This window comes from Mobula birostris, chromosome 2, assembly GCF_030028105.1.
Source record: "Mobula birostris isolate sMobBir1 chromosome 2, sMobBir1.hap1, whole genome shotgun sequence".
NCBI lineage: Eukaryota > Metazoa > Chordata > Chondrichthyes > Myliobatiformes > Myliobatidae > Mobula > Mobula birostris.
Window position 1 is genome coordinate 139,436,511 of NC_092371.1, and position 243,920 is coordinate 139,680,430.

A 243,920-nucleotide genomic window follows, 5' to 3' on the forward strand; every position below is an offset into this window, starting at 1 on the left:
GAAACAGCTTCCTGATACATGGCTCTTAATCTGATTCAAGAACTTAGCTCTGGATGGTTAAACTCTTTGTGCTACCTCTTAAGGGCATGTCACATTTTCTCTTTTAAAATGATTTGAATTTACAACTTAACTGTTAAAATGAAACTTTTAAAATGTCTATTCTAATTTCATTCTTTATTACATGTATTTTTTTCATTTGCTCTCACTTCCTCTCACCTACAGACCAGAAAACTAAACCATGGAATTAAAAATAATTTGACTAGTTCTGTGCTACTTTGAAAATGTACTTTCCATAGGACCAAATGTTTCTGTAAACAAAAAAACCTGACCACATGTCATCCTCAAAAGGACTTTTATTGACTTTATTTTATTTAATATATCCACTGCACATATAACCTCTGGGACATTTGGATTTTTGACCCATAAATAGGTTTTATGTAATAATGAAAGTTACAACTTTCAAACGATTTTGCTGCCAAAATTTGAGGCCCAGGTGAGGAAGGTGTTGGGGGTGGGGGGGGAGGGATGTTGAGTGGTGGATTTTTTTTAGTGAAAGATAACTTCTTGTTTCTGAATCAGTTTAATTTTAGTTCTAAATGTAATATTTCTAGCCAAATTCATGCTGAGGCCTCTAGCACCTGAATTTTTCTGAGTGCTTCTCCCTGCTGACCATAGGAGGTTCTGCAGAATAGCCCTGGTCAACTAGCTGCTTAAGGTATCACAGGAGTCTACATTCTGAGAAGGTATGGATAGGGAAAGATAATTTCTTTCTTAGTCAGCCACTGGTCATGTCATGTCCTCTTCTTCAGTCATTTGTGACCCCCAAGATGACTTGAATGTAAGGATATTTACTCACACTCAGTCTGTCAAAATTTGGCATTTCCATTCAACACTCCTTAATACATTGTGCAAATAGTGGCCTTTTTCAGTTGTTAGAGATGAATGTAAGAGTGAATGGAAATCGAGTAAAAAAAGTAACAAGTGAGAAAAAAAGATCTGGAAAACTAAAATAAAACTAGACACTGCTGAAAATATGCACTGGGTTAGCCAACTACCATATAGAAAATAGTATTGAGCAGAGCAGTGGCGTATCTAAGGTATGGCAGGTATGGAAAGTGCACTCGGCGCCACTGAGCAGTTTCTATTAAAGTCAGACAAGCCATCCTCGGATAGTGAAAGAAGAACTTTCTTCAGATGTATGATCTGTCTTTGATTATCATGGGTGAGAAGCACTAAGACGGCCTTATTTCAGAGCATTGTGTAAGAAGACCATGAAACGTTTCTTCATGAAGAAGAAGGAAAGTGGAGCTGAAGGACTGAAGAGACGAAAGTTGGAGGTGGAGGAAGCCAAGAAGTCGAGCAAGTTCTAGGCTGGATGGAGAGCGAGGTGTCTCCCAGTGGAGGTTGGTTGTAGGGGATTCGTAGCCCGTTCTTTAGTTAGAGCATTCAGCATTTTGGGCATCGAGGGAGCGGGGAAGAGGAGAGCCATCCGTAGTACCACCGATGTGGCAGACAGGGCCTCAAGATGGTTGTGGCTCAAAAGAGGGGAGCCATGGAGTCATAAGTAGCTAGCCATCTGGACACAAGCTGGGGTCTGATCAGCCCCGGCTGGATCACCTGGAGGAGGTTGTATAATGTTGAAAGAGTTGAAACACCCGATAATTCCAGGAACATCACTGAAGATGTGTCCAGAAGCATCAATAGATGTATGTACACAGCTTCATGCCCTTCCTTGAAAAGGCCGGAACAAGTAGTTCGACACATTCCATGGAGTTGCCTGCACCTGCTACAAGTTTGTTAGAATTCGAAGGTGGATCAAGTACAAATGCGTCACAAGCCGAGGAGGAAGTCAAGCCAGATAAATCCGAGTATGACGAGATTAAGAGTGAGGCTGCCACAGAGAACATTGTCATGACAGGAGGGGAAGACTATGTTGGTGGTGGTGATGTTGAGTTTATTGACGAGATTTTACCTGACGAGTTGAACCTGACGACACTGAACCTAGTGAACTGGATGGTGTCAAACAGCCTCAAACTATCATACCAGAAGTGATTGAACAGCATGACATTGGACTTCTAAAGTTCAACAAGGATACTGGAAAAGCATTTCTGCCTGATACGTTGAGAACAGAAATAATAAAGCTGGGTTCAAAGTATTTCCAGAACAGTGAGGGGCCTTTCCTACCAACAAATAACCACTCAATGAACAAAACTTGGTTCAAGAGGAAATTGGGAAATGGTGGTGGTGGGGAAGTGACTCACTCATGGCTGGTCTATTCCCCTTCTAAAAAGGCTGCATTTTGTATCTGTTGTCTTCTCTATTCCCGGTCAGACCATCAATCCTCATTGGAGCAGGAAAGTGGATTCAACCAGTAGAAAGCACCTGAAAGGATGAGTGTTCATGAAAATGCCAAGAATCATCAGGAATGCTTCACACAGTGAAAAAAATGGAAAGAAATTTAGCTGGAAACAGAGGAGTTATTGACGCGGTATTTTAGTCACAGATTGAGAAGGAAAAGCAGAAGTGGTGTGATATCTTGATGAGAATCCTTCACTGCATAAAATTCCTTGCGACTCAGAACCTGGCTTCGCGAGGACACAGGGAGTCACTTCAGCTAGGTGATGACTCCAATGTGGGAAGTTTCCTTGGCTTACTGAAACTACTGACCATCTTTGACCCTGTCATAAAAGAACACCTCACTCATTTGGAAAGTCATCCTGACCCTATGTCGTATCTTTCACCGGATGTCCAGGACGAATTCATCCACATGATGGCATCCACTGTTCGCCAGAGTTTACTGAGAAGCATTCATAAAGCCAAGTACTATGGTCTCATGTTCGACTCGACTCCTGATCAGGCACACCGTGAGCAGATGTCAGAAGTAGTGAGATGTGGAAGTTGATTTTGAGAGGAAAACAGTCTGTGTTAGAGAGTCCTTCCTTGGTTTTATCCAGATAAGCTGGAAGGATGCTGAGAGCTTGGTTGAAGACATCTTGAAACAGCTGGAGAAGGATGAAATGGAGCTACAAGATTGTTGTCACAGTGCTATGACAATGCTGCCATGATGGCTGGACACAGAAGTGGTGTTCATCAAATAATAAGTGAGAAAAACAACCTGGCAGTGTTTGTGAATTGCGACAATCACTCACCCAACTTGGTGGGTGGACATGCAGTCAAGCAGGATACAATGATGGTCACGTTTTTTGGAACCATCGAAGCTCTCTATGTATTTTTCTCTCATTCAACACAGCACTGGGAAAAACTCAATAACGCCGTGCCTGTGGTTGTTAAGTCAGAATCCGAAACCAGGTGGAGTGCAAGGACAGAAGCAGTGAAGCCCGTCAAGAAGTACCTTGAGCAGATACTTCAAGTTCTCCAGGACATGATAGATAATGAAAATGAGACCAGTGAAACAAGAAGTGATGCAAAGCAGCTGTACAACCGCATATTGAGTTACGATTTTCTGATTTTGCTAGGAACAAAGTACTCATTCGCATTGACCGTATTCAAAAGAGGCTGCAGGATCCTAGCATGAACTTCCACGATGCTGCCCTGGATTTGAAAGCCCTCCAAGATCATTTTTATTATGAGAGAGAAGTGAGTCACTCTAAGAAGGAGTCGGTCTCTGTCAAGAATGGAATATTGAAGTTGAAAGACGTCAGAGATGAAAGAAACGAATGGCTGATGAGAACTTGAGAGACACTGGGTTAACAGCTAAGGAGGAAATGGAAAGAGTCATGAAGGAAATACTCGACCGTCTTCACAGAGAAATGAACGAAAGGTTCGCTTGTTTGCACGACACTGACGCCAAGTTTGGGTTCCTTCTCGATGTCGAGGGACTGTGTTTCGGCGCTGACAGTAACAACCTAAAGAAGTGCAAATATTTGGGCGACTTGTACAGCTCTGATGTTGATGGATAGCAGCTATATGAAGAAATTTTGGATTGCAGAATGTTGCTATCAAGGCAGGTCAACATGAAAATATCAAGACCTGAAGAGCTTCTTGAATTTATTGTTCAGTATGGAGATGAGAGTGTCTTCCCCAATCTTCGCATTGCTATTCAGATAATGCTAACCATCGCAGTTTCCATCGCCAGCTGTGAGAGATCATTCAGCAAGTTAAAACTAATACTTTTGTGTTTGAGAGCTTCCATGGGTCAAGGCAGACTCTGATCTTGCTCTGCTGAATGTAGAAAGAGAAGAAACTGAAAAAACTGACTTTGATCACATCATAGACCGATTTGCATCAGTGAAAGCAAGGAAGGTGCAGTTATAATTTTCATGTAGTGCCATAACTTGTTAATTAAAAGATTAATGAGCCTGACTTGTATTTTTGAGCTGATATTATGGTAAAGTTATCTAAAAGATGGGTATCAGATGTTTGGACAGGGGCGCTATTTCAGTGCTTGCCATAGGCGCTATTTTCCGTAGATACGCTCTGGGGCAGAGTTAGTTATTACTAATGTAATATACCAAGAGAACTGAGTTTGAGACAGAAAGGCAGAAATGTAAAAGCAACATTATGGTAACAACCAACATTTTTCGTTTTCCATGTGGTTTTAAAAATATTAAACTCTTCTTAGAAGATGCTGGAAATACTCAGAAGGTCCTGATGCACTGTGGGAAGAGAAACTTACTGTTTCATTTTCAGCACCTTTCATTAGAACTGGAAAAATTGGAAATAAACTGATTTTAATATGTAAAGAGGGAGGTAAGGAGAGAATGTGTATGATTGGGTACAATGCATGAGAGTTTAAACGAAATGGATAATGATTCTAAATGTAAGAGATTATAGACAATAGACAATAGGTGCAGGAGTAGGCCATTTGGCCCTTCAAGCCAGCACCGCCATTCACTGTGATCATGGCTGATCATCCACAATCAGTATCCAGTTCCTGCCTTATTACCATAACCTTTGATTCCGCTAACTTTAAGAGCTCTATCCATCTCTTTCTTGAAAGCATCCAGAGACTTGGCCTCCATTGCCTTCTGGGGCAGAGCATTCCATATATCCACCACTCTCTGGTTTTCCCTCAACTCCGTTCTAAATGCCCTACCCCTTATTCTTAAACTGTGGCCTCTGGTTCTGGACTCACCCATCAGCAGGAACATGCTTCCTGCCTCCAGCGTGTCCAATCCCTTAATAATCTTATACGTTTCAATAAGATCCTCTTAGCCTTCTAAATTCCAGGGTATATAAGTCCAGTCGCTCCAATCTTTCGACATATGACAGTCCTGCCATTCCGGGAATTAACCTTGTGAACCTACGTTGCACTCCCTCAGTAGCAAGAATGTCCTTCCTCAAATTTGGAGACCAAAACTGCACACAGTACTCCAGGTGTGGTCTCACCAGGGCCCTGTACAGCTGCAGAAGGACCTCTTTGCTCTTGTACTCAATTCCCCTTGTTATGAAGGCCAGCATGCCATTACGTTTCTTCACAGCCTGCTGTACTTGCATGCTTGCTTTCAGTGACTGATGTACAAGAACACCTAGATCTCATTGTACTTCCCCTTTTCCTAACTTGACTCCATTTATATAATAATCTGCCTTCCTGTTCTTACCACGAAAGTGGATAACCTCATATTTATCCATATTAAACTGCATCTGCCATGCATCTGCCCACTCACCCAGCCTGTCCAAGTCACCCTGCATTCTCATAACATCCTCCTCACATTTCACACTGCCACCCAGCTTTGTGTCATCGGCAAATTTGCTAATGTTACTTTTAATTCCCTCATCTAAATCATTAATATATATTGTAAACAGATTAAGTTGACTATATCTGTTGATTGATGAATTTATTGCAAAACTACATGGGTATAAAAGAATAAAACACCAACAAATTGAGATGTTTGACCTGCTCTTGATAATATGCTATCAATGATAGAATAGGGAGTGATGATGCTGCTAAATGACTACAAAAGTATATGTACATATATTCCATTGAAATTTTATAGCCAATATGTTAGAGCATGGATGAACCAATTTCATTGATCATGTATATATATAATTAAACGGGTGAAAGGAAGTCACATGGCCTAAGGTCAGTCAGAAAGAAGAAAACACCGTCCTGCTTACTGTCTGACATTTTCTCTTCACTGATAAAGCAATGTGCTTCCATATTGAAAAAACACTTGGAAGAAAGACTGGAAGTACCAACGGCACAAAATATGCACTGGAATGGGGAACTTAAGTTTCTATCACCCAAGTGTTGTAAGTCTAATGACCTACTTTTGACATCCATTGGGACTAGTATCAGCAAGTTCTCTTAACATCAGCATCCTGGGATTCACCATTAACTGGAAACTGAATTGGACCAGGCCTATAAATATTGTAATTACACAACTGGGTTAGGGGCTTATATGAGTGATTGCTTCCTGATTCCTCAAGGGCTTTCTTCCATCTACAAAACATAAATTAGGAATGAATGTAACTTGAACAACTGTCAAGAGGCTTAGCACTCTTTAGGTTAATAACTTTGAATTCTTCGGTGTTATCATTTCAGAGGATTGGTCCTGCATTCAACATGAAAGTGCCATTACAAAGAAAGCATGCAGTGCCTCTATTTTCTGAGAAGTATGCGAAGACTCGACATGTCATCTAAAACTTTGACAAACTTCTTCAAATGTGCCGTGGGGAGTTTATTGACTGGTTGCATCACAGCCTGGTATGGGGACACCAATGCCCTTGAAAGGAAAAGCCCACAAAAAGTAATGTATACAGCAGTTTATCATGGGTAAAGACCTCATCACTACTGAGCACATCTACAAGGAGCGCTGTCGCAAGAAAGCAAATTCCATCATCAGCGACCCCCACCATCCAGTCAATGCTCTCTTCTCAAACACAAGAAAATCTGCAAATGCTGGAAATCCAAAGCAACATACGCAAAATGCTGGAGGAATTCAGCAGGCCAGGCAGCATCTACGGCAGAGAGTAAACAGTCGGTGTTACGAGCCGAGATTCTTCTTTAGGACTGAGAAGGAAGGAAGAAAATACCAGAATAAAAAGGTGTGGGTGAGGGGAAAGGGACTAGCTGGAATGTGATAGGTAAGGCCAAGGGCTAAAGAAGAAATAATCTTATTGGAAATTCTGAAGAAGGGTCTCAGGTTATCCCCTCAGGAAAAGATGGCGGCGCGATGCAGCACGCGCGGCTGCTCCAAAATGATATCGTATGTGTTAACTAGGGGCCGTGCACAATCCTGATTTGATGGAGACAGACGTGAGAAGCACGGAGGAACACCTGGAGAAACTTCTGAAATGCCGGCTTCGCTGCAATCGAGAATCTCCGGAGGGGAAGGCCCCAAATCCTCGGCTTTGCCTATTGCCTGTTGCCGGGGCTGGGGTCGAAGCGCTCGGCAGAGATGGTGCTCGGTGTCGGAGGGCTGGTCGGAGGCTCGAAGTTTTTGGATGGACTCGAGTTGGCTGTGGTCGGGTGCTTCCAGGATGTTGCATCGGCAAGTTTGCGGCGCTGTAAGCTCATGGCAGGAAGAGTTCTTTTTCTTCCTTCTACCGTCTGCGTGAGATGATGGGACTTTTGAGAGACTTTGAGACTTTTTTTTACCGTGTCCGTGGTCTGTTCTTCATCAAATTACGGTATTGCTTTGCACTGTTGTAACTATATGTTATAATTATGTGGTTTTTGTCAGTTTTTCAGTCGGTTTGTCTTGTGTTTCTGTGATATCATTCTGGAGGAACATTGTATCATTTCTTAATGCATGCATTACTAAATGACAATAAAAGAGGACTGTGTCCTCATGATCTAATCTAATCTAGTTCAAGAAGAGGTTTTTTGAACCAACATGTCGAGGAACCAACTAGAGAGCAGACTATTCTAGACTGGGTATTGAGCAATGAGGAAGGGTTAATTAGCAATCTTGTCGTGAGAGGCCCCTTGGGTAAGAGTGACCATAATATGGTGGAATTCTTCATTAAGATGGAGAGTGACATAGTTAATTCAGAAACAAAGGTTCTGAACTTAAAGAAGGGTAACTTTGAAGGTATGAGACGTGAATTAGCTAAGATAGACTGGCAAATGACACTTAAAGGATTGACGGTGGATATGCAATGGCAAGCATTTAAAGATCACATGGATGAACTACAACAATTGTTCATCCCAGTTTGGCAAAAGAATAAATCAAGGAAGGTAGTGCACCCGTGGCTGACAAGGGAAATTAGGGATAGTATCAATTCCAAAGAAGAAGCATACAAATTAGCCAGAAAAAGTGGCTCACCTGAGGACTGGGAGAAATTCAGAGTTCAGCAGAGGAGGACAAAGGGCTTAATTAGGAAGGGGAAAAAAGATTATGAGAGAAAACTGGCAGGGAACATAAAAACTGACTGTAAAAGCTTTTATAGATATGTGAAAAGAAAAAGATTGGTTAAGACAAATGTAGGTCCCCTGCAGACAGGAACAGGTGAATTGATTATGGGGAGCAAGGACATGGCAGACCAATTGAATAATTACTTTGGTTCTGTCTTCACTAAGGAGGACATAAATAATCTTCCGGAAATAGTAGGGGACAGAGGGTCCAGTGAGATGGAGGAACTGAGGGAAATACATGTTAGTAGGGAAGTGGTGTTAGGTAAATTGAAGGGATTAAAGGCGGTTAATCCCCAGGGCCAGATGATCTGCATCCCAGAGTGCTTAAGGAAGTAGCCCAAGAAATAGTGGATGCATTAGTGATAATTTTTCAAAACTCTTTAGATTCTGGACTAGTTCCTGAGGTTTGGAGGCTAATGTAACCCCACTTTTTAAAAAAGGAGGGAGAGAGAAACCAGGGAATTATAGACCGGTTAGCCTAACATCGGTGGTGGGGAAACTGCTAGAGTCAGTTATCAAAGATGTGATAACAGCACATTTGGAAAGCGGTGAAATGATCGGACAAAGTCAGCATGGATTTGTGAAAGGAAAATCATGTCTGACGAATCTCATAGAATTTTTTGAGGATGCAACTAGTAGAGTGGATAGGGGAGAACCAGTGGATGTGGTATATTTGGATTTTCAAAAGGCTTTTGACAAGGTCCCACACAGGAGATTAGCGTGCAAACGTAAAGCACACGGTATTGGGGGTAAGGTATTGGTGTGGATAGAGAATTGGTTGGCAGACAGGAAGCAAAGAGTGGGAATAAACTGGACCTTTTCAGAATGGCAGGCAGTGACTAGTGGGGTACCGCAAGGCTCAGTGCTGGGACCCCAGTTGTTTACAATATATATTAATGACTTGGATGAGGGAATTAAATGCAGCATCTCCAAGTTTGCAGATGACACGAAGCTGGGCAGCAGTGTTAGCTGTGAGGAGGGTGCTAAGAGGATGCAGGGTGACTTGGATAGGTTAGGTGAGTGGGAAAATTCATGGCAGATGCAATTTAATGTGGATAAATGTGAAGTTATCCACTTTGGTGGCAAAAACAGGAAAACATATTATTATCTGAATGGTGGCCGATTAGGAAAAGGGGAGGTGCAACGAGACCTGGGTGTCATTATACACCAGTCATTGAAAGTGGGCATGCGGGTACAGCAGGTGGTGAAAAAGGCGAATGGTATGCTGGCATTTATAGCAAGAGGATTCGAGTACAGGAGCAGGGAGGTACTACTGCAGTTGTACAAGGCCTTGGTGAGACCACACCTGGAGTATTGTGTGCAGTTTTGGTCCCCTAATCTGAGGAAAGACATCCTTGCCATAGAAGGAGTACAAAGAAGGTTCACCAGATTGATTCCTGGGATGGCAGGACTTTCATATGATGAAAGACTGGATAAACTAGGCTTATACTCGTTAGAATTTAGAAGATTGAGGGGGGATCTGATTGAAACGTATAAAATCCTAAAGGGATTGGACAGGCTAGATGCAGGAAGATTGTTCCCGATGTTGGGGAAGTCCAGAATGAGGGGTCACAGTTTGAGGATAAAGGGGAAGCCTTTTAGGACCGAGATGAGGAAAAACTTCTTCACACAGAAAGTGGTGAATCTGTGGAATTCTCTGCCACAGGAAACAGTTGTGGCCAGTTCATTGGCTATATTTAAGAGGGAGTTAGATATGGCCCTTGTGGCTAAAGGGATCAGGGGGTATGGAGGGAAGGCTGGTACAGGGTTCTGAGTTGGATGATCAGCCATGATCATAGTGAATGGCGGTGCAGGCTCAAAGGGCCGAATGGCCTACTCCTGCACCTATTTTCTAAGAATCTGATGGTTGAGGGATAATAACTGTTCCTGAACTTGGTGGTGTGGGTGCTGAGGCTCCTGTACCTCCTTTCTGATGGCAGCAGTGAGACAAGAGCATTACACATAAAATGCTGGTGGAACAGCAGGTCAAGCAGCGTCTATGGAAAAGAGTAAACAGTCAACGTTTCGGGATAAGACTCTGCTTCCTTCTGTTGGTTTTTAAAAGCTTCCCAATCCTCTAACTTCCCACTAAATCTTGCTATATGCCACATACATCAAAGTGGCTGGTGAACGCAGCAGGCCAGGCAGCATCTCTAGGAAGAGGTACAGTCGACGTTTCTCCCTTTTCCCGCCGCTATCGGGGACTCGGGAGTCGATCAACTCGGGGACTTTGAGACTATTTTCTTTACTGTGCCTATGGACTGTTCTTCATCAAATTATGGTATTGCTTTGCATGGCTGTAACTATATGGTATAATTATGTGGTTTTGTCAGTGTTAGTCTTTGTTCTGTCTTGTTTTCTGTGATATCACGCCGGAGGAATATGGTATCATTTCTTAATGCATGTATGCATTTCTAAATGACAATAAAAGAGGACTGAGTGTTCTCACAATCTAATCCTCATCGAGGGATCAGAAATAGAGAGAGTGAACAGTTTTAAATTCCTGGGTGTCAAGGTCTCTGAACATAGGACATAGAATAGTACAGCACAGTACAGGTCCTTCGGCCCACAATGTTGTGCTGACCCTCAAACCCTGCCTTGCATATAAGCCCCCACCTTAAATTCCTCCATATACCTGTCTAGTAGTCTCTTAAACTTCACTAGTGTATCTGCCTCCACCACTGACTCAGGCAGTGCATTCCACGCACCAACCACTCTCTGAGTAAAAAACCTTCCTCCAATATCCCCCTTGAACTTCCCACCCCTTACCTTAAAGCCATGTCCTCTTGTATTGAGCAGTGGTGCCCTGGGGAAGAGGCGCTGGCTATCCACTCTATCTATTCCTCTTATTATCTTGTACACCTCTATCATGTCTCCTCTCATCCTCCTTCTCTCCAAAGAGTAAAGCCCCAGCTCCCTTAATCTCTGATCATAATGCATACTCTCTAAACCAGGCAGCATCCTGGTAAATCTCCTCCGTACCCTTTCCAATGCTTCCACATCCTACCTATGGTGAGGCACCCAGAACTGGACACAGTACTCCAAGTGTGGCCTAACCAGGGTTTTATAGAGCTGCATCATTACATTGCGACTCTTAAGCTCTATCCCTCGACTTATGAAAGCTAACACCCCATAAGCTTTCTTAACTACCCTATCCACCTATGAGGCAACTTTCAGGGATCTGTGCACATGTACCCCCAGATCCCTGTGCTCCTCCACACTACCAAGTATCCTGCCATTTACTTTGTACTCTGCCTTGGAGTTTGTCCTTCCAAAGTGTACCACCTCACACTTCTCCGGGTTGAACTCCATCTGCCACTTCTCAACCCACTTCTGCATCCTATCAATGTCTCTCTGCAATCTTTCACAATCCTCTACACTATCTACAATACCACCAACCTTTGTGTCATCTGCAAACTTGCCAACCCACCCTTCTACCCCCACATCCAGGTCGTTAATAAAAATCACGAAAAGTAGAGGTCCCAGAACAGATCCTTGTGGGACACCACTAGTCACAATCCTCCAATCTGAATGTACTCCCTCCACCATGACCCTCTGCCTTCTGCAGGCAAGCCAATTCTGAATCCACCTGGTCAAACTTCCCTGGATCCCATGCCTTCTGACTTTCTGAATAAGCCTACCATGTGGAACCTTGTCAAATACCTTACTAAAATCCATATAGATCACATCCACTGCACTACCCTCATCTATATGCCTGGTCACCTCCTCAAAGAACTCTATCAGGCTTGTTAGACATGATCTACCCTTCACAAAGCCATGCTGACTGTCCCTGATCAGACATTGATTCTCTAAATGCCCATAGATTCTATCTCTAAGAATCTTTTCCAACAGCTTTCCCAACACAGACGTAAGTCTTATTGGTCTATAATTACCCGGACTATCCCTACTACCTTTTTTGAACAAGGGGACAACATTTGCCTCCCTCCAATCCTCCGGTACCATTCCTGTGGACAACAAGGACATAAAGATCCTAGCCAGAGGCTCAGCAATCTCTTCCTTCGCCTCGTGGAGCAGCCTGGGGAATATTCCATCAGGCCCCGGGGACTTATCTGTCCTAATGTATTTTAACAACTCCAACACCTCCTCTCCCATAATATCAACATGCTCCAGAACATCAACCTCACTCATATTGTCCTCACCATCATCAAGTTCCCTCTCATTGGTGAATAACGAAGAGAAGTATTCATTGAGGACCTCGCTCACTTCCACAGCCTCCAGGCACATCTTTCCACCTTTATCTCTAATTGGTCCTACCTTCACTCCTGTTATCCTTTTTTTCTTCACATAATTGAAGAATGCCTTGGGGTTTTCCTTTACCCTACTCGCCAAGGTCTTCTCATGCCCCCTTCTTGCTCTTCTCAGCCCCTTCTTAAGCTCCTTTCTTGCTTCCCTATATTCCTCTATAGACCGATCTGATCCTTGCTTCCTAAATCGCATTTATGCTGCCTTCTTCCACCTGACTAGATTTTCCACCTCACTTGTCACCCATGGTTCCTTCACCCTACCATTCTTTATCTTCCTCACCGGGACAAATTTATCCCTAACATCCTGCAAGAGATCTCTAAACATCGACCACATGTCCATAGTACATTTCCCTGCAAAAACATCATCCCAATTCACACCCGCAAGTTCTAGCCTTATAGCCTCATAATTTGCCTTTCCCCAATTAAAAATTTTCTTGTCTTCTCTGATTCTATCCTTTTCCATGATAATGCTAAAGGCCAGGGAGCGGTGGTCACTGTCCCCCAGATGCTCACCCACTGAGAGATCTGTGACCTCACCCGGTTCATTACCTAGTACTAGATCTAGTATGGCATTCCCCCTAGTCGGCCTGTCCACATACTGTGACAGGAATCTGTCCTGGACACACTTAACAAACTCTGCCCCATCTAAACCCTTGGAACTAATCAGGTGCCAATCAATATTAGGGAAGTTAAAGTCACCCATGATAACAACCCTGTTATTTTTGCACCTTTCCAAAATCTGCCTCCCAATCTGCTCCTCTGTATCTCTGCTGCTACCAGGGGGCCTATAGAATACGCCCAACAGAGTAACTGCTCCCTTCTTGTTCCTGACTTCCACCCATACTGACTCAAAAGAGGATCCTGCTACATTACCCACCCTTTCTGTAGCTGTAATATTATCCCTGACCAGTAATGCCACCCCCCTCCCCTTTTTCCACCCTCTCTATCCCTTTTAAAGCACTGAACTCCAGGAATATTGAGAATCCATTCCTGCCCTGGTGCCAGCCAAGTCTCTGTAATGGCCACTACATCATAATTCCATGTATGTATCCAAGCTCTCAGTTCATCACCTTTGTTCCTGATGCTTCTTGCATTGAGGTACACACATTTCAGCCCTTCTACCTTACTATTTTTACACTGTTTATTCTGCTTCTCTTTCCTCAAAGCCTCTCTATATGTTAGATCTGGCTTTACTCCATGCACTTCTTTCACTGCTCTATTGCTCTGGGTCCCATCCCCCTTGCAAATTAGTTTAAACCCTCCCGAACCATGCTAGCAAACCTACCTGCAAGGATATTGCTTCCCCTCGAGTTCAGGTGCAACCCATCCAATCTGTACAGGTCCCACCTTCCCCAGAAGAGATCCCAATGATCCAAAAATCTAAAACCCTTCTCCCTGCACCAACTCCTCAGCCACGCATTCAACTGCCATCTCCTCCAATTCTTACCATCACTGTCACGTAGCACTGGCAGCAATCCTGAGAACGCCATCCTTGAGGTCCTGTTCTTCAGCCTTCTGCCTAGTTCCTGAAACTCACACTTCAGGACCTCATCCCTCATCCTGCCTATGTCGTTGGTACCAACATGTATCACGACTTCTGGTTGCTTTCCCTCTCATACCAGGAAGTCATGCACCCGGTCAGAGACATTCCGGACCCTGGCACCTGGGAGGCAACAAACCATACAGGTGTCCTTCTCACGTCCACAAAATCTCCTGTCTGCTCCCCTGACTATAGAGTCTCCAATGACGACAGCACTCCTCTTCTCCATCCCACCCTTCTGCACCACCGGGTCAGACTCAGTGCTGGAGGCCCTGCCATCTGAAGATCTAACCTGGTCCCAACATATTGATGTGGTTATAAAGAAGGCAAGACAGCGGCTGTAATTTATTAGGAGTTTGAAGAGATTTGGTATGTCAACAAATACACTCAAAAACTTCTATAGTTGTACCATGGAGAGCATTCTGACAGGCTGCATCATTGCCTGGTATAGAGGGGGTACTGCACAGGATCGAAAGAAGCTGCAGAAAGTTATAAATCTAGTCAGCTCCCTCTTGGGTACTAGCCTACAAAGTACCCAGGACGTCTTCAGGGAGCGGTGTCTCAGAAAGTCAGCTATCATTATTAAGAACCTCCAGCACCCAGGGCATGCCCTTTTCTCACTGTTACCATCAGGTAGGATGTACAGAAGCCTGAAGGCACACACTCAGAGATTCAGGAACGGCTTCTTCCTCTCTTGCGTTTAATTCCCAAATGGACATTGAATCTTTGGACACTACTTCACTTTTTTTTAATATACAGTATTTCTGTTTTTGCACTTTTTAAAAATCTATTCAATAAACGTATTCTGTAATTGATTTACTTGTTTATTATTATTATTATTATTATTTATTATTCTTTTTCTCTGATAGATTATGTATTGCATAGAACTGCTGCTGCTAAGTTAACAAATTTCATGTTAAAAACCTGATTCCGATTCTGATATTAGTACATAGCTAGTGCAATAAGAATGGGTTCTGGGTTAGTAGCATGTTCATTGTGTGAGATGTAGGAACTCTGGGAGACCTCCCGTCTTCTTGATAACCACATCTGCAAGAGGTGAGCTGAGCTACAGCTCCTTAGAGACTACGTTAGGGAACTGGAGCTGCTGCTCCATGACATTCGACGTTGAGTGCCAGGTTGTTGCTGCGGCACCACTCCACTAGTTGGCATATCTCACTCCTGTACGCCCTATTGTCAGCAAATTTATAGATGGTATTTGAGCTATGCTTAGCCACACAGTCAAGTGTATGTAGAGAGTAGAGCAGTGGGCTAAGCACACATCCTTGAGGTGCACCAGTGTCGATCGTCAGCTAGGAGGATATGTTGTCACCTATCCGCACAGATTGTGGTCTTCCGGTTAGGAAGTCGAGAATCCAATTGCAGAAGGAGGTACAGAGACCCAGATTCTGCAACTTCTCATTCAGGATTGTGGGAATGATGGTATTGAATGCTGAGCTATAGTCAATGAACAGCATCCTGACGTAGGTGGTTGTGTTGTCCAGGTGGTCTAAAGCTGTGCTGAGAGCCATTGAGATTGCATCTGCCGTTGACCTATTATGGCAATAGGCATATTGCAATGGGTCCAAGTCCATGCTGAGGCAGGAGTTAAGCCTAGGCATGACCAACCTCTCAAAGCATTTCATCGCTGTTGATGTGAGTGCTACTGAGCAATAGTCATTAAGGCAGCCCACATAGGCAGAGGGGCTGGGATGGCTCTGTTAAAAAATGAAATCAAGTCCTTAGAAAGAGGTGACATAGGATTGGAAGATACAGAATTCTTGAGGGTAGAGTTAAGAAACTGCAAGAGGATAAAGACCCTGATGGGAGTTATATACAACCATCCGAACAGTACTCAGGATATAAGACAAAAATTAAAATGGGAGATAGAAAAGGCATATAAAAAGGGCAATGTTACGATGATCATGGGGGATTTCAATATGTAGGTAGATTAGGAAAATCAGTTTGAATTGAATTGACTTTATTATTTATATCCTTCACATATATGAGGAGTAAAAATCTTTATGTTACATCTCAGTCTAAGTGTGCAATTTATAGTAATTTGTAATAAGTAGTATGTACAATGGGACAGTCTATATTACATAGAAATACAGTTGTGTCAGCGTGAAATAATCAGTCTGAATGACCTGGTGGAAGAAGCTATCCCGGAGCCTGTTGATCCTGCTTTTTCTGCTGCGGTACCATTTCCTGGATGGTAGCAGCTGAAGCAGTTTGTGGTTGGGGTGACTCAGGTCTCCAATGATCCTTCGGGCCCTTTTTACACACCTGTCTTTGTAAATGTGGTAAGTGGTAATAGTGGGACAGTCACATCTACAGATGTGCTGGGTTGTCCACACCACTCTCTGCATAGTCCTACGATTGAGGGAAGTACAGTTCCCATATCAGGCAGTGATGCAGTCAGTTAGGATGCTCTCAATTGTGCTCCTGTAGAATGTTCTTAGGATTTGGGGGCCCATACCAAACTTCTTCAACTGTCTGAGGTGAAAGAGGCACTCTTGTGCCTTTTTCACCACACAGCCAGTATGTACAGACCACATGAGATCCTCGGTCATGTTTATGCCAAGGTACTTTAAGCTGTTCACCCTCTCAACCCCAGATCCATTGATGTCAATAGGGGTTAGCCTGTCTCCATTCATCCTGTAGTCCACAACCAGCTCCTTTGTTTTTGTGACATTGAGGGAGAGGTTGTTTTCTTGACACCACTGTGTCAGGGTGATGACTTCTTTGCTGTAGGCTTCCTTGTTATTATTTGAGATTAGGCCAATCAATCTATTATCATCAGCAAGTCTAATTAGCAGATTGGAGCTGTGGGTGACGATACAGTCATGGGTATTCAGAGAGTAAAGGAGGGGGCTTAGTACACAGCCCTGAGGGGCAGAGAGGCAGAGTTGAGGGATCCCACTCTTACCACCTGCCGGCAATCTGATAGGAAGTCCAGGATCCAGCTGCACAAGGCAGGGTGAAGGCCTAGGTCTCTTGAGCTTCTTGTCGAGCCTGGAGGGAATAATGGTATTGAATGCTGAACTGCAGTCCAAGAACAGCATTCTCACATAAGCGTGCTTACTTCTCCAGATGTGTAAGGACTGTGTGTGGAGCTGTGGTTATTGCATCATCTGTCGATTGGTGCTGATAGGCGAATTGTAGGGGGTTCAGTGTGGGTGGCAGCATGCTGCAGATGTAGTCCTTGACCAGCCTCTCAAAGCATTGCTTATTATTGAGGTGAGTGTGACAGGATGCCACTTGTTCAGACATGTTACCTTGGTCTTAGATAGATAGATATACTTTATTAATCCCGAGGGAAATTTGGTTTTGTTACAGCTGCACCAACCAAGAATAGAGCATAAATATAGCAATACAAAAAACCCCGACAATCAAACAACAAAATGCAAACTATGCCAGATGGAAAATAAGTCCAGGACCAGTCTATTGGCTCAGAGTGTCTGACCCTCCATGGGAGGAGCTGCACGTTCGCTGGCCACAGGCAGGAACGACCTCCCGTGCCGCCAAGTGTTGTATCACGGTGGAATGTGGCCGAAGTCCAACAGTAAGAAGTTCAATATCCAGTCTGCAAACATGTTCCTCGATCGTAATATACCCCGGATTGCACCATCCGTTGTTAACCAGATCAGTAAGCACGCAACTCCTTTACGCTTACCGCTCTCGATGCACTTCCGGTCAGCCGGAACGGTATTACCCACCGAACTCCTCTTCTCCAAAAGTCTCTGTTGTCTCAACCCGGTCCTCTTTCCTCGGCTTTGTGATCCCTCTCTGCATCCTCTGTGTGTTTTCCTCTGGATTTCAGCAGGGGTGTCCGCCGCTCTGCTTGCTATAAACCAGCCGGCATTAGCTGGTTTCTGGAATATACAATGCGACCTTGCTTATGTCCTGCGTGTCGAGATGTAACCATTTCCAGTGCTAAAGAAAACCCAAATAAAACTCTCTCTACCAGCATGTTAGAGAGGGTGCAGCTTTGACGTGTTACCGTGAGAAAAAAAATACAATAAATAACGTAAATTAAATAGTAAGAAGAAGAAAGTAAAAGAATAGATCAGAACGGCTGTACCAGGCTGCATGCACGATTGGCGCATGAGCACTAGCTTATTAGGTACAGGGACATTGGTAGATGTTTTGAAGCAGGAGGGCACTCTACACTGTGCTGTATCCCAAGAGAGTGAACTTGCAGAATGCATACAAGATGGCTTTTTAGAGCAGCTTGTGGTTGCTCTAAAAAAGGGAAAGTCAATTCAGAATAGATATTGTATAATAAACCAGATTTCATTAGGGAGCTGAAGGTAAGGAACCCTTAGGAGTCTGTGATCATGATACTGTATAATAGAATTCACCCTGCAGTTTAATAGGGAGAAGCTAAAGTCAGATGTGTCAGTATTACAGTGGAGTAAGGGAATTACAGAGATATGAGTGAGGAGATAACCAAAGTTGATTGGAAGGGAACACCAGTGATGACAGCAGAATAGCAACGGCTGGTGTTTTTTGGAGCAATTTAGAAGGTGTGGGATAGATACATCCCAAACATGAAGAAGTATCCTAAAGGGAAGATGAGGCAACCGTGGCTGACAGGAGAAGTCAGAGGCAGAATTGAAGCAGAAGTGGGGGAATATAATGGAGCAAAAATTAGTGGGAAGTTAGAGGATTGGGAAGTGTTTAAAACCAACAGAAGGCAATTAAAAAAGACATAAGGAGAAAAAAAATATGAAACATGAAGGCAAGCTAGCCAATAATATAGAAAACGATACCATTAGTATTTTCAGAGAGGGCAACGTGGATATTGGACCCCTGGAAAATGACACTGGAGAGGTAGTAATAGGGGACAAAGACATGGTGAACAAACTAGTAAGTATTTTGCATCAGTCTTCCCTGTGGAAGACATAAGCAGTTTTCCAAAATTTCAAGAGTGTTGGGAGCTGAAGTAAGTGTAGTTGCTATTACTAAGGAGGAGGTGCTTGGGAAGCTGAAAGGACTGAAGATAGATAGGTCACTGGGACCAAATGGCCACACTTGAGGGTTCTGAAAGAGGTAGCTGAACATTTGTGATGATCTTTCAAGATTCTAAATGGTTCCAGGGGACTGGAAATTTACAAATGTAACTCCCGTCCTTAAGAAGGGAGGGAGGCAGAAGAAAATGAAATTATTGACCAGTTAGCCTGATTTCAGTGGTTGGGAAGATATTGGAGTCCATTATATTTCAGTGGTTGTGAAGATGTTGGAGTCCATTATTAAGGATGAGGTTTTGGGGTACTTGGTGACACATAATAAAATAGGCTAAAGTCGGTATGTTTTTCTGAAGGGAAAATCTTGCCTGACAAATCTGTTGGAAATCTTTGAGGAAATAACAGACAGGCTAGACAAAGGAGAGTCAGTGGATTCTTTATTTGGATTTTAAGAAGGTCTTTGACAAGGTGCTGTACGTGAGGCTACTTAACAAAATAAAAGCTCATGGTATTGCAGGAAAGACACCAGCATGGACTGAAGATTAGCTGACTGGCAAGAAGCAAGGAGTGGGGAAAAAAGGTGTCTTTTCTGGTTGGCTGCCAGAACTTGTGGTGTTCCACAGGCGTTGGTGTTGGGACCGTTTCTTTTCATGCTCTATGTCAATGATTTGGATGATGGAATTGAGGGCTTGGTGGCCATGTTTGCAGATGATATGAAGATAGGTGGAGGGGAAAGGCAATGATGAGGAAGCAGTGAGTCTGCAGACTGACAGAGGGATTGGAAGAATAGGCAAAGAACTAACAGATTCAAGACTGTTTATTGTGATTTCCTGTAAAGAAGTACAGTATAAAGGAGAACAAAATAAATGTTACTTCATATCCGATGCAAAGCTTAAAATATAAAGAATGATCAACCAATAAATATAGATACATAAGATAGCTCAGATTTATAGATTGATTGTATGTCCATAAAGTGACACTAGACTGGCAGGAAATAATGAAGTAGTGCTGGAGTTAGTGTGTGGAGCTGTTGATCAGCCTTACTGCGTGGGGAAAGTAACTGTCCTTGAGTCTGGCGGTCCTGGCATGGATGCTGCCTAGCCCCTTCCCTGATGTGAGTAGGACAAGCAGTCCATGAGCAGTGTGCCTGGAATCCTTCATGATGTTATTGGCCCCTTACCAGCACCTTTCTGTATATCTGTCCTTGATGGCGGGTAGGCTGGTGCTGGTGATGCATTGGGCTGTTTTAACTGCCCTTTATAGAGCCTTCCTGTCCACCACAGCACAGCTTCTGTACCAAGCACTGATGCAGTTTGTCAGGATGCTCTCTACTGCATATCTGTAGAATGACGTGAATATGGATGTGCAAAGTCCAGCTCTCTTCAGCCTCCTCAGAAAGTAATGGTGGTAATGACCTTTTTTGACTGTGTAGACGTGTTCTGGGACCGTAAGTGTTTATGTGTTGTAATGTACCCCTAGGGTTCATATTTTCACTTTAAAACATTGGGAGAATGAGACTGACTTCTGGACACTGTTTGAGCTGCTCGAGAGAGAGAGAGGGGTGGAGTTATTTGATGGACAATTGATGTTATGGTTTCTCTGCAGCTTGTTTTGAATATACAAGGACACGCAGACACACACAGTTAGAGTCAAGATGGATTCAGTCAACAGAAGACACCAGTAAGTCGGTCGCTGGTTTAAATTTTCAGTAGCCCAAAAGGGGTGAGTTGAGATTGATCCTGGGTATTGATAAATGACTCTCACAAGTTTTCTGCCACTAGAAAATGTTTGCAGGAAGAGAAGAGAGGAGAGATAGGTTTGAAACAGAAGAAGCCCAGTGACAAAGAGATCACTGTTTGGACTCTCTCTCTAAGTAGCCCATGAGGGCGAGTTTGTTTCCATGCGACTACGGAAGCGTGATTGTCAGTTAGTTAATCCACAGGAGTGGGTTCTCTGGTGAGGGGAAAACCTTTGTGAATACCACGTGTGTATTTACCCTTTGTCTGGGTGTGGTAGTTCACTGAAGAAAGGCACCCCTGTTGCAAATCACTGTTGGCGTTATTTCGTATGTCATGGAACTGGATAAGTGGCTATCACGTTGTGTGTTTGGGGTAACCTTGTGGAATCTACCGGTGTGTCAACCCTTACCTGGGTGGTGGTTCCCTTGAGGAGGGTCCCCTTTGTGATAAGCTACTGTTGGTGATAATCCATATGTGGATTCTGTTGGAGTATCCTGTGGCCACCACTTTGAGATGTCCCGTAGCTGAATTCGGGTGTGGTACCACTTGTGTTGAAAGGATATTCGTTGAAGATCACTGTCAGTGATATTTTGTGTGGAGAGTGGAACAACTTCGGAGATAAAACCTACTACTATTGTTATTTTGTATTGCTGTCGTGAAATCTGTGGAATACGGACGTAATTGCCTTCTCACAACAGTCACCTTTTGGATTATAAATATCTCTAATTAATTAACCTGAGCATTGAACTGAACTATCTTACATTCCATCGTAAGACTGTATCCCTTATCACCTAAGCTTGAAGAAGTTCGGGTTTTATATTTACACACCTGTATATGCATAAGTTCTGCTAACCTGTTTGATTTACCTGGTTTTATATTACTTTATTATGTAGTTACTAATAAAATAGCTTTTGTTAACAGCAAAACCAGACTCCAGGTGTGTTCCATTTCTGCTGTTCTTTAAACCCGTTATTGGGTACGTAAGAAGGTGATGTGCATTTTAAGGATGGAATATAGTTTAGGTAAGTGTATGGTCTTCCACTTTGGTAGAAAGTATGAAGGTGTAAACTATTTTCTAAGTAAGGAGAAAATTCAAAAATCAGAGGTGCAAAGGGATTTGGGAATCCTTTAGCAGGATTCCGTAAAAGTTAAATTGCAGATTGAGTCAGCAGTAAGGAAGGCAATTGCAGTATTAGCATTCCTTTGTAGAGGACTAGAATATAAAAGCAAGGATCTAATACTGAGCCTTTATAAGGCATTGGTCAGACTTTCCTTGGGGTATTGAGAGCAGTTTTGGGTCCCTTATTTAAGAAACAATGCCCTTGCATTGGACAGGGTCCAGAGGAGGTCTATGAAAATTGTTCTGGAAATGAAAGGGTTAACATATCAGAAGTGTTTGATTGCTCTGGGCCTGTACTTGCTGGAGTTTTGGAGAATGTCGTGGGGGGGGGGTGGGGGTGGATTCTCATTGAAACCTATTGAATAATAAAAGGCCTAGATAGAGTGGATGTGGAGAGGATGTTTCCTATCATGAGTCTAGGATCAGAGGGTACAACCTCAGAGTACAGCAGGGGTTCCCAAACTTTCTTTATGCCATGGATGCTTACCATTAATGGAAGGGTCTGTGGAGTCCTGGAATAGAGGGATGTCCATTTAGAACAGGGTTGAGGAGGAATTCCTTCAGCAGAGGGTAGTGAGTCTGTGGAATTCTTTGCCATATAACGGCTGTGAAGTCCAACTCACTGACTATGGGTCCAATGGGACCAGGTCCTGCCTCAGCAAGGACCTGGACTCATTGCAATTTGCCTATCGTCACAGTAGGTCAACGGCAGACGCGATCTCCGTGGCTCTTCACACGGCTTTAGACCACCTGGACAACACAAACACCTATGTCAGGATGCTGTTCATCGATTATAGCTCAGCATTTAATACCATCATTCCCACAATCCTGATTGAGAAGTTGCAGAGCCTGGGTCTCTTTACCTCCCTCTGTGATTAGATCCTCGACTTCCTAACCGGAAGACCACAGTCTGCGCTATCATGGTCCGGTCCGTTGATTCCTCATTTCAGTTAATTTCCTTTTCCCTGTGTTCCACCGGGTTCCTTGATTAGGGCACCTGATCCTCATTCGAACTGGCAGCATAAAAACTCTGGCTTATATCTATTTCCTGCTGATTCATCACCATAGCCAGTGCGGCTATGCTGGTCCTGGAGCTGCCAAGAATTGTGGACTCTAAGTTGCTTCAGTACCTGTGGCTGCTTAGTGAATTCAGTTGTTTTCATGTCCAGCTGAGTTGCCTGCCGTTTTGCCGCTACTCCGAGTCAAGATGCAAATTCTGTCGTTTTCATGTCCGGCTGAGATTTGCTGGCCAATTGCCACCACATCGAGCCAAGATACAAATGGACGTCATTGTTTGGTTTTTGTCGTCTTGTTTCCAGCTGAGTAGGTCTGGCTATTTGCCGCTGCTCCGAGTTGGGAATTCTGTTTCTTCTTGTCCAGCTAAGTGATTGCCGGCCTTTTGCTGCTTCATGAGCTATTCCGTGTCAAGATTCATATTGTTAGTTGTTGGTTGGGTTAGTTGTCTCGTTTCCAGTTGAGTAGGTCCGGCCATTTGCTGCTACTCCAAGTTGGGAATTCTGTCCCTTCGTGTCCAGCTGAATGATTACCGGCCGTTTGCCACTTCATGAGCTACTCCGTGTCAAGATATGGATTGTCTGTTGTTGTTTGGTTTGGTCTCCTCGTTTCCAGCTGAGTAGGTCCGGCCGTTTGCCACTACTCCGAGTTGGGTATTCTGTCTTTCTGTGTCCGAGTCCAAGTTCAAGTCCAGGCTCTGTGTCCAAGTCCATGCTCGAGTCCAAGTCCAAGTCCAGGCTCTGTGTCCAAGTTCGAGTCCAAGTCCATGCTCCGGGTCCAGGTCCAAGTCCAAGTCCAAGTCCAGCCTCCGGGTCCAAGTCCAGGCTCTGTGTCCAAGTCCAAGTCCAAGTCCAGGCTCCGGATCCAAGTTCGAGTCCAAGTCCAGGCTCCAGGTCCAAGTCCGAGTCCAAGTCCAGACTCCAGGTCCAAGTCTGAGTCCAAGTCCAGGCTCCATGTCCGAATCCAGCTCTGTGTCCGAGCTCCTCCTGTTTGTCGTCCCACATGCTCGTCCGCATAAGTATTCTATCCTCGCTCCCCGGCTTTCCTGGCAACTATTAATAAAACACATTTCTGTTAATGCTACTTAACGTGTCTATGTCCTGTTGTTGGGTCCGCTCCGTACGCCCCTTTGTAACGTGCAGATTGCTGATGATCAACACTGGCGTACCTCAGGGGTGTGTGCTTAGCTCGCTGCTCTACTCTCTGTATATCCATGACTGTGTGGCTAGGCATAGCTCAAATACCATCTACAAATTTGCTGATGATAAAACCATTGTTGGTAGAATCTCAGGTGATGACAAGAGGGCGTACAGGAGTGAGATATGCCAGCTAGTGGAATGGTGCTGCAGCAACAACCTGACACTCAACGTCAGTATGACGAAAGAGCTGATTGTGGACTTCAGGAAGGGTAAGATGATGGAACACATACCAATCCTCATAGAGGGATCAGAAGTGGAGAGAGTGAGCAGCTTCAAGTTCCTGGGTGTCAAGATCTCTGAGGATCTAACCTGGTCCCAACATATTGATGTAGTCATAAAGAAGGCAAGACAGCGGCTATACTTTATTAGGAGTTTGAAGCAATTTGGCATGTCAACAAATACACTCAAAGACTTCTATAGTTGTACCTTGGAGAGCATTCTGACAGGCTGCATCACTGTCTGGTATGGAGGGGCGACTGCACAGGACCAAAAGAAGCTGCAGAAGGATGTAAATCTAGTCAGTTCTATCCTGGGCACTAGCCTACAAAGTACCCAGGACATCTTTAGGGAGCAGTGTCTCAGAAAGGCAGCATTCATTATTAAAGACCTCCAGCACCCAGGGCATGCCCTTTTCTCACTGCTACCATCAGGTAGGAGGTACAGAAGCCTGAAGGCACACACTCAGCGATTCAGGAACAGCTTCTTCCCCTCTGCCATCCGATTCCTAAATGGACATTGAAGCTTTGGACACTACCTCACTTTTTTAAATATACAGTATTTCTGTTTCAAGTCAAGTCAAGTCAAGTCACTTGTCACTTTTATTGTCATTTCAACCATAACTGCTGGTACATTACACGGTAAAAACGAAACAATGTTCCTCCAGGACCATGGTGCTACATGAAACAACACAAAACTACACTAGACCATGTGAAACAACACAAAACTGAATTAGACTTCAGACCTACACGGGACTACTTAAGGGTGCACAAAACAGTGAAAGACAATACAATAATTAATAAACAAGACAATAGGCATAGTAAAGTACAGATTACAATATAATAATAAATTATGTAAATGTAAATGTGAATGTAAATAATGTGAACAATATTTTAGCAGGAATTGAGAAAGAAATGAGCAAAAATAGTGGAGTGGTGTTCAATTGAGAGAGTGTGTGTGAGTGTGTTTGTGTGTGTGTATGCGTGTATGTGAGTGTGTGTGTGTGTGTGTAGGTTGCTGCCAGACTGGACTCTGGGCATTGAGGAGTCTAATGGCTTGAGGGAAGAAACTGTTTCACAGTCTGGTTGTGAGAGCCCGAATGCTTCAGTACCTTTTGCCAGATGGCAGGTGGGAGAAGAGTTTGTATGAGGGGTGCGTGGGATCCTTCATAATGCTGTTAGCTTTGCAGATGAAGCGTGTGGTGTAAATATCTGTAATGGTGGAAAGAGAGACCCCAATGATTCCGTCAGCTGACCTCACTATCCGCTGCAGGGTCTTGCGATGCAAGACGGTGCAATTTCCGAACCAGGCAGTGATGCTGCTGCTCAGGATACTCTCGATACATCCTCCGTAGAATGTGGTGAGAATGGGGGGGGGTGGGAGATGGACTTTTCTCAGCCTTCGCAGAAAGTAGAGACGCTGCTGGACTTTCCTGGCTATGGAGCTGGTGTTGACGGACCAGGTGAGATTCTCCGCCAGGTGAACACCAAGAAATTTGGTGCTCTTAATGATCTCTACAGAGGAGCCGTTGCTGTTCAGCGGAGATTGGTTACTTCGTGTCCTCCTGAAGTCAACAACCATCTCTTTTGTTTTGTTCACATTCAGAGACAGGTTGTTGGCTTTGCACCAGTCCATTTGCACCTCTTCTCTGTATGCTGACTTGTCGTTCTTGCAGATGAGACCCACCACGGTCGTGTCATTGACGAACTTGATGATGTGATTTGAGCTGTCTTTTGCTGCACAGTTGTGGGTCAGCAGAGTGCACAGCAGTGGACTGAGCACACAGCCCTGGGGGGCCCCCGTGCTCAGTGTGATGGTGTTGGAGATGTTGCTCCCAATCCGGACTGACTGAGGTCTCCCAGTCAGGAAGTCTAGAATCCAGTTGCAGAGGTGTTCAGGCCAGCATTCCAATCAGGTGCTGAGGAATGATTGTGTTGAATGCTGAACTGAAATCTATGAACAGCATTCCAACGTACGTGTCTTTTTTGTCCAAGTGGGTAAGGGCCAGGTGGAGGGTGGTGGCGATGGTGTCGTCTGTTGAATGGTTGGGAAGGTACGCAAACTGCGGAGGGTCCAGTGAGGGGGGCAGCAGGGTCTTGATGTGCCTCATGACAAGCCTCTCAAAACACTTCATGATGATGGATGTGAGTGCAATGGGACGGCAGCCGTTGAGGCAGGACACTGAAGACTTCGGCACGGGGACGATGGTGGCGGCCTTGAAGCACGTTGGAATGACGGCGCTGCTCAGGGAGATGTTGAAGATGTCAGTGAGAACATCTGCCAGCTGGTCTGCACATCCTCTGAGTATTCTGCCAGGAATATTGTCTGGTCCAGCAGTCTTCTGTGAGTGACCCTGCACGGGGTTCTCCTCACATCGGCTACGGTAAAACACAGCACCTGGTCATTTGGAGGAGGGGTGGTCTTCCTCACCACCACATCATTTTCCGCCTCAAAATGAGCGTAGAAGTTGTTCAGCGCATCTGGGAGGGAGGCATCACCAGCACAGGAAGGTGATATTGTCCTGTAGTTGGTGATGTCCTGAATGCCCTTACACATGTGCCGCGTGTCACTGCTGTCCTGGAAATGGCTGTGGATTCACTGGGCGTGTGCACTCTTTACCTCTCTGATGGCCCGGGACAGTTTGGCCCTCGTTGTTGTTAGGGCTGCCTTGTCACCTGATCTGAAGGCGGAGTCTTGGGTCCTCAGCAGTGCACGCACCTCCGCGCTCATCCATGGCTTCTGGTTGGAGCGTATAGTGATGGTCTTGGACACAGTGATGTCATCAACGCACTTGCTGTTGTAGCTGGTCACTGATGCTGTGTACTCCTCTAAGCTGGTGGAGTCACCATCGGTTGCAGTCTCCCTGAATATGCGCCAGTTAGTGTGATCAAAGCAGTCTTGAAGAGCAGAGATGGCTCTTGCTGGCACATTTTTAATAATCTATTCAATATACGTAATTGATTTACTTGTTCATTTATTATTATATTTTATTTTATTTATTATTATATATTTTTTCTGCTAGATTATGTACTGCATTGAACTACTGCTGCAAGTTAACAAATTCCACGTCACATGCCGGTGATAATAAACCTGATTCTGATATATTTTGAAGTGTAAGTTGACAGGTTCTTGATTATCAGGGCATCAAAGTTTACGGGGAAAATGCAGGAGAATGGGGTTGAGAGGGATAATGAATCAGCCGTGTTGGAATGGTGCAAAACACCGATTTGTTGGGAATGCAGCAGATTGTTTAACAAGATTGAACTTTTAATGCTCCGGGAAACTAATATACATGAACACGAGGAATTCTGCAGATGCTGGAAATTCAAGCAACACACATCAAAGGTCCTGACGAAGGGTCTCGGCCCGAAACATGGACTGTACCTCTTCCTAGAGATGCTGCCTGGCCTGCTGTGTTCACCGGCAACTTTGATGTGTGTTGCTTAATGTACATGAAATAGTGTTTGTTGCCGAACTCCAATTTTAAACTGCTGATGTTCAGCACCCAACTGTTTCATTCATGACAATTCCAGCAACGTATCACTCACCATCTGGGTGATTAGGAAAACTTCTGTGTGGGACACGAAACTGCCACGTATCAAGGACACACGAGTACGACTACCAAGGAGATCGGCACATCGTGGTAGTGAGAAGGAAGCTGCGCATGCGCAGCAGGGTTCCATAGGGTTAGGGCTTTTGAGCGTGCGCGAAGCAAGCCTGGGAAAAGGTCTTTGCGCATGCGCGCTAGGTCCGGCGACATGGGGACGTTAGCGGCCTGAACACCTTTGCACTTCGTAGTGTGTGTGTGTATGCCAAGAGCAGAATGGCAAGGCACAGAAATATTCGGGGGCTCAAGTATGATGAAGGTATTGAGAACCGGGAGCAACGTAGGCTGATTTGCTTTCATGTTCTCCTACTGTCAGGATCTGGCAGTATGAGATGGCGCCGGCGTCGGCTACAGGCTCCTTGGGCCTTGACTCACTTCTGTCGAACTGGGAGGGCTGCTTGGCTTTGGGTTTTCCGCCCAGTGTTGATATAAATGGGAAGTTTCTTAGCGAAGATGTGTAGAACAATAATTATATGTTATCTTAAGGTTTTGCCAAATAAATTTCGATCTGGGTAGTGAGATTTTGTGCATATCAAATGGAGTAGTTGCAAATAGCCTTTTGCTGCTGGTGGACACATTGAAATAACAGCTTGCATGTATCACCTTGATACATAATTGGATTATTATTTATTGACCCTATGATTAATTGTTGTTCTGAATGTTTGTTAATTCCACGTGACAGCAAAAGCTACTATGAACTCGACAGTGTATTTTATTACATGATTATGGGTTATCATACCATATAACCAGAAACAATCCTGAGATTTATTTTCTTGTCGTGTAAGGTGCAAGCTTAAGTACAAAATGTACTCATAAAGTATTAAAAGACCCTTTTAATAATTTTTCTGTTACTGTGCCATTGATATTTTAAGTATGGTAGATTATGCAAGGTTCTACAGGAGGAAATCTGCAGATGCTGGAATTTCAAGCAACACACATAAAAGTTGCTGGTGAATGCAGCAGACCAGGCAGCATCTCTAGGAGGAGGTACCGTCGACGTTTCAGGCCGAGACCCTTCGTCCTGATGTCGAAACGTCGACTGTACCTCTTCCTAGAAATGCTGGCTGGCCTGCTGCGTTCACCAGCAACTTTTATGTGTGTTGCTATGCAAGGATTTAGTGAGGTTTTTCAAATATCCAATGTTAATACATAGAAATGTAATAACTGTTCTATCCTGACTCAACAGTATTTAAACACCATTGTAACTCAATTATGTACTTACAGTATGTTTTAATAAGGCTGCACTTTACATTATACCCTTAACATGAGATATTCTGAAGTGCTTCACCCACAAAATTAACTACTGCATATTAAAAATGTCTTTAAGGAGAAGATGCACATAAAGTATCTTAGTAAGGAATTAGGAAAAAAATGAAATGAAAGGAAAGGAGGACATTTAGCCTGTTGTGTCTGTACCAGTCAATAAGAGCTATCCAGCTTCTGTATGAGGTGTATGGCTGAGCCTGTTAGAGCTGCTTTGTGAATGCTTGTAAATACTGTAAGTATTTTGTGAGTATCTGCTTATCCTTACTCTTAACAATTTCTCTTTTGGCTCCTCCCACTTCCTCCAAACTAAAGGTGTAGCCTTGGGCACCGGTATGGGTCTCAGCTATGCCTGCCTTTTCATTGGCCATGTTCCAAGTCTATACTTGTATCGGTCCCCCTTTTTTCCTTCGCTACATCGACAACTGCATTGGCGCTGCTTCCTGCACGCATGCTGAGCTTGTTGACTTCATTAACTTTGCCTCCAACTTTCACCCTGCCCTCAAGTTTACCTGGTCCATTTCCCTCCCCTTTCTTGATCTTTCTGTCTCTATCTCTGGAGACAGCATATCTACTGATGTCTAGTATAAGCCTACGGACTCTCACAGCTACCTGGTCTATTCCTCTTCCCACCCTGTCTCTTGCAAAAGTGTCATCCCCTTTTCGCAATTCCTCTGTCTCCACCGCATCTGCTCTTAGGATGAGGCTTTTCATTCCAGGACGAAGGAGATGCCTTCCTTTTTTCAAGAAAGAGGCTTCCCTTCCTCCACCATCAACTCTGCTCTCAAGCGCATCTCCCATTTCACACACATCTGCTCTCACCCCATCCTCCCGCCACCCCACTAGGAATAGGGTTCCCCTTGTCCTAACCTACCACCCCACCAGCCTCTGGGTCCAACATATAATTCTCCGTAACTTCTGCCACCTCCAACGGGATCCCACCAGCAAGCACATCTTTCCCTCCCCCTCCTCTTTCTGCTTTCCGCAGGGATCGCTCCCTATGTGACTCCCTTGTCCATTCGTCCCCCCCATCCCTTCCCACCGATCTCCCTCCCGGCACTTATTCTTGTAAGTGCTACACATGCCTTTACACTTCCTCCCTCACCACCATTCAGGGCCCCATACAGTCCTTCCAGGTGAGGCGACACTTCACCTGTGAGTTGGCTGGTGTGATATACTGCGTCCGGTGCTCCCGGTGCGGCCTTGTATGTATTGGTGAGACCCAACGCAGGCTGGGAGACCGTTTTGCTGAACACCTACGCTCTGTCTGCCAGAGAAAGCAAGATCTCCCAGTGGCCATATTTTAATTCCACGTCCCATTCCCATTCTGATATGTCTGTCCACAGCCTCCTCTACTGTCAAGATGAAGCCACACTCAGGTTGAATGAATGACACCTTATATTCTGTCTGGGTGGCCTCCAAACTGATGGCATGGATATTTTGACTTCTCTAACTTCCGTTAATACCCCTCCTCCCCTTCACACCCCATCCCTTATTTATTAATATATTTATTCCCCCACCCCCTTTTTTCTCTCTCTCTTTTCTCCCTCTGTCCATCTCAATAACTCCTTGCCTGCTCTCCACCCTCTGGGCTCCCCTCCCCACTTCTCTTTCTCCCCAGGCTTCCTGTCCCATGATCTTTTCCCTTCTCCAGCTCTTAGATCCACTCCTCCCCTCCTGTCTTCTCCTATCATTTCGGATCTCCCCCTCCCACTTTCAAGTCTCTTACTATCTCTTCTTTCAGTTCGCCCTCCGACCCGAATCTCTTCCTATAGATGCTGCCTGACCTGCTGTGTTCATCAGCATTTTTTGTGTGTGTTGCTTGAATTTCCAGCATCTGCAGATTTCCTCGTGTCTGTGTGATACAGTGGAGGATGGGTGTAACTGAATGTAAGGAAGGACAAGTCGATGATTGGGTACAAATACAGACAGAGCAGAGTTAAATTGTATCATGGAGGCAAAATTCAAACAGGTGAAGAATGCGGGGCTGAAGGTGCTGCATTTAAATGTGCATAACATTTGGAAATAAGATGGCCAAACTTGTGCAATTAGATATTGGTCAGTATGACATTGTGGGCATCACTGAGTTGTGGCTGAAAGAAGGTCATGGTTGGGAACTTAACATCAAAGGATGTACATTGTATCGAAAGGACAGGCGGTGGTGTGGCTCTGTTGGTAACAGATGGAATTACATCTTTGGAAGGAGGTGACATAGGATCAGAGAAGGTTGAATCTTTGTGGGTGGAGTTAAGAAATTGCCAAGGTAAAAAACCATTATGAGAATCATATATAGACCTCCAAATAATAGCCAAAATGTGGGGTTGAGATTGCAGAGGAAACTGCAGAATGAATGTAATAAGGGTAATGTCACATTTGTAATGGGGGACTTCAATATGCAAGGGGATTGGGAAAATCAGGTTGGTGTCAGACCGCAAGAGGGGTTATTTGTTGAATGCCTACGAGGTGGTTTTTAGAGCAACTTGTGATGAGCCCACTTCAGGAAAAGCTATCTTGGATTGGGTGTTATAACTCAGATCTTATTAGGGAGCTTAACGTAAAGGAACCCTTAGGAGTCAGTGATCATAATATGTTTGAATTTGTACTGCAATTTGAGAGCGAGGAGCATAACTCACATATAACAGTATCACAATGGTATAAAGGGAATTACACAAGCATGAGAGAGAAGCTTGGCCAGGTGGATTGGAGGAGGATACTGGCGGGGATGATGGCAGAGCACAGATGGCTGAATTTTCTGGGAATAATTCACAAAGCACAGAATAGTTATGTCCCACAGAGGAAAAAGTTTTCGAATGGCAGGGACAGGCATCCATGGTTGACAAAGGAAGTTAAGGACTGAATAAAAGCCAAGGAAAGGGCATATAAGGTAGCAAAAGTGAATGGGAAATTGGATGATTGGGAAGCTTTTAAAATCCAAAAAAAGGCAACTAAAAAATCTATAAGAAGGGAAAAGATGAAATGTGAGGGCAGGCTAACCAATAATATAAAGCAGGATACCAAAAGTTTTTCAATTATATATGGAGTTAAAGGGAGGTGAGCGTTGATATTGGACCACTGGAATTTATGCTGGTGGAGTAGTAATAGGGGACAAAGAAATGGCAGATGAAGTTAATCTGTACTTTATACTTTATTGTGGCCAAACAATTGATACTAGAACGTCCAATCATCACAGCGATATTTGATTCTGCGCATCCTGCTCCCTGGAGTACAAATTCATAGTAAATATTAAAAATTTAAATTATAAATCATAAATAGAAAATAGAAAACGGAAAGTAAGGTAGTGCAAAAAAAACAGAGAGGCAGGTCCGGATATTTGGAGGGTACAGCCCAGATCTGGGTCAGGATTCATTCAGCAGTCTTATCACAGTTGGAAAGAAGCTGTTCCCAAATCTGGCCTTTGTATCTGACTTTGTATCTGTCTTCACTCTGTAAGACTAGCAGTGTGCCAGAGGTCTGTGAGTGTCAGTGAGCAGCAGTGAGTAACATTGCTATTACAAAGGAAGAAGGTCTTAAAGTGGATAAGTCATCTGGACTAGATGGACTACATCCCAGAATCCTGAGTGAGGTTGCTGAAGAGATAATGGATGCATTGGTCATTTCAAGATCACTTGATTCTGGCATATTCCCGGATGACTGGAAATGTCACTCCACTCTTTAAGAAGGAAGGAAGGCAAAAGACAGGAAATTATAGGCCAATTAGCTTGACCTCAGTGGTTGGGAAAGTGTTGGAGTCTGTTATTAAGGATGAGGTTTTGGGGTACTTGGAGGCGAATGATAAAATAAGTCAAAGACAGTCTGGTTTCTGTAAAGGGACATCTTGCCTGACAAATCTGTTAGAGTTCTTCATGGAAGTAACAAGCAGGGTGGTCAAGGGAGAGGCAGTGGATGCTACTTACTTGGATTTTCAGAAGGCGTTTGATAAGGTGCCACACAAGAGGCAGCTTAACAAGATAAAATCCTATGGTGTTACAGGAAAGATACTGGCATGGATAGTGGAAAGGCTGACAGGCAGGAGGCAACAAGTGGAAATAAAAGGGGACTTCTTTGTTTGGCTGCTGGTGACTAGTGTTGTTCCTCAGGGGTTAGTATTGGGACTGCTACTTTTCACATTGTTAATTATTTAAATAATGGAATTGATGGCTTTGTGGCAAAGTTGGATGATACGAAGATAGGTAGAGGGGTAGGTAGTGCTGAGGAAACAATGCGATTGCAGCAGGACTTAGACAAATTGGAAGAATGGGCAAAAAATGGCAGATGGAATACAGTGTTGGGAAATGTATGATAATACATTTTGGTAAAAGGAACAATAGTGCAAACTGTTGTCTAAATGGGGAGAAGGTTCAAACATCAGAGGTGCAGAGGGACTTGGGAGTCCTTGTGCAAGACTCAGAAGATTAATTCGAGTCTGTGGTTAAAAAAGGCAAATGTAATGGTGTTTATTTCAAAGGGAATAGAACATAAAAGTAAGGAGATACTGGTGAGCCTTTATAAGACACTAGTCAGGCCGCACTTAGAGTATTGTCAACAGTTTTGGGGCCCCATATCTCAGAAGGGATGTGTTGTCATTGGAGAGAGTCCAGAGGAGGTTCATGAGGATGATTCCAGGAATGAAGAGGTTAACATTTGAGGAGTGTTTCGCAGCTTTGGGCCTGTGCTGACTGGAATTTAGAAGAATGCATGGGGGCGGGGTGGTGTGATATCTCATTGAAATCTCCAAATGTTGAAAGAACTAGTTAGGGTGTATATGGAAAAGATGCTTACAATGGTGGGGGGTATCCAGAGCTAGAGGGCACAAACTCAAAATTGATGGGTAACCTTTTAGAATAGAGGTAAGGAGGAATTTTTGTTAGCCAGAGTGTAGTGAATCTGTGGAATGCTGTGCCACAGACAGGTGTGGAGGCCAAGTCTGTGGATATATTTAAGGTGGTAGTTGATGGTTTCTTGATCGGTCAGGGCATCAAAAGATATGGCAAGAAGGCTGGTGTATGGGGTTGAGTGGGATCCAAGCAGACTTGATGGGCTGAATGGTCTAATTTTGCTCCTATGTGTTATGGTCCTGCTACTTCTATTGACATGTATGTACATCACAAGACGCCACTGTTCTTCCATACCACTTGGTGTCTTGCTACTTAAACATACATTAGCTTTATTTGTCATATACATCGAAACACACAGTGAAATTGTCAGATGCATCAAATTAGTGAGGTTTGTTCAGGACTGCCTGCAAATGTTGCCATGCTTCTGGTGCCAACATAGTATGTACACAGCTCACTAACCTTAACTGTATGTCTTTTTGGAACGATAGCACCCAGAGAAAGCCCACATGGTCATGAGATAACGTTCAAATTCTTTACACACAGCGGCAGGAATCAAACACTGATCTTACAGCTGGCGCTGTATAGTGTCGTGCAAACTGATAATGTTATTGTGCTGCCATTATTTATTGCCCGTTCCATTACCTTGTTGCATCTCAAATGCATTATCTCATCTTTAGATTAAATTCCATGTATTATTTTTCTTCCCAACTAACTGTACCATTTGTATCTTCAAGTCTAAGCTTTTTTTGCATTATCAAATATGTGCCCATATTTGCTCACTTGCAAACTGCTTTATCACAGTCAGATGAGAGTGCACCATGAGAACAGTATTGGTGGAAGAGTAAATCAGGATTTGGGCAGGAATGGCCTCTTTGGATTTCTGAAAGGGGAGAAGTTGTTGTGACTGATGATGGAATGTCATAGAAGTCCTGAACATTATAGAGAATGCTTGTTGAATATGGAGGTTGCTGGGGTGAAAGGTGGGATGAGAGAGGGCGGGAGCAGAAGTGTGGGAGTTAAATGATGAATGCTCTGTCATTTAGTGGAGGGAAACACTTGTGTAGTAAGTGTTGTGTTAGATCAGATATGATGGAGCTGGAGAAACTGAGAAAATGAAATAATGAGCACAAGAGATTCTGCAGATGGTAGAAATCCATAATAATGCACAAAAAATGCTGGAGGAACTCATGAAGTCAGACAGCATCAATGGAAAGACATTTCAGGCCGAGATCCTTTATCAGGGAAATGAAATGAAGTCTTTAAAAGAAGTAGGATGTGAGGAGGTGTAAAGATATCTTAACAGAAGACAGGATGGGAGAAGAATACCTTGGCTTCCAGTTGTCATTTTAAATCTTCATTCAACTCCCACTCTGACCACTAACTTTAGGTTCCAGTTTTGTTCCAACGAAGCAAAACATGAGCATGAAGGTCAGCAACTGATCTGATGCATGGGTATAGAATAACTGTCAAGGCTCAACACATTCAGCTATTGCAGATTATCATTCTTTCTCACTTACGTTGGAAATGGCCTGTTCTAGTAGAAGAACAGACAATGTTATTGATTTGGAGGGCTGTACAGCAATTTTGGGATGGAATGTTGGGGTGGCATTTTGAGTCAGACTTTTCACGGTGAGTGTGATCACTGGCTCCGTTCTCTCTTCGTGGATGCCATTTGGCTTAAATCAGGATGTTTTATTTTTCTTTGCATTAATAAGTAGGTGTTTCCTTTTCAATCACTTTCCATTTCTAATACACATAGCATATGCCCATATGTTACATGTCCTGCAGGACTTTCCCAGCATTTTCTTTCATTTCATATCTCTTGCATTCTGTAAATTGTAATTTTTCTCGTGGCCTCCATGGCATCAAAGGCAACAATTATAGTAGTGCCTAAGAGAATAATGTGAGCTATCTTAAAGACTATCGCCTGGTAGCACTCATATTTACAGTGATGAAATGCTTTGAAAGGTTGGTCAGGACTAGACTGAACTCCTGCCTCAGCAAGGACCTGGACCCATTGCAATTTGCCTATCGCCGCAATAGGTCAACGGCAGACACAATCTCAATGGCTCTCCACACGGCTTTAGACCACCTAGACAACACAAACACATATGGCAGGGTGCTGTTCATCAACTGTAGCTCAGTATTTAACACCATCATTTCCACAGTCCTGATTGAGAAGTTGCAGAACCTGGGCCTCTGTACCTCCCTCTGCAATTGGATCCTCGACTTCCTAACCAGAAGACCACAATCTGTGCAGATAGGTGATAACATCGCCTTCTTGCTGACAATCAACACTGGTGCACCTTAAGGGTGTGTGCTTAGCCCTTTGCTCTACTCTCTATATGCACATGACTGTGTGGCTAGGCACAGCTCAAATGCCATCTATGAATTTGCTGATGATACAACTATTGTCGGTAGAATCTCAAGAGGTGATGAGAGGGCGTACAGGAGTGAGATATGTCAACTAACAGAGTGGTGCCCCAGCAACGACCTGGCACTCAACATCAGTAAGACGAAAGAACTGATTGTGGACTTCAGGAAGGGTAAGATGAAGAAACACATACCAGTCCTCATAGAGGGATCAGAAGTGGAGAGAGTGAGCAGTTTCAAGTTCCTGAGTGTCAAGATCTCTGAGGATCTAACCTGGTTCCAGTATATCGATGTAGTTATAAAGAAGGCAAAACAGCAGCTATCCTTTATTAGGAGTTTGAAGAGATTTGGTATGTCAACAAATACACTCAAGAACTTCTATAGTTGTAGTGTGGAGAGCATTCTGACAGGCTGCATCATTGTCTGGTATGGGGTATACTGCAAAGGACCTAAAGAAGCTGCAGAAAGAAGGTTGTAAATCTAGTCAGCTCCATCTTGGGTACTAGCCTACAAAGTACCCAGGACAGCTTTAGGGAGCGGTGTCTCAGAAAGGCAGCGTCCATTATTAAAGACCTCCAGCAGCCAGGGCATGCTCTTTTCTCTCTGTTACCATCAAGCAGGAGGTACAGAAGCCTGAAGGCACACACTCAGCGATTCAGTAACAGCTTCTTCCCCTCTGCCATCTGATTCCTAAATGGACATTGAACCCTTGGACACTACTTCACTTTTTTTTAATATATACTATTTCTGTTTTTTGGATTTTTAAAATCTATTCAATATACATATACTGTAATTGATTTTCTTATTTTCTTATTTTTATTTTTATTATTTTTTCTCTTCTGTATTATGTATTGCATTGAACTGCTGCTGCTAAGTTAACAAGTTTCACGTCACATGCTGGTGATAATAAACCTGATTCTGATTCTTTTTGCTATCTCCATTAATTTCTTATCTCTGTAACATATATATGCTGCTTTTTTATATTTTCCCAGTTCTGATAAAAAGATCACAGAAGCAGTCTTGTCATAATAAATCTGCTTGTGCCTTTCTAAAGAAATAATTGTTTAGAATTGATTTGAATTTTCCCAAGCAAAACATATAAAATGTATTATAATTTCCTAAGCAATATGTGTCATAATAAGTGCAAGTCGACCTTCACTAATCCGGCACCATTGAGACCTGAGGAGTGCCGGATTAGTGAAAATGCCGAATTACAGAGGGATCACATTAAGCATAATCAGTGCTAGATTATCGAAGGAACCGGATTACAGGTAGTTGGATTAGTGAAGGTTGACCTGTACTTTATTGATCCCGAGTGGGAAATTTTCTTTTATTACGGCCGCAACATTTAAAAACACACTTGGTGTGCAGACTTAACTAATAATAAAATATAGAATAATAATATACACAATAATATAGACAATAATGTACCAACATGCAATAATAATGTATGAAATAGATAATAAAATGTGTGTTCTCTTGTTGCACAGAGATGAACTGTTGTATATCCTTATTGCATTTGGTAGGAAAGATTTGAGATGCTGCCTGATTTGGTGGAACTCAGCAAGTCAGGCAGCATCTCTGGAAGAGAATAAACAGTAGACATTTAAAACTCAGGATCTCTCAGCTATGCATTTCAATTTTACTTCCCATTCTGACACGTCTATCTGTAGCTGCCTCTACTACCATGATGAGGCCAGACTCAGGTTGGAGGAGCAAAACCTATTGTGTCTGGATAGCCTCCAAACCTGATGGCATGAATATCAATTTCTCTATGCTTCTGGTTATCTTTTCACCCTTTCTCTTTAGCTGCCCATCACCTCTCTCTCTCCTCCTTCCCTTTCTTCCATGGTCTACTGTTCTCTCTTGTTAGCTTCCTTCTTCAGCTCTTTGGCTCTTCAACCTATTCCCTCCTAAGTTCTAATTTCATCCACCCTCCCCTATCTAACTCCCTTCCACTGTCCCTTCCCACATAGTCTTATCTATTACCTGCCAGCTTGTACTCCTTCCCTTCCTCCACCTTATTTATTTTGGCTTCTGCCCCTTTCCAGTCCTGTTGAAGGGGCTTGGTTCCATGTGTTGACAATTTATTCCCCTTCTTAAATGGTGTCTGACTTGCTGAATCCTTGTTGCATTTTGTATGTGTCGCTCAAGATTTTCAATTTATGGAGAGCCTAATACGTCAATTTTCCTATCCTAAACTATCTGGCCTGCACCTACTTGGTTTATTCCCTTTTGTTTATTTTGATAGTGTTGGCAGTCTTCCAATCTAATGGTAGCTCTCTCATCTGGTTTATTCCCTCTTGTCTATTTCTCCAAGCTGGTTGTTCTCCAATCCTTTGGCAGCAATCTACAGGTCAGGAGGGATTAAAAAAACTAATAGGTTTTCTTTGCTTCAGATGTCAGCCTGAGATATATTTCCTCTGCATCTTGCTAAATATCCATTTTCAAAAATGATAATACTGTTTATCATTTGCTAAGCTTGCCCCAAGGGCTCAATAAACATTTTTCTTCTCTATCATGCCCTCTTAATTCTCACGAACTTCTGACTACACAACTTTTAGACCTCATTCCCACGTTCATAGAACAAAATGTGGTCAACAGATTGCTAGTTGCAGTTTTACAGAGTTTTCAGCCTTCTGGTGAAGGGTTGCAGACCTGAAATGTTGACTGTTTCTTTTTCCACAGATGCTGGCTTATTTACTGTGTTTTTCTAGCATCTTCTGTTTTTTTGTTTCACATTTACAATATCTGCAGTTTTTTTTTCATTCACTGCAGGAATTTCATTTCATTCATTTTGCACTGTAGTACAGCCGGCCCTCCTTATCCGCGAGTTACGCATGCACGAATTCAACCAACCGTGAATAGAGAAAACCCGGAAGTGCTGTTCCAGCACTTGTTGTTTGAACATGTACAGAGTTTTTTTTCTTGTCATTCCTAAACAATGCAGTATAACAACTATTTTACATAGCATTTACATTGTATTAGGTATTATAAATAATCTAGAGATGATTTAAAGTATATGGGAGGATGTGCGTAGGTTATCGTGGATCAGGATCGGAATAAAACCGGAAGTTCTCTTACTAAGTAAGTCGGAACAGGTACATCCGGTATTATTTAGCGTCAGTTAGTCAAACATTTGTCTTAGTATATAGTATATATTTTACCTTTCTATGTATATGAAACACTTAAGAAACATACGTTTCAGCGCCGGGCTCGGGAACGGAAATTCCCAAGTTCGATCCAGTGACAGACCACTCCTGAGCACGCTCTCCATCCGTGCCGGGTTGATGTGGAGGATCAAAAACTCAAAACCTCAAAACCCCATAGTTAAACCACTGCGTTGTTTAGTAATAATTGTAGCTTTCATCAGGGCAGGGCTTTTCTCACTTTATCCTTTAAAATTGTTCCGATCGTTGACCGACTGTAGCCTAACGCTTTTCCGATGATGGATGGCATTTCTCCTCTTTCCGATCGCTTTATTATTTCCACTTTATTTTAAATCGTGATCATGATTATTTTTGTGAGCAGAAACACTGCGGATTCAGAGCTCCGCTGCCGGGTCCTAATGCCCACCGCACTGAGACAGGTTAAATAAGGTTTAGGGTTCCGCTGGGTCCTAAGGTCCACTGCATTTAGCCAGGTTGAATAAGGGACTTGAGCATTTGCGTTTTTTGGTATCCGCGAGGGGTCCTGGAACCAATCTCTCGCGGATAAGGAGGGCCAACTAGATATAACAAGCTTTCATATATAAATACTCAGCCTTAGGTTTTACCTTACAGGAATGAAACATTAATTTTTTTAGAATCCTCCTTGGTGCCTGCTCATTATCCAGAATGCTCCTGTCAATTTTCCCTTATTGTTGATTCAGTGTTTCCATTCAACGAGATCTGAAGCTTTGAATAAAATAATTCTGAATCTTGAAATTTCAAATGACCAAACTACTATATCTATTTAAGTAAAGCCAGTTGGGCAAGTTGAGATATAATATGTTTTTCTGAAACAAATCAGCTAATGATCAAAAAATGCCTTTGCTTATTCTACAGCTCAGTTTGTTAGCATTGGTGTATCATTTCTTAGCTGACACTTGGCTCCAGATGCTTTTCTACATAATTAATACCCTATGAAGCCTAACTGCTCTTTGTGTCAATTTATATTGATGGAGTAGAGCCAGCTAAAAGAGCTGGCAGGCTGGACACTTGCTAAGAATGTGCAATATGAATAAAATAGTAGCATTGATTGAAGCTTTTTCATGAAAATGTTGCTATAATCTGTACTGTTTACAAATTACAATATTTTTATACAATACAAAACTGGAGCAGGAGAAAGTCATCAGATCACAAGTGTGCTTTACAACGCAACCATGACTCATCTATGCTGGTCTCAATTCCTTTTAAAGTTCCCCATAATCCTCAATTCCAAGATCTTTTTATCTGTCACATCTTCAATACAATTGATCTCCATTACCCTTGAGGGTAGAGAATCGCACACATTCTCTATTCTCTGAGATTAGACATTTTAAATAACTGGCCCTTTAACTCTGCAGCTATGTCTGCTGCATGCGAGAAATCTCAATTTCTACCCTGTCATGTGATTCAGGTTCTTCTGAACTCTAGGAATACTGATCTGTAAGTTCCGTTGATTATTATGTTGATATTGTTCTTGTGTTAAATTAGATGAGTTACTTTTGAGTCCTACCCAATAAAGAGGAATAATTGTCCGCCTTATACAGACAACGTAAACATTTCCTTCTCTTAATGGTAGATATTTTTGGATTCTTTATCTGAACTAAGTTCTCTGTTTGCTACGTAAGACCGTAAGACATAGGAGCAGAACTAGGCAATTTGGCCCATCAGATCTGCTTTGTCATTCCTTCATAGCGGATCTATTATCCCTCTCAACCACATTTTTTTTGCCTTCTCTCAGTAACCATTGAAGCCCTGACTAATTGAGAACCTATCAACATCTGCTTTAAAAATACCCAACAACTTGGCCTCCACAGCTGTCTGTGTCTCTGAATTCCACAGATTCCCTACCCTCTGGCTAAAGAAATTCCTCCTCATCTCTGTTCTAAACGGCCGTCCCCCTATTCTGAGGCTGTGCCCTGTGGTGCTAGACTCCCCCATTACAGGGAACATTCGCTCCATATCCACTGTATCAAGGCCTTTCAAATTCAATAGGTTTCAATGAGATCCAGCCTCATTCTTCTGAACTCCAGAGAGTACAGGTCTTGAAACATCAAATGCTCTTCATACGCTAACCATTTCTGAAATCATTTTCATGAACCTTCTCCGATCCCAGTACATTTTTTTTTTATTCAATAAGGGGCCAAAAACTGCTCACGATACTCCATGGGTGGTCTGACCAATGCCTTATAAAGTCTCAGCATTACGTTATTGCTCTTATATTCTAATCGTCCTGAAATGAATGCTAATATTACATTTGCCTTCCTTACCGCCTACTCAACCTACAAGTTGACCTTCAGGGGATTCCGCACAAGGATTCCAAAGACCCTTCGCATATCTAATTTTTAGTTTTCTCCTTGTTTAAAAAATAGTCTACACTTTTATTTCTTCTACCAAAGAGTATGACTGTACACTTCCCTACACTATATTACATCTGCCACTTTGTTGTCCATTCTCCTAATCTGTCTTAAGTCCTTCTACAGACTCTCTGCTTGTCTCTCTACTTATCTTTGCATTGTTTGCAAACTTGGCCACAAAGCCATCAATTCCGTCATCCAAATATTGACATATAATGTGAAAAATGTGGTTCCAGCAGTGATATTTGTGGAACACCACTAATTGGTAGCTAACCAGAAAAGGCTTCCTTTATTCCCACTCTTTTGCCTTCTGCGTCAGCCAATCTTTTATCCATGCTGGTAGCTTTTGTGTAATACTAAGAGCTTTTATTTTGTTAAGCGGCCTCGTGTGGCACCTTGTCAAAGGCCTTCTGAAAATCCAAGTGTGCGACATCCACTGTCTCTTCCTTGTCTATCCTACTTGTTATTTCCTCAAATATGTACCTAGGCAAAAATTATTATAGTCATTATTGCCTGTTTTGGACCTTTGATTGGTGCAAGGAAGCTAGTCATGGTTGTCATGTGAGGCCTCTTTGTTTGGTCTTTTGAATTTAACATGATAATGTGAACCAGAAACATCTAGCTTGATATCTCAGTGCTGAAGGAAGGCTGCACAGATGAATATATGGTTTTCAGTGAGATATTAAAACCCATCTTGAAAAAAACAAAGAGTTATCTCTTGTCATTAAATTGGTTCTGGATTATATTTATCAATTAATCATTTTACCAAAAAAAGACATTGTAGTGATACTAGTGTTGTTATTTGTACATACTTGCTCTGAGGTGTTATTTCTGTGCAGCATAGGCAAAGGCCATTTTAAGCCATTTTAAGCTGGTTTGCCACGCAATTCCATATCCCCAGTAACTTGATGGCAGTATTGGAGGAGATTGAACATAGGAAAAAATTATTTGGATATTGAAGTTAAGTGGCAGGTGAGAACAGGGAAATCCTGAAAACAAGTGGAGGTAGAGTACATGAAATTTAAAAAAATGTACTTTATATGTTTTAAACTGTAATGGATCTTCTTATTTAGAATATAATATAAATTGTTTTGATAATAAGCTAGATTATGTTGAGGAGTTAGACTGGAACGTAATCATTTTGTTATTACATATGTATTTGCCAATATATGCATAAAAATATAAATAGGTCCAGGTAAATAATGTCCATCTGTTCCCCTCTATCCAACTGTGCTTGTTATATCCTCAAAGAAGTCCAGTAAGTTTGTCAAACAGGACCTGCCTTTGCTGAATCCATGCTGTGTCTGCCTGATGGATCCATTTCTTTCTAGATGCCTTGCTATTTCTTCTCTAATGATAGCTTCAACCGTTTTCCCAACTATAGGTGTTAAACTAACTGGGCCTATAGCTACCTGCCTTTTGCCTATATCTTTTTTTGAACAGTGGCATGACATTCACCTTCTTCCAATCTGCTGACACCAGTCCGGAATTCAGAGAATTTTGGTAAATTATCCCCAAAGCCTCTACTATAACTTCTGTCATTTCTTGCAATACCCTGGGATGCTTTCCATCAGGACTAGGGGGCTTGTCTGTCTTTAGGCTCACAAGTTTGCTCAGCACTACCTCTTTAGTGATAGCTCTTGTATCAAGGTCCTCACCTCCCCCATCACATCCATAACGTCTCTCTTTGGCATGTTAGATGTGCCCTCCACTGTGAAGCCCGACACAAAATAGTCATTCAAAGCCTCAGCCTCAGCCATTCTTCATTTGATTTGCTGATGAGGCATGCTATTGAAAGGTAATTATCTCAAGTTAATCACCTGAGATAAAAGTTACACACATCAAAGTTGCTGGTGAACACAGCAGGCCAGGCAGCATCTCTAGGAAGAGGTACAGTCGACGTTTCAGGCCAAGACCCTTCGTCAGGACTAACTGAAGGAAGAGTGAGTAAGGGATTTGAAAGTTGGAGGGGGAGATCCAAAATGATAGGAGAAGACAGAAGGGGGAGGGATGGAGCCAAGAGCTGGACAGGTGATTGGCAAAAGGGGATACGAGAGGATCATGGGACAGGAGGTCCGGGAAGAAAGACAAGGGGGGGGGACCCAGAGGATGGGCAAGAGGTATATTCAGAGGGACAGAGGGAGAAAAAGGAGAGTGAGAGAAAGAATGTGTGCATAAAAATAAGTAACAGATGGGGTACGAGGGGGAGGTGGGGCCTAGCGGAAGTTAGAGAAGTCGATGTTCATGCCATCAGGTTGGAGGCTACCCAGACGGAATGTAAGGTGTTGTTCTTCCAACCTGAGTGTGGCTTCATCTTTACAGTAGAGGAGGCCGTGGATAGACATGTCAGAATGGGAATGGGATGTGGAATTAAAGTGTGTGGCCGCTGGGAGATCCTGCTTTCTCTGGCGGACAGAGCATAGATGTTCAGCAAAGCGGTCTCCCAGTCTGTGTCGGGTCTCGCCAATATATAAAAGGCCACATCGGGAGCACCGGACACAGTATATCACCCCAGTCGACTCACAGGTGAAGTGTCACCTCACCTGGAAGGACTGTTTGGGGCCCTGAATGGTGGTAAGGGAGGAAGTGTAAGGGCATGTGTAGCACTTGTTCCGCTTACACGGATAAGTGCCAGGAGGGAGATCAGTGGGGAGGGATGGGGGGGACGAATGGACAAGGGAGTTGTGTAGGGAGCGATCCCTGCGGAATGCAGAGGGGGGGGGAGGGAAAGATGTGCTGAGATAAAAGTTGGTTGGATTGTGTTACAGTGATTGCAGTTAGATAATTCTGCTTGACACATGAGTAAGTTTTATGAGGTTTGAATATAAAGTTATTGTGTTTCACTTTTAGCTGTTTCAATGTAGTTGAGTCAGGGTTTTGATATATTGTTTTCTCTCATATTGGTGTATTTGCTGTATAGCTAACGGTGTTGTGGTCTGATCCCAATAGAATTTACTGTTTTTAGTTTTTTGTTGCAGATTGTAAGTCAACTCAAAAAAGCCAGGATAATTTAGATTTGCATTGGTTAATATAGTAAAACATATTCAAATCTCTTAGTTTTATTTTTCATTTTCATTCACTTCCTAGAATTTTAAGCCAAGCAACAGTTACCCTAATTCCAAAGAACAACCTGATATGCATTCAAGTCAGAATCAGAATTAGGTTTATTGTCACCGGCATCTGACGGGAAATTTGTTAACTTAGCAGCAGCAGTTCAATGCAATACATAATACAGAAGAAAAAAAATAATAATACATAAGTAAATCTTATTTGATATATTTTATACGTTATGCATATATTGAATAGATTAAAGATCGTACAAAAACAGAAATACTATATATTAATAAAAGGTGAAGTAGTGTCCAAAGATTCAATGTCCATTTAGGAATCGGATGGCAGAAGGGAGGAAGCTGTTCCTGAATCGCTGAATGTGTGTCTTCAGGCTTCTGTACCTCCTACCTGATGGTAACAGTGAGAAAAGGGCACGTCCTGGGTGCTGGAGGTCCTTAATAATGGACGCTGCCTTTCGCAGACACCACTCCTCGAAGATGTCTTGGCTACTTTGTAGACTAATACTCAAGATGGAGCTGACTAAATTTACAACTCTCTGTAGCTACTTTTGGTCCTGGGCAGTAGCCCCACCATACCAGACAGTGATGCAGCCTGTCAGAATGCTCTCCACGGTACATATATAGTAGTTCTTGAATGTATTTGTTGACATACCAAATCTCTACAAACTCCTAATAAGGTATAGCTGCTGTCTTGCCTTCTTTATAACTGCATCGATATGTTGGGACCAGGTTAGACCTTCAGAGGTTTTGACACCCAACAACTTGAAACTGCTCACTCTCTCCATTTCTGATCCCTCTATGATTGGTATGTGTTCCTTTGTCTTACTCTTCTGGATGTCCACAATCAGCTGTTTCATCTTACTGACGTTGAGTACCAGGTTGTTGCTGTGGCACTGCTCCGCTAGTTGACATATCTCACTCTTGCACGCCCTCTCATCACCACCTGAGATTCTACCAACAAGTGTAATGTGTGCTGTATTCCATGATATAATTCTGTTATGGAAGTACAAAAGTTTTGCTGTAGAGGGTTTAACTTTTCATTCAGTAAAATTTCATCTGTCAAACTTACAAAATTAGCTCTCCCCTGCTTAGTGAACATTCACTTAATCAATGTTTGCTGCAGTGGAGGACCTTGATTAATTTGTTGCTTAAAGGTTTTGTTAGGTTAGCAATCATGTCAATTTCTAACGTGAATTTTCGAAGGCACATTTGGAAACTTTCACATATATCTGAGGAAATCAGTGGCATTTCACATCTTTTTGATAGCCTTAATGGGCATGTTCTGTGAAATCAACTTTTTAAATGAAAAAAATTGAAAATTCACCAGCTTCTAGTACTATTTATTGACCAATTTTCACATTTTTGAAAATGAATGTTTTATTTTTAGATTTTGAAGATGATGATGTCTATGGCCAGTCGGTAGAAGATGACTACTGTATTTCCCCTGCAACAGGTTTGTTAATGTTACGCTTATCTTTGCATTGTAAATAGACTAATTCTAATAAGTCAGATTCTTTAATAGCAAATATTTTAAGTTTCTATTTGTGATTATGTAAATTAGAATGGTTTTAATTGATGAAAGGAAAAGTACATCGCATCCAGAGTTTCTCCAGTTAGCAGACGATTTCCCTCCACGCCTCTCTGATGTAGTGGGGAACCGTGTACAAGGCAAGTTACAACAGTGGTTTACCATTGCCTTCTGCCGGATGAGTTTCCAAAGAGATCACCAGCTCGTAACCCAGCATGGATGGAAAGCATGCAGAGGAGCCGGCTGGATTCGAACTTGGGACCTTTCGTCCCATAGTCCGATGCTGATGCCACTACACCATCTATGCCCTAATAAGTATTCTCTGAAGTAAGTTGGATTTATCAGAGCATCTTAAATAAGTGGAGAATACCAATGCTTCTAACAGCTTAACAGCAACAGGTGTAAGTTTGAAATGAATGAATTGCAAAGAGAGACTAAGAAGATTGGATGGAAGTTGTACTTCCTGATATCTATTAATGCTTCAGATTTCTTTTGAGGTAGATTATATAAAAAGAGTAGGCCATTTTTGTGTCTATTCCATCGTTCAGCAAGGTCATGATTGATTTGGAACCTGAGCTACCCTTTCTCACAACTTCTTAACAAAAATAAAATTACTTGACCCAGCATCAGTTGTCATTTTCTATCAAGAAATGTCTGGTTCCAATTTAATTGACAATTTTAAAATATTCTGTCAAGCAGAAATAATGTGTTTGTTCCAATCAATTTAGGTTCTTAAAGGTTTGAGTCAGATCACCTGTTAATTTTCTGAATTCCAGCATTAAGGCTCCACTTTCTGTAGTCTTGCTTCAAAGTTTAATTCTGAAAAGTCCACGTTTCATTTTGATAAATATGCAGTATCCTGACTTTAAGGATAATATATCCTTCCTAAGAGCTACTTGCAGTATTGTGTGGCTTAAGTGAAGTTTTGCACAGCTATAGTTTTGCAATCCAGTGCCTTGAATGTGAAGAGCAACATTCTGTGAGGCATTTTTTTGTACTTTCCCATGTTTGACAGTGAATTGTTCATATAGATTTCCTTAGACTGAATATTGGAAAAATTGCACTGCACAGTGATATCATTCAACTTGCTGTGTCTGTACATATTATAAAATGCTTAAATAGAAAAAAAAACCCAGCCTTATTGCACTTAGTAGCATTTGATCTAACCATGCTCTTTGCATCCATAATTATTAAATGTGGCATGGGTTTCTGCCTCTACCACCTTTTCAGTAAATTGGTTTGTATAGGTGGAAAAACACAATGCTTCATTCCCTCTAATTTTACAAAGTGCTTTTATATCTGTGTTCCCTGATTCTTGTCTGTTCTGATAGGCGTTGATGAAGCTTGATAGTTATTCCATTTTGGCTATTTACTGTTCCAAATAAGATCTCTTTATAACTACGATATTTCTAGCCCCAGCGACATGCTTGTAAAGCTTCTCTGCACCTTTGGGTATAATTACATCTTTGCTGTAATGGCATTTCAAAAATTGTGCATGGTATTTAAGTTGTGTCTAATTAGTATTTTGTTATTTATAACAAGTGCTTTTTTAACTAACTTATAGATCTGTTTTGCATATATAATGATCGGTGGGCACGAACTCCCATGTTCCTTTGTTCCTCTGCACTACTCTGTTATGGCATGACTTATTGCAGCCTTAAATGATTTACCTCGCATTCGTTCAGATTAAATTCCATTTTCCTCTTTTCTGCCCAGCTGACCGGACCTTTATTGCTGTCAAAAGGTTTTCTTGCACATGGTTGTTAATCTGCAAGCAAGTTCTTCCATTTGCTATTACTAAATATTCTGTAATATTTTTGACTATGTAAACTGGCTTTTTTCAAGTCTTTCTCTATTAATCTATGATATATATTTGTTTTAAAAACATTGAATTACGTTACTTATCATTGTGTTATAAGCAGACTGACTTGTCATCTAAGTGATTCAAAAATTGGGAAATAGTTTGTCCTAGCTGTTTTGAACCCTTGTCCTACAGTACTGTGCAAAAGTCTTGGGCACCCTAGATTTTTTATTAAAATTTTGTTTGAGTTTTTTTTTGTTTTCTGCACTAGTGTGTCTATAGAAACGAGCAAATTTTAGATTTCCAGTCATTCATTTTCTGAAAAATTAAATGTGAGTTTTTTTGTATTTCACGAAAGAAAGTAATGTATTAAGTAATAGACCATTTTTCAGATAAAAACTTGATTACTTTGTAGGTATTATGCCCAGAGCTTGATTAATCAAAGATAACAAACAGGATGCTAATGATCAATGACATAATGAGTTGAATGAACTAAACTGATTAACCAAACCAGAAATTGGTGTAGTGGAATCAAATTGGGCGAAGGACAACCAAGCTAAAAGGTGAAGGTGTGACAGATGTGAAAGTTTAATCTTACACCATGGCAAGAATCAGCATAGCAACAAGATACAAGATGGTCATCCTGCGTCAGCCGCGTCTCTCCCAAGCAGAAATTTTACAGCAGACAGGAGTTTCAGGAAGTGCTGTCCAAGCTCTCCTGAAGAAGCACAACAAAACCGGCAAGGTTGAGGACCTGAAAACAGAGTGGTCAGCCACAGAAGCTAAGTGCAGCTCCATTAAACTGACGGTTCCTTTGAAATCGGAAGAAGTCCAGCTCTGCTATCAGCTGTGAACTCTCAGAAACTACTGGAACCCAAGTACACCTCTCTGCAGTCCAGAAAAGTCTTGTCAGAAGTGATCTTCATGGAAGAGATGCTGCCATAAACCCATTCCTCCAAGGTGGAAACAAACCCAAGAGAATCACCTATGCATAAGAACACAAAGATTGAGGTGCAGCAAGTGTTCTGGACTAATGAGTGATAATTTGAATCTTTTGTCTCACAGGAGGCAGTAGAAAAGTCTGTAGAAGCGCTAGAGAGTGCTACATGGATGAGTACCTGAAGCCAACGGTGAAGCACGGTGGAGGTTCCCTGCAGACTGGGGCTGCATTTCTGCAAATGGATTTGGTGATCTGGTCAGAATTAATGGAATCTACAAGCAGATTCTCATCCATCACCAGTACCATCAGGGAGGCACCTGATCGGTCCCAATTTCATTCTACAACAGGACAATGACCCCACACACAGGCCAAAGTCATAAAGAACTATCTTCAGCAATAAAAAGAACAAGCAGTTCTGCAACAGTTGGTATACCCTCTGAGCCCTAATTTCAACATGATCCTGGCTGTCTGAGATTACCTGGAGAGAAAAGCAAGCAAGACTGCCAAAGTCTTGTGAAGAACTGTGGCAAATTCTCCAAGATGTTTGGAATGACTTATCAGCTGATTTTTCTTACAAAACTGCTCAACACTATACAAAAGAGTTGATGCAATTTGAAAGGCAAAAGTTGTTCATACCAAAACTGATTTGATGTAGTTTTTTTTGCTGTTTACTTTTTTTTTTAGTAATTTCTTGATATTTAGAATTCTCTCATCATTATTTTTGAATGCATCATTGCTTTATAGAATTTTTTTTACATGTGTCTAAGACTTTTGAACAGTACTGTATTTCTCTATTTTGTCCTTTGTTGTGTAGTCAATTTACTAACAAGATCAGTAATGCATTTCCATTTTATCAGCTTTAGTTTAAATTAACTCAAGTCTGTATCCAAATCCTAAATTATAAACTACTAATAGAGGTAACTGTGTACAATTAGGGATTCCACACTGGAACCATTGGTCCCGGGAGGTTACTCATGTTAGCTTGATTATCCTAATGATTTAAAATGCATTTGTTAAAAATGCCACTTCTTTCTTGTGCTCTGTAGCCTCATATTTCTGATCTCAGATTTCAGAAACAAACACTATATTTTGAGCTGTGACGGAGATTGAAAAGATTAATAGATGCCTTGAAAGCCTTGAGAAAGTGCAAAATCCTCACTGACTTTTGGGAATTCTTGGCACAGAGTTTCATAACACAAAAGCAGGCCCAATATGCCCTTGCTGACCATTGTACTCATATGTACTAGTCCCATGATGACTGTCCAAAGTAAAGGAGTATTAAAGCCTTGAATACATTCAGCACACAGAAGCCCATTGTAAACAGCAGAACACACCACCATCTTAACTGCATCTTATAGCACTCTTTGTTCCATCTGTGGAAGAGCCTGCTGTTCTTACATTGAACTCTCCAGTCACTTCAGAACTGACAAGAGTGAAAATTTGAAGCAAAGCATTTTGAATCTCGAGAAATTGCCAGAGAAGGAAGAAGATGATTAAAGAATGTGACTCTATGATACTATGACTTCAATAGTTTTTGATTTTATAGTAGCATATTTGCACATCCCTAATTTCCCTCTCTCACCTTTCTTTAATAGAGGAATATTTGAAGAAATTTGGACAATCCACTATCTCTTTCTTTGAAAACCTGACTGACCTCTGGTTCAGTTGGGGCACTATTACTTCTGCCCCCTTTAAATTTACTGGGTCAGTTTCCAGGCTCTTTATGAAAAAATTAAAAGGAGTTTTTGTATCTTTTCTGAAATCAGGCAAAGTGCCACATGACTGGGTGATATTAAATGTAGTAACCTTTTTCAAGCAGAACAGCAGGAATAAGCCAAGTAAATGCAGGCCTGTGAGTATAATGCTGATAATTAGGAAATTAGTAAACATTCTAGGGATAAGGTTAATATGCAGGGATTCATCATGAATAGTTAGCACTGTTTTGTCAGGTGGAAGATCCCATCTGACCAGTTAAATCAAATTTTTCAATATGTTTGAACAGGAAGTCCATGTTATGTTTATATGTTTACTACATAAACTAAACTGCTTGCATCAAGCCAACACATAGAAAAATAGTTCGATAGTTTAAAGCCCATAGGATCCAGAGAAATTAGCAAATTGGATCCAAAATTGTCTTGATGATAGGCAGAAGGTGATGACTGCAGGTTGATTTTGTGATTGGAAGAATGTAGTTAGTAGTCTACCACATAGATTGGTGCTGGAACCTTTACTATTTGTGACAAACAGCAGAAGTTTTATTATGGATAGTTGAGAATAGTAATAAGCTTAAGATGACTGATCAGTTGATATGATGGGCAGAACAATGACAGATGGAATATAATTCTGTTAAGTGCATGGTATTGCACTTTGGGATGATGTATACGATGAATGGTGGGGCCTTAGAGTATTGAGGAACAGAGCCACCTTGCTGTTCAAATCCAAGAATCACTGAGAGGGTGTAGAAATCTGGGATGCACTACCTGATTGGGTGGTAGAGGCAGGTACTTCCACAACATTTAAGAAACATCTAGAAAAACACTCGAATAGCTGTTGCATAGATGACACTGGACCAAGTTTAAGCAAATTAGGTTATTATAGATAGGAACTTGATGGTTGCTATGGAAATGGTAGGTCAAAGTGCCATTTTGTGCACTATATTTGTTTAATTACATTTTCTTGGTTGTCTGGTATGGTATCATTTTCCTCTCCTAAATAGCAGTGCTCAGTTGTGTAGTTATGTTAGCACAATTGACATAGCATGTGGGGATTTTGTGTCAAATAATTCAATAACCTGGAATATGAAAAACAACCTCACTAACCCCGAGAAGTTCGGAGGTGAGGCTTCTGACAGTTTGGAACCTAGGGTGTTGATATCTGTAGATGGTTACTCCATGTAATGTCAAGGATAGGAGAGTAGGTGTTTTTGGAGATGGCCATTGGCTGGCACTTATAATGCTGGAGCTTACTGTCCACAGGCATGGACAATTTCATTCTCTGAAGAACTGCACGTGGATTTGAACAATGTGCAGTATGCATTCATCAGTGAACATCCTGAGAAGCTCATGTGCTGAACTCCTGTTTCCCCTACTGAATGGACTTCAATTCATTATGAGGGTAGTAAATATAATCTTGGCACTTGTCAAATCTGTTAGTGAGTTTCTAGCCTAGCACATCTCCCCATCTACCATTTCTGTAAAGACAGGAGACCAGCTTGGTATTAATGAGGACTATAGAGGTCCAAATCTGGAGCAGCACCAAATGTATCTAAAAATGAAGTGTCAACTTGGTGAAGGTACAGCACAGGACTTTACATGCTAAACAAAGTAAAAGGAAGATGGATGGTTTGAACTAATTGATTCCCTTGACAAGAATCAGTTCCTTCAACTATCAGAACAGAAAATGTTGGAATACTCACCAAATCAGGCTGCATCTTTGGGAAAGAAACTGTTTTATCAATCAATTATCTTTCTCCCTACAAACTGAAAGATAAAGCTCCAAGAGCGTCCCATTGACAGTAATGAAAGAGCTAATTACCTGAATACAAAAGTTGAAATTGAAACATTGGCAGTAGTCCTTGGATAATACATCGCTATATATTTTTTGTGACACTCCCCCCCCCCCCCCCAGCTTGATGGATTACTTTTCAGCTCCATGTATGCTCCTTGTGATGTGCATTCACAGAGTCCAGCAATAGCATTGACCCTCAACAGAATCCTTGTCATGGTGCTATAGAATTAACTGTGTATATTATTTTTATGGAGCAGGATAAGAGGGTCTTCCACACCACTGAGCCTGCACAGCTCAATTACACCCATGTGCCTTTGGAATATGGGAGGAAATCAGAACACCCTGAGGAAACCTACACAGTTATGGGGAGAACGTACTGCGACACAATTGAATCTGGGTCACTGGGGCTATAACAGTGCTACACTACCATGCCACCCAAACTGCTCAAATGTGATCTGTTCACTGAGGCTACGTCCACACTGGGCCGGGTAAATCCATAACCGAAGCTTTTTCTCTTCGTTTTGACCCTCCGTCCACATTGAAATGGCGATTTCCTCCCCCGAAAGCGGTGCTTTCCTAAAACGCTCTCCAGAGTGTTTAAATCTGAAAACACTGGTTGGCCATTGTAGTGTGTATGGGGTAACCGGCTAATTTTAAAAACGCTGTCATGACGTGCTGGAACAAATGGTGGCAGCAGTGTGGCATTTCATTGTTTTCTTGAACGCAACCTCCGACACCACAACAACAATATCTGACAATAGATGTGTAACATCCTAGTGTAACATTGTATGGAAATACAGATAACACTGATGCAGACATGTTTTATACATCTAACAAGGTGCTTTATTAGTGTATTGCTTGTGCAGACATTCAATAGATGCAATTGTCACTTTTGTCCAGTAACTTGTTTTATTGCACATGTTAATTACAGCAAAATAATACACAAAGACATGGCAAAAGTAAAAGCAAACAAATGAGGTAGCAGCAAGTTTCACCTTTACCCAGTAACAAGCCTTATTGCATTTAGTTGTAGCTGTTGTCCCTTTCATCGGTGAAGAGGCTATGGCTGTAGGAAGTGTTTCTGGACAAATGTGCATGAAGTCTTTCGTTTGACAATTTCCTTTTAAGTTTTTCTCGTCTGTAACTGGACAAATGCGCACCAAGTGTACAGTTTCCTCTTCACTTTGTTTTCTGTGTGTCCTGTGCATACCCAGTAGGAGAAGATTCGCCCAAATATCCGTTTTTAATGTGGGCGGAGGTATTTTCAAAAATGCCTGGTGTGGACGCCTATCGTTTTTATGCGAAACCGGCGTTTTCAAATTTATCTGGTCTTGTGTGGACGTAGCCTGAGACAGGACAAATGTCATCTACTTCTGGAGACAAACTGTCAACCACCATTCTTTATAAACCTACTGATTTCCACGGTTACCTCAACTATACCTCTTCCTGTTAAAATGCGATTCCCTTTTCTCAGTTTCCTTACTTCCACCGCATTTGTTCCCAGGATGTGGCTTTCCATTTCAGGACATCAGAGAGCGGGGTTTTCTCTCCCTGTAATCTTGATGCTGTCCTCACCCACATCTCCATTTCCTGTACATCTGTGTTCACTCCATCTTCCCGCCGCTTTAATAGTGATAGAGTCCCTCTCATCCTTACCTACCACCCCATCAGCTTCCACATCTAACACATTATCCCCCGCAACTTTTGCCATCTCCAAAGGGATCCTATCCCTAAACATATCTTTACCTGCTCCCTCCCCCACTTTCCACAGGGATTGCTCCCTCTGTGATGCCCCTGTGCATTCATCCCTACCCACTAATTTCTCTCCCGGTACTTAGCCTTGCAAAATGGCTTAAGTACTACACCTGCCCATACGCCACCTCCCTCAGCTCCATTTAGGGCTCCAGTCAGTCCTTCCAGATGAGGCAACGTTTCACCTGTGAATCTGCTGGTGTCGTCTGTTGTGCCTGGTGCTCCTGATGTGGCGACCTATCGTTGCTAATGTTGCTACATTGGTGTGACCCATGGTAAATTAGGGAATCACATCGTTGATCACCTGCACACCATCTACCACAAGTGGGACTTCAATGGTGGTCAAACATTTTCATTCCCATTCTGACGTGTCAATCCATGGCCTTTGTGCCAAGATGAGGCCATGATCAGGATGGAGGAAAAACACCTTGTATTTCGCCGTGGTTACCTCCAACCTGATAGCATGAATATTGATTATTGATTTCTCCTTCAAGTAATTTTCCCCTCTCCCCCTCTCTCCCACCCCCACCCCCGTCATTCCCCCCACTGACCTTTTATTTCCTCTCATCTACCTATTAATTCTCCTTGGATCACCTCCTAATTCCCTTTCTCCTATGGTCCACTCTCCTCTCCTATCAGATTCCTTCTTCTGCGGCCCTTGATCTTTCCCACCGACTTGGCTTCACTTATCACCTTCCAGCTTGTTTCTTACCCCTCCCACCACCCACCTTTTTATTCTGGCATCTTCCCCCTTCCTTTCCAATTCTGAAGAAGGCTCTTGGCCTGGAACATCAACTGTTTATTCATTTCCATGGATGCCGCCTGACCCTCTGAGTTCATCCAGTATTTTGTGTGTGTTGAAATGTAATCTATCGTTTAATGCCTTTTCCTTCTATTCTTGGTCATCAATAGAGTAATGGCAGCTGTTGTCAACAGTACAAATAAGTAAGAATGGCCCATTGATTTGAGAAATATCTAGCCCAAGAAATGATGGTATGGTTCTAGTTCATTCCTGTATGAGTTCTGCTTTGTTAATACCTTCTATCCATAACGTCATAAGGATGATAATTGCTGCAATTTAGTTGTAATTCTAATTCCTCAGATAACCATACTTGCAGCACGGATTGAATACTAAATGACAAGTAAGATTTACACCAATAAGTACAGTGACTGTTTTAAAACTACAAAAAACATCCCTTTGACATACGATGATTATTATACTAGCCGAAGATTTTGGCATTGCAGTTTGTGCTGTATTTCAGCCCTTCCAGTCCTGTGAACTCTTGAATGTACGTAACTTTCTATTAAGCTTTCTCCTTGCCTCATCAAAGGTTTTAAGTAACTCTGGATAGGAGTTGGTAACTTTTTGGGCTTGCCAATTGTTCTGATTTATGACAGCCAGAACAATTATAATCATTTGTACAAAAGCCATAAATTTATTTCTGCTATATCATTGAAATATTTATATTTCATTTATTTTAAAATTGTAGCTGCTCAGTTTATTTACAAAAGAGATGATTACAACAGCAGAGCCTTTGCAGAGGAGCCTCTGGAAGAAGATGATGAGTTTGAAGATAAGGTTGAACAGTCTTCCCACAGTAACATGCCCTTGAGTGGGGTTGACCAAGGTACATTAGTTTCATCAAATGCATACTCATTTTATAAAATTCAAAACATGCTTCTACCATTTCAATTATTAATAGTATATTTTTCATTTAAATAGCAAATGAAGTGAATAAATTAAAATATAAAAATAAGACTTAGCAGCAATGTTTTATTTTAATATATGTATCCAGCTTTGCTCTCTTGCTGGGTCATAGACGTGCTAAAATACTTAGTGAAAGGCTTGGATTTTCGTTGCATCTTTGAATCTCATTTGAAAACATTTATATTTTGATGAGTTCCCCAAAAGGAATATTTAAGTTTATAGCAATACAAGAAGGACATTCAGCTCCAAGAATTTTTGCTGACCGTGCAGCGTAACTAGTCTTGTTTTCATGGTTGTAGCCCTATAATATTTTTCTTTCATGTATAGATTGAATTCATGAATGAATGCTGCAATATAATCTATCTTTGCCACCATCCAGAATCTTTGCACTAGTTCCATGTTGCCTTTGGTTCTTTTATCAGTCACCTTAAATCTTTTACTAGTTGGCATAGCTTTCTAACTATGCTTTTGAAACTATTCATTATTTGTTCCCTTTTTCTTTTTGACCCTGCCTACCTAAAAGAGAACAAACAATCCCATTTTCTGGTCTTTAATATGTCTATCTTGGCATTACTGTTTTCATGCACCCCTCCATGACTTTTCAGCCTTTCTAAGGTATGGTAAGTGGAACTGGATGGAGTACTTCAGTATTGACTAAATCCGTGTTTTATAAAGGTTTGTCAAAACATCATCACTACTATATTCATGGCTTCAGGATCTATGCTCTTCTAATGCTTTCTCAACCTTCCTTACCTCCTTCAGTCTTATGCACACCAAATCTAAGTAACTGTCCTGTTGTATGCCATTTAGACATATATTCATTTAACCTCTTTGCCTCATTTTTCTGATCAATATAAATCACTTTTCATTGTTTTGTGATGGTGAGAGAAGGGTATATTTCGACTGGAGTGGTATAGATGGAAAAGGTGAAATGTGGGAGGTTGCTGAAGTAAAATTACAAGCATGTTCAACTGGAGAAAGAAACTCTGAAAGGAAAACTTCCATTTTACGCTAGGTACCATTGGCGTATATAGATCATTTGGTGCCATTCCAAAAGATAATGCCAGAAATGTACCTAAATTCAATTTACCATATTTTTGTCCAAATTCCATTGTAAGTATGCTAAATAATAAGTATTGTGTTTTCTAGATACTCAGATCACTGTGTGACTAAATTAAAGTTAGGCAAATGTCATCCTCCTATATCATAACATTTTTAATAATTCCAGTATTCATCAGAAGTTGAGCCTGCCATATGATAGCTGATTTTTATCTTGACTGCATTAAGCTAGTTCTGTAAGTTTAAAAAAAAAAGACAAATGAATATTTGTATGATGTATTGTCCAGAGAAGAGCACAGTACTCTTAAGAGGGGTCCAGAATTGTAGAATGATGTTGTCCTGCTCCAAGAAAAAGTTCCATTGGGTTTTAAAACTGATTCCTTTACTTAAGCTGTAAAAGAATATGACTTCTCTGTTTCAAGCCTTATATTTCCTCTATCACCACTTTCTGAATTCTTATTATATACTCTGATTTTAATAGATTTCCAACAGATGTTTTTACATGCTCCTGCATTGATTTCCATTTCTGATGTCTTGGCTCAGACTTAGTTTTCTGTTAGTTTTGTTGTGATGGTTTTGGGGCAGCACAGGGAGTTAGGTTAGGATTTAGGGACATAAATGAGCAAGAGTTAGAAGTCAGGGGCATAAAATGAAGATTCAGGGGCAGGATCAGATGTTTAATGTCCAGGTCAAAGCACTCCTTGGTTGAAGGTCGGTGATCCTGGGCGTCAGGTCAACAGGCACTGAGGAGACTACTGATTCCCTGGTCAGAGGTCTGTACAGGCGGCAGTTGTGAGGGCCAGTGACTCCCAGATTGTTGAGGATTAGAGGTTCATGTGAGTCTGGAAGTTGAAGCTTGAAAGAGTTTAACCTGGGGTCGATACCCTGAGACCGGCAAAGTCCAGAGGGCAAAGCTGAAGGTCGATAAACAGAGCTTGGTAAGTCTGGAGACAGAAGCCTGAAGGTCAAAGACCAAAATCGGCAAGTCCCAAGAGGTATGAAGGTCGAAGCCCATGGGTCAGCTTGTCTGGAAGTTGCATGTCTGGACCAGGGACTGGAGTTTGGAGGCCCAGTGTCTGAGGCTGGCCCAAGGGCTGGAGGCCAAGTGCCTGCCTGGCGTTGGAGGCCTGTCTGTGTCGTCAGTGGTGGATATGACTATTATAATTATTGATAAAGTTGTTGAAGAAAGTGCAAAAATGGGTCTATCCATCAATTGCAAAAAGACAGAATGTATGGTGATATCCAGAAATAAGGAGAATCCTATCTGCAGGCTGAGAATAAATGGGGAAGACATAAAACAAGAATAGAACTTTTGCTACTTAGGAAACTGGGTGACATCAGATGACAGGTGCAACATGGACATCAAAAGAAGAACAGGGATGGCAAAAGACACCTTTACGAGAATGAAGAGTATATGGACCAGTACTAAACTAGGCATGACAACCTGCCTCAGAGTACTGAAATGTTATGCTTATCCAGTTATGTTTTATTCTGAGCGAATGTTGGACAATATCTAGTAACATGAGACGAATTGAAGCAGCAGTGATGTGGTTTTTGAGGAGAATGCAAAGAATATCATGGACGAAATGAATATCTAATGAAGATGTCATGAACAGAGCAAACACAAAAAGAGAAATAATGTATGAGATCATGAAAAGGCACCGTAACTTTATTGGACGTGTGATTAGGAAAGAGGAGTTAGAATGCATGGTAATTATGGGAAAGATTGAAGGGAAGAAAGCAAGAGGAAGACAAAGACAAATGATGGAGACAGCAGCCAGAGAACTGGAAATGAATACCAATTAATTGATCCACTTGACTCAAAACAGGAGTGCATGGGCCATGGCAGTCAAAGCTCAAACTGGGCACGGCACCTGATGATGAAGATGATGACTGTGAGAAAGGTTTAGTTTTGCTGTGTATGTTATTCCACTGATCATTGTTGGTGCTGGAATATGTGGCCACATTTGCAGGCTGTGCCCAGCATGTCTTTGGGCACGTTGGCTGTTAATGCAAATGACACATTTCATTATGTTTCAATGTATATATGATAAATCTGAATTTATTAATTGCCTATCAACTACATTTCCATTACTAACAATATATCCAAGTAGTGAATTTCTGTGGTTCCAATTTAGTTATGTCGCTGGAAGGGCCGCAGCTTTAGGACTGCATTCTATTAACCTGTGATGTCTTTTACCTCATTCCATTCAGGTTCAGATTAGTTCATTGTCATATATACCAGACTAATGATTAATTTTGAAAGTTCAAGGCCTGGCCTTATGCACTTGCCCATTTTGTGTGTTGAGATTGTAACTTCTGGATGGCACAGTGAAAAATTTAGAGAAGCATCCTGGAGAAATAACACTTAGAGCACTGGGCACATTACCAGGATTCTTTCATTTGGGTTCAGGATAGCACTGCTGAGGTTAATGAAGGCACTTTCATCTTGATCTGCTGCGTGAAAAGATTATTTGCCAGAGGAAGAACTGATTAAGTGTATAATGCAAAATCAATGTTACCCAAAACAGGGGTGGTTATCTGTTCTTAAAACTCAACCCCAGATTGCAGCTGGAATTATTTGTTGTTAAAGTAAATATTAAAATTGCACTGCAGTGGCTTTATTGATCCTGCTAAAATATAGAATTTGAATGAGAAATCTTAATTTTTGTATTGGATTCCTGTTCTTCATGTGACAAGGTTTTCCTCTTAGGAATATTTAAACTTGACATTGTTAGTTTCTATATGTAAAAAAAAATAGAATTGTTTATTTAGTCATCATCATAAAACACAACAGACAGAAACAGGACCTTTGTCCATGCTGTATTATTTATCTGTCCAGTCCCATCAACCTGGGCCTGGACCATATCCCTCTGTACCTCTCCCATCCATGCACCTATCCAAATTTCTCTTAAATATTGAAATTGAACCCACATCCACCATTTCTGCTGGCAGCTCGTTACACACTCTCACCACCCTCTGAGTGAAGAAACTTCCCCTCATGTTTCCCTTAAACATTTCACTTTTTACCTTTAACCCATGACCTCTAGGTCTAGAATCACCCAGCCTCAGTGGAAAAAGCCTGCCAAAGGGTCTCGGCCTGAAATGACGACTGTACTTCTTTTCCATAGATGCTTCCTGCCCTGCTGAGTTCTTCCAGCATTTTGTGTGTGATGTTTTAAACATCTCTGCTAGGGCCCGTGCAATTTTTGTGCTAGCCTCCCACTGGATCTGAGGGAATATCTTGTTGGCCTCTGGGGATTTATTCACCCTAATTTTCCTCAAGATAGCAAACACCACCTCCTCTGTAATCTGCATACTGTCCATGACCTTGCTGCTTTGCCTCACTTCTATAGACCCTGTGTCCGTCTCCCGAGTAAATACGGATACAAAAAAATCAATTTAAGATCTCTGCCATCTCCTACAGTTTGATGCATAGATGACCACTCTGATCTTCCAGAGGACCAGTTTTGTCCCTTGCTATCCTTTGGCTCTTAACGTATCTGTATAAGCCCTTGAGATTCTCCTTTACCTCGTCTGCTTGAGCAACCTCATGCCTTCTTTTAGCCCTTCTAATTTTCTTAAGTGTTCCCTTGCATTTCTTATAGTACTCAAGTACCTCATTTGCACCTTCCTGCTTAAACCTGCTCTGCATCCTCATTTTCTTATTATCTTTGCCTTTTATACTGATTGGAATATACAGACTACATGCTCTCAAAATTTCACTTTTGAATGCCTTGTTCTTGCCAAGTACACCTTTGCTAGAAAACAGCCTGTCCCAATCGACACTTGCCAGATCCTTTCTGGTACCATCAAAATTGGCCTTTCTCATATTTAGAATGTCAATCCGAGGACCAGACGTATCCTTCATAATTATGTTGAAACTAATGACACTGTGATCTCTAGGTGCAATTCTGTCACCTGTCCTGTCTCACTCCCCAGTAGGAGATCCAGTATCACAGACTCTAGTTGGCACCTCTGTGTATAGATTAAAGAAACTTTCATGAGCATATTTGTCAAGCTCTATCCCATTGAGCCCTCTTACAGTATGGGAGTGTAAGTCAATATGTGGAAGTTAAAATCACCTACTATCACAACATTATCTTTCTTGCAGCAGTCTGCAGTCCCTCTATGAATTTGCTCCTCTAAATTTCGTGGACTGCTGTATGACCTATAATATGTCATCCTTTTCTTATTCTTTAGTTACACCTATATAGCCTCAGTAGTCAAGCTCTCCAGTGTGTCATGTCTGAGCACTGCCATGACTTTTTCCCTGAGTAGTAATCCCACACTTCTTCCGCTCTATCATGTGTAAAACATCAGAACCCTGGAACGTTGAGCTGCCAGTCCTGCCCCTCCTGCAACCAAGTCTCACTAATAACTACTATGTTGTAATTTGATATGCTGATCCATGCCCAAAGCTCATCCGCCTTTCCTACAATACTCCTTGCATTGCGATACACACGACTGAGAACATTAGTCCCACCAGGCTCAACCTTTTAGTACCTGATTTGTATGTAGACTTGACACCTTTCCCCACAATTACTCCACTATCTACTCTGGTGCTCTGGCAAACCTTACAGCAAGGACATTAGTCTCTCTCCCATTCAGGTGCAAACCGTCACTTCTGTACAGCTTGCACCTTTCCTGGAAGGGAGCCCACTGATCCAAAAATCTGAAGTCATCCCTCCTGCATCATCTTGTATGATCTTCCTTTTTTGGCCTCAGCACGTGGCACAGATAGCAATCTGAGATCACAATCCTAGAGGTCCTATCCTTTAACTTAGGCTATGTCCACACTAGACCGGATAATTTTGAAAACGCCGGTTTCAAGTAAAAACGACAGGCGTCCACACTACGTGTTTTTCAAAATATCTCTGTCCACATTAAAATGGATATATGGGTGAATCTACTCCTACTGGGCATGCGCAGACACATCTACAGAAAACAAGCGAAGAGGAAACTGTATAATATTTACGTTTCCGTGGCGGCATTGTGCTATTTCTATAGAATAAAACTAGAGTACCAACAACAACAGCAAAAGAAAGTTTTCAACAATGTCTTCGAGGAATACAAAGAAAACCTTCACTGGAAAAATCAGACCGGACTTCTTCGTTTAGACAGACAGTGAAGTCGAGCTGTTTCTGCCAGTTACAAACAACTATGAAGTCAGCAAAGCAGTAGGGATGTTTAATTCCAAACAAACTATTAACGTAGACAATAAAGTAAACAACATATGCATGAAGCCGTCCTCTACCCAAGATCAACGAGAGAGTGGAATCTTCTGCCGCCAGACCTGCACAGTATTTCTGACATTAATATTTTTAAAGATAGACTCAATCAAATCAATTTAGGGGATCTAGTCAAAAAAGCTCACTTTACTATTTAACTCTCAGACCATTCACACCGACTGCGCGTTATAACAGCCGTCTGGCAGTGCTTGCGCTGCACCAAGCAGAAGCAGAAAAAGCATTGTTGTGGTGTTGTCATGACAACGTTTTAAAATCTCTCCGTTTACCCAGTCCAGACTACAACGCGAAACAGTAGTTTTCAAATTTACACACTCTGGAGAGTGTTTTCGAAAATCTCTGTTTTCGGGGGATGAAAAACACCGTTTTAGTGTGGACGGAGGGTCAAAACGAAGAGAAAAAGCTTTGTTTTCAAAATTATCTGGCGTAGTGTGGACGTAGCCTCAGTAGCTAATTCCCTGAACTCACTTTGCAGAACCTCATCACTCTTTCTACCTATGTCATTGATACCTACATGGACCATATATCATCTGGGAAACTCATTCTTGTCTGCAGAATCTTCTGCCTGTTAACTACAGCCCACATCTTCTCCCCCCACCTCCCCTTCCATTCTGAGTCACAGAGGCAGACTCAGTGCCAGAGACCTGACAGCTGTGGCTTTCCTCTGCTAGGTCATTCCCTCTCTCAGCATTCGCCCCACCTCTCCAAACAGTACCCAAGGTGTTGTTGAAGGGAACACCCACAAGAGTACTCTGCACTGGCTGTCTGTCCCCTTACCCTCTCCTAATTTTCTCTGTACCTGTGTCCTGCACCTTGGATGTGACTACCTCCCCGAATGACCTCTAGATCATTCATTTCCAGCTTCAGTTCCTTAACACAGTCTGAAAGAAGCTGCAGCTGGATGCACTTCTTGCAGGCATAGTTGTCAGGGACATTGGAGGTTTCCCTGCCTTCCTGCATCCTACGAGGAGCATTCCACTATCTTGCCTGGTATTCACAATGCTCTTAATATGCAATAAGAAAGAAAAAATAAATGAAAAAATCTGCCTAAAGCCTTTGCCTGTCTCCACCGAAGCCTCTGTGAGCCAAAGCCTGAACTCTGCACTCTTAACACTGACCAGTTCACGCAATGGCTGCTCCACTTAAACCTTATTTATTTTATTAGCCCTTGCCAATTGCCTAATTATGCACAATCCAAGGTCTCCTTGGGAACTGTGCACAGAATTTCCCTACTGTTTCTTCTCCCCGTTTTTTGAACTCCCTCTTCCACTATGTAATCCAACATCTCCTCTGGAACTTAGAACTGTTTTAAGAGTTCATATTAGACAAACTATTTGAATGTGTCAAATTTGGGGGAGGAAAACATTTTAAATTAATGAAAGCAAAAATGAAACTACAGATGCTGGAAAGACAAAATGAAATGCACAAAATACTTGGGTTATGTAGGATTTGTGGAATGAGAAACATTAATATTTTCAGATTAAAGGCCTTTTGTCAAAACTGGGAAAGAGAGAAAAACTTCAGTTAACTGTTTTTTTTCCCTTTCCCAGTTCTGTAGAAAGGTCTGTAATCTGAGTTTTTAATTTCTTTTCCACAGATATGCACGACCTAATGAATGTTTCCAGCATTTTCTGTTTGCATTGTGAATTAGTGTTACTTATTAAGGACATTTTCCTCTCATTTGTAGAGAGATATTCACTGTATATTTGTGAGGTAACTACCTAGAATCTTTCTGAACTTGATTTCCTGTTCTAGTTCGACTGTATGCCTGCCTTGATAAAATGCGAGAAGTCTTGGGAGAATCCGCATCGGAGCAAGTGATGATTGATGCAGTACTGAACTGTGAATATGATGCACATAAAGCCCTTGACCTTGTACTTTCTGAGGAATGCAAGCCCACCCCAGATAAAAAGAACCAAATTACAGCTCCTTCCCGGAAATCCACCATAGGTATGTAAAATATTAAGTTATTTTAGTTTTAGATGTTACTTTGGAAGTACAGTGGATTCTGGTTAATTGGATACATTGGGACCAGAATATTTTGGCTCGGTTAAGCAGCTGGGGTTTCATAGAAATGCTTAAAAATATATGGAAAAAAAACAAGCCATCATTTAACCAAGTAACAAATTATATATTTAATGAAATACAGAACAAATTAGAATGCTAACAATGCTACTACAGTGCTATAAAACTGTAGTGCCTAATATTTATTGACTTGATTCTTTTTATCAGTGTCCTTTTGATAGACTTGTAAATGAACAAAATCAGTGCAGATGTCTAGCGCACCTCTGGAGACAAACTGTTGACAGGTGTCTTTTTTTAAAACCTACTGATTCCCACAGCTACCTCGACTATACCTTTCCCTACCATCCCTTAAAATGCTTTTTCCCTTTTCTCAGTTCCTTCATCTCTGCCATACCTATTCCCAAGATGCGGATTTACTTTCCCAGGACATCAGAGATATCCGCCTTCAAAGAAAAGGGTCCTTTACTCCACTGTTGATGATGCCCTCACTCCATCTTCCCAATGCCTTAACTGTGATAGAGTTCCTCTTGTCCTACCCACCTGGCTTCACCTGTTACCTTCTAGCTATCCTCCTTCCCCCTCCCACCCACCTTTTTATTCTAGTCCTTTCCAGTCCTGAAGAAGGGTCTTGGCCGGAAACGTGGACTGTTTATTTATTTCCATAGATGCTTTCTGACCCGCGGAGTTCCTCCGGCATTTTGTCTGTGTTGATCTAATGCGGATATTGGACTGCCTTTATACAATGCTTTGCACAATTCCATCCCCCAAATCTTCATTTTCATTGTAACATTCAAGATGATTGTCTATACTTTCAAATTCTTCTTAGTTCCTAACCTTTGAAGGAGTGAAATAGTTTCATTTTCACTCCTTGCCATTTCTGGCATCTCCAAACCTGAATGCTTGAAACCATATTGATCAAAACAATTCCAAATTATCTTACTGGTTATTTCTCAACAACTGTCAGTTGCAAAACTCACTGCTTTCTGAACACAAACGCACGCTATTGACCCTATTTAATAACCATTTACTCTAAGCGCAGGGTAATGTGTAATGGCCACACAAGTGCACACGACTGATGCTAGTTAGAAACTAGTAAGTCTCCTGTCCCAATTGAGTGCCATAGTATCCCAAATAAATGAAAGGAATCCTGGCTATTTTCTCAATTAGTTTTTGTTCTTTAAGAGTTATCCTAAGTAAGCGTGTGCCCAGTTTAACCGATGACCCAATTAACCAGAATCCACTGTATCTTCTTAACTTAAGTTAGCAAAAATTCTGAGTAATATCATTAATTTGTATACTATATGATGAAGATTGAAACTTGACTGCTTTCAATGTGAATCTTTATCACCATTAATGGTATTTCAATATAACTTAGAGGCAAAGTGTAATAGTGTATAAAATAAGGAATCAAACCTTAGAATTATCTTTGCTTGGTTTCCAGTTGATTAGAGCATTATTATAATGAACACTCTAGGGTATAAGTTCTTGTACATCACCTAAATTTTTGAATTTTGTTGTGTGGTTTCTTATATTGGAAAAGCAAGGTGAGTAAACACTTTTGAGAGAGTTACGTTACATAAATTGGGATTAATTCATGTGAAGGGATATACAGTATAAAGACCCATGCTTGTGTAATAATTTCATTTTAACAATTGACTTTCTTATATATTTAGTTTCAGCTTCTATTGATACTGTTTTCTTACTATTGATGACTAGTCCTGTTTATTAAGCTATTCTGTTTGAGCTCTATTAGAATATGTGCTTTTCAACATCATTATGTGGAAAATTATTGCACAGGCTTATTTTATTATGAAATAATGGATTTGTAAAATCAGTAAAATGGGAGAAGAAATCTCAAAATCAGAACATTGAACGTGTCTTTGTTTTTTTTTGTATCTTGATTTTTAAGCAAATGATTTCTGAACACCTGAAGTAGATATCGTGGGAGAAGGGAAAATTAAATATAAAGAGGAAATGCTAAAAATGCAGTCTAAACAGGTGGAGGAATCAATTTCGCTCACTACTTTACACATCTTTCCTCTATTCCTATTCTTTATCTTTTCTAGTTGGGGATTTTTACTAAGTGCTTTAATTTCCTTTAAGTTATACATTTATATAAGTATACATTTATACATTTTAAAAGTATTTATTTTTAAAGCATGCCATTCCTTAAGGATCAGTGGAGCCTCTGCTTTTGATTTGAATTTTTTTGAGTCTTGGCATAATGATGACTGACTGAAAATTATGCTAGTCATTATGTTGTTTCCAACATGCTTACAAGTTTACTGAATAAAACAGTTGCTCAGCAATTTTGTGACTATTTGTAAACAAACATATATTGAATTGCTCTAGTACAGCAGTACTATTCAGTTTCTTAATATGAGCTACTTTAAAAGTGAGAGGTTTACAGCGTAATATTTGTTTTCATACAGATCTACTGTTGTGTTGAATGCTGAGTCATGTGTAACACTAAACTAAATCCTTTCATAAATACTTATCATTACTATTTCAAGTCCACATAAATGAGGAAAGAATTCTCTCTACTTTGAAGTTTCATTGTTAAGAATGTTGAATTGATTGTGAAGTTCACAAAAATGTGCCCTAAGAACAGAGTTCTGTAAATGTCTTTGGCTCTTCTGAAGGGTTTACTTCATGTTGTGACTCAGAAGTTTTATGCTGTATTACATGTGCACATATTCTAATGTAGGTTGGAAATGTGTGTGACTCCAGGCCCAGAAAAATCTTGTTGACTCTTATACAAGCATTGAAACATGACCAAACAATCAGTTTCAAAATGGTCCCACTCTTACCTAACTTGGCATTGTATTCAATTGCCTTGGTTTGAAATGATTTGCCTGCCTTTTCACATTTTTCATAAAGCTTAATAATCAACCTTCTATAATGCTTTCCATTTTAGGAGACTAAACCCTAGTGATGTCTCATTGCACACAAATCCTTTGTGCAGTAATCAAAAACAAAAAATAATTTTTGAGTCCTAGAGATCTATAGTTGATGTAATTACTTAGCAGTTTCAGAATACCCATGGAGAAAGAAGCAGTTAACATTTCATAAACACGAGGAAGTCTGCAGATGCTGGAAATCCAAAGCAACAGACAAAATGCTAGAGGAACTCAACAGGTCAGGCAACATCTATGGAAATGAATAAACAGTTGATGTTTTGGGCCAAGGACTGAGAAGGAAGGGGGGAGATGCCAGAATCATTTAACCATTTCAGTTTTCTTTCAGGTTTAAAGATCAATAACTAATCTTTTCTCTTTTGACATGCTGAGTTTATAGTATTTTGTTCTTAGTGTAATTGGGCTTTTGAACTGGGTCAGATTAGCACATTGTCATCTTTGCAGTGAACACAGATGCATTGAAATGCTTTGCCATACAAATTTAATCATCTTCATGTTGGCTACATTTAAGAGGCCCGGGTCTCGTATTGTACTTTTTGCTTAATGTTGAATGCAGATTGGTATAAAAATGAAGCACTTGAATTATTTTCTTCTGTCTTGCATATCAAGAAGATTAATTGTTTTCTAATTTATTTAAAGGATGACTGTTACTAATTGTAAAGTATAAAACAAGAACCTTGTGCTTGTGCAGTTGCTGATGAGTAAGCCTGCAGATTTTCTTTTAAACTTAGCCAACCAGACGATCAAAGTAGCTGCCTATGTTTATGGCTAAGCAAGGGAGAATGTTCTAAAGTTTTAATCTTGCTGAAGGCAGCTACCAGCTATGGAATTCTGGTTGTTTAGCAGTTGATAGATGGCATAAACCAGGCACAGGTTGGTCAAAATTATTTGTATATCCATTGCCTTTATTGGTTGAAGAGAATTATTAGTGAAGATTTGCTCAACCTGTGGCAGTACCAGTCTTGGAGTCATTGGCACATACAGTAATAGGGAAGCTGACACTATACATACATCTGCTTTATAGGTAGTCTTACTGCTTAGTATTGAATCTGAATTTTGATATCTGGTTTCAAGGATTCATCCTGTGCTTGGTTAAGTAACTGATGATCCACTAGGAGTTATTTTAAGGAGGGTGGTGCAAAGGGAGAATGTTATCTCATATTAGAACTTTAAAATCTCCTGTTTGAAACTTAGTGATGTGTTTTGTAATGTTCAAGATCCCTTGAGTTCCATGAAGATCTTTAGTGGATAGAATTGTCCATTCTGTTTATTAATAACCCAATAGAGGGAAAAGCCTCCAAATTTCTCAATAGTATGAAGATTTGTGGCATTGCACATAAAATACAATTACAGGGGCGCATTGAAAAAATTGTGATAGACTGATCTACATGGGCAAGTGTGAGATCATCATTTTAAACTATTAAAAAGTGTGCTTGTAAGTATTTCAATGGTGAATAGCTTGAAACAATGGGGATCAAAATGAATTTAGGAGTCTATGTGTAAAAGTGAGTGGTAGGGTTTTATTTAAATAAATGATCAGGCTTTTGGAATGTTAGCCCTTGCATCCAGGGGGTTAGAGTCCAAAGGGCTTTCTGAGTGAGGTGAGTTTTCTGAGCTCATTTAGAGGGAAATCCTGCTTGACAAATCTGTTCAAACTACTTGATGAAATAACAGAGCAGGATAGACAAAGGAGACTTAGTGGATGTTGTTTTATTGGAAATCAAATTAGCACATGAGGCTGCTTGTGTCTGGTGGTAAGAGCCCATGGTATTACATGAAAGATACTAGCATGGGTAGAAGATTGGCAAGAGGAAAGGAGTGGGAATGAAGGGGGCATACTCTGGTTGGCTGCTGGTTGGTTTGTGGTGTTCTGCAGGAATCAGTATTGAGACTGCTTCTTTTCACGTTATTTGTCAATGATTTGGAATTGGGGGCTTTGTTGCCACGTTTGCAGATGATACAAAGATAGGTGGAGGGACAGGTAGTGTTGATGAAGCAGGGAGTTAGAAGAAGGACTTAGACAGATTTGGAGAACAGGCAAAGAAGTGGCAGATGAAATAAAGTGTAGGGTAGTGTTTGGTCATGGACTTTGGTAGAAGAAATAAAGGGCTAGAATATTTTCCAGATGGAGAAAATTCAGTAATCGGAGGTGCAAAAGGACTTGTGAATCCTTGTTCAAGATTCCCTTAAGGTTAATTTGCAGTTTGATTCAGTGGTGAGAAAGGCAAATATAATGCTTGCATTCATTTCAAGAGAACTAGAATATGTGAGCAATGATGTAATGCATTGGTCAGACTGTACTTGGAATATTGTGAGCAGTCTTAGGCCCCTTATCTAAGAAGAGATGCTCTGGCATTGGAGAGGGTCCAGAGGAGGTTCACAACAATGATTTTGGGAATGAAAGGGTTAATATATGAGGAGTATTTGATGGCTCTGGGTTTGTACTCACTGGAGTTGAGAAGATGAGGGAAGATCTCATTGAAATCTTCGAATATTGAAAGGCCTAGATAGAGTAGATGTGGAGAGGATGTTTCTTGTAGTGGGTGAGTTTAGGACCAGAGGGCACAGCCTTAGAATAGAGTGACGTCCATTTAAAGTGGAGATGAGGATTTTCTTTAGCCGGAGGGTGGTGAATCTATGGAATTCATTGCCACGGGTGGCTATAGAGGCCACATTATCAAGTATATGTAAAGCAGCAGTTGATATTTTCTTGATTTGTCAGGGCATCAAAGCTTCCTGGGAGAAGGCAGGAGAATGATGTTTAGGGTGACAATGAATTAGCTATGATGGAATGACAGAGCAGACTGGATGGGCCAAGTGGCCTATTTCTGCTCCGATGTCTTAGTGCATTGAAATCAGAGAATGATTTTTTTGAGATTTAAAGATCAGACAACAGTTGATTTAGAAATAAATGTAAATCTGGAGGATTAAGTGCTTTCTAATTGGGATGAAGCAATGAGAAAGTATTCCCTATTTTTAATTTACTGGAGTTTACTGAATTTAATTAGATTTTATATACTTGTTTAATAACAAATGCCTTTTTCTTTCACTTTTCTTGTGGTTCCATCTTTCAATGTGATGAATTTGGGAATTGCCATTGGGCTTCTGAATTCCTGTTTGGTTTCTTGTCCATCTGACTATTTCTGGCTATCGTAAGGTAAGGAGACCTATTTCATTCATCAAAATTAGTAGTTTCCAAGCATACAGATTCATGTTTTCCAGTGCCCTTATTATATGATGCTGATAATTCTTCAACTTTTGATTTGAGTATTCTCTTATCAACCAAGTCTGAGCAAAGTTGTGTGTCGTCTGCTGCTGTGGTAGCTTGTGAATCTATTAATAATGAAAGTGCAAATGAGGGTGACCAAACCCCAACGCAGAGTGTTTCTTTGTCGGAAATGATTAAAGAAACCCCAAATTTATTGCAGACACATACAAGGGTACCAATTGGCCCATTTGCTGATGAGACTACAATAAATTCACAAAGAGGTATTAATCTTGCAGATCTAATTAAAGACTGTGAAGGTAATAACCAAGATTTGAATCCACTCATTTTACCTGTATTACCTAATGTGATGGATTGTACTAGGCTTTCCACAGACAAAACAAAGTTGTCTTTTTCGACACAAAATAAGTCTGAGGGAATCTTGCAGCCTCCACCTACAGAATTGCTCTTTAAAGTAGGGGATACCAATCATATCCAACCTACCTATTTAACTTTGTCATCACAAAACCCTGAGTGTTTAGTACCATCACTTAAGGGTTTGAATCTAGTTGAACAGCTGAACCAACATCAGAAAAAAAATAATGGACTTAATGATACATGGGATACAGCAGGTCAAAGCAGTCTGAAAGACATAGTAGAAATGCATGGAAGTTTGTCCTTTCCTCAATGTGGAAGTCCATCTCTAGCAGATCTCATTGAAGAGCATAAAAAAGGTAGTCCAAGCAGTTCTGGTTCTCCATCAGTCCCTCAATGTAGCTCTACGGACAGTGTAATATTGCCGTTAGGGTCTTTGTCATTGGCACAGTTAGCTGGTGAAAGTCAGAATAAAGCTACTGGTCCTTTGTCATCTTTAATGTCCTCAAAACCATTGAATACTTCTGAATTAGAAAATATGTCACTGTTTGATTTAATAACCGAAAATGTTCAAGTACCTGAAAATTCAAAAGCACAGGGTATTCATTTTGACGCATGTAAAATGCAGCAAGCTATGGGAAAAACTGTTCGGCAGCGATCTACTGATTCAAAAGTGGTCATGAAAAATAAATCCTTGAAAACTACACGTCTTGAAAACTCTACTCAAAGTAAAAAAACAGTGAATTTGTATAAAGTGTTTAATGGGAATGTGAGCATTCGTAATCGCAAGCCATCAAGGAGGACAAGGACCACTTCTTGGACAAAACGTTGTTGTGCTGAACCATCTTGGTTTGCTCTTGCTATCTGTTTTCAGAATCCCATAAAGAAAAAGAAAAATTCATTGCTTATTCACAAGTCATTTTTGTATAGCAGACAAGTTCCAGAGAGAATGGAGAAAGATCAGGACCTTTTATTTGAAATAAAACCATTTGACTTCAGTACACCTTCGCCAGATGATATTGTAAAGGCCAGTCAGAAAAAAGTATTTCATTAGAGTATGGGACTTAGTATATAATGCTGCCTCACTTTGTATTTATATTCAATTGTGAACTGAGTCATCAGAAGAGAAGATTTTGTTCTAGATCGGAATACTTACCATCAACTGATTTTTTCGTTAAGCTCTTTCTCATTTGATTCACAAGTGTTGGCCTTTCCGACTGCTACTGCAGGTTGAATAAAATTTCTGCTGTAGAAGATTGAACGTTACTGCAAAATCTTCCAAATGACATGGTTAATTCAACCAGTGGTTACTGTCTTACACAGTGCTGAATTTTACCTCAAAAGCAAACAATATTTCAAATTTTGGTAAAGCTTTGTTTTTTTAGATTCTGAAAATATGGTTACATTTCTGTAGACCAACCTATATGAAGCTGACGAAGTTTGTTTTTATTTTTCTAACATTCTTATGCATGTTTTACAGAAGTGCAGTTCTGCTGTATTTTAATCTTTGAAAATATTCAGATTTCATTTTGTAAGAGGAAAAAACCTTACCCAATTTCAAAAATTTCTTTGGTTTACACTGGCAATATTAACAAAAATGGATTTTTGCATAAGTCAATACTCTGCTAAAGACAAGAATTCTTAAGAACATAATTGAGATTTTTATTGATTTAAGAGCCTTTTAAAGAAATAAAACCAGCTAATGGCCTTTTTGGTGATGGTAGTGATTGGGAGAATTGGTGGTGTTTTCAGTATGTTAGAATTTACTATTGAACTCAGCTGAGGACCATGCAAAATACTATTTTCACTGGTGGAATTTTACATACAAGTCTAGAGTAGATATTTTCAAGATTGTATGTTTGTACTAATTTCTGTCAGCTTTTCAATTGAAAAATGACTCGTATATTGTGAACAGTTTGAAGTCCTATTCAGTGTTTACCAGCTTTCATTTTGTTATCATTTTTGAATATTTGAATGTGTAATAATAATGCTGGCACATGTATTTTTATGCCATAGCTGATACTGTTAGAGATTATTTTAATTATTAATTAAGGTGGTGAAGATTCCTCCCATTTCTCTGAGGTTAATTGTCAAAAAGAAGTAACTACCGATGGCCCCCAGTAGTTGAATTGTTAAATGCATGACTTCCTCCTGTGATGCTTAACTTACTGTCCCAATCTGCCATAAATGGTTGTCGATCCACAGTTTAAAATTTCAATACATTTAAACTTTGTGACCTGGGAGTTATTGAAGCCCTGGAATTTTAGGCTTGAACTACTGTTTTCCTCCTGCTCTTGACCATGCATGTTTTATGGTGTTTCGTTCTTAAATGTGTTTACGTTCAGGCAAGATTTTTCACAAAAATTAGAAAACTAAAATGATTTGAATTTATTCATAGAGGAAAGTTTTAATGTGTGTATTTTAAATGAGTTATCTTGCAAACATGTATATGTGTATATATATTTTTATATGTAAAAGTTTGAATGAGTGATTTCAGATTTTGTGATTTTTTTTATTTGTATATTGAAAATTTGAAGTTTTAATTCAATTGCAGTCAATCTTCTGGATTCTGTACTGGATGAATAAATTCATTTAAAATAAATTTACCCAGATTTTGTGTTGGGAATATTAATGAGGATAATAACATTCATTGCTTAATTTTATATGTCTTCAAAGCAGCTGGATGGGAGAAGTAGCTCAGGACTGTGATGTCCAGAAAAAGTAATGCATGATTAAGTGTAGAAACCTATGTTGCTGAGTTGCCAACTGGTACTCTGAACTGATGGGATGTTTCAGAAATCTTTATAAGTTGTTGCGACCCCTAATATTTAGCTAGTAAACTTGGCAGAACTGGAACTTGATTTTAAAATTGTGAACATTTATAATTATTCCTGAATAACCTTCTGGGACTGAAAATGTAGTCTTGCATAGAAACTCTTTATTCTTCAGAATGTAGTGTTTTAAAAAAAATCTTATTCAGTTTGTTTTTTTTTCTGCCATCTTGATTCCCAATCTTTATTTCCCTTTACGTGTATGCTTTATGTCTGAATTACAATTAAGTTTGAATTGTCAATGAACGTGCTTGATTTTTTTTTGCTATATGCACATGCCATATACTTCCTGTAGATGGTGTTACATTGAATCAGTGAATTGCTCTTTGAAAGAATAAGTAAACACAATTGATTATTTTGTTCCTACCTGACTAATACAAAGCTATTTTGAAGAAATTCTTTCTTCATTGATTGAGCTAAGTGTGGATTATAATAACATAATGTCTTTTGTGCTCTGCTTTTCAAATTCACTTCCTTTGACTTCAGTGGAACTGAAATCTGTTGGCTAAATACATTGCACAGCTGTTGCTATATTTTACATTTGCCACAAGTGTAAATGGTTTTTATTTCAAATATTTATTAACTACGAAATTCCTTTAGAATAATATAACTCTCATTCCCCAAATTAATATTAGCAAACTTTTATTGAAACAAAGTAACAAAAGAGGATCATACTATAATCACTTCGCAATTATCTATATGCAGATCATGGTTTTCAGTAAGCTTTTACTTGCAAATTGAGAGTGCAGCTTCAAACATAACTGTAACAGTAATTTTCACCAAATATAAGTAAGTTTTGCACAAAATAGGTAATTATGAAGCAACTGTACAGCATATATATTCATATTGGAGTTTATTGAATTTGGAAACCAATAAGTGAGTATGGAGTTAGTGAAATCATATTTATGTAGATGATGTATGACATTTTAAAAACTTGTACTTGTCAAGAAGAAAGATATCCAAAAAGTGGAATAAAATGCATTGAGTTCTTACTATGTTGTGATTTCACATTCTTCTGGATGAAGGATAGTATGTACCAAATGAAGATAAAACTCATCTGACACTTCCCTTCTGCTTCAATTCCCATAGTAATTACTTTTTAAAAATGACAATGTATAATTGGATAATCAGTACTTGTTTCCTAGATAATAGCAGCTGGAACAGTTTGTGTTGGGGTTACTGGGGTCCCCAATTATCCCTCAGGACCTTTTTACACACCTGTCTTTGTAAGTTTCCTGAATAATGGGAAGTTCACATTTACAGATGCGCTGGGCTGTCCGCACCACTCTCTGCAGAGTTCTGCGATTGAAGTACAGTTCCAATATCAGGCAGTGATGCAGCCAGTCAGGTCGCTCTCAATTGTGCCCCTGTAGAAAGTCCTTAGGATCCGGGAACTCATGCCGAACTTATTCAGCTGTCTGAGGTAAAAGAGGTGCTGTTGTGCTTTTTTCACTGCACAGCTGGTGCGTACAGACCAAGAGAGGTCCTCGGTGATGTGTATACTGAGGAACTTAAAGTTGTTCGCCCTCAACCCCAGGTCCATTGATGTCAATAGGGGTTAGCCTGTCTTCATTCCTCCTGTAGTCCACAACCAGCTCCTTTGTTTTTGCGACATCGAGGGAGAGGTTGTTTTCTTGACCCCACTGTGTCAGGGTGATGACTTCTCTGTTGGCTGCCTTGTTATTGTTTGAGATTAGGCCAATCAATGTGGTATCATCTGCAAATTTAGTTAGCAGATAGGAGCTGTGGATGGTATCACAGTCATGGGTATACAGAGAATAAAGAAGGGGCTTAGGATACAGCCCTGGGGGGCTCCTGTGCTAAGGGTTAGAGGGGCAGCGGTATGGGAGCCCATTCTTACCGCCTGCCGGCGATCTGACTGGAAGTTCAGGATCCAGCTGCCCAAGGCAGGGTGAAGGCCGAGAGTTCTGAGCTCCTTGTCGAGCCTGGAGTGAATTATGGTGTTGAATGCTGAACTGTAGTCCAAGAACAGCATTCTCACAAAAGCATCCTTCTTCTCCAGATGTGTAAGGACGGTGTGTACTGCTGTGGCTATTGTGCCATCTGCCTGTAGGTGAATTGTAGGGAGTCCAGTTTGGGTGGTAGCATGCTGCAGATGTAGTCCTTGACTAGCCTCTCAAAGCATTTGCTTATTATTAAGGTGAGTGCGATAGGACGCCAGTTCAATTTTGCCTGGGGGTTGATTCCTTTTCATGCACAACAATCAGGTAGTTGTAGTTCATTGATGTTTTAGTTGTATGTATTTTGTAATTCCAGGGTGCAAGCTCAGACTGCAAGATCTGTCATTTCTTAAATCAATGATTTTCAGAGATGTATCACAGGCAGTCAAGTTAGAGTTTTTTGTCATTTCCACAAGTACAGGTGAAATGAAGATCTTCTTTACAGCAGCGTCACAGGCACATAGAATTGTATAATCAGCATTCAAAAGAAAAACATAAATTATATAGTTTTTACAAGAGAGGGCATAAACAAAAAATTGTTAAAGAACTGAATGGTTGAAGGGATGTAGCAACTCTTGAACCTGGTGGTGTTGGGCTTCAGGGTTCTGTACCTTGTAAACTCAAAATACCCTGCAGATGCTGGGGTCAAAGCAACACTCACAACACGCTGGAGGAACTCAGCAGGTCGGGTAGCATCCGTGGAAATGATCAGTCAACGTTTCGGGCCGGAACCCTTTGTCAGGCCTTATAGAGGTGTAGATATTAAGAGGCATAGATAAGTGAGAACGAAGGGTTCTCTCGAAGGTCCTACCATCTCGAAGGTTCTACCATCATCCCTGTCGGTGTTCTTTTCCAATCAATTCTGGCCGACTCATCTCTCATGCCTCTGTAATTCCCTTTATTCCAGTGTAATACTGATACATCTGACTTCAGCTTATGCTTCTCAGTTTCAGGGTGCACTTGATCATATTATGATCACTTGCCCCTAAGGGTTCTTTTACCTTAAGCTCTCTAATCAATTCTAGTTCACTGCACAACTCTAATCCAGATTAGCTGATTCCTCCAGGGGGTTTAACCATGTACTATTCTAAAAAAAAAACAGCTTTTAAGCACTCTAGAAATTCCCCTTCCTGGAATCCAACCTGATTTTCCCAGTCTACCTGCTTATTGACTGACTATTTGAACATTGCCTTTTTGGCATGCATTAATTTACTACTGTTTGGGGATCTGTATACAACACCTTCCAACCCTATGTCACCTCCTTCTAATAATTTGATTTCATTTTTTTTTTTACCAGCAGGGCAACACCACCCCTTCTGCCTTTCTGCCTGTCCTTTCAATACAATGTGTATCCTTGGATATTAAACTCCCAGCCTATAATCTTTCAGCCATGATTCAGTGATACCTACAACATCATACCTGCCAATCTGCAAATGTGCTGCAAGTTTATTTACCTTATTCCATATGCACCGTCCAACACTCCTCCTTCATTAAATTGTTTTGTCACTACCTTGAAGAATTCAATAAGGCTTGTGAGGCACAGCTGCCTATCACAAAGCCAAGCTGACCATCCCTAATCTACACTGTGCTTCTCCAAATATTCATAAATCCTCTAAGAATCCTCTCCCAATAGTTCGCCCACCATGATGTAAAACTCATCTATAATTCCCAGGATTATTTATATTACCTTTCTTCAACAAAGGCACAATGTTTGTCGACCTCCAATCTTTTGGTACTACTCCTGTGGCCAATGAGGATGCAAAGATCATCGCCAAAGGAACTGCAATTTTTTTTTTGCTTTCCATAATAACCTCTCACCTTGAAGTTGCCCACATTTCTATTGGGATAAAAATAATTCTGGTTATCTACTCAATCTGTTTCTCCCCTCAGTCTTCACTCCAGAGAAAACAACACAAGTTTATCCAACTTTTCCTTGTGGCTGTACCCTCTAATCCTGGCAGCATCCTGATAAACCTCTTCTGAATGCTCTCCAAAGCCTCCACAGTTTAGAACCTGTTTCCCTCTGTTGCTGTACTATTGCTGAAGACATACTTCATGTCCCTGTTGTGTGCCTGATATCTTTAGAGTGTCGTGCATGAAAGTGGTCATTGAGTTATATTATCTGGCATAAGTGCAAACATTTTCACTGATCATCTTTATACTGCAAATCAAATATATTATAATTATTAAAAATTCAAAGTTATCAATTAACAGCATTTCCCCTTTCCCCTTTCCCATTTCCCTTTTCTCCCATCCTCCCTCCCTGTCGTTTATGTCTTGTCTTCCATGAGATCTTTTCCTTGCATCCTCCGTCCCTGAACCTTTCTGCATCTTCCTGTCGTGCATTTTTGCTTCAGCATTGATTTCCCAGCCTGCACTCTTATTTGCCTGCTGCTGAAAATGTGCTTGGTTGGGATGTGTTCTAATTAGGCAGGTTACACTTCAGTAGAGCTGGGCCAGTCCTCTTAGAGTGATATTGGCGGTGTTTAAAGCTGACTTGGTGGTGAGATGGAACCTCAAAAAGAATTCAGGAGGGAGAATCATAGTAAGAAGGGGAAATTACAAAAGCAGTAAATGAGATAAATGGTAAAAGCAAAGGGGCTGAAAGTGTTAAATAGGTAGTATTTAAAGAAATAATACACTTGCTGCAAATTAAAATATATTTAAAACACAAAGATTCGAAAGGGAAAGTGCCTGACTAAGAAGTTAAAGTTGGTACTAAATCACAAGAAGGGGCTTAGAAAGTTGCAGAAATAGCGGGCTGAAAATTGAGTGCATTATAGAACTCACAAAGAAGGATCAAGAAACTCATAAAATAGCACAGTGGATAAGAGTATGTACAGACAAGAAATAAATTGAGCTTTTTTAGTTATGTCGAAAGGAAAAACAAGGTCAAATGTAGTAAAATGAAAATTTAAATTGGGAAATAAGGAAATGACACAAGCAGAGTTAATTTCTTTATTTAGAGATACATTGTGGAATAGGCCCATATAAAGAGACACTTGAAATCTGGATATATTAGAGAGGTTAGAGTGCAGTGGGAACAATGAACTGAGGGATCTAATTAGTGATCAAAATAGGGAAGTGGAAGTAGCTGATGAGCTTAAATGGCAATAAGACCCAAGGACCCGATGGTCTACATGTTAGAGTTTTGAAAGTAATGGTTTTAGAGATAGTAGATGCTCTGGTTCTCGACTTGTGAGTTCTGTAAATTCTGGAATTGTTCCAATGGAATGAAGGACTACAAATTGAACCAATTGTTTAAGAAAGAGGGCGAAAAGAGAACTACTGATCTGTTTGTTGATGATGATAAACTAAGTCAGATTGCAAGTAAGGGACTTCAGAGAGAGATGGATGAGCTGTAGAGTGGATGTGAACACCTGTGGGGCAAGGGTGGGTTGAGCAGTCTTTATTCCCGAGTTGGCAGGTCTAAAACTAGAGAATATACTTTTAAGATTAGAGGTGAAATGTTCAATAAGAACTTGAGGCGCAACTTTTTTTTCACAGCAGTTGATAGCAGATGAAACCAACTACTAGATCATTATGTGGATGACACGGGGTTAGAAGGATATAGGCCAAGTGCTGGGAAATGGAATTAGCTTGGGTGTACTTGGTTAGCACAGACGAGTATGGGCCAAAGGGCCTTTTTCTGTGCTTAAATTTGAGTGTAACATTTTTCCAACCACTCCATTGTTCTGATTCTAATTTCTTCTGCTGAACACTCATACTTTCCTAGCCATAATCATATTTCTGCAGTCTAGACTTCTAAATTTGAGCACACAACTCTTTTTAAATGAAGATGAATGATAACTTCACTACAAAAAATCAAGATTATATTCTGGAATGAAGCAGAGTGAAATTAAAATGCCTATGGCTAAAAATGAGTGAGGTTGTCTGAACATAGCTATTGGCATGATGGTTTTTAATCAGATCCATCACACTCATTGCTGTAAATAAAATAAGGCTCAACTTGGCTGCCTGACTTGCAATTCTAGAGAGTACCAATTTCCCAATGGCTGTTCATAGTACCTAGAAACGATGTTGTTATTGTAAAATGGAATTTGTGAAATATTTCAATAAAATGTTAGGGGCCACTGTGTTTTCATGAAGGTGAAAGGCAAAAACAGCAAAATCCTGAAACTCCAAGATGCCTGAAGACATTTCAGAACATGATCAATGGGAAAAAAAAGGCAAGCCCTACAGGAGTACAGTGTGTAGAGGGTATTAAAGAAATAGGGAGTGCAATGTGGATCAATGAAATATCACTGGCATATGAGAATAATTGTAGACATATTAAATGTAAATCAATAGTCAAGAAACAAATAGGACTTGTTAGGGCCCCAGAAGGTCAATCTTTGTGTGGAGCCAAAAGAAATGAGTGGGGTCTTAAATAAATGTTCACTAGGGAGAAAGATATTATAGCTGAGATTTTGTGGAGGAGATTGTGATAATTCAGAAGTTTTTTAATGTTATATCACTAAAAATTAGTAATTAGATGCCTTAGTGGATATAATGGTGGCTAATTTCTCCCCTCTTCTCTCCCCCCCCCCCCCACTTCCCACTTCCCACTTCCCCAGCTGGGCCTGATGAGATTTCTCACAAACTACTATGGGAAGCAAGGGTGAAGTTAGCTAGGGCCATACAGATTTTTAAATCTTCATTACCTATGGACAGCAGATGTGCTTCCTTTATTCAAGGAGAGTAGCAGGGATAAGCCAGTTAATTACAAGCCCACTCATGGGAAAAAATCCTTAAAAGCACTATCAGTATATACAGAGAAGGACATGAAATGATTAACGATAACGTGGTTTTGTTGGTGGGTGTTCCTGATTAATTTGATTGAGAAGATGTTAATAGGTATAAAGGAGCCAGTAGTCTGCATGCACTTTAGTAAAATGTTTGACAACCTCCCACATAGAAGGCTGTTCCTAGAGGTTAGAGACTTGGAATCTGGGCCAGATTGGATAGACAATTGGTAATAGGAGACAAATTGACATTGCAGGATTAGTTTGTGATTGGAAGCCTGTGATCAACGATATATCATAGGGATTGGTACAGGAATCCTTAATATTTGATATATACATTAACTACTTAGATGGCAATGTAGGGGATCTGGTTGGTAAGTTTGCAATTTACGCAAAAATTGGTGATGTTGTGAATTGTGAATATTAAAGGAATTTTGGATTTGTGAGGGTTAAGTATCGGAATGTGGCACCGTGATAAAAGGTAATACAAACTGATTGAATGGCAGATTGTTTGCTCCTAGTTCTCTTGCTTATATTTGCTATCAGTGCTAGGGTATTTTTTTACCCACTGTTAATAACCTGTGTTTCAGGTGGATGATTAAATCAAACTCTGCAGTTTAATCCTCATTAAAATAATGGATTAAAAAAACAAGTACTATAAGTACTACTTCGTTATGTTACATTATTAATAGTTTTTCCTGAAAATATTCCATAAATATTGTTTGCATATATTATCTTGGAATTTAGTGTGGCAAGCTTGTGTTTCACATACTGGGAAGAAGCCTCAATGATTTACCAGTAAGGGAACAGAATTCAGTGGTCTTTGAAGTGTGAAAATGTATAGAAATGTTATGCACTGTTAAAATAGATTTGATCAAAATATTTTTATCATATTTACTCTTTAAACAATTTTTGCTGCTCATTGAGTTCCAAATTTCTGAGGTAATTTCAGTGGCGGAATCCCGACTGTCATGTCAAATAATTGTTTAGGGTGTAATTAAAACCTTTTGATTCATATATCACCTTTGACTTGGTTTAGTTTCTCTTTGAGCAAACCTAAATTAGTATTCCTGTGTCACCCCTTCTCTTTACCATTTTGTGCTGGTTATCTCCTCTTGCACTCTTGGTCCTGCTCCAGTCTTGACCCAATACAATGACTGCTTCTCTCCTTCTCCAGATGCTGCATGATCTGCTCAGTTCTTCCAGCAGCTTGTTGTACTTTTTTTTTCTTGCTGCATTAATTTTGCATCAGTGTATTTTCTGGAATAGTATGTGGCTGTATCCTTTTGCATTACCTATTCCATGGTGGTGTCTACATTACCTGCCTGTGTCTGCATTGCATAGCTTTGCAGTGCAGGTCTCCATTTTTTTTGGCTACAAGTGTAGTCTGAGTTCGGTGAACAAAATTAGGACTTATTATTGTAATGCATTACTAATTTATACTTAAGTGTCTCTTTGTCTCTCAACTCTGTGCCTAACATGGAGCAGAACTGTTTCATCCTTGTAGTGCTCCAGATATTGATCAACTCCACTTATTTTGCTGGAGGATGACAATGAGATGCTGATTCTCTGTGCAAATGGAACATCTTAAGCTGATTACTGATGTTTGCTCTTATCTGAGACAACATTGCAACTTGGACTGTCTGTTTTTAGCTTGTATAATGCTTATTTACATCGTGTTCTATGCTTGGCAATACTACCTGCTGACTATCAGTTTTTTCATTGTAAAGAAGAACATGAATATTTTGCTTATACATTAGGTGCTCAGTTAACATGCGTGCTGTTTTTAAACCTTTATGTCTGTTAAGTTCCCAGATAATAGATTTGGCACAACAGGATGGGAGAAAGTAATAGAAATAATTGAATGTTGGTGTTCAAGATGTGTGGGTTTTCTTCAGGAAGTGGTTCTTTAAATTCAGAGAAAAAATATATGCCATTGACACATCGTCACTACTTTTTGTTTAACTCCTACATAGGAAAAAATGTTGCATTAATTTTTAAGTCTATTTTTGGAAGGAAGTAAAATTCTAATGTAGATGACTTTTTTTGAATCCTAGTGGAAAGTTTAATTTTATTGTTGCTCTGGAGCTACACCATTGAATTAATTAAAGCTGAATTGATCTTCATCTACTCGAGAAATATGGCCCCAAATGCAGAGTAATTTCCCTGTAAAATGGATTTGTTACAAGTTAAGCATAAAACTTCTGTGTTCATTTCAAAAATAGAGCATGTAGTCTTCGAATGATTTAGAAATTTCTGAATAATTCTAAACCATGAATAATATAACAAAATGTGAAGAGTAAGGATAAGAGAGTTTCATGTCACAAAATATAAAGTATGCATGTGGATATGCCGGTTAGATTCAGAAATAGGGTTATTGTCACTGGCAATAGTCATGCAATTTGTTTTGTTGCAGCAGGACAGTGCAGGCATACCAAATTGCTATAAATTTACAATAAAAAATAAATATTGCAAGTATTTTAATTAAGGGTTCCGGTCAAGGTCATGCCAAGTTGTGGTCTCTGTGAAGGTTATGATTCAGATTTAGTTGTTTTTTGAGTTAATAGGGATGGTTTGTGGATGGGGAGGCCATCTAAGGGATAGGTTAGGGTTTAGGGACAGGGATATGCAGAAGTTAGTGTTCAGACCAGAGTCTAGGCTTCTGGTCCATGTTTGAAGGCCAATGAGTTGGACATGGGGCAAAAGAAATTTGAAGTCCAGCCTTTCCCCTATGCTTCAAGGCCAGCAACGTGAACAGGTGATGATGGACATCTGGAGTCACGGCCTTTGCCCCATGCTTGAAGAGCAGCAATGTGGACAGGTGATGAAGGATATCTATGGATGTCAGGCTTTTCCAAGTGGGTCTCAAGATTGCAGACATGAGAGACATGAGGGTTGGTGAGTCACTGGGCCTGTAGATTGAAGCCCGAAGGTTGATCAGAAGTTTGGAAGTCGGAGCCCAATGGCCGAAGACTGGAGGCCTAGAGTTAGAAGACTCTGTGTGGGTGGGTGCAAGGGAGGAATGGGACTTCTCTTGCAGTTGTTGTTTTGTTGCTTGTTATGTTCTGTGTTGCTTTGCTGAGCATTGTGGAAATGCTATTTTGGACTGGAATGTGTGGTGGCGTTTGCGCACTGCCCCAACACGTCCTTAGATGTGTTGGTTGCTCATGCAGAGGATGTATTTCACGACATATTTCGATGTTCACGTGGTAAGTAAATGAATTTAAATGTGAAAGAGAAATAGCGAGATAATGTTCATGGACCATTCAGAAATCTGATGACAGGGAAAGAAGCTGTTTGTAAAACATTAAGTGTAGGTCTTCAGGCTCCTGTGCCTCCTTCGTGATGGTAGTAATAAGAAAATCATGAACAAGAGAAAATCAACAGATGCTGGAAATCCAAACAACACACACAAAATGCTGGAGGAACTCAGCAGGCCAGGCAGCATCTATGGAAAAGAGTACAGTTGACGTTTTGGACTGAGACCCTTCAGCAGGACTGGAGGAAAAAAGGGTGAGGTGTCAGAGTTAAAAGCTGGGGCTGCCACCTAACTCTGACTTCTCATCTTTTTTGCTCCAGTCCTGCTGAAGGGTCTTGGCCCGAAACGTCAACTGCATCAATATGTTGGGCCCAGGATAGATCCTCTGAGACATTGATAAAAGGCAAATGATTTACTGGCCTTCATTGGGAAAGCAAAAGAAAAGTGTGTGTTTTGGCTGTTGCTTATTTTTTACATTTACTCATTGGGTTCTGATGGATTGTTTGATTATTCCCATTGTAAGCTCAATGCTGATGTAATTATGCAATATTTTCCTTTTTTTTCAATCTCTTAGCTCATCTAGCTGTTTGGCAATTTATCATCTAATGTGAAAGCACATTGTTGTTATCTCACTGTCTGACATCTGTAGGTTCATTTGCTTGTTTCAGGTATAGTGTTTCATGTCTGGAGTGATCTGTACATCTTCATTCTTTATCTGTTATGGATTCTCTTTATATAATTTATGACCCAATTCCAGTTACTCTGAATTGCACCTCTTTCAGTTATTAAGGATGACTCGTTCTCTATTCTGGAAGTGGATAAATATGGGTAGAGGGGTAAGCATTGGTCCCATGAGCAGCAAATCCAATTAAGATGTTATTTCATAATAGTTCTCCACTCCTTTTGAATTTCCTTAACTGATCCATTGTTGTCTTTTGCTGTTGGTTACTTTACTAATTCTTCTGTTGTTTTATCTGTGATCTGTCACTAATTCTGTTTCTATAAATTCCTTGGTTTATTTGAATTCCTATTTTTTCACACACTGGCACAGTTTTGTAACTCTTAACATGGTAGACCTGCCTTTATCAATTGTCCAATTTTACCAGCCTTTTAATTCCATACATTTGTCTTTATCCTTTTCTCTTGTCTCATTTTCTTTACACTTAGCATCATGTTTTTGTCCCTTTGCAACCTTGTGGTTTTGCTGCACATCTCCTTTGCTTTCTTTTCACATTCTGTTGTTAAATCATTGGCTTTACCCTGGTGCTGTTAATTTCTGCTCAGTGGGGAGAATTGTGAGTATATGCTGAAACCTCAATATTTTGAGGGGCATATTTTTGGCGATCTATCGTTTGGTTACTAGTAATATTACCAGGACATACAGCTAGATTGAATTAACTATCTATGACTATATTTCTGTTTTCAATGTGCTTTTCTAATTTACAAAAAGGTTCTGCCAGCATTGAGCTGAAGAATTAAATTCTTCAGTCCATCTTATGTGAAGATCAAATTCTTTACTGTCTGTGTGTTTTTAATGAACATTTTTGGGAACTTGTTTTATGCATAGTTACATCTATATTTTGTTTCTCTGCATTTTGAATTGTGAATTTCATATTGGCTCTTAGTAATTTATCCATGGGAAGTTATCAAACTATCATATTTTGAAGTTTTTTTGGAACATGATTTGATTGCCTTTTTAATAGCTGACATGTTGGAAATATGAGTAATTTTGTGCAGATATATAAAGTGACCCGTGTTAATATATTCTTGCTTATGCTAATAGGAATTCTGTAGAAGCTAGTCATGTCATTGTCATTGTTTATAAAACTGTAAGAAACATAGACAGTCAGTATCTTTGTCCCACGGTCAAAATGTCTAAAATTAAAAGGCATGCATTTAAGGTGAGGAGGTGCACATTGGTTCTTTGTCAGTATTTGTTATCTATAATTTTTCATAAACTCTATTGTATTTCTTTATTTTCCTGTAACTGCCTGCAGGAAAATGATACTCAAGGTAGTATATGGTGACATATTACATATGTTGAACAGTTGAATTGACTTTATTACTTGCATCCTTCCTATACATGAGGAGTAGCAATCTTTACGTTATGCTTCCATGTAAATGTGCAATTTATAGTAATTTATAATAAATAGTATGTATAACAGGACAGTCAATATAACATAGAAATACAATTGCATCAGCATGAATTATTCATTCTGATGGCCTGGTGGAAGAAGCCGTCCTGGAGTTTGTTGGTCCTGGCTTTTATGCTGCGGTACCGTTTCCCAGATGGTAGCAGCTGGAACAGTTTGTGGTTGGGGTAACTTGGGTCTCCAATGATCCTTCCGGCCCTTTTTACACACCTGTCACTGTAAATGTCCTGAATAGTAGGAAGTTCATATTTACAGATTTGCTGGACTGTCCGCACCACTCTCTGTAGAGTCCTGTGATTGAGGGAAGTACAGTTCCCATACCAGGCAGTGATGCAGCCAGTCAAGATGCTCTCAATTGTGCCGCTATAGAAAGTTCTTAGTATTTGGGGGGGACATACCAAACTTCTTCAACTGTCTGAGGTGAAAGAGGCACTGTTGGGCTTTTTTTTTCCACCACACAGCTGGTATGTACAGGCCACATGAGATCCTCAGTGATCTTTATGCTGAGGAGCTTAAAGCTGTTCACCCCCTCAAATGCATAGGGGATAGCCTGTCTCCATTCCTCCTGTAGTCCACAACCAGCTCCTTTGTTTCTGCGATGTTGAGGGAGAGGTTGTCTTCTTGACACCACTGTGTCAGGGTGATGACTTCTTCTCTGTAGGCTGCCTCATTGTTTGAGATTAGGCCAATCAGTGTAGTGTCATCAGCAAATTTAATTAGCAGATTGGAGCTGTGGATAACTACGCAGTCATGAGTATACAGAGAGTAAAGGAGGGGGCTTAGTACACAGCCCTGAGGGGCACCTGTGTTGAGGGGCAGAGGTGAGGGAGTCCACTCTTACCACCTGCCGGCAATCTGACAGCAAGTCCAGAATCCAGCTACACAAAGCAGGGTGAAGACCAAGATATCTGAGCTTCTTGTCGAGCTTGGAGAGAACTATGGTGTTGAGTGCTGAGCTGTAGTCCATGAACAGCATTCTCACAAAAGCAACCCTCTTCTCCAGATGTGTAAGGATGGTGTGTAGAGTTGTGGCTATTGCGTCGTATGTCGATCGGTTGTGTTGGTAAGCGAATTGTAGGGGGTCGAGTGTAGGTGGCAGCATGATGCAGATATAGTTCTTGACCAGCCTCTCAAAGGATTTGCTTATTATTGAGTGTGACAGGACACCAACCATTCAGATTCAGATAATACCAGTATTCAGATATTCAAATAATGCTTTATTTGCTCTGTCTTCTGTGTCTTGCTGTCTATATGGCTTAATGATCTGATTACAGTCTCATCACTTATACCCTCACTACCGTATCTCCTTTTTCTTAAACTTGGAAGACGTGTTTTCGCCTTTTCACAAATGGTAATGCCCCTAATGTAATAATAATGCTGTTTGTCTATTCATTTGCTTTCCTGTATTGACTTGCTTTCGTTGTATCCTCCTTGCTTAAGTTGTATCCTGTGCTCTTAATTTTCCTAGGAAAAATGTTCCAAGGCCATTCAATTTTCTCAGCTTTATTCAGAGCCTCAGTAAGTAGATGGCTTTTACAGGGTAATTTCCTGGCATATTGCCACTGTTTGGTAGTTGATCATTTCCTTTCCTTGCACAGCTTTGATGTTGTTCAAGTGCTCTAATTCATTTTTATTGGTTATGCTATTCATCCGGTTTACAGTGCCACTTTAGTGTCACTTTCTACCTTTGCCATATCAATTATTTAAATTTCCTACATTTGCAACATTACCATTATGTAGTTTGCATGTACAGTATATATTTCATTTTTCTTTCCATTTTCATTTGCATTCTCAAACTTTACAGTGAGACCATAATTTTTAAAAATTTGATGTAATTGAGCAAACATTTTCTGAAATGACTTTGGTGCATTCTTCAGTTCATCCAGGTGTTGGTATTTTCCTTCCAACCCTGCACCTTAGTTTCTTTGCACATTCTGTCAGCTCTACAAGCTCTTCAAGCTTAAGTTTTTCTATTGTAGTTCTTAAAATAAAATTTGTTCTTACTGACGTTAACTATTATGTCTTCAGATTGGACTTTCCTCTGTAAACTTCTTTTCCTCTAAACACTGCCCTGTCCCCTCATGTTTCCCTTTAACTCCTTAAAACTATGACTTTGACAAAGCTTATTCATTACTTGTCCTAATCTGCCTTGAGTAGCTTGCAGTCTAATTTTGCTTCTCAGTGCTGCAGTGAAGTAGCTTCACAACCCTAATTACTACAGTTTAGCAACACTATGACCACTTTGCACTAAAAAACTTGTTTTATTTTTCTTTTAAATGTATTCTTTTTTAAATAAAAGTTGTATATAAATTGTTTACTTTTCTTGTGAATGCTGTTTTTATGATCCTATGCACCTGTGATGCTGTTGGATAAAAGTTTTTCAGTGCATATCTGCATACATGTACTTGAGCTTATAGTAATAATTTCAACTTTGACTTTTTGTTATGTTTAAAACTACTTTTAAATGCACCTTGTTTTTGTAGCCATTACATTTCTGTATTCTATCACACTGATTAAATGAACAACTGTTGTGTGTCCTACCTACTTATTGTATTTTAAAAGGTATGTGAATAATAATAACTTTATTTATATACCACATTTGTATTAAGATACAGGCTCAAAATGCTTTATATAGATTTGAATGATAAGTCAATATAGTCTTAAAATATGAGAGAAAATTAAAAATCATAAGTAAAGACAAACATATAGAATAAAATGTAATCAAGTATACCAAATTATATAAATGTAATCAATGTTAATAGGTACTAAGTAATCTTATAAGTAGGTCAAATTTTTTAAAAAAGTAGGTTTTAAGAAGTGTTGTGAAATATTCCATAGTACCAGCCTGGCTTATTTCAGTTGGTAGAGTATTCCAGATTTTTTGTGCATAAGAGCAAAAGGCCGCATCGCAGTTATTATATGTTAATAGATGCCGGTGTGTTTTTAGCCTTGTTGCAAAAAAATTAGCCAAATTTGTATTGCCATTTTCATTAACGTAGGAGAATATGCAAAGCACTGAAATGGGGAGATACCTTACACAATCGTCTGTAAAACTTAAATTATCACTGTACCAGAAAATATGCTTATGATGCATTTCAACTGCCTGAAGTTGAAAAATTGTCCAGCCAGACAACTTGGAGTTGAAAATCTTACCCATTGGTTTCCAAGGTGTTACTTGGCTGTTTTGAACTAATCAATAACCCCAGTTTAACCAGCAACCTGCAACACCCCACCCCCCTTTGTGTGTCCAAAGGCAACATGTTCCTGAATGTGTGAAAGGCATGGATAACAAGTTCAGGGAAGCCTGGATGTCGAGGGTGGGATAAAGAACAAAAATGAAAGGACAGAGGTTTAGATAACTAAAGACAGGGGAGGACCAAGAGAATAAAGTGTAGGTGAAGTTTAAAGGAAATTAGGAAGACAAAGAAGGGGAAATATCACTGGCAGATAGAAATATGAGTATCTTAAGGATAAAAGAACAACCAAAAAAAGAGTAGGGCTCATTAGGAAAACTGGGAATGATCTTTATACAGTATGAAGCAGGGAAGTATTGGTGATTTCCTGAATCAATCTCTTTCATCAACATTCCTGAAGGAAACGGATTTTGCAGTTGGAGAATTCGTCAAAGGAGAAGGTGAAATTTTAGTGGAATTCTCAATAAACAAAGAGGATATACTCAATGCCCTAGTGGACTTAGAGAAACATAAATCCCCAGTGCTGGATGAGATTGTCCCAGGTTGCTGTGGAAAACAATAAAAAAAAATTTCTGCAGGTCTGGCTGAGATTTTCAAATCTTCACTGACATCCTTGAGTACCAGATGAATAGAGGACCGCAATCATGGTTCTGCCTTTCCAAAAGGGGCAAGAAGAAAAACTCTTGCAATAACAGACCAAACATGTGAGTTTAAAATCAGTAGAAAGGATAGAACCAGTGATCACCTGGGATGGTAGAAACTGATCAGAGATGGCCAGCATGGCTTTGTCTGACCAGTCTGAAATTTTAGATTTGGGGAAGGCAATGGATAAGGTTTACATGGATTTCAGTAAGATCTTCAAAGTGGTACTATAAGGACTTGTCCAAGAGATTAATCATGATAAATGATAGGTAATGCTTTTTGGGATTACTAATGAATGATGAAAAACATAGAAACATAGAAAATCTACCGCACAATACAGGCCCTTTGGCCCACTAAGTTGTGCCGAACATGTCCCTACCTTAGAAATTACTAGGCTTACCTATAGCCTGCTATTTTTCTAAGCTCCATGTACCTATCCAAAAGCCTCTTAAAAGACCCTGTCGTATCTGCCTCCACCACTGCTGCTGGCAGCCTATTCCACGCGTTGCCAGCAGCCCATTCCACGCACTCACCACTCTCTGAGTAAAAAACTTACCCCTGACAACTCCTCTGTACCTACTCCCCAGCACCTTAAACCTGTGGCAACCATTTCAGCCCTGGGAAAAAGCCTCTGACTATCCACACAATCAATGCCTCTCATCATCTTATACATCTCTATCAGGTCACCTCTCATCCTTTGTCGCTCCAAGGAGAAAAGGCTGAGTTCACTCAACCTATTCTCATAGGGCATGCTCCCCAATCCAGGCAACATCCTTGTAAATCTCTGCAGCCTTTCTATGGCTTCCACATCCTTCCTGTAGTGAGGCGACCAGAACTGAGCACAGTACTCCAAGTACTGTGAGGTTCATTAGGTTCAACGTAGTGTTGAGCAGTGGAAGGATCTTGACATGCAAGTGCAAAGATCATTGAAAGCAGCAGCCCAGGTAGGTAACATGGTTAAGATGATGAATTGGTGGACAGGAAGGAGATGGGTAGCCTAGTGACATGGTGTTATGACGACAACCCTTTCCCTTGATGTCAGCAAAATAGAAGAGTTGGTTTTTGACTTGGGGAAGGAGAGTAGTGCACAGGCTTCTGTTTACATCACTGGTGCTCAGGTTGAGAGTTTCAAGTTCCAAGGAGTGAACATCATTGGCCCAATCACATTGACACCATGGCTGTGAAAACTCACCAATATGTCTACTACCTCAGGAAGCTAAGAAATTTGGCATGCCCCTGTTGACCATTGCAAATTTTTATTGATGCACCATAGAAAGCATCCCATCCAAATGCATTACAGCTTGGTATGGCATCTGCTCTGACCACAAGAAACCACAGAGTTGTTGTAGCACAGCACATCACAGAAACCAGCCTCCCCTCCAGTGTCTCTGCCTACACTTCTGGATGCCTTGGTAAAGCAGCAGAGCATATTTTAAAGATCTCACCCACCCCGAACATTCTCTTTACTCCTCCTCCCATTAGGCAGAAGGTATAAAAGCTTGAAAGCACATATCACCAGTCTGAAGGACAGTTTCTATCCGCCTGTTATAAGCCTATTGAATGTTTCATCTGTATGAATATATGAACTCTTGATCTACAGTATTACCTTATTATGATCATTCACTCTACTGTCTACTTGCATTGCACTTTCTCTATATTGTAATACATTATTCTGCACTGTTGTGTTACTTTGTACTACGGTGTAGTTTTGTAATGAATTGTTCTGCATGGACAGTGTAGAAGACAAGCTTTTCATTGCACAGTGCCTTGGTACATATGACAATAATAAACCAATAGCTGGTCAATTAGACTTGTATTTTGGCTTTCACTTCATGGAAAAAACTTACTAGAAATGATAGGGTACCAAGAATACAATAAAAAGTGATTGAGAAGTTAAGTAGTGCTGGAGAAATTAATGTTTCTGCAAGTCGATAAATCCCCAGTTCCCAATAATCTGCATTGCTGAATATTAAAAAAAAACATAGAAATAGTGGCTAATAGTTATCATCCAGCATGGAACAGTTCCTGTAGAATGAGGAAACACAGGGCCATAGACTAATTAGCCTAATGTCAGGAGCAGGGAAGATGCTAGAGTATTACCAAAAAAAAGTGACAACAGGACTACTTTAAACAAAATCATAATTGCTCAAATTTGACATAGATTTATGAAATGAAACCATGTTTGCCGGAGTTTGTTTGATGATGTAGTTAGTGAAAATGGGTTGGATTGAAAATTGAGATGCAAAGAGGCTTCAAGGCAAGTTGAATGAGTGGACAGATGCACTGTTACACAGAGAAATGTGAAGTTATCAACTCTGACAGGAGAAATAGAAGGAGGATATTGCTTAAATGTTGATGAATTAGGGAATATTAATGGACAAAGGGGCTGTGGATGTCTTTGTACATCATTGAAAGCAAACTTACACATGTAAAAAAACAATGAAAGCAATGGTCATGGTGAGAGGTTTTGAGTTGCCCAATTGTCTCTGCCAAGCGGACACACGAGAGTTAGAAGGATATATAAAATGACCTTGGCGAAATACAGATGGGCAGGTTCTAAATTCACAGATATACAAAGATTAGTGGATAGAAGATTGCCAAATGATACAGCAGGATATAGTTCATTTCCAGATATGGGTGGAGAAATGACAGATGGAGCTTAGTCTGGCCAAATGTGAGGTGTTGCCCTTTGGGAGATCAATTGTAAAGGAATAGTATACTGTTTATGTACTGAGTCATGTAGTGGTCCAAACCATAACTCCCTGAGAGTGGCTGCACATGGTGTTAAAGGTGGTGTATGGAATGCTTGACATTACTGGTTGAGAAATTGAGTTGAAAGAGTTGCAGCTTCATATATCTCTAATTAGGCTGCATCTGGAGTATTGCATTCAGTCTGGTTGCCCCATTATAGGGAGGATGCAAAGGGTGCAGAAGAGATCTACGAAGGTGCTGACTGGATGTCTGGCTTATAGGGCATGTGCTATTAAGAGAGGTTAAACAAACTCGGGCTTTTTTTCAGTGCGACAGAGGCTGAAGGAAGTCTTGATAGAAGTTTGCATAGATAGAGTAGACTGCTGGTATCTTTTGCTCAGGGTCAAAATTTATAATAGTAGAGGGCATGAACAAGGTGAGGGGTTAAATTCAAAGGGAATATGCAGGGCATGTATTTTACACTGAATGGTGTGTGTTGGTAGAAGCAAATATGAAGTTGGCATTTAAGAGGCTCTTAGGTACATGAATGTACAGGGAATGGAGGGATATGGATGTTCTGTAGGCAGAATGGGCTAGTTTAGTTGTGCATTTAACTACCAGTTTAATTAAGTTGGCACAACATTGTGAACCAATGTACTGTCCTCTGCTGTATTATTCTGTGTGATGTTCAGAATTCTGAAAAGGTGTGACAGGCTCAATGCTGAGAGGATATTTCCCCTGGTTTGGGAGTTCTTGAATAAGTATTGTGGTCTCACTGTGCAGGATCAATTGATAACTGAGATGGGGGTGAATTTCTTCAAAGTGAGCAGTAACCCATAGAATCCTGTGTTAGAAAGTGTTGAAGGTATGTAAGAGGGAGGCCTTTCTCAAGACAAAAAATGACATCCTAGGCTATAGTGTGTGTGTGTGGGGGGGGGGTTTAATTGGTTTTATTTGGTTTATTATTACTGTCATATACTGCATGTTGAGGTACAGTGAAAACTGTTTTGCATGCCAACCAGACGATCGTTACATCACATCAGAAAATTAAGGTAATACAAGAGAAAAGCAATTAACAGAACGTAGGCTATAATGTTACAATTACCAAGAAAGTGTAGTGCAGGCATACAAAAAGGTGCAAGGCCACGATGAAATGGATTGTGAGATAAAGATTCCATCATATGAGGGGACCCTTTAATAATCTTACAATGGTGGGATAGAAGCTGTCCTTGAACCTGGTGGTATGTGCTTTCAGGCTTTTGTATCTTCTGCCTGATGGGAGGTGGAAGGAAACAGAATGTCTGGGGTGGCTGGGTGCTTGATTATGTTGGTTGTTCTTCTAATGCAGCTAGAAATGTAGATAGAGTTCCTGGAGGGGAGGCTGGTTTTTGCAATGTGCCAAACTGTGTCTACAGCTCTCTTCAGTTTCTTCCTGTCTTGGCCATAGTAGTTGTCATAGCATGCCCTGATATATCTAGACAGGATGCTGTCTGTGGTGCATCTATAAAAATTGATGAAAGTCAGCAGGGACATGCTGAATGTCTTTAGCCTCCTGAGGAAGCAGAATGGCTGGTGTGCTTTCTTGGATCGGTGTCCATGTGGTTAGACTAGGACAGGCTGCTGAAGTTCAAATGTGTTGTCATCTGATTTAATAATTATAATTAAAATACATTAAGTGCATGAAGTAAACCCTCAACAGTACAGTAAATAGTTTGCTGTCCTGATGACGAGACCTTGGTGCTAGCAACTTGAGGGAAGTAACTGTTACCCAGTCTGGCAGTTCTAGTCCTGATGCTGCTGTACCACCTCACTGATGGTTATGTATCAGAGGTTGTGGGATGGGTGGTAGGGATCCTCAACAAAGCTTCAGGCCCTTGCAGATGATGATAACTCCTAGTGACTTGGGAGTTCTCAACTCTTTCGACCTCAGCATCATTGATTAGATAGATTTTTGTGCTCTGCCCCATTTCATGGAGTCAATGACCAGCTCTTTTATCTTGCTGGCATTGAGGGAAGAGTTGTCATAACACCACACCACTATGCTGTCCATCTCCTTCCTCTACTCTGACCCACTGTCATCTGGCCCCGGATTTTCAGACTAGCTGCCAACAGGCCTCCAATATTGGACTTCACCATCCTGTGGATATCAAACCCAGAACTCATGGAGCATGGGTTTGACCTTCAGACCTAGACCTCGGGACTCGTTAGTGTCTGATTTGACCTTTAGTTCTTGACTTCCAGACTAGCATGGTAGTCCGGCCCCGGTGACCTGGGGAGATGGTCATTGGCCCTCGTGATTGCCACTGGTACGGATGTCTGACATCTGGGACCCACAGACTTGGAAATCGCTGAGCTTCGACCGTAGAGTGGTCTGGCCTGAGATTCTGAACACCAGGTCTTGCGGAGACTCTTAACCCCCTGACCTCTAACTTCCCATCATCCCTGTCCCTAAACCCTAACCTGTCCCCTAAACCTTGCTGTCCCCAAAACCATTGTACGAACCTAAACAAAAACGGGTAAGTCTGAGCCACAACATTGATGTACATCACAGCTTGGCCCCATCTTGACTGTCATCACACCCACCATTCCTAAACCAGTCTTGTGATAAAGGTCATCATACCATTTGCTTTACTAACTGCTTGCTGAATCTACAAATCACCTTTCGGTAGTTTGTATACATGGATGCTTGGTGCCTTTTGAATATAAAAATCCCCAGTTTCTTGCCATTTAAAAATACTCTTGTTCCTTTATGTTCTTGCCCACTCACTCAACTTGTCTATATTGCCTTGAGTCTTTTACATCCTCTTCTCTACTTGCCATCCCATCATTTTTTTAATGTTGGTAATATGCAGTTATGCAATCCCCCAACCAATGGATTGGATCATAACTGCAGTCCTTCAACATCTAGTCATAAATGGTAGTGGACTGTCAAAGAGCCAGAAAAAGGATCTTGCACAGGAATAGGCCCTTTAGCCCATCTCATCTGTGCCAGCCAAGTTGCTCAACTGAACTATGCCCAGTTGCACACTTAATCATGCTGACAATTTTCATTATTACTCAAAATCGTGGCTCCTACATTTAATGCAAATGGTGTAATGATAGGTTATTGGACTTGTGATTTAGAGGTTTCACCTAAAGTTAAAAGGCAGGAGTAGAGATTTATTTGCATAATCAAGTAGAGCTCCAGCAACCTACAGGAAGTTCAACACCATCCAGAATAATGCAGCTTGCTTGAATGGACCTCGTCTATTGATCAAAATTTTCACTTTCACCACTGAATTTCTTCAGCAATGATGGTGACATCTAAAAGATGTACCATATTTACTCATCAAGACTGTTTTGACGGAACCTCCTATGCTACTTCCTCATAGGTCAGAGACAGTAAACAGAAATGAATACTGCTACCTACAAATTCCTTGTCAACAATTTGTAATAGGACAGTTATTAATGGACAAGCTCTCTGTGAGTTAAGAACAGATTTCATTTTTGCAGACATCCTGAAGTTGATTTTGTCCATTATCTGGAAAATACAGAAAAATCACTCAATATAAGTTACCTTACCTCCACAGTATTGTAATGAATAGGATGTAAGCAAGAACAATTACTCTAAGTGGAAAGAGAGAGGATAATAGTTCTCCTGTCCATAGGAATGAATGCTATATGTATATTGTACTTTTGAATTTAATATTATGTGATTTCGTTTGTATGTAAGGGGTGGATGCCCATAAGTTGGGCATTCTTAACCAAAGGATGGCTGGTTAATGAAGTTTTACTGTAAAAGTAGATTTGAGTATTTCTTTATAATATGCAGTTCAATTACTGGAGTTTAAATCTTTCATTCAATATAAAGGATTGTATAAAACTGTTTAAAGTGTACTAAACTTTCTAGTGAAGGTTTTCTCATTTGTATCTGGATCCGAGGCAAAGAGGAAGGAGGAGTTAAATTACATTGGGAAACTGCGTGCCATTGCAAGTAAAAGGTCTTTAGTACACAAACATTTTTAAATTTTACAGTGAAAAAGACAGACAGAAATTATGCCAAAATCAGCTAAAGTACATGGTGCATGATTGCTGTTTGGGTGGAAGATCAACAACACGGATGGCGTGGATCTGATGAATTGTTTCCAAGTTGTATTTTGAAGTAACTGTTTAAATTTTTTAATATGAATGTTTTTTTTGGTATTATGATGAGTGGCAAAACCAGCACTTTTTCATGCCTATGATTTTATTTTAAACAACAGAAAAGAATATTTTGCATCCACCTTTTCTAAATATCACATCCATAATCTAATAACTATGATCCTGTTTACCAGTTGTGTTTGGATTCACCACTACTTTTTCAATGGTAACAAGTTTTGAGTACTTAGGGAATTGCTGTAAGTGTCAATAGTCTTAATGTGTACTAAATGGCACAACAGTTTGACTGGTGTCATTTGCCAAAGTGGTGGCAGCTAAGATCAGAGAATATACAGTGGTATGCAAAAGTTTGGGCACCCCTGGTCAAAATTTCTGTTACTGTGAATAGATAAGCGAGTAAAAGATGAACTGATTTCCAAAAGGCATAAAGTTAAAGATGACACGTTTCTTTAATATTTTAAGCAAGATTACTTTTTTATTTCCATCTTTTACAGTTTCAAGATAACAAAAAAGGAAAAGGGCCCGAAACAAAAGTTTGGGCACCCTGCATGCCAGTACTTAGTAACACCCCCTTTGGCAAGTATCACAGATTGTAAACGCTTTCTGTAGCCAACCAAGAGTCTTTCAATTCTTGTTTGGGGGATTTTCACCCATTCTTCCTTGCAAAAGGCTTTTAGTTCTGTGAGATTCTTGGGCCGTCTTGCATGCACTGCTCTTTTGAGGACTATCCACTGATTTTCGATGATGTTTAGGTCAGGGGACTGTGAGGGCCATGGCAAAACCTTGAGCTTGCGCCTCTTGAGGTAGTCCATTGTGGATCTTGAGGTGTGTTTAGGGTCATTTTCCTGTTGTAGAAGCCATGCTCTTTTCATCTTCAGTTTTTTTTACAGACAGTGTGATGTTTGCTTCCAGAATTTGCTGGTATTTAATTGAATTCATTCTTCTCTCTACCAGTAAATGTTCTCTGTGCCACTGGCTGCAACACAAGCCCAAAGCATGATTGATCCACCCCCGTGCTTAACAGTTTGAGAGGTGTTCTGTTCATGAAATTCTGCACCCTTCTTTCTCCAAACATACCTCTGCTCATTTCGGCGAAAATTCAGCGTCAAAAGTTTGCAAAGGAACATCTAAACAAGCCTGATGCATTTTGGAAACAAGTCTTGTGGATTGATGAAGTTAAAATAGAACTCTTTGGTCGCAGTGAGCAAAGGTATGTTTGGAGGAAAAAGGGTGCAGACATATCACCTTCATAATTACAACAATATTATTGGGTCCAGAATACATTGTCCAAGATGCTGACAACCGGGAACTTAAATCCTCTCACTAAAGTCCACAGTCAGTTCCTTAGTCTTGCTGACGTTGTGCACGAGGCTATTATTGTGACACCACTCAATCAGCAATCTGTCACACTCGTTGCCATCTGAGATTTTACCAGCAACAGTAGTGTCATTGGCAAATTTATACTTGTTATTTCTGCTGTTAGGACAGTTAGAAAATTGAAAACATTTGTAGATTTTATTTGAATGGTATGACTGCAACTTTATAGGAACTGAAATTGTTTGAGGAAACTAATTAAACAGCTATAGGGATCAAGTGGAAATATGTATCTGGATATCTGAATTTTAAAAAATTCTCAAGTCTATTTTCATGTTGTAAGCTTCATCTGCCTTTTCCTGCATAAGTATGTACAAAGGATTCATGTTTTTTTACTGGATAGATTCACTGGCATAAATCTCTTTTTCCAGAGTGAAGATTCTTTAATACTTTTAAGTTTAAAACCCAGATGATGCTTAATTATACAAGCTAGGGCTTGTCATTTCCCTCACTGTACTAATACCCGCAAGCCATTGATACAACTCTGGTATAAAGGAAAGTATGGGAAGCTGTTGACAGGTTTCCTGGCAATTTGGAAAAGTTGCAACACAAGATCTGCAAAACAAACACATAATGAGTTAAATGATACAACATCTAACAGACCAGTCTTGTCAAATCTAATCATGAATGGTGATGGATAGTTAAGCAACTGCTATGAGAAATCTATTTCAAGAATATCACCTTCTTCAACAATATTGGTTAATGTTAATACATAAGAACAGAAGAAATAAGAGCAGGAGGAGGCCATTTGTCCTCTAGCTTATTCATCATTCATCACTAATCTTTACCTCATACCCACCTTCCCACACTATCTCTATGTCTCCTGATTCCCTTAATATTGTGAAATCAATCTACCATTTGTTTCGAATTTACTCTATGAATTTTCATAGCTCTGTAGGGTAGAGAATTCTAAAGACTTACCACCTGTTTCTGTATGTAGAAATGTCTCTTTAGTTCTAAACAATACTTACCTGGTTCTGTGATTTTTCCCTACTTCAACCTGGAGAAACCTTTTTGCATACAGCCTGTCAAGTTCTGGAAGTATTTCATCAGTTTCAATGAAATCTCATCTATTATTATCAATTCAAAAAAACACTTATGTAGTCTACTCAATCTCTCTTCATCTGGTAAATTCACTACCTCTGAATCAATTTAGTGCTTTTTTTGCTGTACTCACTGTGACCAGTGCAATTGCAAGAAAATGTTTGCGAACCCTTTACAATTGTCTGATCTTCATCTGTCACGCTAATGGACAAACACAATGTGCCTAAGTTAAAAACACAATCGATTGTATTACTTCTCATCAATATTGAGTAGGTCATTTAAATATCATAGTCTAGGTTTAAAAAATATATGTGAACCTCTGGGGTAATGCCTTCTACAAAAGCTGTTTGGAGTCACATGTTCCAATCAATAAGAGATTGGAAGTGTGGGTTGTAGAGGTGACCTGCCCCATAAAATAATACACACACACACACACACACACACACACACACACACACACAGTCAGGTTACTGACAGAGCCTGTTCTACTCAAGAAAGATGGATTTATGTGCACTATACTTTGATCAAAGCAACTTTCAGAGGACCCAAGAGGAATAATTGTAGAGATGCATGAAGCTGGAAAAGGCTACAAAAGCATTTCTAAAGACCTGATATTCATCAGTCCACAGTAGGAGAAATTGTCTACAAATGGAGGAAATTCTGTTGCTACTCTCCCTAAGAGTGGACGTCCTGTGAAGATCACACCAAGAGCACAATGTGCAATGCTGAAGGAGGTGAAAATGAACCCAAAGGTAACAGCAAATAACCTGTAGTAATCAGTAGAACTTGCTGAAGTCTCTGTTTATGTGTCCACATAAGGAAAACACTGAACAAGGATGGTATTCTTGGAAGGCCTCCACAGAGGAAACCACTGCTCTCCCAAAAAAAAATTGCTGCATGTCTTCTGCAACCCTTCTGGGAAAATATTTTGTGGACGGATGAGATGAAAGTTGAACTTCTTGGTAGAAATGCGCACCACTACGTTTGGAGGAGAAAATGTACTGTACACCAACAATAAAACCTTATCCCAACTGTAAAGCATGGTGGAAAGAGCATCATGGTTTGGGTCTGCTTTGCTGCCTTTGGGCCTGGACAACTATGCAATCGTTGAGGGAACAATGAATTCAAAATTGTATTATACAGGAGAATGGGCAGGGTAGCGGTCTGTCACCTGAAGCTTAATAGAAGTTGGATGATGCAATAAGACAGTGATCTGAAACACAAGGGTAAATTAACAACCGAATAGTTTAAAAAGAAGAAAATGATGTGTTGAAATGGCTAAGTCAGAATCCAGACATTAACCCAATTGAGATGCTGTGGCACACCCTGAAGAGAGCTGTTCATGCAACATACCCCAGAAATATTAACAAACTGAAACAGTTTTGTATGGAGGAATGATCTAAAATTCCTCCTTGCTGTTGTGCAAGTCTGATCAGCAGCTACAGGAAATGTTTGTTGGAGGTTATTGCAGCTAAATGAGGTCCTACCAGTTATTAAATACAAAGGTTCACATGCTTTTTCCAGCTTGGACTGTGAATGATTAGACAATGTGTTCAGGAAAGACATATAAAAAATACGATCATTTGTGTGTTATCAGTTTAGGGAGATTGTGTTTGTCTATTATTGTAGCTTAGATGAAGATCAGACCACATTTTATGAGTAATTAATGCAGAAAACCGGCTAATTGCAAAGGGTACACAAACTTTTTCTTGCAACTGTATATCCTTATTTAGGTTAGGAGTTGAAATCTGTATACAATACTTCAGGTGTGATTTGATCTTACATAATTGTAAGACAGTTTTACTCATGTTCAAATTCCCTTGTAATGAATGGTAGTATAACATTTGTCTTCATAATCATTTGCTCAGCTTGCATATTTGCTTGCCGTGGCATTTATAGAAAATATTGCCTCAAAAACAATGTTTAGTTTCTACATAGAGAGGTTTTCCAATTTTTAAAAAAAATATTACCTTATTAGATGTCTGTATCATTGGCAAGGCCTACAGTTAAAGCTTGTCCCTAATTATCTTTGAGAAGATGGTAGTGGTCATCTTTTAAACCACTGCAGTCCTTAAGGTGAAAGTACTCTCATAGTGCTGCTGGGCAGGGTTCTTGGATTTATACCAGGTGCCTTAGTTGCAAGTGATATACATCCAATTAAGGATGGTGAGTGACCTGGGGAGGATGCTGCATGCGGTAGTGTTCCCACACCTGCTGTCAATGTCCTTACCCTCCTTTGTCATAGAAGTCATAGATTTGAGAGGTACTATCTAAGCAGCCTGAGCAAGCGACTACAGTGTTGTGTACACACCAGGCGACTCAGGAACAGCTTCTTCCCCTCTGCCATACAATTCTGAAATGGACCTTGAACCCATGAACACTACCTTATTTTTTAAAAAAATGTACATTATTTCTGTTTTTGCACTATTTTTAATCTATTCAATATACATATATATACTTACTGTAATTGTTTCATTTTTCTTTATTATCATGTTTTGCATTGAACTGTTGTTAAGTTAACAAACTTCAGGACACATGCTGGTGATAAATCTGATTCTGATTAATGATACTTATTGCAGTCCCTTTGGTGTTGGAGGGCATAAGTATTTGGGGTGGTTGATCGTCTGTCAGGTGGACTGCTTTATCCTGGATAGTTTGAGCTGCTTGAAAGTTATTGGCGCTGCACTCATCCACGCAGGTTACTCAGTGGTGAAAGTATTCAGTAACATTCCCAATTTGTGCTTTTTAAATGGTGGAAAAGACTTTGAGTGTCAGAAGGTGAGTCACTTACCCACACCTATTGTTAGAGCCATGATATTTGGTGCTGTTGAGCTTCTTATTACTGATGACCCCTAGAATATTAATGGTAGAATAGGTTGTAATGGTATTGAATGCCGAGGTTAGGTTCTTTCTTAATGGAGGCAGTCTTTAGAGTCCAAGTGATAGAGAAGTACAGCACAGAAACAGGCCCTTCAGCACATCTAATCCATGCCAAAAATATTTAAACTGCCTACTCCCATTGACCTGCACAAGGATCATAGCCCTCTGTACCCCTACTATCCATGTATCCATCCAAACTTCTCATAAGCATTGAGTTTGAACTCGCATGCACCACTTGTGCTGCCAGCTCTTTCCACACACTCTCAATCCTCTGAGTGAAGAAGATTCCCCTCATGTTTCCCTTAAACTTCTCACCTTTCACCCTTAACCCATGACCTCTGGTTGTAGTCCCACCTAACCTCAGTGGAAAAGGCCAGCTTGGATCTACTCTATCAATACCCCACATAATTTTGTATACCTCTATCAAATCTCTTCTCAATCTTCTACGTTCTAAAGAATACAGTCCTAGCCTATTCAATCTTCCTTATAACTCAGGTCCTCCAGAGCCAGCAACATCTTGTAAGTTTTCACTGTACTCCTTCAGCCTTGTTTACATTTTTTCTGTTAAGTGACCAAAACAGCACACAATACTCCAAATTAGGCCTTGCCGACGTCTTACACAACTTCAACGTAACAATCCATTTCCTGTACTCAATACATTGATTTAAGAAGGCCAATGTGCCAAAAGCTTTCTTTATGACCCCATCTACCTGTAATGCCACTTTCAATGTATTATGGAGCTGTATTCCCAGATCCCTTTGTTCTACCATACTCATCTGTGCTCTACTTTCACTGTGTAAGACTTACCCTGCATGGAGATGCTGAAGTGCAACATCTCGCACTTGTCTGCATTAAATTCGATCTGCCATTTTTCAGCCCATTTTTCCAGCTGATGCGGCCAATTCTTCTGCAAGCCATGATAGCCTTCCTCACTGTCCACTACACCCTCAATCTGGGTGTCATCCATAAATTTGCTGATCCAGTTAACCTCATTATCATCCAGATAATTGATATAGATGACAAATAACAAAGGACCCAGCACTACACACAAAATGCTGGAGGAACTAAGTGGGCCATGCAGCATCTATGGAAAAGAGTGCAGTCGACATGTCGTGCTGAGACCCCTTGGCCTGAAATGTTGACTATACTCTTTTCCATAGATGCTGCCTGCCTGCTGAGCTCTTCCAGCATTTTGTGTATGGTGCTTGGATTTCTAGCATCTGCAGATTTTCTTTTGTTTGTGATAGGAGCCAGCACTGATCCCTGCAGCACACCACTAGTCATGGGCCTCCAGTCAGAGAACCAATTATCTACTACCACTTTCTGGCTTCTCCCACAGAGCCAATGTCTAATCTAGTTTAATACCTCATCCTGAGTGCTGAGCATCTGAACCTTCTTGATCAGCCTCCCAAGCAGGACCTTGTCAAATGCCTTACTAAAGCCCATATAGACAACATCCACTGTCTTTCTTTGCCTTTTTTCAGGTGTGCATGTTACATTCATCACCATCCTATCCCTTAATGTTCTCTAGGTTCTTGAGCATGCAGGTATGCAATGTTTCATTTGCTATGCAGTTGCAAATGGAATTGAACTTTTGTGCAACCATCAGCAAATATTCCCACCTAGTTTATGATGGAAAAATTGCCGTTGTTGCATCAGCTGAAGATAGTCAGGCCTAGAATATTGTCCAAAGGAATCCCTGAAATTATGATCTGGGACTGGGATGATTAATCACAACCATCTAACTCAGTGGTCCCCAACCTCCAGGCTGCGGACTGATACATTGCCGTGAAGAATGCAGCGGTGCAGCAGTGGCTGGAACGCACCCAGCACATATTCAAGAAAAAAGCTGAAATAAACAAGCTAATTAATTAGGTGCCACCCGGCATGTAAATGTCAGCCCAGATCAAAGGCAACGCAATCAGCATTCGCATCTAATCTGGACCAACATTTACGTGCCGGCTGGCACCTAATTAATCAGCTTGTTTATTTCGGCTTTTTTCTTAAAGATGTGCTGGGTGCGTTCCGGCTACCGCTGCACTGCTGCATGCTTCGTGGCCTGGTATCTGTCCGCAGCCTGGAGGTTGGAGACCACTGATCTAATTTACTGCAAGTAATGACCTCAGCCATTGGAGATTTTCTTTAGTTCTCTTATCTCTGTCCAATCTCAAATATTTACATTGTTCTCTCCACTACACCCTACAGTTTTAACAATGATCAGGGTAAAGTCTAAGTGCTTTTTCATTTGCTGAAAGGGTCAGTAATTTTGATGTGTAATAATTGGCATAATGTAATTGAGTAATATATTTGGCATTATTTACCAAGTACAGGCAGCTAAGCTCAGGAAATGTGAATTTTCACAAGAAGGAATGACTTAAACCACTGAAAACAATTCTAAAATTCCAGAATATAATTTGCAATCTGAATGTGTATTTAGAAATTATTTATAAATATTAATAACTATAAAAGCTCCTTAATGCTGTTACACAGTTGAGAAAAGTTGTAGATTTTATGTGAATGGTATGATTATATTTTAGGAGGAACTGAAATTCTTTTGGGGGAACTAATTAAACAGGTGTAGAGATCAAACTGAAACCTCTCTGTTATGTTGTTTGTCCACTTCTGGCCTCACTACCATCCCTGTGTAAGGTTTGTAATGCTGTCATTAACTCGCTTGGCATCTGGAGTTGGTTATTGGTGATTAAATGCCACTTGATAACACTGTAATGACAGCTCACGTCACAGTGGATGATTAATTAGGCAGTAATAATCTAGATTAGACCTGTCGTTTTTAGTAACCAAAATATGTTTGGGCAATTATCCTATTGTCATGTGGATAGCTGTGTTGTAACTAGTTTGGAAAAGCCTGGCTAGAGGCTCAGCTCATTCTGAAATTTGTCTTCAGGGCCTCAAACCAGGGATATTGCCTGGTCCTATAGCCTTTGTTGTATTTACCATGCTGCACCATTTCTTGATGTCACATGGAGTGAATCATATTGGCTGGAGGCTGAGTTCTGTGATAGGGGGTGGTTGAGTTTCTTAGGAAGAAGTTAAAATAAAATGAAGTATCTGTTTTGCACTTGGTTGCAATTTTTTCAAGTTTTTTTAGTACTCACCCATTCGGCACTCCCATACATTGAAGAAATCAGATACAGATTGGATAATCAGTTCATGAAGGTGACCATGAATTTCCAGTTACCTGTTTAATTCTCTGTCCTATTCCTGCTCTGACTCAATGTAAGCTTGAGAAGCTGCATAATTTTCTTTTTGGCCACATTGCAGACTTCGGCTCATTGGATAATGAGCCTTTCCAGTTTATTTTCGATCTAATATGTGCTAGGTAATACAAACAGTTCATCAACCTGTTCTTGGTTTTTCTGTGACAGATTCTACCAGACATGTTCCAATATTTCTGTGTTCCCTTTAATTTCCAGATTTGCAACACTTGCTGTGTTTTGCATTGTTCAGCCTTTGTTTGTCTTTTATTTTCTGTTATTATTCCCATTCCTCTATTTACACAATCTCCAGCTATATTTGGAGAACTTTCTTCACCCTTTCTCAGACTGAACCATCACCTGTATCACTTGAATTCACTCTTTCTCCATCCAATCTCTGACATTTACTTTGCCCTCTCCACTACACCGTCAGCAATTTAAAACATGCTTGCATTCTCACTGTGCCCAATTGTGGTGAATTGCCTTTACCCCAGAATCTTAGTTCTGTCATTCTCCACAAAGACTGAGTAACTAGTGTTTTCAGCATTTTCTGTTTTTATTTCAGAAGTGAATATATGATGTGCAGCATTCAGGTCCATTCAGAACTGCTTAAAAAAGAGACAATCCATCTCCGTTTTAAGCAGAAGTAAGACTTCATTAGCCATTGGATTGATAAATACCAAATAATGTTCACAGTACAGGAGTAACAAGCAATGTCCACCTTTTTTACATTATGATCATTAATTAATCTCCTACCATCAACATTGTGAGGGATACCATTGGCCAGGATCTCGGCTGATTCAATAAAATAAATATTCTGGCAGCAAAGCTAGATCATGGTAACTTGCCTGCTGCTTACCTAAAACTTTTTCAGTAGCTGAGCGATATAATGTAATAATCTCCCCTTCCAGGATGAAGTTAGTTCCAACAAAGTTTGAGAAACTTACCCAAGACAAATCTGCCCATTTCAGTAGCACCCCATGTACTATAAGTGTTCAATGCCACACCATTCACAATATGCACTATACTTGACAATAAATTGGCTGCAACATACTTTTGTTTTAAAATTGTTATTACATTTCAAAAGGATAGCGATAGAATTTGGTGTGAACATCAAAACTGTTACAGGAGTAGGAGTAGGCTACTTGGCCCCTCAAGCTTGTCCAGTCATTCATATATAATTGCTAATCTGCTTCAGGCTTCAACTCCACTTCTGTACCTGTTCCCCAAAGCCCGCAATCTCTTTAAAAATATCATCTATCACCACTTTAAATACCTTGATTTTGATTAATTAAATGATAGTTCAAATATTTTTATTTTTTCCCATTCTTTCTCTATGAAAAGATTTAGTGGACCTTTTAAGTAAGTAGGGATTTTTCTCTGAGATGGATATTAACTAATCTTTATGTATGGTTGAATGAGAGCCACGTCTTAAAGGGGTTAAGAATGCAAATATTAATTTTTTTCCCCGGTTGTAATTTTAATTTTTTCTTGCCTTCTACCTGTCTGAGAGCAGGTTAAATGCCATTTAATTGTGGCTTTCAAGTTCTCTTATCAAGTAATCCTGGGAGTGAAACAGATCATGTCCTGTATCAGTTTAACCTAGCATTAAAATGTGGTTACCAGTCGTTAAGCCAAATTTGCATCTTTTATGAGCTTGACTCAAAAAATGCACTTGCTTAATTGGAACGTTTGTATTTAAATATCATTTTCCTTTGGCAGATTAATATCTAATGGTTCTCACAATTCTTCAGTATTTGTAAAATTATATTAAACAGCCAACTGTTATTTTTTTTGATGACCACTGCTGAAAAATTTTGAACCCAAGGCCCAAAGCACCATGTGCAATAAAATAGGCTTTGCCTGCTCAGGACACTCTCATTACACACCAAAGGCCTTTCCTTCACCATGTCTTCTGGTCATGGTGGAGCCGGACAACTGTATCGATTGAGTTAGTGTCTCAGACAGTTATTTTATCAGTTCATAGGGATGGTTTTGAAGGCAGAGAAGAGAGATAGGGGTCAGACTCAGGTTTAGGGACAGGGCTTGAAGTGAAGAAAGATATCTGGTTTACTCAGTGCTTGAAGGCTAGCTATGTGAGCGTGGAGTGAAGGACATCTGGAGTCCAGGCCTCCATCACCCATCCATATTGCTAGACTTAGAGCACAATGCGAAGGACATCCATGATTTTCAGGCTGTCCCAGATCAGTGGGTCCTGGGATTAGATGTCTGTTCAAGTAGGAAGCACAAGGGCCAGCCAATCTGCAAGCCTGGTGTTTGGAGTCCCATTGTCAGTTAGTCCAGGGGTTGACACCAAAGACTGAAGCGCAAAGTTGGAGCCTGACGGCCAAAGCCTGAAAACTGGAGGCCTGTACTGGAGTAGAGTATCGTCCATGTGGGTGGGTAGGTGGGATGGAAGAAAATGGCTTGTTTTGATGTTGTTTCGTTGCTTGTTGCATTCTGTGTTGTTCTGCCAAGCATTATGGGCATGCTATGTTGGCTTCAGAATGTGTGGTGACACAGGCTGTCCCCAGCACATCAATAAGTATGTTAGTTGTTAACACAAATGACACACTTTATCGTATGTTTGTATGTACATGTGATAAATCTGAAACTGAATCCGTGCTGGCAAAATAAGCAGAATAATTAGCCTGCAGTACTGTGTTATGTTTAGATGAGGTCTTGGGAAGGGGGTGGGGTGACAGTAGAAGAATATAGTTAGATTCTGTCTTGACTTTTGTAGACCTCGTATGACCTCTTACTGCATTAGTGCTCCTTGTTTTCCTAGTAAATAAAACTAATGGACATGTCATCCAGACAGGTATTATACATATCCTCAGACTTCAATACAGTTGCTTATCAGCCCCAGGGAGATCTTGGAAGGAAAGTGGTGGACTTTGCAATCCGACTCTGATTTTAGATTTATCTCACTGAGAAACAATTGTATGTGAATATTGCAGCACCTGTTAGCATTTGTAAGTCAAACATCTTTATTGACTGACCACTGAACAAAACGGAATTCCCAGAAATTCTTGAGAGGAGAGTAGTGCTTCAAGATACAAGATGAACTTAAAACGTTCAATTGGACCTGTGATGGTATGGGGGTGTATCAGTGCCCACGGCATGGGTGAGTTGCATGTATTTGAAGGTACCATTGACTCTGAGGCGTATATTAGGATTTTAGAGAGACATATGTTGCCATCAAGGCAACGTCTCTTCCCGGGATGTCCATGCTTATTTCAGCAGGATAATGCCAGACCACATTCTGCACGGGCTACAACAGTGTGGCTTTGTAGACACAGAGTGCGTGTGCTTGACTGGCCTGCTGCCAGTCCAGATCTATCTCCTATTGAAAATGTATGGCGCATCATGAAGAGGAGAATCAGACAACGGAGACCACGGACTGTTGAACAGCTGAAGTCTTATATCAAGCAAGAATGGACAAAATTTCCAATTGCAAATCTACTACAATTAGTATCCTCAGTTCCAAAACGATTAAAAAGTGTTATTAAAAGGAAAGGTGATGTAACACAATGGTAAACATACCTCTGTCCCAACTTTTGTTGAGTGTGTTGCAGCCATCAAATTCTAGATTTGTGTTATGTTTACAAAATACGATTAAGTTGGTCAGTAAAACTATTGAAAATCTTTTCTTTGTACTTTTGTCAGTTAAATAAAGGTTCACGTGAATTAACATATCACAGATTTTTGTTTTTATTGCATTTTGGAAAATATCCCAACTTTTCTGGAAATGGGGTTTTTAATTTATGGAGACGTAGATGTATACTGTATGTACAAGTGTGGTAAACTAGGCCCGGTGCCTTAAACCTCTTATGAGATTCAATATTATAATTAAGCCATTTGTTGTGTTTTAGACAAATGGATACATATGTTGTTTTCTGTCTGCTATATAGGGTGTATACAGTCAGTGTCCAGTTTGTTAGATACAGATGTGGAACCTGGTGTGATCTCTGCTGCTATAACCCATCCACTTCAAGCTTCAACATGTTGTGCTTTCAGAGAAGCTCTTCTGTACAGCATTGTTTTGTAAAACTTGTTTTTTTTGAGTTAGTGTTTTCTTCCTGTCAGCTTGAACCAGTCTGACCATTTTCCTCTTACCTCCCCCATTAACAAGGCGTTTTTGCCCACAGAACTGCTACTTATTGATTTTTTTTGTTTTTCATACCATTCTCTGTAAACTCCAGAGACTGTATGCCTGAAAATCTCAGGTGATCAGCAGTTTCTGATGCTGAAACCACCCCGTGTGGTACCAACTGTCATTCCACAGTCAAAATCACTTGATCACTTTTCTTCCCCAATCTGATGTTTAGTCTGAACAACTGAACCTCTTGACCATGTCTGCATGGTTTTGGCTGATTAGATATTTACATTAACAAGTGGGTGTACCTAATAAAGTATCCACTGGGTATACATTGCAATGTTACTTATCCCTTGTTCCATAACTAGCATTCCAAATTACAAACACAAATTGTTGAGATTGAAATCGAGTTTGTTTTTGTGAGCACTACCTTTTACTTAAAGGTTATCAAATGATTAACATCTTCAATGTGCTCATAATTAGCAAGGGGCAAAAAATCTGAATAAATACAGAAAATGCAGGAAGTACTCAAGTGTGGGGGAATATGTGAAAAGATAGTTAATATTTTGTACTGTTGACTGTTCAAAGTTAGAAAATGACATTTGGCACAGAAGAAAATTGCAAGCTGACTTTTTAGCGGTCATAATGTCATCTTTTTATCCTTCAAAACAGCTTTTGTTTAATTCTAAATTTACACAACGTTTGATTGATATGTTCTTCAGTCCGCAATGTTGGCAGTAAACAGTTCCCCTGTTTTGTTCATTTGAGTGGATGAGGAGTTTTGCACTCTCTGTGAGAGTTGTTATGATTTTTCTATAAACCAAGGTGAAGGGTTAAACTGTAGACAACCACCAGTTTTGACAGTGAAAGACTATGAGATAAATTAGGAAGCAGTGATTCCTTATTCGAAGTCTAGGTTTTGAAAGCTTGAACTTGTGAGTGTGAAAGATTGAAAGAGACTCGAGAATATGTTTAAATGTCATTGGGGTGAGGGTTTTTAATATAAATATTGATGTATGTGTAAACCTAAAACAAGGATATTCAAAGATGTAGGAATAAAATTGTGAAATCAAGAAAAGCTGTGGAAAACAAAATATAGTTAGAGTTTTGCTCCTGAGAACTTTTGTATTTGGACCCGGTGTACTGGACCAAAAAATATCTCATGGAAATGAAAAGCCTTTCTGTAGAATTCTCATGTTGAGACTGCAAGGAACATCTAGCATAATATAGGTGACAAATGTATTTGGCAGCAAATGCTTAGTTCTTGAAGGTTTTCCTGTAATTAAATAGTAATAAAGATGTAGATTGTTTTTCAGACATTGAACAGACATAGATGATGAATGGAGTCACGAATGAGAAAATCTGCAGATGCTGGAAATCCAAGTAATATACAAAATGTTGGAGGAATTTGGCAGGCCAGGCGGCATCTATGAAGAATGGAATGATGCAATGTTAAGATAGCTGTAGAATTAACAATTCTGGGGGATAAAATCAACTTTAGCAATTTAGCTACTTTAGACGGCGATGCAGGTGGATGCTTTCCTGCTGTCGTGGATTCTTGATTACCTGACTGGCAGACCACAGTACGTGTGCTTGCAACACTGTGTGTCCGACAGAGTGATCAGCAGCACTGGGGCTCCACGGGGGACTGTCTTGTCTCCCTTTGTCTTCATCATTTACACCTCGGACTTCAACTACTGCACAGAGTCTTGACATCTTCAGAAGTTTTCTGATGACTCTGCCATAGTTGGATGCATCAGCAAGGGAGATGAGGCTGGGTCCAGGGCTACGGTAGGAAACTTTGTCGCCTGGTGTGAGCAGAATTATCTGCAGCTTAATGTGAAAAAGACTTGAGGAGCTGGTGGTAGACCTGAGGAGAGCTAAGGTACCGGTGACCCCTATTTCCATCCAGGGGGTCAGTGTGGACATGGTGGAGGATTACAAATACCTGGAGATACAAATTGACATTAAACTGGACTGGTCAAAGAACACTGAGGCTGTCTACAAGAGGGGTCAGAGCCGTCTCTATTTCCTGAGGAGACTGAGGTCCTTTAACATTTGTCGGACAATGCTGAGGATGTTCTACGAGTCTGTGGTGGCCAGTGCAATCATGTTTGCTGTTGTGCACTGGGGCAGCAGGCTGAGGGTAGCAGACACCAACAGAATCAACAAACTCATTCGTAAGGCCAGTGATGTTGTGGGGATGGAACTGGACTGTCTGAAAAGAGGATGCTGTCCAAGTTGCATGCCATCTTGGACAATGTCTCCCATCCGCTACATGATGGACTGGTTGGGCACAGGAGTACATTCAGCCAGAGACTCATTCCACCGAGATGCAACACAGAACGTCATAGGAGGTCATTCCTGCCTGTGGCCATCAGACTTTACAACTCCTCCCTTGGAGGGTCAGACACCCTGAGTCAATAGGCTGGTCCTGGACTTATTTCCTGGCATAATTTACATATTACTATTTAATTATTTATGGTTTTATTATTATTTAATTATTTATGGTGCAACTGTAACGAAAACCAATTTCTCCCAGGATCAATAAAGTATGACTATGACTATAACTTTGCAAAAAGTGGAAGCAACAAGTTCTTTATTTACATGTTTATTAAGGGTGAGACAATTTTGAAGCTACAGGGTCCAATTTGATAGCCTTCCATTGCTTTTACTATCAGGACTTGACTTCATTGGAGGTTAAACAAAAGAGCAACTTCCAAGGTTGGCTTCCAAGTGAAAAAGTCTCTGATATGGATGTTGTAACCTAAGTGTTCTGGTTTTGGCATTTGTGTACTTGGGTGAGAATTTTGTGTACCTTTGTGATAGGTGCCCAATAAACATGGCAGACTGAATCCTATTTTCTCATTAGAATGTGAGGTTTCAGCAACGTGCTTTCAAAATTACTTTAAATTAATTTCTCTGGCACTGAAAATTTTGTTTGCTCTCCTATATTGTTATTTGTTCACATTTTCATTATGATTGAAGATTTATTAAATGATTTTTACCTTTCTTTTTCTCTCCCTTTAGCCTCCCATTATCTAATACTTCTCTCAGTATGCTATTGGGCATTAAACTGCTATTTTATCATTCACACTCAACTAGTCATATTACAAAAGCTCACAAAGTCTGTGTACAGGTGTAAGTTCTTGTTTGTTGCAAAACTCAGGCTGCTATATTTTATGTATTCTTGGTGATTTATGCATAATTCCTTAATTCACCTGAACTGTGATTCTGGGCCATTCAGAAGATTATTATTATTGCTTTTGTTTTTCAATCTTTTTATTAATATCAAATTCTTAAACATTACAAAGAATTGATACAAGGCTATTGGGATTACATTGTTAATAATTAGTATATATAAATATAAACAATTGCTAAAGGTACAAGAGCAATATCAAATAATAATGGACTAAGAGCACAACCCTGCCTAGTACCATGAAACAATCGAAAAAAGGGAGATCTTTGATTACTGGTAAAAACTGAAGCTACAGGGGTATGATATATCAATTTAATCCAAGAAATAAATATCGGACTGAAATTAAACTTCTCAAGCGTACTGAATATATATGGCCATTGAACTCTGTCAAAAGCTTTCTCAGCATCCAATGAAATTACACATTCTGGAGTTCTAAGTGAAGGAGTATAAACAATATTCATTAATCTCCTAATATTAAAGGATGAATAATGATTTTTAATAAATCCAGTTTGATCCACAGAGATAATTTGAGGCAGAGCCTTCTCTAACCTAGATGCTAATATTTTAGAAAAAATGTTAGAATCTACATTCAATAAGGATATCGGTCTATATGATGCACATTCAGTAGGATGCTTATTTTTTTTTAAAAAATTAATAGAAATAGAAGCTCCATAAAATGATTGTGTAAATTTACCTTTTCTAATCACATCTTTAAAAACTCTACACAACCAAGGAGAAAGAATAGAAGAAAAGGACTTAAAAGAATTCAACTGTATACGTATCTGGACCAGGTGCTTTGCCAGAGTTCATTGAGGAAATAACACCCCTTATTTCTTCATCCGTAATACGTGTTTCTAACTTTAATCGTTCTTCGGGTGTTAGTTTCGGAAAGTTCAATTTCCTTAAGAAGTCATGCATTTCGTTGGGATCTTGAGGAAATTCAGTCTGATATAGAGATGTATAGAATTCTTGAAAAGATTTGTTTATCTCATCATGATCAACTGTCCAAATCTTGATAATTTGACGTTTAACCAAAGCAGTTTTTAATTGATTAGCTAATAGTCTACCAGATTTATCACTATGTATATAAAACTCGCTTCTTGTTTTCATTAAACGATTTTCAGTAGAAAATGTTAAGTGTTCCATTTGAAGTTCGACTCTCTGTTTATAAAGCTCCTCACTAGGAGCAGTGGCATATTTCTTATCAATTTCTTTAATCTTGTCAATTAGCACAAGTATTTTGTTCTTAATACAATTTTTCAATCGAGCAGAATAGGGGATAATCTGTCCATGGACAGATTATTAATATTGCTAATGATTTGGGTGTTGTATGCAGGCCAAACAAAAGACGGATGAGTAATTTCAATGTTTTCAAGACATTAGTAAGTAAATATATTGTTACAATTAACTTTGAGCAACAGTAGGAATCTTCCTTTGTGCAACATTTAGCTGCAGTCACTGGAGTTTTCTCCCCTGATTCTTATTGACTTTAAAGTATGTCCTAGGTAGCATAATATTCATTGAAATATAATCGCAACCATCTGAAATTGGGCTGTTCTGTACGAGTTTTGATGCTTGCTGCAACAAATTAGTTATTTTGTAAAAAAAAAGGATGTGCCTTCTTGCCATTCTCCCCATTTTCTCGTTGTGAGGAGCTAGCACAGCACCTGAGAGCCTACTTCTCCTGTGCAAATACTGCAGAACCCATCATGAAATGGAGCTCCTTTTGAACTTCCTGAGGAATAGAGCAGCCAAGTATGTGGAAAAACAGTGTGCCAGTTATTGAATGTTTTATTCTTATTGACTTTAAAATGCCTCCAGTAAGTTATTGAATATATTTGGGATATATTTGTCTGTGCATGACATGTTGGAATTTAAATGAGTAAATGTCACTGTTTGAATCCATAGGCATTAATCAGTAGGATCATCTCCATTATGATTTTTCGGTCAGTGAGAAATCTCGCTCTTTCACTATATTGAAAGCCTTTGTGAATTTGCACTAGAATTTAATGTCCTTAAGCGAGGACTTGATCGCTGCAGTGAATGATCAATTGTGGTTTGGCGGGAGGATCTTTGTGAAAATAATGAAAACTTGAAGAACAAAATACTTAACTGGTCAACTATATCTGTGAAGAGAAATCTGAGTTAATATTTCATGTTGTGGAACTTTCAGCTAACTATCTCTGGCACAGAATCAGGATTAATATCACTCGCATACATCGTGAAATTTGTTGTTTTGCTGCAGCATTACATAATAAAAACACTGAATTGCAAAAGATATATATACACAGTACTATGCAAAAGTATTAGGCATATACATATAGTCAGGGTGCCTAGGACTTTTTGCACAGTACTGTATTTGTCAATGTGGAGCAGAGAGTTAGTTTGTTAATCTGGTGGGAGCAAAGGATGTTGGGAACAGTGAGGGTGCAGTGCTGGGTTGGGGGAGGGGGTTGGGTGTTGTAGGACAGGTGGCAGAGGGGGAGTGCCAGGGGTGGGGTGTACTACGGGTGCAAACACATTCAGCCCTGGGACAACAAGCAAGGTCAATTCATTCCAAACAATTGGTGTATTTGTGTGGCACGTGGCCAAGTGGTGAGGGTGTTGGACTAGCGAGCTGAAGGTCGTGGGTTCGCGCCTCAGCTGAGACAGCATGTGTGTCCTTGAACAAGGGAAATGCTGGGGGTTAACCTTGCGATAGACTGGCGTCCTATCCAGGGAGGAGTCTCATACTCTCAGTTGCTTCACGCCACGGAAACTGGCATAAGCACCAGCCCGATGGGCTACAAGACTCGTGACAAACCTTAATCTTTAATTGGTGTATTGATCATTGGTGTTTCCTGCTCTCTCCCTCTCCTAGTCCCCTTCTATTCTCAGTCCACAATAGAAACCCATGTCCATTCAGAAATCTGATAGTGGTAGTGAAGCTGTTCCTAAAATGTTGGGTGTGTGTCTTCACGCTCTTTTACTACCTCCTTTATGGTAGCAGTGAAAAGAGGGCATATCCTGGGAGAGGACATGTTCATTTGAGGGGCATCTGCATGTGCAAGCTAACTGAAATGCTGCACATCTATCCTTTCTGTATGGAAAGGCTTGCATATGTTCTTGAACTTTTCTTCAGAAGCACCACTTCAGCTTTTTCTTAAAAACTGTCCTGTCTGGATTACCATTTTATTCCTAGGCTTACTTGACATTCATCTCTTTTTTCTTCATTGTAGTTGTTGTATTCTGATGTTATGTTAATTCCTTTTCTCATGCTTACAAATGCAGCTTGACTTGTTGGATAGTTGTTATATTGCCTATTTTCATTTTGGATTACTAACTGCTACAGTGCTTTGATTTTGTGTCCTTAAAATATGTGTAGAAAAGTGAGCAAGAATTGCCAGCTTTTACTTTTTCCATTAATATTTCAGGTGGGAGACTAGACAAAGGAAGTCTAGACACGGTGCGTTTTGAGATGGTCTTAGGACAGGCTTAAATTTCAATTAAGTTAGTGGTTCTGATGGTAGCAGGGGAAGTTGATCTAGCGGAATGAGCAGAATTTTTTAGTTTACATAATGAATCATAGCAATAATCCTAAATAGAAAAGCATAAAGATACAGTACACAGGAAGGTGAGTGTGAATAAGGTTGTGAGATGCTGCCACCAATATTAGGTATAACAAATTTAGTACCTAAGTGTAACAGACCGGGCTAGTTTTCAGATGATGGGCTTTCTTTTTTTTTGTAATTCAAATTTTTATCATTATTTATTCTTATTTTACAAAGCAGCACAGCATATCTTAGAGCAGATACAGCACAGCATATTTACACAGCCATCCTGTGACAGGAGAACAAATAAAACTTAAAAACAGAAAGAAGTTCTAATTTAAGTTTAAATTAACATACAACCAAAATTGATCCCATGAGTCTTGCACTTTTCCCTCATTGTTAATTCTTGCCAACATGCGTTCATATGATGAAATCTTAATCATTTCCTCAGTCCATTCCTTCACAGTGGGACATCTGGGTTTCTTCCAGGTTTGCAATAAAATTCTTGCAACTGTGATGAGGCCCACCTTTAAAATAGTAAATTTGTCATTGTTTACATTAGGTATCATTGTCCTATTACCCAAAAGACAAAGCCGTGGGCACAAGGGCAGTGTGGAACCCGACCAACTCCCCAACAAATCAAGAACTTTACACCAAAATGGACGAACCAATGAACACTCCCAAATCATGTGAAAATATGTGCCCACCTCATTTTTACATTTGCAGCATAAATTATTATCAACAATCCTCATTTGGTAGAGTCTAGTTGGTGCCCAATAATATCTGTGTACTGTCTTATACTAAATAAATTTCCCTCTCGCTTCCCTAATATGTCTACCCACATTTGATAAAATATTTGACCACTCATTATCTTCAATATCGCTTCCAAGATCCTTCTGCCATACCGCTTTGAGATTGTTACACGATTCACCCACAGAGTGCTTGAACATTTTATAAAACACTGATGCTTTATGAACTTCCTGTGGTAATGTAAAGTATTCAGCTAAATGGTTATTTTGTGGGTCACCGTTCTTGAATATGCTACTAATGCAATGTCTTATTTGTAAATTCTTCCAAAAATTCCCCTTATCTACAAAGTTATATTTCCTCTGCAAATCCACATATGACACAAAAATCCCACTCTCATAGAGATCACCTGCTGTATTTACACCTTTAATCTTCCATTCTTTCCAGTACAGCATTCTTTTCCCAATGTGTATCTTAGGGTTATTCTAGAGCGAGGAGTATAACTGGTTTAAATGTGACATTCTACAAGCTTTATGAGTTGTACTCCACACACTCCTTCAGTGAAATAGTATAGGATTTAGATTAGTCTTGTTTTCCACATGTTGTGAGAGAATGTTAAGGGGAGAATGTGGTGCAGCCAGGCTCTGTTCTGTAATTACCCAATCTAAATCAACATCATCCCTCTCCTAATATTTAACTAATTTGGTCATTTCAAAGGATAATTTATATGCCCTGATGTCTGGTAGACTGAGCCCACCCATCTCCCTGGACATACACATCTTACTCATTTTAATTCTGGGCGGCTTCTTATCCCATAGAAAAGCACTGATAATTTTGTTGTAAGGCATCCGTTAGTCTTGTGAGACCATGGATCTGCGCCTGGAAAGTCTTCACTCTCCACGACACCAATGTTGTCCAAGGGAAGGGCATTAGGACCCATACAGCTTGGCACCAGTGTCGTCGCAGAGCAATGTGTGATTAAGTGCCTTGCTCAAGGATACAACACGTTCCCTCGGCTGGGGCTCGAATTCACGACCTTCAGGTCGCTAGTCCAATGCCTTAACCACCTGGCCACGTGCCCACACGTTGTATTTTGTTGTATTGCTTGTAGATCAAATCTGATGTATTTAAAGGAAGCATTATAGAAAGATAGTTAAACTGAGGTGCTATGACCATTTTAGCTACATTGACTTCACCCCAGAGTGAAAGTCTCAGTGCCTCTCACTTATCCAGATTATTTCTTATCCTACTCAGTAAAGAATCATAATTTAAAGTAATTATTTCATTCAAATTCTAACTGAGTTTGACCCCGAGATACTTCATTCCAACTGGCACCCATCTGAAATTAAACTGAGATACTGAATTTGACTAACACAATTTTGACATTGGCATAGCCTCAGATTTATTGCAGTTGATTTTATAACCAAGTAGCTCAGAATATAATTGAATTGTTTTCATTTGTGAGGGTAAGGAATTAGGAGGATTACTAATCAGTAATAAAATATCGTTAGCATATGGCATCAGCTTATGCTCCTTTCCACCTTCCTTCACCCCTCTAATATTTGGATCTGCTCTAATCATGATTGCCAACGGTTCCAAAAAAATCATAAATAACAGTGGGGAGAGGGGGCAGCCTTGGCGTGTAGCCCGTGAAATGTTGAAAAATGGGGATATGATACCATTTGTTATAACTGCAGCCTTAGGGTTTTTATACAAACTTCTAATCCATGATTTAAAGATAGAGCCAAACCCAAAGAATGACAAGGCTGTGCTTAAAAATCTCCACTCAACCCTGTCAAAGGCCTTTTCGGCGTCCAGGGGGATGGCAGTAACTGGGACACTACTTGAGGAGTTCAGCCATATTAAGTGCAGTAATCTCCTTAAATAGTCAGTTGGGGATCTGCCTTTAATGAAGCCAACCTGGTCATTATTAATTATAGATGGCAATACTTTCTTTAATCGCGAAGCCAGTATTTTAGTCAGTATTTTACATTCCACATTAATTAAGCTTATAGGCCTATAATTGGAAGGATCTATTGCATCCCTGTCTTTATTTTGGGATCAACGATAATAATGCTTCATTAAATGTAGTAGGTAAAGATTCCAAATTAAATGCTTCTGAATAGATTTTTGTTAAAATAGGAACCAATTTGTCCAGAAATTTCTTATAATACTCAACTGGGAAGCCATCCATACCTGGAGATTTCCCCATTTTCATAGCTGCAATAGCCCGTCTGACTTCATCCTCAGTAATTGGGGCATCCAAGGACTCAGCTTGTTGTGGGGATAATGTAGGCAATTTTATGTTAGCAAAAAACTGATTCAGCTCTTCCTGGTCATGGATAAACGGTCATGCATATAAATGTTCATAAAACTGTTGAAAGACTTGGTTTATTTCTTTAGATGATGACACTAATGTATCCCCCTTCTTAGTTACAGGTCTAACACTATTCATATTCTGCTGCTTTAAATATCGTGCCAGCAGCTTACCAGCTTCGTAGAAACTAGTTTTTAATCTAAATAATGCATATTCTGCTTCTTTGTTATATATGTTATTTAGCTGGAATTTCAAATTGCACAGATCTTTGTATAAGTCATCGTATATTGTCTTGATAAGACCTTTTCCAATGTGGTTATTTCTGCTTCCAGATTTTTTATTTGCTCCATACTTTCTTCCTTTTATATGTTTGTGCTATTAATTTTCCTCTTATATACGCCTTCGATGCCTCCCATACCGAGGACAGCTTTACTGTGGTCCCTATGTTCAATTCAAAAATTGAAGTCAGATCCTCTGCCAACTTATCACTGAAATCCTCTTCTTTTAACAGCATAGTATTCATTCGCCATCTACCCTTCCTTCCCCTTTCAGTATTTAAATCAATTTGAATTTCAATTGGTGCATAGTCTGATAATGCTATTGGGCCAATTTTACAGTCTATCACCTGTTCTACAATGGAGTTGGATATTAGAAAAAAATCTATACTAGAGTAGAATTTATGTCGATGAGAGAAAAATATATATTCTTTTCCGGATGGATTAACCAATCACCATATATCCACCAGACTGATATCCTCAATAAGCTGATGTAAGGCAACCCTGTCCCTAGGTACTGGTGGTGTCTGAAATTTGCTTTTATCAATAACAGGGTCCATTGCTTGGTTAAGGTCTCCTACTAAAATTATTTTTCCTTCCTTGGTACCTAAAATTTCGTTCACCTTGTTAAGAAAGTCTGGATCTTCCTTATTAGGTGCATATATGTTACAAAGTACTACTTTCACCCCCATTAATAAGTGCATCTATTATCATGCCTTCCTTGTCTTTAAGTACCCCAAGCAATACAAAACTAAGTTTTTTGTTAACTAAAATCATTGTCCCATTTTGTTTGCTATTAAGTGATGAATAGAATACCTGGCCCACCCAATTGCTTCTAAATTTCAGTACTTTAACATCTTTAAAATGTGTTTCTTGGACAAATGCAACATCAATTTGTTTACCTTTAAGGTATGATAAAATCTTTTTCCTTTTGATTGGGTTTCCACGCCCATTAATGTCCCATGATATAAAATTAACCATTTTCATGTCTTAAACTTCATGCACACATGTGCAAAAATATACATTTACCCAGATGGCTGAGTCTGGAATGCAATAAAATGAAAACTCCGGAAAAAAAAACCTGCTGTACTCTATCCCCATGCTCAATTATTCCCAAAAAACACTGCAAATGCTGCGTTCTCAAACAACGTAAACAATCAACATAACCCAAAAACATAGAAATAATATATTCCTGCCAGATTAACTAACAAATAAAAATTAACAAACAGGCGGAATAAACTCCACAAAGAAACAGAAAAGAAAAAGACACATGATATGGTCCGCAAAGTGCCGCGCCAGCTAGTAAGCCTAGCCCTAATCAGACCACTTTATCCAGCTCCCCACCCACCCTGTTATACCTAAAAAGTTATCTTCACCTATTACTGTAATCATATCCTGTCTGTCAGTCAGTGCCAGTGCCGCAGTTTTCCTGAATGAATTTCTCTGCTTCTGCAGCAGTAGTAAAGAACTTGTTTTTTCCTTTCCACGTGAAGTGTAGAACTGCTGGATTAGCGAGTGTATACCTCAAGTTGACTTTTTGTGGCATTTTCTGAGCTGTAGTATATGCCCTCTGTTTTTCAGCCAATTCTGTGGACATATCTGGAAAGAAGAAGACTTTGCAACCCTCCCACTCAACTCTTCTCTTTGCTTTGGGCACTTGCAGCACTTTCTCTCTGGCTGAAGAGCGCAAGAATCGTATTAGGACCAGCCTTGGGGGGAGGGCGATCCTCACCCAGCCTAGGAGCCGGGGCCCAATTTTCCCTCTTAATCTCAAACTCTGTGTTCAGTTCGTTTCCAAATCCTTTGGACATGATTCTTTGCATACACTTAATCAGACTGCCCGTTTCCGCACCCTCCTTTAGACCGATCAGCTTGATGTTGTTATGTCTGCTCCTGTTCTCAAGCTCCTCGACACGGTTCCACAGCAGGTCCAAGCGTTTATTATTCTGCTAACTGGCACCCACCAGTTGCACAGTGGCATCCTCCACACTAGAGAAGCGGCCCTCGGCTTCCGTCAGCCTCTCTTGAATGGCGGTGACAGAGGTCTTCAACTCCATTGTCGTTCCCTTAATCGTAGATACATCAGCAGCCACCATGAGTAGAGTGGAACTCATACGACTAACCTCAGCCAGTAAATTCTCCATGTTGGAGCCTTGGTCCGTCTGTATTGTTAGTATGGCTTGAATTCCGGATTGTGGGCTCTGTCTTGTATCCATACAGCCCATTGTAGCACTCTTAGAAAGTCTTGACATCGTACAGAGTTATCTCACAAAGTTGTTATTAGCACTTTTAGTGAAGAAAACAAACAGTTTCTAACGGCGGGACGGCTGTATCCAGACAAGACAGGATAAGTAGGTTCTAATTAATAGAATTTCATGGTGGGTTGTCGGAGCTTTGTTAACATGCGGCCATCTTGCCCAGCGCCCACCTGACTCCTCATGGGCTTTTTTAAAATGGAGATGGAAGATCATGTTTCTTAGAGCTTAGGAGGGATGAAATTGATATAGAGTTGAAAACATGGAACTAATAAAGGATGTCAGTGATTGATTAGTGATCATCATGTAATGCAAATCTTCGACAAACCTTGGGATTGCGAATGACGTATATCCCCTCCGGTTTTGTAGGTTCTGAAGTGGTCAATGTAGGACTTGTAGATTTTTCTGCATATAGGGCACAAGGATGCTGAAGGGGTGTGCAGGTGGGTAGTTTTTGAGGTGATGAGCTCCTTCTGCTGCATACTCGGGTAAGTACAATGTCACTTTGGATCATGGAGCATGGGGCACAGTAGCTGGGGATGTTGCTCTTCTTCATTGAGGCCTGAAGCATATCCTTGAATGTTTTTACTCTGTCTAGTAATTGTTAGGTTTAGAATGTTATGAGCAAAATGCAGGTAAAGGGGACTAGCTTGGATAGACATCTTGTTAGACACGAACTGGTTGGGCTTAAGCAGCTGTTTCCATCCTGTATGGCTCTGTGATTATCTCCTCTATTGGTGGAGCTCAGAATATAGTTTGTTTCTGGAGCCTGATGTCAGGCACGTGAAGGACATGGCTTATCCAGTATGAAGAATGAAGAGCATGTGGGATTTTATGCTAAGATTGTTGACCTGGGAAAGGATAGCTTGTTGGTTCATTCCAGTGAATTTGTAAAATTTCAAAGAGATAGCATGGGATGCATATGTTAGGTAGCACTGGACTTGGAGGCATATAGAATGGCTGGATGGTAGATTGGTTATGGGAAGTTTTGATTGTTTTCCAGTGTCTCACCATGAACCTTTATTGTGTTAGAGGACAACATGATGCAGTAGATTCAAGTTTGTGGAGACGCTTGGTCTTGTTAGTATTGACTGGAAGGCTTTCTTGTATGCTTCATTGAATGAGGCAACATATCTTGGAGCTTGGTTTCCAAGAATGTGCAAATGCATACATTGTCTGCATAACGGGGTTTAGGTGGCCTTGATTGTCGATTGGCGTTTCCCCCTTGGTTTTGAAGATCAGCATCAGTCCCACTTTAAGTTTGTGTAGGTACAACTTGCAGTGAAAAAGAGCGAGGAAAGTGTTAGGTACAACTTGCAGTGAAAAAGATCGAGGAAAGTGTTAGGGCTGTGGTATTCTGTGACAATGATCTTCACTGAGATTGATTTCGTTGTATTATCGTATTCCTGCCAGTATAAGTGTAGCCCCCCCCCCCCCCCCCCCCGGTAAGCCTTGGGCTCGCTTAACTCATTTTCTTCTAGGGGAAGCAACCTTCGGCCCAGCCAAACTGGGTAATTGAGTTTGTGTGGATGCTGTCTGATGTACCCCACCCCGCCAAATAATAGACAGTACACCATATATGATTAACTGATTACAATTTATAGATATTTGTCGGAGCAGTGCTGCCAAGATAATCAAGGACACGACCCACCCAGCCAACACACTTTTCGTCCCTCTTCCCTCTGGGAGAAGGTTCAGGAACTTGAAGACTCGTACGACCAGATTTGGGAACAGCTTCTTTCCAACTGTGATAAGACTGCTGAACGGATCCTGACCCAGGTCTTCGCCGTACCCTCCAAATATCCTGTGTCTCGGTTTTTTGCACTACCTTACTTTCCCTTTTCTATTTTCTATTTATGATTTATAATTTAAAGTTTTCATATTTACTATCGATTTGTACTCCAGGGAGCGCGAAGGACAGAATCAAATATCGCTGTGATGATTGTATGCTCTAGTATCAATTGTTTGGTGACAATAAAGTATAAAGTATAATAGAGATAAAATATAAAAGGAAAGTAAAAGGTGCCAATCTTATCAAAGTTCAACCTCTTTGTGCACAAACAGTTGGAGCTCTAGTAACTGTCCTCTTTTCACCATTCGATCCCCTCTGACCACCTGGACCTATCGCCTGGGACCAACCACGGTGGTCGACCAGATGCTCCACATGAGTCTGTCTTTGTCTCCTCTCCTCGCTGAAGACCCTGGACCTCGGACTCTGGCTCAGGGTCCGCCCTGTCGGCCAGCTCACAGCATCGCATCCACTCTCTCTCTCCCCATCGTACCTTCTGCCCAAAAACCCGCGCATCACAATAGCTTACAGGCACACAAGAAAGAATAACATCTATCCCAATTGGTTCGTTTCTTCTCTTATCAGTAATATAACCCAAACAAGCTGCTAGCGAGAGAACCTTCTCAGCAGTTAACGTAACAAAGAAGCCATTTTAGTTAGCCTACACAGTAACATAAAAGAAGAAACCCCTTACACTAGTATCTTTGGACAACTGATATGAGAAAACTGTTCCATGTTCCTTCCCAGTTGATGGAATTATAATGAGGTCAAAGAAGTCCCATGTACAATCACTTGTGCTGCTCCTTACTATTTTTTAAGAGTTATTGTACAATGAAGATCATGGCCGCTCTATCTCTATTTGACAGGATATACACAGTGACTCAAGGAACATCCTTTGAGTCCATGCAAAGAAGTAGTTGTGGAGAACTCCCTGTGGCCGACAGCAGAGAGACCCCTCTATTGTTGGCACAATTGAATATGTCTCGTTAGGTAAAGATGAATCCTTGGAATATCCTTCACAGATGTGGACTGTGACTGAAGCTTTTCTCTTATATGGGAAATGCATTATTGTTTGTTCATCAGACACCCATCTGTAGCCAAAGATAAACCCTCAAGTATGGTTGCCTTCTCCATAGGCTTCATTATGTTGCTTGTTTTCAGTTTTTAAAAAAAACACAAGGACCAATCAAGCAGATGCCTTTTATTGAAAGCAAGAAGTCTGAACTAAGGACTAGTACCATAATACATAAGACCATAAGGTATAGGAGTAGAATTAGGCCATTTGGCCCAATGTGTTTGCTCTGCCATTCCATCATGGTTGATTTATTATCCTTCTCAACCCCATTCTCCTGCCTTCTCCCTGTAAACTTTCACAGCCTGATTAATCAAAAATGTATCAACCTCTGCCTTAAGTATACCCAATCACTTGGCTTGCACAGCTATCAGTGGCAATGAATTCCACAGATTCATCATCCTCTGGCTAAAGAAATTTTTCTTCATCTCTGTTCTAAATGGACGTCCTTCATTTCTGAGGCTGTGCCCTCTGGTCATAGTGTCCCCCACTATAGGAAGTACCCTCTCTACATCCACTTTATCCAGACTTTTCAATATTCAATAGGATACAATGAGATAGAAACCATAGAAAAACTACAGCACAGAAACAGGCCCTTTGGCCCTTTTTGGCTGTGCCGAACCATTTTCTGCCTAGTCCCACTGACCTGCACACGGACCATATCCCTCCATACACCTCACATCCATGTATCTGCCCAATTTATTCTTAAATGTTAAAAAAGAACCCGCATTTACCACCTCGTCTGGCAGCTCATTCCATACTCCCACCACTCTCTGCGTGAAGAAGCTCCCCCAATGTTCCCTTTAAACCTTCCCCCCTCACCCTTAACCCATGTCCTCTGTTTTTTTTTCTCCCCGTGCCTCAGTGGGAAAAAACCTGCTTGCATTTACTCTATCTATACCCATCATAATTTTATATACCTCTATTAAATCTCCCCTCTTTCTTCTACGCTCCAGGGAATAAAGTCCTAACCTATTCAACCTTTCTCTGTAACTGAGTTTCTCAAGTCCCGGCATCATCCTTGTAAACCTTCCCTGCACTCTTTCAACCTTATTTATATCCTTCCTGTAATTTGGTGACCCAAACTGAATACAATACTCCAGATTCGGCCTCACCAGTGCCTTATACAACCTCATCATAACATTCCAGCTCTTATACTCAATACTTTGATTAATAAAGGCCAATGTACCAAAAGCTCTCTTTACGACCCTATCTACCTGTGACGCCACTTTTAGGGAATTTTGTATCTGTATTCCCAGATCCCTCTGTTCTACTGCACTCCTCAGTGCCTTACCATTAACCCTGTATGTTCTACCTTGGTTTGTCCTTCCAACGTGCAATACCTCACACTTGTCTGTATTAAACTCCATCTGCCATTTTTCAGCCCATTTTTCCAGCTGGTCCAAGTCCCTCTGCAGGCTCTGAAAACCTTCCTCACTGTCTACTACACCTCCAGTCTTTGTATCATCAGCAAATTTGCTGATCCATTTTACCACATTATCATCCAGATCATTGATATAGATGACAAATAACAATGGACCCAGCACTGATCCCTGTGGCACACCACTAGTCACAGGCCTCCACTCGGAGAAGCAATTCTCTACTACCACTCTTTGGCTTCTTCCATTGAGCCAATGTCTAATCCAATTTACCACCTCTCCATGTATACCTAGCGACTGAATTTTCCTAACTAACCTCCCATGCGGGACCTTGTCAAAGGCCTTACTGAAGTCCATGTAGACAATATCCACTGCCTTCCCTTCATCCACTTTCCTGGTAACCTCATCGAAAAACTCCAATAGATTGGTCAAACATGACCTACCACGCACAAAGCCATGTTGACTCTCCCTAATAAGTCCCTGTCTATCCAAATCTAAGATCTCCCTTCATTCTTCTAAACTCTAGGGTGTACAGGCCTAGAGATATCCAACACTCCTCAGATGTTAACCCTTCCAGTCCTCAGGTTCTCGTGAACCTCTCCTGGACCCTTTCTGATGCCAATACATCATTTCTTAGATAAGGGGCCCAAAACTACTCAATGCAGTCTGATGAATGCCTTATAAAGCCTCAGCATTACATCCTTGCTTTTGTATTCCAGTCCTCTTGAAAAGAATGCTAATATTGCATTTGCCTCCTTATACCAACTCAACCTGCAAGTTCACCTGTAGGGAATCCTCCAAGAGGACTTCCATGTCCCTCTTCAACTCTGATTTTTGAATATTCCTCCCATTTAGATCAAGATCATACCATGTTGTACACATGGTTCTTAAAAACTTTGTAATGATGATTTCTGGTTAAATTCATATAGATTGTGGACATTTGAGAAAAAAATTCCTTTCTATAAAAATATGACCAAAGATGTTTAGAAATGTAAGAAATTCAGCACAATCGGCATTAATAATACAGGAGAGCAATATTGACAACAGTTGAACTTAGTACTGAATAGTCATTTTGTCTGATCAAGGTCAAAAGTCAGGAACAAATGCTGTCTGAGCAAACAGCATTTCTTTGAAAATTAGAATTGATGATATAGAAACATGGAAATTAGAAAATGGTAATTCCCATTACCCAACTCATTTTCCACAACCATGCAAGTTATTCATCCAAAAATAAGTTCAGTTCTGTTTAGAAAGCCCATATCCAACAACCATATAAGCAGTGAGGTCCAAATCGTAACTACAGTTTAAACAAAATCAATTTTACCGATATCATGGAAACATAGAAAACCTACAGCATAATATAGGCTCTTCGGCCCACAAAGCTGTGCCGAACATGCCCTTACCGGAGAAATTACCTGGGGTTACCCATTGCCCTCTATTTCTCTGAGCTCCATATACCTGTCCAGGAGTCTCTTAAAAGACCCTATCATATCCGCTTCCATCACCGTCACCGGCAGCCCATTCCACGCACTCACCACTCTCTGAGTAAAAAACTTATCCCTGATAACTCCTCTGTACCTACTTCCAAGCACCTTAAAACTGTGCCCTCTCGTCCTAGCATTTCAGCCCTGGGAAAAGGCCTCTGACGATCCACACGATCAATGCCTCTCATCATCTTATACACCTCTATCAGGTCATGTGTTGGCGCACGGCCATAGTTAAGGCGTCGGTCTGGTGATCTGAAGGTCACTAGTTTGAGCCTCAGCTGAGGCAGTGTGTTGTTTCCTTGAGCAAGACACTTAACCACTCATTGCTCTGCGACGACACCAGTGCCAAGCTGTATCGGCCCTAGTGCCCTTCCCTTGGACAACATCGGTGGCATGGAGAGGGGGGTCTTGCAGCGTGGGCAACTGCCGGAATTCCATACAACCCTGCCCAGGCCTGTGCCCTGGAAACCTTCCAAGGCGCAAATCCATGGTCTCACGAGACTAACGGATGCCTATATAGAAACCGTAGAAACTACAGCACAGAAACAGGCCTTTTGGCCCTTCTTGGCTGTGCCGAACCATTTTCTGCCTAGTCCCACTGACCTGCACACGGACCATATCCCTCCATACACCTCCCATCCATGTATCTGTCCAATTTATTCTTAAATGTTAATAAAGAACCCGCATTTACCACCTCATCTGGCAGCTCATTCCATACTCCCACCACTCTCCATGTGAAGAAGCCCCCCCTAATGTTCCCTTTAAACTTTTCCCCCCTCACTCATAACCCATGTCCTCTGCTTTTTTTCTCCCCTTGCCTCAATAGTAATATATATTACTATCAGGTCACCTCTCATCCTCTGTCGCTCCAAGGAAAAAAGGCCAAGTTCACTCAACCTATTCTCATAAGGCATGCTCCCAGGCAACATCCTTGTAAGTATCCTTGCACCCTTTCTATGGTTTCCACATCCTTCCTATTGTGAAGCGACCAGAACTGAACCCAATACTTCAAGCGAGGTCTGACCAGGGTCCCATATAGCTGCAACATTACCTCTTGGCTTCTAAACTCAATCCCATGATTGATGAAGGCCAATGCACGGACAATTTTTAACGACAGGGTCAACCTGTGCAGCAGCTTTGAGTGTCCAATGGACTCGGACCCCAAGATCCCTCTGATCCTCTACACTGCCAAGAGTCTTATCATTAATACTATGTTCTGCCATAATATTTGACTTACCAAAATGAACCACCTCACACTTATCTGGGTTGAACTCCATCTGCCACTTCTTCGCCCAGTTTTTCATCCTTTCAATGTCCCGCTGTAATCTCTGACAGCCCTCCACAACACCTCCAACCTTTGTGTTATCAGCAAATTTACTAACCCATTCCTCCACTTCTTCATCCAGGTCATTTATAAAAGTCACAAAGAGTAGAGATCCCAGAATAGAGCCCTGGGGCACACCGCTGGTGACCGACATCCATGCAGAATATGACCTGTGTACAACCACTCTTTGCCTTCTGTGGGCAAGCCAGTTCTAGTTCCACAAAGCAATTTCCCCTCGGATCCTATGCCTCCTTACTTTCTCAATAAGTCTTGCATGGGGTACCTTGTCAAATGCCTTGCTGAAATCTATATACACTATATCTACTGCTCTACCTTCATCAATGTGTTTAGTCACATCCTCAAAAAACTTCATTCAGGCTCGTAAGGCATCATCTGCCTTTCACAAAGCCATGCTGATTATTTCTAAACATATTTTGCCTCTTCAAATGTTCGTAAATCCTGCCTCTCAGGATCTTCTCCATCAACTTATCAACCACTGAAGTAAGACTCACTGGTGTATAATTTCCTGGGCTATCTCTACTCCCTTTCTTGAATAATGGATCAACATCTGCAATCCTCCCATCCTCCAGAACCTCTCTTATCCCTGTGGATGATGCAAAGATCATCGACAGAGGCTCAGCAGTCTCCTTGCATTAAAATAGACACATCTCAAATCATTGGTCTGAGTGCATCCCTTCTCTATCACCTGCCTATCCTCCCTGTTGCACTGTCTCCAAGCTTTCTCTATTTGTGAGCCAACCGCCTCTTCCTCCGTCTCTTCGCTTTGGTTCCCACCCCCCAGCTGTCCTCTTTTAAACTCTCCCCAACTGCCTTAGCAAACCTCCCTGCCGGGGTAATGGCCCCCCTGGGATTCAACTGCAACCCGTCCTTTTTGTACAGGTCACTCCTGCCCCAAAAGAGGTCCCAATGATCCAGAAATCTGAATCCCTGCCCCCTGCTCCAATCCCTCAGCCATGCATTTATCCTCCACCTTACTCTATTCCTTTATTCACTGTCGCGTGGCACAAGCAGTAATCCCGAGATGACTACCTTTGCGGTCCTGCTGCTCAACTTCCTTCCTAACTCCTTGTAGTCTCCCTTCAGGACCTCCTTCCTTTTCCTGCCTTTGTTGTTGATAACAATATGTACCACGACCTCTGGCTGTTCTTCCCACTTCAGGATATCTTGGACGCGATCAGAAACATCCCGGACCCTAACACCTGGGAGGGAAACTACCATCCGTGCTTCTTTCCTGCATCCACAGAATTGCTTGGCTGACCCCCTAACTATAGGGTTCCCTATCACTGCTGCCATCCTCTTCCTTTCCCTACCCTTCTGAGCCACAGGATATCCCTCAATATCTTTTGCTGTTGTGGTCCTACGCTATTTACTGCTTACAAACTTCACTTTATTTACCTGATTTAAAATTATTTTGTAACATTTATGAAATAAAATTTTGATGGTGTATCTGGCAGACCTGTAAGGTGGACATTTCTATCACTTTCTAATGTGCCGTCAACCTCACTTTTTAGTTTTGTGTATGATGCTTTCACATTCGGCCATTACAAAGTTGAGATAGAGCAGGGATACAGAGAACTGAATGATCAAAGAACTGAAAAGCTACAAATAGTATCTGCCTGTTCAGCCATCTGGGAATTATTGGAAAATTTGAATTTGCTTAATAATGTTCTTACAGATGTGTTACTAGTTTAGCCTATTGCTCAAGGATCTTATGTATTTACTTCCATCAGAGCTGACACATCATCTAGTTTGTGTAAATCTGGAAAATAAAATATTTGTTTTTTTCCAGTTAGAAATGTAAGATTTAATGCAAATGTGTTATGTTTCAAATTGCTTACATTTGAACAAAAAGTTGACTGTGAATTTTGTTCAATGTGATGACAATTTAATTGTGTTATGTCTTATGCCACCTGTTGTCACCAAAACAGTCTCTCTTCATCTTTGTTGGTTTTTCAAAATGTGCCCTGGATTTTTTTTGTTTTCATTTTGTGCCACCTGTTGTCATCAAAACATTCTTCATCAAATTGTACTATTTCTTCACCATATAATCCATACAGTAATGATTTGTATTGCAAATTGTTTTGTGCAACAAAATGAAAACAAGTAGTCATGGGACAACTCCCCTACCACCACTGACACCAGTGAATAAAGGGAAAGAACTCAAAATTTGGAAGCTTGTTAAATGAAAAGCACACTTGATATCAAACCAGTTCACTGGTTTGCTTATCAGGCATTTGCACAAGGATTAGTATTGCATCATTCAGTTTCAGCTGGCATTTTGAGGAGTAATATGCTAAAATGTAGCTAGCTGGAAATCCCCTTAGATATATTTGTACGTACAGGAAATAACCTTGTTTATAGGCACCTAATCTTCCCAGTGGTCAGTTTAAAGGAGAGATTAAACTATTGTTCTAAACTAACACGAAGAATGGAACAAAACACTGCACCGAAACGTTGGATCGTATTGTTTAATGGAAAACATTGTTTATTAACTTCATACTACAAATTTCTGCTTCCTATGCACATGAAAGCAAATAAACAAACTTTATTATTTTGCTGATCATAAGCTTAGCCAATCTGTTAAAGCTTTGCAAAAGAGCTTGGATATTACTATTTCTGCAATAACCAAATGAAATGGAATTTTGAAATTAAAACTATGTATATTTCTGCATATTCTGTTTTCAATTTGAAATTAATTCACCAAAATCTTGTAAATTTGATTTCAAAAGTATTCATTGTGTCATTAATTTTTAGTATTATATTTAACAAATAGTGGAAAGAAAATCTGAACTACTCAGGGAATTTATCATTTTTGTTTTGTACTCTTGTGTTGCTAAAATAAGGAACTCATTGAGAAGCAGTCTTGATTCTCCCTTCAAAACACCATTGAAAGTTCATGTGTGTAAGATTAGTAAGATTTTCTGTAGTGTATTTGTTTTGCTGAATATGCAAAAGTAACATTATTTTTGTACAGTTCTAATGAAATAGCACCTCTTTGTGAGCATTGACAGTATTGCTTATATTGTGAAAGCTTGCTACATTGTCTTTCAACTTTTCTTAAATTGACAACAATGAACAACTTGTCCCAAAAAACAGAATTTTATTTTAAACATAATTTGAAGCCAGCATGTAGCTGATTTGAGTTGAAATTCCAAGTCAGCTAAAAGTAGATCACTACAGTACTTGGACGTTAGCAGTATTTTTAAATAGACAATAGAAGATGGCACAAAAAATTATTATTTGTGAACAAACTGTCTTCTACAAAACACTTGTGGTTTACAGCTATGAGCTTTATTTTGTGTGAGCTGTTATAAGTGAACAATGAAAACAATCTATCAACAGCTCTTCATAATCTGGTTAAACTTGACTGTTGAATTAAACGCTCTAATCACACACATTAACTTTGTTCAGAATATAAACCAAGTTTTGGAATCTGCATAGGAAATAAATTTTCAGTGCAAATTTTGCAAAGCGAGGGACTCTGTGGTATTTAATTTCCCCCACCTGAAGCATATCTCTTAACAACTTTGACCACAAGCCGAACCTGTGCAGTGGTTGGTGTTGTGGTTTGCAAGGTGTATGGTAGATTTTTATGAACCTTATCATTTGAGCTTCGTTCAGACTGCAACTTCTTCCTGACAAGGTGTGTTCAAGAGATCTGTGTAAAAAATATAGTTTTACTCTTTTCTCAAGGTGATACTTTTTTTTTACAAGCAACCCACATAATTTCACCTGAACAGTCTGTGAAGATGTGTCCTGTTTTTAGGGTATCAATGCTGCAAAGTGAAATCTGCATTTTTTAGAGGTTTTTTTTGTTACAATCAAACTGCATTAATTAATTTAAACAGGTTAAAAGGATCTGTTTAGATTTTAAAAATTGTCAATATTATGAAAGGAAATCAGAGTACAGAAAGAAGGGGAAGAGAGGCACGAATCGTGATGCTAGGTATATAAAAATGAAAATCTATGACAGAGTTGACACTTTCCCCTTTACATTAATATGTTTTGGTTTCATTAGTGAAAAAGTCCCAAATCAGTTGACCTTTCTTCAAGTAAAATAATGCATTTTTGGCTTCAATAGCTATAAAATTGCAGCTGAAGTGTTTCAGATTTATTGGCTGTATGAATAACTGTAATATTGACTCAGTTTTTCTCCCCCGATATAGCGTATTGTCATCTGCTACCTTGAGATTAATTTTCTTGAAGAAATTTACAAGGAAAAATAAATACAATAGAATTTTATGAAAAATTATCCATAAACACAGACTGACAACCAATATACAAAAGAAAACAAACTCTGTGAATAAAAATAGTATTGAGAACATAACTTGTAAAGAGTTCTTGAAAGTGAGTGTGTAGGTCATAGGATCAGTTCGGACTACTGGTGAATTGTTATCCTCACAGCAATATTCCTTGTCCTATCTATCCTTCTGTCACCTTCTGTGCAACTTAAAACTAATTTCTTTTCTCTCTTCTCCAGTTTGATGAGTTTTCAACTTGAAAAGTTCACCATTTCCCTTTCCACACATGGTAACAGACCTGCTGCGTATTGCCATCATTTTGTTTTTATTTCCGTTTTTCAGCATCATAGTATATTTTTTTTTGCTTTTTTGTGAAGCTTTATCAACTTCAGTCAGTTTTAAGACATTTTTTCTGCCAGGCTACTCCCTCAAACCCACAATCTCTGCCACTAAGTGCTAGAAGCACCACCATGGAAGGTTCCTTTCCATGTTGTATCCAATCATGATCTGGAATTTTATTGCTAGTCTCAATGGCATTCCTGACCCAATAACATCATAGGAGAGTGATTCAAGAATGTGGTTCATTAGCATTCTCCCAAGGTCAATTAGGGATGGGCAAGAAATGCTAGGTTAGATATTACTTGATCAACTACCATCCAGGCCCGTCAACATGATGGTCATACTTTGTACATAAAACATTACCAGAACTTATTTGATAGTGCATATCCACTGTTTAAATGAAGCTAGTGCTTTTGCTAGAAACAATGGTTTTTGAAATGCCTTCTATCCAAACATGAATTTAAAAAACCTGATATTCAGAATAATATGACTCTTTGTGTGGTAATCAAAATATGGCACTTTATCAAATGTGCTTAGGAAATTCAAATTTGCAGTGCCTTGTAAGTATTCATCCCCCAACCCTTTGTTCACATAACTGAGTATTACAACCAGAGAATAAAAGAAGATCTGCAGATGCTGGAAATCCAAGTAATACACACAAAATGCTGGAGGAACTCAGCAGACCAGGCAGCATCTAGGAAAAGAGTACAGTTGACGTTTTGGGCCGTCGACTGTACTCTTTTCCTAGATGCTGCCTGGACTGCTGAGTTCCTTACAACCAGGGATTTTCATCAATTTAACTGAAAATTTTTATTTGTGTATCACATGCTCCTTTTTTTTTCCAAAGAGTAGAGCCCAAAAAACAGGGAACATTGTAAAGCATGAAAAACTAAAAATTCAAAACCTGAAATGTAAGCAGTTCAAAAGTATTCATTCCCCCTTTGCTCAGTACTTAGTTGAACCACTTCTCTGAGCTATTTTAGCTAGTAGTCTTTTTGGATAAGTCTCTATTAGCAATGCTCAAGATGATGGAGCAAGATTTGTACATTCCTCTGCGAAGTTCTTCAGGCTGTTAGTTGGGGAGCAGTGGTGGACAGCAATCTTGAGGTCTTGCCAGAGATGTTTGATCGGGTTAAGGTCAGGACTCTGACTGGGCTATTAAAGGGCACCAATTTTCTTCATTTGAAACAACACTGTTGTTGCTCTGGCAGAGTGCTTTAGGTCATTTTCCTGCTGAAAGACAAAATTCCTCCCCAGTTTAAGCCTTCTGGCAGAGGCTAGCAGGTTCTTGTCCAGGATTTCTCCGTATTTAGCAGCATTCATCTTCCCATCAATCCTGCCCAGATTTTGATTCCTGCTGTTGAAAAGCATCCCTATAGCATGATACTGCCTCCACCATACTTTACAGTAGGGATGGTGTTAGTGGCTGATGTGTAGTATTAGATTTATGCCAAATTTACTGCTTAGTGTTGAGACCAAAAAGATCCACTTTAGTTTCATTCAACCACAAGAGCTTTTTCCACGACCTTTCAGTACCTTCTAGGTGGCACTTTGCAAAGTCATTACAGGCAAGGATTTGTGTTCTCCCTTTCAAAGCAAGAGCTTCTTTCTTCCCACTCTTCCATAAATACCCTTTTTGTGCAAGGCCGTAAAGACTTTGGAGACAGGATCTTCACCTCCAGTTGCAGCTCACTCAGAGTGACTGTTGCTGTCACAATAGCCTCTCTTGCAAGTGCTGTTCTTCTCTGGTGACTAAGTTTAGAGGGTGCCCTGACCTAGGTAGTGTGGCTGTAGGTTCATATTTTTTCCACTTTTCACAATGGACTGCAATGAGCTCCAAGGTATGTTCAGTGTCTATGGAATGTTCCTGTAACCTTCCCCAGATTAGTGCTTCTCTATTACATTTTCTTGACTTGTCTTGAATGCTCTTCTGTCTTCATTTTGTTTTGATCTGTTGAAAATTGACCATACTGTTGGACCTTACAGAGAAAAGGGGTATTTATTCAGACAGTCCTCCAATTTTCTACATCAGCAAATTGGGTGAGTTGGTAAAGGAATATACAGTATTGCATCTGAGGAAAGTTAGCAGGGTCATTAGAAAGGGGATGAATACTTTTTCAGCCTCACAATTTTAGTTTTAAATTTTTAATGAATTGTTGACAGGTATTGGAATTTTTCTTTTGATTTGACATGACATACAATATTTTGTAGATAAGCTAAAAAAAAAACCTACTTCAGTATATTTTAAATTTAGAAAATGAGACCGTAATATGTGAAAATAGTTCTGAGGGCTGAATACTTCTTCAAGGCATTATAAATGTAATGTATCATTTAAGCAACCCATTAGTAATGATCTCAAAGAATTCTACTGCATTTATCAAGAATGATTTTCTTTTTGAATATCTTTCATCAATTCTTATTGTCAATAGTACTGAAACTCAGCTTTCTTTGATCACAGCACTTTTAAGATAGTGCTTATTGCAAACAAATTAAAGATATAACTAAAGTCTTTGTAAGACTTTATATAGAATGTCAGTAAAAGCTGTTAGAAAATAAAGTTCTCTGGGTCATCTTCAATATACATTGCTCTACCTTTTTATCATACTGCATACATTCTTGTGAATCTGGGTTAAAATACTGACATTGAATTAATATTATAATAAATAAGGGTGATCAATAAATGAGGCTTTCCCAGTGTTACATACACTCTAGGAATGGTAAAAGAAGAGATTTTAAGAAAATCATGGCCTTTTTCTGTCCATTTATTCAGATAAAAGGTATATTTATTCACTATAGAGCAATGATCATTTCTCAGATGAAAGATGCATTTGACAACTACCATAAAGAATATTTCCTTCTAATCTACCATTAAGATTACTTTTCTACTTAGAGTAAAGATTGGATTATTTCATAATACTGGCTTGCTAATATTAGGAACGATGTTGAATGATAAGATTATAATTGTAGGATGTACTCGTTGTCACTTTTTAATATTTTACTTGTGTTTTTCTGTTGCTTTCCCTTTAATATTGCCAAATGCAGCACTTTTCATTTTGCCATTAAGCCCGCAAACAGAGGACATTGGCTTCTAACGAGCCTAGATTGAATCTGAACTAACTCATCCGGAGAGATTTATTGTTTTTTTGTTGTTCCTTTCTGCACCTTGTGGTGCATTGGGCTGCAACCTTGCCGTTTCTTTAGAATTTGTCTTTTTTGTTTTTACAAGGCTGAGTTGCTAGCTTGATGCTCAACCCAGCATGGATGGAAAGTGTGCAAGGAGAAGGCTGATTCAAACCCTGGACTACTTGCCTTGAAGTCTGGTGCGGATGCCACTGCACCGTTGACCGGCTTAGAGTGATTTATACTGGATGTTAAGAATAGAACTTTCCAGGCACAGATCCATGGTCTCGCGAGACTAACGGATGCCACCACGAATAATAGACTATGCCTACAAAATCAAATCAAATAAAACTTCTTTGATTATGCATATCTCCTAAAATCAATGCTTATGAGGAAATATGTTGATTTTCTTAATGCAAAGACAATTCACATTTCCATTATTTCTGATAGTAACTCAGAATTGCCATTAAGAAAGATTGATTATTTTGAAAATAAATAGCTTGCATCTTAAACATTCTTGAATATTTAACAAAAGTATACATGATATTAGTTGAATTCTGAGCAGAAGGAAGCAGGTTTGGATCTGGCTCACATACCTTGTCTATCTGTCCCCAGCTGCAATATTAGATAGGGAAGTGCAAGTCATGAAAGTGAGATGTTCTCTTTTTCCTTACTTCATCCATGATACTCAATTTAAATTTTGCTTTATATTAGTGAAATAAAGAGATAGTTGTCATGAATAAATGTAATATTAGAGGATTTTTGATTGAGAATAGTTTGTAGGAGAAAGGAAATTATCAGATATTGTAAAAGGATGTGCTTGTTGCATCTGTGGTTACTCTTTTGGTTTTCCTATGTTTAGGAACAATATCAATGAGTAGGTATGCTATATTAGTCATGTCAGTGTCTGTAAAGTTCAAAAACAAAATCCCACATTTCCTTGATAGGATTAGAATTGTAGACCTCAAACCAGAGTGAAATGAAACTTGAAAAGGGGTTTTTAGAAAGATGATATAGATCTTTACTCTATTGAATATGTTCCAACATGATAATAAAATGTTAAGTAAGACCAGTTTTCTGTTAAAATTAAAGCTCATTTTCTAGCATTTCCCCTGCTTGATACAACTTTTTTGATGTTTATTTAACTGATGGGGTAAAACAAATAATCCTTATGGCCTCATTTTTCTAATACAGTACTGATTTGTTAACCATCTTGCATTAATAATTTTTAAAAATTAAAACGGGTTAACTTTCAGTCAAAATTGACCCACAAAGAGCATGGAGGAGAGAAGGGAAACAGTTTTGGGGAGCGAATTTTAAAGTTTTGGTATTAAGTATATCAGGGATGAATGGTATATCGCAGGCATGAGCACAGCTGAGATTGCAGACTTCAGAAACTTGTAGGGAAAGTGTGTTCTGAAATGGAGATGTGATCACATTAAAAAAAAAATTCATACCGAGACATTGCCAGGTGGTGAGCAGGATTTGTTTCAAGTTAGGAATTGAGTGGCAGAACTTTTGGTCAGCTCAATTTGCTAACTCAGTGTAGAAGATGACATCTGCTAAAGGCCCTACTGAACTTTACAACAGAATGAGTTATTGTTCCAGGTGGTTGAGCAGCGACTCTTTTTGGGGAAAAAAACTTCTTTCTGATTTAAATAAAGTCAGGATTGCTCTTGAACTATTCAAAAAATCAATTTTATTCATTGTCCCTACAAAGATTGAAGATGGTTTCTCCCCACCAATTTACTTAGTTGTGGAGAATTTGGGTCGAATGATATTTATCATCTACACTGATTCTACAGTATATCAATGACTTAGATGAGAATATTCAAGCATGTTTAGTAAGTTTGCAGATGACACTAAAATAAATACAGATAGTGTCATAAACGGTGAAGATGGTTATTAGGAATTAGAGAGATTTTGATCACGAGGTAAATGGCCCAAGGAATGTCAAATGCAGTTTAATTCAGTTACTGTAAGGCATTGCATTTTGGCAAGACAGGTCAGGGTATGACCTACCGTGAAGAATAGAATCCTGAGGAGTGTTGTGGAACAGCGAGTCCTAGGATTTCATGTACTGTTTATGGTTCCCTGAAAGTGGTAGTCAGGTCAGCGTACTGAATTCTTCAGTTAGGACATTGGGTGTAGAAGTTGCAATGTTATGTTGCAGCTGTACAAGATATTGATGAAGCCACAGTGGAATATAATGTTTGGTTTTGGTCACCCTGCTTTAGGTTTTGTATTGTTCATGTAGCACCGTGGTCCTGAAAAACATCTCGTTTTTACCGTGTACTGTACCAGCAGTTATGGTCAAAATGACAATTAAAAGTGACTTGACTTGACTTGAAAGATGCTAGTAAGATGGAAGGAATGCAAAGGAGATATACGAGGATGTAGCAGAAGTTCGCGGATCTGAGTTCTGGAGAGAGGTTGAACAGATAGGTACTTTATTCACTTGGAGTGAAGGAGAATGAGCAGTGTATTAAATCATGAGGAATGGTGGATGGACATGATGTTTTTTTCTTCCAGAGTAGGGGAATTAAGAACTAATAGGCATAGGTTAGGGTGAGAAGGGAGAGATTTAATAGGAACTTAAGGGACAAACTTTTCCACCCAGAGAGTGGTCTGTATATGGAATGAGCTGCCAGAAGAAGTGGTTGAGCCAGGTACATTAACAACATTTAAAAGGCACTTGAACGGATAGGAAAGAACAGATATGGGCAAAATGAATTCAAATAGGGCCTATTTAGATGGAAATGTTGGTCAGCATTAACTGGTTGGGCCAAACGGCTATTTCTGTGCTGCATGATATGAATCCTAATTGTCTTGAGAAAAATATAATACTTGTAGAGTGTGTTTTCTTTGAATGAAGTGAAATAGGTTGCTATTTTCAGCTGTTTACATTTTATTGCAGGTCTAATAAAGTAAAATTTATAATTCATGTTAATAAATTTACTTTGAACTTTGAGCATTGACGAGTCAAACAAGGGGACACTTGTAATATTAGGGGCTAGCCTTTTAAGACTGACAGGCATGGAAATTTCTTCTTCAGGATTCTGTTGTGGTTATTATTCTATGCGTTTATTGAGTATGCCTGCATGAAAATGAATCTCAGGATTATATATGGTGACGTATATGTACTTTGATAATACATTTAGTTAGAACTTTGAACCTCCAGAGTTTTTTGTCTCAAATGGAGGTCAGATCTTTACCTATAAGAGGTAGATAAATATTTGAAAGATTGAGAAATTAAAGTTTGTTGGGAACTAGAGAAGTCAAAACTAGCATTGATTGCCCATGTTCAGGTTGAATGTCTGTACAAACCTGAGGATCCTGGTGGCTCACTTTTGGTCCTATTTTCTTATGTTACTATGCATATGTGGGGTAGATATGATAGGAAAAGCTTGGTGTAGTTTTTAATCTTCTGGCTTGATTCTAATGGTACCATATGCTTCAGACAGTTAACTCTGCTGGCAGTATAAGTTCAAAGTTCAAAATACAAAGCATGTATAAATTACACAACCTTGAGATTCGTCTCCTTACAGGCAGCCACAAAACAGTCTCAAACGAAAACATTAATAAAAGATCAACACTCAATGCACAGAGAGGGGAAAAAAGCATAAGTCGGGCAAGCAATAAAAGCAAGTAACAGAATTCAAAATGAGTACATAGACATGAATCCTGGAACAGCCGGAGTAAGCCCACGGCCTCAGCCTCATTGCCACAGAGAAAGGAGCAAATGTTGCAGACCAGTGAGCAGAACCAGCCCGACCCTCATCTCCGGTCCCAACACCCTGCCTTTTCAATCCATCTGGCCTGGCGTTTAAATCATCTGAAACTGGGTCGTGCTTCACTCTAAGATCTGGGCCCTGTTACATTGATACGCTCTGGGCCCAGACCCTGCCGCCAAGTTTTGGCCTGTACCTGACCTTTCCAAATTGACCCAGCACTTTGATACATCCAACTTCGCTCTCGGTTTAGGTGAATGGGCTCTGAGATTCCTCTGCTGATTTTTGTCAGTATTGCTCGCTGTAACTCTGTTTCAGCCTTTCTCCAACCACTGTTTCCTGAACATGCCTTGACCTCGCTCTGCATCGCATCCACACGACCCTCGCCTTTACTCGTCTCTTCATTGTTTGCGGTGATTATTTACCACAATTTTCCACAGGAAAATAATGTAATTAATAATTTAGGTGTATTTCTTGCTTTATGAACTGCCAGTAAACTGTCACCCATCTTCAGTGGTGTCAACTTAAACCAGAATGCTACACCGCATCAACTTTGCCACTTATGTCCAAAGTAAATGGTGGTTTGGCTTTGGGATTGCCTATAGTGAAGTATAGGCTCTTTCCACTGCTTTCTGTAGCCTTTTCTGTTCCTGGCTATGTTGGATGCAATTTGTATTATAAATATATTTGGCTCTAATGCAAATAGACTATTTTATTAAATCAAGATAAAGATTCTAAGCTGTCTGCCTGAAATGTAATACTGAATATGAAATGCATTTGAGCAATAAGTTTTGTGCTGTCTTATGCAAACAAAAAGGTCCTTAAATTTAAGTCACTTAAAATGATTCATTTGAGCACGTTTTATTGTGTAGTACTGTTATGGAGTACTTGATTTAATAAAAATTTACATTTGTAAGTTATATATCCCAGTTTACATTTAACTTACATTTGTAAGATATATAGAACTCATTTGAAATAAGAATTTGTTCCAGAACATGTGCCAGAAATTTTTTGTGTTATTTATTCATTCCATTTGAAGTATTTTTGGACTGCTCAGAATATTACCATGTTCACCACTGTATTCTCATGATGTTTAATATTAGATGTATTGCAGCACTTACCTGAAAACTTTCTTGAAGCATAATGGGTAGCTGGTGGGAGGGTAAAGAGTTAAAACTCTATAAGTAGGTTTGTACACTTACATTTGTGTACATATGTATGTGCTTGCACATGAAGCTGTACATCAAAGGATGGGTGGAATAGTTTCACAAATATGGGAGAAGTAGTCACACATGAAATTGGCCCTCTGGTACATTTATAAATTGCCTCTGACAAATTAAAGTCCAATGTGAATCAGAATGGATTTAAAAGCCAGTTACTTTGTTATTAAAAATATAAAATTCTGGAAATACTCAGCAGGTCAGGTAGCATCTTTGAAGAGTGAAAATTAATGTTTCAAATCAATGAACTATAATTGCACGTGAGGTAACTTTTTCAAGTGGCACTGCTTGGCTTTGCATGTTCCCTAGTCAAAGCTGATTACAAATTTGTAATACCGTGTTTTATATGGCTAAAACAGTTTAGTGTAGCAAAAAAGATGGAAACCATTACAGAAAGTTTACTTAGTATGTGTAATTTTACCATTCTCCCCTCCTGATTTCATTATTTTTGTACCTCAGGCAAAGCAAGGGAGCAACCAGCTAGAGTTGATGCCGACATCATACCAAAAGTAGCAAAAATGACAGTATCTGGAAAACAAGTAACAGGATTTAATATACCAAGGTACCATTCTTTATTCCCTGTCTTGCATTGGTAAAATGTATTAAATTGCTGCTCATGTTTGCATAGATAAGATGTAAGTATTTAAAGGAAGATGAATGTTTTTGACAAAGGTATCGTGGGAAGTACAACACAGTGATGGTTTTCAGAGATAAGTAGTACTTATCTTGATTAGAGTGAGACTGTTTTTAAATCCGAACTGTCTTGCTGAAATAGTTAACATTTCACTTTTGTTTTTGCTAAAATGGTGTGGGAAGGGATTTGTGTAGAAACGGATGAACTTATGAAAATGTGCTGAATATTGTCTGACCTCTGCTTAAGAAGATGGAGAATAATCAGTCTGTGTCTATAGTAAAATGTCACAAATTTGTTAATAAAAGAGAAGGATTTATTTGAAGGCTATTGGGGGAAATCTGAAATGAACCAGACTTATTTCATGCAATTAATTCTCATGATTAATAAAGTTTAGTATAATACAAAACTGATATGAGCTTTAATGTTTTTTCATGTCTGCAAGACCTATTTCAGGGTTTTTTTTCGGTAGGGTAACTGATACTATATGTGTTGGCTGCAAAAAAGGTACCAGTTTTACTAATCAGCTAAGTACATTTGAAACACAATGTAAAGATGCTGAATTGTGAGTAATATTGAGAAACTGTTTCTGTACCATCTTGAAATGAATTTGATTCTATAATGACCTCATTTTTCTGTATTAAAAGAGTGCAGATTGGTGCACATGGGCATTTACGTTGGGGGACAGGTTACCCTGCTTTTATAGTTATTGTACAACTACAGAAAGAGTGTAAACCCAATGTATTATCCAATTTTTGTAGTCCCATAAATTATTTTTAAATGGCAATAAACATGGAAGAGCTCCTGTCTGAAGAATAAATGAAGATACTGACCCAGAAAATGCCCATGGTTTTTCATGGTGTTAAACAGCATTTTTCTCAAAACTGATGCTATTTCTAAAAGTTGCAGAAAGGGTGTGAACTTATATTTTGACCTTTACAGACCAACATGGTTAGGTTGCTCTGTATGATATTGTACTAAGCTAGACACAGTATGGCATTCCCTATTGAGGTGTTGCAAGTTCTCAGCCTGTTGCCCAGCAGGAACGATCTTTGCAGCCAACTATTAAAAGGCCATATCCATAAAACAGGCAATACACTTCCAGTTGCAAGAAAATGTTAACATATTCGGTACTCATAGAATGATGAGGCAAAGGTGTTAGGAGAATGCTCGGTGTTGAAAGGACTTGGATGTGTGGATGAATAAGAATATATCCAGGTGTATGTCCTTTATGCTTGTGGCATTGGAGAAGGAGCTTTTCAGACATGTCTCTTAAGTCTGAATGCCTGTACTTTGGGTCGCATTGCCCTGCTCCCAATGGGAAGGGTGGTGATTTTTTCCCTTCCCTGTGAATGGAGCTTCAGTGACCTACAGCAGTAAACTGTGAGAGTGATCATAACCCTGACCTCCATAGCAGTCTAGGTACTCAAAAAGAAATCATATTTGGTGTCAAAGATTTTATTGAAGTTGAAGAACCTAATGAGTTTTAGAACTTTAAATCGCACAGTTTTGGGGAAGTAGTTAATACCATTTGGATTCAGTGAGTAATTAAAAGCCGCCATTTAGAAAAAAAGACTTTTTGTGGACAGATTTTGACTTTTGCACTAATGTTGACATTGTTTGAAGGAGTTTTAGGCTGGAGAAAAGTTAACAAGAATGAAGAAAAATCCTGCTTATTTGGTGCACTAAATCAAGAGCGAAAAGCTCTCTTATATAGCTTTCATCAACTCTGAACATCTCAAAGAATTTTAAAGACAATGAAGCACTTTTAGTGTTTGTATTTAATGTGATGTAGGCTATGCACAATCAATTTGATCTAATTTTGATGTGAGATTTTCAGACAACAGGACAAAATTCATTTTGTATGTTGCTAGTTTTTATAAACAGCAATTTGCTGATAACCATGTAATTTATTTTTCAATATTACTTCCTGAAATTCTGCTTGATCATAGGGAAACTTAACCCACCTTTGAAACCGTGCCACAGAATACAGTATTTGCTGTTACTTTTGGATAGACAGCATTTATTTATTGTCTTGTCCAAAAGATGGCATCCTTGACAGCAGGTGCCATTCTCTCAGTGGTGCACTGAAATATCAATATAGATTTTATGCTTTGTTTAATTTTTTTTCTGAAGGGATAGCATGTTTGTGTCTTTAATCTCCAATTTTCTTCCTTTACTTTTGATATTGGTGTGGCAATTTCACATGCAGTCAAAATCTCTGGATGTAATGCAGAGGACAAAAGAAAGCAATAAGCTGTGGGGTTCTACCTACGTCCAGTATGAGGATCTTAAATAACTTCTTCCCAACTTCTCCCCTTCCCCATCTCAATTTCGCAGCACTACACACTAGAATTAATTTAATAGTTTTTGCAAGATTACAGGTTTTCATTGTTTTGTGCAATGACATCTTTTGGTTAGCCATTGACTAAAAGACTCTTAATGTTACCAGTATTTTGCAGTTTTTATCTAATACCCAATCAAACTTTCAATTAGAATCATGGAAATATTACAGATTGTAATTAATGAAAGTTTTGTTTACCACCATGGAATAAGTTAGATTGTGGTTTTACAGTATTCCATGTGCTTTGTGGATTGTATGCTTTCTGAGATTAGGAATATGAATATACCTAGATGTCTGTTTTAATTGTTTCCTTCATTGGTTACAGAGCAAACGCTGATGAGAATGACCACCTCCGAAAGGGTGCAGTGCAAAATGAAGTTTTTCCATCTGTCCTGCTGGAGACTTCTCCAAAGACAAATGCTGTAGGTACTGTTTCCCCTTTAAATGAAGAAACAACAGTTGTTCAGACACCAAGCAAAGTCTCTACCAAAACAAGACAGCAACTTGATGTGAAAGTTGAACTTGAAAAAAGGCAAGGAGGAAAACAGCTTCTGAATCTGGTTGTTATTGGTAAGAAATAATTGATGTTGTGGTTAAGCATGTACATTCACTGTTCGTGTCTATATTACAAGCTAGACTATACCTTTATACAGTCAGTACTTTATAAATTAAATGGACCTTTACAGTATTTAGCTTAGGACAGGCTGGAGCCTCTTATTCTTAGAGTCAAAAACAAATTAGAATATCTAAAGTTATAATTTGGTTTATTAAACCTGCACTGCCTCTTTGCAGAGTAATCCAGTCTCTCTTGTTCTGCTGCTCTTTCCTCATAATTATGCACGTTATATTCCATCTGTCAAAATTAAACACTTCAGACTTCTTGTATTAATTTTCTTCTGCCACTTGTTTATTAGCCAGTCCATGTCCAAAATATTTTTATCACTGCTAGGATACTGTTAAAGCATTAATCTATTAACAACAAATGCATTTATTAAAATTGACAGTAATACACAAGTGTACTGTAATTTAGAGAGTATTCCCAACTGAATGCAAATTGAGTAAACAAATACAGTACTTGGCTACATCATTAGGAATTGAACTTGATATCTCATTGTGGCTCTCCACATACCTCGTCGATCAATGAGATGAAAATACCTGGTGAACCTGAATTTTAAATCTCTTTCATATCTTCAAGGCAGTGGAAGCCAAAATAAAATTTATGTCAACAAACACAGCTGTCATTCAGACAGTCATTGAGACGGATAACTTCAGTAAACCAAGTTGACAAGCTTTCAAACAGCTAGGTTGAACATACTGTGTAGCTGTTAATCAGGAAGCATCTTGACTCCAATTGACACTATTGCAATTAGCCATTATTAACAAGTGAAACTTCTGTGAGTCATGTCTGCTTATAGATGCATTGCCTCTGGATCTTGATTCCACAATTTCAAGATTTAATATTGTTTAATGTAGTTCCCGAAATAATTATTACTCCGGATCCAATACAGCACAAAAAAAAATTACAAAATAAAAAACTCAATAATAAAAAGAAACACATTAAATACAAATTTGTCACAACTGTAAGGTGTTCATTCCAGGTCCTCCTATTTCTCCTTTATTTATTGACAGTGAAAAGTAAACAGCAATAGTTACTTCTAAAAAAAAGAATGTTAGAATTTTCAAATAAATACATTACCATGGAAAAATCATTAAAAATGAGATTTTCTGCAGCTGAAATGTTCATTATATATATTGTTTTGTCATTTTTACAGATATTTGTAGAAAGTTGCATTTGTTATTACTTAAATAGTAGTAATGGAAACTCTGATTCAAATGAAACTTATGGTTTCAGGTACTATTTTTGTATCTCTTCCTTTCACATATTACATTTAAGAAAAATATCCCTGTGTACAACACATCACATTGTTTGTAGTGGTTGTGTTTCTAGTAATTATATATTGCTCACTCATTTTATCTTTTATTGAAGCAGAGATTTGCATTTACTAATTTTGAAGGGAACTTCAAGGATAATCTTTTAATGCAATCAAATTTGATACTGAACTGATTTGTTTAGCCCAGTCTACTCAACAGTAGGATAGATAGGATTCTGTAGAACTCAGTTCTTCATATTTTACTGAGAGAAATGAAGCCAAGCTAGTCTTCTACAGAAATCAGTAAGTCAGCAATCTCTATCTCTGAAATACTGTACAGAGCAAAATTAAGAATTATGTTCCAAGTGGTGTAGACAATAAAAAGTATGCTTGATCCCAGATTTATGATACATTAACAGGTCTAAGCTGGTATGAATGAGGACATAACAATTGGTACATGACTAGATTAGGAGGTCAAAAATGGATGCCCTTTCATGGATGAATATTACCTCCCAAATTTGACACCTACAAGTTGCTACCTCTTTCATTTTCATTTAGCTGACAAAATGTGAATACAGTAAGTTACTTTCAGTAGTATTAAACATTTAATTTATTGAAAAAATGTATCTATTAATTCAATTGTAATTGTTTTATGACAGGCCATGTAGATGCTGGTAAAAGTACTTTAATGGGCCATGTACTCTTTCTTCTGGGCAATGTAAACAAACGTGTCATGCACAAATACGAACAAGAATCAAAAAAAGCAGGAAAAGCCTCATTTGCCTTTGCTTGGGTTCTGGACGAAACAGGTGAAGAAAGGGAAAGGTAAATAATTTTTCACATATGTATGTATCTATGGGTGTGAAAATCTGTATTCCGTTTGCAAACTGCTGTCTGTAACTATGCCAACCATTGTGCACATAGCGGAAAAGCTAAGCATCATAGAGTCATAAAGCACTCCAACACTGAAACAGGGCCTTCAGTCTGACTTAGTGCATCCCACTGCAAGTTTTGATAGCCTTCCTCTCTGTCCACTATGCCCCCAGTCTTGGTATCATCCACAAATTTGTTGAACCAGTTCACCACATTATCATCTAAAACAGTAATATAGATGACAAACAACAATGGACCCAGGGCCAATCTGTCTTTAATTTAACAGAGCGGACATTAACGTTGTCCTTCCAATGATCCGCCATCTCCAACGGGATCCCACCACCAAGCACATCTTTCCCTCCCCCCTACTTTCTGCTTTCCCAAGGGAGAGAATTTGTAGAGTGCCTATGAGATGGCATTTTAGAGCAGGTAATGTTTGAACCCACAAGGGTTAAGGCGTTCTGGATTGAGTGTTATGTAATGACCCAGACTTAGTTAGAGAACTTAAAGCTAAAGGAACTCTTAGGAGACAGTGATCACAATATGATAGGGTTCACCGTGCAGTGTGAGTGGAAGTCAGCTGTAGCAGTATTACAGTAGAGTAAAGGGAATTACAGAGGAGCTGGACAAATTAATTGGAAGGGGACACTATCCAGGAAGATGGCAGAACAGCAATGGCTGTAGTTTATGGGGACTATTCAGAAGGCGTAGGTTATAAACACCCTAAGGTATGGCCTATACAAAAGTGACGGGTTGCACCTGAACCCGTTAGGGACCAATATGCTTGTGGGCAGGTTTGTTAGAGCTGTTGGGGAAGGTTTAAACTAATTTGGCAGGGGCGTGGGTATCAGAGTGAAGGGACTCAGGGTAGGATGGATGGGAAATAAGCAAAAGTCAGGCTGTCAGGAAGGGCAAGCAGATGATAGGACATAACTGCAGCCAGCACTATGAGTATCAATAGACAATAGGTGCAGGAGTAGGCCATTCGGCCCTTCGAGCCAGCACCGCCATTCACTGTGATCATGGCTGATCATCCACAATCAGTACCCTGGTCCTGCCTTCTCCCCATATCCCTTGACTCCACTATCTTTAAAAGCTCTATCTAACTCTTTCTTGAAAGAATCCAGAGAATTGGCCTCCACTGCCTTCTGAGACAGAGCATTCCACAGATCCACAACCCTCTGTGTGAACAAGTTTTTGCTCAGCTCCGTTCTAAATGGTCTACCCCTTATTCTTAAACTGTGGCCTCTGGTTCTGGACTCCCCAACATTGGGAACATGTTTCCTGCCTCTAGCGTGTCCAATCCCTTAATAATCTTATATGTTTCAATCAGATCCCCTCTCATCCTTCTAAATTCCAGTGTATACAAGCCCAGTCGGTCCAATCTTTCAACATTTGACATTCCCGCCATCCCTAGAATTAACCCAGTGAACCTGCGCTGTGCTCCCTCCATAGCAAGAATGTCCTTCCGCAAATTTGGAGACCAAAACTGCACACAGTACTCCAGGTGGGGTCTCACCAGGGCCTTGTATAGCTGCAGAAGGACCTCTTTGCTCCTATACTCAACTCCCCTTGTTATGAAGGCCAACATGCCATTAGCTTTCTTCAATGCCTGCTGTACCTGTGTGCTTACTTTCAGTGACTGATGAACAAGGATACCCAGATCTCATTGTACTTCCCCTTTTCCTAACTTGACACCATTCAGATAGTAATCTGCCTTCCTGTTATTGCCACCAAAGTGGATAACCTCACATTTATCCACATTAAACTGCATCTGCCTGCTTACCCAGCCTGTCCAAGTATCAGTGCATGAGGGATACAGAATCAAAAAGCGTAGCAAATACAGTACTCAAAATGTAATATCTCAATGCATGGAGTATAAGAAATAAGGTAGATGATCATGTTGCACTATTACAGATTGTAAAGTATGATGTTGTGGCCATCACTGAATCATGGCTGAAGGATGCTTGTAATTGGGAGCTGAATGTCCAACATTACGACTTGTATCGGAGGGATAGGAAGGTAGGCAGAGGGGGCAGCGTGGCTCTACTGGTCAAAAAAAATGGCATCTAATCAATAGAAAGATGTGACATAGGATCAGATGATGTTGAATCCTTGTGGGATTGAGTTAAGAAACTGCAAGGAATAAAAGGACCTTGATGGCAGTTTATATACAGGCCTCCCTGCAGTAGCTGGGATGTGGACCACAGATTAGAATGGGAAATAGAAAAGGCATGTCCAAAGGGCATTGTTATGATAGTCACGGGAGGTTTTAGCATGCAGGTTGATTGGAAAAATCAGGTTGGTAAAGGATCCTGAGAGAGAGTTTGTTAAATGCTTATGAGAAAGCTTTTTAGAGCAGTTTGTTGTTGAGCCTACTAGGGGATCAGTTGGGTGTTATGTAATGAACCAGAGGCAATTGGGGACCTTTAAGGTAAAAGAACCCTTAGGAGGCAGTGATCACAATACGATTGAGTTCAACTTGAAATTTGATAGGGAAAAAGTAAAGTCTGACGTAGCAGTATTTCAGTCGATTAAAGGAAATTACAGTGGTAAGGGAGAGGTGTTGGCCAAAGTAAACTGGAAGGAGATACTGGCAGGGATGATAGAGTAGCAGTGGCGTGGGTTTCTGGGAAAAAATGAGGAAATTGCAGGGTAGATGTATTCCAAAAACAAAAATACTCAAATGGCAAAACATTACAACTGTGGCTAACAAGGGAAGTCAAAGCTAGTGTGAAAGTAAGAGAGGGCATACAACAAAGCAAAAATTAGCAGGAAGATAGAGATTGGGAAGCTTTTAAAACCCTACTGAGAGCAACTAAAAGAATCATTAGGAGGGAAAAGGTGAAATACAAAAGCAACCTAACAAACAATATCAGAGTAGATAGTAAAAGCTTTATCACATATGTAAAATAAAAGAGAGATGAGAGTGGATATAGGACCACTAGAAAATTAGGCTGGAGAAATAATAATGGGGGACAAGGAGATGGCAGATGAACTAAATGAGTATTTTGCATCACTCTTCATTGTAGAAGACACTAGCAGTGTGCCAGATGTTGAAGGGTGCGAGGGAAGAGAAGTGAGTGCAGTTACTATTATAAGGGCGAAGGTGCTCAAAAAGCTGAAGGCTCTAAGGGTACATAAGTCACCCAGACCAGATGAACTGTGTACTAGGGTTCTGAAAGAGGTAATGGTAGAGATTGTGGAGGCATTAGTAATGATCTTGCCGAAAAATCATTGGACTCTGGCATGGTACCAGGGGACTGGAAAATTGCAAATGTCATTTCACTCCTTAAGAATAGAGGAAGGCAGCAGAAAGGAAATTATAGACCAGTTAGCCTGACCTCAGATGTTGGAGTCAGTTGTTAAGGATGAGTTTATAGAGTATTTGGTGACATAGGACAAGATGGGACAAAGTCAGCATGGTTTCCTTAAGGAAAAATTTTGCCTGATGAACCTGTTGGAATTCTTTGAGGAGATTACAAGTAGGATCGATAAAGGGGGATACAGTGGATGTTGTATATTTGGACTTTCAGGAGGCCTTTGACAAGATGCCACATATGAGGCTACTTACCAGATTTAGAGCCCATGGTATGACAAGGAAGTTACAGGCATGGTTAGAGCATTGGCTGATTGTAGGAGGCAGCAAGTGGAAATAAAAAGATCCTTCTCTGGTTGGCTGCCAGTGACTAGTGGTGTTCCGCAGGGGTCGGTGTTGGGACCACTTCTTTTTATGCTCTATATCAATGATATAGATGATGAAATAGATGGCTTTGTTGCCAAGATTGCAGATGATATGAAGATTGGGTGAAGGGCAGGTAGTGTTGAGGAAGCAGGCTGCAGAAGAACTTGGATGGACTAGGAGAATGGGAAGGAAAGTGGCAAATGAAATGCAATGTTGGAAAATGCATGGCCATGCAGTTTGATAGGAGAAATCAATGTGCAGAGTATTTTCTAAATGGGAAGAAAATCCAAAAATCTATGATGCAAAGGGACATTGGAGTCCTTGTGCAGAACACCTTAAAGATAAGTTGCAGGTTGAGTGGTTGGTGAGGAAGGCAAATGCAATGTTAGCATTCATTTCAAGAGGTCTGGAATAGAAGAACAGGATGTGATGCAGAGGCTTTATAAGGCACTGATGAGGCCTTACTTTGAGTATTGTGAATAGTTTGGGGCTCCTCATCTAAGAAAAGTTGTGCTGGCATTGGAGAGGCTTCAGAGGAGGTTCTCAAAGATTTTTCCGGGAATGAAAGGGTTATCATACGAGGAACATCTGATGGCTTTGGGTCTGTACTCACTGGAATTGTGAAGCATAAGGCAGAGATCACATTGACAGAGCTTAGATAGAGTAGATGTGGAAAGTTCAAAAAACTCGGTAATGAAAGAGATCTAGAAGATTCTAAGGCCAGCATGAAAGAGCTTAAGAATGAAATTACGAGAGCCAGAAGGGACCATGAGAAGGCCTTGCAGGACAGGATTAAGGAAAACCCCAAGGCATTCTACAAGTATGTGAAGAGCAAGAGGATAAGACATGAGAGAATAAGACCAATTAAGTGTGACAGTGGAAAAGTGTGTATAGAACCGGAGGAGATAGCAGAGGTACTTAATGAATACTTTGCTTCAGTATTCATTACGGGAAAGGATCTTGGTGATTGTAGGGATGACTTACAGCGGACTGGAAAGCTTGAGCATGTAGATATTAAGGAAGAGGATGTGCTGGAGCTTTTAGAAAGCATCAAGTTGGATAAGTCACCGGGACTGGACGGGATGTACTGCAGGCTACTGTGGGAAGTGAGGAAGGAGATTGCTGAGCCTCTGGCGATGATCTTTGCATCATCAATGAGGATGGGAGAGGTTCTGGAGGATTGGAGGGTTGCGGGTGTTGTTCCATTATTCAAGAAAGGGAGTAGGGATAGGCCAGGAAATTAGAGAGCAGTGAGTCTTACTTCAGTGGTTGGTAAGTTGTTGGAGAAGATCCTGAGAGACAGAATTTGTGAACATCTGGAGAGGCATAATATGATTAGGAATAGTCAGCATGGCTTTGTCAAAGGCAGGTCGTGCCTTACAAGCCTGATTTAATCTTTTGAGGATGTTTCTAAACACATTGATGAAGGTAGGGCCATGGATGTAGTGTATATGGATTTCAGCAAGGCATTTAATAAGGTACCCCATGCAAGGCTTATTGAGAAAGTTAGGAGGCATGGGATCCAAGGGGACATTGCTTTGTGGATCCAGAACTGGCTTGCCCACAGAAGGCAAAGAGTAGTTGTAGATGAGTCATATTCTGCATGGAGGTTGGTGACCAGTGGTGTGCCTCAGAGATCTGTTCTGGGACCCTTACTCTTCGTGATTTTTATAAATGACCTGGATGAGAAAGTGGAAGGATGGGTTAGTAAATTTGCTGATGACACAAAGGTTAGGGGTGTTGTGGATAGTGTAGAGGGCTGTCAGAGGTTACAGCGGGACATTGATAGGATGCAAAACTGGGCTGAGAAGTGACAGATGGAATTCAGCCCAGATAAGTGTGAGGTGGTTCATATTGGTAGGTCAAATATGATGGCAGAACATAGCATTAATGGTAAGACTCTTGGCAGTGTGGGCGATCAGAGGGATCTTGGAGTCCGAATCCATAGGACACTCAAAGCAGCTGTGCAGGTTGACTCTGTGGTTAAGAAGGCATACAGTCCATTGGCCTTCATCAACTGTGGGATTGAGTTTAGAAGCAGAGAGGTAATGTCACAGCTATATGGGACTCTGGGCAGACCCCACTTGGAGTACTGTGCTCAGTTCTGGTTGCCTCACTACAAGAAGGACATGGAAATCATAGAAAGGGTGCAGAGGAGATTTACAAGGATACTGCCTGGATTGGGGAGCATTCCTTATGAAAACAGGTTGAGTGAACTTGGCCTTTTCTCCTGGGAATGACGGAGGATGAGAGGTGGACTTGATAGAGGTGTGCAAGATAATGAGAGGCATTGATCGTGTGGATAGTCAGAGGCTTTTTCCCAGAGCTGAAATGGTTAGCGTGAGAGGGCATAGTTTTAAGGTGCTTGGAAGTAGGTATAGAGGAGAGGTCAGGTAACGTTTTTTATGCAGAGAGTGGTGAGCGCGTGGAATGGGTTGCCGGCACCAGTGGTAGAGGTGGAAATGATTGGTCTTTTAAGAGACTCCTGGATAGGTATGTGTGTGGGCACATGGCCAAGTGGTTAAGGCATTGGACCAGCGACCTGAAGATCGTGAGTTCGAGCCCCAGCTGAGGGAACATGGCAAGGCACTTAATCACACATTGCTCTGCGACGATGCTGGTGCCAAGCTGTATGGGTCCTAATGCTCTTCCCTTGGACAACATTGGTGTCGTGGAGAGGGGAGACTTGCAGTATGGGCAGCTGCTTGTCTTCCATACAACCTTGCCCAGGCCTGCGCCCTGGAGAGTGAAGACTTTCCAGGCGCAGATCCATGGTCTCGCAAGGCTAACGGATGCCTTTACTGTTTACTGGATAGGTACATGGAGCTTAGAAAAATAGAGTGCTATGGGTAAGGCTAGGTAGTTCTCAGGTAAGGACATGTTCAGCACCGCTTTGTGGGCCGAAGAGCCTGTATTGTGCTGTAGGTTTCTATGTTTTCCTGTTTCTATATCTACAAATAATTAAGATTGTGCGAGAATGGAGTTCCTTCCCCTGTAGACATTTGTGCCATAACACTAGATAAAACTGGTATTTTTAAATGATGCATTATTGAGCCTTTCAAGATTGTTTAAAAATGGACTTTTCCGATGCTTTTTAAAAAATCTTTTTTATTGAGTTTCAAATTGTTAAACATAACAATGTTAATGATACAACGAGATTGGAATTACATCAATAACGATTAACGTATACAGACACAGACTCTGAGTAACATATTTAATTTAAACCTCCCAATCTCTTAATAACTGAACGTGAAAAAGATTCAAAAAAAAGTTCTAATCCCCTACACTAAAAAAAGCAAAATCAAACAAAACAGAAACTGGGCTGCAATATTTCATCGGTTAAAATCATTATTTGTCATTAACTCCGCTCTATACACAACAAAAAGTTATTAACAAGGATCCGGAAAAGGTCAACTTACATCATATGAAAATGTTGACTAAATGGCAGCCAAGTTTCCTCAAATTTAACCAAAGGATCAGTGGTACCACTCCTAATTTTTTCCAAATTTAAGCATGTTATAGTTTAGGAAAACCATTGAAATGTAGGGGGATTAGAATCTTTCCATTTAAGTAAAATGGATCTTCTGGCTATTGATGTAACAAATGCAATCAAACAACAAGCTGAAGGGGATAAATGAATAAAGTCTATCATTGGTCATCCAAAAATTGCAGTAATAGGATGAGGTTGTAAATCAATACGTAAAACTACTGAAATAATATCAAAAATGTCTTTCCAATATTTTTCAAAAAGAGGGCAAGACCAGAACATATGCATCAAGGAAGCCACCTCAGAATTACATCTGTCACAGACAGGATTTATATGACCATAAAAATGAGCTAACTTATCCTTAAATATCTGGGCCCTATGAACCACCTTAAGTTGTATCAAAGCGTGTCTGGCACACATTGAAGAAGTGTGAACTAGTTGGAGAATTTTCTCTATGGGTAAAGATACCTGAAGTTCTCTTTCCCATTCATTCTTAATTTTATCAGACATACCTAAACGTATTTTCGTAATTAAATCATAAACAATTGCTATTAAACTCTTCTGGTAGGGGTTTAAACCTAAAAGAAATTCAGTAATTTCAATTTGATATCAGAAAAGTAGGTAAAATAACCTTCAAAAAGTTTCTAATCTGTAAATATCTGAAAAAAAATGTGATCTAGGCAAATTATATTTATTGGTCAACTGTTCAAAGGACATGAGACAATTATCCAGAAATACGTTTGTAAATCACGAAAACATATTATTCCCTTTGTTTTCCATAAAAGAAAAGTTTGACCAGTCTGGATGGTTGGAAGAAAAAAATTGGATATAATAGGACTTGATAGGATAAATTTATTCAATCCAAAAAATTTATGAAATTGAAACCATATTTGTATTGTATGTTTAATTATTGGATTAATCGTTTGTTTATTCACTTTAGTAAGTGCAAAGGGAAGCGAAGCCCCTAAAATAGAAGCCAATGAGAACCCCTGTACAGACTCACACTCGTGGTTCACCCATCATGGACATTGAATTTCATCCAAATCTTGCGTCCAGAACGTTAGGTATCGAATATTAATTGCTCAATAATAGAATCTAAAGCTCAGCAATGCCAAACCGCCATCCTTTTTTGATTTCTGTAAATATTTCTTACTTAATCTAGGATTTTTATTCTGCCATATTTATGAAGAAATTTTAGAATAATATCAAAAAAGGATTTAGAGATGAAGATTGGTACCACCTGAAATAGATACAGAAATTTAGGTAAAATAATCATCTTAATAGCATTGATTTGACCAATCAATGATAGGGACAATGGGGACCATTTAATAAGTAGTTGCTTAACAAGCTCAATTAAGGGTAAAAAGTTAACTTTAAATAGATCCTTATGCTTAGTAATTTTAACACCCAAATAAGTAAAATAATCAGTAACCAGTCTAAATGGTGATTATCTATAGATTGGAACTTGCATATTTAATAAAAAAAGCTCACTCTTATTAAGATTCAATTTATAACCAGGAAAACTACTGAACTGAATAAGTAATAATATTACTGCAGGAATGGATTTCTCTGGATTAGGGATATATAGTAACAGGTCATCTGCATATAATGATACCTTATGCGTCTCATTCCCACGAATAATGCCAAATATATTGGGTGAATCACGAAGAGCGATTGCCAAGGGTTCCAAGGCAATATCATATAGTAAAGGGCTTAAAGGACGGCCCTATCTAGTGCCTCTAAAAAGCCTAAAAAAGGGGGATCTCTGATTATTAATAAGTACAGAAGCCAAAGGTATATGATATATCATTTTAATCCAAGATATGAATTTTGGGCTAAAATTAAATTTCTCAAGTATTTTAAATAAATATTCCCATTCAACTCTATCAAACGCTTTCTCGGTGTCAAGTGAGATAACACATTCTGGTGTTTTAGATGAAGAAGTATACTTAATGTTCAACCTCCTAACATTCAAATACGAATAACAATTTTTATTTCTGATGCTTTTAGAGGTGTAACAATGGATGTAGGAGTGACAAAGTTTGAAACTAAGACAAAAGTGATCACATTAATGGATGCACCAGGTCACAAAGATTTCATTCCAAATATGATTACAGGTGCTGCACAGGTAAGCAAAAATATCTTTGTGGTTACAGTTCTGGCAGCTACCATTCTTTGAATTCATATTTAAACTTAAGCAGATTTTTGAAAAGTTGAAATGAGGTCAATAATTCAAAACATCAGCCTGATTTTTTATAAGCAATATTTGAAATATGAGAATTTTATAAGATGTTTGATTCTAGCTACAACTTGAATGGAGTTTATTCCATTTTTCATCTAATAATTTCCCATGCTAAGGTTTTGTTTGTCAAATTTAATTCAACAAGTTTTTGTCTTGTGCTGCAAGGCAGTGTTTGGATCTTTGATGAAAAGTGAACATGTTTTCTCCTAAAATCACCCATCTCATTTCTTCTCTTTCTTTGATACTCAGATTGATACAGTATAATTATATTTCAGTTTAGTTTTAGCTGTATTTGTGCTTTTCACAGCTTTAATTACCGACTCCAATTTCTGTTGTTTCCTCAAGCTGTGCCTGAAATACTGCCAGTATTCATCTGAGGTGTACTCTTCACATTAAATTTGTTAAGCAGTATGTAAGAACTACAAATTTATATACATCACTGAACATATAGTAAATAAACTTCATTTTTGGAATGTCAAGTGCGAGGAGATGCAGATATGATAGTGACATTTAATAGGCATTTAGACAGGTGTGTGAGTGAGCATGTTTGGAATGGAAGATATGCAGATCAATGGGATTAGTTTAATAGCACAGGCATCATGTGCTAAAGACTCTGTTCCTGTGCTGCATTGTTCTATTAAGCAATTTCCTGCTGCCAGCTCTAAATAATTTGAATTTACATTTCTGTTGTATGATTCAATGAAAAGGAATATCTGACGCTAACTGCTTTCATCCCTTATGATGCCAGCTGGTGGTGTAGTGGCATCAGCACCGGACTTCGAGGCAAATGGTCCTGTGTTCAAATCCAGCCGGCTCCTTTGCACACTATCCATCCAGTGGACCAGTGGAAAGTGTTGAGTGTCGAGCTAGCAACTCGACCTCGAAAACAACAAATGCTAAGGAAACAGCAAAAAATGCAGCCTGATGCGCCACAAGGGCGAAAGAAACAATGATCCCTTACAATATTTTTTATTTTGCTTCCATTCCTTTTTCAAAGGCTATCTTATAATGTTATATCAATATGGAAAGCTACAGTTCTGTGAAAACATCTTGGGCACATTTCTATAGTGGGGTACCTGAGCATAGTACTGTATTTGTCAACATGGAGAGTGAGTGTGTAAATCTGGCGGGAGCAAAGGATGTTGGGAATGGTGAGGGTGGATTGGCTGGGAGAGGTGTGGGACTAATTGCAGAGAAGGAGTGCCAGGGACATGGCGTGGCACAATGCAGACACACCCAGCCCTGAGATACCAAGCAAGGTCATTCACTACCAAACAATTGGTTTAATGATCATTACAGAATGTCTCTCTGATGCTTCCTGCTTCCTTCTCCCTCCCTTCCCTTTTTCCCAACCGTGATTCCCCTCTCCCTTCCTCCTTTCCCCAACCGTGATTCCCCTCTCCCTTCCTCCTTTCCCCAACCGTGATTCCCCTCTCCCTTCCTCCTTTCCACTCTGTCGAACTGGTGACCCATATCAGAACCAAGTTTATTATGACTCACATATGTCATAAGCAAATTTTATGACTACAGTACTGTGCAAAATTCTCACTAACAGTCACTGGATTCTGAGGCGATAAACCCACCTTTCTCTGGCTACATACATCTAAGGTGTATACAAGTTTGGTCCTGCCAAATCCATGAGGTCTTCCTCCCAAACCCTGGTATGTGTGAAAGCTGTGCAATTTACTGCCGTGGGCAAGAAATAACAGGTGGTACACTGCATGCAATTAAAAAAAAGTATGTTTATGAATGGTAATTTAAGCAAGCAGTTATTAAATAAAAGAAAGGAAAAAACAAAAAAGCCCCATTATTCTTAAACAGTCAAATGTACACTTGAGTTGAAGCTTATCTTGAACTTGTCAGTCATTTGTGCGCTGGACCCTTGGTCTGTGTGAAAGCACACACCACCTTCTGTACACTGCTCAAAATCCATCTGGAACAAATGGGGCCCCCACGGGTATATTGGTTCTTCCTTCTTGAAGCCATTCATCTGCACAAAGCACCTTGTGCAACAGGAATGGCATCCTCCGCCACCTTTTCTGCTGTCTTCTTCCAACTCCCGCAAACAAAGACCTTCAACCCAGCATTTTCCAGAACCTCTCCCAATTCCACTATCCTGATTGGTTGATAGCACATTCCTTATCTTAACTCAAACCCAAACATGCTAAAAGCAGAACAGACTGCTCTTTCAGAACTGCTAAAATGAAATACCTACAACATAGCAGTAAAAATCTTAACCATTATATTCCTTTGCTCTTCTTAAGACTCACTTCCTTTGTGTAAGATGATACAAGCTGACAATGATACCCTTGGTTTCTTTAGCTAGAGCAACACTAAATCTAAACTGGCCATTATTTTCTATGCCTTTTGTAATAACTAATTAACTGCAAAATTGAAACCATATTTAAAGGCAATAAATCAATGTAACAAAATTAAAAGTCAAGTTGATTTTTAGTAAAATGCTGATATTATGTTATGTTATTAAAACTTGGAAATGAAATTATCTTGTGAATTTTGCAGAGTTTTGAAGTTTCTGTTTGCTTCCTATTTCCAGGCTGATGTTGCAATCCTAGTTGTAGATGCAAGTCGTGGAGAATTTGAGGCTGGATTTGAGGCTGGTGGGCAGACAAGAGAACATGCATTGCTTGTGCGCTCTCTTGGTGTAACACAGTTGGCTGTTGCTGTTAACAAGATGGATCAGGTAAACCTAATGAATCGATGTCTAGCACATTATCTCAGATTGGTTTATACCACAGTTTCCTGTACCTCATGAGAAAATGGTTACATGCCCAACTGTGACAATTTTTGGTTGATTTTGCAGGTGAAATGGCAACCTGAAAGATTTAAAGAGGTTTCTATCAAACTTGGGCACTTCTTGAAGCAAGCAGGTTTCAAAGTAAGCAATGAGATTGCTGTATTCAATTTATCTGTCGTACTACAACTTAGTTTGCTAGATATAGCACTAAACAAGTTGGTAATATATCGCAAAATTTCTCCTGTTTGAATTATGTCTGAAAAGTATTAAAAAATTCAGCATTAAAGTGAAAATGGAAGGATTACACAATTAGAAAAAATCCAATTGTAGTTCAGAAAACATTTTATTTTTTCAAACATAAATGGGTGGGAAGGGAGACTGCTTACTGTATACTGGGAGAGAATCAGTAAAGTAACACACAACATGCTGGAGGAACTCAGCAGGCCAGGCAGCATCAAAGGAAAAGAGTGAACAGTCGATGCTTTGGGCCAAGACCCTTCACCAGAACTGGAGAGGAAGGAGGAAGAAGTCAGAATAAGGAAGTGGGGGGGGAGGGGAGGAAGAAGTACAAGAGGGCAGGTGATAGTGAAACTGGAAGAGGGAGAGGGGTGAAGTAAAGCGCCGGGAAGTTGATTGGTGAAAGAGATAAAGGGCTGGCGAAGGGGAAATCTGATGGGAGAGGACAGAAGACCCTGGAAGAAAGGGAAGGAGGAGGAGCACCAGAAGGAGGTAAGGAGTTCAGGTGAGAGGGGGAAACAAGAATAGGGAATGGTGAAGGAGAACAGGAGGACAATTATTGGAAGTTCAAGAAATCACTTTTCATGTCATCAGGTTGGAGGCTACCCAGATGGAAAGTAAGATGTTACTCCTCCAGCCTGAGTGTGGCCTCATCACGGCAGTAGGGAAGGCCATGGGCTGATATGTAGATAGGGATGGCCACTGGGAAATCCTGCTTTTTGTGACGGATGGGGTAAAGCAGGCTTCCAATCTACCGGATACAGTAGATGACCCAACATACTCGCAGGTGAAGTGTCGCCTCACCTGGAAGGACTGTTTGGGCCCTGACTGTAATGAGGGAGGAGGTGTAGGGGTGGATGTGGCACTTGTTCGACTTGCCAGGATAAGTACCAGGAGGGAGGTCAGTGGAGAGGGATGAATAGAGAAGGGAGTTACATAGAGACCCGTTCTGTGGAAATCAGAAAGAGAGGGGAGGGACAGATGTACTTGGTGGTGGGATCCTGTTGGAAGATGGCAGAAGCTGCAGAGAATTATGTACTGGACGCAGAGGCTAGTGGGATGGTGGCTGAGGACCAGTAGGAAAAAAATTTGGGTTGCCCTGATTGTACCAGTCTCCCTGTTAATGCACCCATCTGTGATAGAATTCATCACAGTGACCAGTACACCATTCTTGTATAGTCTCAAGTTTGATCGCAAAGAGAAGCTACAATCTTTAATTTGTAACAAATACCTACTCTTCGTGAATTTTATGTGACCAGGATGATGAAGTGGAGGGATAGGCTCGTAAGTTTGCTGATGACACAAAGGTTGGTGTTGTGGATAGTGTGGCGGGCTGTTAGATGTTACAGCAGGACATTGATAGAATGCAAAACTGGGCTAAGAAGTGGCAGGTGGAGTTCAACCCAGATAGGTATGAGGTGGTTCATTTTGGTAGGTCAAATATGATGGCAGAATATAGTATTAATGGTAAGACTCTTGGCAGTGTGGAGGATCAGAGGAATCTTGGGGTCCATGCCCACAGGACACTCAAAGCTGCTGCGCAGGTTGACTCTGGTTAAGAAGGCATATGGTGCATTGACCTTCATCAATCATGGGATTGAGCATAGGAGCCGAGAGGTAATGTTGCAGCTATATAGGACCTTGGCCAGACCCCACTTGGAGGATTGTGCTCAGTTCTGGTCGCATCACTACAGGAAGGATGTGGAAACCATAGAAAGGGTGCAGAGGAGATTTACAAGGATATTGCCTGGATTGGGTGGCATGTCTTATGAGAGTAGGTTGAGTGAACTCGGCCTTTTCTCCTTGGAGCGATGGAGGATGAGAGGTGACCTGATAGAGGTATATAAGATGATGAGAGGCATTGATCATGTGGATAGTCAGAGGCTTTTTCCCAGGGCTGAAATGGCTAGCACGAGAGGGGACATTTTTAAGGAGCTTGGAAGTAGGTACAGAGGAAACGTCAGGGGTAAGTTTTTTTTAACGTGGTGAGTGCATGGAATGGGCTGCCGGCGATGGTGGTCGGTAGGATCTTTTAAAGAGGCTCCTGGATAGGTACATGGAGCTTAGAAAAATAGAGGGCTATGGGCAAACCTAGGTAATTTCTAAGGTAAGGACATGTTCAGTATAGCTTTGTGGGCCGAAGGGCCTGTACTGTGCTGTAGGTTTTCTATGTTTCTAACCATCATGACCTGGCATAGATGTTATTTTACTAACCCTATTCTATGAGCAGTATAGTAGTACATGTCAAGAGTAGCATCAGTCAAAGGAAAAATAAGGTGACATATTAGTGAACATGGAGCTATCTTTATGTTTTGAGGCAAAGAATTTAGATCTTGTGAACTTGAAACAAAAGCACAAAATGCCACTAATGAGTAGGCCCAGCAATCATTGTGGTAAGAGAAGCAGAGTAAACACTTTAACATTGGAATTTTCTGGCCTACATGCTGCAGGAGATGAGCAGCCTTCATTGAGCATTTATAACTAAAGTTTTTCAGTCCTGTTACTGAGCCATGAATAATGGGGAACGTAATGAGACGAACTGGTTTTATTAATATATTCAGTCACGGTCAGCAGGCTGCCTGAAGGTGTCATTGATGTGGAAGTAGTCATGTAGTTTAAAAGCAGTTGAGTCCAGTCTTGACTGTGCTCTTGCACCAGGTGACAGACCAAGATCTGAGAAGATGAATTAAGTTACATAGGCCTTTTTCAACTGGTATTGACAGGACGACAAAATGATTGATCTCTAAACCTTAGATTTTAATGACTCTTGGGTCCAGCTTATTCTTCTTTTGAGATTCTTCACTGCTGCAAAAGCAGTACTTAGCCAAATTGTACCTTTTATTCAGTTGCATCACAGCTTACTATGGCAGCTGCTTTACTGAAGACTCAAGAAATTACAGCGTTATGAAGACAGCCCAGTCTATTACCTCCCCAACTGCTGTTTCCCTCTGTCTTGGGAAAACACCCAACATAATCAAAGAACTCTCCTACCTAGGTCATTCTCCCTTTTCCCCCTTCCACTGAGCAGAAGATTGAAAAGCTTGTAAACATGTACTAATAGCTTCTATCCGACTGTTATAAAACTCTTGAATGGACCCTGTTAATTACAATAAAGATGAACTCTTGATCTTTCGGCTTACTTCACTATGCCTTATACCAAATTACTGTCCTTGCTGTATTATATTCTACTGTTTGTTACTGTTCTTCCCTTTGCACTACCTCACTGTATTTATGTTTGGAACAATCTTTCTGGGTGGCATGTAAAACCAAGCTTGTAACAAGAATAAATAAATTAACAATTAACAAATGTATTTACACTCTGAATCAAGAATACAAAATGTAGCATGAGTAATGAGACCAGCTGACATCCCACCTGTATACCAGAACTAGCTGTTTCTTTAGCTAAGCCCATCCCAGAATAGTTAGAACACTGACATCTCCCTGGTAATCTCCTGTCCACAAACCATTATGACTGCCTGCCGCCTAATCACTCCATTGTCAATCATCGGAAAAGGATTTTAAAAGTAAGTGTCACCTGCAGTGTGGTTAAGTGGCAATTATTCAAGAATAACTTGCTCACTGATTCCAAATTTAGGTATTGCCAGGACAATTGTACTTTACTCCAGAACTCAACACAATCTTTGTTCCAACTTGCGTACTGTTCATGATATTGGGCTTGCAATTCTCGGAGCCCCTTACCACAAAGTGCCATTGATTTACATTTACCTCTTAGACTACGATAACCCACCCATTCTTTGCACTTGGAATGAGCAATAACTATTTGTCTTGGTAGTGATACCCATTTTTCACTCTTGTTTTACAACGTGTTTCTAGGGGTAGTTTATTTTCTCTAATTTCCCACAGTAAAAAGAAAGTTACAGCAGATTCTACCCTTGCTTTTACTATTACCAATTGTAATAAATTTGATTTTTTTTTAAATGTTCAATAAAATAGGATTCGTGTTTTATAAAATTATATCTTAGATATTTCAATTTGTTCATCCTTTAAGAATAGTTCATTAGAACATTGTTTAAATAAGCTACATTTATTAAATAATAGTGTTCTTTGTAAAGATAATCTTTAATAATTACCAATGGAAAAAAGCTTGAGAGTTCAAATACTTAATAAATAATGTCTGTACTTTTGTATCTATCAGGATTCTGACGTTGCTTACGTTCCTACAGCTGGATTGACTGGCGAGAATTTAACTACTAGAAGTCAAGTTGCAGAACTCAGAGCCTGGTACAATGGACCTTGCCTGTTAGAGCAGATTGGTCAGCATTATATGAAACTATGATTTCATTTATTCATTCATCTCATTTAATTATAATACAAGTATTTGGATAAGTATAATTTTTTTTAGAGGTGTAAGTTCATTTCTGCATTTAACTTGGTACTTTTCTTTCAGATTCTTTTAAATCACCTCAAAGACCAGTGGAAAAACCATTTAGATTGTGTGTGTCAGATGTTTTTAAAGGTATGTTTTAAAAAAAAAACAATGATTGACTGGTCTCTTTGGTATCTTTTGGCCTTGTACCAATTTATACAGCAAATGATATTGATGGAGCAATGTGAAAAGATGTATATTTGCATGTTTCTTCATTATTGTCTTGATTGGTTAATGTTCTCATGTTAAAGGATCCTTTGGGGCAGAGCAATCATTCTTTTTGAGAATGAGAGACCTGGATCTTTAAATTGTAACTTCAGTTTTAACAAAGGTTTTTACGAACACATTAAGGCATAGATAGCTAAAGTAGCTAGGAAGATGGATAGTAGGTAAGCAGTGCCTTGAATAAGCATGTACTGTACAATTCCCAACAATAGTGTAATTAATTGAAAAATAGACTATGACAAGAATGTGTCTAACAAAGGAAATTATGATGTCAAATCTATAGAATGGTTACGTGCTGAAGGCTGTCATTCTGCCCATTACGAGCAGTGCTTTGAATATTCCAATCAAATACTACATGGAAAAACTTCAACTTGTCACTCTTAATTTTCTTTATTTAAGAGCTGTTATTGTTCTTGATTCCTCCACCAAAGGAAACTCCCTCTGTCCACTAAGTTCAGGTCCCTTATTTTATATACACCTATCAAATATCTCCTCTGTCTTCCCTTTAGCCAGCTTCTTCACCTAGTATCTCTAATCTTTGCAGATTAGAGATTGTGGTGGCAGCCCCCTCATCATTATCATCCTTTTAGACTCTCTTGCCTTTCATTAAATTGGCAACTAGTCTTGAATACAGTACTCCTGTTGCCTCAAGGCCAGTGTTTTATGAAGATTCAACATTTCTATGTTTTTATGTTCTTTTCTTCTATTGATAAAGGCCACAATTCTCAATCTTACTGCTGATTTCAATGATTTTTCCTCACATTCCCCAGGTCTCTATTCCTCCTTTATCCCCTTCTAATATTGTACTATTTTTGTTCTATTGACTCCTTGTTCTACTTAATAAAATAAATTATTTCACATTACTTCGTGTTCTGCTGCATCTTTTATATGTCTGTCCATTCCACCAGTGTGTTTGTGTCCTCCTGCAATCTATCCTGCATGCAGTTTACAGTACTGCCAAGTCTTGCCTTTCTTCACCTTTTTTTTTCTGTAAACATTCATTCACTATAGCCCTCTTTGGTGTGTAACTAAGTCAATTCTGTATTTTTGCTATCAGAGTATCTTTTATATTACGCACCTCAGCACTGCTGATAAGCTGATATACAGCATCTCATCAGGAGCCTTTTAGAAGCCCATGTACACCACACGAACCACATTATTCTATCAATTCTATGTATTATCTTATTTAAAAAATATATTTTCATTAAGAATGATTTGCTCTTAACACATTATGCTGGCTTTCCTTAGTTTATCTATTTTCTTCCAGTGATGACTAATCTTGTTGGGGATCAATATTTCCAAAACATTTCCACCCTCCAAGGTTAAGCTGACTGGCCTGTGGTCACAGGGCTTTTTTCAACAAGGGTGTAACTTTTGCTGCTCACCAGTTTATTTGCTCCATCCTGCATCCAAAGGATATTGGCAGTGGTCTTGTGATTTCCTCATGTACTTCCCTCAAATTCTTAGATGCATTCCTTCTGGTAATGCAACTCACCTACATAAAAGTTTAATTGGATCTTTTCATTATAAAGTATTCGGTGTCTCAATCTTTTTACTTCATTCGATATTATTTTAAAAGCCCATTTTTTCCTGCAGTGAAGGCTAATGCAAAGTACTCATTTAATACACTGCCCTCAGCATCCATACACAAGTTCTCATTTTATCTTTGATGGGTCCTTTTACTCCATATGCCATCTTTACACCATATCTGTGCATATATCCACAGAACACATTTTAATGCCACAGCCACACTTTTCTCACATGTTCGAGCAATTCTGCAGATGCTGGAAATCCAAAGCAACACACAGAAAATATTGGAGGAGCTCCCAGGCATCTATGGAAATAAATGAACAGTCAATATTTTGGGATGAGACCCACCCTCAGGACCTTTTCCTGTAGGTGCTGCTTGACCTGCTGAGTTTCTCCAACATTTTGCGTCTGTTGCTTTTCTCATATCTTCTCTTTCTTTCTTGTTTTAATTTTTGCTTCTTTTTTAAATCTTTTGTAAACAGTCTCATTCTGGCTGTTATTTCCAACTTCACACTTTCCATATGTAGCCTTTTCATTTATCTACCTCTGTATCTCTTTAGATATCATTGAAAAAAAACATACCATGCTATGAAGGTTAATGGTAAGCAAGAATGGGATGAGTAAAGCATAACAAAGGAAGAAAAATAGATTTAGATAGCAAGAAATCTTTAATAAAAAGCATCAAGATCTCCTCATAGAGAAAGGAAAAAAATAGCTAAGATCAATATTGTTCTCCAAATATGAAGGGAAAACAGGAAATGTAGAGATTTTGAACAAATATGATATGCCTTTCTTAGTTAAAGAAAACACTTTAACTAATCTAATATTAGAAAATCAGGGGACAAAGGCTGAGCAAACTAAAGGAACTAAAGGCTAACATGTAGCTGGATCTGACTGCCTAAAAACTCGGGTCTTAAAGTACATCACTGCAGAAACTATGGTTACCTTTCTTTTCTAACTTCCAAAGTTCCTTAAAAGGCTTTAGTATATTGGAAAGCTGCAGACATTTAACAAAGGCAGGAAACAGAATGTAGGAAACCCTGATGCTTGTTAGCTTCTAAATGACTGAAATCAGTCACTTGGAAAATGCTTGACTACATCACTAAGGAAGTAATTGCAGGATATTTGGAAAATGATAACACAGTCAAACAGATCTATTGTTGGTCTTTATTTGATAACCGATAAGGGCAAATATTATTTGTCTCATTTCTTGAGATGTATAAGAATGTAATGCTGGGTAAGTGAGAACCAGTCAGATGGTAGTGCATTTGGATATCCAAAAAGCACTTAATAAGATTTCATACAAAAGGATACTATCAAAATACATATGTCACCATATACAACCCTGAGATTCATTTTCTTAATAGAATAATAACCATACTGGAATCAGTGAAAGATCACGTTAACTTGGGTGTTCAACTGGTGTGCAAAAGACAGCGATCTGTGCAAACACATAAAGAAATAATAAATAAGCAATAAATATCAAAAACATGAGATGAAGCGTCCTTGAAAGTGAGTCCATAGATGGTGCAAGTATTTCATTCAAGTGAAGTAGAGTGAAGTTATTCCCTTTGTTTCAGAGTATCTCTGCTCTACTGCAAATTCATACAATGCATTTGGTATATGGAATTTCTATTGAAATAGGAAGACCAATCCAGAGAACAATGTTGAATACTACTATATAAAAAATTACAATGGCTAGAGAATTTGGTAGAATAAGCAGCAAAAAATTGCATGAACAAAACTACTTTAAATACTTATTTGGTTAGCAACATTCAATTACTTGCATTTTGCAGATCAAGGATCAGGATTCAATGTTGCAGGTAAAATTGAAGCAGGATATGTTCAAACTGGAGATCGAGTGCTGGTTGTCCCTCCAAATGAAACTTGCACAGTTAAAGGTAAATGTTAATAATCTTTTTTGTTTGACTCCAACAGGTTTTTTTTTTCTACAGCAAGAATGAGCAGAGATTTGAAACTCTATTTGTGCATTCTTTTTATTGTGATGTTCAGGACGTTGCATAAACTAATTATGGTAGTACGTTGGTATCAGTATGAATGCAACATGATTATAATTAGTTTAATGCAAGGAAGAATTAATGAATTAAGTAATTTGTGATTATATTGGAATTTAATGGAGGGCCACCGAAGAGGCAGAAAGGGGCAGATTTTGGCTGTGGTTGAGGGGTAAGGTCAGACCCTGGGTGACTGACTAACCCCAATGGAAGCTGCAAAGGGTGTCAGGGAGACATCCCTGATACTGTTCTGCCACCACAAGATGTACTAAGCTAAGAGGGTGAAACATCAATGAGTGGTGGTCCCTGGCTGATGACCTTGCAGCTGACTTAAGGGCACTGTTGGAGATGTGGTAGGCAGCAATGCCAAGCAGGAAATGATACCTTCCTGTAAATAACATTATATTCATACAAATTTTGACAGCTGTAAGGTTAACGCACATTGAAAGGACTAACAGTGACCCGAACCATTGACCCTAGAATAATGTATATCTAAGCTTTATAATCAGAATCAGGTTTAATATCACTGGCATATTTTGTGAAATTTGCTAACTTAGCAGCAGCAGACAATTCAATACATGATAAATATAGAAAAAGAAAAATAAACAAATTACAGTAAATAAATAAATGTGTGTTAAATAGTTAAATTAAAAATAGTACAAAAGACAGAAATAGTAAAACAAAAAGTGAGGTAGTGTTTATGGGTTCAATGTCCATTTAGAAAACAGATCACAGAGGGTAAGGAGCTTTCAATGAACTGCTGAGTGTGTGCCTTCAGGATTCTGTACCACCTACCTGACAGTAACAATGAAAAGAGGACATGTCCTGGAAGATGGGGGTCCTTAATAACGGGCGCCGCCTTTCTGAGGCACAGCTCCTTGAATATGTTTTGGATACTGATCGTTATTACCAATCCACACAGACTGTAATTTTCAGGTAAGGAAGTCAAGGTTCCAATTGCGGAGGCAGGTACTGAGTCCCAGGTTCTGGAGCTTTTCAATAAAGGCTGTAGGAATGATGGTGTTAAACCCTGAGCTATAGTCAATGAATAGCATTCTGACAAAGGTCTTTGTATTGTCCAGGTTATCTCAGGCTGTGCGAAGTGCCATGAGATTGTGTCTGCCGTAGACCTATTGTGGCGACAGGCAAATTGCGGTGGGTCCAGGTCCTTGCTGAGGCAAAAGTTGATTCTAACCATGACCAACCTCAAAGCATTTCATCACTATAGATGTGAGTGCTACTGGGCGATAGTCGTTAAGGCAGCTCACACTACTCCTCTTGGGCACTGGTATAATTGTTGCCCTTTTGCAGCAGGTGGGAACTTCCGTAGCAATTAGAGATTGAAAATACACCCGCAAATTGGTTGGCACAAGTTTTCAGAGCCTTAAGAGGTGCTCCATCGAGGCCTGCTGCCTTGCAAGGGTTCACCCTCCTGATAGATGGCCTGACATCAGCCTCCGAAACAGATCCGTAGGGTCTTTGGGTGCAATAGGGACCCTCACAGCTGTAGCTACATTTTCACTTTCAAAGCAGGCATCAAAGGCGTTGAGCTTGTGTGGTAGCGAAGCATCATTACCATTCATGATGTTGGGTTTCGCTTTGTAGGAACAAATGACCTGAGGTATAATGTTGCATTTGCAAATGCTTAATGCGAAAAATACTTGACCACATACTCAGTGCAAATAATAAGTGCACGGCTATTTTTCCTGTGAGTTTTAGAAAGGGAAAACATTTCTCATGGTCATAAATTATTTTGGTCATCAATATTGTATGGTTCTATGGTTCTATGACTTAGAATAGTATTTGGTGCAGATTTCCAAATTGTTGTTGCTTCTTTTAAGCCCTCTTGAAGTCTATTCTGTAATTGTAGACCATTCAGCTCATTGAGTCTGCTTCGCCATTCTATCATGGCTGATTCAAATCCCATTCAACCCTATACACTTGCCCTCTCACCATATCCCTTGATGCCCCGACGAATCAGGAACCTATCAGCTTCTGCTTAGACTATACCCATGGACTTCCCTCCACCACAGTCTGTGGCAGAGCATTCCACAGATGCACCACTCTTTGGATAAAAAGGTTCCTCCCTACTTCTGTTCTAAAAGGTTGCCCGTCAGTTTTGAGGCTGTGTCCTCTAGTACTGGATACCCCTACCTGAGGAAACATCCTCTGCATGTCCATCTTATCTAGTCCTTTCAACATTCATTTCAATGAGATCCCCATGCATTCTTCTAAATTCTAGTGAGTACAGGCCCAAAGCTGACAAATGCTCCTCGTATGTTAACCCCTTCATTCCCGGAATCATTCTCATGAACCTCCACTGGACTCTCCAATGACAGTACATCCTTTCTGAGATAAGGGGCCCAAAACTGTTGACAGTACTCCAAGTGCAGCCTGACTAGTGTCTTATAAAGCTTCAGCATTTTCTTTTTGCTTTTATATTCTATTCCCTTTGAAATAAATGCCAACATTCTATTTGCCTTCTTTACCATGGACCCAACCCATGAATTAACCTTCGGGGATTTCTTGCACGAGGACTCCCAAGTCTCTTTGCACCTCTGATGTTTGAATTTTCTCCCCATTTAGATAATAGTACACACTATTGTTCCTTTTACGAAAATGCATTATCATACATTTCCCAACACTGTATTCCATCTGCCTCTCCTTTGTCCGTTCTTCCAATTTGTTTAAGTCCTGCTGCAATCGCATTGCTTCCTCAACACTTCCTTCCCCTCTCACCTATCTTTGTATCATCTGCAAACTTTGCCACAAATCCATCAATTCCACCATCTGGATCATTGAGCAACAATGTGAAAAGGAGTGGTCCCAATCTTGACCTCTGAGGAACACCGCTTATCACTGACAACCAACCAAAAAAAGGCCCCCCTTTGTTCTCACTTGCTGCCTTCTGCCTGTCAGCCATTCCTTTATCCATGCCAGTATATTTCCTGTAACACCATAGGATTTTATCTTGTTAAGCAGTCCCATGTGTGGCACCTTATCAAATGCCTTCTGAAAATCCAAGGAAATGATATCCATTGCCTCCTTTGTCCACCCTGCTTGTTACTTCCTCAACGAATTCCAACAGATTTGTCAGGCAAGATTTCCTTTTGCAGAAACCATGTTGACTTTGACTTATTTTATAATTAGTCTCCAAGTACCCTGAAACTTTGTCCTTAATAATGGACTCTAACACTTTCCTAACCACTGAGGTTAGGCTAACTGGCCTATAATTCCCTTTCTTTTGCCTTCCTCCCTACTTAAAGAGTGGAGTGACATTTGCAATTTTTCAGTCGTCTAGGACCATGCGAGAATTAAGTGATTCTTGAAAGATCATAAACAATGCATCCGTTATCTTTTCAGCAACCTCTCTAAGGACCCTGGGATGTAGTCCATCTGGCACAGGTGACTTATCTGCCTTCAGACCTTTGGGATTGTCTAGCATTTTTTCCTTTGTAATAGAAATGGCTCCCTGACACTCTCAGTCTCTGGCATACTGCTAGTGTCTTCCACAGTGAAGGCAGATGCAAAGTACCCATTAAGTTCATCTGACATTTCTTTGTCCTCCATTACTACCTCACCAGCATCATTTTTCAGTGGCCCAATGTCAGCTCTCACCTCCCTTTTACTCTTTTTATATAACTGAAAATTTTTTGGTATCCTACTTTATATTATTGGCTATTTTGCCCTCATATTTCTTCTTTTGCCTTCTTATGATATTTTTAGTTGCCTTTTGTTGGATTTTAAAAGTTTCCCAATCATCCAACGTCCCACTCACTATTGCTACCTTTTTTGCCCTTTCCTTGGCTTTTACACAGCCCTTAACTTCCCTTGTCAGCCATGGTTGCCTACTGTTGCCATTTGAGAACAACTTCCTCTGTGGGACATATCTATCCTGCGCCTTGTGAACTATTTTTGGAAAATTCAGCCATCTCTGCTCTGTCATCAACCCTGCCAGTATTCTCCCCCACCTTCTGGTAGTAGCCAGTAATATTATCGTGCTGGATCACCCCTTGAGTTTTGCTTCCCATCCTATTGTTTTCAAAAAAAACTTTTACCTGAATTTATCCATTTGTTAGCTATATTTTTCATGGTAGAAGTGATCAAATTAATATGACTCATCTACAAAATTTATAACAGATGGTGGAGAATTCCTGCAAAAATTAATTGTCAGAGATCCATGTGATGTAATTGCATATACAGAGCAAATTGTCTGTTAGGTAAGAAAGGCACATTCCAAGTCCATTGGTGTCAATACATCGTTGAAACACCATAGCCAAAACTGACCTTTTCTTCATCAGGTATCTGTTTTGGTATGAGTGATTGAGAAATATCAGAAATTCTGCTTTACAGATCCTCTTGGCTGAATGATTTAGTACTCCCTCACAGAGTTTTCTCATATCTGAACGTTTTGTCATATGTTTTTCTAATTTTGACGTGACTGTATTCCACATACTGAATTCATTGTTCTCTGGAAAACACAAGGTAATCTTAACTACCTCCAAAGAAGGTTGCAGTATGTTTTCTTTGTATCATCAGGTAGATGTGAGAGAATGGTTGTATTTGTCATTTAACATCACAGATATTATTAAGACTAAAATTTTAAGTGAAAATGTGCACTTTTGTACGTGCAAGTTCATCATCTCAGTTCCTTATGTATTATTTTGCTTATTCAATAGAATCTATTTGATAAGAGAATACCAGAAAACTGTTCTTCCTGTTATGGCTTAGTGCCTCGTTGATTCAAAATGTTAACCGTGTTGGTATGAGTGATACTAGGATTTTCTGTACAGTTTTAGAACATAAATTACTGAAATTGTGTAATGTTTTTCACATAGTTGAAGCAGTAATCATATTTTGGAGTGTGTTTTCCTTTCTGGTGAGGTGCTTCGTTTGGTTGTTGCTGAATCTTTAATCATTCTAGGAAGTGTTGACTGAGGAAATTGCTGAGCCAGTTGGAGTTAAATTTCACTGTTGTGTTATCACTTTGCCAAATCAGCTTTCATTATTACATTATTTGCCAAGCCTTTTTGTCAGTTCTATCACAGTTGATTACAATCGTAGATAATAGGCATTGGGTTGAGTGGTGTCAAAGCCATGTTATTTGCACATTAGAATGAAATATTCTTTATAGATGGCCTGTTCCCAGATTTTTGCCAGTTCTGACTTTGAACTTCATAGCAAGGGTATATGAAATTGTCCAATTACGGTGGAAAGTTGCAGGCATTTGCCTAGACTCTTGAACAAACTTTTGGAAAGAATGTAAAGTTACAGTAGCAGATGAAACAGTTCAACATATCAAAAGAATAATTATTTCTTTAATCAAGACCAGCAAACTGACTAGTTTAGATGGGCATCTTAGTTGGCATGGACAAGTTGGGCTGAAGGGCCTGTTTTCACTGACTCTGAATGCATCAACTGAAAATTAATTTTGTTAAAGACAAAGATCCTTTTTAAACTAAATAACTTTGAATATTAAATAAGTATTTTGTCCGGTTTAAGACACAGTAAATGTAGAATATTCAAACTGATTATTGATTGGCATTTACATTAAGAACTGAAGACTAGCTCCCATTTACAACAAGAAGCTGAACAAAGAATATTAGTTGGAAGTTTAACTTACTCAAAAACAGCTCTTTGATTTCTAGAAGTTCACAGCTACTATTGGAAAGCTAAGCTTGGCAAAAAAGAAAAGACCTCCTGACCCAGGACAGTGATTATCCATCATAAGACTTTAAAAATAATTGGCTTCAAAACATAAAGGAATGGTTAGGTTTATATTTCAAGATCTTCTATTCTCAAAATTTCTTAAATATCTCCAGCAGTTTGGGATAAAACAAACCTAACACTACTATTTAGAAGAAGATGGACTGGAAGAATGAAAACCTCTGGACTGGTCATCCTGAATGGTGGAATCTATAACTGAGCACACAGTTATGGGGTACTTAGAAAATCATTGTAGGCTACAGTTTGCTGATGTTTGTTGGTGTTTACTGGCAGCACCAAACATAAACACAATAATTGGCATCTCTGGAATTCACAGTTTATATTCATAACATATGAAAAGGTGATGTAAAATGTGCTGATGCTACAAAGCTTGGTAAAAAATGAGATCTAATGACTATGCGAAGACCCTGTAAAGAGTTATGCTGATGTGGGAAGATGTGATGTGGAGGAACAGAAAAGAACATTTTTAAATAACAAGATACTCATAAATGTAGGTGTCCAGTGAGATCTTTGTGTGCTGATTCATGAGGCCCAAAGTAAACATTGAAGTACAACAAGCTGCTAGGATGCCCTTAATTGCAAAGGAGTTTGGACTTTCTGAGATCCAGAAAGAATACTATTTTCACATGTGCCAAATTAATGCCTTGGATAAATTGGCTGTCCGTTAAGAAAGACGTGTAATCAGTTTGTATTTGTTAGAGTGTAGAAGAACGATTTATCCTCACAATAGACCATATTTTTCTGTGAGGAACTGACAAGATGGATGCTGAGAGGTGTTTTTCTTTCATTGGAGATTGTAGAAGTATAGGTTTGTTCTCAGGATAATTTAAGACTGAGATGAGGAGAATTTTCTTTTTGGACATTATTGCAAACCCTTTGGATTCTCTGTCCCTTAGAGTTATTCCTGCTCAGGTACTGAGAATGTTCAAGGCTGGGATGAATCGGATTTTCAAAATAATGGAATAAGTAGATCAGCAGGTAAAATGTGTTTGAAGCCCTGAATCAACCACTATTTTATTGAATGTTAGAGTGGGCTTGATGTCCATAGGGCAGGTTCCTGCTTATAAAACTTTTTCTTTTTTTAGTATCCATTTGACGTTTGAGATGTGCAGTGACTATTACACAGCTTCTTGTCTGCACTGATCCAACATGATAAAGGCATGTCAACTTTTCCAATCCTGCATAATACTTCAAGTATGAATTTGGAGGCATTTGAAATTATTTAAGAAATATAATTACCTCATCTTTCAATCAGGTGGATAAATGGAGTAAATAACAGAAGATTGAATAATTTCAGTCAGTTAGGTTTGTTTATAGCTGAAGTCAATTGTTGCTAAGTAATTCTATCAGAAAGGTTTACAAATCAAGTTTTATTAAATTTACCATATCTCAGGCTCAACATTGTGCCTACATGGATTTGAAGCACTTAGGTCCAAAACCAGTAATCACAGCTGCTTAAAAGATTTAGGATATAGAAAAATCCAAAATTTATCTAGTCTCTTAATTATGAAGACTTTTAATAAAATTGGATATCAGGGGTATTTACTTTAAAGAGGTTTGATGCTGGTCTAGTAATGGTTAGTGATAAACGGTGTGAGGTTTGTGGTATCAAGTGTGGTAAGGTGCGCATTCACTTCATATTAAAAGTGGTGAGCTTTCTTGGGGTTAGTCATTTATACCTTAACTCCATAAACGGGCATTATATATTAAAACGTTAAATGGTATATTGTACCTGTTTATAAGCAGTTACTTGCAAACACTGTGGCCTGATGAAAAACATAACAGAAAAGTCTTCTTAAATATCAGCCAGGAAATGCTGCGTAAGAGCGACTGAAATGTGAAAAACAGAGTAACGAACAAAAAGTGGTTTCGTGAACTGTTCAAAATTTGTTAATGAATTTGACCACTTTCAAATTCATATTGGAAGCGTTATGCAACATTTGCAAATCTAATTTGCTTTTCTCATGTTAGATCAGAGTAGACAGGATGCTGTGTAATGGTCGTTGCATACCTCATTACTGCTCATTCATGTTGAGAAATTATGACTCAGATTGGTGTCAACCAAAGATAAAAACATTTTAAATGCACATTTCACTGATACCACATTCTGTATTATAGCTCAAAAAGCTGACAATGGGGTTACAAATTTGCTCATTTCCAGGAATCACCTTGCATGAGGAGCCACTCGATTGGGCTGCAGCAGGGGATCACGTCATTCTCACTGTCACTGGTGTGGATATTATAAAAATAAAGTAAGTTTCTGCTTTATTGAAATTTTCCTTCAGGGGTGTCAATTTTTTTTTGTAGGTACCTCAGCATTCTTTTTCCACAAAAATAACAGTGACAAATATATCAGCTCGTTCCTGCTTGAAATAAATGTACATTTTTCAAAAAACAAAAGTGCTTAAAAAATCTTTTTAAGAAGCAAGAACAGACTAAACATGATAGATGAATAAAGAAATAAAATTAAAACGATCTAGGAGGTACCCAGAAAGTAATAGAAAGTGGACAATGAGGAATCAGAAGTGTTTAGGATCAATGTTTAAGTCAATAGTTGAAAGAGCAAAGAAAAATTTTAAAAATAAATTATTAAAGAATATAAAAAGGATTAGTAATAACAGAGACAATAAGTAACAGAAAGAAAATTCAATTTGGATTCCTGATGTTGATGCAGGGTCTCACTCTGAAACATCAACCATCCCTTTGCCTCCATAGATGCTGCCTGACTTTCTGAGTAATTCCAGCAGTTTATATCTTGCTGCAGATTCCAGCATCTGCAGTCTCGAGTCTGCAGAGTAACATTCCCCCATTTATCCCCAAAAGCACATACCTCATCATTAATTACAGAAGTTACAACCAGTGTTAATTTTCCTGCTTCCCATGACTTTGTGGTCTGTGTGAATCAGGCAATAGTTATAGGGTAAATGTATATGTGATTGCATCCTCCAAGAAGCTGATTACTGCTCAATGATTGCTGATAGAAGCTCTACATATGGTTAAAGTGAAGAAACTTACAACTCATCAGTATGTTGGATTTGAATGCAGACCTTACAGTAAAATTCACTTGCTCTTCCAGTAACATTCAAAACTTTTGTATTTGCTTGAGTATCATTTGAATCAAGTTCTTTTTTTGTGTGTGTTTAATAATAGCTTTGTATTGGAACCACTGTGACCTTTGCAAGAAATCTATGCCTGCCATTTCTATTTAGATTCAATGGCAGTATGAGCTTGTATTTATACAGCATCATCAGAAACTAACTCACTGGACCTGAGTTAGGATCTGCTTATCAAAAGGATGGAAATATCTCGTCCTATGAGCTCATTCCTCCTTATTTTCTTAGCTAGGGCTTCAATATCTCTTGAAAGCCAATGTTCCCTATACCGCCTATCGTTACCTTTTATTCTGACAGGTACATACAGGCTTTGAACTCTCAAAATTTAATCTTTGAAGGCCTCTACCTACCAAGGAGAACTTCACCAGAAAACAGACTGTCCCAATCCATCTTTGCCAGATCCTCTCTGATACGATCAAAATTGCTCTTTCTCCAATTTGGAATCTCAACTCATGGACCAGACCTATCTTTTTCCATGTTTATTTTGAAGTTAATGGCTTTGCGATCACTAGATGCTAAGTATTCCCTTACATAAACTTCTGTCACCTGCCCTGTCTCATTCCCTAATTGCACATCAAGTATCACACATTCTATTGTTGGGACTTCTATGTACTGATTAAGGAAACTTTCCTGAACACACTTGACAAACTCTATCCCATCTAATCATTTTACTCTATGGGGTACCAGTCAGTATATGGAAAGTTAAAACCTTATATTTCTTGCAACAGCCTGCAATCTCTCTACAAATTTGTTCCTCTGAATCCTGCAGATAGTTGGGTGGTCTGTAATATAGCCCCATTAATGTGGTTATACCTTTCTTATTCCTCATTTCCACCCATAACGCCTCACTAGATGAGTTCTCCAGTCTGTCCTGTTTGAGCACTACTGTGATATTTTTCCTGACTAGTAACACCACCTACCCCTCTTTAATCTCTGTCATGTCTAAAACAACAGAGCCCCAGAATGTTGAGCTGCCTGTCCTACAACAAGTCTCACTACAGGCTACAATACCATAATTCCATGTGTTTATCCATACCCTGATCTTCATCTGTCTGTCCTACAATACTACTTGCATTGAAATATGCAGCTCATGACATCAGTTGCACCATGCTCAACCTTTTGATTCCTGACTTGAGGTCTTACCGCATCTATCTCCACGACCTCTCCACAGTCTGTTATAGCACCCCGGTTCCCATCCCCCTGCAACTCTAGTTTAGATTTCCCCTGCCCCCCCCCCCCCCCCCAACACCTGTGCAGCATTAGCAAGCATTCCCACTAGGACATTAATTCCCCTCCAGTTCAGGTGCAAACCTTCTCTTTGGTGCAGGTCCACCTTCCCTGGAAGAGAGCCCAATTATCCAAAAATCTGATGCCTTCCCTCCTACACCAGCCCCTTGGCCATGTGTTATACTGTATAAGTTTTCTATTTCTGGCCTCACTAGCATGTGGCATGGGTGGCAATCCTGAGATCACAACCTTGGAGATCTGCCCTTTAACTTAGTACTTAACTCCCTCAACTCACATTGCTGAATCTTGTCACCCTTTCTACCTATATGGACCAAGACTCTAGCTGCTCACCATCCCACTTAAGAACGCTACAATCTGAGATGTCCCTGACCTGGGCACCTGGAAGGCAAAATGCCATCTGGGAAATCTCATTCTTGTCAGAACCTCCTATCTGTTTCCCTAACCATTGAATCCCTTATCGCTACAGCTCGCATCTTCTCCCCCCTTCCCTTCTGCGCCATAGAGCCAGACTCAATGCCAGAGACCTGACAGCTGTAGCTTTCCTCTGCTAGGTTATTCTCCCCCCTCCCCTCCTGCCCCAAACAATATCCAAAATGATACACCTGTTATTGAATAGGATGACCACAGGGATACCCTACCCTGGCTGTTTAACCTCTTTCCCCTTCCAATTACCCAGTTAAATGTGTTCTGCACCTTGGGTGTAACAATTACAGCAATTTGAATTTTTATGCCATAAAAGTACTGTATGTAAAAGTCCCAGTCATTGATTATTTCAAGAAGATTAGTATCTGTTTGGTACAGTGCTTCATTTAGGTGTTGCTTTTTCACTCTTAATAAATGCCATGTTCTTTCTAAATGCTGTATGATAGAAAGGTAGATACTTTATTGATCCCAAAGGAAATTACAGTGTCACAGTAGCATTACAATTGCACAGTTATGCAAATATTAGAAGATAAGTGAGAAAGAAAAGACAGGTTACCTCAGTCTAACAGGAGGAGATCGTCACTTCCCTGTCTATAAGCCCAGTATAAGTGTCAAGGTTTTGTTTTGCATTAGTGCCTGACTCCTTCCTAAGTAGAGTCACAATTAGCATAAATTATAAATTAACCACATCTGAGAACAAACTAAAGTTACTTATAGAAGTTATTTGATTTAATTTATAGTCTGATATTGACAAGTTCTGCTGACATATCCTTTATTTTCTTTTCCTATAGTGTGGGATGTATTTTTTGTGATCCGAAAGCACCAATAAAAACATGCACAAGGTTTAGAGCTAGAGTTCTTATTTTCAATATTGATATTCCAGTCACGCAAGGTTTACCAGTAAGTGCACTTTCTTTTCTCTTACCACATTAATTTAAAATTTGATAAATGACAATGGAATTAAGAGTACCATTTTACTCAGAAGTACAGATAGTTTCTAGCACTTCAGTGAACTTTTTCCTATCTTATTGAAATTTGGGTAATGTACTTTATGCATATACTGTATTTCTGAGCATATAAATCTAATATCCTTGTTAAGATTTTTACTGCTATATTGTAGGTATTTCATTTTAGCAGTTTTGTAACAGTAGTCTGTTCTGCTTTTAGCATGTTTGGGTTTGAGCTAAAGATAAGGGGCTACGTTGTTCAACTTAGCAATGTTGTGTCAGCCAATCAGCATAGTAGAATTGGGAGGAGGTTCTAGAGAATGCTGAGCCTGGAGGTTTTTGTGACAGACATTGGTGTGGGTTGAGGTCTTTCTGGTGGGAGCTGAGAGAAGACGGGAGGGAAGATGGCTGAGGATGCTGTCCCTGTTGCACAAGGACGAAGGACCAATACTCACATGGGAGAGCCCGCTTTATCAAGATGGATTTCAAGCGACATTTGGAAGGAGGTTTGTGCTTTCACACAGACAATGGGTCCAGTGTGTGAGTTGAAGGCAATTTCAAGATGAGCTCCAACTTGTGTGCACATTTGAACTGGGTTAACTGTAATAGGCCCTTTTTATCTTATATATTTTCTTTTCCCTACTAACTGTTCGATAAAGCTGAAATTTATAAATATACTTTCTTTGTAATTGTATACAGTGTATGATCTGTTATTTCTTGCTGACAGCTAATTGCACAGGGGCAGGTACTTACACAGTATTCGCTCAGGTTGCAACGCGGGTGCTCAAAACATCCTGGCTCTCCGGTCTGGTGGGACCTAAGTCATATGGACCCCAGACATACAGAGTTTGAGAAAGGTGATTTACTCACCACCGAATCCATTGGCAATGTTTCTGGAGACGCCTGAGAGAAGGGGTTTCTTTGTAGGGGGCTATCGTCCGCGATTTGATTCACTAAATACTGTGTAATTGTTCTAAGAATTGCTTAAGTGATTTGTGTGTTTAAGTGTATTAAACTATTGTCCAGGAAAGTGATTAAGATGTGTGATTATGGATGCCACAAGGATTAAGTGTTGATGCGATTCAAAGAGATTATTCGTAACTAAGGCTTGTGTTTTGAGCGGGGTGGATATCTGCAGCCCAGATGAATCGCTGATTAGAGTTTTGAGTTCATTTCCTGTATTAGGGAAAGTCAGAATCATGGAATGGCAGTTTGACCAAACGGCAGGCAAAGATGGTTCAGACCAGCAATTTCATTATGGGAGGGGATCTGCTAGTTACAATTTGGGCACATGAAGAGGCGGGGCCATGGGCCATTCATACTTTTAGAGAAGAGGGGAGGGTAGGCAAGGGTGCTGAATTGCAAGTCGAATTTCCCGTAACTGAGGGCAGAGACTGTAAAGACAAGTTGCTCTCACTTCTGCAGAGTGAGGTGAAGGAGTTGTCTGATGTGAAAGGTCCAGTTGATTTAAATTCTGAGCTTGATTGGCTATTACATCACTGGTTGATGAGTGCAGAAGTGTATCAGCAGAGAGCCAAAGTTACTGTAGGCTGAGAGTTTTCTCTGGGGTCAAACCCGCACCCGATGGGGAAGAAGAATGTGAGTCTTGGGCTGAGCAGACATCTTAGTTACTGGATGAATGGCAGTGCTCAGATAATATGAGAAAATTCAGACTGGTAGAGAGCATGAAGGATCTGGCGGCTGATAGAGTGAGGTTTCTCAAGGCAGAAAATCCATTAACCGTGTCAGCTAATTACCTGCAAGCTCTGGAAGATGCTTCTGGCACTGTGGAAAGTGCAGTCGATCTTAGGATGAATTTTAGGCACACATTTCAGGAGGTAGGAGAGAAGTTGTCTGCCTACATTTTCAGGTTGGAGAAGCTACTGCATTGGTTCTGCCACAAAGGGGGCATTCAACTGTCTGAGAGAAATTGCTTGGGAATGGAGCAAGTTGTGAAGGTTGTGCTGTCACATGATGTATTTGCTGTACGTTTTCAAATGACCTGCAAGATCCGCCCTCCTCCATCTTTTCCCGAGTTACTCAAAGAAGTTAGAGAGGAGGAAAATGCGATGGAGGAGTGGGAGGCCCCCGTCAGCGGGGCAAACTCTTCAGTAGTAGCCTCTGCTGCTAAAGCGACTCCTGATTCCACCCAAGCAGGGGTTTTGCAGGATGTCGTGAAAGATCTCAGGGCTGAGGTATTTCAGATGATATCGGTTGGTGCTGCCACCAAGCATGACAATGCCAGTAGGAAACCGGACCCACTGGTGGGATGTACCAAGCCGAGGGCTGCTACTGAGCAGGGTCCCTTGACCTGGGAAGCAACCAGCATTTTCTGTTACAACAGTGGGCATTTCAAGCAGGAGTCTGAAAGACAGGAAAATCTTTGAAAAGTAAATCAGCGGTTAATCAAACAGAGAAGAAAAGGAGTAAAACTCTGGAGGGACCCAGAAAAGGGTTGGGCTAACATTTTGGGGAAGGTATGTTCCTATCATTGTCTCAAGGGAAATACTAAAGTGCAAAACACTATTCCCGAAGGTTTAGCGGGACCAAGCTCTGATGTATCCAGACAGATTTACGGTGTTTATGCTGAACCCATACTTGACAGAGGTTCTCAAGTTACTTTGCTTTATAGATCCTTTTACAACCAGTAATTGACAGATTTACCATTGATGCCACTCAGTGCCCCTGAGATTTGAGGGCTTAGTACTGATGGATACCCATATGATGGTTACTTGTCATTGAAACTGCAGTTTTCAGAAGTAGATGTTGAAATGTGTGAAGCTTCCATTCTTGTGGGGCAAATATGGCCATTGTGAGAAGGCTCGTGGGAGCATGCAAAGCAAGAAATGAAGAGGACTTTTTGAAAAACTTATCCATTCACCCTGTGTTCAGAGCTGCTTTTGAGAAGGTGCAAGCTACTCCTTAGTAGGATGGTGAGCAGAAACCCAGTCTAAACCTATCATGTTACGTCCTGGAGGAGTAGCTAGAGTGACAGGAACCCTCAATTTTGCCAGAATGTCTAAGGAATGGAAAAGGAAATTAACTGAGAAGATGCTGGGATGCCAAGATGTGTTTTCTTCTGACAATTCTGATGTTAGTTACTCCAGGAGTACTTGCCTCACTATTAGAATGACCAAGGACACCCCTTTCCAAGAGCTGTCTTGCCGGTTAGCACCAGCGGAGGTTGAAGATGTTTAGCAGCATCTGCTTAAGCTGAAGAAAGTTGAGTTCAGTCATGGAGCGGAGGACCTAAGCTGCTGGAAGATACGAGTGATAGACGGGGAGGCACCCTCTAGTAGACAGGAAGAGTCACAAGGGGTAGTTGAAGCTGGAGGAGCTGAAGTTGGGATAAGGAGATGTCAAAAGAGTCAGGGAAACCACTGGTGTGGGTTGAGGTCTTTTTGGCGGGAGCTAGAAGACAGGAGGGAAAATGGCTAAAGATGCCATCCCTGCTGTACAAGGTGCTTGGTGCAGATGAATGGCTTCAAGGGGGATGGGCCAATACTCCCGTGGCGGAGTCTGCTTGTTTGAGATGGACTTGAAGCGACATTCGGAAGCAGGTGTGCTTTCACACAGACTGTGGATCTAGCACATGAGTTAAAGACAACTTCAAGATGAGCTCCAACTTATGTACACATTTGGACTGGGTTAACTGTAATGGGCCCTTTTTATTTTTTTCTTTACTTTGTCCTACTAACTGTTCAATGAAACTGAAATTTGTAAATATATTTTCTTTATAATTGTATGCAGTGTACAATCTGTTATTTCTTGCTAATGGCTAATTGTATGGGGGCAGTGTTTACACAGTATTCACTTAGATTTGGGTGTGAGTGGTTGAAACATCCTGGCTCTCCCGGTCTGGTGGGACCCAAGTCATATCGACCCTAGACGTACAGAGTTCGAAAAAATTGGTTTTCTCACCATTTGTACAGCAGTGTGAACTTAAAATTGGAGTGAAGATCTAAGATGAAACAATATCAAACCGCAAATTCTACCTCCACAAAGGCATTCTTGCTCAGTTTGGATATACAAAATATGTATTATAAACAATACTAGACTGTGGCCTTTGATATAAAAAATATGATAGTTTGTTTTCAGGTCTGCAATATTACCTTAGGTGTTCCTACAAAGATTTGTCCTTCGCTCAACCCCTTTCACATCCTGCTATCCTCATCTGCCCTTTCTTATCACGTGCTGTCCTTTAGCAACGTCATTGGGAAACAGAAAATAATTTTCCTACAGCTGTCACACAACTTTGTCCCATGACCATCTTTATTCTCTTCTACACTGTACATAAGTTAGCAAATTGCATAACATCAAGTGCTGGATGATCATAGCTAGTCTGTCTTTAAGACCAAAATCATCATTTTTGGACCTGGTCACAAAATCTGTTTCCAAGCCATCAACTTTTATCCCTCTTCTAGAAACTGTTTGATTACTTTTATGTCTAAGTTGACATTGAGGTGAACTTCTGGGTCACAAAATAACAGCTCCTACAAGACCACCTACTGCTTCTGACACTTTAACATTGGTCACTACTGAAACCTTCACCTGAGACTTTTTTTCCAGACTTAGCTATATTATTACTCTCCTGTCTGTTTGCACCACTACCTACAAACTTGAGGTCTTCCGAAACTTTGTTGCTTGTGTTGTCGCTTGCATTCTGTAGACTTACATTGGCTCATTTTATAGTTAAATAGTCTTAATTTTAAAATTCTTATCCTTGCCTGCAAATCCCGCTGTTGGTCTGTGCCTCTATTTTCTCTTCTCCCTTCTACTGCCTATAATGCTCTTGACTATCTACCTTCCTCTAGTTCTTGATTTGTGTGCCCCCCCACCCTCTGAATATAATCTTTGTCCACTGACAAGGCATGAAGCTCTGAAATATTCTCTTTTACTCTCTTTCCTATTTTTTTTGTTGAGCCTGTCCTTGAAGTATCCTTTTGTCTTTCTGACCTATTGCCTTTTTATGTGAAACTCAAAAAAAAAAATAACTGGCAGGTGCCAGAAATTGGAAAAGAATGGAATGTTCAGTAGTCCTGACAGCATCTGTAGAAAATAAAGTAGTTAATTGTTCAGATTCTGGAGTGTTTGTCAGAACTGGGAAAGAGAGAGAACAAATTTTCAGCAAAAGAGAAGGCGGTGGAGTTTTAGAACAGAAGTAATGCAATATTAGTGTGAAATCAAATGACAATGTGGCAGTTAGAAGCCCATGGTGATTCTTTGAATGTGTCATGTGTTGCTGATGGCAAAACCTCGAAATATACCCAGCTGCTTAGACTATACTAATAGGAAAACACAAACTGCACCAAAATAATGACATACAGAAATACTATTACAGAAATTAAAGAAAGTAGAAAGTTAGAGAATTTGACATTTCGCCCATCAGGCTGTAACAAGCTCAGATAGAAAATGTTGTACTGTTCCTTATGCTTGCATTGTGCTTGTTGTAACCGTGTAGGAGGCCACAGACATGTCAGGATGGGAGTCTCTTCCCACTTGCATCCATAATAGCTAGGATGTCATTCTTACTTAGTTCCCAGTCTCCTGGTCCCAGTCAGTTCATCTTCATTATGGATGTAAAATCCCACCTGTACCTTCATCCCACATCAAGAAGGTATGTCGGCCCTCTGTTTCTTCGTGTCCTCTTTAGAAGGAGAGGAATTGAGAGCAGAGGTGCAAGAAGTAGGTGAGATGTTAGCAATACGTAGATAAAGAAGCATTATAGGCTTCTAGGTATCATAATAGCTCATTTGGCAGCAACCAATCAAAGATGTTCCATTTTTTTTCTATCTTTCCCTTTGCTATCTTCTCTTCTACTGAAAGATAACATGCTTTAGAATCATAGAGTTGTACAGTATGGAAGAAGATCATTTGGCCTATTTTAGGCAAACCTTTCCTATACATGAACCTGCCAAAAATTCTTTTCAGGTGTTGTGATTTTATCCACTTCTGGGTAAAAATCTGATTCTACCATTTCCTCTGGCAATTTGTTCCCTAAATCCACCACCTTCTGTGTATGTGTCTGTGTGTGTGTGTGTTGGGGTAGGGGGACTTGCATCTCAAATCCCCTTTAAACCTTTTCTCTGTAACTTTAAACCTCAACCCTTAGCTATTAAACACCCTACCCTGGGAAATAGACTGTAACTGTCCATCTTATCCACACTCTTAATAATTTTATAAACCTCTGGAGAGTCACCATTCAGCCTCCTTTGCTCCAGGGAATACAGTCCCAGTCTATCCAGGTTCTCCTTATTATTCAAGTGCTTCAGTCCCAGCAACGTGTTTATAAAGCTTTCCTACACCCTCTTTAGCTTAATCACATCCTTCATAGAATTTGGCAACAATATTTGAGATGCAGTGTCATCAACATCTTGTACAAGTCTCTCTGCTAAAAAATACTGGACCTGATAGAAAATGCATGCCAAAAGAGCAATGTTACAATAGTCATGGGGGACTTCAATGTGCAGGTAGATTGGGAAAATAAGGTTGGTGCTGAATTACAGGAGGGAAAATTTCTAGATTGCCTACAAGATGGCTTTTTGGAGCAGCTCATGGTTGAGGCCACTAGAGGATCAACTAATCTGGATTGGGTGTTGTGCAATGAATTACAATTGATTAGAAAGTTTAAGGTAAAAGAACCCTTAGGGGAAACTGATCATAATATGATCGAATTCACCCTGAAATTTAAGGATGAGAAGCAAGTCAGATGTATCAGTAGAATTACAGAGGCACGAGAGAGGAGTTGGCTTAGAATTGATTGGAAAAGAACACTGGCAGGAATGATAGCAGAGCAGCAATTGCTGGAATTTCTAAAGGAAAGTATTCTAAAAGAAAGATGAAACAAACATGGCTAACAAGAGAAGTCAAAGCCAACATAAAAACAAAAGAGGGGGCATATAATAGAGCAAAGATTTGTGGGAAGTTAGAGGATTAGGAACCTTTTAGAAACCAACAGAAGGCAACTAAGAAGGTCATTATGAAAATAAAGATGGAAAATGAAAGTAAGCAAGCAATAATATTAAGGAGGATACTAAAAACTTCTTCAGGTACATACAGTGTAAAACTGCTGGGAAATGATAATGGAGAGGTAGTAATGGGGGAGAACAAAAAAGCGAATGAACGGAATAAGTATTTTGCATTAGTCTTCACTATGGAAGACACTAGCAGTATGGTGGAAGTTCCAGGTGTCAGGGGGCATGAAGTGTGTGAAGTTACCATAACTAGAGAGGAGGTTTTTGGGAAACTGTAAGGTCTGAAGATTTGTCACCTGGACTAGATGATGTACACTCCAGTGTTCTGAAGGAGGTGGCTAAAGAGATCGTGGAGGCATTAGTAATGATCTTTCAAGAATCACTAGATTCTGGAATGGTTCCAAAAGACTGGAAAATTGCAAATGTCACTCCACTCTTCAAGAAGGGAGAGAGGCAGAAGAAAGGAAACTATAGGTCAGTGGTTGGAAAGATGTTGGTGTTGATTAATAAGGATGAGGTCTCAGGGTAATGGAGGCACATGATAAAGTAGGCCGTTTCCTCAAGAGAAAACCTTACCTGACAAATCTGTTGGAATTTTTTGAAGAATTAACAAGGAGGATAGACAAAGTAGAATTGGTTGATGCTGCGTACTTGGATTTTCAGGAAGCCTTTGACAAGATGTCACATGTGAAGCTACCTAACAAGCTATGAGCCCATAGTAATACAGGAAAGATCCTAGCGTGGATAAAGCAGTGGCTGATTGGCAGGAGCCAAAGTGTGGGAATAAAGGGAGACTTTGCTGACTAGCTGCTGGTAACTAGTGGTGTTCCACAGGGGTCTGTGTTGGGACAGATTCTTTTTACTTTATATGTCAATGATTTGAATGATGGAATTACGAGAAAATATGCAGATGCTGGAAATACAAGCAACACCCTCAAAATGCTGGAGGAACTCAGCAGGCCAGGCAGCATCAATAGAAAAGAGTACAGTCGATGTTTCAGACTGAGACCCTTCAGCAAAACTGGAGAAAAAAAGATGAAGTCAGACCAAGAAGGTAGGCGGAGGGGAGGAAGAAACACAGGGTATAAGGTGTTGTTCCTCTAACCTGAGTGTGGCCTCTTCGCAACAGTAGAAGAGGCCATGGACTGAAATCAGAATGGGAATGGAAGTGGAATTAAAATGGTTGACCACTGGGAGATTCCTCTTTTTTCCCAGTGTGACCTCTGGTATGTCGGTGTTTTCAAATTCTTAGTTCCCTCACCCTGCACCTCCTGTTTCTACCTTCTACCCAAGCTCTTCAAACCTGCCTGTCCAGATAGAGCCATTTTTTTCAGCTTGTTCCTGCCCCACTGAACTCATATCTACATACCTTGACTCAGTCCCTACATCAGTGACATTTCACATGCTCTTGATCTTTTCAATAATGTCAAGTTCCCTGGCCCTGAGCTTCTTCTTTTCACCATGGATATCCAGTCCCTAATCACCTCCATCCCCCACCAGGAAGGCCTCAAAGCTGTCTGTTTTCTTTATGGACACCAGACCCAAGCAGTTCCCCACCACCACCACTCTCCTCCGTCTATCAGAACTTGTCTTACTCTCAATAATTTCTCCTTCGGCTCTTCCCACTTCCATCAAACTAAAGGTGTAGCCATGGGTACTCGCATAGGTCCCAGCTATGCTTGCCTTTTTGTCGGCTACACTGAACAGTCTATGGTCCAAGCCTACACTGGTGTCACTCCCCCACTTTTCCTACGCTATATCAACGTCTGTGTTGGTACTGCTTCATCAACTTTGTCTCCAACTTCCACCCTGCCTTCAAATTTACATGGTCCATTTCTGACACTTCCTTTCCCTTTCTTGATCTCTCTGTCTCTATCTCTGGAGGCAGTTCATCCACGATGTCTATTACAAATGCACCGACTCTCACAGCGGCCTGGACTACACCTCTTCTCACCCTGTTACTTGTAAAAATGTCATCCCCTTCTCTCAATTGCTCTGGCTCTGCCACATCTGCTGTCAGGATGACGCTTTTCATGCCAGAACAAGGGAGCCATCCTCCATCTTCAAAAAAAAAAGGGCTTTCCTTCCTCCACCATCAATGCTGCCCTTAACCGCATCTCTTCTATTTTGCACACGTCTGCCCTTACTCCATCTCCTTGTAATCCAACAAGGGATAGGATTCCTCTTGTTCTCACCTACCACCCTACCAACTTCCATGTCCAGCGCATAATCCGTAACTTCTGCCATCTCCATTGGGATCCTACCACCAAGCATATCTTCCCCCAACTTTCTGTGTTCCACAAAGATCGCTCCCTACGCGACTCCCTTGTCCATTCATCCCTCCCCACTGATCTCCTTCCTGGTACTAATCCTTGCAAGCAAAACAAGTGCTACACCTGCCCCTACACCTCCTCCCTCACTACCATTCAGGGTCCCAAACAGTCCTTCCAGGTTAGGCAACACTTCACCTGTGAGTCTGTTGGGGTCATTTATTGTATCTGATGCTCCCGGTGTGGCCTCTTGTACATCGGTGAGACCTGACATAGATTGGGAGATCGCCTTGCTGAAAACCTACACTCCATCCACCAGAAAAAGTGGAACCTTCCAGTGGCCACCCATTTTAATTCCACTTCCCATTCTCATTCCAACATGTACATCTGTGGCATCCTCTACTGTCACAATGAAGCCACACTCAGGTTGGAGGAGCAACACCTTATATTCCGTCTGGGTGTCCTCCAACCTGATTTCTCAAACTTCTGATAATGGTCCCCCTCCTCCCTCTATTCCCCATCCCCTTTTCCCTCTCTCACCATAGCTCATTACCAGCCCATCGGCTCCCTGTGCTGCTCCTCCCCCTTTTTCTTTTTTCTTCGCCTTCTGTCCTCTATTAGATTTGCTCTTCTCCAGCTCTGTATCTCTTTCACCAATGAACTTCCCAACTCTTTAGTTCACCCCTCCCCCACCCAGTTTCACCTATCACCTTGTGTTTCTTATGCCCCTACCCCCACTTTCTAACCCTGATTCCTCATGTCTTTTTTTCTCCAGTCTTGCCGAAGGGTCTTGGCCCGAAACGTCGACTATACTCTTTTTCCATAGATGCTGCCTGGCCTGCTGAGTTCCTCCTGCATTTTGTGTATGTTGCTTGTATGATGGAATTGATGGCTTTGTTTGATGATATGAAAATAGGCGTCCATCCGTGACCTCCTCTACTGTCACAATGAGGCCACACACAGGTTGGAGGAGCAACACCTTATATTCTATCTGGATAGCCCCCAACCTAATGGCATGAACATCGATTTCTCAAACATCCAGTAATGCCCCCGTCCCCCTTCTCCATTTCCCTTCCCCTTTTCTCTCTCCCTCTCTCTCCTTATCTCCTTGCCCGTTCATTGCCTCTGTGTGGTGCTCCTCCCGCCTTTTCTTTCTTCCATGGCCTTCTGTCTCTTTCACCAATCAACCTCCCAGCTCCTTACTTCATCCTTCCCCCTCCAGGTTTCACCCATCACCTTGTATTTCTCTCTCCCCTCCCCCCACCTTTTAAATCTACTCCTTTTTGTTTCCTCCAGTCCTGCCGAAGAGTTTCAGCCCGAAACATCGACTGTACTTTTTTCTATTGATGCTGCCTGGTCTACTGAGTTCCTCCAGCATTTTGAGTGTGTTGTTTGAATTTCCAGCATCTGCAGATTTTCTCTTGTTTGTGATTGGTTAAAGTATTCGAGTTTTGTCTCGTCTATCTTGTCATGAAATTGAAACCCTGCCTTACTCTGGAGTAACACACACACAAAATGCTGGAGGAACTCAGCAGGTGACACAGCATCTTTGGAGAGGAATAAACAGTTGATGTTTCAGGCTGAGACCCTTCATCAGGACTGAAACAATGACTGTTTATTCCTCTGCGTAACTGCTGCCTGACCCACTGAGTTTCTCCAGCATTTTGTGTGTGTGGTTCTGGATTTCCAGTATCTGCAGAATCTCTTGTTTTATCTCTGGAAAAGTACTGAATAGCCTGATATTGACTAAACATATAATAACAACAACAAAATATAATACATCACTTATTTAAACAAATGCTATGTTATGAGTAATTTGGTGCCATATTTCATACTTAAAACTTTAAAATGAAGAGTGTACCTTTATTAACAGGTTTTGTTACACTACCAAACATTAAGTGAACCGTGTACAGTCAGAAGACTGCTGAGTGTCCTGCACAAGAGTTCAGGGGAGGTGCTTAAGAAAAAACCAAAGTAAGTGGTGTTTTAAATTTACATCTTTATTATAACTTTACTTCACTAAAACTGTTTCTTTTTTCCGGTGACCATATAAACTGTGTTCCTTTTGCTATATCTTAATAATTTATAACTCCAATAGTATTCATAATTTTTCTTACCATAAAGAAATGGTATTGTCCTGAATATCAATCATGAATTATTTGAACATTTAATCCTTTCTGAAGTGTGCAACTCTTTCAGCATCATTGCTAATAGCAGAACTGGGAATGGAACTTTTTCACACAGATTGGAGCCTAGGTTATGGTGGGATAGTGGGCAGTTGGAATTATTGATGGAAATTTTCATGTAGAGAAGTTCAAGACTTAAGTGATGCATTGAATTTAATTGATTTCACTTTATACTTGTGTCTGTATTGAATAACTCCTGGTAACAGCCATTTTACACAGTGGGTTTTGCAGTTCTGCATTGCTTGCTCATTAGGTCCCAAGTTATAGAAAGAAGCAGTTCTCCACTTTGAGTAATTTTCAAAGAAACTACAGGATGTTTTGATTAACTGCATTGTTTTCTACTTTATAGAATGTGAACAAATTAATTAATAGGATATTGCAATAAGAAATAGTGCAGCAGGATCTTGCTCAATTGCATCCTTACTTTTGCACATTGTTACCCAAAAGGAAAAACATATTTGACTTCCTTATGTCGTTGCCGGTCATGGCAGCATTGCACAGCTGAATGAATGCAGTTAGCAATGGTAAGTGACCTTTAAAAGCAGAATAGATTTCTCGCCAAAATATTGGAGTTGAATTGAAAACTTAAAAGGATTCAATGCCTCAAAAACTGATAGTTACTGATCTGCAGGACAAATACTGGTAAATTACTGTCTTATGGTTGTGACATAAAGCTGCAGTTTTTGTTTTGTGAAAGACTTTATTTCATCTGCCATATTCAACAATGCTGTCCATACTATTACCAAAGCTTTTTACTGAGGCTGAACTCTTCATTGTTGTTGAAGCTCTGCATGGTCCCTGAGGTTAGTGTGTGCAAGTATCATCACAGCTTAAAAAAAAGACAGCCAAATAGTAAATGCACCCTGTCTAGCTGTAAAATTTCTCACAGAATTTGTATGTGTCTCTTACTGAGGAAGTTCAAAACTTCAAGGTAAATCAAGCAAAGAACTGAGCAAGTGCTATAACATAATTTTAAGAAAATTAAAACTAATTAACTAAGCATACTTAACTAAAATAATCAAAGACCCTGTTCCTTGTGGATTCCCTGGAGTAGTGAAGAAGATTCAGTATTGTTTTGTTCACTACCATTGAATTCAGTGTTGGAGAGTATTGAGGAAGTCCAGCATCTAACATCTGGACATCTGCATTTGTGTAGGCACCCTAGGGCCATCCACATTTGGAGGCACTTGTATAGGAAATGCTGCAGTTCTTCATGGAAAGGTCAGCACTTTTATCTCAGGACATGTTCAAAAAACATTTCCCTCCTCTTTTCCTATCAGCTAAGAATGCAAACACACTTTCCAAGTGAAGCAGTGATTTGGTGCTGATATTGTTTTGTTATTGTCACATGTACCAAGTTACAGTGAAAAGCTTTTCTTTGCATGTCACCTAGTCAGATGATGCCATACTCAAGTACATTGAGGCAGTACAAAGGGAAACAGAATGTAGAATGTAGTACTACAACTACAGAGAATATGCAGTGGAGGTAAACAAATAAAGTGCGAGGGCCATGATAAGGTGATTGGGAGATCAAGACTTCATGCTTAGCATATGAGAGGCCCATTCAAAGGTCAGAAAACAACAGATAGAAGATGTCTTTGAGTATATTAGTATGTGCTTTCAAGCTTTTGTATCTTCTGGTCAACAGAAAAGGGAGAAGATAATATGACCAGGGTGGGAGGGGTCCCTGATTATATTGGCTGATTTCCTGAAGCAACAGTAAATGTAGTCAGAATCAGTGGAGGGCAGGCTGCTGTGATGGACTAGGCTGTGCTCACAGCTCTCAAAGTTTCTCCTGGTATTAAACAGAGCAGTGGGCAGACCAAGTTGTGATGCATCTGGGAGGATGCTTTGTATAGTGCATCTGTAAAAGAAAATTAATAAGAGTCATCAAGATCATGCTGAATTTCCTTAGCCCTTTGAGGATGTAGAGGCATGAATCTGTCTTCTTGTCTATAGTGTCCATGTGGCTGGACCAGGACAAGTTGGTGCTATTTGCACCCAGGAGCTTGAAGCTCTCAATATCACCTCCTCAGTACCATTGATACAAACAGGAGCAAGTATTCCACCCTGCCTCTCATAGTTTCAGCATTGCCTTTCTATCTCTTTTTTTGTTGTCAGTCATCTTGTTTCACTCTTCAAGAATACACTACATTCATTTTCCAGCCTGAACACAGATACCCCATGTGTTCTTTCCACCCTTCCCTTTTCTCTGTAATGTAAAATATGTTCGATTGCTAACCTTTCTTGGTTCTATAATCATAACATCCTGATCATATCTTGGTCATAACATCATCTGTTTCTCTGTCCACAGATGCTGGCTGACTGGCTGAATATCTCTACCATTTTATTTTTAGATCTGTTCAGCCAGGTGAACTAATTATTTAGGGATTGATGTTATTTGGATTAAAAAAATAATAGTCATTATAATAATTTGCTAACAATATCTTTAGGAAAGAAATTGCTGGCCCTAACCATGCAACTGATATCTGCCAGCTGCCGTACTTGCCTCCACACATTATAGATCCATTGACCTTATTGGATCCAAGTGTGCAGGGGTAAATGTAACCACCCGCCAAGAACTACATTCATATTTATCATTAACGAAGGGCAACTTGGCTCTTCTTCTATAATGTTAATTTTGCAAGTTTATTGATGGTGGTAGAATGAGGAAAGTGCAAGAAATATGATATGCCTGTACTACCACACTTACTGTCTCTGAGACCCTCCACTGGTCAGGGTCAACCAGGGATGTTGTGTGCCAGCTGTCGAAATGATATGCAAGGCAGTATAACGTGGAAAGCGAGCTGTTTCCCATGCAGTAGGCTCTCCCTCTCCACACAGCTGATGAATCCATAGAAACAGCAGAGACTGATACAATTTGGCACCAGCAGCGTCGTAGTGGTTGCCAGTTGTCATTGATCTCAATGTAGGACTGCCTTAGTGACTCCAGCTCTGGAGTTTTCCTCTGGGTTTACCCCCGAAGCCTTCCACATAAGTGAGTATAGCCGCAAGGCAGCAGAAGCATGAACACTGGTTATAAAACTGGCAGGATATTCATTGTACAGCAAATAGAGATATTTTTTACCACTCAGCTCATGTCACATATAGAATTATAGAGTTATTCAGCATGAAAAACAGACCCTTCATCCAAATTTGTCCATGTGGACTTAGTTGTCTGTCTGAACTAGCTCCATTTCTCTGCATTAGGCCCATATTCCTCTAAGCATTTTACATCCATTTGTTCGAAGGTTTTTCAAACCATGTAATTGTACCCACTTATACAGCTCTGGCATCTCATTCCATATGTTTGCTGTCTTGAGGCAAATTACGATGAATAAATCCCTAGGGCCTGACAAGGTGTTCCTTCAGACCCTGTGGAAGTTAAGTGCAGAAATAGCCAGAGCCCTAGCAGAGGTATTTAAGTCATCCTTAGCGACAAGTGAGGTTCTGGATGATTGGAGAATAGCCAATGTTGTTTTTCTGTTTAAGAAAGGCTCTAACAATAAACTCCAAAAATTATAGGCCAGTGAGCCTGACATCAGTAGTGGGAAAATTATTGGAAGGTATTCTAAGGGACCAGATATATGACTATTTGGATAGACATGGACTGATTAGGGATAGTCAGCATGACTTTGTGCATGGTAGTTGGTGTCTAACCAATCTTATGCATTTTTTTGAAGAAGTTACTTGGAAAATTGATGCAAGCAAGGCAGTGGGTGTTGTGTACATGAATTTTAGCAAGACATTTGACAAGGTTCCCTATGGGTCGTTGGTCAAGAAGGTTCAGTCACTTGGCATTCAAGATGAGGTAGTAAATTGGATTAGACGTTGACCTTGTGGGAGAAGCCAGAGAATGGTAGTAGATGATTGCTTTTCAGACTGGAGGCTTTGATTAGTGGAGTGCAGCAGGGATTGGTGCTGGATCTGTTGTGTTTGTGGTCTATGTCAATGATCTGGATGATAATGTGCTTAACTGGATCAGTAAATTTGCGGATGACACCAAGATTGAGGGTGTAGTGGACAGTGAGGAAGGCTATTGTGGTTGCAGTGGGATCTGGACCAGCTGGAAAAATGGAAAAAAAGTGTTGCACTTTGGTAGGACCAACCACGGTAGGTCTTACACAGTGAATGGTAGGGCACTGAGGAGTATGGTAGAACAAAGGGATCTGACAATGCAGCTCCATAATTCATGGAAAGTGTCATCACAGGTTGAAAGGGTTGTGAAGAAAGCTTTTGGCATGAGGCCTTTCCTAAATCAAAGTACTAAGTACAGGTGATGGGATGTCATATTGAAGTTGTATAAGACATTGGTGAGGCCTAATTGGAGTTTTGTTTGCAATTTTGATCACCTACTTACAGGAAAGATGTAAATAAGGTTGAAAGACTACTGAGAAGATTCACAAGGATGTTGCCAGATCTGGAGGACCTGAGTGAAATGGAAAGATTGAATAGGTTAGGACTTTATTTTTTGGAACATAGAAGATTGAGAGATGATTTGATAGAGGTATACCAAATTATGAGGGGTGTAGATAGGGTAAATGCAAGCAGGCTTTTTCTAATGAGGTTGGGTGTGACTACAACTTGATGTCATGGGTTAAGGGTGAAAGGTGAAAAGTTTAAGGGAAACAAGGGGAAACTTCTTCACTCAGAGGGTCGTGAGAGTATGGAACAAGCTACCAATGCAAATAGTGCATGTGAGCTCAGTTTCAATGTTTAAAACATTGGTAGGGGTACGGAGGGCTATGGTTTGGTGCAGTTCGAAGGGAGTAGGCAGTTTAAATGGCTTGCCATGGGCTAGATGAGCTGAAGGGCCTGTTTCTGCTGTACTTTTGTATGATTCTATATCCACTACTCTATGTGGTGCCTTTTGGGTCTCTTTTAAATCTTCCATGTGTCTCTCTCTCTCATCTGAAATCTAATTCCTCCAGTTTTAGATACCCCTACTCTTAGAAAAAGACTGATCATCCACCTCATGAGTTTGAATCCCTCTATATATCACTAGGACATAAGGTTCATCTTTCATTAAAACAGATTTGAGTTTTGAGAAACACTCTTTTTCATCCTTTGTGTGGTATTTTCACATGTATTCTGTTTTAAACTCTAATGAAGCCATCAAATTAAGAGCATAAATTGCAAATAAACTGAGCAAATTGATTTTGCTTATGCGTGTGCAGTGTATACCTCCCTTGGTTCATAAAATATTAGTTAAGTTTGCAGCTTACCAAAGCACCCTTGTTCCCGTGCGCCCTCGATACATTAGCTTTGACTGCAAACATGCAATGGCAAAGATTTGGGGTAAATTGTCAAGAACAAGAAGGATTGTCTTTTGAGATGTTGGAGGAAAATAATTTCCGAAGTCTTAAAACTCTTGATATAATATTGGTTGCCAGTTTATTGCCAGAATGCTCAGTGATCTGGTGATTATGCCTTTAAAATGTTTTGGCTCATATTATTTCTTGAATTATGATTCAATTTCAAGAAATTTCAAAAAAAAAATCTTATTTCTGATTTCTTACTGTTTTCACATTTTGATTATATTTTTCAGATGTCTGTCTAAAGGGCAGAATGCTCTGATCGAGCTACAGGCCCAGAGACCTGTTTCTTTGGAACTCTACAAAGACTTTAAAGAGTTGGGTCGTTTTATGTTACGTTATGGTGGCTCCACCATAGCAGCAGGCGTGGTCACTGAGGTAACTGTTAATTGAAACTTAAGAATATGGTTTCTTTTTCTAAATCTTACAATTCAAGCTCATCCTAAGAAATGCAAACAACAGGAATTCTGCAGATGCTGGAAATTCAAGCAACACACATCAAAGTTGCTGGTGAACGCAGCAGGCCAGGCAGCATCTCTAGGAAGAGGTACAGTCGACGTTTCAGGCCAAGACCCTTCGTCCTGACGTCCTGACGAAGGGTCTTGGCCTGAAAGTCGACTGCACCTCTTCCTAGAGATACCGCCTGGCCTGCTGCGTTCACCAGCAACTTTGATGTGTGTTGCTCATCCTAAGAAATGCTTCTTTTAAGAGTCTAATTGACTCAGCTCCTCATAGCTGTGGAAATTTCCCATTTTGTTTGCAAAGAAGTGCCTGAGGGGCATCATAGCATGCTGCCTTTTTCTTTTGGGTACCTATGCCTGAATAGAATGTAGCTTAATACATGAAATTCTTGCATCTCTTTGCTATGTTTAGGCAGCCTAACAGAAAGTATCGAACTCCAAATTGATCAATTGAGAATCTGTTTTCTGTAAGATAGTCATAGTAATAACAGGATTCAGAACTGTTGATGTTCATTTTAACAAATAAAGCCCTGGGTTGAATATCTGTAAGCCGATGTTAATTAATGCATTACATTTTACCCACTGAACATAGACTTATTATCCTCCCACACAAGATGCTGGAGGAGCTTAGCAGGCCAGGCAGCATCTATGCAACCTCGGCCCTCTCGGGCCGAAACATCAACTCTACTTTTTTCCATAGATGCTGCCTGGCCTGCTGAGTTCCTCCAGCATCTTGTGAGTGTTGCTTGGATTTCCAGCATCTGCAGATTTTCTCTTGTTTATGTTGTACTAGCCTCAGCAGAATCTTGTTTTTCCATTAAGTTTAAAATCATCTGATTTTTTTTATTTCTGAGATTTTTTGAATGCTTGTCCTACATAAAACTTAATTTGACATGTTTTAGGATAGACTTGTGTTAATATTTTCTTCTATTTTCTGACCTGGAGAAATACAACAGTTGTTGAGATTATATCCTATGAGCTTCAGCAGTAAGCTGTATTTATATTTATATATTATATATACACATTTTTGCCTGATAAAAGATTCTTATTTGATATGGTTCTATAGAGTGAAAAGTCAATTTTCGTGCTTTTAAAAGAAATTAATAAGTAATCCAACTTTTTTAGTTCAGTGAATTAGCATGAAATGTTTCCATTCTTTGTATTGTTTAGTAACCTACTAACAACAATTTCTTTTTTTATGCAGATAAAAGAATGATTGCAGAGAAGAATTTCCTAATACTCAACTTATCCTAATTAAGAAACAGGTCAATGTGACAAGGTCCCACAACTGTACAGGATGTAGGAACTGTGGTTGGCAAAACAAAGTGCAATTTATAATAACCTAAAGTCGAACTCCAGTGAATGTGAATTTGCCCTTCTGCAATATTGTACTCAAGGAAGCAATTAACAGAATGGTCTTCTCAATTTATTGACTCATACTGCCAGTGATACCTCCTCAAGCATAGCTGCACTGTGTCTGCGAAGCATCTGTGCAGCTCTGTGCAATTACTTTTCTTGATTTTTATCTGTATCCTGAAGGTGTGCATAAAATGCATTAAAAAAAAAAGGATCAACTTATATTGGCTGCATGATGACCCACAGTTGACAAATACTACTTTGATTTGCCTGCCTCCTTTTTCTCTTCATGTGCCATGATTTACAACATATTTATGTATTGATCTGCTGACGCTGACAGATTGACATTGGCAGTACAGAGCTATTTACAACCTTGTTGGGTAAAAAATTGATCTGCAGTACATTGGGAGATGTTGTATTCTAACTGCCCACTTTCATATCAGTAGAAAGTGTTCTAAATTTATTTATCAGGGTGCAAATAATTAAAGCTAGTTCTGAATAAAATATGGTTAAAGCAAAGCATTACCTCAAATAACTTGTCATTTATTGCTTCTGAATGGATTGTGCAATTGTCTCAGTTTTTATCTGCCCGAAGTATTAACAGTTCTTAGCTGCAAGAGGTTTAGTATTTTTTACATTATATAGTAGTTTCGTTTTGATGCAAATGTCCCTTTTTTTTGATAACAGTGCTGATTTAACTACCTAAATAGTCATTCTTGTAGTTTGTTGTTCTAGTCGAGTACAGTAGACTTTTTTTATAGCTCTTGAATTGACCAACCAAGAGCTCCTAAACTTTTAAGTAGCCTTGTAAGGTGGCACTTGCACACTGTTTCGGCACTTCTCGTTTTCCTGTATGATGCTGTGTTAAAAACCAGAATGTTTAAAAAATATTTTGGTGCTCCCCTTCTTGACAGATGGCTCATTCAGTTTGCCTTTTAGGTGAATCATACAGAGTGTGTTCAAAATTTGATCCCAGATCTTGTTTTGAAAGAGGGAAACCTTAAGGAATTGTTTGATAAGGACTTGTATGCTCTTCTGATTGCATTCTTTGTATGGAGTTGTTGGGTGAAGAATGTACAGGCTTAGCTGTAATTGTTCATTGCCCAGATACCAATATGGACAAAAAAACATTTAGGAATCTAATTATTTTGCTCAGAGAGTGGTTAGAATCTGGAATTCGCTGCCTGAGATGGTGGTAGAGGCCAGTCCTGTTGCAGCATTTCAAAAGCATCTACTTAGCGCTGAAAAAAAACAAGTCATAGAAGACTATAGAGCAATGCAGGTAAATGGGCCCAGTCTGGATTTGTACAATTGTCAACATGGAATTGGGCCGAAGGGCCTGTTTCTGTGCTGTGTATCTCTAACTCTCTGTGGCATTCATATGCAAGGAAATGAGAAAACCAGTTAAAACCAGAAAAGTAATGGAGAGGATTTTTGCTGTCAATAGACAGTGGCTCAGTTTTCAGAATAGTTTTCTGAGAATTGTCTTAGTTTTCATATGTAGAACAAAGAAGGCACACAAAAAAAATCCCAGTGCAAGTAAATTAAACCCAGCAAACTGGCTAAGACTTAAAATGAGCTTTTTAACACATCGTTACACAAGATGGTGGAAGAATAGTGAGAGAGACTTCAAAAGCTTACTCTGCAGAAACCAACCAGAAACTGCACTACACTATAACACATTGTCATAGCAAAACTAAATATGAAATGTGAGCATGTGATAAATGGGAACACAGCACATCAAAAAATTATAACAAGAAGTAAGGTTCTTCATTTGGCAGGATAGGCATTTTTTGTCCATCCCGAATTAACTTTGGGTAGATATGTTAAGCTTTGATCTTGAACCCTGGAAGATTATCACGAGGTAGGAAGCACCATGATTTTAACCTAGTAATGATAAAAGAATGATGTTTTATGTTGAGATAGTTGGTTAGATGCACTGTTTCTCAGGCCCTGCTGCCTTTACCTTTTTAGGAGAAAGGTATTGGTGACCAAATCTTTCTGAAGTTCTGCTCTGCATTCTGTAGAGATCACACACTGCAGTCCTGAGGCGACATTGGCAGGGGAGGTGGAAATCTAAGATGGTGAATGGAAAGCTGATCCTGCAGACTGCTCTGTCCTGATGGCATTGAATTCCTTTGCAGATTCACAGTTGGATTAGTGGAGAATATTCCACCACTGTAGTTTCTAAAAATCTGAAATCAGAGAAAAGCTTACAACAGGAATTCTGCAGATACTGGAAATTCAAGCAACCTCTCGGCCTGAAACGTCGACTGTACCTCTTCCTAGAGATGCTGCCTGGCCTGCTGCGTTCACCAGCAACTTTGATGTGTGTTGCTTCAGAGAAAAGCTTACAGTGCTTAGTAGTTTATAGGCTACAAAGTAGGAGAGGACTACCACCCACCCTGGTAGTGTTGCCAGCCGTGAGAGCACGTGAATGCTTGTTAATGGCAGATAATCTGCCAACAGGAGATGAATTTACACATGCCGGGGTAGCGATGGAGGCAGATCTGATAGCAACATGTAAGAGGTTTTCAACAGATACATGTATATGCAGGGAATGGAGGGTTTTGGATCTAATGCAGACAGAAGAGATTTAGGGTAATTTGTCATCAAGTTTGGTGCGGATATCATGGGCTGTAGGCTCTAATCCTGTGCTGTATTTTTCTACTTTTTATGAATGGGAACAGTGAAGGCAGAAAAACCAGCTTTATTTGATCTCTTTGTTCATTTATTTGCAACTCCTATTGACAGATCATCTGTAATTAACAAGCCTTCACCACCTCCCTCAGCCAGCAATATTTATGTCATTTAATCTCTACCTCTACCCTATCAAATAGTTTTCTCCACCTCTACCCCTCCTCTTCAAAATATGTTTGATTTCTAATATTTCCAACTTCTGAATAGAGTCTACTTGAGGCATTAGCTCTGTTTGTCCATCCCTGCCACCTGACTTGCTGAATGTTCCCAACACTTAGCACTTTTTAAATTTTGGACTTAATAGCTTTTTATTTTTCATTTTCAAGGTTAAGCCTCTTACTGGTTTTCTTACTACATGCTGTAAACATTTCTCAAAGCAGTGTTCTATAGAACTCATCCAGCTTGTTCAGTGATACACCAGAACTTCTGGAACTGAAGCATGAAGATCAGTTTGGCCATTGTGTCTGCTGCAGCCTTTTACCTTAGTGCCATTCCTGCACAAACCCATATTCAGTTGTCATGTACACAGTATATCTGTAGAAGTTCTGAGAGAATCCTTATAGTCAAGCTGGACTATTGCTTATTGATTACAGCTCCACCTTCAGTCTTATAATTCCAGGCAAACTCATCACCAACTCTGAGGCCTAGGACTCAATAACTCCCTCTGCAACTGGATCCTCGACTTCGTGACCAAAAAATCGCAATCAGTAAGGATAGGCAGCAATATCTCAGCCTTGATTATTCTAAACACTGCAGCTCCACAAAGTTGCATCCTCAGCCCCCTACTCTTCTAACTATACACTCCTGACTGTGTGGCCAGATGCTCCTTTAACACTCTCTACAAGTTTGCAGGTGATACCACTGTAGTGGGCCGTGTCTCAAATTACGATGAGTCGGAGTACAGAAGGAGATGGAGAACATACTAGCATGATGACATACACAACATCTTTCTCCTCAATGTCAGCAAGACAAAAGAGTTGGTTATTGTCTTCAGGAAAGGTGGCAGTGCTTGTGCTCCTGTCTATAATCAGTGGTGTAGAGGTTGACAGGGTTGAGAACTTCAAGTTCTAGGGGGTGAACATCAATAGCCTGTTCTGGTACAGCCACATAGATGCCACGGCTAAGAAAGCTCACTTATGCTCCTAAGTCATCAAAGCTCAAAATAAATTTATTGTCAAAGTGTATTTACAGTATGTCACCATATACAACCCTGAGATTCATTTTCTTGTGGGCATTAACACTAAGTACAAGAAACACAATGAAAGTCTGCACCCAACAGGATGGACGAACAACAAATTTACAAAAGACAACAAACTGTGTAAATACAAAAAGAAAGAAAAAAAGGAATAATAAATAAATAAGCAATGAATATCAAGAACATGAGATGAAGAAGTCTTTGAAAGTGAATCCATAGGTTATGGGAGCAGCTTGGTGAAGTTACCCCCTGTGGTTCACGAACCTGATGATTGAGGAGTAATAACTGTTCCTGAACCTGGTGGTGTGGCCCCTGAGGCTCCTGTACCTTGTACCTGATGGCAATGGCGAGAAGAAAGTATGGCTTGGATGGTAGGGTCCATGATGATGGATGCTACTCTCCTGTGACAGTACTCCATGTGAATGTGCTCAGTGTTGGGGAGGGCTTTACATGTGATGGATAGAAGATAAAAAATCCTCAAGACGTACCACCACCTGGCCAAGGTCAGCTTCTACCCTGCTGTTATGAGACTATTGAATGGTTCCTTAGTATGATAATATCCCTGAAGAAGATGGCAGAGTTTGTCATCAAAATGTTGGTTATAATCAATACCTGTACCTGGCTGGAAGCCCAAGAAGAATTTATTTGTGATATACGCAGGGAAAGCACTAGATCCATTTTCACTAAGATAGTACACACACTGTTGCACTTCACCATCACATCAGTATGGAGGGATAAAGTAACTTTGCTGATGATAGGGATCACTAGAAACTTGAAGCTGTTGACTACCTCCACAGCAGCTCTGTAGTGTTCACGTCCCTGCATTTGTGGGTCAATAACCAGCTCTTTTGTCTTGATTACATGAAGGGCTAGATTGTTGTTCTGAGACCACGGCACAAGATTTGCTATCTTTTTTCTGTACTCAGTCTTGTTGTTCTGCTGGTCTATAACATTGGTATTATTAGTGACTTAAAGAGTTGTTCCTTTCTGCATCACACGGCAACATTGTTGTTTCTTTAGCACTTTTTGTCTTTTTTAACAAGGCCAAGTTGCTAGCTCAACGCTCAACCCAGCACAGATGGAATGCGTGCAAGGAGCTGGCCAGATTTGAACCCTGGACCACTTTACTCCAGTGCAGATGCCACTGCACAGCCAGCTGGCTGACTTAAACATAGAGTTGATGCTTTATCCAGCCACACAATAGACTGAGATCGAGTAAACAAAGCTGGGAGCATCAAGGTGACTGAAATGTTACGGCCAATTCTAATCGATTGACATCTGCCAGTTAGAAAGTTTAGAAGCTGGTTGCAGAGAGGGACTTGAAGGCTAAGTCCAAGAGTTTGGAGAAAAGCTTATTTGGAATAATAGTGTTGAAGGCTTAGCTGTAATGAATCAATAGTATTCTGACCTATGTATTCTTGTCGAAGTGATTCAGAACTAAATGTAGTGTAAGAATGAGAGTTGCTTATTTCCCTCAGTATACTCTCTTTTGATTGTGAAATTGAAAAGTTCATGGCCTTTTATTGAAAGACATTTATTCCGTCAAGCCATCCTCATTTGTATTAAGACTGCAATTAGTGGATTTAGACATCCCTGCTAAGGGAATTATTGGCTTCTATGTAGAATTTTGTACATTTCAATGAGTGTCTAAAATTCTTATGAACTCAGGAGTATAGACCTTGACTGCTTAATCACTTTTAACAAACCCTGCTGTTTTATTCAAATTCTCTTGCAATATATTTCTTCCAAATTGCTTGGTGGACCTATAATCTACCATATAAAAACACTCGAGTCTCTTAGCATCAACACCTTTCAATCTCTTATCGTTTAAGGGACATTATATTTCTATATTTTTGGCCTCGGACCTTTGCATGCTGTATTCCATGTCTTTGACCTTGCACAGCCATTTTATATTTCCCTCCATACTTCTTCCTCAACCACTAGACTTTGTTTAATTTTAGGAACTGATAGGTTTGCAGTACCTTTCTTATATTTTCTTAATTTCTCTGCTGTGTTCCAAGACCACAAGAAATTATGAGTTCTGAAAACAGCTCAGTCCAATACATGAACCATTTTCCCCTCCATTAACTCTGTCTACATTTCCTGCTGCCTTTGGGAAAGCAGCCAACATAAAGGACCCTTCCCACCCACACATTCTCTCTTCATTTTCTGCTTTTGTTTTCTACTTTCCCTTTGTACCGGAGCTCTGCTCCTGTTTCCTATTACTGTGCTACTTTCAGTGAACTTTGGGAACCCTCACAGTATATTCATTGTCCTTGTTATTCTGTTCTTCTGTCAATACTGATAAGGATTAATTCAACAGCTGAAGGAGGGGAGATAATTAACAGGACTTTTTGGCTACATTTTAAATAACAATCTCTTGTAATAAACTATATTCAGTGTTTTGGAACCGTACTTTGTCATCTTGTTTTCCACTATATTCCTGACGTCGCATTCAAAAATATCCAGAAATGTTCATAGCAAGTGATCTCTTCTGAAGGTTATTTTTCATCAGTTCAGAATTGACAGCAAACAAGAAGGTACATCCATCAATAGCAGGTTCTCTAATTTAGAAATATACGACCATCACTGAAAATATTATTTGCTTATAGCACTTGATTTTAAACAGTCTTTTGCTTAGCTACTTAAAAAATCAGTGAGCTTTCATTGTATTAGTGGAATTTATCAGCTGTTGAAAATGTTTTGTATATCAGCTAAATTTATTACAGAATTATCACTACTCAGTTTGATTTTTGTCAATCTCGAGTAGCAAAATATTGAGCACTAGTGTTCATTATCATCTACAAAAAAACCAAAATTATACATCTGATATCAGAGGATCATGCGTGAGATAAGACACATCCAGTCAGACCAAGCACAGGCAAATTAGGTGCTTTGATTGGCTTCATTTAGGTGTACATTTTCAACGCAAAAATATATATTTCAGTTCAGTGCAGGAAGCAGTTTCTGACTGGCAGTCCCCCTGCAAATGTGCAGCCAGTTTCAGGTTCATACCACAATCCTTAAAACAGAAATTTCAGCATCTTTTTTGGAAGAGAGTATTTGAATAAGCTTTACTCTAACTGAATTTTGGTGTATTCCAGTTAAATGTTTTGCCTGTGAAAAGTATATTCTCCAACCCTTTTTCATTTACTTTTAAATCCATGTTGCAATGTAGCAAATTTATTTGTCAATTGTCACCACAAAATCATGGCAAAATGTTACACAGCAAATGGGGATTCTTGTCAAACAGTTGAAGTAAAAGAGCAATCACTGGGCTACAGCTAAATGGCTTTGGATTAATTTTGGCAGCTTATAAAACTTGAACATAAAATGATTCCAATTTTAAACAAAAGCCAATTTGATACAGTACATACAATTTAGTGATGACATGATTTCTGAGGCTACTTTTCAGAGTTAGTGTCGAAGGAAAAATTTTGTCATGGTTAAACATCAAGAAAATGTTAGACCAATAAGAACAAGCTGGAAGCAGATCAGGCCACAACTGTGGGAAGGGAAACAAACTATGTTTCAGGACAGACAATATCTCTTTTTCCAGCTCTGATGAAGGGTGTCAATCTGAAATGATGACTGTTCCCACAGATGAGGTCTGTCATGATGAATATTGCAGAATTTATCTGTTTTCATTAAGACTAATGAGGTCTGAGTGCTCTCAACTGAGGCACAGTAGACTAATCACATTAAACGCAGACCTCCACAATGGGGAAATAAGATTGAGTTTGGAGAGGTTATTCCCTTTATCTGTGCAAAAAAAACTGGAATTACTTACAGCCCAGACTCATTTAATAAAAGTTTACTGGACATTTAGAAACTAAGTTACAGCAAGCTTCATTTAAAAAATTAAAGAGGAAAAGAATACTTCATAACAAACAGTTAAAGAAAATGCTGAGCAGAGATTTAAGGAGGGAGTTCCAGTATGTCTACAGTTGAAGTAGCTTGGAATGACAGCTGATAACGTACAAGAGGTTGGAAGTGGATTTCCAGATGTCCTTGGACTGAAGGAGGCTTAAGAACCCTAGACTAATTTGAAAATAACAGCAGTGCAATTTGAAATGGTGGTATGACAGTGTAAGCAGAAGCAAATTGGCAATATGGGTGAGTGGTACAAGAGATGATGCAACGTAAATCTCTGAATAGACTTAAGCTTGGAAGAGAGTGGAAGATGGAAAGACAGTAGAGCAAGGCATTTAGAAAGTGGAATTTGGGGTGACTACAGGCAAGGAGGAGTGTTTCAGCAACTGAAGAGCTAAAGTAGGAGTAGGTATGAAGTGGTGTGTACTGGAATTTGACTGTTGAACGGATGTAGGACTGATAGCTCACATTAGTCAGGTGAGGTGTCATGTTCAGGGGTGGAAGATGCAATAAAAGCAAGATTCAGTGGCAAGGAATGGAAGACAGTGTCTTTAGTGTTCCCAGTGTTTAACTACAGGAGATATTTGCTCAAAATCAGTGGGTTTGGATGGTTTGAGAACGGCATCTGCAAGAATAGTCCTTTGAAAAACGTTTCTGGTTTCCGCAGAGTGACTGAACCAGTTTGGTTCTGTCTTTGGCCCCTCGGTGACAGTTTCTTCTAGAAACAGAGAAGAGGCAAGACCAGCCTAGTACTGACCTGACTCCCAGTTACAGAATTGCAGAATTATTTATTCTCCCAGGGTCTCTTTATCACAGTGCTTGTTAGCTGTATGGTGTAATATAAAGCAAAAATGTGAAGGTAGACCTTTGTAGGCAGAATGGGTTTAGGCATTGCTGAAGATGGAGATTAGCTGCCTATGAATCAGATGGGTGAAATGATAACTACAAGTATCATTCATAAAACTGTCCCAATTTGGAAAATACTAACTTGCCACAGCCTGCAAGAATGTGCAAGGAGTTCTAAGACTAGCGCTTGGGTTCCTGCCATTGATATTTCGGGATTTTGAGGCCTGGTGTTCGGTGATTAGCGTGCCCTGGGATTAATGCTGAGAATCAAGGCCTGACAACAAATCTGAAGCTCAAAAGTTGAAGTCAGTTGTCTGGAGCAGAGTCTGCGAATCTCTGAGACTGCTGCAGAGGTCGAAATCCTGCATGCCCAAATCTGTATCTGCTGGAGCTGGAGGCCTGTCCTGGAGCTTAAAAACTATGTATGTACTTGAGTGGGAGAGAAGAATGGGGCTTGATTCTGCTGTTTGTTGCTTGTGTCAAGCATTGTTCACACACTGTGTTTGCACCAGAATGTGCGACGACATTTGTGGACTGTCTCCAGCACACCCTCAGGTGTGTTTGCTGTTAATGCAAACAATGCATTTCACTATGTTTATGTTTCAATGTACATGGGACAAGTAAACTTGAAAATTGAAAGTAATAGCATAATAAAACATACTTGATAGAAGTGATGCCCCAAGAACAAATCTATACTAGAAGTATTCTGGCTTTATGTTAAAGAGAGGAGATGAAGAAGGACCTCTTCATGAAAAGAGAATACAAGAGACTGTAGATACTGGAATCTGGAGCAACAAAAGTCTTCTGGAGGAACTCAGCCCACCAGGATTGATGCTGAGTTTGGACCTGAAATAGTCAACAACTCCTCATGACCAGACTATGTAACAGTTACTTCTCCCAAGCCATCAGACTCCTCAATACCCAGAACCTAGACTGACACCAACCTACTGCACTCTACTGTGTCTTATTATTTATTGTAATGCCTGCACTGTTTCGTGCACTTTACGCAGTCCTGGGTAGGTCTGTAGTCTGGTGTAGTTTTTGTGGTGTTTTATGTAGTTCAGTGTAGTTATTGTATTGTTTCATGTAGCACCATGGTCCTGAAAAACATTGTCTCGTTTTTACTGTGTACTGTACCAGCAGTTATGGTTGAAATGACAATAAAAAGTGATGACTTGATTTCCTACAGACGCTGCTCAACTCCCTGAGTTCCTACCGAAGATAATTTGATGCTCATTATGCAAAAGGTTGGGGATTTCCTTCAATCTCCCAAGAAGACAGTGGATGCACAGTCATTGAGGCTGAGCTCAATCGATTTTTGAAAACTAAAAGAACCAAGAGATCTGGGGATTCATCAGCAGGGAGAACTCAAGCCATGGAATCAGCTGTGATCTTCATGAATGGCTTTCCACTTCAACAAAAATAAAATGGTACTTTGAAGAACCCAATGGGTTAAGCAGCATCTGTGGAGGCAAAATTCAGGTCAACAGCCTGCAAGAGAATCAGGTTCAGGTTTTCTACGTTGTGTACGTGGTCTTTAACTGTGATGTCAAACTTTTGATACAGTGATTTTGCCAATTGTATATTTCACATGGGATCTATGACTAATATCTATAGGTTTTCGTAGCCATTGATATGTGTGCATCTACTAACAAGATAAATATAAAGGTATACTGAATAGCATTGTTCTGATATGAATTAACTCTAAATGTTTGTCAAGTTGTGGAGTGACTAATGAATAATGCAGTTTTCACTAGTCAAATGATTTTTTTCTGGGCTGATGTTATCTAGTGAGGGTCACCTGTGATGCATCTTCCACACAGAATGTTGAATCTCACTCCTGCTTTAGTACACATGGTGACTTAGTGATTTTGCAATTTCAATCATCATAGTGACAGGTTTCTGGAGACTTGAAAATGAGAACTAAGCTCACCAAAAGAGATTTTTTTTTATTGTAAATCTGATCTGCTGAAGGGATCATATTTCCAAAGAAGCTTTGTAAAATTGCTATTTTCCATTGTTCACATCAATCAGCTTGATCAGACAAAATTCATTCAGTGGCCACTTTATTAGGTACTTTTTGCTGCTGTAGACCATCCACTTCAAGGTTTGCCATGTGCATTCAGAAAATCTGTTCTGCACACAATTGTTATAAAATGTGGTTATTTGAGTTACTGTCACCTTCCTGTCAGCTTGAACCAGTTTGACCATTCTCCTGTGACCTCTCTCATTACATTGGGCAGCAATTTTTTTTTTGAAAATGGTGCTTTCTCAGAAACTTTTAGTAGTTATGATAGACCTCTTGAAACTGAACACAAATATAATTTAAGACTACTTGTATTGGGTAGGAATTTGAAGAAACAAAAAATTAACTTTTTTTAAAATATAATGCATTTAATTGCATAACAATGCTAAAGCTTTGCAATGGTTCAACTAAGCTAAAATATTTTGATGATTTTCATTAGTACTTTGTGTCTGAGGCTTCTCGGTTAAGTGTCCAACAATAATCAGCAAGCATTGATTGATTCCAGTTGCCCTGATACATTACTCCATGACCACAATGTCCTGGTGAAACGTTTCACCATGCTTGTCACTGACAGTGCTAAGATTTGCAGAGAAAATGTATAAATGGTCATGCAGAAAATGGATCTTTAGTGACAAGTTGCACTTCATGGTTTTGTGTGCTTGAAGCATGTTGTCAACCAGCTGCATGTACTTTGGTGCTCTATAGTTGCCAAGAAAATTTTCAACAACATCCTTGAATGCCTTCCATACGATTTTCTCCAGTCCCACTAGAAGTTCTTCGAATTGCCTGTCATTGATGACCTGTTTGATTTGTAGACCAACAGTTATTCTGGGAAACATCTATCTCATATCAAAATCCTTTACCTTCCTTGTTCATCGCTTTCAAAAAACTTTTTATAAGTCCCAGTTTTATATGAAGAGGAGGTAAAATATATTCTGTCTGGGTAGCCTACAAACTGATTTCTCCAATTTCCAGTAATTGTGCCATGCTCCAACTTCTCTCCTTTTCCATTTACCATTTGGGCTCTCCTTCTCTCTCCACATCTGCCTAAGACCTCTCTCTGGTGTCTCTGCTCTTTCCCTTTCTCCCATGGTTTACTCTTCTCTCCTACCAGATTCCTCCTCCATCACTTTTCCTTTTCCACTTATCATCTCCCAGATTCTCGCTTCATCCCCCCCTCCTCCCCACCCACACACCTCCCCCTCACCTAGCTTCACCTATCACCTCCAGCATATACTCCATCCCCTCCCCCACTGCCTTCTTGCTTCCCCCCCTTCCTTTCTAGTCCTGATGAAGAGTCTCAGCCCAAAACATCAACTCTTCATTCCTGTTCATTGATGCTGCCTGATGTTGAGTTCATCCAGCATTTTGTGTGTGTTCTCTGGATTTGTGACATCTGCAGAATCTCTTGTGTTTATGACTTGCTGTAATTTTTTTCAGCATCCTTTCTTGATTTGGCTAGGAACCTTGATCATTCTTGCTTTGCCTTTGTGGTAGCCAGCCAAGTACACCTTCCTATTGCTTTTGGCATAGGCAGGACAATGTTCCCAATTGTTTGCCATATTTACCAATGGTTCAGCACATGGAAATGTATATTTAATAACAGGAGTTGTTTTTATTTTTTTTTGCATGCTTCGGATCTTCCTGCTGCTGGTTGAAAACTCCTTGATAGCATGAATGTTGACAAAAACAGTGGTGCCTAAAACATTCTGGCTTTGTAGGGGAGTATTATTTTTTATAAAAATATTACTACAATTAGAGAATTTATAGTTTCATCCCTGTTTTGCATAAAGATGAATTAGAACACAACATAGTATCATACAGGCCCTTCAGCCCACAATGTCACACCAACCTTTTAACCAACTCTCAGATCAATCTAACCCTTCCCTCCTACTTAGCTCTTCATTTTTCTATCATCTAAGAGTTCCTTAAATGCTCCTAATGTATCTGCCACTACCAATGCTCCTTACAGTTCATTCCATGCACCTTACACTCTGTGTAAAAAAAAAAACACACACACATTCTAACATCCCCACCCTCCCATAATTTCCTCCAGTTACTTTAAAATCGTGCCCCTTGTATTAGCCATTTCCAACTTTGGAAAAGTCTCTGGCTATCCACACAATCTATGCATTTTATCATCTCGTACACCTCTATCAAGCTACCTCTCATCCGCCTTCGCTCAAAGAGCAGAGCCTTAGCTTGCTCAACCCATCCTCAGAGGACAGTGGAAAGTATGACTCCTGAGTAACCTGGACCCAATTTTTATACTTAAAATATAAAAACTCATTGTGCTTATAATGAATTCCTATTTCATTCATTATAAGCACAATGCTTTGTCTGATTTTGGACTGCTTCATTGTAAATTACTATTTTTATTTCACATAATATAAAATCACATTAACCAGAACCTATCCAGTTAATTTAGCATCAATATTAGTTTATGTAAAACGCCTGCAGCTATTTTCTGTAGATGTGGCTCCTTGAAATAAATCTTAATGTGGATCTTATTCATGTTTAAGACCATAAGACAAAGGAGCAAAAGTCGACCATTCGGCCCATCGAGTCTGCTCCGCCATTTTATCATGAGCTGATCCATTCTCCCATTTAGTCCCACTCCCCCGCCTTCTCACCATAACCTTTGATGCTCTGGCTACTCAGATACCTATCAATCTCTGCCTTAAATACACCCAATGACTTGGCCTCCACCGTTGCCCGTGGCAACAAATTAGATAGATTCACCACCCTCTGGCTAAAAAAATTTCTTTGCATTTCTGTTCTGATTGGGTGCCCTTCAATCCTTAAGTCATGCCCTCTCGTACTAGACTCCCTCATCATGGGAAACAACTTTGCCACATCCACTCTGTCCATGCCTTTCAACATTCAAAATGTTTCTATGAGGTCCCCCCTCATTCTTCTAAACTCCAAGGAGTACAGTCCAAGAGTGATCAAATGTTCCTCATATGTTAACCCTCTCATTCCCGGAATCATTCTAGTGAATCTTCTCTGTACCCTCTCCAATGTCAGCATATCCTTTCTTAAATAAGGAGACCAAAACTGCCCACAGTTCTCCAAGTGAGGTCTCACCAGCGCCTTATAGAGCCTCAACATCACATCCCTGCTCCTATACTCTATTCCTCTAGAAATGAATGCCAACATTGCATTCGCCTTCTTCACCACCGTATCAACCTGGAGGTTAACCTTAAGGGTATCCTGTACGAGGACTCCCAAGTCCCGTTGCATCTCAGAACTTTGAATTCTCTCCCCATTTAAATAATAGTCTGTCCTTTTATTTCTTCTGCCAAAGTGCATAACCGTACACTTTCCAACATTGTATTTCATTTGCCACTTCTTTGCCCATTCTTCCAATCTATCCAAGTCTCTCTGCAGACTGTCTGTTTCCTCAGCGCTACCGGCCCCTCCACCTATCTTTGTATCGTCAGCAAACTTAGCCACAAAGCCATCTATTCCATAATCCAAATTGTCGATGTACAATGTAAAAAGAAGCGGCCCCAACACGGACCCCTGTGGAACACCACTGGTAACCGGCAGCCAACCAGAATAGGATCCCTTTATTCCCACTCTCTGTTTCCTGCCAATCAGCCAACGCTCTATCCACGTATGTAACTTTCCCGTAATTCCATGGGCCCTTATCTTGTTAAGTAGCCTCATGTGTGGCACCTTGTCAAAGGCCTTCTGAAAATCCAAATATACAACATCCACTGCATCTCCCTTGTCTAGCCTACTTGTAATTTCCTCAAAAAAATTGTAATATGTTTGTCAGGCAGGATTTTCCTTTAAGGAATCCATGCTGAGTTCTGCCTATCTTGTCATATGCCTCCAGGTACTCTGTAACCTCATCCCTGACAATCGACTCCAACAACTTCCCAGCCACCGATGTCAAGCTAACAGGTCTATAATTTCCTTTTTGCCTCCTTGCCCACTTCTTAAATAGCGGAGTGACATTTGCAATCTTCCAGTCCTCCGGAACCATGCCAGAATCTATCGACTTTTGTAAGATCATCACTAATGCCGCCGCAATCTCCACAGCTACTTCCTTCAGAACACGAGGGTGCATTCCATCTGGTCCGGGAGATTTATCTACCTTTAGACTATTCAGCTTCCTGAGTACTTTCTCTGTTGTAATTGTGACTGCGCACACCTCTCTTCCCTGCCACCCTTGAGTGTCCGGTATACTGCTGATGTTTTGGTCACTAAATCTTTTTTATTCAAATGCCAGTTTTGTTTCTTCCAAGGGAATATCAGGAGGTCCAAAGATAGGCAAAATTAACTAATGTTGCACCTGGGATGTAATTGTTGCTAAACCTTTGTTGTATTTGTAGGTGTTGGTTATCATGGAAGGTCAACCTATGGATTGAGCAGCTAGAGTTCAGGACCACTAATCCAGAGACACAAGTCTGAATCACACCAACTCCAGTAAATAAATCTGGAATGAAGTAGAATGTTAGTCCCATTCATGGAAAATTACTGGATAGAGATTGGAAAATGTATGTTTCATTGCTATCTTTCAGACCAGAAAAATACCTGTCTTTGCCTTTGTCTGATTTCTGGTCTGCCAATGTAGCTATTTTTAACTGTATTAGCACTTACAAATTGTGGGAGGAACTCACCAGGTCAGGCAGCATCTATGACGGGAAATGACTTTTCAGTCTGGGACCCTTTCATCGGGACTGGAATGGAAGAGGGCAGAAGCCAGAATAAAAGGATAGAGGGAGGGAGAACATGAGCTGGCAGGAGAGGTGAATCCAAGTGAGAGTGGGGCAGGGTTTGAGTGGGAATGATGTCAAAAGCTGGGAGGTGATGTGGGTAAGGGAAAGGGCTGAAGAAAAAGGGCTCTGAGAGAGGACAGTAGACCATGGAGGAAAGGGAAGGAAGAAATAGGTTCCATCTTCCTGCCTTCCTCCCTCCCTCCCTCCTATCATCTGCCAGTTCCTGCTCCCCCTTCCCCTTTTATTCTGGCTTCTGCCCTCTTTCCAGTCCTGACGAAGGGTCTTGGCCTAAAACATTATTTCCCGCCATAGATGCTGTCTGACCTACTGAGTTCCTCCAGCATTTTGTGTGTGTTGCTCCAGATTACCTGCATGTGCAGAATCTCTTGTGTCTTTTTTGTACAAGTGGGTTCAGTTGGTTGTGTGGGTTGTTGACTTTGATGTCCTGTTCATTTGGTCTGCTGCACCACCTGGTGGATGAATGATGAAGTGCTTGATTGGATTTTGCGTAGTCTTTATATCTTCTGAGTTTATGAAGCAATCCCACTGAAACAGCCTCCTGAATTTGGATACTTAGTTGTCTAATGCTACCAAAGTGACATATACAGTATGCACACTCAAGGGAAAGTTCAGTGAATACGAGCTGAAAGGAGATCAGCATTCAACAGTTTAGGAAAATTTGACAGCAGCCTGACTTGACATCAGCATTACCATTTTGATTCAGATTCAGATTTATTTATCACATGTACATTGAAACAGAGAAATGCATCATCGATGTTAACAGACAACGCAGTCAAGGATATACTGGGGCAGTCCGCAACCGTTGCCGCACTTTCGGGCAGCAACAGAGCATGTCCACAATACTTGGCAGAACACTGCAAGCAACAAAACAGCAATAGGAAAACAAGCTACTTTCCTACCTAACACACACACACACACACACACACACACACACACACACGGATACACACACACTTTATTGGGCTTCTACCTCCAGACTTCTGATTCAGCTTCAGTATCAACCCCCGGACTAGCTGCTGATGCTGACTCTGGCTTGAACTCTGGGTGGGCTAACTCACCGGCCCTCGTGCCTCCTTTTACCTCCTCCTTGCACTGACATAAAATCCTGGGACCCAATGACATGGGACAGACTGACATCCACGGATACCCTTCATCACCTGCCCACATCACTGGCCTTCAAGTGTGGAGTAGAGTTATATACTCCAGATGTTCTTCATAACCCATTCATGTCACTCAACTTTGAGTGCAGAGTGGAGGCTTGATCTCTAACTCCTCCATATACTGCTCCTAAACCCTAATCTGATCTGTAACTCCCCACATCATTGTCCCTAAACCCTAATTTGATCTGTAACTCCCCACATCATTGTCCCTAAATCCTAATCTGATCTGTAACTCCCCACATCTTTGTCCCTGAACCCTAATCTGATCTGTAACTCCCCACATCTTTGTCCCTGAACCCTAATCTGATCTGTAACTCTCCACATCATTGTCCCTGAACCAGAACCTGGCCCCTAGCTCTCCTATTAATAGTGATTTAAAGACTTCTATGTATAATTTTTAATTTATTTGTTTTAAGTGATTTATAGGCTTGAACAAAATAAACAATTGCACCTAGACATGGATTGGCTAGTCAGGCATCCACTGAGCATTCAGAAATAACTGGAGCCCTCATAAAGTAGGATAAGCTTCCAGGAGGAGAAGGTTTGTCAACTGGAAGCCATAGTCTCAGAGGGAGAGGAGGAGCTGAAGGTTGTCTTATTCGGTTGACAGAACGTCCTGGCACAAATATTTTTGAAAGGTCTGATGACAGTAGACTTGAGATGCTACAGCTGCAGTGAGGCATCATTTTGACAGTCTGCAGTACAGCTCATTCCAAATGCAGCTTCATGAAGTTGCCCATCAATTCAACATTGGAAAACATGGGTCCTACTGGACTCCTCAATGCTTCTGAACTCACGTACATCAGTGATAATGAACCTGAATCGGAGTCCAATGTTGGGAGTTTCCTTTTGCAACTTGACACAATGAAAATCTAATTTGGGCTGTGAGCACCATAACTAGTGTGTGATCTTGCCTACTGGTAGACATTCCTCCCCTGCTCTGAGCTAAATGCACCTGTATCTGATGTCTTACTGTTATGTTGGGCATTAAGTCTGTGCCAGTGTCTGAGTCAAGGGCTCATTTGCAAGAGGTGTTCTAGATGTGCTGAGGTGCATTTCTGGTCCGGAGTTGGCTTGTAGTGAGGGGAAGGTTAGAACATGGTTGGCGTACCTACAGCCTGTAGATTGATCTGACTGGGGAATCGGGAGATGGAACGTGAAATGGAGATATTGGGGGATAGATTTTCTTGCCCTTAATGGAGATTGCTACAAACTTTTCAATGTAATGACCAGTGCTATCCCCTCCATAGATATTAACAATGCATGCATACCCCCTCTTGTTAGTTCAAATTACTTCCTTTAGCTGTTACCTCCTCAAAAAAGGAAAGAAGGGAGTACGTGAGTGATGTGAAATGTTTGGGTGACATGGTGGTCAAGGCTGGGTGACTACCAGAAGACATAGACTTTGAATTCTGGGTTTGAGATCCTTCATTATTGCAAATTGCATGTGTGTGTGTGTGGTGGATATTTCAATATTAGCTATGTTCTGATTGATAGAGATGGTTAGTAGGTAAGTGTTGGGGTTCTAAGTGCTCTTAATAATTCTTGTGGGATCATCACTCACCTCCCTGCACAACATCCAGATTGTTGAGCTATATTCCTTGCATTGAGCCCCTTTAGATGCATTTCACCTCTCCTCCAGATAGAGGACTACTTCAGTATCATTTCTGTACAGTACAGCATCCAAAATCCCTGGTGCTCACACCTCCCTTCTCTGGCCACACTCTTTCACATTGTGGCATCCAGTCACCTTGCACCTTCTTATAAATGGTCAAGTTAACTTTGGCAATAATATGCCTATGTTGTTATGTGAAGCTAAAGCGCTGTACAAAAGGATCATGAAAGGACACAGGCAGTGTAATTAGTGGAATCAAAAAAGCAGCAGGCCTGCGTGAGTTGTAGTTTAATGATGCATCCTATTATGCCAATTAAACCTCAGCGATGCTCACAGCTGCAGGGATGTAAAATCTGATTTTAATTTAATTATTGCCTTTTAATTAACCCTAGCCTAATCACTGGATAATTTATGATGACAAGTTAACCTACTAACCAGTACATCTTTGGACTGTGGGAGGAAACCAGAACACCTGGAGAAAACCCACACATTTCACGGGGAGTACATACAGACTATTTACATATGACATTGAAATTGAACTCCAAACTCCAATGCCCCGAGCTGTAATAGTGTCACACTAACCGCTATGCTACTGTGGTGCCTGTGAGAGCACAGAGACAAGAAAACATTAATCAGAAAGAGAGTTGAAGACAAAGCAAAGAGTAAGTATGAAATTAAATAACTGAGGAAAAGAAAATGTAAAATGGTCTATTGTCATACAAATAAGTAAGAGAATTTCAGGATAGGACTGGGACCACTATGATTTACACAAGTTTTTAGGTAGAGAGTGGCAGATAATGTCAAATCTGCCCCCCAACCCCCTTTCTTTCTAGTCCTTCTACATGATCTCAGCCTGAAATGTCAACTGTTTATTTCCCTCCATAGATATCACCTGATCTGCTGAGTTCCTCTGGCATGTTGTGTGCGTGCTCATGATTTCCAGCATCTACAGAATTTCTTGTATCAATCAGAGGATCTAGTTAGACCTAAGTTGTAGCTCCAGTTGCAGCAAGTATGTTTAATTAGCAAATTAAAACTGAAAATGAGAAAATACCTGTTGGATTCACCTGGAACACTGCAGAGATCTGATCTCCAGATTACAGAATGGACGTAAACACATTGGGGAAATAGTTAGAATGGAGGGATGTTAGTTTGGAGCATGGATCCCAGCAGAAATCAGCTAGACTTAATGACCTACTTATGCACCGCAATTCTGTGTAATGTAGAGAGGCGTGACCTTCATTGAGTCCTTTCTGTAAAGATGTGGCTAAGATTAGTACCTTAACAGGATGAAGAGAACAGCCTCATACCCACATCCATCTACTCCACCTAACAGCTCACCAATGATCTCCGGCACTGCCACCAAAACTCTGCTGTAACCACTTCATTAGAGTGCACTGTCAGCCTCTGATCTGCTAACCAATGCACTGATTCACTTTCATCACTCAACTACAAAGCTGTGAGGTTATCAGAAAGAGCCTGGGTTTGTGCCGTATGGCTCTGATTCTAAAAATGAAGCAGCAACGTTTTTACCCAAAGAATGGGCCACATCTTTTTCACTTGTAAACACCCGCACAAATTTGTTTCGTGTGACACAAGGATTACATTAAAAACATCATCTCCACATTTACTGAGGTAATGTCTCTTATGAATATGTCTATGAAAGTTCTCAGTCATCCAGGTTGTTGTATATCAAGCAGTAGTAAATCAAGGCAACTGGACTTGCTGTGTTATCTAGAAGATGTTTCACCACTTATCCGAAAGGCTTCTTCAGTTCTGATCCATGGTGGGCCGTTTTCCAGCTTATAAACTCTGCGAGCTGTTTAAAGATATAACAATCACATGAAGGACAGTGGAGAGAGGACTACATCCCATATGTAGTTGGAGCTTCAGAGAAACTCAGAAGGATTTTCAACAAACACCACATCTCTGTGGTTTTCAAACCTACAGACACACTCAGACAGAAACTTGTCCATTCCAAGGATCCTACACCCAAGCATAAACAGAGCAATATTGTATATGGAATCCAATATTGTACAATGAGAACTGCCCAGATCTGTATATTGGAGAAATGAAACAACCACTTCACAAACAGATGGCCCAACATAGGAGGGCTAACACCTCAGGTCAAGACTCGGCTGTATACCTACACCGAAAGGACAGCAAGTCCAGTTGCCTTGATTTACTGCTGCTTGATATGTTTCTTATGAAGTTCAATATTAAAACATTAACTTGTAAATATTGAAACAAACAGGAAAATTATCACAATGTTCCATCAATGTCATGGCATTTCATGAACAAGAGCACAAGATACCTTACATTAATTTCAGCAGTAATTTATTGTACCTTGATGCACCGCGTAATGAATTGATCTACTGTACATGAACTGTACACAAGACCTTAAGACCATAGACCATAAGACAAAGGAGCAGAAGTAGGCCATTCGGCCCATCGAGTCTGCTCCGCCATTTTATCATGAGCTGATCCATTTTATCCTATTTAGTCTCACTGCCCCACCTTCTCACCATAACCTTTGATGCCCTGGCTACACAGATACCTATCAATCTCTGCCTTAAATACACCCAATGACTTGGCCTCCACTGCTGCCCATGGCAACAAATTCCATAGATTCACCACCCTCTGACTAAAAAAAATTTTTCGCATTTCTGTTCTGAAAGGGCACCCTTCAATCCTGAAGTCATGCCCTCTCGTACTAGACTCCCCCATCATGGGAAACAACTTTGCCACATCCATTCTGTCCATGCCTTTTAACATTCGAAATGTTTCTATGAGGTCTCCCCTCATTCTTCTAAACTCCAAGGAATACAGTCCAAGAGCGGACAAACGTTCCTCATATGTTAACCCTCTCATTCCTGGAATCATTCTAGTGAATCTTCTCTGTACCCTCTCCAACGTCAGCACATCCTTTCTTAAATAAGGAGACCAAAACTGCCCACAGTACTCCAAGTGAGGTCTCACCAGCGCCTTATAGAGCCTCAACATCACATCCCTGCTCCTATACTCTATTCCTCTAGAAATGAATGCCAACATTGCATTCGCCTTCTTCACTACCGACTAAACCTGGAGGTTAACTTTAAGGGAATCCTGTATGAGGACTCCCAAGTCCCGTTGCATCTCAGAACTTTGAATTCTTTCCCCATTTAAATAATAGTCTGCCCATTTATTTTTTCTGCCAAAGTGCATAACCATACACAACATTGTACTTCATTTGCCACTTCTCTGCCCATTCTTCCAATCTATCCAAGTCTCTCTGCAGACTCTCCGTTTCCTCAGCACTACCGGCCCCTCCACCTATCTTCGTATCGTCAGCAAACTTAGCCACAAAGCCCTCTATTCCATAATCCAAATTGTTGATGTGCAATGTAAAAAGAAGCGGCCCCAACACTGGTCCCTGTGGAACACCACTGGTAACCAGCAGCCAACCAGAATAGGATCCCTTTATTCCCACTCTCTGTTTCCTGCCAATCAGCCAATGCTCTATCCACGTATGTAACTTTCCTGTAATTCCATGGGCTCTTATCTTGTTAAGCAGCCTCATGTGTGGCACCTTGTCAAAGGCCTTCTGAAAATCCAAATATACAACATCCACTACATCTCCCTTGTCTAGCCTACTGGTAATTTCCTCAAAAAATTGTAATAGGTTTGTCAGGCAGGATTTTCCTTTAAGGAATTCACGCTGAGTTCTGCCTATCTTGTCATATGCCTCCAGGTACTCTGTAACCTCATCCTTGACAATCGACTCCAACAACTCCCAACCACCGACGTCAAGCTAACAGGTCTATAATTTCCCTTTTGCTTCCTTGCCCCCTTCTTAAATAGCGGAGAGACATTTGCAATTTTCCAGTCTTCCGGAACCATGCCAGGATCTATCGACTTTTGAAAGATCATCGCTAATGCCTCCGCAATCTCCACAGCTACTTCCTTCAGAACATGAGGGTACATTCCATCTGGTCCAGGAGATTTATCGACCTTTAGCCTATTCAGCTTCCTGAGTACTTTCTCTGTCGTAATTGTGACTGCACACACTTCTTTTCCCTGCCACCCTTGAGTGTCCGGTATCCTGCTGTCTTCCTCAGTGAAGACTGATGCAAAATACTTGTTCAGTTCCTCTGCCATCTCCTCATCTCCCATTACAATTTCTCCAGTATCATTTTCTATCGGTCCTATATCTACCCTCACCTGTCTTTTACTCTTTATATACTTGAAAAAGCTTTTAGTATCCTCTTTGATATTATTTGCTAGTTTCCTTTCATAGTTAATCTTTTCTCTCTTAATGACCTTCTTGGTTTCCTTTTGTAAGGTTTTAAAGACTTCCCAATCCTCTGTCTTCCCACTAATTTTTGCTTCCTTGTATGCCCTCTCCTTAGCTTTAACTTTGGCTTTGACTTCTCTTGTCAACCACGGTTGCATCCTTTTCCACTCGAAAATTTCTTCTTTTTTGGAATATACCTGTCTTGCACATTCCTCATTTCTCGCATAAACTGCAGCCACTGCTGCTCTGCCGTCTTTCCCGCCAGTGTCTCTTTGGCCAGTTCCTCTCTCATGCCACTGTAGTTTCCTTTACTCCACTGAAACACCGACACATCAGATTTCGGCTTCTCTTTTTCTAATTCCACAGTGAACTCAATCATGTTATGATCACTGTCTCCTAAGGGTTCCTTCACCTCAATCTCTCCAATCACCTCCGGTTCATTACACAATACCCAATCCAGTACAGCCGATCCCCTAGTGGGCTCAACAACAAGCTGTTCTAAAAAGCCATCTCGCAGACATTCTACAAATTCTCTCTCTTGAGATTCAGTGCCGACCTGATTTTTCCAATCTACTCGCATGTTAAAATCCCCCACAATTATCATAACACTGCCCTTCTGACAAGCCTTTTCTATTTCCAGTTGTAATTTGTAGTCCACATCCCTGCAGCTGTTTGGAGGCCTATAAATAACTGCCATCAGGGTCCTTTTACCCCTGCTATTCCTTAGCTCAACCCATAAAGATTCTGCACCTTCCGATCCTATATCACCTCAAGCTTTTCACAGTACCTTGGTACACATAGCAATGATAAACCAATTCCCATGCTATTACCAATTCTACTTGAAGATGAAGGTCTTAGTCTTGGCAGAGGATGCAGTGATCCCTTTCTTCCAAGCTGCTTCCGAAAACTGGACTATCTACAACAGGCATCTCAAGAGGCTGCAAGGATAATAATAACTGTCTCTATAAAGTTCTTCAAATTCATTTAAAGGAAATGTGTCCTCTCCCAGACCAACATCTACATCACTGAGGTCTTAGTGGACTCCACTGAGCACAGCAAGAGAACGATATGCGGTTCTGGTCACCACACTGCAGGAAGGATCTTACAGTACCAGAGAAGGTCCAGAGGAGATTTATAGTATGTTGCCAGGAGTGAAGAATTGTCATTGTGAGGAGGGACTGACGATTCCAATTGTTTTCAAAACCACAGAAGCAAGGTTTCAATGAGGTGCCTAAACCTTACAGAGACCTAAGGAGAATGTTCTTGAGGACCTGATTGTCTTGGCAGAAAGGTAGCTAACTGGAATAAGGTTTGATTAATAGGACTGGATGTTACAATCCCTAAAGTTTCTGCACTGCACTTGACTTGAGTGGAAGTAGTTCTTAAAGATGACCACTAGATGATGTTACTACCATTACAACATCGTCGGTTGTGTACCTTGACATCACTGGGTGTTTCGGCCTTTTATCACAAGACACCCTCAGCCGAGGCAGGCCCACCACAGACTGATCAGACCTGGGTGTGTGTCACATGGTTAGTCTCTAGATGGTCACTTGGCAGCCCAGACAGCGTCTCTTCTTTTCAAACACAGCCAGTGACTGCTCATTTCGGCGGCATTAGCAAGTGCTTTGATTGCCTTCCTATGGGCCTGCCCTCTGACCCCTACTTCCCTCAGCAGCCTTACGGTGGAATTGACTACAAAGCCCCTGCACCCCACCTCAACTGGGCGCACTTCTACGTTCCAGCCTCGCTCCTCTGCTTCAGCTGCAAGGTTGGCATATCGCAGCTTTTTCCGTTCGTAAGCCTCATCCACAGCATCCTCCCAGGGGACTGACAGCTCAATGATAAAGACAGGAGTTGGACCAAAGGGCCAGGTCAGGCCGCAGGTTGGTCGTTGGAATTTCAGATGGGAAGGTAAGTTTCTGGCCTAAATCAACACACATTTTCCAGTCCCTGGCTGCACTCAGTGGGCATGAGTCGTGAGGCAAGGGGTTAGCCCCTGGTTTCTCTCCTTCCTGGATGAAGGATGGTAGTTGTAGGACCATTGTCTGGGCATTGAGAGGCCTGGCGTTAGTGGTTACTCTCTTATACTCAAGTTCAGCTGCCAAACACCTCAGCACTTGGTTGTATCACCAGGTGTATCCGCCTTGTATTAGGCTGGTCTTGCAACTAACCACGGTGTGCTTGAGGGATGCCGGAACTGCGCACAGAGGACAGGCTGGATCCTCTCCCAGCCAAAGATTTAGGTTTGTAGGAGAGGGCAGGACATCATATGTTGCTCTGATGATGAAGCTCAGTCTGTTTGACTCCATGCTCCACAGCTCACTCCATGTGATTTTCCTCCTCTCAACACCACCCCCCCCCCCCACCTCATCCAGCAGCCTTGCTTGGCTTGGGATATTGCTTTGGCACATCTGGCTGCTGCTTCTTGGTGGCACACCTCCTCCACCACCAGGTGCCAGCGTTCAGTTGTAGTAGCCTTTTGCCAGGTAGGTTTCATCACTCCAAGGCCAAAGCCCCCTCTGCCCTGTTGGACATAGCCCACTATGTCCCAGTGTCGGAGGGCGACTTCTGCGTCCACTACTGCTGTGGCTGGGGTCCATTTCTCCCCTCTTGCGATTGGGTCCTGAGATTTTTTGAGTGTTATTTCCAGCCTTGCTTTGGCACATCTGTATTCCTCCATCAGGCTAAAAATTGGTAGAGATAGGGCTCCGTTCCATAAAGTCCTACGCTGCTAAGGCATCTTGGTAGCCCAAGCCACTTCCTCACAGGTGAGTTCACCAGCCTCTCCAGCCGAGTTGCATGAGACATAGTGACCTCATAGATGGTAATTGGCCACATAAATCGAGGCAGCAGTCCAAACTGAAAGCACCAAAGCTTCAATCTCCATGGGAGAGCTGTACTGTTGATTAGCTTGAGGCCACTGATTGTATCCTGCATTAGTTGTTCCACCTGCTCTGTGTCTCTGAGGCCTGTGTTGTACCAACGTCCGAGGCTTTTGATGGGCTTCTCCAGGACAGTTGGTATTGGCTCAGCATTGATACAAAACCTTATGTCGGTGAGCCAGCCTTTGACAATTGAGATACTGCGAGACTTACTGGATTTGATCTCCATTCGTGCCCATTTGATGTTTCCCTGGAGTTTATCTAGCAGGTGAAGTAATCATAGATTTAAAGGAGAGTTGAAGGTGGAAAAAGTTTCATGCAGGCGGCAGTCGGGGCTGAGAACACTTCAACAGATGTGCCTTACAAGGCTTTGGTACAGGAAATGGGAAGTGGCATAAATAGCCCACTTTGGGCCATCATGGCAATGGTGGGCTCTATAACCTCCTTCTATTCAATGAATTGTGCATAAATGTAAGATTTTATTAGAATGACAGCTGTAAGAAGGAAGTAGCATGATATCTGGATCCTTGTTACCACCCTTTGGAGATAAAAAGCACACCTGCTTGCATCCTTAATGCTTTCCTAAGAAACCCACTGTTTTATGATGGTAATAAAGTTACTGTACTTGGAAGCAAACTGTACTGTGATGGTGAGCGGTGCATCTGCAAGTAAAGTTATCTCCTCTACAAAAATGCCATCACAGGAGGAATGTAGGACAAAGATCAAATGGGTAACTAACCATCAATTAATGCCTATATATATAAACTTTGTTAGTTTTTAGGTCTTATCAGATAAAAAAGATTAAAACTTAAAACACAAAGTCTTATGTAAATTACTGAATGGAAGTATGATTTTAGCTGCTTATCTTTATTGATTATACGATAGCAACATGCTATCACTTAGTGTGAAACAATTCTCTCCTTATTGAATTAATCCTAAAATGAGGCAAAGCCCAAGGCTGGTCTTCTTTCAAATGTAGTTTTTCAGCTATTGCAGTCTCCTTCCTCAGACAGAAGATATATAGTAATAGGCCATGATCTACAGGAGTTGAGACATCATGTTGTAGATGTACAAGACATTGGTTAGGCCACACTTGGAACATTGTATGCAGTTCTGGTCACTACACTAGAAAATATGCTGTAGTGCAAGAAAAAGTGGAAAAGGAATTCACCAGGATGATAACTGAAACAGAGGGCTTTAGCTACAAGAAGACATTATACAGTCCAGCATTGTTCTCACTGGAGTGCAAGAGGTTGAGGTGACCTTAGAGGATTATGACATTATATGGGGCATTGATAGGGTAGATAGTCACAATCTTTGTCCAAAGGGCATAGGTTTAAGGTGAGTGAGGAAAAGTTTTAACAGAGAGTTGAGTGGTAAGTTTTATCACAGAAAAGATGGTGGGTATATGGAACAATCTGCCAGAAGAGGAGCTAGAGGCAGGTTAAAATTATAAGTTCAAAGTAAACTTATTATCAAAGTACATATATGTCACCATATACAACCCTGAGATACTTTTTCTTGCCGGCATTCTCAATAATTACAAAAACCGTAAAAGAATCAATGAAAGACCGCTTCCAGCAGGTGGACAACCAATGTGCACAAGTCAACAAACTGTGCAAGTACGTTTGTCCAAAAGAAAAAAGGGAAATAATAGTAATAAATAAATAAATAAATAAACAATAAATATTGAGAATATGAAATGGAGGGTTCTTGAAAGCGAGTTCAAAGAAAATTCATTATCAAAGTACATATAAGTCATTACATACAAAGCTGAGATTCACTTTCTTGTGAGCATACTCTTAAGTCCAATAGCCATAACAAAATCAATGAAAGACCACACCAACTAGACACACAACCAGCGTGCAAAGGACAACAAATATGCAAATTCAAAAGGAAAGAAATAATAAGTAAACAAACAAACAGTAAATATCAAGACCATGAGATGAAGAGTTCTTGCAAGTGAGTCCATAGGTTGTGGGAATATTTCAGTAATGGGGCAAGTGACATTGAGTGAATTTATCCCCTTTGGTTTAAAAGCCTTATGGTTGAGGGGTAATAACTGTTCCTGAAACTGGTTGTGTGGGTCCTGAGACTCCTGTACCTTCTTTCTGATCGCAGCAGTGAGGAGAGAGCATGGAGTGGGTGGTGAGGGTCCCTGATGATGGTTGCTGCTTTCCTGCGACAACACTCTATGTAGATGCAGTCAATGGTGGGGAGAGCTTTACCCCAATGGACTAGGCTGTATCCACTACTTTTTGTAGGATTTTCCATTCAAGTGTATTGGTGTTTCCAAACAGGTTGTGATGCAACCAGTCAATATACTCTCCACCACACATTTATAGAAATTTGTCAAAGTTTTAGATATCATGTTGAACCTTTGCAAATTCCTAAGGAAGTAGAGGTGCTGCTGTGCTTTCTTTGTAATTGCACTTGTATGCTGGGCCCAGGACAGGTCCTCTGAAATGATAACATTGAGGAGTTTAAAGTTACTGATCCTCTCTATCTCTGATCTTCTAATGAGAACTAGCTCATGTACCTCTGGTTTCCTTTTACTGAAGCCAATAATCAGCTTCTTGGTCTTGCTGACATTAAGCAAGAGGTTGTTGTTGAGGTACCACTCAGCCAGATTTTTATTCCCTCTCCTTAATTATGATTTGTCACCACTGTTGATTCAGCCTATGGCAGTTGCCTCATCGGCAAATGTTTAGCCACACAGTGATAGGTGTAAAGCGAGTAGAGCAGGCACATAGCCTTTTGTGCTTAGCACCCTGCTTCAATTAAGCATTGAGGCAAAGCATAGTAGTATTTAAAATAGGGAATCAAGTCTTAGAATGATCTTTCCTTGGCTTCCAGTTGATTAGAGCATTATTATAATGAACCCTCTAGGGTGCAAGGTGGTAAACACTTCTGAGAGAGTCAGGTTACATAAATTGGGATGAATTTACGTAAAGGGATATACAGTATAGAGGCCAATGCACATGCAGAAGTTGTTAAGAGATTTAAATGTCATGCTAAATCTTTGCAAACTCTAATAGATTCACAGGCCCTTAAGACATAGGGGCAGCATTAGGCAATTCAGTCTAATTCCCCATTGAGTTTGCTCTGCCATTCCATCATGGCTGATCCTGGATCCTACTCAACCCCATTCACCTGCCTTCTCACTATATCCTATGATGCCCTGACCAATCAGGAAATTGTCAACTTCCGCCTTAACTATACCCACGGATTTGGCCTCCACCGCAGTCTGTGGCAGAGCATTCCACAGATTCTCTGGCTAAAAAAAATTCCTCCCTACCTCCGTTCGAAGAGATCACCCCTCAAATTTGAGGCTGTGCCCTCCAGTTCTGGATACCCTCACATGGGAAACATCATCTTCACATCAACTTATCTAGTCCATTCAACATTTGGTAGGTTTCAATGAGATCCCCCCACATTCTTTTAAATTCCAGTGAGTACAGGCCCAAAGCTGCCAAACGCTCTTCATATGATAACCCCTTCATTCCCAGAATCATCCTTGTGCACCTCTTCTGGACTGTCTCCAATGATAACACATCCTTTCTGATATATGGGGTCCAAAACTGTTGTCTTATAAAGCCTCAGCATTATTCCCTTGCTTTTATATTCTGTTCCCCCTGAAATAAATGCCAACATTGCATTTACCTTCTTTACCACAGACTCAACCTGTAAATTAACCTACTTGTCTTGCATGAGGACTCCTAAGTCCCTTTGTACTGCTGAAGTTTGAATGTTCTCCCCATTTAGATAATCGTCTGCACTACTGCTCCTTTTACCAAAATGCATTATCATACATTTCCCAACACTATTCCATCTACCACATTTTTGCCCATTCTTCCGATTTGTCTAAGTCCTGCTGCAATCGCATTGCTTCCTCAGCACTACCTACTTCTCCAGGTATCTTCGTATCATCCGCAAACTTTGCCACAAAGCCATCAATTCCATTGTCCAAATCACTGATAAGCAATGTTAAAATTAGTGGTTCCAACACTGACCCCCTGAGGAACACCAGTAGTCAGTGGCAGCCAACCAGATAAGGCCCCGTTTATTCCCACTCACTGCCTCCTGTCAGCCATGCCAGTATCTTTCCTATAACGTAATGGGATTTTATCTTGTTAAGCAGCCTCATGCAAGGCACTTTATCAAATGCCTCCTGAAAATGACATCCACTGCCTCTCCCTGCTTGTTACTTCCTTGAAGAACTCTTACAGATTTGTCGGGCAAGATTTCCCTGTACAGAAATCATGCTGACTTTGACTTATTTTATCATTAATCTCCAAGTACCCCAAAACCTTATCCTTAATAATAGACTCCAACACTTTCCCAACCACTGAGGTTAGGTTAACTGGTGTATAATTTCTTTTCTTTTGCCTTCCTCCCTCCTTAAAGAGTGAAGTGACATTGGCAATTTTTCAGTCCTCCAGGACTATGCCAGAATCAAGTGATTCTTGAAAGATCATGACCAATGCTTCCATTATCTCTTCAGCAACCTCTCTCAGGACTCTGGGATGAAGTCCATCTGGTCCAGGTGACTTATCCACCTTAAGACCTTTCAGTTTGTCTCGCACTTTTTCCTTTGCAACAGCAATGTCACTCACTCCTGCTCTCTGATACTGACAGACCTCTGGCACACTGCTAGTGTCTTCCACAGTGAAGACAAATGCAAAATACCCAGTAAGTTCATCTGCCATTTGTTTGACCTCGTCAACATCATTTTCCAGTGGTCCAATATCAACTCTCACTTTCCTTTTACTATATACGAGGGGTGATTGATAAGTTCGTGGCCTACGGTAGAAGGAGTCAATTTTAGATAACCTGGCACATCTATTTTTCAACATAGTCCCCTCCTACATTTACACACTTAGTCCAGCGGTTGTAGAGCATATGGATCTTGGACCTCCAGAAAGTGGTCCATAGCATGGGTGATTGATAAGTTTGTGGTCTAAGGTAGAAGGAGATGAGTTATACAGCTCTCGTTACATGCACGTGCAGTTCAATTCTTTGAGTGATTATGCAGAAAGTTTGAAGTTAATAACTCATCTCCTTCTACCTTAGGCCATGAACTTATCAATCACCCCTCCTATATATTTGAAAAAATTTTTAGTATCCTGCTTTGTGTTATTGACCACTTTGCCCTCATATTTCCTCTTTTCCCTTTTTATAGCTTTGTCTTTGCCTTTTGTTGGATTTTAAAACTTACCAATCATCTGACTTCTCACTCTCTTTTGTACCCTATATGCCCTTTCTTTGGCTTTCGTTCACTCCTTAACTTCCTCAACTTGTCAGTCACAGTTGCCTAGCCCTGCCACTTGAGAACTGCTTCTGTGGGACATATCTATCCTGTACTTTGTGAACTCTTTCCAGAAACTTAAGCCATCTCTGCTGTCTGCCATCATCCCCACCATTATCCACCATAGGAGCAGAATTAGGCCACTAAGTCTGCTCTGCCATTTGATCATGGCTGATCCATTTCCCACTCAATTCCACTCCCTTGCTCTCCCCGTAACCTTGCATATCCTGACTTACAAGAGTCTGTTAACCTCCACCTTAAATACACCCAATGACCTGGCCTCCACAGCTGCTTTAGACAACGAACTCCACAGATTCACTACCATCTGCCTAAAGAAATTTCTCCTCATCTATGTTCTAAATGGATGTCCTTCTATTCTGAGGTTGTGCCCTCTGGTCCTAGGCACTCCCACCATAGGAAACATCTCTCCACATTCACTCTATCTAGACCTTTAAAAATTCAATGGGATTCCCCCTCATTCTTCTAAATTCCAGTCAGTACAGGCCCTGAGCCATCAAACACTACTCATATGACAGGCCTTTCAATCCTGGAATTTTTTTTCATGAATCTGCTTTGAACCCCCTCCAATGTCAGCATATCCTTTCTCAGATAAAGTTGGAAAGATGTTGGAATCGATTGTTAAGGATGTGGTTTCAGGGTACTTGGAGGCACATGATAAAATGGACCATATTCAGCATGGTTTCCTTATGGGAAAATCTTGACTGACAAATCTGTTGGAATTTGTTGATGAAATAACAAGCTGGATAGACTAAGGAGAATTGGTGGATGTTGTGTACTTAGATTTGCAGCAGGCCTTTGACAAGGTGTAGTCCATCTGGTCCATGTGACTTAGCTTCAGACCTTCCGTGTTCTCATGCACCTTATCTCCAGTAGTAGCAACTACACTCACTTTCACCCCCTGACACTTTCGAACTTTAGGCATACTGCTAGAGTCTTTCACAGTGAAGACTGATGAAAAATACTTTCTCAGTTCATCAGCCATTTCCTTGTCCCCCAATACTTCCTCTCCACCATCATTTTTCAGCTGTCCAACGTCTACTCTTGCCTCTCTTCTACTGTTTATATATCTAAAAAAACTTTTGCTATCCTCTTTGACATTATTAGCTAGTTTACCTTTACATTTCATCTTTTCCCTCCTTATGGCTTCTTAGTTGCATTCTGTAATTTTTCTAAAGGCTTCCCTATCCTTTAACTTCCCATTGATTTTTGCTCTATTATATGCCCTCACTTTTGTTTTTATGTTGGTTTTGACTTCACTTGTCAGCCACAATTGTGTCACCCTGCCTTTAGAATACTTCTTCTATGGGGTGTATCTATCCCGCATCTTCCAAATTTCCCCCAGAAATATCAGCCATTGTTGTTTTACATCATCTCTGCTAGTCTCCCCTTCCAATCAACTTTGGCCAGCTCTTCTCTCATGCCTCTGTAATTCCCTTTACTCCACTGTAATACTGATATATTTAACTTTAGATTCTCCCTCTCAAATTACATAGTGAATCCTATCATATTATGATCACTTTCTCCTGTGTTCCTTTACCTTAAGCTCCCTAATCAAATCCAGTTCAGTACACAACACCCAATCGAGAATAGCAGATCCCCTCTTGGGCTTGACCACAAACTGCTCTAAAAAGCCATCTCATATGCATTTTACAAATTTTCTCTCTTGGGAACTAAAATCAGCACCAACCTGATTTTCCCAATCTACCTGCTTATCTGAACAATGCTTCTCACCCTCTGCATGCCACCTTGGCTGAATAGAGGAGTATTTTTAGCAATAGGTTAAGACAACTGCATTGCTTCAAAGAGCGCTGTATGAGGTCATTCTTACCTATGGCTATTAGGCTCAATAATGAGTCGACCTATAGCCAGGGAAGTGATAAACTCCTGTTACACTGTTTGTGGTAACTTATTTTTTATTCTTTCTACTTCTCTTCTAATATTTATATCTGTGCATTTGTAATGCTACTGTGACACTGTAATTTTGTTCGGGATCAATAAAGTCTATCTATATTGAAAGACCTCATTATTGTCATAATATTGCTCTCTTGACATACATTTTCTATTTCCCGCTGTAATTTGTAGCCCACATCTGGCTACTGTTCTGAGGCCTGAATATAACTCCCATCAGGGTCTTTTTACCCTTGCAGTTTTTTAACTCTATCCACAACAATTCTACATCTTCTGATCCTATGTCACCTCTTTCTAAGGATTTGATTTCAATTTGTACCAACAGAACCACACCACCTACTCTGTCAATCTGCCTGTTCTTTCGATGCAATGTGTATCCTTGGATGTTAAACTCCCAAGTATAATCTTTCAGCCATATCTCAGTGATGCCCACAGTTTCATACCTGCCAATCTCTATTGCTTTATAAGATCATTTACCTTATTCCACATACTGCCTGCATTCAAATATAACACCTTTAGTCCTGTATTTGTCACCCTTTTCAATTTTGCCCCCCCCTCATTACTCTGCAACTCATCCCATTGACTGCAGTTTTACCCAATCACCAGCCTGTCCTTCCTGACAGTCTCATTGCACACTGACTCTGCTTGTAAACCAATTGCCCCATCCTTAGCCCTATCACTCTGGTTCACATTCCCCTGCCAAATTAATTTAAATCCGTCCTAATGCTCAAGCAAACCTGCCCACAAGGACACTTGTTCCCCTCGGGTTCAGGAGTAACCTGTCCCTTTTGTACAGGTTATATCTTGCCCAGAAGAAATCCCAATGATCCCAATATCTGAAACCCTGTCCCATGCACCAGTTTCTCAGCCACATATTCATCTTCCATGTCTTACCCTCACTGGCACATGGCACAAGCAGCAATCCAGAGATGGCTATACTGGAGGTCCTGCTTTTCAGCTTTCTACCTGGCTCCTTAAATTCTTTCTTCAGGAACTCTTCCCTTTTCTTACCTATGTCATTGGTGCCAATATCTACCAAGACTTCTGGCTGCTCCTTTAGAATATCAGGTCTGATATGTACCTGACCCTCATACCTGGGAGGCAGCATACCATCCGAGTGTCTCTATCATGTCCACAGAATCTCTTTCTCTACTCCCCTAACTATGGAACCCCATGTCATTACTGCAGTCTTCTTCTTCCCCTCTTTCCTTCTGAACTACACTGCCAGACTCAATGCAAGAGACCCAGTCACTGTGGCTTCCCATGTTGGGCCATTCATTTCCATCCTTCTGTTGCCCCCCCCCCCCAACAGTAGTGGTATACGTATTATTGAAGGAAATGACCATAGTGTTACTCTGCACTGGCTGTCGATATCTTTTCCTTGTCTTGACAGTCACTCAGGTACCTGCCTCCTGTAACTTAGGGATGGCTACCTCCCTGTAGCTCCTATCTGTCACCTCTTCAGTTTCCCATATAAGCTGGAATTCATTGGGCTGCAGCTTCAGTTCCTTAACACTTTCGTTGAGGAGCTGCAACTCAGTGCACCTGTTGCAGACATGGTTATCGAGGAGACTGGAGATCTCCCAGATTTCCCACAACTCGTGCAAAGAACACAACACAGCTCCTAGAGTCATCCTCCCTGCACTAACAGATGAAGAATGAAGAAGAAACTTACCAGATACGCATGTCGCCCAATCCTGTTCTAGCCGAAGCCTGATGAGCCAAAGCTTCCCCACTCTAATACTGGTCCACTCACACAAAGGCCACTCCTCTTGTCCTTCCATTATTTTTATTTCCCCTTGCTAATGAATTGCCATTTAATTGAGCCACCCAAAAATGCTGAAAGCCCTTGAATGCTTCTTTTTCAAATCTCACTCATGGACCTGTAAGTTGCCTTCTCTCTCGCTTTCAATTCGATTAGGCCTCCAGAAAAACTGTTCCTGTGCTGTAGGATTCTGTGATTCTCTGACAACCACAGTGGGAGAAGTCATTTCACTATGGCTAGTATCAAACTTGTGTGCATATTGGCCTCTGCTAACCTCTAGTCCCATGTAATTTAATAGGAATGAATGCATACAGCAGGATGAGCGGCTGCTCCTTAGGCAGGTTTGGCTGTGGCTGCCGAAGACAACCATTTTCTTTGGTCTCTCCATGATTTCTCCAAAGTCTTGAGCACAGAACTTAACCTAATGCTTTAGTATGTGATTACATCAATGCTATATAAACAGAAGTGTTATCATTTGAGGTGAAACCAAACCCCGCCTATCTGTTAAGATCATCAAAAGATTTCATAGTATTACATAGCGTGACTGGAGGCTTGTAACTAGTACTGGTGTGCCGCAGGGATCGATGCTGGGTCCGTTGCTGTTTGTCATCTATATCAATGATCTGGACGATAATATGGTTAACTGGATCAGCAGATTTGCAGATGACACCAAGATTGGGGGCATAGTGGATAGTGAGGAAGTCTATAATGGCTTGCAGTGAGATCTGGACCAGCTGGAAAATGAGCTGAAAAGTGGCAGATGGAATTTAATGCAGATAAGTATGAGGTGATGCAGTTTGGGAGGACAAACCAGGGTAGGACCTACAAGGTGGGCAGTAGGACATTTAGAATGAGGTAGAATAGAGGGATTTGGGAATGTTGATCCATAATTCCTTGTAAGTGGTGTCTTAGGTAGGTAGCAACACACATCAAAGTTGCTGGTGAACACAGTAGGCCAGGCAGCATCTCTAGGAAGAGGAACAGTCGACGTTTCCGGCCGAGACCCTTCGTCAGGACTAACTGAAAGAAGAGCTAGTAAGAGATTTGAAAGACATTTCACTTCACTTCACTTGAAAGAGACACTTTCAAATCTCTTACTAGCTCTTCTTTCAGTTAGTCCTGACGAAGGGTCTCAGCCAGAAACGTCGACTGTACCTCTTCCTAGAGATGCTGCCTGGCTTGCTGTGTTCACCAGCAACTTTGATGTGTGTTGCTTGAATTTCCAACATCTGCAGAATTCCTCGTGTCTCAGGTAGGTAGGTTCATAAGGAAAGCTTTAGGCATTTTGGTTTTCATAAATCAAAGTACTGAGTACAGGAGTTGGGATGCTATGTTACAGTTATATAAGAAGCTGGTGAGGCCTAATTTTACTCCGGGGCAGGTGTATTACATGTGTGGTAATGGTCAGATGGACTCCAACTGCTCAAGCAATGAGTTGCCGCTTGTGTAACCAGGGTGATCAGTCAATTACTTCTAGTGCAGAAGAAGAATTGTATTCATTTGACATCACAGACAAGACCCAGAAAGATATACGAATAGCAAATGGAATGGAAGGAGTTTGGCCTGTGTACTGAAAAGGAATTGAAACCATTCCATGGAAGTTGTAGACAGAGGTGAATCGGGTAGGGTCACAAATACCAGCCACTTTTAGATCTAAACTTTTACTGAAACTTTACACTGGTCACACAATAACAGATTGAAAGTGATCACTTGAAGCTTTGTTTACCAACTGTATTTGGGCCGTGACCTTGAATTATTGAAAAGCAAATACAATATTTGCTAAAGTTGCAGTAACAAGCTGCCAACCTCTGCTTGGCACTCATGGTCATAGCCACCTAGAGCTTTTCAGAGAGTACAGGTGGGGGTCTGAAAAAGGGAAGAGCAGATCCCTGAGATTGGCTGTCATTCTGCACAGATTGAAATGAAACACGTGTTCGTGTATTACTAATGAACATAACACTGATGAGCTGATATCATCAACTGCATCATGCATCAGGTCTTAGCCAAACAGTTCATTTGACATGGATCCCTTGTTTTATTCTACTGTGACTGCAACCTTCAGAACAGTACCAGGCATATCCTCAATACTTCATATCATTCTGCAGTTGGGCAGCTGAGAGATCAGTTTGAATAGTTAAAGAAGCTTTCAAGTGTTGAATATTGCAGAAATAGTCAAAACTCAGAATACACCATCCTCTCATCAATTAAAATGCAGATAACTTAACAAGCAAACACATAGGGGACTCATGATGGTGAGAGTGTTGAGAACAGGCTTTAAGTCTTGGTTCAACAGAACTGGTTTCTTGAGTTTTCTGATCCAAAAGTATGCAGTCACAAGCAAAGCAAGTGTGTCTATTTCCTTAGCCTTATGAGCAGGTGGGAACCAGAGTGAAGGTTTGCTGAATCAAGAGCTATCTGATTTAAGATGGTGTCAATATCCAATGTTGCAGTAGATCTGCTCGAGCTGAACAAAGATGAATGATTTGGTCATGAAGTTATGTCTAAATTGAATCCAGAGCAGAATTCAGGAAGTGGAGACCAACCCATCAGAGAACAGAACCTTCTTTGAATTCAACTCTGTAATCAAACAATACAAAGGGGAATTCAACAATAAAACCTATCAAATGATGAGAAAGACTCTGAGAATCAGTAACTACCCTAAATGTATAGTTTTTGTTCATTTAAAAGAGAACACTAGTTATGATTGTATGAAATGTGCTAAATTTTCTTGATCCTTATTCGCCACCATTGTGCCAGTGCGGAAGCATTCCACTGCCACGGACCTGAATGACTTCTGTCCAGTTGCACTCACCCCCATCATTGCAAAGTGCTTTGAGAGACTGGTTCTATCACATCTGAAATCCTGTCTGCCCACTACCCTGGACCCCCATCAATTTGTCTATCGCACCAACAGGTCAACAGAGGACGCTATCTCCACGGCACTTTACTCTGCCCTGACCCACCTGGACAGCCCCAACTCTTACGTCAGAATGCTGTTCATTGACTCTAGTTTGGCATTCAATACTGTGATACCCTCTAAGCTGATCGCCAAACTTCGCCAGCTTGGTATCAGCTCATCCCTCTGCAATTGGACCTTGGACTTTGCTGACTAACAGACCCCAATCAGTTAAGTTAGACAACCTCTCCTCCTCCACTCTCACCCTGAACACCGGTGTGCCTCAAGGCTGTGTGCTGAGCCCTCTTCTGTATTCCCTTTTCACCTATGACTGCATTCCTGTACGTGGTTCTATCTCCATAATCAAGTTTGCAGACGACACCATGGTGGTTGGCTTGATCAGAGGGGATGACGAGATGGCCTACAGAGACGAGGTGCAGCACCTGGCCACGTGGTGTGCCGACAACAACCTGGACCTTAACACCCAGAAGACCAAGGAGATCATTGTGGATTCAGGCATGCTAGGAGCCACACTCACATCCCAATTGACATCAACGGAGCTGTAGTGGAGCATGTATCAAGCTTCAAATTCCTTGGTGCCCACATTTCTGAGGATCTCACCTGGTCCCTGAACTCCTCCATCCTGATCAAAAAGGCACAACAGCGCCTTTATTTCCTGCAGAGCATCAAGAAAGCTCACTTCTGTCCCAGGATACTGACGGACTTTTACCGCTATACCATTGAGAGCATAGTCACCAGCTGCATCTCAGTGTGGTATGGCAATTGTCCTGTATCGGACCGCAAAGCACTCCAGCGTGTGGTGAAAACTGCCCAGCGGATTATTGGCACCCAATTGCCCACCATTGAGAACATCTACCTTAAACACTACCTGGGCAGGGCGAAAAGCATTATCAAGGATGCATCTCACCCTAACTATGGACTTTTTACTCTCCTCTCATCCAGTAGGTGTTACAGGAGCCTCTGCTCCTGCACCAGCAGGCACAGGAAGAGCTTCTTCCCTGTGGCTGTGACCCTGCTGAACCTCATATCACAGCGCTAAGCATTATTGCACCCATATTGTACTGTCTCAGTACTTTTATATTTGTGTGCTGTAGCACTTACTTTTTATTCGCAGTTATTTTGTAAATAACACTATTCTTTGCATTTCTGGTCAGATGCTAACTGCATTTCATTGGCTTTGTATCTGTACTCGGCACAGTGACAATAAAGTTGAATCTAATCTAATCTAAATTGTAAAAGGAGTGTAGACAAGTAAAGGGGAACGGTGTATCATATCTACGTGCATGGACATATTGATGCTATGTATCTATACCGTGATTCTGCTGGGTAGGAGACTCATGCTTTGTTACAACATCATGCTGAATGGAAATCTAGAGTGCAGCAAGAACTTAAAGAGTCATCCTGTACATAGACGGAGAGTACTGCCTTTCAAGTAAACTATCTTTTCTTTATACTGGCATGGGTTTGGTGGATTGTTTTACTGCTGTATCTTTCTCTGATTCATGGTGGGGGGGGGGGGTCACAATGTGTGGCCAATACTTCAGGCATATCCAATACTAATTTCTTTTCTAATGGACATTCATTGTGGTTATGGTTTTCTGTTCCCACTGCTTAATCAACAAGAGATGAAATAAAGGCTGCTTTACAAGGCTCCATTAGAATGGAGAATTTAGATTTAGAAGTAAGTACTTCATTCTTGAACTAGAAGTGTTTCTGGATGAAAATTCTCCATTCATCTGGAATTCTCTGGCAGTCTCCACTTTCCTCTGATGGACAATGTTTCCTCAGGTTGCTGGATATAAGATTTATACTAAATATATACAGAGAGAGACTGAATCAGAGGCAGCAGATTGAGATATCCAACAGCAACTCTAGCATCACCTTTTTGAAGAATGCCACAACCTCAGCTAACCATCACTGTATTTGTCTTGTTTCTTTCATTATCTGCTAAAATGTCTCCAATGATAATTGTACTTCCACCAAAGTGATATTTTTCTGATAATATCAACCTGGTCGAGAAACCCCTTGACTCAGGGGGAAATCCATTAAATGTGTGCTATGTAGTAGGTTATTGCATGTTTTGCGTGAGCGTCTGCCTTTACAAAATTGTACCCATTTGATAGCCTTATACATACTGCTTTATCATCCTGAATGAATTCTGGAGAAACTGCACCCAGCAGAATATTGGACATTTTCGGATGCCATGAAGCACCCTCGACAACAAGCCTAATGAAGTTCCACCAACTACCTCACAGAAATGTTGCACCACCTGACTGAATTTCAAAGATGTCATGCTTTGATGAAAAAGCATGGATTCCACAGCTACTGAGTTTGCTCGCATGTTTTTCATTCAGTAATAATGCTGTTTTTCCTGTTTGCATCTCCTCACCTTTAGTTTCTTTATTCATCCCCCTCCCCTTCTAGCACTGGCTGGAACTTCATCTCATTTGCTATTTATCCAGTCCTACCATTCACCCTGTCACACACCTCCCCACTCAACCCCCCCTGTCCATTCCATTCCTCTTCCTGACACATCTCAGTTTTGTCCTGCTATGAAGCTAGGCACTGAAACATTAATTCTGTTCTCCACTTCTCACCCACTTCCTGTTGGTTATATCCAGTCTTTCTGTCTGGGTGGACTTCTCCCTTCCTGCTTGAGTACCTTGGGCATGTTGCAATTTAATATTTATTCTGTATTCTTCCCTCTTCTACCTGTGGACCAGAGGGGACAGACTCAAAATAGAGGGATGTCCCTTAAGAACAGAGATTAGGGGGAACTTCTTTAGCCAGGAGGTATGAATCTGTGGAATTCATTGCCACGGGCAGCTGTGGAGGCCAAGTCAATGGGTATACTTAAAGTGGAGGTTGATAGATTCTTGATTCGTCAGGTTTCGGGGTGAAGTCAGGAGAATGGGATTGAGAATAAATCAGCCAGTAGACTTGATGGGCTGAATGGCCCAATTCTGCTCCTGTGTTTTATGGTTAGTATGCCTTTATGTTTCTTCTTGTTGATTCTTGATTACTACAGAGCAAATAATATCATTGTCCAGTGCACCCTGACTTGTTTTTGACTAACAATGACTACAAGTTGTTCACAATATTGTGCTGACTTCAACATCAAAAGTGTGATGGGTAATTAGTTTCCATTGTGCCTCCCTGCCCAGTATTCTTGGTAATCTGTGTTTCTACCATGACTTTGTGCAATCTAATATTTTGCCGAAAGTCCCCTGGGGATGTATCAAGTGAATCAGTCAGAGTTGCATGCGAGTGTTAAGTCTCTTCCTGGAAATCAGGTGGATATCTCCTGCCTCATCTTAATCACTTGATCTGTAAACTTTTCAAAAAAAATCCGGTAAAGTAGTAGAATTTTACTGCAAGATCTGACTCACTATGAGTAATGCGGTGGATGACCTCCTAAAGTATTGCAATTAATTGTGATCTGAGGAAGCTTATTTTCTGTAAGTTTTTGGAGATAAAAGAAATCCATTAATCACTTTAATCGCAGAACATTCTTATTTATTTCATACAGGGAAGGGAGTGTGGTTATTGCAATAAGAATGGATAATTTGCTTCTTTGAACCTGTTTTGCCATTCAGTGAGATTATGGTGGATCTAACTCCATGTGGCCAGTTTGTCCCTTATTATTTTTGGTGAACAAAATCCATCAATCACAGGTTTAATATTAGCATATTGATCTACCAGAAATTTACTTGGCAAGCTAGCTTCATCACTGAAAGGAGATACAAGAGCTCAGATACTGGAATTTGGAGAAGCTCACCAAATGCTGGCAGTTCTCAGTGGTCAGGCAGAATCTCTGGAGGGAAATGGACAGCTGATGTTTTGGGTTAATGCCCTTCACCTGGACCCATTAAAGTTCTTGATCCAAATCATCAGCTGTCCATTAGACGCTACCTGACCCATTGAATTCCTCCAGTTCTTTTTGTGTTTCTTCATCATCACTGATAGGCCTGGATCCAAACTTTGGAATATGCTAGTCTCTTCAGTCAGGGTAAAAAATTGTTGAAGGCTAGTCTTTGCCACTTAACTTGCAGTTCAGAGCAGGTCTGTTTTAACACTAGATATTCTAGCTAGTTGTGTGTTCATGCAGCCATCCCTCAACACGGTAACAAAAAAAATGGCTGGATTTGTGCTCAGAGCTTTCTCACCAGGCATCACCATTTGAATATTCAAAACGGTTCTGCTAGTTAGGATGTATTTACATTGTAAAAAGGTAATTTTGCAACGTTACCTGTCTACGTTAAAACTGTTAATGTTAAATAGGTAATTACAGATATTGAAACTGTGGTTTAGCATTTATTAGAGGCACAATGGACTGCAGATTCTGGAATCTGGAGGAAGACACTATCTGCAGGACAAACTCAGTGTGTCAAGCAGCATCGGTGGGAGGAAAAGAATTGTCGATGTTCTGGGTTGAAACCTTGCATTTGGACTGAGAGTGGAAAGGTGGGATGGCCAGCACAGGGAAGAGAAGAGGACTGGTGAGAAAGAATTATGAGGTGATTAATGGACTGAGATGGCCTCTAAGATGACAGGCAGGAAGTGCCATGTGGGGGAGGTGAGTCTGGGTGGAGCTGGGAGACTGGTTGGTGAATGATGGATGGAGGCAGAGGGAGAGAGAAAAGAAAACAACAAATGGAGCAAGGTGGGGAGGAGAGTGTGAAGATGGGAAACAATTGCTGGAGGGAGATAAGCAGGAACACAAAGTACTACCAGAGCTGTATTAGTTGGAATTGAACTTGCATGCAAGCGCAATTTCAACATTTAAGGGAAGTTTGGATAGGTATGTGGATGGTAGGGGTACAGAGAGCTATGATCCTGGTGCTGGTCGATGGGAGCAGGCAGTTTAAATAGTTCAGTATGGACTAGATAGGCCAAGGGGCCTGTACTTTTCTAAAACCATGACTCATTTGTAGAGAAGGGAGAGATGAAGGAAGTTAGAACAAGATACGGATGGATTGGAGAGAGTTGGGAACCAACGTATAAAGCGGATGGAAGCTACAGCCTGGAGGGGGAAGGAGGACAAAGATGGGAGGACCAGCGGATCAGTAGTAGAAATTGGCGAGCTGGGGAGGAAAGGGAGTGGAAAAGAGGGAAGAAAGGGAAAGTTTTCCCTAAAATTGCAAAGCTCAATATTCATGCCATCAGATTGCAGAATACCCAAACAGAATATGAAGTATTACTCTTCCAGTTTGCTGTGGACCTCATCCTGGCAGTAGAGAAGGCCAAGGATAGACAGCCTGTGTGGAAATGGGAACTGGAGTTGAAATTATCTGTAACTGGGAGCCATTGCAGACTCTGCAAAACTGTTGCCGAGGCTATGCTTGGTCTTGCTGATGTTGAGGAGGCCACATCACGAGTACTCAATGCAGAAGACAGGGTTGGAAGAGATGCAGCTGAACCTTTGCCTCACCTTGAAGGGTGACTTAAGTCTCTAGATGGTGCTGACATGAGGACAAGCCGTGTGTAGTGAGACTGTGAGGATGGGCAGGCAGATGATAGGGCAAAATTGCAGTTAGTGGGATGAGTTGAAGTGTAACTTGGAGAAAAAACTGAAAAGGGTGATGAATACATGACTGACGATGTTATATTTAAATGCACGCATACGTTATACGGAATAAACATAGAAAACCTACAGCACAATACAGGCCCTTCGGCCCACAAAGTTGTGCCAAACATGTCCCTACCTTAGAAATTACTAGGGTTACCCATAGCCCTCTATTTTTCTAAGCTCCATGTACCTATCCAAAAGTCTCTTAAAAGACCCTATTGTATCCGCCTCCACCACCATTGCTGGCAGCCCATTCCACGCACTCACCACTCTGCATAAAAAAACTTATCCCTGACATCTTCTCTGTACCTACTCCCCAGCACCTTAAACCTGTGTCCTCTTGTGGCAATCATTTCAGCCCTGGGAAAAAGCCTCTGACTATCCACACGATTTTGTAGTGTAGTTAGTGGTTGGCAGGTATGACGGTGTGGGCATCACCGAGACATGACTGAAAGAAGATCATAATTGGGAGCTTAACATCCAAGGAAACACATTGTATCAAAATGACAGGCTGGTAGGCAGAGGGAGTGGGTGGCTCTGTAGGTAAAAATTTAAATCAAATCTTTAGAGGTAGGTGATGTAGGATCAGAAGATGTAGAATCTTTGTGGGTAGAGTTAAGAAATTGCAGAGGTAAAACAAAACTCTGATGGGAGTTACATATAGGCCTCCAAACAGTAGCCAGGATGTGGGTTATAAATTTCAACGGGAAATAGAAAAGGCATGTGATAAGGGCAACATTATGAGAGTCATGGGGATTTCAATGTGCATATAGATTGGGAAGATCAGGTTGAGACTGCATCCCAAGAAAGAGAATTTGTAGAATGCCTACGAGATGACTTTTCAGAGCGGTGTATGGTTCAGCACAAGAGGAAAGGCAATATTGAATTCAGTTCTGTGTGAAGAACCAGATTTGGTTATGAAGCTTAAGATCAAGGAACCCATAGGAGGCATTGATCATAATATGATCGAATTCATCCTCAAGTTTGAGAGGGAGAGGGTAAAGTCGGGTGTATCAGTATTACAGTGGAATACTAAAAGGATACTACAGCAGATACAGCAGGAGGCTAAATGGTTTTTCAGTTATCTAAAGAGTCAAAGGGAGGTGAGAATTGATAATGGGCCACTGGAAAATAATGCTGGTCAGGTAGTAATGGGGGATAAGGAAATGGTGGATGAACAGAATGGGGACTTTGCATCAGCCTTCACTGTGGAAGACAGTGTGCCAGAGGGCTGTCAGTATCAGGGAGCAGGATTGAGTGCCATTGCCATTACAAAGGAAGAAGTGCTAGGCAAACTGAAAAGTCTTAAGGTGGATAAGTTACCTGAACCAGAAGGACTACATCCTAGAGTCTTGAAAGAGGTTGCTGAAGAGATAACAGATACATTGGACATGATCTTTCAGGAATCACTTGATTCTGGCATGGTCCTGGATGACTAGAAAATTGCAAATGTCACTTGACAAGGAACGAAGATAAAATGAAGGAAATTATAGGCCACCGAGCCTAACGTCAGTGGTTAGGAAACTGTCACAATCCGTTATTAAGGGATGAGGTTTTGGGGTAATTGGAGACTAATGATAAAATATGTCAAAGTCAGCATGGTTTCTGTGAAGGGAAATCTTGCCTGACAAATCTGTCAGAGTTCTTTGAGGAAGTAACAAGCAGAGGCAGTGGATGTCATTTACTTGGATTTTCAGAAGGCGTTTGATAATGCGTCACACATGAGGCTGCTTAACAAGATAAGATCCTATGGTGTTACAGGAAAGATAGTGGCATGGACAGGGGAATGGCTGACAGGCAGGAGGCAGCAAGTGGGAATAAAAGGGGACTTAACTGGCCGGCTGCCAGTGAAGAGTGGTGTTCCTCAGGGGTCAGTATTGGGACCGCTAGTGTTTACATTGTTTGTTAATGATTTGAATAATGGAATTGATAGCTTTTGGCAAAGTTTGCAAATACTATGAAGATAGGTGGAGGGGTAGGTAGTGCTGAGGAAGTAATGCGATTGCAGCAGGACTTAGACAAATTGGAGGAATGGGCAAAACAAGTGACAGATGGAATACAGTGTTGGAAAATGTATGATAATGCATTTTGGTAAAAGGAACAGAAGTGCAGACTACTATCTAAGTGGGGAAGAAATCCAAACACCAGAGGTGCAGAGGGACTTAGGAGTTCTCGTACAAGAGTCCTAGTAGGTTAATTTACAGGTTGAGTCTGTGTAAAGAAGGCAAATGCAATGTTAGCGTTTATTTCAAGGGGAATAGAATATAAAAGCAAGGAGATAATGCTGACCCTTTATAAGACACTAGTCAGCCCACACTTAAGAGTACTGTTAACAATTTTGGGTCTCATATCTCAGAAAGGATGTGTTATCATTGGAGAGAGTCCAGAGGAGATTCATGAGAATGATTCCGGGAATGGAGGGGTTAATATATGAGGAGCATTTGGCATCCTTGGGCCTGTACTCACTGGAATTTAGAAGAATGCGGGCAGATCTCATTGAAACCCATCGAATGTCTAAGGAACTAGATACAGTGGATGTGGAGAGGATGTTTTCTAGGGTGGATGTGTCCAGAGCTAGAGGGAAGAGCCCCAAAGTTGAGGGGCAACCCTTTAGAACAGAGGTAAGGAGGATTTTTTTTTGCCAGAGAGTAGTGAATCTGTGAAATTCTCTGCCATAGACAGGTGTAGAGGCCAAGACCGTGGGTATATTTAAAGTGAAATTGATCATTTCCTCATCAGTCAGAGCATCAAAGGTTATGGCGAGAAGGCAGGTGTATGGGGTTGAATGGGATCTGGGATCAGCCATGATGGAATGGTGCAACAGACTCGATGGGCTGAAAGGCCAAATTCTGCTCCTATGTCTTATGGGCTTACGTTAAAAGAAATTACACAGCCACGAGAGAAAAGCTGGCCAAAGTTGATTGAAGAGAGATACTAGCAGGGATGACTGTAGAACAGCAATGGCTGGAGTTTCTGGGCAAGATTCAGAAGGCGTAGGATAGATACATTCTGAAGTGAAGAAGTATTCTAAAGGGAGGATGAGGCATCCATGGGTGACAAGGGAAGTCAAAGACAGCATAAAAGCAAAAGAGAGGGCATGTAATATTGCAATAATTAGTGGGAAGTCAGTGAAATGGGAAACATAAAAACCAGCAGAAGGCAACTAAAAAATGCATAAGGAGAACAAAGATGAAATATAAAAGCAAGTTATCCAAAAGTATCAAGGAGGATATCAAAAGCGTTTTCCCGATACATAAAAAGTAAAGGAGAGGTGAGAGTGGATATCAGACCGCTGGAAAATGACACTGGAAAGGTAGTAATGGGAAACAAAGAAATGGCAGGCAAATTTAATATGTATTTTGCATCAGACTTCACTGTCAAAGACATTAGCTCTATA

General features: G+C 40.3%; 1 protein-coding gene across 3 annotated transcripts; it reads left to right on the forward strand.

Annotated features, from left to right (window-relative positions):
* The first annotated feature begins 28,113 nt into the window (after positions 1-28,113).
* On the forward strand, positions 28,114-198,234 carry hbs1l (HBS1-like translational GTPase). 3 transcript variants are annotated; one of them, XR_011883932.1, is made up of 18 exons: positions 28,114-28,246; positions 46,459-46,524; positions 56,090-56,227; positions 64,371-64,565; positions 141,869-141,971; positions 144,710-144,954; positions 146,915-147,080; positions 156,311-156,428; positions 159,097-159,243; positions 159,364-159,438; positions 163,691-163,808; positions 163,943-164,011; positions 167,473-167,577; positions 175,580-175,670; positions 178,994-179,102; positions 190,267-190,367; positions 190,929-191,103; positions 196,128-196,216. XR_011883932.1 is itself a non-coding variant. In XM_072249563.1 (18 exons), the coding sequence occupies exons 1-18, from the start codon at positions 28,204-28,206 to the stop codon at positions 197,569-197,571; spliced, it is 2,046 nt and encodes a 681-aa protein (XP_072105664.1). In that variant the 5' UTR covers positions 28,114-28,203; the 3' UTR covers positions 197,572-198,234. The 3 variants fall into 3 exon arrangements, 2 of the variants coding, with proteins under 2 accessions (XP_072105664.1, XP_072105672.1); XM_072249563.1 differs by lacking the exon at positions 190,929-191,103 and adding an exon at positions 197,560-198,234 and having other exon boundaries at positions 196,128-196,272; XM_072249571.1 differs by lacking the exons at positions 141,869-141,971; positions 144,710-144,954; positions 146,915-147,080; ... (9 more) ...; positions 190,929-191,103; positions 196,128-196,216 and adding an exon at positions 70,721-73,733.
* Positions 198,235-243,920: the final 45,686 nt, after the last annotated feature.

Excerpts from the sequence above, each read along its gene's own strand:
- hbs1l (XM_072249563.1), top strand. The coding sequence starts at position 28,204 with ATGGCAAGGCACAGAAATATTCGGGGGCTCAAGTATGATGAAG. Across the intron at positions 144,955-146,914 it reads TCTGAATCTGGTTGTTATTG|GCCATGTAGATGCTGGTAAA; the intron begins GTAAGAAATAAT and ends GTTTTATGACAG. Across the intron at positions 159,439-163,690 it reads TGAAGCAAGCAGGTTTCAAA|GATTCTGACGTTGCTTACGT; the intron begins GTAAGCAATGAG and ends TGTATCTATCAG.